The sequence below is a fragment of the Panthera onca genome, chromosome E2, assembly GCF_046562875.1.
Source record: "Panthera onca isolate mPanOnc1 chromosome E2, mPanOnc1 haplotype 2, whole genome shotgun sequence".
In the NCBI taxonomy this organism is placed as follows: domain Eukaryota; kingdom Metazoa; phylum Chordata; class Mammalia; order Carnivora; family Felidae; genus Panthera; species Panthera onca.
Genome location: NC_138353.1, coordinates 17,788,590 through 18,010,550, shown reverse-complemented (window position 1 = coordinate 18,010,550; position 221,961 = coordinate 17,788,590). Strand labels below are relative to the sequence as shown.

The 221,961-nt window shown below is 48.0% G+C and overlaps 12 protein-coding genes, 3 long non-coding RNA genes and 1 pseudogene across 38 annotated transcripts; 11 read left to right on the top strand and 5 right to left on the bottom strand.

Annotated features, from left to right (window-relative positions):
- Positions 1-2,011: 2,011 nt before the first annotated feature.
- On the top strand, positions 2,012-4,625 carry LOC144614557 (uncharacterized). Its single transcript, XR_013552381.2, has 3 exons — positions 2,012-2,117; positions 3,276-3,566; positions 4,052-4,625. It is a non-coding gene; the product is annotated as an uncharacterized LOC144614557 (long non-coding RNA).
- An 8,815-nt stretch (positions 4,626-13,440) lies between these two features.
- Positions 13,441-16,493, bottom strand: KRTDAP (keratinocyte differentiation associated protein). The gene is made up of 6 exons (XM_060652259.2): positions 16,398-16,493; positions 14,969-15,007; positions 14,836-14,877; positions 14,622-14,666; positions 13,883-13,930; positions 13,441-13,605 (listed from the first exon to the last, which is right to left on the bottom strand). Exons 1-6 carry the CDS (start codon positions 16,482-16,484, stop codon positions 13,567-13,569), a joined length of 300 nt encoding a protein of 99 aa, XP_060508242.1. The 5' UTR covers positions 16,485-16,493; the 3' UTR covers positions 13,441-13,566.
- Positions 16,494-26,617: 10,124 nt separating this feature from the next.
- Positions 26,618-42,853, bottom strand: DMKN (dermokine). 13 transcript variants are annotated; one of them, XM_060652122.3, is made up of 22 exons: positions 40,834-42,851; positions 40,361-40,576; positions 40,177-40,236; positions 39,832-39,882; positions 39,525-39,650; positions 38,787-38,843; positions 38,355-38,420; positions 38,068-38,118; positions 36,466-36,513; positions 35,760-35,813; positions 34,762-34,806; positions 34,568-34,615; positions 34,318-34,365; positions 31,819-31,875; positions 31,477-31,524; positions 29,558-29,605; positions 29,400-29,441; positions 28,993-29,061; positions 27,539-27,562; positions 27,383-27,430; positions 27,058-27,094; positions 26,618-26,949 (listed from the first exon to the last, which is right to left on the bottom strand). In XM_060652122.3, the coding sequence occupies exons 1-20, from the start codon at positions 41,209-41,211 to the stop codon at positions 27,383-27,385; spliced, it is 1,584 nt and encodes a 527-aa protein (XP_060508105.3). In that variant the 5' UTR covers positions 41,212-42,851; the 3' UTR covers positions 26,618-26,949; positions 27,058-27,094. The 13 variants fall into 13 exon arrangements, with proteins under 13 accessions (XP_060508105.3, XP_060508106.3, XP_060508107.3 ...); XM_060652123.3 differs by lacking the exon at positions 27,058-27,094; XM_060652124.3 differs by lacking the exon at positions 27,058-27,094 and having other exon boundaries at positions 26,618-26,821.
- Positions 31,428-33,440, top strand: LOC145713208 (uncharacterized). The gene is made up of 2 exons (XR_014136195.1): positions 31,428-31,542; positions 32,754-33,440. It is a non-coding gene; the product is annotated as an uncharacterized LOC145713208 (long non-coding RNA).
- Positions 42,854-49,015: 6,162 nt separating the features above from the next.
- Positions 49,016-54,156, bottom strand: SBSN (suprabasin). The gene is made up of 5 exons (XM_081791418.1): positions 52,722-54,156; positions 51,504-52,397; positions 50,182-50,247; positions 50,042-50,086; positions 49,016-49,194 (listed from the first exon to the last, which is right to left on the bottom strand). The coding sequence occupies exons 1-5, from the start codon at positions 53,634-53,636 to the stop codon at positions 49,171-49,173; spliced, it is 1,944 nt and encodes a 647-aa protein (XP_081647544.1). The 5' UTR covers positions 53,637-54,156; the 3' UTR covers positions 49,016-49,170.
- Positions 54,157-58,088: 3,932 nt separating this feature from the next.
- Positions 58,089-68,371, top strand: GAPDHS (glyceraldehyde-3-phosphate dehydrogenase, spermatogenic). Its single transcript, XM_060652184.3, has 11 exons — positions 58,089-58,252; positions 61,004-61,172; positions 61,906-62,002; positions 62,185-62,291; positions 65,392-65,482; positions 65,573-65,691; positions 66,061-66,142; positions 66,451-66,602; positions 66,766-66,928; positions 67,994-68,091; positions 68,181-68,371. Exons 1-11 carry the CDS (start codon positions 58,186-58,188, stop codon positions 68,251-68,253), a joined length of 1,218 nt encoding a protein of 405 aa, XP_060508167.2. The 5' UTR covers positions 58,089-58,185; the 3' UTR covers positions 68,254-68,371.
- Positions 68,372-68,563: 192 nt separating this feature from the next.
- Positions 68,564-70,328, top strand: TMEM147 (transmembrane protein 147). Its single transcript, XM_060652236.2, has 7 exons — positions 68,564-68,760; positions 68,829-68,898; positions 69,343-69,402; positions 69,488-69,624; positions 69,754-69,838; positions 69,925-70,046; positions 70,130-70,328. Exons 1-7 carry the CDS (start codon positions 68,684-68,686, stop codon positions 70,251-70,253), a joined length of 675 nt encoding a protein of 224 aa, XP_060508219.1. The 5' UTR covers positions 68,564-68,683; the 3' UTR covers positions 70,254-70,328.
- A 3,021-nt stretch (positions 70,329-73,349) lies between these two features.
- Positions 73,350-169,330, bottom strand: ATP4A (ATPase H+/K+ transporting subunit alpha). 4 transcript variants are annotated; one of them, XM_060651959.3, is made up of 23 exons: positions 169,220-169,330; positions 166,923-167,067; positions 85,833-85,973; positions 85,687-85,746; positions 85,066-85,269; positions 83,800-83,913; positions 83,319-83,571; positions 82,799-83,067; positions 81,967-82,165; positions 81,471-81,580; positions 81,256-81,390; positions 80,588-80,780; positions 79,640-79,815; positions 78,344-78,480; positions 78,106-78,256; positions 77,844-78,012; positions 77,598-77,752; positions 76,360-76,483; positions 75,785-75,930; positions 74,365-74,498; positions 73,898-73,999; positions 73,715-73,806; positions 73,350-73,481 (listed from the first exon to the last, which is right to left on the bottom strand). In XM_060651959.3, exons 3-23 carry the CDS (start codon positions 85,959-85,961, stop codon positions 73,453-73,455), a joined length of 3,081 nt encoding a protein of 1,026 aa, XP_060507942.1. In that variant the 5' UTR covers positions 85,962-85,973; positions 166,923-167,067; positions 169,220-169,330; the 3' UTR covers positions 73,350-73,452. The 4 variants fall into 4 exon arrangements, with proteins under 4 accessions (XP_060507942.1, XP_060507941.1, XP_060507938.1 ...); XM_060651958.3 differs by lacking the exon at positions 169,220-169,330 and adding an exon at positions 167,302-167,404; XM_060651955.3 differs by lacking the exon at positions 169,220-169,330 and adding an exon at positions 167,181-167,399.
- On the top strand, positions 73,555-73,621 carry LOC144614726 (U4 spliceosomal RNA; annotated as a pseudogene).
- Positions 127,384-128,397, top strand: PMIS2 (PMIS2 transmembrane protein). The gene is made up of 2 exons (XM_060629204.3): positions 127,384-127,757; positions 127,933-128,397. Exons 1-2 carry the CDS (start codon positions 127,515-127,517, stop codon positions 128,059-128,061), a joined length of 372 nt encoding a protein of 123 aa, XP_060485187.1. The 5' UTR covers positions 127,384-127,514; the 3' UTR covers positions 128,062-128,397.
- LOC132691033 (large ribosomal subunit protein eL36) lies at positions 135,003-135,407 on the bottom strand. The gene has a single exon (XM_060652254.3). The coding sequence runs from the start codon at positions 135,370-135,372 to the stop codon at positions 135,055-135,057; it is 318 nt and encodes a 105-aa protein (XP_060508237.3). The 5' UTR covers positions 135,373-135,407; the 3' UTR covers positions 135,003-135,054.
- LOC132691053 (uncharacterized) lies at positions 156,228-157,846 on the top strand. The gene is made up of 3 exons (XR_009615581.1): positions 156,228-156,323; positions 157,355-157,465; positions 157,652-157,846. It is a non-coding gene; the product is annotated as an uncharacterized LOC132691053 (long non-coding RNA).
- On the top strand, positions 167,405-177,443 carry HAUS5 (HAUS augmin like complex subunit 5). 3 transcript variants are annotated; one of them, XM_078438506.2, is made up of 19 exons: positions 167,405-167,603; positions 168,358-168,420; positions 168,513-168,545; positions 168,678-168,702; positions 169,312-169,417; positions 169,542-169,701; positions 170,791-170,860; positions 170,962-171,044; positions 171,571-171,628; positions 171,781-171,905; positions 172,108-172,171; positions 172,283-172,413; positions 172,636-172,798; positions 173,015-173,095; positions 173,197-173,342; positions 173,603-173,714; positions 173,792-173,924; positions 175,912-176,044; positions 176,207-177,443. In XM_078438506.2, the coding sequence occupies exons 1-19, from the start codon at positions 167,506-167,508 to the stop codon at positions 176,322-176,324; spliced, it is 1,902 nt and encodes a 633-aa protein (XP_078294632.1). In that variant the 5' UTR covers positions 167,405-167,505; the 3' UTR covers positions 176,325-177,443. The 3 variants fall into 3 exon arrangements, with proteins under 3 accessions (XP_078294632.1, XP_081647529.1, XP_081647530.1); XM_081791404.1 differs by lacking the exons at positions 167,405-167,603; positions 168,678-168,702 and having other exon boundaries at positions 168,371-168,420; XM_081791403.1 differs by lacking the exons at positions 167,405-167,603; positions 168,678-168,702; positions 169,312-169,417 and having other exon boundaries at positions 168,369-168,420.
- A 2,613-nt stretch (positions 177,444-180,056) lies between these two features.
- On the top strand, positions 180,057-188,474 carry RBM42 (RNA binding motif protein 42). 4 transcript variants are annotated; one of them, XM_060652138.3, is made up of 10 exons: positions 180,057-180,283; positions 180,517-180,661; positions 181,887-181,971; positions 182,080-182,154; positions 183,949-184,014; positions 184,094-184,269; positions 184,702-185,034; positions 185,366-185,483; positions 187,944-188,138; positions 188,231-188,474. In XM_060652138.3, exons 1-10 carry the CDS (start codon positions 180,156-180,158, stop codon positions 188,341-188,343), a joined length of 1,434 nt encoding a protein of 477 aa, XP_060508121.2. In that variant the 5' UTR covers positions 180,057-180,155; the 3' UTR covers positions 188,344-188,474. The 4 variants fall into 4 exon arrangements, with proteins under 4 accessions (XP_060508121.2, XP_060508125.2, XP_060508124.2 ...); XM_060652142.3 differs by lacking the exon at positions 183,949-184,014 and having other exon boundaries at positions 184,118-184,269; XM_060652141.3 differs by lacking the exon at positions 183,949-184,014 and having other exon boundaries at positions 184,115-184,269.
- Positions 188,475-191,420: 2,946 nt separating this feature from the next.
- ETV2 (ETS variant transcription factor 2) lies at positions 191,421-194,458 on the top strand. 2 transcript variants are annotated; one of them, XM_060652192.3, is made up of 7 exons: positions 191,421-191,822; positions 192,064-192,153; positions 192,248-192,361; positions 192,626-192,685; positions 192,930-193,409; positions 193,899-194,011; positions 194,240-194,458. In XM_060652192.3, the coding sequence occupies exons 2-7, from the start codon at positions 192,084-192,086 to the stop codon at positions 194,438-194,440; spliced, it is 1,038 nt and encodes a 345-aa protein (XP_060508175.1). In that variant the 5' UTR covers positions 191,421-191,822; positions 192,064-192,083; the 3' UTR covers positions 194,441-194,458. The 2 variants fall into 2 exon arrangements, with proteins under 2 accessions (XP_060508175.1, XP_060508174.1); XM_060652191.3 differs by having other exon boundaries at positions 192,224-192,361.
- A 1,683-nt stretch (positions 194,459-196,141) lies between these two features.
- COX6B1 (cytochrome c oxidase subunit 6B1) lies at positions 196,142-205,206 on the top strand. Of its 3 annotated transcripts, none has more exons than XM_081791417.1 (5): positions 196,142-196,380; positions 198,169-198,285; positions 200,032-200,132; positions 204,674-204,782; positions 204,864-205,206. In XM_081791417.1, the coding sequence occupies exons 2-4, from the start codon at positions 198,180-198,182 to the stop codon at positions 204,776-204,778; spliced, it is 312 nt and encodes a 103-aa protein (XP_081647543.1). In that variant the 5' UTR covers positions 196,142-196,380; positions 198,169-198,179; the 3' UTR covers positions 204,779-204,782; positions 204,864-205,206. The 3 variants fall into 3 exon arrangements, with proteins under 3 accessions (XP_081647543.1, XP_081647542.1, XP_060508247.1); XM_081791416.1 differs by having other exon boundaries at positions 196,159-196,301; XM_060652264.3 differs by lacking the exon at positions 204,674-204,782 and having other exon boundaries at positions 196,166-196,301.
- Positions 205,207-221,961: the final 16,755 nt, after the last annotated feature.

The following is a 221,961-nucleotide window of genomic DNA, read 5'->3' as shown; positions in this document are numbered from 1 at the left end:
ATACCTAGGCCTCCAGTAATCTGTAAATCCTCTTTAGCACAGGAAAATCCATTTAAGAAACTTTCTCTTGCCTTTACCTCCCCCAACCCCACAGTATATAAGCAGTCACTCTGCACAACCCCACTGCAGCTCTTCCTGCCCACGGGTCCTGTCCCCGTGCTTTAATAAAATCACCTTTTTGCACCAAAGACATCTTCCAGAATTCTTTCTCGGCCATCAGCTCCAAACCCCACCATCACCCCCAGAACTCCATCAAACTCTCAACTGGGCCGTTGCGAAGGACTTCGCACTGGTCTCCATGCTGCCCTTCCTTCCTCTTGACCCCTATCCCATTTACTCTCTACACTGAGGTCGACGTGGTCTTTTTCAAATCTCTGCCTAAATAACCTCTCGTGCAGTCTTTCTCAGGGTCCTGGGAGAGAAATAAGCCGTGCGGAGAATGGTATGTGGGATTGTTTTCTCAATTTTCCTAAGGATGATACTATCTAATACCATTTTCTAATAAGATAGATGACCTAATTCATTGCATGTAATGGATGCCTTGGGAGTGTTTGGGCTTGATTCTCTGCAAGAACTGGGTGGAGAAGGCTGCAAAAGCTTCTTGTCCTGTTTCAAGTATCAGCGCCCACTAGGGCCTTGTGACCTATGGGACACCACATTTCCACCTCTGCAGGCTCATTTCCTACTACCTTTTTTTTGTGAGAACAAGAGCTCTCCTCCATTTCTCAATTATGGAAGCCTCATTCCTGCTATAGGACTTTTGCACAGTCTGTTCCCACTGCCTGGAGCTTCTGCCCCAGGCCTTCCAGGGCCAGCTCCCCCTGTTAGTCATTCAGGCCTCAGGCTCAAATGCTACCAGCACAAAGAAGCCTAGAGACAATGACAATCCTTGCTATTCCATTGCCCTTGTTTTCTTTCTTTCACAGCACTTACTTCCCCTGGTCTGAAAGTGCCTTCTTTCTATATTCACTTACCTAATGTGTGTCTCCCCAGTTCGAGCTGAGTGCCACAGGGCAGTTCTATTTTATTCAGGGCTGCATCCTCGATAACCACTGGAAAGCTTTTTCACAGGAAACCAATCTGCAAAAAATACGTTCAGAGAATTTATCAGATATTTTATTAGGTGCCAGTCACTGGGCTCAGAGCTTTGCAAGGCGTCCCATCCACCCAGCACTGTCCAATGAAAATATAATGTAAGCTACTTCCAATTTTCTAATAACCACATTAAAAGAGAAAAGAAACAGATGGAATTAACATGAATGTATATTAAATCTAACATGTTTAAAGTATTATCATCTCAACATGTAAGGGATTTTAACAGATTTTTTTAAGTTGCTTTTTGGTTTTTTGGTTTCAGGTGTTTTGTTTTGTTTTGTTTTGTTTTGTTTTGTTTTGTTTTGTGAGAGAGCGTATGAGCAGAGGAGGGACAGAGAGGCAGAGAAGGAGGATCCCAAGCAGGCTCTGCACGATCAGTGCAGAGCCAGACGCGGGACTTGAACCCACGAACGATGAGATCGTGACCCGAGCGGAGATCGAGTCCTATGCTTAACGGACTAGGCCGCCCAGGTGCCCCAAAAACCTGCAAGGGATTTTAAAAGAGAGAAAACATTTATTGTACTCCTCCTCCATCCCTCCTCCTCTCTGCCTTCTAGGTCATGAGGAGCTCTGCCCTGCCTCAAAGTTTAGGGGCTGGCAGGCTCCCACTTCAGGACGGATCCCCAGTGTCCCCCCAAATGGCGTCTCAGCTTTCCCTCCTTTTCTGTACCTCTCGGTGCGCACGGGCCCTCCAGGACCTGTATTGTGAGAAAGTGGGCAGGCAGCCCTCGAGTGGCGCCTGAAGATGCCTTCCTGCACAGACGCAGAACCCAAACAGGTGTGACTCGGGACCAGGGACGAGCTGCCGGGCCAGCAGCAGTCTTACCCGGAAATGAGTAGGAAAGCGCCGAAGAAGGGACGCCAGCCTCGGAGCATGCGCAGGTTAGCACCAACCCGGAAGTGCACGGGCGGGGGGCACGGAGATGTCCCTGCTGACAAGAAGGGCAGATGGCAAAGCTCGAGGCTCAAGCCTTTCAGCAGGGGGAATGGAGGAGGAGGTCGTGTTGGTGTCTACAGCGGAGGTGAGACCGGAGGTTGACTTCTCCGCTGCGGGTTTAAGAACTCTAAGTTTGGGCCTTAAGCGGGGGTTGAACCCCTGAGCATGATCTTTGCGGGGAGGGCGCTGGACCTCAGGGATTCTGAGATCAGGAAAGACTTTGTGGGGGTGCTTCTTTGGAGTATATCGACAAAGGAAGCAATGCCAAAGGAAACTTTGTTACAAACATTGTGCCACGTTTTAGATTTACCTTGAACGAATTCTGCAAAAGTCTACCTAGGGCAGTATGATCGTGAAGACGGTTTTAGTTCTAAGAAATAACAAGGTGGCCTGGTAATGGGACATAGTTTTGTAGTTGTACGTGAGTGAGACCTCGATTTCTCAATCCGGTCAGGCTGCTTCTCCAAATAATCTCATTTGGAGATAATATAAGGAGTCAAAAGTTAGTCTTCCTGTCTCCTACTTCCATGGGTGGGTGGGTGGGGGGGGGACCCCAGATGTTCTGTTAGGAATTAGCGAGGAGGGCTGTCCTGAGAACAAGTTGTAAGGGGCGGGGGGTGGGGGGGTGGGGCGGGGGGGTGGGCATCCGATCGATCGTTGGAGGCCCTGAAGGATCTTTTCATCAGGTCAGCAGTGCTGGAGGGACATTGATCCCTGCTGCTACATTAGGAATGAGTGATGTGGAATGAGGTGTGCCATGGTAGGGGAGGGTCTCTGACCCAGTGTGTCACGGGGACACTGTGACCACACATCCTGTCAGGAATGCAGGGAAGGGAGGTTCTTGCTGTGGGAGGTGTTTGAGCCATTATGGCAGGGCCAGGATTGTGGATCGTGTGGAACCTTGGGGGGGCGCCTGTCAGCAAGAACAGGTGAAGGAAGTTATTGTTTGGCAGTCTCCAAGGAGGCTTGATTGCACATGCCCAGATGTAGGCATAGGCAAATTTTTTCCCCGGTAGCCAAATTTTGAAAAAGTAAGAAGAAACAGGTGAAATTAATTTTAATGTATTTTATTCAATGCAATATATCCAAAATATTGCTTCAGTAAGTAATATAAAAAATATTAGTGAGGTACTTCTCTTCTTTTTTTTTTTTCTTCTAATGTCTACAATGCAGCGTATGTGTTTTCCGCGTATGTGTATGAGCTGTGCAGCCCGTATCTCAGTTATGGTTAATCACATTTCAGGTGCCGTGTAGCCACATGTGGCCTGTCGCTACTGCATTGGAGAGTGCAACTCTAATAGAAATAGAACACGTTGTGGAAGACGTCCTTAGTAATGACAGATGCTATCGCAAAAAAAAAAAGAAGACCAAAAGGGCAAGTGATGCTTTAGGTAGGGCGGGTCAGGCTGGGAAGACCTCAGCGAGGACTGAGGGAGGTGAGCCATCAGGGCAAGGAAGGATTGAGTCGTGCAGGCACAGTGAGCAAGCTTGGCCTATTCGAAGAGCTCCAGGGAGACCCAACGGCTGCACCAAAGTAAGCAAGGGAGTGGGGGGAGGTAGGAGATGAGTATCATGGTAAAGTCTATCGGGTTTTATTCTGAAATCATGGGAAACTGTTGGAGGGTCGAAAGTGGAAAGGTGGCCCGATCTGATTTAACATTCAATTAGATTTAACATTCTAAAAAGGGGCTTTCAGAACTCCTGGGAAGTGACTAGGTATCCCATAGGTGATGGAGGGGCTGGTAAGAGGGTAGATGTGAAAGCCATCAGCTGCGGTAGAGGGCACTGACCATTAGCTCAAGTCACCAGATGGAAGGGAGACTCAGGTTTACATGAGGAGCGTGAGGGGTCTGTCAGTGGGAGAGGACTGAGAGCTTCTGTTTTGTTGGGGTTGTCACTGGTTTGGGGGAGGGGCATTCAGGAATGTTCTAGTAGGTTCATCAGTTGGGCAGCAGGAAATGCGGTGGGAGGTCTCACTGGGAGGATGGTCAAGGGTGTTCTGTCGTGTTCACTTCTCAGGAGCATCTAAGGACATTTTATCTGTCGAAGTTCTGGGGCCGCCCCCTCAGTGCATTGTTGTGGAGGTTTGTAATGAAGTGTGCCAGGCTCTCAGGAGGGACTGCGCCGAGGAGGTAGCCTGAGGAGTGCTGGTGAGCCACAGAATTCCCGCATGGCTGAAATGGCTTTGGGCAGGTGGAAATAAGGTGGCTTTACTGTTGCAGTTGTAAAATATTTTTTTTAATGTTCATTTATTGGGCAGGGGGAGGGGCAGAGAGAGAGGGAGGGAGGGAATCTGTGCCGTCAGGACAGAGCCCCACGTGGGGCTCAATCTCATCAACTGAGCCAAAAGCAAGAGTTAGGTGCTTGGGGCACCTGGGTGGCTCAGTCAGTTGAGCGACCGACTTCGGCTCAGGTCACGATCTCACGGTTTGTGAGTTCGAGCCCCGCGTCGGGCTCTGTGCTGACAGCTTGGAGCCTGCTTCTGATTCTGTGTCTCCCTCTCTCTCTGCCCCTCCCCCACTCATGCTCTGTCTCTGTCTCAGAAATAAACATTAAAAAAAATTTAAAAAGTTGGATGCTTAACTGATGAGCCACTCAGGCACCCCCCCCCTTTTTTTTACATTTTATTTTATTTTATTTTATTTATCTGTTTATTTGAGAGATAGTGTGTGTGTGTGAGTGGGGGAGAGGGGCTGAAGGAGAGGGAGAGAAAGAGAGAGAGAGAGACAGAATCTTAAGCAGGCTCCATGCTTAGCATGGAGTTCAACGCAGGGCTCGATCCCACGACCCTGGGATCATGACCTGAGCCGAAATCAAGAGGTGGACACTCAACCACCTGAGCCACCCAGGCACCCCTTAAATATTTGATTATGAACTATTTCAAACATTCATCAAAATATGACAAACCATACTGACAAAGCCTGGTGTACACATTCCCTTAGCTTTATCCATTTTAACATTTTGCATAACCTATCTGCTTCAGACTTGTTTTAAGAACTAAAACCTTATAGGGCACCCGGCTGGCTGGTTGGGAGAGCATGTGACTCTTGATCTCAGGGTTGTGAGTTTGAGCCCTACGTTGGATGTAGAGATTGCCTGAAGAGTAAAATATTTTAAAAGATGGAAAGAACTAAAACATTACAGACAGAGATAGAGCCCTGGTTGTACCTTCCTTGATCCTATTTTCTTCCCTCCCCCGAGGTAACACCATTCTCAGGTTAATGAAGATCCTTCCCATCTATTTTTTTTTTGCACTTTTACTGCAAATGGATATACCCACAAACATGTTTTTTAAGCTTTACGTAAATGGCTTCGCACCGTGGGTATCATTTTATGACTTGTTTTTTTTTCACTTAACATTATGTTTTTCAGACTGAGCCTGCTTGAGACCTGTAGCTCTGTCTGATTTTTACTGCCAGATACCTACCGTTCCGCCGGGTAGAAATACCACATTTTCGTTTTTCCATTCTCCTCTTGACGGACAGTTAGGTAGTTTCCACCTTTGAGCTCCTGCAAACACTGTTACTGTGAAAATCATGATACACACAAGACTTTCACGCACGTATCCACAACTTTGGACCTCAGTGTTGGTTTTGTCATTCAGGACTTTGATGAGAAGCTTCAGTAACAGCAAGTTAAACCCAACCATGCTTTGCCCCTTTGAGTTTTACTTTCCTTTCTGTAAAATGGACATGATAACATTACTGCATAAAGTCGTAAGAATTAAAGAAGAACATGAATGGAAAGCACTCAACACAGTGTCTTACACGTGGCGGGCGTCAATACCCAGGGGCTTTTTCTGTCTTACGGAGACAGGAAATTCAAATGGTTAAAAGATCTTTGGAGTCTTAACAACTGGGTGGGAAAGCCGGCTCTGCTGTTACTTCCCAGGCTGGGCTGCCCGTGGGAAAGGCAACTCACTCTTCTGAGCTTCCGTTTCTTTACCTGTTAGAAGAAAGCAAATGAATGCAGTTGTGAGTATCCGTTCTCCAAACAGGAATCTGTCTGGGTCGCGATCGGACTGGAGTTGTATAGCAGCTGCCGTTCCCTATTGTGAATAAAACTGGGCCCAATCTGTATTGTTTCTGAACTCCTAGTAGGTACCCGTATTATTCTTGTCCAGCAACATCTTATATGGAACCCCAGCATATAAAGCAAATGAAGTTGGAACTACCACAGTTAAAGCGGGGATAATATAGGTGTGTGTGGGTTTAATCCTGGCTCTGCCGGGTACTGGCTGTGTGAGCCTAAACAAATGACTTTATCTCTCTGAGATTCAGTTTCTTCATTTGTAAGATGGGGAAATGATGCCAACCTAATAGTGTTGTTATGTGGCTCAACTGAGATAATATATGCAAAGCACTTGGCATAAAGCCTGGCTTGTGATAAGAACCGAATAAGGGTGGCTGTCGCAGCTGTGGCTGTGACCACCTTCGCTGACCACAGGGTGGAGTGGAGATCTCCCAGCCTTGCATCGGTGCCCTCCATCGTCTGGCCCGACCTGCATTTCTAGTCTTCAACACCTACGCTGCAGCCAAGTTGAATTACAACGTCCCGTCTAGGATCCGGCGCTGCCGGGTCTGGGCGTATGCTCTGCCCTCTGGGGGGGACCATCCTCTGTCCTCTCCCTGGCTCCAAGAGTATGAACGTATGCTTTTTAAAACTTTTATCATGGAAATTTTCAGAATGTACACGAGTTAGAGAAGCTAGTATAATGAACCCTCATGTAGTCACCACTCAGCTCCAGGTGTTACCGACCTTGTTTCCTACATGCACCCCAACATCCTCGCCCCACTAGATTAGATCCCAAGCAGTTTATCGTGTCACCTGTAAATTCATCATTATGTATCTCTAAGGGAAAGATGCTATTTAAAAAACATAACTACAGGGGCGCCTGGGTGGCTCAGTTTAGCGCCCAACTTCAGCTCAGGTCGTGATCTCACGGTTTGTGAGTTGGAGCCCCACATCAGGCTCTGTGCTGACAGCTCAGAGCCTGGAACCTGCTTCAGATTCTGTGTCTTTGTCTCTCTCTACTCCTCCCCTGCTCACAGTCTCTCTCTCTCTCTCTCTCTCTCTCTCAAAAATAATAATAAAAAATATAACTACAATACCATTTCATGTTTGAAAGAGATGAATAATTTCTCAGTATCAATCTGTCACTGTTAAGTTTTTATCATCTCATAGATCTTTTTTTTTTTTTTGGTTGATTTGTTCAAATCAGGATACCAGTAAGATCTATACATTGCATTTACAGATGTGCTCCTTAAATCTGTTATCTTTTTTTTTTTTTAACGCTTATTTATTATTGAGAGACAGAGAAACAGAGTGTAAGCAGGGGAGAGGTAAAGAGAGGGGGAGACAGAATCTGAAGTAGGGTCCAGAGCCCGACGCGGGGCTCGAACTCACAAACTGCGAGATCATGACCTGAGCCGAAGTCAGTCGCTTAACCGACTGAGCCAACCAGGCGCCCCAAATTTGTTTTTTTGGTTTTTTTTTTAATTTTTTTTTTTCAATGTTTTTTAATTTATTTTTGGGACAGAGAGAGACATAGCATGAACGGGGGAGGGGCAGAGAGAGAGGGAGACACAGAATCAGAAACAGGCTCCAGGCTCCGAGCCGTCCATCAGCCCAGAGCCTGACGCGGGGCTCGAACTCACGGACCGCGAGATCGTGACCTGGCTGAAGTCGGACGCTTAACCGACTGCGCCACCCAGGCGCCCCGCCCCAAATTTGTTTTTATCTTTAAGTTCCTTCCCCCCTCTCTTCCCCCCCTCTTTCCCCCCTCTTTTTTTTTTAGAAACTGAGTTATTACTAGGCCTTGGGAATTTCCCATGGGAAATGCAAGCGGCAGGGGGAAGGGGGTTGGCCAATTTCTTCTCCATGGAACACTTTACTAGGTTCCTCTGTACCTTTTTTCCCCCTGCAGACTGATAGTTAGATCTAGATTCCAGAGGCTTAGTCAGATCTGGGGGGTGACTTTTGGCAAGAAGTTACCGGTGGTGATCTGCCCCTTCTATCAGATCTGCAGGGGCCGGCCTCCTTTACCATAGTCTTGTAGGATCAATCCACCGGTTCACAGGTTGTCAGCCTGACCTCACCCCTTCAGAGTGCCCCGTCAGACTTGCACCTGGTGGGTTTTAGCAGTCATTGACATCAGCCTCCATCCACTATTAAGTTTTGCAAAAATGGTAACATTGTAATTCCATTATTCCATTTGCATTTATTAGCTGCAAATCTTTGTGTAAGAAAAATTGTTGGTTTGCCCTGAGGTACGTTTATACAAGACAGGGAATAAACGCTTTATCTATTCCCTTTGTTTATCAGTTCTCAAAATAGTGATTTGGTCCCTGGCAGCCTCTAAAGGTAGCCACAGAATTTATTGTTGTTGTTGTTTATGTTTTTTATTTTTTAAGTTTTTAAATTCCAGTTAGTTAACATTACAGTATTATATTAGTTGCAGGTGTACAATTTAATGATTCATCACGTACATACGTCACCCAGTGCTTATCACAAGTGCACTTCTTTTTTTAAAATTTTTTTAATGTTTATTTATTTCTGTTAGTGTGGTTTGTCATATTTTGATGAATGTTTGAAATAGTTCATAGTCAAATATTTAAGGGGTGCCTGGGTGGCTCAGGTGGTTGAGTGTCCACCTCTTGATTTCGGCTCAGGTCATGATCCCAGGGTCGTGGGATCGAGCCCCACGTTGGACTCCATGCGGAGTATGGAGTGTAAACAGGGAAGGGGCAGACAGAGAGAGGGACAGAGGATCTGAAGCGGGCTCTCTGCTGACAGCAGATGTGGGGCTCGAACTCACAAACTGAGAGGTCATGACCTGAGCTGAAGTCGGACACTGAACCCACTGAGCCCCATAGATGCCCCACAAGTGCACTTCCGAATCCCCATCGCCCATCCAACCCACCTCTCCTCTGGCAACCATCAGTTTGTGCTCCATAGCTAAGAGTCTGTTTCTTGGTTTGCCTCTCTCTTTTTCTCCCCCCATGATCATTTGTTTCTTAAATTCTACATATGGGTGAAATCAAATTGTAGTTTTTTAGTCCCATTGTGAATGCCCAGCTGAAACATAACTTCCCCTAGTTTTTTTACCCTGACTCAAAAGGAATTTCTCCCTTTTGCTGAATTTAAACACTCTTTTCTAGTGGTTTCCAGCACTTTCTATATGTGTACTTCCTTTATCTTCAGCCATATCATAAGCTCCTTGAAGACATTTCTACACAGCACTTAACCTGATGCATCAGGCAGTGCTTCTCAAACTTTACATATGAACCATGGGGGGGGGGGGGTCTTGTTAAAATGCATATTCTGATTCATCAGCTGTGAGTTGGGCTGAGATTCGGAATGTCTCACAAGCCAGGTGATGCTGATGCTGCTGGTCCAAGGACCACCCTGAGTAACAAAGAGGTATGGGAAATTGATTTCATTGATTTGGTAAGAAGTGCACAGTCTGGGCTAGTTCATGGGCTGGGCCCTGTTACCTTAATGCTATTTTTTTTTAATGTTTATTTTTGAGAGAGAGAGAGCCTGGGGGAGATGCAGAGAGAGAAGGAGACAGAATCCTAAGCAGGCTCCGCGTTGTCATTGCTATCACAGCAGGCTCAATCCCATGAACCGTGAAATCATAACCTGAGCTGAAGTCGGACGCTTAACCTACTGAGCCACCCAGGCGTGCCAGGCCCTGTTTCCTGAAAACGCAAAGGGTTCTTAGAGAGTTTTAGTTCTTTAACATATTATTATTTTTTTTTTAGAATTTTTTTTAACGTTTATTTATTTTTGAGACAGAGACAGAGCATGAACAGGGGAGGGGCAAAAAGAGAGGGAGACACAGAATCCGAAACGGGCTCCAGGCTCTGAGCTGTCAGCACAGAGCCCGACACGGGGCTCGAACTCACGGATCGTGAGATCATGACCTGAGCGGAAGTCAGACACTCAACCGACTGAGCCACCCAGGCGCCCCTTTAACATATTATTTTAAATATGTTTAAGAGTGCACAGAGTTAAAAATGGGTTTGGTTTTGGTTTTGGTTTTTTGTTTTTTCATAAAATCCAGAAGGACTCAGAGTGAAAGTACATCAGTCCCCAGAGGTGATCGCTGTTACTTCTTGAGTTTTATTCTAGAGATATTTTATGCATGTTGGAACATGTATTTGTACTGTCTTTTATGAACATACTATTCACACTTCTCTGTTGCTTTCTTTTTTCCTTTTACTCTATCTTAGAAATTATTCCATATCTCAACATATGTCTCTACATCGTGTTTAATGGGTGGCATAGTTTCTACCCAAGATGTTCTTGTTTGGATGACGTATACAGTGAAGTGCGACAATGTCCTAGCTTCTTCCTCATCCTACACATTCCATAGAAAGTAGGGGGTCTTGTCTTCCATTCTTTGAATCCTCTGAATCACCTGGCCAGGGGTGGTGTATTTTTGTCAGTTTCATTTGATCTAGAATACATCCATCAATCGTTTACACAAACATGTATACACTTCTTTTTTTTCCCTTAGGATTCCACTCCTCTTAGAATTAAATTATCACTTTACTCTGTATATACCTTAGCACTCACAAGTTACTCAAAGATAATCTCTTGTTTTAGTAACATCTTACTGTGAAATACTGTATACGTGTGTATAAAATGTATATTGACAGAGCTCAGGCCATGTTACCCCAAAATATGGTGCCTTGGCATAGTGAACATTTCAAGCTGAAATAATTTGAGAAAATAGATGCAGGAAGGACTCTCTGACCTTCCCCTGAAGCAGACCTCTCACGCGACAAGTACCTTCCCTATACCCTGAGGAAAGGATCATCTTTATCTCCAAGATTGGGTCCCCCACAAGAGGAATCTGAATGAACACGCCTTGCTAAGTTTTCCTCGTTTGCCACGCTGACTTTATACCCCTTCATCCTATCGCATTTTTTCCATGACGCCACTCTTCATCAAACCCGGCACAAAAACAGCGTTAACTACTTCTTCAGGCCTTCATTTCCTTATGAAGGCTCCTGTGTCATGTAAAATTTATATTAAATAAATGTGTACGCCTTTCTCTTGTTAATCTGTCTTTTGTTACAGAGACCTAGCCAAGACCTAGAAGGATAGAATGAAAAGGTATTTCTCCTCCCCTACAGTATATTTAAGGAAAAAATAAAAACACGAATAGTGTCACCACCCCCCTCCAGGTTCCCCTCCCCTACCACAGGATGGCCTCTCCCTCTAAGGAGATGTGCTGATTTGACATTAATCATTCTCTGGCTTTCCTTTCCTCAGTGGTCCTGAAGCTACAGTGCATCAGAATCATCTAGAGGGCTTGATAAAACACAGATCGCTGTGCCCTCCCCCCAGTTTCTGATCTAACAGATATGGGGTGGGCCCAAGGTTTGCGTTTCTCAAAAGTTCCCAGGTAATGCTGATGCTGCCGATCCCAGGTCTACACCTGGAGAACTGCTTTAGCTCAAAAACGCTCTCGACTTGTGTGTGATGACTCTTGGCCTCCCCTAAAACCCAGCCACTCGGTACATGCATCTTAAGGACCTCCCCTCCTCCCTCCTCTACTCTCATTCCTATCACCCAAATTCCGAGCATTCAGTCTTTGCTAAATATTTCAAAGGATTGTGGCATTTGAGCAGCCTCCTTTTTTTTTTTCTTTTCTGTTGATGATCCCATTTATAAGTTGCATCTCATTTATGTGTGTGTCTATTATTGTTCGTTAGCCAACAGGAAGGATAGAAGCAACATTCACATGTCTTACTTGTCTTGTCTGGAAGCTCTTTGTAAACAGGAACCAAGTGATGGGGTTCAGAACGTGCCACCCCCTGAAATAACACTGCTGTTTAAGCTGAAGGCAGTTGAGAAACAGCAGATGCAGGAAGGACTCTCTTGCCCTTTCTACCTAAAAGCAGGTCATAAAATTGTCCTTGAGAAAGGTGCCCTGCCCATACCAGGAAGAGAAGAACGTTCTTATCAGCAGAGACCTGGAGTCAACTCCAGTCTGTATAAACAAAGCTACTAAAATAACCCTTACCTTCCATTCGTTTCCCCCATTTATTTCCTAATCACTATCCCACAGCATATTACCCGTAGTCCAAGCCCCTTTGGTCACATCCCCACAACTTGTCATTCTTCGTGCAAAAAGGTATATGAGCTTTTGGGCCTAACGGCCCCTTTGAGTCTTCATTTTCCTTCCGAAGCTTCCTGGGTATGTGTAAAAATACATCAAATAACTTTGTATGCTTTTCTCCCGTTCATCTGTCTCCTGTCAGTTTAGTTCTCAGGCCAGCCAGAGAATTGCGGAGGGAAAAAGGAAGTTTTAGCTTCCCCCCACATTTAATTTCCCTTTGTAGTCCACTTCCACAAGTAAGCTACAGGCCACAGTTTGCAAGCTCAGTAGCTTGTATAGGCCAAAAGGCAATGTAAGTCAGTGAAACTCGCAAAGTGGAATTTTACTGACCTGGAGACCATGTCCTGTAAAGAGGGCAGCTGTTAAACCTTGACTTAAGCCCATCACAAGTCCATTGCTCTCTGATTTTCTGTTTTCAAGAGAAACCAGAATTAATCCCAACTAATTCAACATTTTAAGGACACAGAGCAGACAGAGATTCCATGCAGAATACCGTATGCAGAACTGAAATGGAAGCCATTCCGTGTTTCAAGACCTTTGCAGTCAGTGGTTGGATGGGTGATTGGGGAGTGAGTAAATAATGATTCTGGGTCATTGCGGCAGCTCTTTACGGGAATGGAGGGAACACGTCACTGTTGAGTACCTACTGTATGCCCAGCCCTGTGCAAGGGGCTTTACACACCTTATCTCTTTTGACTTTCATAACAACGCCACAGGGTAGTTATTATCATCCTTGTTTATGTCCACACTCGTTTCCACAGATAAAGAAGTGGAGATTTAGAAAGGCACAGGGTCACATCACTAGTTTTCTTTATTTATAGGTTATAACCTACCTACCTAATTCTAAAAAAAAAAAAAAAAAAAAAAAAAAGGATCTTAGATGAGCTCGTATGATTTCCGCTGTGTCCTGAGCCTTGGCTTCCAGATGGCTCTGTTATACCAAGTTGCCACCACCAAAGGAATCAGGTTCTCAGAAGGCAGGTGGGGGAGGGCACCAGTGGTTCTAGAAGCAGGTTTGATTCCTTGCTAAGATTCTGGGGATCTTAGCAAGCGACTGGCAGCCTCATGCTCCTCAAGTATGTCAGCTAGTCCTGACGAGCTAGGACACACGGTGTCTCTTGCCATCCTGATAAGCCCTTCCCACCTCCTCCTTCATCACTGCCTACTACCCTCTCAGAATTCAAGACTTCTGCCTCCCAGTCTTGGAGTCTACTTCACCCTGATTCCCTCCTAGAGCCCAGTGGGATAAGGACAGATGCACATACAGGAGCTGTCAGGTTGGAAAACATTTTATTGGTGTCGCTGAGCCCGGAGAGAGTGATTACAAGATGGTGATCAGATCCCACACTTAGTCCCTCCTCCAGTGGGTGTCAGCAGTGCTGGGTCTTGAGGGGAACAGTCACTGGGCGTCAGGAGTTGCACTCCTCAAACCCTTCAGCTGGAGGGAGAGAGGGTATGGTCAGACTGGGGACCCTCGGGTGCGGGGAGCTGGAGTCCCCCTGAAGCCCAGGACGGGGCAGGGCGGGGGGGGGGGGGCAGCGATGGAAGGGAATCTCCACCCTGATCTCAGGTCTTATTCTCTAAAGACAGTAGCTGAGATTTCCCTCAGCTTTAGTGACAGAAAGGTTTATCTCGTTACCTGTCCGCCCTTCCTCCCAGATCGTCTACTGCTTCCCTCACCACCGACTTCTATCCTACTGCCCACCACCTCTTACCTTTGGAAAGGCATCCCAGTTGAGGAAAGGAAGTTTCCTTTTGATAGACTAAGAGAGAAAAGAAAGAACGAGACTGATGTGTTACAGGTCAGGGGAACGTGGATCCGTAAATGCTCAGTGAACGAGCTGTCTGTAGTGGCCATGGTGTTCTCGTTCTATGATTCTAGGAAGAGCTGCTATTCCCTGAGCCCTTGTTCCACGTCTGCCTTATACTGACTGCTCTGTAGGCATGCATTCATTTGGGCTGCACGGCTACCTTTTGAGGGAGGCACTGTCGTGACCTCATCACAGGTGAGGAAGCTGAGGCTCAGAGACCAGGTATCTGTGTGTGGGGGGGGGGGGGGGCACATAGCAAGTGTGAGCAGAGTCTCACAACACAGCCTCTAAAGCCCACCCTGTCGCGGACTTTGCCTTCTAAGTGTGGGCAAGGCCCCCCAACTTAGGACCTCAGTTTCCTCGTAGATGGTATGTGGGTTCAAAGAAACTCTTGGCTGATTAAGTTCTGCCTTCTCTGGAACTGTCTTTATGGCCCTGCTCCCCCCCCACCTCGTGCGGAAAAGAAGCGTGGCCATGTCAGCCTCCCGAAGAAACTTTCTCCCGACGGGCAACATTCAAGCAGGGCAATTACTCCCTCCTGGAACTCAGGAAAGACCCAAAAGGGCTAGCACTAGAACGTGTCGACCCCACCCTAGAAAGCCTGTGAACGGTCAAGGAGAGGAAGGGGTGCCCACGCTCTTACCTCAAAGAGGGCATGCCAGTTCAGGAATTCATCGGGCTTAAAAGCCTGTGGAGACAGAGAGACCAGAAGAGGATCAGTTTCAGGGGAGGACAGAGCTCAGCCCCTGGCCCCCTAAAAAAGGTGAGGGGTCCACGGTGGCTTTACAAGCCCTCTACCAAGGCACTGATCTTTATGCTGTGGATATTGGGGGGCAGCACTGGAGAATGGTACTTACAGCACGCAACTTGTCGATGTTCAAAAACTGAGCGTTAAAGTTCTAGGCAGAGAGACGGGGCATTGTGAGGGTGGCTAAGGAGGAGGGCACAGACTCACACTGGGGGCGGGGAGGGGGGAAGCAGGATGTTTACCTCAGGGCCTGCCGCGTAATCACCGATGGTGGTTTCTTCCTGGAAAGTGAAGGGGAAAAAGCCTACTGATCACGTAAGGGCAAGTCCTCGTCCCCAAACCCTCTCTGCCAGCCCTGCCCTCCTCCACAGGCGGGTCCCCGAGCCGACAGCCCGTTCTCCTCCGTGGGGCTCGGGTAACCTGTTCTGTTCCAGTAAGACAGATGGTGGACAGATGAGCAAGGCGGTGAGAAGGGATTGGAGAGTGGCGTGGGCGAGGAGCTAAAGCCCAGGCCTACACCCGTGGCAGGCAGCAGGTGCAAAGGGTGGAGAAGAGACGACTCCTCCCAGGAAGACCAAGCTAGTGTTGCCATGCAGTTGACTTGGGCTGCTCTTGAGACACCTCTGCTTGGCCCGTAGAGCCAGGTGGGGGAGGTTAGCACACAGGTAGGAGCCAGGCCGCCCAGGTGCCCTGCCTGCCTCTAACTGACGGAGGTTGGTTTGCTTGGTGACTTCATTGCCACCAAAGTCGGAGTCACCATTTCCCTTCCCCATGCAGACACTCCCCCAGACCTCAGAGCATCCCATCTTGCCACTTGCCCTGCTTTAGTTGTCCGGCTTCATTGTCCCTTACTTCTTCCTTCCCGTGACAGAGGCCACAAACGGGTACCCTACAGGCTAGACCCAAATGTTTAGCTCTTACAGTAGGTTGGCCTGTTGTGTTTTTGTTTTTTAATTTGGATAAAACATTTTCAATTAGTAAGAATACCCAAATCAAATTCCCGGTTTCCCCCTGAAAATTTTAAAACTCTGGCCACACCAGGTGCAGTTTCCTGCTTAGCCACAGCCAGATGGACTGTCCCTTTTTCCACTGGGTGGGTTCCCTCCACCTCCCCTGGGGCCCCGCCAGCCTGCCTGCTCACCGACTTCACTTGCTTGGGTCCCAAGCAGTTGTGCCCATGACCCCATCTTAGACTTTTAAATTCAGCACACTCTCCCCCAACCTTGGGAGAAGATGGGGAGAGAGGGGCCTCCAGTTCCTCCTGGCTGGAGACTGCAGCCTAGGGATCCTTGCTATGGCCTGGGCTCCAGAGACAGGAGGAAGCTTCCAGTTTCCCGGAAGACGTTCCCTGGGAGACCAACAGAACGCAGGTGAGGCTGAGCCCAGACGACCAACATCAGCCCCTGTCTCCTCCCAGGATTCAGTTGTCCAGCCTCCGCCCATCCTCTCCCCACCCCTTCCAGAAATAAAGCACATCCATCTGCATGTCTTCCTGGGGATACTTTGTCTCCCTTCCTCCTGTCTTCCCTTCCTCAGAGCCCCTGCTTTGCATTCAAAGCAAAGATCGCGTCCAACATAAGAGCCACGCGTCCAGTAGAGCGTACAGGTAAAGAAATCGAGGACTGAGGGAGGTAATAGGTAAGAACGAGAGAATCCAGGCGCCGCGCTCACCTCGGAAGTACCCAGGGAGGCACCCTGAGCAGAGTGGAGCGCCACAAGCGAGAGAAGAACCACAGCAGGAAGGACTGGAACCTTCATGGTGCCAGGTTTGGGGTGCTCTGAGGCGGGGCCTCACCGCTTGCCCTTTATATTCCCAGGAAGGTGGATATGAGCAGAAATGGGGTCCCCACCCCACTGACTCACCCCCAGATCCCGTCGCCCGCCCCCGGGGCTCTGGGAGCGGGAGGTGTAGACTGTTCCCCACTTATCTTGGATTTCTCAATTGACACTCTGCCCCAGGCACTAGGAAGGTGAGATGGCAATGGGGTGCTTCATGCAAAGGGAGCTGGGATGGAGACAGGTTGAACCTGTCCCTCCAAGGGATTGGCAGTGTCACCCAAGCAGCCTCTCCTTTTGCCTTTGTCTCTTTCCCTTACATCCTTCATTCTGCTCTTATAATTCAGGCTTTTTCCCACCCTACCCAATTCTGTATAAACCCCTCAGATGGCACCGAAGGCCTTTCGTGCTCTGGCCTCAGCCTGCCTTTCCAACTTTGCATATGACCCCACATTCTGGCCAGACTGGACTCCCTGCCACATCTGCCCTTCTTTGTCCTCCAACCATCTTGCCAAGCTCTTGCTTATCCTAAAATGCCCTTCTGTCGTCTCTACTTCTCAGAACCTGACCTCCATCTTGGGTGAAGCTTCCCTGATTTTTCCCATCATCCCTCACTGCCCTCCCCAACCCTCCCCATACCCTTCCCTTCTTGGGATTGCCACGGCAATTCATCTGTTTCTCTCTCAGGTCGTGAGTTCTCGGAGTTCGGAGAACTCTATCTTAATCACCCTTAGACGGCCCTCCGCCGTGCCTTCCACAGAGTGTGGGTGGAGCCAGCACCTGTTAGATTGGATATGTTAGGGATCAGGCATCCTTCCACCAAGTACGCTTTCCTCCTTTATCCATCATCCAGCTGCCCATCTCGAATTCTCGGGTCTTCAGAGACATGACTGTCTTGAGCTAAGAAAACAAAGAATAGAGAACACAGGGGGAAAGAAAACAACACAAAAACACAAAGCAGGTCTTAAAGATACCCACTCGGAGATAAGAGCTAGATCCTGAACTTTGAGTGCCTTTTCCATTTCAGTGGGCTCACCCCACCCCTCTGCCCCGCTCCCCAGCTCGGCAGCTGCATCGCCTCTAAGTGACAAAATATCCTAATCAAGCCACCTTCTCTACTGTGAGCTTCAGGTGGCCCAGCCAGTTCCTGGTGTAATGGGGAGGTGTCGGGACATAGCCTGACCATAGCAAGACCTTATTTAAGAGCAAGCCTCTTCACCCTAACCTGGTGCAGTGTGAGCATGGATGGCAGGCCTGGGGTAGAGGGGCTAGATGGCACTCACAGACGATCTTTAGGAACCCCAGAAGCTGGCGCTTCGGTTCAGTTCCCATGCTGCCCCCCCACACCCCAATCTTGGCCCCTCTGTAGCCTCAGGAAGCCTCCTCTGTTTGTTGTTTCTTTTAACGTTTGATTATTTTTGAGAGGGAGAGGGAGACAGAGTGTGAGAGGGGGAGGGGGCAGCGAGAGAGGGAGACAAAGAATCCGAAGCAGGCTCCAGGCTCCCAGCTATCAGCACGGAGCCCGACGCGGGGCTCGAACTCACAGACCGTGAGATCGTAACCTGAGCCGCAGTCGGATGCCCAACGGACTGAGCCACCCAGATGCCCCTCCTCTGTTTTTATAATAGCACGTCCCCCTTTGCAGAGCCACCTGAAGAGACAGAGCTTGAGGAACGCTCACTGAGCACGGGTGACCAGGTGGCAGTGGCTGCTGGAGGGGACAAGTGAGAAAGTGACTGGGGTGGGTGGAGCACCTCCCAAAAGGTTTTCTGGAGGACACAGGTTTTTATGTGTAATGAATTCTTACTAATTAATTAACAGTGACTGAAGGAGCTTATTAGCCACCAACGGGTCAGCATAGGGTGAACGAACTCCAGGGGTGGAGGGAATGAAGGGCACACAAAGGGGAACTGATACCGTGTAACCCACCCCCGGTTAGGCCCAGCTAATGGAGAAACGCTTCGGCCCCGCAGATCCAAAGCAGCAGAGGATCCAAACACATCACCCGTTTGGCTCTAGACTTCTTTTGTAACAAGTTGGCTTGCCGATGTTCTCCTCCCCACCTCATGCTAATGCTGCTAATAATGTTAGCCAACGTGCGGATGTCTTGGGGGGCGGCAGGCCCGGTGGTGCTAAGTGCTCCAAATGAATGAGCTCGTTGAAACAGCACGGTGATTCAGGTACTATAATTATCCACATTCTACAGGCAGGGGCACCGCAGCACGTAGAGGTTAAGTAACTTCGCCCCGGTCACACGGCCGGTGCCTGGCGAGGCCAGCATGAGAACCCCGGGATTCCAGGGCCTGCCCCGTAGTGCCCCTTTGCTGGACTGTGGAGTAGTGTCCTACAGGGGGCCCCGGCCAGCCCACGTGGCACCTGGCATGAATTAGACCCGTTTAGAAAGTTGGGGGGCAGGCTGCACGTAACCCCCGTCAGTGCCCCAGGTGTCCTTTCTCGGCATGCAGCCGGCACAGCCATAGAGAGCGGCTCCAAGCATTCGTGCGTTAATTTCAGTGAGTTAACCTGTCAACACCGTTGACAAAATGGAGACAGAAAATTAAGAGATGGATGGCCCTTGGGGAGCCTCAGTGGCTCAGTCGGTTAAGCGTCTGACTTCGGCTCAGGTCATGATCTCGTGGTCCGTGAGTTCAAACCCTGCTCGGGCTCTGTGCTGACAGCTCAGAGCCTGGAGCCTGCTTCGGATTCTTCGTCTCCCTCTCTCTGCCCCTCCCCTGTTAATGCTCTCTCTCTCTCTCTCTCTCTCATAAACAAATAAACATTAAAATATATATATAAAAAATTAAAAAAAGAGATTAATGACCCTCAACAAGCATATGCCCCAAAATGAACCTACGACTGCCCTCAGACTCCAGGTGCCTCTTGTAGTAGGAGACTTTGCCTTACCCAGTGTGCCTTTTTTTCCCTAATATTTACTAATACTGGGGAGAGTACCAGTCGGGGGAGGGGTGGACAGAGGATCCTAAGTGGGCTGTGCACTGACAGGCCGTCAGCACAGGGCCTGAGGTGGGGCTCACACTCACGAACCACGAGATCATGACCCGAGCCAAAGTCATACACTCAACCGACTGAGCCCCCCAGGCGACCCCGAGCGTGTATTTACAGACCACCTGTTAATTCTAGTTGTGGCTTTACAGTTCCGTGTTTACAGTCAGGTACTTTTGTGTCATGCCTCCGAGCTCAGTGTGCACAGCCAGAACAATCCTGGCTGGCTGGGCTGCTTTGCTTCCATCTGGTACCTTCCTGCTGGATCTTCAAGGACGATTTTGACCTTAACGTGATTTATGCTGTAAGCGCTAGCTTTCGAATCTAGCGTCCCTGTACTGCCTCAGTGGGTTTGTGTTCCCCGCGAGTGCCCAGTGTCCAACGGTTGGGCAAGTGGGAGAAGGGAGGGACAGGGGATCCTCCCCGTCCCGGCGGTTTGGGTAGCGGGCGGCAGGAGAGTCGCCGGATTTCAGCGTCGCTTTGGATGCATCACGTAGGGTTAATGGCGTCAGGCAGAGTCAGTCACATGGGCTCTGTGTCAACCCATCTCCAAGTCCAGCTGAGCTTCTAGCTCCTTCTCTGAGAATACCAGTAAACCCCTATTTTCCCACAGGCCTTCCCCCACCCCACCCCGAATCTGCCAGAACTTGAGTGTGGGTAGGAGGCGAGGCCCAGCCCTGATTGCTACATTACAGACACACCTAGGGGCTGGGAGCCAGCCTCCTGGGTTCAGAGAGGGAATACAGGATTTGAAGGGATGCACACTGGGCCCTTGGGACCTTGGTGAACACCCAGGTGAAAAGCCTAGAATCTTTGAAGAGAAAGGGGGTCGGGGTGTGGGGTAATGGGAGGCAGAATTCAGGACATCCCCGTCCCTTCCTCTCCCGTGCCTCTACCAATGTTACTATCACACCCAACGAAGCAGCCACGTTGCCCAGCAGGTCTGGTTTCTTCCTTTGCCACCCACCTTTTGTCCCTATGTACCCTTTGCTTATTAAGCTTCTCCCAGGAAGACTTCCTGGATTGATCCCACTTAATTCTGATCCCTCCTTCCATTCTGTAGTTGGCGAATACTTACTGAGCAGCCACTTCGGGCCTCAGCGCTGGGAATTCAAGATGGATAAGATAGATACCTGTCCTGTGGAACTTATCATGATCTGTGGACGGATCATAATCTAATAAAAAAAAAATTAGGCAACAAGATAACTTCAGAGAGTGACAAGTTCCGGGAGGAAAATACAACAGGGGTGATGTGATAGCGCTTGGGGTAGGTGTCCTTGGTTCAGCTGGCTACGGGAGGGCGTTTGAATGTAGACCGAAAGCAGTTAAGGCTCCAGTCTTCCAAAGATCTTGAGCTCCAGGGACAGGTATTCCCCGCCAGATTCTCGCAGCCGGTCCGGGCTGACAGGGGAGAGGGAGGCCGGAGCCAGATCGCCCCGAGCCATGGTGAGGAGTTGGGATTTCATTCTAGGGCTACTGAAAAAAAACTTGTGGAGGATTCTGAGTCTGGATCCTTCCTGGTTGTCATGGGAGAATGGATTTTAGGGGAAAAAAATGAAAGTCAAGGGCTATGTCAAGAAGTTACTTTCAGGGGCACCTGGGTGGCTCAGTCGGCTAAGCGTCGACTTTGGCTCAGGCCATGATGTCACGGTTGGTGACTTTGAGCCCCGCATCAGGCTCTGTGCTGATGCCTTGGAGCCTGGAGCCTGCTTCAGATTCTGTGTCTCCTCTCTCTCCGTTCCTCCCCCGCGTGTGCTCTGTCTCTGTCTGTGTGTGTGTGTGTGTCTCTCTCTCTCAAAAATAAATAAACATTTGGGGTGCCTCGGTGGCTCAGTAGGTTAAGCGTCTAACTTTGGCTCAGGTCGTGATCTCTCGGTTCATGAGTTTGAGCCCCGCTTCCGGCTCTATGCTGACAGCGCAGAGCCTGGGGCCTGCTTTGGATTCTGTGTCTCCCTCTCTCTCTGCCCCTCCCCTTCTCTCACTGTGTGTGTCTTTCTCAAAAATAAATAAAACATTAAAAATTTTTTTAATAAACATTTTTTAAAAATTTTAAAAAGGAGCTACTGCAAAGACCCAGGAAGGAGAAAGATCTGCCCTTTTATTAGATACGTTTAACCGACTGAGCCACCCACGCACCCCTTAGAGAGTCCTTTACGTTAGAGGGCCTTTGCCTCCTTCCAGTGGCACTTTAAATGTTTTTCTTTTTAAGTTTATTTATTTTGAGAGAGAACGCAGGGGAGGGGGAGAGAGAGAGGGACACAGAGAATCCCAAGCAGGTTCCACACTGTCCACACAGAGCCCGACGTTTGGCTCAATCCCACGAACTGTGAGATCACGACCTGAGCTAAAATCAAGAGTCGGACGCTTAACTGACTGAGCCACCCAGGCGCCCTGACACTTTAAAGGGCTGTTCTCAGCAGGCCTTGGACCAGGAACACCCCGAGAGTCTAGAACCATGTTGACCACCTCGGCTTCTCCCTCAATCCCTCAGGGGCTGGCTCCAGGAGACCCGAGTTCCAGCTCTTTCCATCCATCACCCTCACTCCAGGAAGCCACCTGTCAGTCAGCCGAATTGAGCGACTGCGCTGGGAGAGCTGGGTTCGCCTCCCTGTGGCTTCCACGAGGTACTGCAAGTCCCTCCCTATGGAGCTGAAATCACACCTTGGAGACATTGCAGGTTGGGTTCCAGATCAGGCACCAAAGCAAACGGTGCGATAAAGTGAGTCCGAGGAATTGTTTGGTTTCCCGGTGCACATAAACATTATGTTTACACTATACTATAGTCTATTAGGTGTGCAATAGCATTATGCCTTTAAAAACCAATGTACATGTCTTAATTAAAAAAAAAAAAAAAAAAACAACTTTATGCTGGGGCTCCTGGGTGGCCCAGTCAGTTAAGCATCTGACCTCGGCTCAGGTTATGATCTCACAGTTTGTGAGTTCAAGCCCCGCCTCGGGCTCTGGGCTAAAAACAGCTCGGAGCCTAAATCTGCTTCAGATTCTCTCTTCCTCTCTCTCTCTCCCCCTCCCCCACTCGCTCTCTATCTCTCTCTCAAAAATAAATTAAAAATGTTTTTAAAAACTTTTTAAAAATAGTTTATTGTTAAAAAATGCTAACCATCATCTGAGCTTTCGACAAGGTATAATCTTTTTGCTGGTGGAGGGTGTCGCCTCCATGTCCACGGGGCGGTTGCTGAAGGTTGGGATGATTGTGGCAATTTCTTTTTTTTTTTTTTAACATTTATTTATTTTTGAGACAGGGAGAGACAGCATGAATGGGGGAGGGTCAGAGAGAGAGGGAGACACAGAATCCGAAACAGGCTCCAGGCTCTGAGCTGACAGCACAGAGCCCGATGCGGGGCTCGAACTCACAGACCGCGAGATCATGACCTGAGCCGAAGTCGGATGCCTAACTGACTGAGCCACCCAGGTGCCCCTTTTGTGGCAATTTCTTAAGACAACACTGAAGTTTTCTGCATTCATTGATCCTTCCTTTCATGAACGATTTCTCTCTAGCACGTGATGCTGTTTGCTAGCATTTTACCCACAGTAGGACTTCTTTCAGAATTGGAGGCCGTCTTCTCAAACCCTGCCGCTGCTTTATCAGCTAAGTATGAAATATTCTAAATCCTTTGTTGTCATTTCAACCATCTTCACAGTATCTTCACCAAGAGTAGACCTCATCTCAAGAAACTGCTTTCTTTCTTTCTTTCTTTTTTTTTTTTATGAGTTTATTTATTTATTTTGAGAGAGAGCGTGCAGAGCAGGAGAATCCCAAGCAGGCTCTGAACCATAAGAACAGAGCCCGACCAGGGGCTCAATCCCACAAACCGCGAGATCAAGAGTCGGACGCTTAACTGACCGAGCCACCCAGGTGCCCCAAGAATCTGCTGTCTTTGCTTATTCCTAAGAAGCACCTCCTCATCCCTTCGGTGTGGTCATGACATTGCAGCAACGGGGTCCTGTCTCCGGCCTCCACTCCTTGTTCCACATCCACTATTACTTCCTCCACTGGAATCTTGAGCCCCTCAAAGTCATCCACGATGGTTGGAAGTCGAAAATCCTGTTCATGTTGCTATTTTGACCTCTTCCCTTGAATCACGAATGTTCTTAAAAAAATTTTTTTTAATGTTTATTCATTTTTGAGACAGAGCATGAACAGGGGAGGGTCAGAGAGAGAGACACACACAGAATCTGAAGCAGGCTCCCGTCTCTGAGCTGTCAGCACAGAGCCTGACATGGGGCTTGAACTTACAGACTGTGAGATCATGGCCTGAGCTGAAGTCAGACGCTCAACCGATAGAGCCACCCAGGCACCCCTCGAGGAACTAACATTTTAAAAAAGTCTTTTGTTTAATGTTTATTAAAAGAGAAAGAGAGAGAGAGCATAAGCGAGTGGGGGAGGGGCAGAGAGAGAGAGGGAGGGAGACACAGAATCAGAAGCAGGCTCCAGGTTCCAAGCTGTCAGCACAGAGCCCGACACGGGGCTCAAACCCATGGATCATGACCTGAGTTGAAGTCGGACACTTAACCAACTGAGCCACCCAGGCACCCCAAATCACAAATGTTCTTAATGGCATCTGGAATGATGAATCTCTTCCAAAAGGTTTTCAATGTATTTTGCCCAGATCCATCAGAGGATCCACGATCTATGGCAACTGTAGTCTTACAAAATGTATTTCTTAAATAATATTACTCGAAAGTCAGAATTACTCCTTGATCCATGGGCTGCAGAAGGGATATTGTGTTGGCAGACATGAAAACCTCATGAATCTCGTTACACATCCCATCAGAGCTCCTGGGTGATCAGGTGAATTGTCAGTGAGCAGTAATACTTTGAAAGGAATCTTTTTTTTTCTGAGCGGTAGGTCTCAGCACTGGGCCTAAAGTGTTCAGTAAACCATGTCGGAAACAGACATGCTGCCATCCTGCCTTGTCGTTCCCTCTACGGAGCACCGGCAGAGTAGATGGAGGAGAATTCTCACGGTCCCCAGGATTTTCAGAATGGTCAATGAGCAGTGGCTTCGACTTAAAGTCGCCAGCTGCGCTCGCCCCCAGTAAGAGAGTCAGCCTGTCCTTTGAAGCTTTCAAGCTAGGCATTGACCTCTCTCCAGCCCAGGAAGCCCTAGACGGCGTCTCCTTCCAAGAGAAGGCTGTTTCACCTACACTGAAAATGTGTCAAGTGTACCCCCGTTCATGAATGATCTTAGCTAGACCTTCCGGAGAACGTGCTGCAGCTTCTACATCAGCACGTGCTGCTTCACCTTGCACTTGTGTGTCAAGGTTTCTTTCCTTAAAGCTCATGCGCCAACCCCTGCCAGCTTCAAACTATTCTGCATCTTCCCCACCTCTCTCAGCCTTCACAGAATTGAAGAGAATTGAAGAGAATGCTCTGAATGAGGCTTTGGCTTAAGGGAATGCCGTGGCTGGTTTGACCTTCTGTCCAGACCACTCCGGCTTTCTCCACCTCAGCAACAAGGCTGTCTGCCTTCTTGTTCACATCCGCACTAAAGTAGCACTTTTCGTTTCCTTCAAGAACATTTGTTTCGCGTTCGCAAATGGCCAACTGGCGAAAGAGCCTGTCTTGGCTTTTACCTTCCTCGCTAGGCTGAATCATTTCCAGCTTTCGATTTCAAGTGAGAGACGTGTGACTCTTCCTTTCACTCGGACACTCAGGGGCCCGTGTGGGGTTATTAATTGGCCTAATTTCAATATTGTTGTGTCTCAGGGAAGAGAGAGGCCCAAGGAGGGGAGAGAGGGGAACGGCCGTCAGTGGGGTACACGCACGACATTTATGGCTTAAGTTTGCCGTCTTCTAGGGGTGACGCCAATGGTACCTGCCCCACGATATTACAGCAGTAACGTCAAACATGGCGATCACAGGCCGCCGAAACAAATATAAGAATAATGAAGAAGTTTGAAATATTTCAAGCATTACCAAAATGTAATGCAGAGACACAAAGTGAGCAAATGCGATCGGAAAAAATGGCGCCAATAGACTCGCTTGAGGTGGGGTTGCCACGAACCTTCAAGTTGTAAAAAATGTAACAGCCACCAAGCGTGATCAGATGAGGTATGTCTGTATAAAGCAGTAGCCCCCAAATCAGGACAAACGTGAAAATAGGAATAGTCCTCGTCTTTCTCTCAGCCAGATGGCTTTGATCAAGACAGGTTCCCCAGGTCCATTTTGGGCCAGGATTCTTTTATTTATTCATCGACTATTTGAGGCCTCGCCTGTGCCAAGGCCCTGTGGTCAGTGCGGGGGCGGAACAATGACCGAGGCAGTCGGACCATGCACTCAGGGAGCTTGGGATCTTGGAGGTGGGGGGGGGGGGGGGTTGTCACCGAGGCTGGCAGGGAGCTTCCTGTCCTTCTTTTACTTCCTGGGTCCCCGCAGGAATGTGGGAGATGATTGGTGGGGACTCCCTAACTGGGGCACATTCTACAGCCTGGATGAGACTTTGGCTCAGAGACTCTGAGTACAGACTCTCCGGCCGTGTCTGTAGAGCTCGTAGGCTTGTGATAAGCCTGGCCTCCGCCTGCACCAAGGACCTCTGCCTGTTTCCTTGGTACGTTAATGGAGAAGTTTCCACCACCCCCTCTGCCTCCCAGAGACACAGAGCTAAAGCACTGGGTATGAGCCTCCTGCCCACAACTTCCTAAGCACACGACCTCATCCACACCTCAGTGTGTTTACAAGGCAGGCAAGGCCTTGTGTTTACGAGGCATATGCTCTGCTAGGCCCCCGGCCCCTATTCTTGCCCCCTTCCTGACCCTCTGGGACTGGCCTCCTCTCTTGAAAAGCTCTTTACCCCGACCTCCTGATGTGAATCGCTTCCGTGTTGCCTTTTCAGGCTAGCAACACACCTGTGAGTTCCTCACCTTCAGGGGCACAGCATTCGGACGCAGACTGGACAAAGATGATTTTTTACAGATGGAGAAACTGAGGCACAGTGGCATCAGCTAGCTACTGCTTGTCAGTAGCCCCACCCCCACCCCCCCATCTGGTATGCCACTGTCGGCGGGAAGCCACGTCATCTACCCCTAAATCACTTCCGTCCTCCCTGGTCCCGGCCACCAGCACAACATTAAAGAATACAGTGTGAGAAATCTTAGGGAAACAAGATTCGGGTTTTATTTCCATAAAGAAACTCAGGAGGAGGAGAAGCTTCTTCTGAAGAACTGTCACACCGACTTCAGGTCACAAAACGGAGTAGGTGAAGAAAAGTGGCGGGTTTATCTGATGAAGTTGCTGGTCACGGAGACCCCACAGTGCGGTTGCAAGATACAAGGGACAGACAGACTTGGTCCCCAACCTGGAAAAAACAGGTGTCGGCACCTAGACCAAGCCTGACACAGGGAGGGGAGAGCTAGGGATGGGGCCGGTCGGGCTCCTCGAAGACTGACGTTTTTCGGGGCCTCAGTCATGACTGGAAATAATCTTCTAAAAAAGAAAAGAGCAAACGGTAGCCCGTGGCTACTCCGGAATCTGCTGAAACCAGGTGTCCCCTTCATCCAGTCTCGGTGCTCCCGAAATCTCGCGGCGTCCCACCTGTCTCGCCTGCGGGTCCCCTCGCTCTTGCTCCTCCCTGAAACAGATTTTGTGGTTCTGCCCAGGTCATCTCGTACCACCTCCGCCCTGGCGACTCACTTCCTCCGCACCTGTCACCCCAGACCCTTCCTCAACCTCTCCTCCTGTCAGGCCCGCACTCGGCACTCAGAGGGTGCTCCCGTTTCCTTATGAGTCTTCCTCCACAGGCCACACGAGGGGCTCCTCCTCAGTGCCCGTGGAGCTTCCACGCAAAACAAAGCAGATGCCGGGACCTCAGTGCACCCCCGGGGTGACCGTGGCTCGTGCGGCTCGCTCGGATACTCACCTACCAGAACTTCACCCACCGCAGCAGGCCAGGCTGCACCCGGGAAGCCTGCGGGACAAGGAGAACGTCTGAGTGGACGTCACCCTGTCTCCTGCACACCCTCTGGCCTCAGACCCTTTGTCTCAAGAGCCACGTTTTCCCCGCCCTGGTACTCACCGAGGAAGAAGGCGTGGCTACCCCCTGTAAAGAGAAGATCAGAAGAGATGATGGGGGCGCCACAGGGCCCTCCGTGTCCTCGGCCTCGTCCTCAGGGCTCAGGAGGGACCCCAGGGCAGGGGAGGGCTCAGACCAAGATCTTGGCAAAGGTCCTTGGGTCTGACTGTGGACGTTCAGCCCACGGACTTTTTTTTCAAAGCGGACTCATCAGCCGGCGCACATCTGACCCAAGATGAGCACACGCTGGCCAGGCAGACTGAAAGGTGGGTGCCCCCTGTCGCTGGGCGGGTAGAAATTGGCGACTGGGCACCCACGGGCAGAGCTGGCTGCTCTGTCACCTGCTTCCAGTCAGTAGGTGACTTCTGATGTCTCAGTAAAAGTCCGGCCGCGAGGGCAGGGGCTTCCTCATTCTGAGAGTTGGAGGGGAATAGGGCCTGTTTTTTGTCACCAGCCTAATTAGTACTTAGCACATTCATTTACTGAGTCTGTAAGATGGCTTCCCTTGTAACTGAATGAAACAAAATTCTCAGGGTTGTTTTTTGTTACTTTTTTAAGTTTATTTATCTATTTTGAGAGAGAGAGAGTGCGCGAGAGAATCCCAAGTAGGCTCCACACTGTCAGCACAGAGCCCGAGGTGGGGCTGGAACTCACAAACTGTGAGATCATGATCACAAACTGTGAGATCAAACCAAGTCAGACGCTTAACAGACTGAGCCACCCAGGGGCCCCTTCTCAGGGTTTGTTTGTATGTTTGTTTGTTTCCTATTACTTCTTTTGTGGAATGAAGCATTAATTTTCCCACCAGCCAAAAGTTTCTGGGCAAGCCCCCCGCCCCCAAGCCGCCCAAGTGCTGGTGTGCCTTCCTCTCCCCCCACCCTCCACGAAATCAGCAAAGAGGTGGAGGAAACACACTAAAAGCAAAGGCTGCTGGGGCGCCTGGGAGGCTCAGTCAATTAAGCGTCCGACTTCGGCTCAGGTCATGATCTCACGGTCTGTGGGTTCGAGCCCCGCGTCGGGCTCTGTGCTGACAGCTCGGAGCCCGGAGCCCGGAGCCTGCTTCGGACTCTGTGTCTCCCTCCCTCTCTGCCCCTCCCCCGCTCACACTCTATCTCTCTCTCAAAAATAAATAAACGTTAAAAACAAAAAAGCAAAGGCTGCTCCTTTCCTGTGTGTCATGTGACTTTTATATCCCTCTTTGAGAGGATATTCATTCCCAGTTTTCTCCTCCGCCTGCAATGCAGCCACTGCTACCTTGTAACCTTTTCCGAGTGGGTGCGTGTGAAGAACACCGATCGTTCCGTGGAAGATTCCGTGTTCTTCTCACCCATCGCTTCCAAAGTGCTCTCAGGGAGCCCGAGTCTCCTCGCAGACAAGACTTTCAAAACAAACAGGATTCGGCCTCAACTAAACCTGGCAGCCACCCCAGTGAGGAAACGGGGCACTTGGAGCCTTACCTTAGAAGGGATCTTGGCTGAGTACTGCCCACCAGAAGGAGTAGGGTGTGCCTGCTGGTTATAGTTGTGCTGCGGAAAGAAAACCAGAGAGTGGGGAGGAGGGCGGGGGCGGGGGGCAGGAGAGGGGGAGGGCATTTTGCTGTGGAATAAACACCCCACCTCCCTGCCTGGGCCAGAGCTGTCCCCGAGCCCCTGCTTCCTTGTGTCATGCGTTCTTTTCTATAGAGTCTCCTCGGGCCAGCCAGAGCCCGCAGCCTCACCTCACTTTGCGGTCGTCTCCCGAATGGCCCTGCCTCCTCCTTCCCGGTACCTCTCCCAGCTCCTCAAGTGTCGCTTAGGAGATGAGGGCAGGACACCAAGGAAATAAGTGAGGCCTGAACCCGGCGGCCCAGTGACGGGTGTCTTACCTTAGAAGTTACGGCCGCCACCTCTTGCCATCCCGTGCCCGACTGAGAAAACGACAGAATGGGGGTGTGAAGGAGAGAGGGCTTCAGATTGGCCAGCGCTGAGAACAAGACCGAGAGGGACCAAGGGCCGTCGAAGGCGGGTAAAAGGGCGGACTCACCTGACCGGCGCCGCCCGACCTCTTCTGGAGCGATGACGCATCGGCACCCTGGAAGGGAGAGGGAGCCACAGTTAGGGTGGCCTCGTCCACGGTCCTTCCGGCCCTGCCAGAGTCGAGCCTGCTGCCCAGGCTCGGCCCTCGTGCCGGAGCACCCACCCCCGCCCACCCCACCGCACCCCTGTCCGTGGTCCGTGATCAGCGCTACCTACAGAGAAGGCAGGGAGCCCGGAGGAAACTGATGGCCCCGATAGATACAGGACAGGTTTCCACACTGAGTGTGGGGGAGCGAGGCAACACCACCCCCACCGTGCAGCTGGGGCTGAGGCAGACTGGCCCGGGACTGAGCAGGACTGATGGCAAGCGAGCGGTGCCCCCACGGGCTTCCTTGGGGCAGGAGCGCACCTCAGCCCAGCCCACGTTCTGCCAACACCAAGCCCTGCTCCTTCCTTGGGCCCCGCAATCCCTGTTCACAAACGCTGTTCCCACAGGGTTCCTGGAAGGACGGGCTCTTACCCTCAGCACATGGAGGCAAAGCGGGGTGATTAGATTAGCGCTGGGCCAGAGAGAAAGGGGAGAAACACAAGGAAGCCCGTGAAGCCAGGTGAGGCACAGGTGCGCGGCCGTCTCCCCTCCACAGTCAAGGCGAGAGGAGAATTCTCAGCGGGAGGAGAGGAGATCGGTTTCTGCGACCATCCCTTCTCCACCTGGAGCCCCCACTCTCACCTGCCCCCACACAGGGTTAGGATGTTCCTCCTCTCACCTGACTCCCTTGATTTTTAGCCCCACTCTTAGCCCCAACATTGAGGTCACAAACTGCTTGACCACAGGCCTCCAGAAAGTTTTTGCTTGGTCTGCATTTTTAAATTAAATTAATTGCAAACAACTAGCAATCAGATTTCCGGGACGCCTGGGTGGCTCAGTCAGTTGAGTGTCAGACCCCTGATTGTGGCTCAGGTCATGATCCCAGGGTTGTGGGATTGAGCCCCTCGTTGGGCTCTGTGCTGAGCATAGAGCCTGCTTAAGACTCTCTCTCTCTCTCTCTCTCTCTCTCTCTCTCTGCCCCTCTGCCCTGCTTGTGCTCTCTCTCTTCCTCTGCCCTGCTCTCATTCTCTCTCTCTCTAAAATAAAAAAAAAAAAAGAAATAAAATAAAATTCAGATTTCCATCAAATGGCATGGCACACTGGCCATCCCTGAGCGCGTGGCTGTACACAGCGGAAGGGCTTTGGCCTCCCCCCTCACATGGCCCCGTCTGCCCAGCCTCACTTGCCTGGCCCACATGCATGAGTGAGTGCACCTTTGCCTCAGTGCCCAAAGGCTCTCGGCCACACAGAATCAAGGTATGGCCTCCTGCAGGACCCAGAGGTCCTGCCCATCCTTCCCAGATATTCAGACCCACTGCACCTGCTTGCACTAGACCATGACCTGCCCTTCTCCCCCTGTGCCCCCTGTTTTCTTCCAGCTTTCCTCCCTAAAGCCCCCTTTCCAGTGAAGAGAGTCGACCCCAGCTCCAGGCCCCTGCCTCTTCCCCACCTCGTGTCCCCGCCACCTGCTCACCCTGCAGTACCCACCCAGCTGTGGCTCCCCCTGAGCCAGGCCACACCCAGCAGGAAAAGCAGCAGAGCAGAGACGGTGGCTGGCTTCATGTTCCTGGGCCTGTGGAGGCCCCAGCCCTGGGCCTCAGCTTTTATCGGCGGGAGGACCGCCCACCCTACTCCTTCTCCAGTGACTCACGGCTTCTCCCTCCCAACCCACCCCCACTTAGCGTTGCAGAAAGGGAGGAGAGTGGGAAGGGAGGGAGGCACCCTCCGTCAGCAGGGAGGGTGAACAACGGGGACCGAGTCTACATGTCCCTGCCCAGGGCCTAGATCCCGAGTCCCCAGAGCTGAGCACCCGACCCCAAAGGTTCTGCCACCCTTACCTCGATAATTGCTTTCCAGTTCAGGAAAGGGGTGTTGTGTTTGAAATCCTGGAGGGAGGAGAAGAGGTGAGTGGGCCTCAGCCGGGAGTGCTGCAGCTTGGTGGGAAGTTGGGGGCTGATGTGCAGGAATGGGTTTTGGAGCCTGGGTGTGGTTCGGGGGTTAGATGAAAATAAGCACAGGGGAGTTCGAGGGTGTTGGCGCTTCTGGTATATGGGTGAGATTGCTATCTCAAAAGTGAAAAGAGGGTGAATTTTGTGACAGCGGGCTGGAGCTGGAGGGAGGTGGCGGCAGGGACAGATGACCAGGATCCCCAGTTCTTTGAAAAGTGAGAGGTCTCCTACCTCCCAGAGCCGGCTGAAGTAGAGGAGGGCCCGCGTGCTGGGGGACGGGACTTGGCCCTGTAGAGGAAAGGCGGGGTGCAGGTTAGCACGGAGCCCGGCCCCCTGCTCACCTAGGCCCCTGTTCCCGCTACCACCGCTGCTCGGTCTTCAGAATTTCATCGTGACTAAGGTTTGAGGGAAGCCGGGTGTCTTTAGGGACACCAGAAAATGGCTTTTGGAAGCAGAGGGAGAGAAAGGCTAGCTCTTGGGCGCCACTAACCAGCTCCCCTCCCCAGGCGCATACGGCATGCTCTTGACTATCCCTGTTCCCCCAGACTCTGCCAGAACTCAGGACCTCAGGACCAGGACCTGTCCCCAGAACTTCCTGCCGTTTTACCTTCCCTTCTGCCTCCAGCCCATTTCCCAAAGCTGAGAGCTGCACTTTGATCCTTCCAGACACCCCCCTCCCGCACCCTGGGGAACAACAGTGGAGACATAAGAAAGGAGCAGAGACCAGGAGTGTGGGGCAGCTAAGGTTTATTTCGAGGGTAAGGGTTGAGATTAACGGTGGGATAGCGATGTTTTAAGAAGGGATGGGAGGGGGGCTCCCATCCATCTGGTAGCTCCTTGTCTGGAGGTCACGGGGTGCGAAAGCTCCTCTGGTCCTGGGCAGAGAAATAAGTTCTAAGAGGGAGCTCAAGGAATAGGAATCAGGCCGTAGTGGGCCAAGTCAGGGGTGGATCGGGCCTCCGCTGCCGAAATCCGCAGGGATCTTTTTGCCCACGGCTGTCATCCAGTCAAATCTGGATATTCCAGTTGGGCTTGAAAACCTCATACGTGCCAAGAACTGTTACGTATATTCTCCTCGTCGTCACTGGTCAGTCTGGCCCTCCTTGTGAAGGAGATGGGCTCTCTGTTCTCTTCTCTGCCCATCTCTGTCCTGCCCTTCTTCCTAGACCTGCTCCTGGGGAAGCCGCCCCAGATGGATCCTGCCTAACCGTGAGCGCTCTCCTTTTACCGGCCCCCTAGATGTGTAAGAATGTCGACTGCCTTCCAGGACCCGGGGAAGTATGAGCATGTGCCTCTGGGCCTAAGTTCCCCGTGATAGGGGTTGGGGGTTGGGGGGCGGGGGGGCTGTTTCTCTATAAAACAGAAACAGTCCATTTGCTCCTGCGGTTCATCCAAACCAGACCCGCGCTGCCGCTGGGACCTTCTGCCTCCTGTATCTTTCACTGTCCCACCTTATTCCCCAGGGGGCAGACTTGGACTTGCTGAGGGCGGGGCTCTGTCCTCGCCTCCCTGCCTACTGCCACCGCCGCCACCGCCACCTCGGTTCCCCTGTCAGTTTTAGAGGTTAGGGGCCCTCGCCTTGTTTCTGTTGTTACAGGTCAGGAACTCGGAGATTGTGACAGGCAGGGGGCCTGTGGCTCCTGGAGAACAAGCCCCTCCTACCCCCCCCCCCCCCACACACACACACAAGAAGCAGTGGCCACTCAGCTCTTGTCTCTGGGAGCTCGAGGAAAGAGGGGCCCCGCGTTGCCACATTTTTCAGAAGCCGGAATTCCAAGTCATTTTGTAAAATCTCTCAGTTTTTAAACTTTGGCAACTAGTTCATAATGCTTTAAAAAAAAAAAAAAAAAGAATAGATCACCGGGCACCTGGGTGGCTCAGTCGGCTAAGCGTCCGACTCTTGATTTTGGCTCAGGTCATGATCTCCTGGTTGGTGAGATCCAGCCCCACATTGGGCTCCATGCTGAGTGTGGAGCCTGCTTGGGATTCTCCCTCTCCCTCTCTCTCTGCTCTTGCCCCGCTCGTGCTCTCACGGGCACGCACACGAGCGCGCTCTCTCTCTCTCTTTCTCTCTCTCTCTCGAAATAAACATTTAATTTAAAAAAAAAGAGTGGATCAAACAAAGCACACCGGCTCGATCGTCATTTGCAAATTCTGCCTTTGGTATTTGTGTGAGTTGTTTATCTGCCTCTGCTATTCGGGTGTCAAATCAACCTGCCAGGGGGTCCCCTGAACGTGGAAGGCGTGGGCAGGGAGGAAGCAGAAGGGGGTTCAGGGCCCCAAGCGCCTCCTAAGATCACGCGGGCTTGGAGCCCAGCACGCCTGGCCCCTAGCAGGCACCTGGGACACACTCCCTCCTCTCTCAGCCGGCGGTCCTCCCTCCCGGTCCTCCAGACTAAGGTGCAGTCCGCCGCCTACCCGGCCTCTGCAGCCTCTCCGGTTTCCCGAGGACTAGGCCTCTTCGTGCTCCCCTTAACCTTCCAGGTCTCGAAGGGGAAACTGAGCTTCAGAGAAGCTCAAGCTTCCCTCTGCTTGAGACCCGAAAGAGGCACTCCCTCATCCCCGACTCCCAGCCCACCCCTCTGTCCTTCCTCGTCATTCCTGTCCCTCTTTTTAAGCACTGGACAAAACGCTCCCTTAGTGGCCACCATCATCTCCCCAGGTCCCCACACCTCTTCTCCAGTCCCCTCTCTCCTGGGGATCGGAATGGCATAGCCTTCCAGCCCTTACCTTGTTTATGGCATCCCAGTTAATGAAACCCAGCTTGGATTTAAAATTCTGCAGAGGAAAAGAAAAAAAAAAAAAAAAGGAAAATGGCAAATTGGGTCATAATGCAATTGGCCCAGGGCCTCGGGGCAGGAGAGGTCAAGGTCCACCACTGACGGTGGTTGGTTATGGAAAGAGGACTTCAGCCTGCGGGGCAGAGGGACAGGGGTTTGTCTTGCCAACAGAGTGAGCAGAGCCACCTGGCCGAACTCACCTTCCAGAAAGTGTCGAAGTTGAAGAGCCCAGGAGATGTCTGAGAGTTCTAAGGCATCGGGGAGAAATGGGATGAGAGTGGGAAGCCGGCTTGTGAGCCAGAGGCAGGGGCAGGCGCTCTGGGGCTCAGGAGGGGACCCGTGGGTTGCCTGACACCACGGTCCGGACCCAAGGTGGGGTGATGCCTCCACTCACCAAGGTATTGATCCCACTGACAGCTTCACCACCGGACCCTTGCCACTGGGTAGGAAGGGGGACTGATTTTCAAAGCCTGTGCCTCCGGTCACGCGTGCCACCTGGCCACCTGCTCCTGGCTCACCACCTCTGCCTTGGCTCAAGCTCTGTGTACTCTCTGTAAAGCCACCTTCTCTTCTTTTTCACACAGCAGCTAGGAAGCCCCCCTTCCTGGACTATTTGCCACTTCCTAGAATAACCCTGCCCAGTCCCTTGAATCATATTCATACTCTGACTCTGCCCCCCACCCCCCCCCCCGCATAGCCTGCCCCCCAAACACTGCTGGTATGTGACGTGTGATCCACGAGGCGCCTAGCACGGTGCCTTAACCTGCCACGTTCCTGCGTGGAGATGTCTCCACTGTACAGACAAGGAAACTAAAGTCAGAGCCGTCGGCAGCTTGCCTCAGGATCTGTCTCCTTGTTGGCCTCCAGGGTCCAGATTCTGAACCACCTTAGTGGTCGCAGAAAGTTCTGCCGTAACTCAGGCGGTGGTGGGGGGGTGGTGAGCAAGTTTGCTCGCTTTGCTGGCCCCATTTGACCCAAGAGGAGGCCCAGGCTCAGAGAGGTCAACTGACCAGTCTGAAGATGCACAGATGACAGGTGATACAGCTGTCATTTGAACCCCCAACTACTACCTCAAAATTCACTGCCTTTCCACTTGTCAACACTGCCTTCTTAAGTGTGGTTCCCAAATACAGCCCCTTGACCCCTCTGTTACCTCTGGCTATCCTTCCCTTCACAGTGATAACGTGGCTCTGACGGCCATTCAAAGGAAGGAGAGAATGAATGAATGGAAGAGACAGGGATCCCAGACCCCCATCTGGTCTCCTGACAGTTACCCACCACAGACTCCGAGCAGAAGCGAGAAGACACCGATGCTTCTATTTCTTTTCCCGGTCCCTTAGCACTCTGTCCCCACCCCCCACCGTCCCTTCTCGGAAAGCTGTCCCTGCTCACCTGATAATTGCCTTGGGAGCCCCCAACGAGGTGACTGCCTTCTTTGCTTATTTCCTGGGGAGACAGAAAATGGAGAAGAGTCGGTGGGGAAGCAGGGAAGATGCGGGACGAGAGGGCAGGAGAGCAGAATGTGGGCAAGGGTCTCCTGAATCGGGACTGGAGATTTCCCGGGACCCCCAGAGAGGCTCTTCTCCCCAGGCAGCTCCATCTTCCCTGGAAAATCTTGCGTCAACTTCTTGTCGACCGGGCTATTGCACACTTAAGATACTTACAGGTGACATAACCACCTCTTTCTTTTCATGTCTGCAAACTGCCCAAAATCCACCAGGAAGGGTCCTTGCCATCAAAGCATCTGAATTATCCTCTGGTTTTGAGGTGGAAGCCAGCCAGACCGTTGGACTAAAGTGATTCAAACTGCAGGGCCCAGGCTGGGCTGATGTTTTGCTTTGGTCAGAAGGGTGACGCTAGCTGGAGAGTCAGTGGGAGCCGAGGAGGCCCGGAAGTAGCCTGGCTTGTCTCCTCCTGAGTGAGAGGTAGGCGCCTCCAGACCCCCACTCCTCGGGACTAAGATGAATTCCCAGGGCCAAGGTCAAGACTGGGCTGCGACGTGAGACTATCTGCCCTGTTGGTATCACTACTGCAGAGGTGATCACCATCCCGTTCTCCTGCCACCAGTCTCTACTCTCAAGGCCTGTCATCTCCTTACCCTGATGTCACCAGAGCTGCCGGGCCCTCCCTGTCCTCCTTGGAAGCCCTGAAGGATGAGACACGAAACACAGGTCATTGTTTTAGATCTTGGGTCCATCCCTGGAAATGTTGGTGCCGATTTAATACAATTCTTCTATAAACGCTCATGGGATTCTCTTTTGGAACATGTCAAAATAATCCTGGAATTCATCTGGGAGAGTAAGTGTCTAAGAATAGGTGAGAAAACACTGGAAAAGACAGGCAGCAAGGGAGGACCTGTACTGGTAGATATTCATGTGCCATAAAGAAAGCAGTGCCCAGCACAGATGAGCCCGTTTAACCAAGTAGAGCTCCCTAGGCGCCTGGGTGGCTCAGTCGGTTAAGCATCCGACTCCAGTTCAGGCCATGATCTCATGGTTCATGGGTTCGAGCCCCTCATCGGGCCCTGTGCTGACAGCTCAGAGCCCGGAGCCCGCTTCAGATTCTGTGTCTCCCTCTCTCTCTGCCCTTCCCCCACCTATGCTCTGCGTCTCTCTCCCCTCCCCCACTCACACTTTCTCCCTCAAAATAAATAAATAGACTTAAAAAAAAAAAAAGGTACAACGCCTGCAGAAGCTCTCCAAAAATATGAAGGTATTTACAAGCAGCATTTTTACATCAGTGGTAGAAATAATTCAGTGCACACAGCTGGGAACACCAGTTCGGTATTCGGCGGGGGGGGGGGGGGGGGGGGGGTGTAAGGGGGACAGTTATACCTCACTGGTTCCCTCCCTTCTGTTTTTATCTGATTTTCCCCTCATAAGAGAGCACACAGCTCTGATCAAAAGTGTGGGTTAAGTCCAGCTGATCTGAGGAACTGGACTAGACTCTATACAGCAAAGTCAAGTCCAGATGGATTAGAGTTAAATAGAAACAATGAAATTATAGAAGTAGTTCTAGAAGAAAATAAAAGCCTTTGTGTTCTCACGAGCAGAAACCATAGAAGAAAAGACTGATATGTTTGACTACATATTTAAGACTTTGCTACATAAAAAACTAGAGACAGAATTACAGGCTGGGAGCTTTTCTGACACCTGTCTACCCATCGAGGTTAGTATCTCTAATATCCGAAGAGCCTGTTATTCAGGGAGCCTTCTCCCCGATGGTCGGCCGCGCTCGCACCAGCCACAGTCGAGCCCCATCTGCTTTGCCCAGAACCTGATAGAAACCAGAATCTCAGCCCCACCCCAGGCCTGCTGACTCAGAACCTCAAGAACCGTAGGTGATTGGTGGGGACCTTAGCGTAACACTTCCTCTTGTCAGTGCTGCAGGTGCTGACAGAAAGCCCAGATTTCCAGAATAACCAGGAGGGAAGCGCACGCTTTCGACACACGGTTTCCAACGCTGTCAAAGAGGTCACGGGACTCTGTTTGTTGGCCAGGTGGGTGTAGGTCATTTGAAATGATGACGTTTCTAAAAGGACCAGTTTCTATGTGATTTTTCACCGCCCCATCCATGGTATAAAGTGAGGCACACCACGTGGGGATTTGCCAGTCATTATTATTTTGGAGATTCGGTTTCTTCCCCACAGACGGAGTTGGGGCTGAGCAGGGGTGGGCACAGTCCTAAGTTTGGCTCTTACCTGACCCCCAGATCCTCCAAACACGCGGACTTCATTCCCTGGGTTGTCACACTGAGAGAGAGAGAGAGAGAGAAGGCTTTCTCTCTGTTGCCACCTGGAAACCAATCCCAGCCCCCATTACCCCCAAGGCTAGCCCACACCCGCCCCCAGCAGCGCACCCCCTCTCAGCTCTGGCCGTCGCTCTCCCAACTCTCCCGTCATTCGAGGGGCCTCGGCACCACCTCTTTTCCCTCCCATCCGGGGAAAGGAGGGAGATCTGTGCAGGTGTGCACGCAGCGGACACTCACCTCGGGTTTATTTCCACCACCGCTTCCGCCGCCACTGCTACCCGAGGAAGAGCCAGAAGTGTGTCCCTACGAGGGAAAGCAAGAGTCCATACGGGGTCTCCGAAGCACTCAGCCAGAACCAGATCGTTTCCAGGGTGTTATGATTCTCTTTACTCCCCTGTCCCCAGCCTCCATCTCTTCCCGTCTTTAGCTAGCCAGTCACCGAGGGAAGTTATTTGGGGCACAAAGGTCCGTGTGGCCAAGTGTATTTGGAAATGTGGGCCAGTTTGGGGATTCCGAGCTTTTGTCTCCTCTTCCCTCCCCCACCCCACAGGCCAGAAGTGAAGAGCCTTGACCCTGGCACCCAGGGGCTCCGTCTGTCCTCCTGACTCTCCTCCTCTCCCCCTCTCCTGGAACCTGGAAAGGGGAAGGGACCCCTAGATCCGTAATTACCTGGGAGCCTGAGTAGCTGCTTTGATCAAAATTCCTAGAATTTTCTAAGGGACGGTCCTAGATGGGGAAGCAGGTAGTACAAGGAGCAGTAAATTACAGCAGTTTACGTGGCCTGGCTCGTCCTAGTCACCTCCCTCTTGTGGCCTGACACCTTTCCCAGATATCTAAGGAAGCCGATGGTGCTCCCCACGGCAGACCCCTCCGTGGGAGAGCCCACGCTGAGCCCGTGGTCCCCTCCTGGCCTCTCACCCCTTTTGTAGGGGCCCCACGTGTCCCGTATGTATCAGTGTCATCTACACCACGGCTCCATAAATGTCCTCTCTCCATGTGTGCGACAGGCTTGCCCCTGTTCCCCGGGGAGCTTCCCAAGCAGGTGTCCTGTTTTCCCGTGTCCACCCCTCTCCTTCCATCTGCCACCCCCGTCTCTTGTCAGATCTGCCCAGTGGACACTGGCACAGCAGTGGGTGAGACGGGAGGGAGAGCACCCCACCCGCGTGGAGCAAAAGACACGGGAGCCCCGTGAGCTGGCAGCAGGCAGGACACCCCTTGTGGGGACCTAGGGGGTGTGTGTAAGGAACCCCGCCTGCTGGGGCCGGGAAGGTGGGGTGCAGGGGCCGAGGGGCCCAGGACGGGGCCACAGCGACGCCAGCGTTCGGGAAGACCTTGGAGGCTGTCTTCTCCGCAGGGACTGCTGGGGTCCGGGCTGCACCTCTGCCTTCAAGGGGGAGCAGGACTCACCCAGCTGGGCCCATAATTGCTGCCACCGTTGCCGCCGCTGCTGCCACCGCCGCTGCCACCACTGCTGCCACCGCCGCTGCCACCGCTGCTGCCACCGTTGCTGCCACCGTTGCTGCCACCGCTTCCCTGAGGGGCAGGAAGAGACCAGAGTGAGAACCAGAGTCGAGAACATCAGGATCATTTGCTCCCCTCCCCCTCGCCCTCCCCCTCTTGCTCAGGCACATCCCCTGCACGGTCTCAGGGGAGCAGAGACTCCATCATCCGCTGTGCAAAATGCCCCCAGCCGCCCAGTCGCCTGTCCCCTTACCCGGGAGTTGCCAGAGCTTCCGCCTGAGCCGGACGGCGGGGGGTTGGTGCACTGCAGGGGAGAGTTTCCAGACCTCAGTCAGAGCCCCTGCCCTCGCCGCCGGGCTCTCCCGCTTCCTGAGGCTTGGCCCCTTTCCCCACGTGTTTCTCCCCCACTCCCCGTCCCACTCCCCTCCCCTCCTCCTGGTCACCTGGCCCGGCCCGTCTCTTCCCTGTCCAAGCTGCCTTGTCCCTCAGTCTGCTCCCCCCACCCCGCCCCAATCCTTCTTTCTTTCCTCTTCAATTCGCCTCCTTTCTGTCCCACGCACCCGAACACCCTCTGCTTTGCCCACACCCGTCCCCTCACCTCTGTGTGTGAGTTGCTGCTGCCTCTCACTGAGCCATACCCGGGCTGGACCACGGTCCCCTGCAGAGAGGGGCAGGCTGAGCGGGGGACTGATGGGGACTGACCGACAGATGAGGGAGGCGTGGGGACTGTGGGCTCGAAGGGCGAGAGGTGGCGAGCATCAGGGCTGGGGTGGTTACCGTACCTGAGCGTTGGGCCCCAAGTTCAAAGATCCTCCGTTGGCTCCTTGGCCCCAGGCGCCTCCCTGAGAGTGGGTTCCGAAGCTGCCATCTGAACCTCCGGGGTATCCCTGGCCCCAAGGAGTCCCCGGGCCTCCAGGGTTGCCCTGGCTGTGGCCTCCAAAGCCACCCTGGGAGCCAAAGATGCCATGGCCTCCAGAGGGAGGTTGGCCATGGGTTCCCTGCAAGAGCAACGCGCCCACACTTAGTGTGCGTGACCATCCGCCTGGTGACAGGGGAGGGCGGGACAAAGGCCGAGGCAGGGGGACGGAGACCCCAAGGCGGCAGAGGAAGGCCGCATCACGTGGAGGGAAACCACCGCAGACAGCCACAAGTAAGAGACCTTCCTTCCCATGGGTCACCCTTCCAACCCGCTCCAAGACTCTCAGCCCGGGGGCCCACGGCCTCCTATTTCCACACCCAGCTTCCCGCTACTCACCCAAGCACCGTTGCCGCCAGGCACGCCCTGCCAGGAGCTGTGAACCGCATCTCCTCCGCGGCGAATGATGTTCTCAGCCTGCCTGCCTGCCTCACCCCCAGGGTTCCCAAGGACGTGGGCTGCCTCCTCCGCGCCACGGCTCGTGGCCCCCCTGCTTGCAGAGCCGGAGGCCTCTCCGGTCCCTTTGCCAGCAGCCTCTTCGACTCCTTGGCTGATGGCATCTCCCACCCCCTTTCCAATGGCGTCTCCCATCCCGTGTCCCACGGCCTCCTCGACACCTGCTCCCGCACCCTCCCCTTCTTTCAGCAACGGGCCGGCCCCCCCGCTGCCCAGGCACAGGGCCAGCAGGAGGCAGGCCAGGGAGCCCTGCAACCTCATCTCCGGCTCGCTCCTTCTCTCCCTCCTGCCTTCTTCCCACCCGAATTTATTTCTCTCTGCCCTGTCTCCTCCTCCCTGCTGCGTGGTCTCCTCTGTTCTCTTCTTCCTTCGGACTTCTCCCTCCCTCTAGGTGTGCAGCCTTCTCCCTCCTTTCCCAGACTCCCCTGCCTTCCCAGAGTCCTCCTCCCTGCCTCTACTCCTTATACTGCAGCTTGGGAGAAGGTGGCAGGGCTGGGCAGCCCTGTGTCCCTCCCTCGTGACTCAGGGCCAGCCACCGATAGGGTAATGAGCTGTAATTGTGAGTCCGAGAATCTGTGTTGAAACAGAGAGGGAGCCCAAGCATCAGGGAGGGAGGGAGACATGGGATGAGGCAGGTGCAAAAGTGTTCCGATTTCCCAACCTTAGGAATTTGGGGCGCAGGGTGGGGATGGGGGCATCCGAGGAGACAGGTGGTTGGCGTCTCCTAGAGGTGGTGGGATGGAGGGGACTGAGGAGAGAGGAACCACAGGCAGGACCCAACCAGGGAAGCCAGCGTAGGAACCCAGTGGGGCGGGACCCACTAGGTGGAAGCCAGCCTGGGTCAGGGGCACCAGGATGAGAGGCAGGTGCCCTTTCTTGGCCTTGCTGCCTTGGTTTTGGTGGCCTTTGTCTCTCCCATCTGTCTTCCCGCCCATACTGTCACCTAAAGGTGACTGTCCTCAACTTCTCCTGTACCTTCCAGCCCGCAGAGGGCCTGGGAGCTGTGAGGCTGCCCTAAGTGGGGACCCCGGGTGCCGGGGAAGGAAGTGGCCAGCCCCAGAGCGGTCACCAGGGCGTCTCAGCACTCGGGCTGCTCTTGGCTGAGAAAGCTGGGTGCGGAGCAGGGGAGCTGGGCGGGCCAGCCACCCCCAGGGAATGAGTGGGAGGAAGCAGCTGACCCAGGCACCCATCCTGTTTACCTGGCCCACTGGGGGCACGTGTGTGAGCTCACAGCCTCCTGGGAGGCCTGGACTGCTGCTCGCCCCACCCACCCCTGTCTCCGCCGGGCCTGGGCTGCACCAGCAAGGGAGGAGGGGTCGGCGTGAGGGCCCCCCACCCCCCCACATCTGGGCTCAGGACACAGAGTTTGGGCATCTTGCCCTCTCACCCGGTTTAGTAGCACCCGGGGCCGCCTCTCTGCTCCCAGGGCCCGGGGTCCTCCCACTTGTCCCTGGCCTTGTATCACTGGGACTCATCACCGAGTTAGGAGGGGCCGGTTTCCATCCGCCTTTCTCAATGCCTCTCAGTCAGTCTCTCTCCACCCCAGCACCCGCACCCCACCTTGTAACATCGTCTCACCGTGTAAACACGGTCCCGGTCTGTCCCGGGCAGCCCTACCTGTTGTCATTACCTCTGTTTAATGATAATCATAATGGTGGCAGTGGGAATAACAATATAATCATCGTGGCAACTTCAGTTTGTCAAGGGCCTTCTATGTGCCCGGTGCTGGATTAAGCACTTCAAGGCTCACACAGCCCTGGGAGCTGGTCTCACTGTAACCCCATGTAGAGACCGAGAATCTGGGGCTCAGAGGGGAGCGGTGAGTGTGTGGGGTGGGTGTGGGGTAGGGCCAGAGCCAAGCCCAGGCCTGCCCTGCTGCCAGCACTTTCTGTCATCATCTGTCTCAGACCTCCCCCTTTGCCTGTCAAAACCTTCATTCTCATTAGGATAGAAGTGGCTGTGATTTTGCCCCGGGGCCTCGTGGCGGGGGGGGGGGGGGGGGGGGAGAGGGGGGGGGACGGGGGGGCAGGGAGCTGGAGTAAATCTGAGGCCTCCGGATCGCTGATGGACACCTCGGCCCCTGAGCCTGCTGCTTCCATTTCCAAGGGCAGGACCGTGGGGCTGGAGTCGGCACACTCCCTGACTCAGAGACTCCCTCCCACACTTCCCTCCTGGGACGCCACCCTCACAGTGGCATGTATCCGCCCTCCATCCTAGCTCTATTACTAATATTTTTCCTTAAGCCAGCTTACTTTCTTAAGTGTATTCTATGTCGCTTCTGTAGGAGGAAAGACAGGATCGCTTACCCCTAGACAGATAGTACCAGAAAACAGGGCGAGAAGCAAACAGTGGTGTTACATTGTAGCTGGCTGCAGCTCCTGTACCTCCTTTGTTAAGAAAGGAGATTAGCGGGGCACCAGGGTGGCTCAGTCGGTTAAGCGTCCAACTCGATCTCCACTCAGGTCATGATCTCACGGTTCAGCCCTGCATCAGGCTCTGCGCTAACAGCATGGAGCCTGTTTGGGATGCCTCTCTCTCTCTCTCTCTCTCTCTCTCTCTCTCTGCCCCTCCCCTGCTTTCTCTCTCTCTCTCAAAAATAAATAAATAAACATTAAAAAAATAAAATAAAAGAGGAGATTAGCAAGTATGAGGGAGGTCAAGGAACGCCAGCACAGAAATTGAGCCTTCCTCTTTAACATAATCAGAAAGCTTCGGAGAAAAGTGAGAAAAGGGTACGTCTCTCACTGGGCGGTTCAGACTTATTCAAAGCCATGTTCATGAACCACCTACATTTCTCCCATGCAGTCCCATGTTCTACCTGCTGGGGAAAACTACCTTCAGACATCTCTGGGCCAGAGAAGCCACCTGAAACCGTCTGAAGGCATATTGATGAAAGAACCTGTTGTGAACCAAACAGAAACCCAAGTGCCTCCACGTGCACAATCTCACTTCTTATCACCACCGGGGGGGGATGGGCATTATTCCCATTTTGCAGGTGAGGTAACTGAGGCCCAGGGCTGGTAAACACACCCCTAATAGCGTATTTGAGAAAGGATCATGGCAAAATGGGGCCGTCCGAATTTGACCCAGGTCTGTCTGCCTCCAAACAGCTTTCTCTCCTACGTCACCAAGCCTCCTTTGCTCTTATACTTCATCACAGCCGCAAATCCGACACGCCCGACCTCATGTCCAGGACCTTCTGACTGCGGGTCCTCTCTAAGTCACTACTTCATTCATTCACTAAGTCCTTATTGAGTACCTACTGTGTGTTACAGCTGTTCTAGGCGCGGGGGATTCAGGGTGGAAGGAGATCATCTAAATCTGTCTCCTCAGGGAGCTCCCATTCGTTGTGAGGAGGTGGGACAATAAACACGTCGGGTGGTGAGCACCAATGGAGGAGAATACGGTGGGGTGAGGGACTAGAGAAGACAGAGGGAGCATTTCAGGAAAGGCTCTGAGAGATGTGACCTATGAACTGACACCCAACGGAAGTGAGAGAGCGAGCCATGAGGATGTCTGGGACTAGAGTATCCTAAGCAGAGAGACAGCAGTGCAAAGGCCCTGAGGCAGGAGCCTGCTTACTCCATTTGAGGACCGTCGTGGCTAGAGCAAGGGGGAAGTGGGAAGAGTTGAAGTCAAAGAGAAACCAGCCCGGACAGTGAGGGTTCGTGGACCACTGCGAGGACTTTGACTCTGAATGAGGTAGAAACAGCGGAGGGTTTTGACTGAGGAAGGCTGGGGTCTGACTCGGTGTTAACGGGGTCCCTCTGGGGGACAGGGGGCAGGATGTGGGGACAGAGACCAGGAAGGAGGCTGCGGGGGGAGGACGGAAGCTGGACTCCAGTAGAAAGAGGAGATGAAGCCCTGGGTCTGGGTGGCGTCTCTGTGGTGTCCTGGGCCTCCGACTGGCATCTGACTGGCTCGCCTGTGCACAGCACCTGTCCTGGAGACTGGCTGCAAATCCTAAGCCCGCCCCTTCTTAGCTGTGATCTTCACCCCCCTGTGCAGCGGTTTCCTTGTCTGGAAGAGGCGGGAACGTGAGGGTGAGGTGAATGCAATATGTGTTCTTGCTAGCGTGGGGCATGTTGATGTTGGAATATTCTCTTGGCGGTTTAACTTTGAGACACATACACAGGCACACACGCACCTCCTGAAATGGCCCAAAGCAGACACTTGATTTTAGGCGCATCTGGGTGGCTCAGTCGGCTGAGTGTCCAACTCTTAATTTCAGCTCAGGTCATGATCCCAGGGTCGTGGGATCGAGCCCCACGTTGGGGTCCGCACTGAGCGTGAAGCCTGCTTAAGATTCTCATTCTCTCTCTCCCTCTACCCCTCTCCTCTGCTCACACGCTCTCTCCCTTTCTCTCTCTAAAAATAAAAAAAAAAAAAGAGGGGTGTCTGGGTGGCTCGGTCGTTAAGTATCTGACTTCAGCTCAGATCACGATCTCACGGTTGGTGAGCACAAGTCCCACATCAGGCGAGCTCGAGCCCCACTTTGGGTGAGCCCCACTTCTCTCTCTCCCTCTCTCTCTCTCTCTGCCCCTCGTGGGAGTCTCTCTCTCTCCAGTCCCCCTGCCCCTCAGTCACTTGTGCCCTCTCAAAAAAAAAAAGCGTCTAGCTCTTGATTTCAGCTCAGGTCATGATCTCACTGTTCAAGGGTTGAGCCCCAGGTAGGGCTCTGAGCTGACAGTGTGGAGCCTGCTTGGGATTCTCTCTCTCCCTCTCTCTCTCTCTCTCTTCCTGCCCCTCCCATGCTTGCACTCTCTTCCCCTCAAAATAAACTTTAAAAAAAAAGAGAAAAAAGAAATTAAAAAAAAGAAAAAAACTTAATTTTTAAAAGGACTTATTTTGAAGCAGTCCCCTCCTCCTCCCGAAGGGTCCCCGGGAAGCAGGCCACCTGGCGAGCAGCGACCACCAGCAAGGAGGCGCTCTTGACTAGGAGCCGGGCCACTGCCACTTACCAGCTGGGTGGCCTCGGCCCGGGAGGGGGACCATCACGGTACCTGCCTCACGTGGGCGCTTGTGAGCGCGGGATGAATCATGTGGGTGAGCGCTCGGCACAGCCGGAGTCAGCACCCAGTAAAAGAGGGCTGTGAGGGTCCCGCCCAAGCTCCCCTCCCTGTTCTTCCCCGGCTGCAGAAACCGGCCCCTCCTCTCCTCACCCCCTAGCCTGCCTCCACCTGCCTCTCTCAGGCGCCTCGTTCCTGCCCCCCTTATTCCATGGCCGAGAGGGAAACCAAGTCTGCTCGAGGCGGTAGCCTCCCCCCTACCAGCTGCCGGCCACTGGTGCCTGGGCTCCACCTCTCCTCTCGAACATGTCAGTCTGGGGGGGAACGGACGTCAGACGAGTAGACATGTAATTACACACTGTGCTTACACAAGCACTATGAAGAGGAGATCGGTGAGCCACGAGAGAGCGTTAACAAAGGTGGCTTGTGTGGCCGAGGTAGCTGAGACCTGAAGGGTAAGGAGGAGCCAACGCAGGGGATGGGAGGGCCACAGAGAATATTCCCAGCAGAGGGAACCGCACGCCAGGCCCGAGGCCGAGGCCGAGGTGAGCCATGCCTCTTCGAAACCTGAGAAGCCCTTGTTTCCCAGAAGCCTCTCGGGACTGACACTCCCCACGCACATGATTATCCCTTATCCCTGGCACCTTCAGGACCCATGCAGGCAGACCAGCAAGAAAATGTGCACACAAATAAGAGCACTGAAAGCTTTGCCTTTAGGAAAGAATGATGCCCTTGAACATGCCCTTTCCAGAAGGGACTCCTCCAGTTTGTATGAAACGAGCTCCAGCACAGAGGAGACCCTCAGTAGATGCGTAATATGAACGCGCGCTTCTCTGTTCATGAGTTTGAGTCTCACATCGGGCTCTCTGCTGTCAGCACGGACGCCGCTTCAGGTCCTCTGTCCCCCTCTCTCTCTGACCCTCCTCTGCTCACTTGCGCTCTGTCTCTCAAAAATAAACATTTAAAAAAATCGTATTGATGTGTGGCTAGATGGATAGACACGTGACGGATGGATGTGTCAGAAAGCAATCAGAGTAAAATGAATTTATACTTTTTTAAAGCTATTTTAAGTAGGCTCCACACCCGGTGTGGGGGGCCTGAACTCACAACCCCGAAATCAAGAGTCGCATGCTCCGCCAACCGAGCTGGCCAGGCACCCCATGCAGAGTAAAATGTTAATGGCAGATTTTAAAGGGTGGGTACACAGGTATTCACTATAAAATTCTTTCATCTTGGGGGCACCTGGGTGGCTCAGTTGGCTGAGCATCAGACTTGATTTTGCCTCAGGCCATGATCCCAGGGTCATGGCAACAAGCCCCACATCAGGCCCCAGCTGAGCATGAAGACTGTTTAAGATCCTCTGTGGGTGTGTGTGTGTGTGTGCACGCGCCTGGGTGGTTCAGTCAGTTTGGGCATCCGACTTTGGCTCAGGTCATGATCTCACAGTTTGTGAGTTCCAGCCCTGCATCAGGCTCTGTGCTGACAGCTCAGAGCCTGGAACCTCTTCGGATTCTGTGTCTCCCTCTCTCTCTACCCCTCCTGGCTCACATTCTGTCTCCCTCTCTAAAATAAATAATAAACATTAAAAAAAAATTTTTTAACATTCTTTTTCTCTCTCCCTCTGCCTCTCTCCCCAGCTCACACTCTCTCACTCAAAAAAAAAAAAAAAAAAAATCTTTACATTTGAAATATTTTCAAATCAAAATATCGCCGGGGAAGGGAAGGACCCTATGTGATAAAAATGATGGTATTCTGCAAATCCAGAAAAATGCAGTTAACCAGAAGGGTCAGGAAGGTCACCATGCAGGCCCCGCCCCTCCTGGTGTGGCGTTTAGTTCTCACCGAGGCATTGCTTTGTATTTGTTTTCATATTCTGTTTATATGCCTTGTATCCCCAGGAAGCCTGTAAATTCCCCGAGGGCAATTTTCGTCTCTAATTTTTGGCCCCACAAGTGATGGAATTTTGGAGCCGGAAGCCATGTTTGCAGTCCTCCCCTGCAGATGCCCCGCCCCCCTTCATATAGAAGGAAATTCTGGCCCCTGGAAGGAAAGGAAGCTGCCCGCAGGCATCTGATCCTAAGAGGAGTGCAGGTGTCCCAGCACCCAGGCCAGTGCATTCTGGAGACTTTCCAGGCAATTTGGAAAGGTCAGGTTCTATCAATAGGCAGCCAAGGCCCTGGCCCCGCTGAGCCTCCGTTTCCTCATCCATACAATGGGCATCACAAGAGGACTTCTGCCTTTGGGTTGTGAGAGGCTTAAATGGTTCTAGGTCTTCACACAGTACTGGAACCTAGTAAGTGCTTAGTAAGCAGTAGCTGCTACCGCACATCCGAAAGTCTGGCCTTCCGCGTCACCGTTCATGTCTTGTAAAGAGGCCCGCCCTCCTGTCATCGGTGTGCCTGCCACCTGAGCCTTTGGTCCTCCTCCCCGTGCAAGCATCTCCCACACGCAACAACTCCCTCTCTCCTTTGCACGGATGCCCCCCACCCCACCCCCTGACACACACGGGTGCCAAACAGGAAAAGACTATGTTAAGAACATGCTTTGTAGCTCTTGTTTCTCCTCCACTTCCTATGTGACCTTGGCCATGTTTCTTAATCTGCGGGAGCCTCCATGTGCTTCTCTAGTAAAAGGGGCCATGACAGAACCTCTTACCTAGTGAGGTCATGCACCCAGCAGGGAGCCCAGCAATGCACAATAAATACAAGTTGCCCTTGTTATTCCTTCCGGGCCACACCCCCCAATGAGGACGCCACTCCCTGGGGCTGCACTAGGTTCCCGCCACTCTCTTCCTCGTGCTTCCTCCCCCACTGCCCGCTTTTTCGGCCCGGATGCTCCTCTCAGTGCTGAGCATGCGCGATGCTGCACGCCAGCGAGGCATGGCTCCTCCCTCTGAGTGCCCTCTTGCCTCTGACCAGCCCGACGACGTCTCCAGCTCAGCCCCGCTGTGTGTCACCCCCTCCCCCAGCTCCTTCAGCAAAGTAGCAAGAAGAGAAAAGAGAATCCTCCCCCCTCCCCTCAACCAACCCCTCCCCCGGGAGCACGGCGGACCATGATGAGAGTAAAACCGCGTCGTATTTATTCACAAATCCCAGTACAGACCCCTTTCGAGACTCAGGAAATCTGTCCCCCCACCCCCAGCTCCTCCAGGTCCTGTCAGCTAGTATGACAACAGGAAAGTCAGTCTGCTGAGTAAGGCCAGTGCATCAGTTTAGGGAATGATGGCGATGACGCTCTGGAAGAGAGGAGAGAGGGAGTGAATGCAGGGAACGCGGCCCTGAGGGGACCAAGGCCTCTGTCCTCAGCCCCCTAGAAAATGAGAGGGACATTGACACTAGCTTCTCTGACCTCGGACTTGCTTATGTCCTAGACTCCTAGATTCAGGAAGAATAGGGAGCCAGCCCTCCCAGGCAGAGGTGCCAGGGGCCTCTGTGGGAGCCCAGGGGCCTTGTCCGTTTTGCCTCAGAGGATCCCCTGCCACCCCCACGGCCCAGGAATAAACAAGGGTGTGCCTTGGGGCTGTTCCCACCCTCATCCGTATGTCCCAGTCTCTTGCGGCTCAGGTACTAATTGCAAAGAGAAGAGCTAGGACTTTGCTTTGGGCCCAGAGTAGGGAGCAGGGTCCCACAGGAGTCTTTATACTGGGGGGCGAGGGGGTGCCTATCAGCCAGGCAATGGACAGAGCGGCAGGCTCCCCCCGCCTCCCACCGGCATATGGCTGTAAGGCAGCAGAGGCTGGGCAGCAGAGGGACTCACAGTGCGTTGAGGGAGGAAAGCTGGTGAGAAGTGTTGGGCACAGAGGGGAGGGTTTCGGCAGTGCCTCCCCCGCTGGCCCCCCGTGAGTCTCTTTTGCCAGCTTATGTCCACCTCCACGGGAATGGAAAGGAGCCACAAGAGGGGGCGAGGGACACAGAGCAGGCAAAGGAAGGGAAGGCCAGAGCTGGGAAACAGGTCGAATGGATGGCCTCTGCAAGGCTGAGAGTCTGCCCACCGTGACATTGTCCGTGAACGGGCAGTGGGAAGGGATATGACTATGTCTCCAGAGGCCAAGAGCACAATGTAGAAGCCACGTGGGCACTCACCTGCCACAGAGCTGGAAAGTTGAGGAAGGCCTTGTTGACCGAGGCCTGGAATTCAAGGACAAGAGGGTTGGTCACCAGCACGTGCCCCACCGCCCCCCCTAGCGGGGCCTCCCCTCCCTCGTGCTGCTTGGGAGACTTACTCCAGATGTTAATGTTGTGGTTGCGCCCCCTCCGTGCTGGCCGGTGGAAACGCCTGGATGAGTGCCCTGTGGATGAAGCCCAGACTGTCATTATAACCCGTCAGCCCTTGAGGGGTTCCAAGTTCATCTTCCACCTCTGACCTGCTGCCCTGTAGCAGGGGCCGGGGTGGGAGGCATAGGCTAACCCCCTGCCCCCTCACTGTCCAGAAGGAAAACCCAGAGCCCATGTTGCTGTGGGAATTCTGTGAGATGAGAAGAAATGCCTGGAAGGATGTCTGCCCCCTCCTGACTAGTTTTCCCCCAATTCCCTCTTATTTCACTGAACGAATGCCCTGTTGCTGAGAAGGCCCTGACTGGAAAGGGAACCCAGAGAACCCACACAGATCCTAGTGTGACCTCAGCCCGACCTCGGCTCTACCCCCTCTGACCTGATCCCTAACGTGGGTTGATCCCTGTCCTAATTTTATCCCCAGATACTCAGCAGTGCCTCTGCTGCTGTGGTCAGCCTCGAATCCCACAACAAACCTCCCCCTCCTGACCTCTTCCCAACGAAGACTGCTGTCTGACCCAGAGCCCACCCCTCCACCCCGTATACTTTCTGCAGAGTCCCTTCCTCCCCACCCACCCCTGGGTCCCTGCCTGGCAGCCGATGTGGCTGTCGGCTTCGAGGTCGAGGTCTGGGTCAGTCCTCAAGATGGTGTCCTAAAGATTCTTTGTGGAGATTGGAGCGTGGGGAATTGAGGCAGGCAGGGGTCAGCCTTCTGGTCCCCATGCCCCCTCCTTGGTGCCCGTTCTGCTGAGTGCTAGCCACAGGACCTTGGCAAGTCCCCCGAAAACCTCAGTGAGCTTCCATTTCCTTATCTGAGAATCAGGGAGTCAGCACCCTCACCCTGCCTACCTCAGAGGCTGGTTATGAAAATGAAGCAGAAAAGGGCTTGTCTCCAGAAGCCATTCCCCATGCTTCCTCTGATGCTCTGGGTTTTCTCAACACTCACTCTGTTTGCACTGCCACAGATCTTGGCTCAGTAACCACTTCCTGTTCCCCAGGAGAGGCTTCGTGTGCCTCTCTTTACACCTCCTCAACTGGGAGGGCAGCTCCCTGAAGGTGGGGCTGGGCCCCTTTCACGCTGTCTGATACAGGGCTTTGCCATGAGGTGGTTTCCTCCATCTGGCCAGCTGAGCCCAGAGGAGGAGCGTGGCCATGGAGCTGCCCAAGCTTCTTTCACCGAATCGAGGCTACATGGACTACCCAAATGTCCCAAGGGTTTAACTTTCCCTCCCCCCAGCCCCTTCTCCCCAGTTCCCCACCCCTGTTCACCTACATTCAGCAGCTTGTTGGCCTCCTTGCCGGCTTGGTTGACCCCATTATGAACATTCTGCTGCAACCTGTCCACCTCCTTCCCGGCCTGGCCAGCAGCATGGTGGACACCTTGGCCAAGTTTCTCCGCTTCCTTTCCAGCCTGGCCGGCAGCGTGGTTGACCCCTTGACCAAATTTCTCTGCCTCCTTCCCGGCCTGGTTGACCCCATCGTGGACCCCTTGGACCACTTTGTCTGCCTCCTTTCCGGCCTGTTCAACAGCATGGTGAACGACCTGGCCAAAGTGCTCCACCTCCTTCCCAGCCTGGTTGACTCCCTGGTGGACCCCTGGGACCACTTTCTCTCCCTCTTTCCCACCCTGTCCTGCAGCGTAGTTGGCCTCCTGGCCAAACCTCTCTGCCTCCTTCCAGGCCTCATTAGCCCCATGCTGGACTCCCTGGCCAAACTGCTCCACCTCCTTCCCAGCCTGGTTGACTCCAGGATGGACCCCTTGGACTATTTTGTCTCCCTCTCCCCCAGCCTGCCCTGCAGCATAATGAACATCGTGACCAAACTTCTCTGCCTCCTTCCCAGCCTGGTTGACCCCATGATGCATCCCCTGACCAAACTTCTCTGCCTCCTTCCCAGCCTGGTTGACCCCATGATGGATCCCCTGACCAAGCTTCTCTGCCTCCTTCCCAGCCTGGTTGACCCCATGATGCATCCCCTGACCAAACTTCTCTGCCTCCTTCCCAGCCTGGTTGACCCCATGATGCATCCCCTGACCAAACTTCTCTGCCTCCTTCCCAGCCTGGTTGACCCCATGATGGATCCCCTGACCAAGCTTCTCTGCCTCCTTCCCAGCCTGGTTGACCCCATGATGGATCCCCTGACCAAACTTCTCTGCCTCCTTCCCAGCCTGGTTGACCCCATGATGCATCCCCTGACCAAACTTCTCTGCCTCCTTCCCAGCCTGGTTGACCCCATGATGCATCCCCTGACCAAACTTCTCTGCCTCCTTCCCAGCCTGGTTGACCCCATGATGGATCCCCTGACCAAACTTCTCTGCCTCCTTCCCAGCCTGGCTGACCCCATGATGCATCCCCTGACCAAGCTTCTCTGCCTCCTTCCCAGCCTGGTTGACCCCATGATGGATCCCCTGACCAAGCTTCTCTGCCTCCTTCCCAGCCTGGTTGACCCCATGATGCATCCCCTGACCAAACTTCTCTGCCTCCTTCCCAGCCTGGTTGACCCCATGATGGATCCCCTGACCAAACTTCTCTGCCTCCTTCCCAGCCTGGTTGACCCCATGATGGATCCCCTGACCAAACTTCTCTGCCTCCTTCCCAGCCTGGTTGACCCCATGATGGATCCCCTGACCAAACTTCTCTGCCTCCTTCCCAGCCTGGTTGACCCCATGATGCATCCCCTGACCAAGCTTCTCTGCCTCCTTCCCAGCCTGGTTGACCCCATGATGCATCCCCTGACCAAACTTCTCTGCCTCCTTCCCAGCCTGGTTGACCCCATGATGCATCCCCTGACCAAACTTCTCTGCCTCCTTCCCAGCCTGGTTGACCCCATGATGGATCCCCTGACCAAACTTCTCTGCCTCCTTCCCAGCCTGGTTAACCTCATGATGGGCCCCCTGGCCAAACCTCCCCGCCTCATTCCCAGCCTGCCCAGCAGTTTGGTGGACCCCCTGGCCAAACCTCCCTGCCTCGCTTCCCGCCTGGTTGACCCCATGATGGACCCCCTGAATCACTTTGTCTGCCTCCTTCCCAACCTGTCCAGCAGCGTTGTTGACCCCATGGACAAACTTCTCTGCTTCCTTTCCTGCTTGTCCGATGCCATTGTTGATCCCATGGGCTACCTTGTCCAAGCCGTTGTTGAGCCCCTGGACGCCCTTGTCCAGCTCCTTGCCAGCTTGGCTCCCCATGTGGCTAAGTCCATTAAAAACTTTCTCCACTTCCCTTCCAGCATGAGTGATTCCATTATTGATGCCTTCCAGGGCCTTGCCCACCTCTCTCTCTGCATTGCTCAGCCCTCGGTTGATTCCTTCAATGACCTTCTCAATGGGGTCATCACTGGCCGCCCATCCAGGAAGGGCCCCCCAGAGCAGTAGGAGGGAGCAGGAGCTGAGCAAACTGGCAAGGTGCATGTTGTTGGCAGGGTGGGGAGGATGCAGAGAGGAGCCAGAGAAGCAAAGCTGCTATTTATCCTCTACCTCCCTCCCTCTTCTCCACCCCTCATGACTCAATTACCCTGTGAGGCACTGACTTGGTCCCCAGTCAGGGAGGTATTTCCCAGAGAGCTCTGAGTTGAGCAATGAAGAGGAGGAGGCAGAGAGGGTGAGTCATGAATGGAGAACACTCACGTGGCATCTTCGCCTCTTGCCCATTTCAGGCCCTCCACCCCAAAGCCCAGATGGCCTCCCTTCCAACCACCCCCTCTTTTCATTCCTCCCCCACCATCCAGGTCTCCTCTCTCCCAACCCCACCTTCCAGCACCCCCATCCTCACGACCCAGGCCTGGCTCTTCACTCCTCTTGGGGGACGGAAGGATCGTCTCCCCAGTAGTGAGAGTCTGGGGCGATGGGAGGTGCAGTCAAGGGAAGGAGAGCACTCTTAGGGAGTTGAAGGAGTCATCAGACCTTGCTCTTACTGTTCCAGTAGATGCCCCCTGCCCTACACTTACCGCGTCCCAGCCCCATGGGTCTTCTCCCTGGTCCTCAGACACACCAGGTTTATTCCTGCCTCCATGGCCTTTGCACTTGCCGTCTTCCCTGTCTGCAATGCACAACTCAGATCTTCACATGGTGGGTTCTTCCTTATTCTGCTCTTGACTCAAATGTCGCCTTCTAAAAACAAAAAACGAAACAAAACAAAACAAAAACCTTCCCTGGTTGTCTCTCAGTTATATTGGATGATATCATCCTTTTGTTTTTATTTTTATAAGTATTTACCATGACCCAAAATTATCTTTTATATTGTCTGCATCACCTATCAGATTGTAAACTTCCAGAGGACAGGGCTTTTGTGTTGGTCACTGCTACATCCTCAATTTTTAGAACATTGCCTGGGGTTCAGTTAATATTTCCAGGCTAAACAAGTGGATGGATTAAAAGAAGCACTCCCCGAAAGTATGTGATGTAAGTACACATCGTATGCTTGCTAAGGGAGCCTGAGTCTCAGAGGGCGCTGGAGAGAGGGGTGCCTGGGTCCCCAGAGCAGCATAGGGCCCCTTGGGGAGGGTTACAGATTTTGGAGCCAGGACACATTCTCATAACAGAACCTTGGCTCCTGCTTCCTAGGCCTTGGGCAAGGGCAGAGGACTGATTGCCATGCGCTGGGACAGGACGCAGTGTCTCCTGAAAAGCCGGTTGAGGCAGCCACGGGGAGGGGCCGAAGACCGGGGGCAGCAAGAGAGTGTCAGCCAGAACCTGGGCTGGAGGCCAGGGGCTCATCCTTCCTTCCCTCCTCCCCCTGGGGCCTCCTCGGTCCCAGCCTAAAGCCCCAAGCGTTCACATGGTGGTAGGGGTTGGAGGGGAAGAGCCGGGAGTCTAGCCTGGGCATGACAAAGGTCACCAGAAGGAAGGGCAGGTGGTGGCCGGTCGGTCTGTGGCAGCATCGTTATCTGGGGCTAGTTTAGAGGCAGGCGGAGACCAGAAGAATGAGAGCCAGTGTGTGGGTAAGTTGGGTGCAGGGGTGAAAGAGATTTGGGTTTTGATGCCAAAGGGAGAGACAGAGAGGGGGTGGAGGTGGGATTCCCGGTGGGAAGGCTCACGGGAAGGAATGTACAGGGTGTGAGTGAGCGGGGGTGGCAGAGTTATGTGCGTGGGTGCCCAGGTGTGGTGAGAATCTGCACGTGTTGTCAGCTCTGTTCAAAGGCCCACCCCCCTTGGAGGACCCATGGTGCCACCCGGGGTCCTGACGCCCAGGCCCAGAGACCCAGGGGCTTCTGCCATTTCTAGGCACTCCTGTAGAGGGCGACAAACCGTGCCACGTCTCCAAGCTTGAACTCCTTAAATCTGTCTCCCAGTTTCACGCTCCAGGGACAAAGCCAAATCCCTGGGCAAACTCAGGTGTGGCTCTTCTGCCCTTGTCCGGTGCCTAAATGAGGGAGTTTCCCGTGCCAGGAGATTGCAGGGTGGGGAGGGGCGGGTGGTGAACTTCAGAATCCTAATCCACCCTGAGATTGAGAGGTGGGGTTTCTCCTTTTGAAATGCACTCCATCATATCCTTCCACCCCTCTCTCTGCCCATCCCACCATCTCCCAGCAGCCCCAGTGCTTCTCAGGCCCGTTCCCATTTGCCACTACTTGTTTCAGGACTTTGGCATCTGGCGCCATAAGAGACTGGCCTGGAGTCGTCCTTCCTTTGCTGTCCTCTGCTGGCTTTGGTCATGTGGCCCTGTTGCTTCTCTAAAGCAAGTCAAAGAGGTTTCTGTGGCCCAGCGTCACAGCAAACAGTCCCCGGGAGGGACCAGTGGGAGCACACACACACACGGTCTCAGAGAGCACATGCCCTGCCCAGGGCCTCCCCGCTCTGGTTAGGATCTGCAACCATTCCTATGGGCTGGCGAACACTTGTTCCTGAGGCTTTGGCAGATGTTTTTTTAATTATTCTTTTTTTTTTTTAATGTTTATTTTTGAGAGAGAAAGAGAGAGAAACAGTGTGAGTGGGGGGAGGGGCAGAGAGAGAGAGGGAGACACAGAATCTGAAGCAGGCTCCAGGCTCTGAGCTGTCAGCACAGAGCCCGAAACAGGGCTTGAACTCACAAACCACGAGATCATGACCTGAGCCGAAGTCTGACACCTAACCAATTGAGCCACCCAGGCACCTCTGCTTTAGTAGATCTTGCCCATAAAGTCATCTGGATCTGGGTCAGCCTTTGGGAGGATAAATCTTAACTCTGTTTCTTCTTTTGTTATTGGTCGGCTCAGATTTGCCATTTCTTTTTACATCACTGTTGATCCTTTATATTTTCTTAATGTTTATATTTGAGAGAGAGAGAGGGAGAGAGAGAGAGAGAGAGAGCACGCGCACGCACCAGGGAAGAGGCAGAGAGAGAGGAAGACACAGAATCCGAAGCAGGCTCCAGGCTCTGAGCTGTCAGCACAGAGCCCCGCGCGGGGCTCGAACTTGTGAACCATGAGATCATGACCTGAACTGAAGTCGGTCGCTCAACCGACTGAGCCACCTAGGTGCCCCACCCCTTTATATTTTCTAAGAAAATTTTTAATTGCATCTAGCTTTCCACATCTGTCATTGTAAAGTTGTACAAAACTGGCCCCTCTTCAGTCCTGGTTTCATTTGGGTGATCTTCCACAGCCCCCATCATACATGTTAAGTTTGTCCCCCTTTTAATTAATACCTGTATTTTGGTCTTGAGTCATTGAAATTTCCCCATCTGTACACCCAATTTATTTTCAGTTCCCCTTCCCTGAAGCATCCAAACAGGAGAGCCTCACCTTCACCCTGTCCCGTGGCAGATGCTTGGCAAATGGAGTTCCCACGAAGGCTTGGGGAAGGAAGAGGTTATGGTGTCATTCTGCCTCTTCTGGCTTCCACACCTCTCTCTGAGATGGTGACTCCCTCTTGACCCAAACCCCCACACTCCCTAAATCTTGGTCACAGCTGTGTGTCAGCTAGCCCTGCAGGTGAAGGCCCTTGCCTGTGAGTCACAGATGTGCAAGCAAGCCCCCACCCCCAGTGCTTTAGAGGAAAGGAGCCATCTGTCCATCTGTCCCAGAAGCTGCTTTGCCCCAGGCACAGTTTTAGGTGGTGGAGGCCCCATGGTGAACGACAGGGGATACATTGAGCAAGTCAATGAATAACTAGATCATGACAAACTATGTGAAAAGCCACAAGAAGAATGGGATGCTGTGAGAGGATCTGACTTGGAGGTCGCTTAAATTTAAGATTGGGAGTCAGAAGAAATGTGAGGATATAGTATTTCTGTATTCACTCTGGTATTTATTGAGTGAGCACTGTAGGTGCCAAACCTTCCTCTAGTCAGTGGGATAGAAAAGTGAAGGTAGACAAGCATTCTGCCCTCCAAGAGTCTAGAGGGCAGAGACACCCGGCAAGAAAACGAATAAACAAGATGATTTTTAGGGAGAGACATTTGCTGTGAGAAAAATTAAAATGTAGGGAGTATAACGATGGAGTTTTGCACACTGGAACATCTAACTCAGGGAGCGAAGTCGGACAAAGCTTTCTGGGAGATAGGCGGGTTGAGGGGGTGAGGGCGATGGTCGGTAGTGATTGAGGCAGGACAGAACTTCAGATGGGAGTCAGGAGGGCCTCTCTTAAAGGGTGGCGCCGGAGGGAAACCAGGAGGCAGCTGAGCAAGGACACGGCTTTCCAGGCAAAAACAAACAAGCAAACCGCAGCTAGGCAGCTAACTAACCAGAGGAGGGTCAAGGAGCAGCACACAGCCAGTGTGCCCAGGGAGAGAGAGAGAGAGAGACCAGGGCTTTGGGGACCAGTGTAAAAAGTTGGATTCTATTCTAGACGTCAGTGGCGGGCGGCCTGGGGGCTGCGGTGCACGCGCGCGGACGTCACATGCTTCGCACCGCCTCCTCTGTGACGTCACAGGGCACTGTGACGTCACGACGAGACGCTCCGGCCCCACTAACTTGGGCGCCCCGCACCGCAGTAACGTCCCGGCAGCTCCCGGAGCGACCAGGCAATGAAACCTTAGGCCATGTCGAAACGCGACATCGTCCTCACCAACGTCACCGTTGTCCAGCTACTGCGACAGCCGTGCCCGGGTGAGGGAGGCAGCGGGGCGACCCCGGGGAACGGGAGAAAGGGCGGGCCGGAGCCCCCGCAGCCCAGAGCCCCCTGCGGCGCGCGTGCCCGCCGCCCAGTGTCCACGAGGGAGGGGGCAGGAGACGGGGTGCGGCGCCGCTGGCCCGCGACTCTGCCACCGCGGAGCCGCTTCCCTCCGTCCCTACCCCCTGCGCAGCTGGCCGACTGGTTTCTATAGCGATGGCGGCGGGCCAGATAGCGGCCCCCATCGGCCGTGGCGCCGCCAGCGCGCGGTGGGAGCTAGGAAGCAGGGGCCGGGGACAGGGGCGGAGCCGCGTCTACGAGGGCGCATTTCTGAGAACGGCCGCAGGTTGCTGAAGAACCTCAGCCAGCCGGGTTTCACGTAGGAGGGACGCTCTTACCGCCCAGCGCGGAAAGGCCGCTTGGGGGTTGGTGGGCTTTGTCCTCCTCGGCCTGTGCACAGCGAGAGCCGCGCCAAGCACGTTACAGGCGTGCGCTCATTGGAACCTCACAAACACCTGGTGAGACCAGGGTGTTTATTGACCCCACTCGGAGCGGCAGGGAAGAGCGCGAGCCGCCTCCCTCGGTCTCTCAGCACCAGAATAGTAGCGCTGGGACTCGCAGTCCCCTGCTCCAAGCCATTGGGCAGCCAGCCCTACCGCACCCAGCCATAGGTGCACCCACACTCCAGCCGGATGAACCCAGGTCTTGCAGGGCAGGGCAACCGGCATTCCCCCGGCTGCTTCCGCTGCCTCCGTACTGACCGCGGCCGGGGTGCCAGGGCCGGAGGCGGTGGGAGGGACCCCCGAGGAGCTGCGCGGGGCAGATCCGCTGCTGCCCGCTGCGGACCTCCCGCCTGCTCAGCGCTCGCCCTGTGACCTCGGGCCTCGGTTTCCCCTCTGTGAGGCGGATTTATCGCTCCTGCCTCACAGCATTCAGCGAGCAGGTGGCCGCGAGAGCTCAGCACGGCACCTAGCCCATGGCAGCACCCAGGAAAGGGGAGCGTCATCTTAATTAGGAGAGCACGCGCCTGTTGCCTTTGTTTCACCTACCAGGTGATGCTTCATCACTGAAGCTCCTTCAGGCTCTTCCTTCCTAGTGCAGGAGCTTCCCTCCAGCCCACGCACCCCACCCCTGGAGTGGAGGGGAGGAGAGAGAAAGCCTGGGGGCAGGTGGGAGAGGAGAGCCACCTGAGTTTTCTCCCGAAAGGCCGCCGAGTGGTCTCAGATTCCCACTCTTAGCCCAGATGAACGAATCTCCCTCTTTTGTGATAGCGGAAGCAGAACCCCCAGGAATGCAAACATCCTAGGTCACCAAAGCCACAGGGTCACTGCCACCAATAAACTCTTAATACCTTCATGAACTGGTATTGCCCCTGGAGACCCACAGTCCAGACTCAGACCACATGGACTGCGGCAGCCCGTAGAGGTCAGGGAGACCCACAGGCCAAGCTGGCCCACGGCTCCTAGCCCCACCACCTCCCAGGTGCCTTTGATTCTGGCGCCAAGAGCAACACCCACCTTCCTCCTCCAGGGCCTCTCCAACCTCTTCTCTCTTCCTTTCCTCACAAGTACTCTTGGTAGCAACCTCTTCCCTCCGCTGAGGTCAGCACCTACTGGGCCTGGAGATCTGAGTCTTCACAGCAGCCCCCAGGTAGAAGGTGCAGATGCAACACCAGGAAACAGGCCAGAGAGCTCATTCACTTGCTCAAGACCACGCAGGTGGCTGAGCAGGGGCTGACATTCAGGCCTGATTCCCAGCTAGAAACCCTCTGCCGGCCGGGCCCCCTGACTGCGGCCTCTACGTCTCCCCTCCTCTCCTCAAGCCCTTATCTGTAGCGCAGCTAGCACACCTCCAAACACAGGGGTTTTCAATTGCCGTATGGGAGTGGGAGCGTGTACGTTTGGAGAGGTGGAAGCTGGAGCGGGTTTCCATTCGTTTCGTGTTTTGATACACCTGTATTTCCTACTACTCTGAGCATAAGAATCACCTGGAGTGCTTTTAGAATCAGGAGTCCTTGGCTTCAGTGTAGACCTATTGAATCAGATTTCCCTAGGAAGAGGCCGACCGTGGGATTCTCATCATCAGAACAACTTGGGGACCACGGGGTTGGCACAATTATCAGACAAGTTTGGGAAATAATCTTTGAAATATTAATGTATGTGGACTGTCTCCTAGACTCCATCATAAGCATCACATATATCATCTCATTTAATCACAGTGACTCTCTAAGAGTGTACTATTATTTTCATTTTACAGAGGAGGAAACTGAGGCATAGACAGTATCACTCCAAGTGATTGTTAAAAATACATGCATAATGAGTTACAATCTCTAGGGGAGAGGCCCTGGCATGCGTATCTTTTTTTTTTTTTTAAGTTTATCTTCAGAGAGAGAGAGAGTGCATGTGAACAAGCGAGGGAGAGGCAGAAAGAGAGAGGGAGAGAATTCCAAGCAGGCTCTGCGCTGACAGCAACACAGAGCTCAAACTACAAACCATGAGATCATGACCTGGGCTGAAAACCAAGGCGTCTGACACTTAACCAACTGAGCCACCCAGGCGTCCCCAGGCGTTGGTATTTTAAGTAAGCCTACCCCCTGATCATTCTATGGATCGGGTGGGTTGGGGAAACAGTGGGCTAGGTGGTTGGCCACTAGGGGCCTGGAACCAGCAACAGGTTCTGGGTGGCAAAAAGGGTTCATTCTCTCCCACTATGGTGGCGCAGCTCATTGTCCCCACCCTCCTCAACAGTGACCAGAGCACCACCCCCACCTGAGCCCAAGGTTGAGGCAGAGCCAGAGCCACAGCCCAAGCCCCAGCCTGAGCCAGAGCCTAAACCTGAGCCAGTCAAGGAGGAAGCCCCGCCTCCTGCCCCTAAGAAGGTCCCTGTGGTTCAGAAGCTGACCGTGGGCATCAATGGGTGAGTCAAGCCTGGCCCTAGCCGCTCCTGAAGGCTTAGGGCCCAGCCTTTCCTCTGGTTGCTGCCTGAGGCATCTCCCCATTTCTCACCACCAGTGCTCTCATTCTGCCCATCCTGGCTGGAGAAATACAGGGAGAAGGTACAGGGGTGCACCCTGAGAGGACTCACATTCTGGTGGGAATCAGGAACACGACAGTTTTAGTGACGCATGACATGAACAGCATGGAAGTTGGGTACAGTAAGGCTGGAGAGAGTAGTGGTAGCCAGTTCTGAGGTTGGGGCAGCTCAGTGAGCTAACAGGCAGGAAGTCAGTGCATGAAGCACACTGGCACTGGGTGGGGAGCAAGCAAGGGAGAAAAGGAGGCAGGGAGCAGGGGAAAGCTGGTAGGGGCCTGGCAGGCCATGGTAAGCAGTCCAGATTTGGTTCTACTGATTAAGAGCCATGGAGGTTTTCCAGCCATGAGACATAATTTGACCTAAGCTCTACAAGATCCATCCAGCTACAAGATTAGGGATAGGGGGACGGGCTGGGTGGGTAGCAAAAGCAGTGAAGAGGCTGAAGAGGACATCTGGGCGAGAGATGACAGTGGCTACACTTTGCCTTCTCTCCCCAGACTGAGTCCCACCCAGTCCCCTAGAGTGCACCTCCTGTTATCCCCTTCTCTCCCGTCCCCTCCTCTGCCTGCTGGCGAGGACTCTGAGGACAACCCCCACAACCCTTGTCCCTGGACAGATTTGGACGCATCGGCCGCCTGGTGCTTCGCGCCTGCATGGAGAAGGGTGTTAAGGTGGTGGCAGTGAATGATCCATTCATTGACCCAGAATATATGGTGAGCAGCAGGCCGACGGTAGACCTGGGAAAGGTGGGACTGGAGTGGGGAGGGCGCTCGGGAGAGCTCCATGGAAGGCTCCCAGATGCCGTGTGGCTCCTTCACCGGGGTGGGGACACCCTCGGGATGCCAGCTCCTCCACCCTCGACACTCAAGACTGGGAGCCATCCTGTCTCCCACAGGTGTACATGTTTAAATATGACTCCACCCATGGCCAGTACAAGGGGAACGTGGAATTCAGGAATGGACAGCTGGTCGTAGACAACCAGGAGATCAACGTCTTCCAGTGGTAAGGGAAGCTGTGCGATGCATGCCTGCAGCAGATTAACGCAGGAGCTGTAGAAATGACCAGATGAGATTCCAGCCCCTTGTGTGGGGCCCGGAACCCCCCAAATTGTGTGTGCACGTGCCTCTGGGTACTGGGCTCGAGGGGTCTGAGAAGTCCCTGGCCCCTAAAATGGTGTAAAAACACTAGTCTAGAAAGGTGACCCACTCTTTTTATTAGCACACATTTACATGTTTTCTCACAGGCAGAGCAACTCAATGTTTAACACTCAACTTCTGATTCTCCTTCAACCCCCAAACCTACTCATCTCCCTTCCCAGGAAATGGCATCACCACCTAGCCAACCGCTTCCACTTGGTTCCTACAGAGCAGCCACAGAGGCCTTTTAAAAACATCACCTGGACGCGGTGACTCCCCTACTTAAATCTTCCAATGGCTTCCCATTCCCCCATGAATAAAATCCCAGCTCCTGATGGGGCCCCCAGGACTATTAGCTCCCCCCTGCCTTTCCATGTCATCCCAGCCAAGCCGGCCATCCACCTCTTGGGACCCTAAACGAGTATCTCTTACACCTGGGCAATGCTGACTCCTTAGTACCCATTTCACGTGGTTCACACTGACATCACTACCCTTCCTGCCACTGAAAGATATGTTTAGAATCTGTAAATCAAAAGCAGTAATGTTAGATATTTAATATGCTTTCAAATATAAACACTTTCAAGATAACAAAAAATTTAAAAATTTATAAAGGGAAACCGCAACCGTACTTTATCTTTCTTTTTTTTCTTTTTTTTTTTTTTTTTAATTTTTTTTCAACGTTTTTTATTTTTTATTTTTGGGACAGAGAAAGACAGAGCATGAACAGGGGAGGGGCAGAGAGAGAGGGAGACACAGAATCGGAAACAGGCTCCAGGCTCCGAGCCATCAGCCCAGAGCCTGACGCGGGGCTCGAACTCACAGACCGCGAGATCATGACCTGGCTGAAGTCGGACGCTTAACCGACTGCGCCACCCAGGCGCCCCCGTACTTTATCTTTCTAATGTAAATTAGCAGCCACAACTGGCCCTGCTGCCGCTTGAGACAGCCGCAGCCACTCCCAGCACCTCGGTGTCTATGCGCGTGGGGCAGGAGGGCTGGTGACGAGGCACTCAGGGCTGGGTGCGAGCAGGATGAGCAGGACGGCGGGTGGAGGCGGGACTGGAGAGCCCCTGAGTATAAGCTGCCTGAGCCAAGTTTGGAATCTTAACCCCTAACACAATTCCGGCACAGCAGTCACTGCTCAGACATCCCGTGTCCTTTCCTTGCTCAGCCTGGCGCTCCTGCCACCTGGGGCACTCTCCCTGCCTTCCCCATCCCGTCTGTCCCCTCAGTGTGCGCCCAGCACTCAGGTGCTGCCTTCCTTGGTGACTCCAGCAGCTCTTCCCTGTCCGCCCGCTTTTGTCACTGCACCGTGGATGTTCTTCGGGCACTCGGCACCAGCCATGTGGTTTGTGTGTTTTACCCTCGCTTCACCCCTTCCTAGCTGGGTGACCTTGGGCAAGAGACTGAAATGTCCTAGCCTGTTTCCTACGGTATCTGCTGGGGATGATGATCATACCCACCACAGCAGTAGTGGGGAGTACGACCGAAGTTAACAGGTGTGGGGGGACATTGGGAAGGGTGTTTTCCCACAAAGCCACAGTCGTCTCGCAGGGAGGGCCCTCTTGCTTTGTGTCGCCATTACGGCTTTGGCACCGCAGACGCAGGCCCTAGCCCTGGGTAGACTCTACTTCCTTGAAGAAAGAATGGAATCCTCAAAACAGCCCTCTGGAGAGGAGGGCAGGGCCCGTGACAGCCTAGAAAAGGAGCTGGGGTCTCCTCCGATGCCAATTCAGCAACGGCAGAGGAATACGAAGTGCTCCCCTCTCCACCGCAACTTGGAAGGCAGGAAAAACGGAGCAGCAGAGAAGAGCTAGTTGGGCCAGATGATGAAAAGTGCACCCTGACAGAACAGACGACCGGAGAGAACCATGTGTGGCGGTCCAGGGAGATGGGAAGCAGCTTGTTCGTTCACTTGTTCCATTCTCACAGTGCATCCAGGGCCAGGCCGCCTGCCCTCTCAGCCGGCTCTGCCTGCTACTCTCCTCCCCTCTGCCCAGGTGCCGGCTCCTCTGAAAAATGCCAGTAACAGTGCCTACTCCTCAGGTCACCAGGGTCAAAGGAGTTCAATAAGGTAGAGCACTCAGAACACGGGTACGTGGCAGGCGTGTATAATGGTTAACAAAAAAACCCCAACACTGAAACCCTCTGCAGGGTGCAGGCTCAGTGGCACAGAGTGGTCTAGAAGACAAAACAGATGCTGACAAATAACCACAGAAGAAAATATCACTGTTGTGATAAACCCCGTGGAGAGAAAAAACCAGTATGCGGTTTATTCACTTATCGCTTGTTGGCTAAAGCCAAGTAGAAGACAGCAAACGCTAGGTGTCTGATGTTTCAAATACAAACATTGGCTATCAAGTGGAAATGTGAGCTTCTCAAACAGCAAACAGAATCTCCTTTACTTTCTAATGTAAACCACTAGTCACTGCAGGCCCCAGGGCCACCTCGGGCTTCAGTTCTCCCCTGGGATCCGTTCTCAGGGATGTAGAGTGTCTTCAGAGACTTGCCCAGCCTCTCGCACCGGGCTCTCGGTGGAGGACAAGGGACTAGGAGGGCTGTGGGGAGGTTACCAGGGCTGGGGACCGGAAGCGGCGGGGCAGGCCTCACCTTGCCGGGGCCCACGTTTTGGGCAGCATATGTAGAATGGGCCTGACCTGGCTGGGAGCAGTCAGGGATGGCCCCCCTAGGCGCGTTGAGGTTTAAGTCAGGAAGGTGGCAGCTTGGACCCAGGCATAGCAGGCGGGGTAGAGTCAAGAAAAGAGGCCCGCAAGGCGGGGTTAGTGATGAAAGGCAAAACCAGCAGGATCAAATCCACTGGGATAGCTAGGGATGGGGTGGGGGGAAAAGACAGTTGCAGGCCAGGCAGGAAGGTGTCTGGTCAGCCTTTTGAACAGTGCAGGCCATGACTGTGAAGGCAAGGCCATGCAGCAAAAGACTGACTCCAGCGCTGCCACCCTCCACAGCAAGCAGCCCAGAGATATCCCCTGGAAGTCTGTTGGGAGCCCCTTTGTGGTGGAGTCCACGGGTGTGTACCTGTCGTTAGAGGAAACTTCGGTAAGTGGGGGACAGGTGCCTGGGGCTGGCTGGGTGGGTGTGGGGGGGTGACATTTGAAGCACCTCCTGACATCTGTGTTCCTTCTCTAGAACCACATTGAGGCAGGTGCCGCGCGTGTGGTAATCTGCGCACCGTCACCAGACGCGCCCATGTTTGTCATGGGGGTAAACGAGACGAACTATAGCCCTGGCTCCATGAAAATTGTCAGGTAACGGGCAGCAACATTCTGAAGCGTGTGGGTGGCACCCAGAGGACGTGCCAGCCTCACCCTCTTCACCCCTACTCCCAATAGCCCCCTGGTGCTTTCACATCTCCCTTCCCGAAGCCTTAACAACCTTCACATTAACATTACCCTGAGACTGTTAGAACAGCACGGCTCCTGGGGAACATGCTTGGGGAGCTTCTCCGGCCACACTTGTGGTGCCTCCTTCAGCCTGAAGGCACCCCCAGTGATCTCTCTCATCCCCATCCTGACTTTCACAAAACCAGGCCTGTGTGCATAAACTGAGAGGTGAGGGGGGTAGTGCTGGCTCTGGGCCTCACCTCACGGTGCCCTTGCACACCTGGGCCGTTTCAGCAATGCATCCTGCACCACCAACTGCCTGGCCCCCCTTGCCAAGGTCATCCATGAGCGATTTGGGATCGTGGAAGGGCTGATGGTGAGTTGGAGAGGAGCTGGAGCAGGAGGGATGGCAGGGAAACTCTACACCTTCCTCCCAGGACTTGCTTAGCGTGTGGTGGTAAAAGGGAGAGACTTGTTTCGGGAGGAGGAGCCAGGTGGTAAAGTCTCTTAAACACTGTGCAACTTGCAGACAAGGCTGGACCCTGGCCTGCACGTGGCCCTCCTGTGGTCTCTGGTGGTGGCCACACCAGTCTCCACACCTGGGTTAGAACCTCCGGCCTGGGAAAAAGAGGCATGGGAGTTTAGGAGAAGGCCTCAACAACTCAGCCCTCTTCCTCTCCCAAGACCACAGTTCATTCCTACACTGCCACCCAGAAGACAGTGGACGGGCCATCAAAGAAGGCCTGGAGAGATGGACGGGGTGCCCACCAGAACATCATCCCAGCCTCCACAGGGGCTGCCAAGGCCGTGGGCAAAGTCATCCCATCCCTCAGCGGGTATGAGGGCAGAAAGTTACAACCAGGGTCAGGGGGTGCACCCAGGAGGACTGGACTGGCCCCCAATCTTTGAGGTGTCCACTGAGGGGAAAGCAGAGACAACGAGGGATGGACAGAAAAGTCCCTGGGTTCTGACTCCCACCCCTAATGTGGGATTCTCCAGGAAGCTGACGGGAATGGCGTTCCGGGTGCCAACCCCTGATGTATCTGTTGTGGACCTGACCTGCCGCCTGGCCCAGCCTACCTCATACAAGGCCATCAAAGATGCCATAAAAGCAGCAGCCAAGGGGCCCATGGCTGGCATCCTTGCCTACACCGAGGATGAGGTAGGGGCTGAGGAGGGCGACCCTGGGAGGAGCCCTCTGAGGAGGAAATGTGATTGTCCACTTGCCAAAGAGCTGCTCACAATGTATCAAGATAGGGACTGCAGGGCTGGGAAGGTCTGCTGTCCCAGCCTCAGGGTCTTTGCACTTGCTATTCCTGTGGTCTGGATAGCTCTTCTTCCAGGTGGCCACATAGTCTGCCCTCACCTCCGAGTCTCTACGTCAATTTCTGTCCTCAATAAGATAATCTCTTTCTGGCCCTTTCCCTTACCTGAAATTTCATTTCATAGTCACTATTGGCACTGCTAGCACGTGCACAAGAAAGCACGGACTTTGGGACTATCTTTTTACCTCCATGGGCCCAGCCATCTTCCCGGGAACTGGCACACAGCAGGTGCTCGATACATGCTTAGTGAACAAGACAATGGCTCCCATTTTTCAACGCTTACTTGGGACAGGCCATGGCCCGGTGGCCTCCCTGTGAAGAAAGGATGTCACCATCCCTTTGCTCCCATCATGCCATCTCTGTACACCCACCTTTGGTGCTGCCTCTGTGCTTTAGTTCCTATAGGTCCACTCTCACACAGCCACCGGGATCTCGTTTTAAGCAAATCAGATCACATCCCCCCAACTGCTGAACACCTTCCTCTGTGGCCTTAACACCACACAAGGCCCAAGGCCTCAGGGCCTCTGTGTTGTAGCTCCTTCCACCTCAGGCACTGCTGAGGGCCTGAGTTGACCAGATGCTCCTAGACATCCAGACCCAGCCTGACCACCTCCCCTCAGAGAGGGCCTGCGTGCCGGCCCGTTCTGAGTGCCCGCATCGTTACCAGGAAGTCATGTTTACTGGTGCAGCATGAGGGTGTTCGCCTTCTTAGTCCTTTGGCCACCCCCAGCAGGCAAAGCCCCGGTATGCCTTCCTCATACCATCCCCAGAACCCGGACACAGCAGGGCTCCACCAGATATTGCAAACGAATGGATGGCCAATGTGCCTAAGAGTCGGAGCCTGGGCTCCTGGAGGTCCTTGCTCGGCGACCCACACTTTATCTTGAAATTCGAACGCCCAGGTTGTCTCCACGGACTTTGTGAGCAATACCCACTCGTCCATCTTCGATGCCAACGCCGGCATCGCGCTCAACGACAATTTCGTGAAACTCATTTCCTGGTGAGGGGGAAGGAGTCCGAGAGATTGGGGGCGGGGGGAGAGCGGGAGTGGTCGAGAGGAATCCCCTGACCCGCCTCCTCCCTCCCCAGGTACGACAACGAATACGGCTACAGTCACCGGGTGGTGGACCTGCTCCTCTACATGTTCAGCCGAGACGGGTGAAGCAAGACGACCCCTCTTCTGTTCCCCTGGGCTCCGGGGCCGGAACCCGTACCTCCCGTTGCCGCCTCCCCCGAAGAAGGAAGACGCCCAGTTGTGAAATAAAAACGCAGAGTGCTCACTGTCGCGCCCGTGTCTCTGCGCCGGTCACTACGGGGTCACGGCGCGCCCCGCACTCAAACGCGCTCCGCCGGTGCCCGCGGTGGGGGACCACACCTCGCCGCCCCACCTGGCTCCGCTCCGGCGCACTGGGGCCGCGCAGGCTCCCGGCGCCGGCCGCGGGCCGTGACGTCAGCGCGCCGGCGCCGGCCCGGCCTCGCTCCCAGAAGGCCGCGCGGGTCGCGGCGGAGGCAGGTGGGCGCCAGCCCCGCGCTCGGGCGCCAGGCCGGCCGAGGAAGAGACCCGCGCCCCGCGGGCCCCGGCGGCCGGCGCCATGACCCTGTTCCACTTTGGGAACTGCTTCGCCCTGGCCTACTTCCCCTACTTCATCACGTACAAGTGCAGCGGCCTGTGAGTGCGGGGCAGCCGCGGGCGGGAGGGCGGGGGCCCGGGCCGAGCCTGACCGCCCGCTCCTGCAGGTCCGAGTACAACGCCTTCTGGAAGTGCGTGCAGGCTGGGGTCACCTACCTATTCGTGCAGCTGTGCAAGGTGAGGGCCCCCGGGGCCCCCTGAGAATACCCTGGAAAAAATGGGCTCTGGAAGGGGCGGAACTTGGGGCGAGGTCTCCAAACAACTTTTGTATAGCAGTTTAGTAAAATTGAGAAAACTCAGTTGTGTGGTGGAGTGTTTCGTACTTGCAGGAGCCGCGAACTAACCCCAAGGTCCACACAGTGCTGCTGACACTGCCGGGGTAGCTATAGCTAGCTCCGGCACCTCCTTGCCTAACCCGATCCCCTGTGACCACCACGGAACCCAAACTTCAGACCCCTACCCCCTTGTCTCCCCTGATCCTGTCATCTTGCCCGCCTCTTGCTCCCTTTCCACAAGGGTCCCTGAACCCCCAGAGCTCTACCCTCCACACCCACGCTAATTTCCTGCATATCCCACTTGGGTTATTCCCCTCACCTTGCAGTGATCTTTCTGTTTTCTCAGATGCTGTTCCTGGCCACTTTTTTTCCCACCTGGGAAGGCGGCATCTATGACTTCATTGGGGTGAGTGGGACAAGGGAGGGGGCAGGAGTGTAGGAGTGGGGCCCCCTGGCACCTGTGCTCACTCAAGCCTCAACCTGACCCACAGGAGTTCATGAAGGCCAGCGTGGATGTGGCAGACCTGATAGGCCTAAACCTTGTCATGTCCCGGAATGCAGGCAAGGGGGAGTACAAGATCATGGTTGCTGCCCTGGGCTGGGCCACCGCCGAGCTCATTATGTCCCGGTGTGTGCAGCAGCCTGGAGCCCAGATTCCTGAGAAAGGATACCTGGGTTCTAAGGAGGTGCTGGAGGGTGGGGGCTCAGACTCTGGGTGCTGAGGGTGCTGGAGAATCCCTCCCTTTGCCTTCCTCAGCTGCATCCCCCTCTGGGTTGGAGCCCGGGGCATTGAGTTTGACTGGAAGTACATCCAGATGAGCATCGACTCCAACATCAGTCTGGTACGGAGTCCTGTTCTCCCACACACCTTTTTGCTGGTGGCTGTACTCTTCCCAAAACCTGGTCCTGACTTCCCACCTCCCTGCAGGTCCATTACATCGTTGCATCTGCCCAGGTCTGGATGATAACACGCTACGACCTATACCACACTTTTCGGCCAGCAGTCCTCCTACTGATGTTCCTTAGCGTCTACAAGGCCTTTGTCATGGAGTGAGCTGGGTGGGGTTTGATGTTGGGTCCAAATGGGGGTGGGTTATCTATTCTCCTTTCCTCATTGTGATGTTTCCTTACAGGACCTTCGTCCACCTTTGTTCCCTGGGCAGCTGGACAGCACTGCTGGCCCGAGCAGTGGTGACAGGGCTGCTGGCCCTCAGCACCCTCGCCCTCTATGTCGCTGTTGTCAACGTGCACTCCTAGGCTTGATGTCTCAGACATTCACATACCCTTTCCCTGCCTCCAGGTTTCTGTGAAGTAAACAGTATTTGGAAAGTTGTTTCTGCCTCCATCTTTCTCTCTCGCTCTCTCTCTTTGAAACTATCTACCAATACCATATTCACTGGGTTCTAGAGGCCCTTGTTCTGGCTTTGAAGCCAGGTAGGCTAGGAAACTGGCCAACGCTGGTTTGTCCTGTGTTCTGCAGCAGTTCCCGGCTCTTCCTTTTTCCAGGATAGACTGGGGGCTTGGAATAGATAATCTTTGAGCAGTGGCAGGGAACAGGTGATAGAAGGGAGCTAGAATTGAAGAATATATTTCTCAGAGGCTTTTCCTCACAGCCTGGGCCCTTCCCTGGCTGCTTACCTCCTAGACTCTCAGCCCTAATCTCCCCTTCCAATCCACCCTTCATATGGAGGCAAAGGGGATGTATCTGAAATCCCAGTTTTATTAGTGCATCCTCCTTGCTTACAACCTTCTGGGATTCCCCATTGCATACTGAACAGTCCAACCACCTGAATTCTGGGTTTGGCCCTTGGGTGGCAGACTTTTATGAGCTCTGAGGTGCTTTGGTTCAGTTCTGTAGCCCTCAGATCAAATCCTGGCTGGAGTCTTCTTAGTATGGAGTACAGAGACCACTGCAGCCAACTAGCACAGCAGCTGAGCCCAACTTGGGCATCGTCCTGGATGCTGCCCTCCCTACCTCTGGTTTCACAAATTCTTTGGGAACTTCTCAGGTGTAGTCGGAGACCAGCCTCATTATTCAGAGGGCAGAGAAGAAAGAGGCAGCCACTCCAGTTGGTCGGTGGCAAGTTTAATAACAGAACTTAAACATACAAGGCTTATCTGGTGGCTGCAGGATGACTGGATCTCTGCACCCACCTGCCAAATCCCAAAAGTTTATATATAGAGGTTTTAACTGGATTCAGTCACATATTATCTAAAACCACATCAGTGTCAAGGTTATATCCTTGGGGTAGCATGTGGGGTGGGGTGGTGGAAGAGAATGCACATTTCAAGGACTGTGGGGGGTGAGAAGACTCCCAGCTCACAGGTCAACCGGTCAAGTTCACGTGCTCTCCATTTCCCCCAGCACCACCCCAGGCCTTCCCTGTTCTAGTGGCCAGCCGCCTGCCCCGTTCCCTCCCCATCCCAGAGGGGATGTGTCAGAAGCAAGGCTTTAATGTCATGTTTGTGTTCCACCTTGATGCAAATCCTGCCCGCCCAGGAAGGTGCTCCTCAGCGCTGGTATTCCCACAGGGATCTCCCAAGGCCTAGGATAGGGTAAGTGCCCCCTAGGCAGTCTCTTCCCTCCAGGCTGTCAAGGTCCTGCCATAATGTTGCTTAACCCTGGGCTTAGGAAAGCACTAAGCACAGCTGTGCTAGGAGTCTTGATGTGTTCAGAGGGAGCATTTACCCTCAGGTGGGGAAACCACCACCTAGCCCTGCCACCTCTTCATTGTCCCTAGTCTAGACTGTCCACAGGTGTCTTGGAGGGGTGGGGAGTGACTGATTGGTCACAGAGTATATGGGCACTCCTAGCCCAGCTGGGTAGATCTTGGACAGCATCTCTCTCCCACACCTCCATCCCATGCCCCACCTAGCCTTTGACATGTATGGGGACGAGTGAAAGTTGCAGAAATGACTATTCAACAACTATTTGCTGAGCAGAGACTCTGATCCAGGGCCACTGTAGGTGGCCAACTATCTGTGGATAATCCCAGCTTTTATGGGGCTCGGGGAGACCAGAACGGTTGGGCTGAAATGGAGGGAGCACAGGCTAGATCAGGGCGGTGCTGGGGGGCCCAACCTGGGGGACAGGATGGGTTCCCTGGAAGAGAGATGTGAGCTGAGAACTGAAGGATGAGCGAATGGGGCGAGGGGAAGAAAGCAGGTGGCAAAGCCTGTGCAAAGGCCTTGAGGTCAGAGAGCAGGCCTGGCTTTCCAGTGAAACGAGAATTGATTGGAATAAGATCCAGGCGGCTTGTGAGGCTGGAAGCCAGCAGGGACAGGGAGGAACCATGGAGAATTCTAGGCCAGGGAAGGGCAGGGAGTCCAGGGCTCACTGATGGGACGTGTTTGTAGGATCGCTGGGCCATGTGGAGTGGGAGAACCAGAGACAGATGTGGAAGCCACTGCAGATAGAACAGGCCATGGGGGCAGCGGAGTGGGGGCTGTGGTGAAGAGGAGAAGCCTGGGGTCCTGCCAGAGAGACTCCTACTAAAGAACCAGGAAGAGAGGTGAGGAAGGGGACGGGGTGGAGGGGCGGATGTCAAGGCAGTGTCGAGCAGTTGGAGAGTGAACTTTTCAGGGGAGAGGCATGTGAGGACGGGACCTGTGACTTTAGCCTCCAGAGTCAGTCCCACTGCAGCAGCAGAGGAGTGAGCAAGTGGAACCGGAGTGGAGACCCCTGTGAAGGGAGAGGCGGCTGTGGAACGGTGCTGCTTGAGGTGGAAAAGATGTTGACACATTCTGTCAAGGTGCCGAGGGGAGAACGAGAATGGAGGCTGAGGAGAGAGACCAGAGGTGGTGTCTAGGCTAGCGGAGGGGCAAAGGCATCACTCCTGAGGGTGCCTGTCTGTGGTCATGTCCAGCTCGCCTGTAAATGCTGTCACTCTAGACAAAGGAATGGGAATTCATTTCCCCCAGGAATGTTTAGTGACTACCTACTACACACTAGGCTGTGTCCTAGGAACTGGAGATACAGACCTGAACAAATAAATAGCTGCTGAGTTATAGGCTTGTGGGAGGTCAAAGGGGATCATGAAAAACACTTAGGACAGTGCCCAGCACAAAATAAAAGCATAGTCAATGTGAGCTGGTTTATTACTATCACGCAGCACAAGTGTGTTGGAAGAAGAGCCCCAGGCAGCCCTCTTGCCAGCCTGGCGTGCTAAGGACGGCCCCACTTCACAGGAGCCGCAAGCTCCCACTCCCTCCTGAAGCCCCCACCCCCTCAGAGGACTGGGCCCAAGGACTGCTCTGCCACGGGGGGGAAGCTCTCCGCGGATGGGGAAGGGGAGTGGGGATGTCCCGCAAAGTTGGGGTGCCGTGGGCTGCAGGAGCAGACACAGGTGGTGCTAGGGCTCTTGATTGCTTGATGTTCCGGTGGCTGCCCAAAGGGTCCCGTGCCCCCCACCTCTGCTGTGGGGGATGCGAGGATGGCTTGAAGGCCACGGTCCCTCTAATAGTAGAGCTCCTGATCCCACCAGCCTGGGAGAGAGAGAAAGGAAAACAGGGAGGTGCTCAGAGGTATGGATCAGTGGAGGTTTGATACGGAGGGTCAAGCTTTGCTCAGTGGCGGTATCGTAGCCAGTAAGGTTTATCCAAGGCGTGATTATTGCTGATTGATACGGAGGGTCAAGGGTTTGGAGGTCAAAGATCAGAGCAGCTGTTGTGAGAATGTTCCAGCCCCCCACCCCCTGGCCCCCAGTCTCCACACTCACTCCCTGGGCAACAGCGAACTCCAAGTTTCCGGATCTCATCATAGACGAAGATGAGGAGGCCAAAGGGCATGGGGACCAGCCACCACTGGTACCTGAAGGCACAGGCGGGATGGCGAGGTGAGGGCTACCCTCAAGTCTGTGTCCCTGTGCCCATCACTCCACTCACAGCTCACAGCCCCTCACCGAATGGGCATGAAGTTGAAGATGTTGGGCATTCCGGGGCAGTAGCACAGGAAGCAGCCGATGCAGACCTGGAACACGATGGCAATCACCAGGATCCTGTTCCTGCGGGTGGGCGGGAGGGGACGGGCTCAGAATGGCAGGTTCAGAACAAAGGCCATGGGGAGCTGGGGACCAGACGGAAAGCAGGGCACTGCAGGGTCAAAGGACGTCAGCTGGAGATGTTCCAACAGTGGACGCTGGCCCTGTCCCATCTCCCCTTTGGCTGAGGAAAGCAGAGGGGCCGGGTGAGAGGCAGGTGGTGGGAGCCAACTATAGATAAGGAATAGTAGCACCTGCGCAATTTCCGCACATGCGCAAATTGGTGCTGGCGTCTGCTGGCTGCAGTGAGCCCTAGTCAGGATCTGGTGGGAGCTGGAGCCAGGGCTCGGAGGGTAGGGCGGGGCAGGGGCGCGGCCGGCCGGGGACACCTGAAGAAGCCCTGCTGGAAGGCAGAGAGGCGGCGTGTCTTGCGGATGAGGACATCAGCGATCTGGCACATCTCGATGCTGATGAAGAACACGGTGTAGCAGGTGTACTGCTGGTACAGGCGCTGCCCGAACGTCTGTGGGCCAGAGGGGAGCAAAAGCATCCTGAGCCCAGATGGAGAGGCTCTGCAGTCAGCCAGGCAGTCAGGGCCTGGGACCGTGAACCCCTGACTGCTCTTTCCCTTACGTCAGAGGCTGGAGCGGGGGAGAGGACGGATCCCGATCTGCCAGGTTTGCAGGACCAAAGAATGTGGGGCCTAGACATCTTGGTCTCGCAAGCCTGGATGGCAACACCTGGGCACGCGGTAGGTCAGGCAATTGCTTTCATGATGGAAGGAGGGATGTAGAACCTTCCGGACACCCACAAGAAGGCCCCTGGGAAAAGGGAATCGGGCTCCTAGGGCAGAATTTGCAACGTCCGGTGACTCCAGTGCCCAGGCAGATGGCAAAAATGAGTGAAGTAGGCCAGAAGAGCCTATGGGGAAGAGAGCACGTGCCCCGTTTAAAAGGGGCAACCACTCTTCAGACCATTTCTTCAGTGTAACTATTCATAATACCAGCTAATTGTGTCAGGAACGCTAACTCTGCTTCAGGTACCACGCGTCTCACATGTATATCTCACTTAATCCCCCCCGGTAAGCGTAGGAGGGAGACTGGTGGTGCTCACACTTCAGCATTTCTGAATCCTCAGAAAGGCTGGTTATGACAGCCTTCCAGGCCTGGGGTGTGGACTGAGAATTTGCATTTCAGACAAGCTCCCAGGGGATGCTGTCGGCCTGAGGACCACGCTGTGAAGTCCCTGAAGTAGATATTAGTATTATCTCCACTTACAGATGGGAAGACTGAGGCACAGAGAGGCAAAGCAACTTGCCCCGTGTCACACAGCATGTGAGGAATTGTGGCAAACCATGAATCCAGGCAGTCTGGTTCCAAGGTCTGCATTCTTAACCGTGATGGCAAATGTTTAAGGGGAATATCCTGACCTCTAACACCGCAGGGCACACTAAACACACCTGCTAACCGAATCGAGCCTCTCCGGGCTCCAAACCTTCATTAAAGCCCGCCACACGTGCAAACACTCTGTGTACGTGATACTGCAGTGACAATAACAGAATAGGGGCCCGGCTCCACACCAGAGATGACGTGCTACTGGAGGGCAGGGAGGGGACATCTGCAGCTGTGACCATCAGCGGCAGGAGTTTGGAGCTCAAGACAGTGGTGGGAAAGGACCCAGAACTGGCAGAGAGTCTGGGATGCTCTGCCTGAGCTCAATCACACGTGGAGGATTGAGTGTGGGCCCACCCACAAGGTAGGTGGCACCGGAAATGAAGGCGACATGGGATGGGGTGGGGCGAGGGCTCACCCACTCCTGGCCATAGCTGTCCTGCAGATCCTGTAGGTGGTGATTCTCCCAGTATGGCCGCAGCCCCACACACAGCAATGGGAACCAGCCCTCCTGGGCCATGGCCGTAAAGTAGTCAGTGAAGCCGGCAAATGATTGGATGGCACCTGGGGGAGATGCAAAGAGACACAGGGAGACAGGGATGAGACACAGACAGAGACATGGAGAGAGACAAGGACGTTGAAAGGTAGGGACACAGAGAGGAACAGAGACACAAACACAGGGACACAGACAGTGACAGACATGGAGAGACACAAAGACAAGGATCCCAAGAGAGATCAATAGGGACATAAGAGACGAGGCACAGAGAGAGACAGAGACACACACCCAGAGACAGGGTCATGTAGAGCAGGGCCAGAGACAGAGAAGGGACACAGGGAGGGATCACGGCAGACACAGACTCAGAGAACAACAGAGACCCAGGATCGAATCCAGACCCCAGGATCTAGAACAAGCCAGAGCCCCAGCTAGAGACTCCAAGGCAGGTGGGCAGCCCCGCAGGGAGCCCCGGGCTCCCTGGCCCCACAGGCGCTCACCGATCTGGAAGTAGGAGTAGGCAGCCAGGGGCTCGTTGACCAATCTGTCGCGCTTTGGGTTCCGGGGACGCAGATGCATGATGTCACTCTCTGCCTTCTCATATGCCAGAGACACAGATGGGAACTGGCCAGGAGCAGAGGGAACTGGGGTTAAGGGTTGGCCTGAGCCCCTGTCCCCTACCTGTTAGGGTCCCCCTCCACCCCACCTCCTGCCAGCGGACAGAGATAGGACTGAGGTTACGAGGCAGGTGACCACACAGGCAGACCTGCCTAGACAGCACGGATCAGCCAGTCCATCCAACAGAGCAATGTTTGGTCCATCCCTCCAACAAAGGTGTGTTGTCTTGTCCGGTCCACATCCGTGCCACATCTGACCTGATATCCACCTCCATCAGAACATCTGGATTTACCTCCACTATTGCATGTTCTTGTTCACTCTCTCTCTCCCTCCCCCACCTTCTCTCTCCCTCTCTCTCTCCCCCTTACTGTTTCTTTGTCCCTGTCTCTGGTCTCTTTCTCTGTGACTGTCTCTGCTTTTGTATCCCTGTGTTCCTATCTCTCCTTGTCACTATCTCTGCATCTCTTCTGTCTCTGTGTCCCTGTGTCCTCCTCCCTATCCCCCACGCCATCTGTCCATCACTGCAGAATGGCAGCAGAGTATACTGATCAAGAGCAGAGTCCCTGGGGCACCTGACTACCTGGGCTCGAATCCCAGTGTGCCACTTATTAGCTGTGTGACCTGGGACAAACCACTCGACCTGTCTATGCCTCAGTTAGCTCATCGGTAAAATGGGGATAATAAATAAAGCCCATCCCACTGAGCGTTTGTGAGGACAAAATTAATTAACGCGTGTCTGGCCCAAAGAAGGCACTTAGGCAAGTGCTGTTGAATAAATAAGTCAACGTGGCCATGCATCTGGCTGCATACATCCCTGTATCTGTGGTTCTTTTTCTGTCTGTCTGCCTTGGGGCCTGACAGTGTTTATCTGTCAAGGCTGTTGAAGGGTGTCTGTCTGTGATCCAACTTTCACCAGATATGTGTGTTAACGTCTGAGTCCACGTGTCTATGCCTGAGTGCCCACCTGTGTGTCCACGTCTGTAGTTCTGTCTGGGACTACCTATCTGCCTGCCTGCATATCCGCATCTGCCTGTCTTTGTACACACGTCTGTATCGTTGTGTCCAAGAGTGTCTGTCCGTGGGCACTGCACGGGTGGGAGCGTTGGGGCTGTAGACTCACGATGTCAGTGCAGAGTTCTATGAAGAGGATAGTGATGCAGCCGAGGGGCAGGGGCACACTGACAGTAATGTAAATGAGGTACGGCGTCAGCTCTGGAATGTTCTTGGTCAATGTGTAGGCGATGGACTTTTTCAGGTTATCAAAGATCAGCCGGCCTGTGGGGTTACAGAAGACATCTCAGACTCCTCGCTGCCCAGTTCCTCCTGTGCCCACACTGCCTCCCCCAGTCTCCAGCCCAGCTCGGACCCTGCTCCACGCCCGTCACAATGGAGGCAAAGTTGTCATCCAGCAGGATCATGTCAGCCGCATTTTTGGCAGCATCCGAGCCAGCAATGCCCATGGCCACGCCGATGTCTGCCTTCTTCAGGGCTGGGGAGTCGTTCACGCCATCCCCTGTCACAGCCACGATTGCGCCCTGCAGGGAGTGGGTGCGGGTAAGGGGTGGTCAGTGAGAGGCCAACCCAGGGCCAGCCCAGCCCATGGGCCGCCTTCCTCGGCAGAGTCGTACCAGTCGCTGGCAGCTCTCCACAATCACCAGCTTCTGCTGGGGACTGGTGCGAGCAAACACCATCTCGGGGTGAGTACGCAGTGCCTCCACCAGCTCAGACGGGTCCATGTCCTTCAGCTGCATGCCATTGATGACGCAGGCACGGGCATCCCTGGGAAGGAGGTAGGAAGGCATCACCAGGGCCTCAGTCTGCCTGGGGTGTGGAGAGAACCATGGGGGGTGGGCAGAAGGGGCTTACTTCTTATTAACTTGGTCCAGAGGCACGCGGAGGCGGGCAGCGATGTCCTCCACTGTCTCGCTGCCTTCTGAAATGATACCCACACTGGCTGCAATGGCCTTGGCTGTGATGGGGTGGTCACCTGTCACCATGATCACCTGTTGGGGAGGGGACCATCAGACCCTTGTTGCCTTCAGATCAGCCCACTCTCCTCATCCTCCCTGGTGGACATCTACTGATACACTCATTCACTTATTCAACCAGTCGTGACCACCTGCTGTGTGCCTGGAAAATGTCAGGGACAAAGCAGACAGACAAAAATCTCTGTTCTTGTGGAGTTGGCACTCTAGTGTGGGAGACAGAAAATAAACAAAGTAAAGGAATGAATGATACAGCATATTAGGAGAGGGGAAAAATTAACCTGGGTAAAGGGAATGGCAAATGTTGGATGGAAAAAGTGGTGTCAATTTTAAGTGTGTCCAGGGAAAGCCTCATTGAGAAAGTGACATCTGAGCAGAGGTCTGAAAGGGGTGAGAGAATTGGCCACATGTAAAACTGAGGGAAGAGTGTTCGTGACAGCAGGAACAGGCAATGCAAAGACCCTGGGGTGCGAACATGCCTGAACTGTTGGAGGAGTAGAGGGAAGACCAGCATGACTGGAAAGCAATAAACAAAGAAGTGAGGCAGGGGGGTGGCTAAGCAATAAGCTTAGAAAGGTAACAGGGCCAAGCTCTTCTAGGGACTGGGTCTTAGAGACCATGAGAAGGACATGGCTGTCGCTTGCTCAGTCTTGGCTCCCCAACTCTTGATTTGTCTTTCAGGAACCATCCCCCACCCCCAGAGTTGAAGTGAGGTCTCTAGCCAAGAATGGGCAAGTAACCCCAGACCTAGCCAACCGAGGCATCCCACCCCTAGCCACAGTGACTGGTTCAGGGAGGAACATGTGACCCAATCCGGGACAACAGCAAAAGAGGCACTCTTTTTCTGTGGGGTGGCTAAACAGGTGGGATGTCGGTTGGAGCTGCTGGGGGGTGGTCATCTTTGTCGACCAAAATGCAGGGACTGCTTGAGAATAAAGCCATCAGAGAGAGAAGTAGAACCAAGACATGGAGAAAGGCAAATTCCTAATGACACTGAACTCCTAGATCCAGCTATACCTGAAGCTTCATTCCCCAGAACTTTTCAGTTTCATGAATCAATATATTCTTTTTTTGGTTCAAACCACTTTCAGGTAGTTCTCTGTCACAGGGTTTGTCACCCCCAAATACTGCTAACTTCTGTTCTCACCCCTGCCTGCTCCCCTTCCTGGTTGCATACCCGGATGCCTGCTGTGCGGCACTTGAGCACAGCATCAGGGACGGTGGCCCGGGGAGGATCTATCATGGATACAAGTCCCGCAAAGCACAGGCCACTAGTTGGAAAGTTCATGGCCTCCACATCGAAGGCGTAGCCGGGAGGGTAGTCCTTCTCACTCAGGTAGAGCTGGCAGAATCCTGACCAGAAAACAGGGGAGTCAGAGAGGGGTCCAGGAAGCCCTTCTCTAGCAAAGCCAGGTGATGAGTAAAATAACAAGGCCCCTTGTACCAAGCACCTACAGATGCCTGACCATCATCAGATGGCTGAATACTTCATTCACATGATGTGAGTCTATTATTACAACCAACCTGTGAGACTGTTAGCATGCTTATGTTGCAGATAAGGAAACTGAGGCCTAGAGAGGGGCATTTCTTGCCAGCGGTCCCACACAAGTAAGATAAACGATCCAGGATTGAACCACAGGTTTGTGTCTTCCAGGGTTGAGGCAGGGGTTAGGGAAATTTAGGAATCGGGACAAAATGTTGAGGGAGATCAGAGGTCAGGACAAGGATTGGGGAGTCTTGAGTTGAGGCAAGGATTGGAGGTCAAAGGGTCAAGAGGAGGACACTGACAGGTGGATGCGAAAGCAGGTCAATGTTGGGGCAAGAGCTGGGAAAAATCCAGGGATGTCAGGTCAGGAATGGGAAGGTCCCAGGGAGGACAGGTGGGAAGGAGCTGGGTCAAGACAGAAACTGAGGATGGACAAGGGTCAGGACTGAGACAGGGAAAGTCAAAGATGAATGTGTGCACTTGGGCAGGTCAGCTGTGAGCCAGGGATGGGAAAGGTCATGGTCAGGGCTGGGCGGGGAAGGTTGGGCAGGGAAGATTGGGCAGGGTCTGTGCTAGCTCCTCCTCACAGATTGGTTTACCATCTACTGTGGGGGTCTCACCGAGCCCTGGGGGTCTCACCAAGCACGCGTTCACCCAGGCCTCCCAGGCTAAGGTAGGCAGTCTGGAAAGCCTCCCGCCACTGCTCGTCCAGCGGCAGCTCCTGGCCCTTGATGAGGATGGAGCTACAGCGTTCCAACACGCGCTCAGGGGCGCCCTTCATCACCAGCACGTGCCGGGGGTCCCGCGGGTCCTCCAGTGTGTGGATGGACAGCTTCGGGCAAGGAAGGGGACGGCGTTAAGGACCAGGACAAGGGGGCGGGACTTGGGAGAACGGCGGGGTTGACCGCGCTGGGGCGCAGCCGGAGGAAACTTTGGAGGGTGCAGCTTGGCTGGGGGTGAGGGGCTAGCGTGCCGGACAGGTCTTTCGTAGAGGCTGAGGGTTAGGGACGCAGTAAGGAGCCTGAGCGCAGAGAATGGATAGAATTAGGGTCGGAGTTGGTCTGGGACGGAATTTGGACTGCGAGCTACCCCCACGGAAGGCCTGAGAGCCGACGGTGAGCCCCCAGCTAAGGGGCTGGGGGGGGGGGGGGGGGAGGGGGAGAAGTGGTTGTGGGCGGGGCTTGGCTAGGAAGGGGGAGGGAACTAAGAGAGAAACCCTGCGGTAGGCCAGCCCCGAGTGTGGGTGGGGCCTGAGATGGGCGGGGTCCTCCCTGTGGGAGGGGGTCTGGGCGGGACCGGGCGCACACCTGGAACTTGTTGGTGGAGTTGAAGGGGATCTCGCAGACTTTGGGGAAGCGCTCACGGTAGCCCATGGCGTTGCCTAGGGTCAGCTCCGAGAACTTGAGCAGCGCAGTCTCGGACGCGTCCCCGATCACGATGCGCTGGAAGCGGCGGCGGGTGTCAGGGGCGAGCCTGGCTGCACCAGGCTCCCGGGATCCCCCGGAGTACCCTATGGTCTCACCTTGGGCACCGGCACCGCGTCCTGGCCCGACTTGAAGGCAGCGCGGTTGCACAGCGTTAGCACGCGGCATAGCGCCCGCCACGTCTCCGAGGACTGGTCAAACGTCTGCCCTGCAGACCAGGCGTCCAGGCTGGGGCCGCGAGGGGACTCCTCGCGGGCCCCAGACCCGGAGCAGCGCTCTCCCATACCAGAACCGAGTCCCTCTCTCTAGATTCAGGACAGGGTCACCTCCCAGACCTGGGTGGGACCCAAACCCCTCCTCATACCCCAGGACAGAGCCTTCTCTCCAGACCCAGTACTGAGTTTCCTAGGAGACCCAATCCCAAGCCCCTTTGCAGACCTAAAGCTTCACAGACTCTTGTCCCGATCGGGATGGAGCCCCACTCCATTAATGCAGATCCCTCCCCAGACTCCCTTCAGTAACCTCAGAGCTCCCTTCCAGGTCTCTAGCGTCTACCAGATCCTGCCCCAGCCCCGTCTCGTTCCACCCCCACACCTGACTGGTCTTCCGTAGTGTCAGCCGAGTGGATGTGGTTGTCAAACCAGAGATGGGACACAGTCATGCGGTTCTGAGTGAGGGTCCCTGTCTTGTCAGAGCAGATCACTGATGTGGAACCCAGTGTCTCCACTGCTTCCAGGTTCTTGACGACACAGTTCTTGCTGGCCAGTCGCTTGGCTGTCAGGGACAGACAGACCTGGGAGAAGGGGTGAGAAGCGCAGGTAGGGGGCCCCATCCTTGCTTCTAGTCCTTCCCTTCTCTCACAGCACGGGGAGCCTGCATCCCAGCCACAATACTGTGTACACAGCATTCCTCGGCAAAACCCATGCTTTTCTTGCCTGTTTTTTCCGGCCTGTGCTTTCTTCCACTTGGGACACCTCCCCAATCTGCCCAGACAGACATAACTAGGCCCCTCTCTAAGCTGCCCAGGCTGAGGTTCTGCAGGTTCTCTTATCAACACAACCAAACTGAGAAAGCAGACATCCTCTGAACCTCCTCTGGGGCTGGTCTTGGACTGGGTGCTAACTGTTGAGGGCTGCCCACACTGGACCTCAGCCTCCTCCTGTCAAGGATGCGTCTTGTTCATCTGTGAGTCCTCAGCGTTTGGTATAGGGTATGGCCCAGACTAGCGTTGGTGAGTGTTTGCTGAATGGATGGATAGATGGAGAGACAGGGGGTGGGGAGGATGGTTGGTGGGAAGGTGTGTGGGTGGGAAGTGAGGGGGTGGTAGGACAAATAGGGAGACGATGGAGGCAATCCTGGATGAATGAACACGCAGATGGACGAGCCTCTCAGCTCTCTGCACCTCTTTTCTGTCTCCCCAACTCACCGTGACAGTGGCCAGCAGCCCCTCGGGCACGTAGGCTACCACAATGGCCATGAAGAAGACCATGGCCCGCAGGAAGGTGTAGCCAATGCACATGGCCACCACAAAAAATGTGGCGCCGAAGAGGATGGCCAGGCCTGCGATGATGTCCACAAAATGTTCGATTTCAATGGCGATGGGGGTCTTCTCATTTTCTACTCCCGATGCCAGTGATGCAATGCGCCCAATGATGGTGCGGTCACCTGTGTTCACCACCAGGCCCTGTGCCGTGCCTGCAGCGGGGCCAAGAGGGCGCCTCAGGGACAGGTGGGCGGCAATGGGGGTGTGCACACAATGTGAACTGCAGAAGGGGAAGTCATGGGAGATAGAGGGGCAGGACGCCCCGAAGAGGGGGTGGTCACGTGAGGTGGGCAGGCAGGGGGGCTTCATACATGGCAGAAGAAGGGGAGTGGAGGCAGCCGTGGGGAGTGTGGAGGCAGCGTGGTCAGCCGGGGGCGGGGGGGCGGGCAGGGGCCTCACAGACCTTCAAGGCACATGGTGGAGAAGAAGGCGATGTTGCGGGTCTCCAGGGGGCTCTCGTGTGTACATTCGGGCGAGCGGGTCTGCGGCTCAGACTCTCCAGTCAGCGAGGAGTTGTCCACCTTGCAGCCCTGGGCCTGGAGGATCCTGATGTCCGCTGGCACTCGGTCCCCGCCTTTCATCTCCACCAGGTCGCCCACCACAAGCTGGTCTGCATTGATCTGGAACTTGTCCCCATCTCGGATCACAGTTGCTTGCTGTGGGGCAGGGGCACAGGGTTGAGGTGGGCAGGGGTGGGGGTGGAGGTCACTGAGTGCAGGGGAAGGCGGGGAGATGCAAAGAGGGAGCTGTGGAGGACCTATGGGCGGAGTGGGAGGCTACAGGCTGGGAGCAGGTTGGGCCTGGTGGGAAGGCCCACACAGACAGACGCCAGGAGCCTCCCTGCGCCCGCCCGAGTGCACACAGGGAACTGAATGGGGACCCACCTGGGGCACGAGGTTCTTGAAGCTGGCAATGATGTTGGTGCTCTTAAACTCCTGGTAGTAGCCAAAGCAGCCGGTGACCACGACCACGGCGATGAGGGCCAGTGCCAGGTACAGCTGGGTAGAGGCAGGAAGGGGGCCAGGCTGACGAGAAGGGGCCGGAAGATCCCTGCGCGGGGGCACCCGCCTGCTCCCTGTCCCCCGGTGTTCTTGGGGTCACCCCTGTGGTTTTCCCTGCTCTACTAGCCACCACATGCACTGTTCCCCGTGGCCTGTGTTCCCTGTCCCTGTGTTCTCCACGTCCCACATTCAGCTTCTCTGTATTCCCAGTGTCGTGTACCTATATCCCATATTCTCTGGGTCCTGAACCCTACATCCCCCATGTCCCCATATCCTACGACTTGTGCCCCGTGTCACCATGCATCCTTTCCTGCGTCCTTTTGAGTCTTGTATTCCACATGTCTGCTGTCCTCTGTCCCCTTATGTTCTCATGCCCTATAGTCCCTGTGTTACAAGTTTCGTGTTCTGTGTTTTCATAATCTGTGTGCCACCTCTATGTGCCCTGTGCCCCAAAGTGCACCCTCCTGTCCCCATTTCCATGTTAGTATGCTGTCGATCTTATGCTTCATATTCTGTGGACTCCACGATCATGTTCCAAATTCCAAGTCCCTATGTCCAAAGTCTCCCCATGTCTGTGTACCTCTAAGTCCCCATCTGGTGGCACATGTCCTATGACTTTCAAATCCCTGTCAATGCCACACGTCCCTAAGTTCCCACGTCTCTTGTTCTGACCCCTGTCATATATCCAATGTCCTCTTATCCCACATTTCAATATTCTCTCTGTGCTTCCTTGTCTGCTTCATGTCTCTCTAGGCACTGTGTCCTGAGTCTTCTGTCCCCTATGTCCCTATGCCCTGTGTCCCATGTCTGAGTCCCATGTCCCTTGTGCCCTTGGTCTGTCCCGTGTCTTCTGTTTCCCAAGTTGCATATCTTAAGTATTGTATTTCTACGTCTTTGCATCCCCACCCGTGTCCTCCATATCTGAGATACATTCTCTGTGTCCCCTGTGACCTGTGTCATCGGGTCTGCCCCATATCCCAGTATCATTCATCTCCCCCTCCTCTTGCCCCCCGTGACCTATGTCTTGGAACTGCATTTCCACGAGTCTGTGTCCCCATCCTGTATCCCTCGCGTCCTGAGTCCATGCTCAATGTTCTCTATCCTCCAGTTCCCTGTGTCCCACGTCTGCCCACAGCAGCTGCTACTCACATTGTCGTCGGTGGTGAGGTCCCCCTCACTGGCCTGGATGGCAAAGGCAATGAGACAGATGGCAGCAGCCACCCACATGAGGCACTGCAGACCACCGGCCAGCTGCCGGGCGAACTTGACATACTCAGGGGTACCACGCGGCGGCCGCAGGGCATTGGGCCCATCCCGCAGCAGCAGATCCGCGGCCAGGCTGGCAGTCAGGCCCTGGGGACAGGGCAGGTGGTCGCAGTGGCTTCCAAGGGCTTTCGTCTCACCACACGCTCCTTGGTGGGGGTAGCTCTTCTGTCTGTCTCTTTCCCCTCTTCTCCCCTCTGTCTTGTGCCTCTTCGTTTCTGTGTCATCCTTGCCTCTGTCCTGCCCCTTCCCCCTGCCCTCCACCGAGTCTCTCTCAATTTTCCTGCCTGGTTCTCTCTTCCTGTTGTCTCTGCTCTGCTTCTCTCTCTTATCTGCCTCTTTGTCTCTCTCTGTCTCTGCCTCTCTGCCTCTTTTTATCTGCTTCTCCTACTCCATCCCTCTCTCTATTTGGCCCTTTCTCTCTAATGCATTTCTCCCTTTTCTTCCTCTCTCTCTCTCCCTCTCTCCCCTTCTCTGCGCACACCCCTCCCTCTGCGCCCAGCTCACCTTGGTCGCACTGGTCTGGTATTTCTGTTCCAGCTCCGCGACTGACAGCTGGTGGTCGTTCTGCGTGGTGGGGGCAGGACAGTCACTGTCCAGCTCTCACCGGCCGCACTCCTGCCCCCCACCCAGCCCCCTCGCCCCCTGCTCACAATCTCCATCTCCTTCTTCATGTTCTCCAGCTTCTCCTTCCTCTTGCCTCCTTTACTGCCTGCCTTCTTCTTGCTCATCTTGGCTGCCATGTCCCCACCAGGGCCAGGACCCAGCTCTACTGAGTACATCTCGTAATTCTCCTGGGGATGAGAGGAGCGGGGAAGCATCAGGTCCCGCTGAAACTCCTGCCTCCAGCCTCCAGCCTCCCGACCCCTGACTCCGGGCCCCACTCACTGCCTTCCCCATAGTGCTTGGTGCAGCCACCCTCCTTTGCCGAGACAGAGCCTAGGGTCTGGACTGGTCCTGATATACCCAGGGAGGGAGGAGGTGGAGCAAGACTGCCCCAATTACAGCTGATTGTGGGGCTCCTTGGGGTGACCTCCAGGCCTAAGCAGCTCAGGTATTACCTATTGAGCTGCCCCAACCTGCCCAGACCCATCTCAACCTACCACTGAGATCAGGGGACCACTGAGGATGTCCATCGTAACAACAAGAACAGCAAACATACGGTGTTCATCACGTGCCAAGCACCGGGCTCAGGGCTTTCCTGTATTAACTAATGTAACCTCACAACATCCCTTTGAGACGAGTACTATTCTTTCCTCTCCCTACCACAGAGATGGGGAAACTGAGGCACGGGATGGTTAAGTCACTTGCCTGTTGTCCGCAAGCTCGGACGTGGAAGGGTCAGGACTCAGAACCAGGTAGGCTGGCTGCAGGGTCCTCTTCCAGGCCACGCTGCCCATGCCTGACTCCTGGAGGGGGAGTGTGCTCACAACGGTTGCCGTAATAACTGTCATTTAGGGAGGACTTCCCGTGTTCTGGCTCTGCCCAGTGTGCTTCGTGTGGATGTTTCATTAGCTCCTCACCCTATAAAGTTATGTTCTCTTATTGGCCGCCATTGTACAGATGAAGAACCCAAGGCACAGAGAGGTTAAGGACTTGGTCTAAGGCTGTGATGACTAAGTACCAGGGGCAGGATTCCAGCCCAGGTCTGACCCTGGAGCCTGGCTCTCGTATGGGACCACCAGTGAAGAAGCCCTCAGTTCACATCAGCAGTCGGTGGCAAGTGTGAGCCAGGCCCTGCACACATGTGACCGTGGGGGTCCCTGCAACAAACCCCTGTGCGGGCGGCATTAACATTCCCGTTGTGCACAGGGGAAACCAAGGCCTGGAGAGGTTCAAGGGGGTCCCGGAGGTGCCCCGCACATCCAGCCGTAGCCATTACAGGTGCTCCCATCTCCACCCCAACCTGCCCGCGTGGGGAAACCAAGGAACAGAGTGGGGAAAAGACGTCTCCAAGGATCCCGGCCCGATCTTGGTTTTGGTGCCAGGTTTGAGGTCCCCCGGGTGGACACCCCTGTGGGCAGCAGTGAGGATCTGGACTGCTGGAATGGTAGGTTCTTGATATCTCATGCTTGGCCTCACAGCACGGACGTGTATCTCAGGCCAGGCACGGGTATATCTGATAAGATAATCGCTCTGGCGACGTCCTTTTCTCCTGAGGCAGGTCACCTGGGAAAGTTTAAGCTGTTGAGCAGCCCAACCTCCTCCCCATACCCACCCAGCTGGTCATCCCATCTCCTGCTACAGGGGACCCCCAGAGAGGAGACTGGTGGGGTGAAGTCACACTGAGTGCCCTTACAATGAGTCTGCTTGCACTGGGGGGCTTCAGCTCTCTGAACCGCACATGTGAAGCACTTTGTGTCACGTCGCTCCTCTGCTTACAACTCTCCAGGGGTTTCCCTTCTCGCTCATAATAAACTCTCAAGTCATTCCTGCAAGATCTTGCCCTAGCTCACCTCACCTGGCTCAGTTTCTACTACGGTTCAACAGGCACTGGCCTTCTTGCTGCACTTTGTACGGGCCAAGGTCATTCCTGCCCCAGGGCCTTTGCACTTGCAGGTCCTTCTGCCTGACGCTCTCTTCTTTAGAAATCTGCATGGTTCTTTCTCGCCGTCAGGTCTCAGTTCAAATATCATCTCTTCAGATAGTCCTTCCAATATTTCACCCTGATCAGGCTCCATGCCCTTGACACTGCTTTACTCACACCCCTTGTCCCAACCTGACACTGTATTTTATTCTCATTTGTTTGCTGTCGATCTTGTCACACGAGAAGGAAGACTGGGACTTGGTTGCGTTTGCTGCTATACACACAGCACCCAGAACAGTGTCCTCAGACACACAGTAGATGGTCAGAAGACACTGTTGGATGTGGAATATTCATTAGCAAAAACGGAGTATTGGGCAGGCCCTCAGGAAGTCTCAGTCACTGGGAATTCCTTGGTTCCCCTTGCTCTCTCTAGCCCTTCCACCCTGCCCACCAGGCCCCTACCTCCGAAAGCATCCAGAGCCTGGGGCAAATATGATTCAGGACCACCACAACCTAAGTCACAGGTGGAGAGACCAAGGCACAATCACTGGCAACAGATGGCTGACCCTCGACACGTGCAGACCTCTATCATAATCAGGGACTCTCTTCCTCTAGTCTCTGTTCCATTTGTCCCTTTATTTTCATTTCTTAGTTTTACTATGTTCCTTTTCAATGTTTTATTTTTAAATATTTCAGACCCACACATTACAGGGAGAAAATGAATACCTGCCTACCTTTCAGCTAAATTGAATGATCTTATCAGTTGGTGGTTTCTAGAGGAATGATAGATGACACACAGAGAGAGTGAGAGTGAGAGAGAATAGATTTTTTTTTTAAGCTTGGGCTGAACCACTTGAGAGTAACTTGGAGACAGGATGCTTGTTTATCCGTGAACATGTAGGCACGTGTCTCCCACAAATATGGACACTCTCTTACATGACCGTGGTCCAACGGTCAGATGCAGGACGTTCACACTGACATGACATTATGAGCTAATCTAGGGAATGTATGTGAATTTCCTATTTTCCCTCTCATGTCCTTTTCGTGGTCCGGGATCACACTTGACATTTTTAGTTGCCATGTCTCCTCAGTCCCCTCCAATCTGTGACATTTCTTCACTCTTTCCTTGTCTTTCCAGACCTTGCCATTTCGGAAAAGTATCAGTCCATTATTTTGTAGAATTTCCCTCAGTTTGGCTTGGCCGACGGTTCCCCATGATTAGATTCAGATCATGTGCTTTTAGCAGGAACATAGCAGTGATACACGCCCATCTCAGAGCGTCGTGGCAGGATGGGCCTCATTTTTGAGACTTTAAGTGATCTGGACCGGGGTAGACATTTGGAGGATATCCAGAGGCTTAGGGAATGACCAGAGGGCTATTCTATGATCTCTTTATTTTCCACGCAAAACGCTGTCACAGGCACAGCTGGCATTCGGTAATGAAAACACAGTCACCGCCTGAGCCCCCCACCACATCCGCAGCCGGCCACTTAAAGAGGCTGCTGGCCCAGCCCCACGGCCTTGTCCACTCCAACTGTTCAGTGTCTGGCCATGTCCACAGTTAAATACTTTCACTGCCCCCCCGCCCCTGGCGTCACTCCAGGTCTGCGTCTTGTGGGAGTCTTTCCTCGTGCATTTATTCTTTCATTGTGCATCCAAACGACTCTGACCCTGCCTCTGGGGGACACAGGCTGTGGCCCACAGGCAGGATCTGGGTAAAGCAGGAGGTGTGCTGTTGGGACCCGGAGTGGAGTCTATCTCAGTCTGGTGGGCACCTCCCGGCACAACTTGGGGGCAAAGACGTCTCACAAGAAGGTTGTAAGTGTGACACCATCTACTGAACACAGTAGGTGCAAGATTTCTTGGAGCCGGAAACACACAGATCACTGGAGACTTCTTCAAGAACAATTAATGGTCAGAAGTGATTTTTTTTTTTCCCCTGAGAAAGAGAGGGCAGAGGATAGACTTTTAAATGGATGGTGAATGTGGAGTGGGTTTTAGGGGGTCTCCTGAATCGTGACCACACACACTCTTAGGGACTCATCACCCTACAAGTCCTGATGGGCTCAGACCCCTGGCTGCGCCTCCTTCCCACATGTCTTCCCCTGTCAAGCTTTGGGATGCAGCCCACGCAGCCCCTCTGTTTACCAAAATTGTCATTTCAACATCTTGGCACCTGAAGCTTCCTCCACCTGAAACACTCCCCCTACCCCCTCCCCACATTCAGCTACTTGTCTTTTGTGCTCCGGCACAGATGTCTTTTCCTCTAGGGAACCTCCTTGGACCACCTGCCAGCTGGATCAAGTACCTCCCCTGGGCTCCCACAGGCCCCTGGGCTTCCCCATCCCAGCCCTGACCCCTCTGGCCCATAATTCCTCCATCACAAGCCTGGCCACTCTCGGCTGGTCTCATTTCCCCCCCTGCCTCATGAGAACAGGATCCACGAAGTCTCAGTCACTGCCTTGTGCCCTGTACCACCCAGCCCAGGGAGTGTTTACTGAGTGAAAGAACTCACTGTGACCGTGACGTTTGGTCTGTGTTTGGTCTCTCAGATAAGATAGTGGATTCAGCAATGCCCTTCGCCTCATGGGCAGGTCACCCTTCCCCCCCACCCCCACCCCCACCCCCACCATCTCCAGGCCTTGGGAAGACTGAAGAGAGGGGCAGAGCAGGCAGAGAACCTTGCTTCTTGCTCCCTTTCAGGCTGGTATAGGAGCCACATGGGTTTGGCAGAGACAAGGTCTGGCCCCAGCCTGGCTAAGCTGGCAGCCACATCTCCCGTGCTCTACTCCTCTCCCACTTTCGTCCAGATGTGGGAAGGTTGACCATCCTCAGGAAACTGCCAAGCTGTCCTTATCTGGGATCTTAAAATCACATCCAGAATCCAACCATGTCTCCCTACGCCGCTCCCATGCTGGTTCCATCTCCATTCCTTCCTGCCTGGACATCACAGCAGCCTCCCTCCCAGTCTCCCTGCTCCCATCGTCTGCTCCCCACCCACAGCCAGAGGGAGCCCGTGAACCCCTGAGGTCTGGGCTCTTCTGGCTGAACCCTTCAGTAGCTCCACCTGACTCTTGAAAGCAAAGTCTGCACAATGGTGCCCAAGGCCAACAATCTGGCCTGTGGCCTCCCAGACCTCTGCTTCCCCCACTCCAGCCACACTGACTCCCTGCTGTGCCTCAGACCCAGCAGACAGCCTCCTGCCTCCTGCCTTAGCATGTGCCCTTTTCCTCCTCTGGGAATGCTCTTCCTCCAACACCTACATGGCTCCCTCTCTCCCTCCATCAGGTCTTTGCACAAATGTTACCTTCCCAGTGTGAGCTCCTTGACTAGCTGAATTAGAACTATGACCTGTGGTCCCCCTGCACCTCTGTCTCAGCTACCTTCTCACATACTATGTAATTGCTCTTATCTATTGGGTTTCTTGTGTGTTTTCTGAATCCCCCTGATAGAATGTGAACTCCATGAGGACAGGGATTTTTGTCTGTCTGTTTGTTTGTTTTAGAGAGAGAGCTACAGGCAGGAGTGGGTACAGGGAGAGGGAGAGAATCTTAACCAGGCTCCAGCGGAGCCTGGGGCGGGGCTCAATCTCACAATTCTGAGATCATGACCTGAGCCAAAATCAAGAGTCAGCTGCTTAACCCAATGAGCCACCCAGCCACCCGTGTTTTGTTTTGACTGATGGGAAACAGCAAATAGGGACTCAATAAACTTTTGTTGAAAGAAATAAAATAAGTCTCAGGGTCCCAGAGACATGTATGTGGCAGCAATCCTAGCCACAAATACTAACATGGACACGTGGTCCTGCCTTGGGATGCTGTTCTTTGTCCGCCAAAGACGCGCTACCCCAACATAAAGCAGAGGGGCAGACTCAAACAGACACAATGACAGGAAGCCCAGGGCAACAGTGACACTCGTTGAGAGCTCACTGCCCTAGCCCCGCTGTAAGCACTTGTGTGAGCTCATTTCATCCCCAGAACAACCTTATGAGGAAGGTACTGTGCTTATCTCTATTTTCCTGTGAAGAAACTGAGGCCCAGAGAGGTCATATGACTTGCCCAAGGTCACACAGCTAGGAAGTGGCAGAGGCAGGATTCGAACCCAAGCAGCCTGGCTAGAAAGTCTTCCTGTGTGAACACACAGGATCACAGCCGACACCATTTCACAGAGAGGCCTCACATTAAAACTATACTCTGCTTGATGATTTATGGGATATTTATTGAGCACCTACTAGGTGCCAAGCACTGGGATTTGCAGTGAAATAAACAGTCACGGTCCTGTTCACACCCCAGCAGGAGGGGCAGCATTACAAATTTACTGGCAAACTGGGAGAAGAATATGAAGGAAAATAACAGGGTACTAAGGAGAGAGGCAGAGGGGACGATGCTGAATTAGACTGGGTATCGCAGAGGGGTCTCTGAGGTCCTTAAGGTCCTAAGGATGAGGACACGCCAGGAGTAATCTAGAAGAAGGAACAGGAGAACAAAGGCCCTGATCTGGGAACAAGGTAATATTGAGGGTCAGCAAGGAGGGGAGGCAGAGAGGCTGGATAAGGTTAGTGAGGGGAGGGTAGCAGAACGTGAGGGCAGGGGGTGGTTCTTGTGGGGCCTTGTGGACCAGGAGGAGGAGTTAGGATTTTAGTCTAGGAGCAGCTGAAGGCATTTGAAGTCCGATCAGAAGAGGAGCATGTGAGGATTGAGTTTCAAGGAGATGCCCCCAGTTGCCATGTGGAGGATGCTCAGGGGGAGACTGGGATGAGAACCTGGGGCAGGAGGCTGGGGAAGGGCCTTGGGGAGAGGAGGGGGCAACTGGGGGAGGGAGGCTCAAGGAGACCTCCTATGGAGACATGGGCTGGGGCCGGAAGTATCTGGCCTGGGGGTGGTGAGGCACCCGGAAGAAGAGGTAGGTTTGGGGAAGTGCTAAAGCCTGTGTAGGAATAAGGGGTCTTGGAGCTTCCGGGAGAGGCTGCAATGGGGAAGTGTGATGAGGGCCTTGTGGGGCAGAAAGGGTAAAGGGAGATAAGGGAGGTGAGAGCCTCTGGCAAGGGTGGGGAGGAGAGCAAGGAGGAGAGGGCAGGGCCTGGACTTGTTCTGGGAGCCACGCTATTAAAGAAGATAAAAGCACAGTCTGAGAGGTATGAGGAGAACCAGGAAAGGGTGGGCAGTGGGGGGTCAGGAGGCAACCGAAAAGGGAGCTTCTAGAAGGGGGATGGGTTCAGCAGTGTTTTGCCTTCTTGAGTGTGCCCAGTGCCCAGCACAGAGCCCAGTACACAGCAGATGGTTCACTTTCTGCTGAATGAAGGCATGCATGGATGGGCTAGTTGAAGACAAAGCTCACATAGATACAAACCCTGAGGACTTAAGGGCTGCATTTTGTGATTAGGACAGGCCAGCACCGCACTCCCCACCCCTGGATGGGCAGCTTGAGAAAAGTGGAGTTAGAAAAGGTATTCTTGGGTGGAGAAGTATACAAAAGCTCATAACGGGGCTCAAAAGCCAGGGATGAAAGGTGTGGAAATTAATGAAGGCAAACTTCGTTTGAAATGTTAGGCCAGAAGGTGGAGCTCTCTCACTGTACCACTCCAGGTCAATTACAGGAAGAAGTGTCAATTACAGACCCCAACAGGGGACTCCTCCACAGCGACAGGAAAGAATCACAACTACAGGCCCAGGGGGAAAAGATGCACAGTGCATCTCCTACAAGAAATCAACCACCCCTGCAACTCAGCCAATGAGAAACACCTTTTCTGCAATGGACTGGTTCAAAACAACCCCTCCCAACTTTCTCCTCCTTCTCCATAAAATAACGGTCCTCTCCTTTGTTTGCTAGATTTGCCTATGGTTTTGTCATAGTTTGCATGTCCCAAATTGTAATGCTCTGTGTTTCCTGAATAAACCCATTTGCATTGGTAAAATAATGTTTTATACTTAAGGTTAACAAGGGGTACAAGCCTCTTGATCCAATCGTCCAATCCCGGAGCCAAAATTCGTAGGTGGTGGGGGAATGGGATTTCTTTGGTCAAAGTTTCTTCCAACTTCCAGCCAACTACAAAGGTGGAATCAAGAAGTGAGGCTAGCCCACCCTAATCAAGACAGTAAGAACGTCTCTGTCCACCACCGTCAGCCAGTCCAGAAACAGCAGAGGAATGGGGCAGAGCCAGCATAATCAGGATGGTGTAACTAACCAGGACACACCCCCTGTTCACTGTCAGCCAATCACGAAAAGAGGAAAAAAATGATGGGGCTGAACCAGTGGCATCAGCCCAAAGCAAGTTCCTTGGGGGAGCGCTTGGCCTTCCAGCCAATCAGGAGCCAGAGCAGAGAAAGAGCTTCCCCCCCCCCCGGCCCCCCCCCCCACCCTAGGTTCCACCTGGGCTCTCAGGAGCCTGGAAGGTCCAGGCTAGCTGTGGAGGCCTGGGAGGGAAGGGATCCTAAGTGTGGAAAGTGGCACGGAGCCTCCTCCGCATACATGCACACCTACAGAGAGTCTAAATACGTCGTAGAGGAGTTGACAGCGCATCTGGTCCCGTCCTGTCTTGTTTAGCTTCCTTCCATAGAAATACTAGCACCACTTCAACTTTTAGAAACTGCTGTAGGCTTACCACAACTCCTCCTTCATCAGGTAATGAGCAGGAACCTGGGCTTTCCCTTAGTGGCTCCAGCCTCCCAGCCCTGGCCTTTCCCCCCTACCTTTATCCCCGCCCATCAGCTGGCATGCTGAAACCAGGTCTACCCATCACCCCCACAAACCAGGGATGCCAAGGAAAATGACACAAGTGAGGGAGTGGAAGTGGGGACATTTTCACAGCTAGCCCTGGTTCTTACTTGTGCTGACTCGCCATGAGCATAGCCGCTATCTTATTTTCCTGCCCTTAGTATCTGGCTTACTAGCCCAGGGCACAACAAAGCACTTTTCAGCCAAGGGGCTTACCAGCCAGGGAACTTCTAGCCATGATTCAAGCCAACAGTATACTATTCAGGACCCAAGAGACCCACCTGCTGAGGGACATGGAAGCCACCAGCCTGACCTCCCAGTCACTCTCCACCGTGGGGTGTATCTTCCACCATTTCAAGGCCTTCCCTTTCCCCTGCTCTGCACTTCTGTAACTCCACAGTGCAAGGCTGGGAATAATACATACATACATACATACATACATGCCTACATAAATAAATAACCACCAAGAGGGGCACCTGGCTGACTCAGCTGAGAGAGATACAACTCTGGGTCATGAGTTCTACCCCCACACTGGGCATAGGAGCCTACTTTAAAAAAGAAATCAGGACATTTTTCAACTAAATACATTTTACTTTGGCTAAATACACATGCTTTCTGATTTTTGCAGTGTGTGTGTGTGTTTATACATTGTGCATAGAAGGGAAATGTATTTTGTTGGGGTTTCATTCTTCTTTCCACTCTGGGCCCATGTCTTCATCTGGGTACAATTCTTGTTTGTCAGATTAATGTGAATAATAGAATGGGGCAGAACAATCTTGTCTAAGTTGCCACTATTCCCAGTTGTACTATGACATACATAGTACTTCTCTTTAACTAACTTTAAAAAAAAAAGGTAAATAAATTGCTTTCAAAAGGAAACTTTACTCATCACAAGAAAAAAAGTTCTGTATGTGTATGGTGATGGATGTTAATCAGACATTTTGGGGTGATCATTTTGCAATATGTACAAATACTGAAACTAGTATAATGTTATATGTCAATTATACCTCAATAAAAACAATTTTTTAACAAGGGAACTCTAAATCACTCTAACCAGTATCTTTCCAAAAATTTTAAATAATTTAAAAAGAATGGTATATTTCACCATAAAGAGAGAATAACCATAAACATAAATACAGGAAAACAAAAACTATGTTATTAAATGTTAGGTACTTTCACCTGGCTGTTCTCTCAGCTTGCCAGCCACCCACCACTGATGTCTTTTTCATTCCAGGTGTGACGACTTTTTTCTTTGGCTGCTTTGAAAATGTCATTCTATTGTTTCCTGGTTTCTAATTATTTATTTTTTTAATGTTTATTTATTTTTGAGAGAGAGTGCGTGAGTGGGGAGGGGCAGAGAAAGAGGAAGACAGAAGATCAAAAGGGGGCTCTATGCTGACAGCAGTGAGCCAACATGGGGCTCAAACTCACAAACTGTAAGATCATGACCTGAGCCAAAGTCAGATGCTCAACTGACTGAGCCACCCAGGTGCCCCTCTAATTATTATTAGAATATAGTCCTCAGTTGATAACACTATATTGTACAATCGAAATTTGCTAAGAGAGTACATGTAAATATTCTTACACACAAAAATGGTAAATAAATATGTCAAGTGACGATGTGTTAATCAACTTGATGGGGGGGAACCCTTTCCATATATATGTAATCATCACATTTTACACTTTAAATACCTTACAATTTTGTCAATTAAACCTCAATAAAGTTGGGGGAAAATATAGTCTTAATTATTTTTGTTCCTTTGAAGTCCAGGTATCTTTTTTTCTGCGGCTACTGTGATGGTTAGTTTTATGTATCAAATTGTCTAGGCTATGATGCCCAGTTGTTTGGCAAAACACTAGTTTTGATGTTGCTGTAAAGGTATTTTGTAGATGTGATTAACATTTACAATCAGTTGACTTCAGGTAAAACAGATACCCTTCAGAATGTGGGTGGGCCTCATCCAATCAGTTGAAGGCCTCAAGAGCAAACACTTGCAGTTTCCTGGAAAATTAGAAATTCTACCTCAAGACTGTAAACAGACATCCAGCCTGAATTTGCAGCCTGCTGGGCTGCCCTGTGGTTTTTGGACTTCAGAGGGCAACATCAACCTTTCACTTGAATTTCCAGCCTACTAGCCTGTGCTAGAAATTTCCAACTTGCCAGTCCCCACAACCACATAAGCCAGTTCCTTAAAATAAATCTCTTTTCTCTCTCTTTCTGCATCTCTATCTCTGTGTTCTACTTCTCTGGGGAATCCTGACTGATACAGCTGCTTTAAATTTTTCTCTCTGGACTTTTCTGAACTTCTTGAATTTATGGGTTCACATTTCTCATGATTTAGGGAAATTTGTCAGCCATTATCTCTTCAAATATTGAAATTTTTTAACCCAAGGACTCCAGTGGCAGCTATGACGGTTTTTTCCCCTTCCTTTTCCTCTCTGTGCTTCGGGTTGGATGAGTTCTATCAAATTGATTTTGATTTTTCTGATCTTTTCTCCTGCACCCAGGATGTTGCTAAGCCCAGGGAAATAATTTGACTTCAGATATTGTATTTATCAGCTGTGAACTTGGGGGCACTCCAGCTCTCAATCTGTCACACCAGCCCACTTGGCCTTGGAAAACTTTGCTGTTTTCTCTTTCTTCAGAACAGTCTCTCTGTCACAGGCTCGGTCCTTAATCCATCTGGACAGACATTTGGAAAAAATCCCGAGAAAGAAAAGCTGCTGATTTCTGCTTACTTAAGAGAGATAGTTCCCTCGTTGGATTTTAAATTCTTCAGAGTTTACTCTTTAGATTCCATAGCTCGTTGATGCCTTTAAAATGTGAATTTTTAGTTTATCCCTTGTGACTGTTATGGAAGGAAAATGGTCTTCCATGACCCTAAATCGTACAGGTATGGAATTTGGATATTTTAAGATAGAAGTCACATCTTGGGCTCTCCTGCTTACACCTCCAACGGCTTCTCTTCACACTTGATATCCACACTCCTTACCATGGGCATGAGCACCATGACCTCATGACCCTGGGGGGTCTGTTCCTGATGACCATTCTATATGGACTTAACATACTCCCGTGGCTGTCCTCCAGGCATGCTGGCTTCTCCCTTTTTCCTACTCTTCCTTATCTCAGGAAGTTATACTTGGTATTCTGTCTGCTTGGATTTCTCTTCTCCCCGATACTTTCATAGGCCTCTCCTTCTCATGCTTCAGGCCACAGCTCAAACGTCACCTCCTAAGAGAGGCTTTTCCTGAACACATTATCATGTATACCTCCCATTCCCCAGCTTCTCTGTTTTATTTCCTTTAAATTATTTATGATGCTCTGGAGTAATTTCATTGATTTGCACTTTCTTATTTATGTCCTAGCTTCTGTCAAAATAACATGTATTTTGTGAGGTAGTGGTCTAATGTGTCCTGCTCAGCATTGCATTCTTAGGCTCTAGAACAATACCTAACACACAGAAAGTGTGCAATAATGGCTGCTGAACAAATAAATGAAATTCCCAGGATACTTACAGGAGCTGTTAGTACACAGGGCTGTGGAAGGGCATATCCCAACCACACACACAAATATGCACAATCATGCAGAAGGCATCGTAGGTACTGATCTCAGAAGTGCTGGTGGAGGGGGCAGGGCAGCTCACTAATGTCCAAGCCTGACTCCAAAGGTTCCCAGGAGAGCAGGAAGGACTTGGCACTGTGAGGGCACAGAGCATGCCAAAGAGGTGTCCTGGCTCGTGGTTCTTCTATTGTCTGGTGTCATAAAGATGAACAGGGACATTAACAGACTTGGAATGAAGGCCACAATGCTGAAGCACAAGGCCAGCAAAGCATTTTTCTTTGCTATGACTTTGTCTTCCAAACTATTTGCTTCTTGTGCCTGTGGAAGTGAAGACAGGCTGATATTTTCCTAAAAAGGGGTGAAACAGGGTAAGGAACCACAAGAGAGAAGCTGGAGACTATAATGGGGATTGGGGGTGGAGGGATTAGGTGGAGGAGAGGAGGAAGCAATGAAGCAGGGTGGGGCAGGGGGTCCAGGCAGGACCAGACGGAATGGGGTATGGAGGGGATCTTCAGGAGGAAGCAGAGTCAGCAGGGTGGTGAATGGGGTGGGAACAAGGCCCAGGGTAGCAAGGAGGGCGGGGTGCTGAATGGCTGGGGCTAGTATCTGGCAGGTGGGGTGCTGGGCAAGGGGTGCCGGGGTGTGGAAAGGGGGATGGGGTGGGGTTAGGGGTACTCCCCAGAGTGGGGGGACAATGGTTTATCCCCACCCACCAAGCAGGAGAACACTAGTATTCCCAGTGGGAAGAAGCAGAAGACAGAAAAACGGGAAAGCAGTGTATAGTCCTTTGCAGAGATGTTGAAGGCTGTCTTGTAGATGGGCTGCATCACAGTGACCTTGAACTCTGGGTCTCGGACATCAGTAGCTTGGACTCTAGCAGACAGAATGAGGTCTGCAGGGAAACCAAGAAGGGTCAGCAGATGCTGAGTAACGGGGGGCCATAGAAGAGACCACATCAGCAGGAGGGCCCTGGAAATACCCACCCCACAGTGACCACGGCCACCATTGATGGAAACTGGACCCCGTGACACTCCCTGATCCCATATAATACCCTTGCTGGCCCTATATTCCACTCTCTGGGTAACTTAGAAACCCTGTGTGCTTCCTCTGTCTCCCTAGACCCACCCCTGCTCTCCAGTATGGCACTACACCCTGTGCCTGTGCTGTCCAGTCAGATCAGCCAGGTACTAGCATATTACTGACAGTTCCCCTTCCAGTCTAAACAGTGCTCAGTTTAGATGTTATTAAATGGTCACTTTAGCCCAGTGATTCACAAATTTGAGCATACATACATCAGAGCCACCCGGAGGACTTACTAAAAACAGATCCCTGCACACCTTGTTTTTAAAAGATTGAGTTCAATGTCTAAATTGAATGCAGGGGCACCTGGGTGACTCAGTGGGTTAAGCAGTTAAGTGTCTGACTCTTGATTTTGGCTCAGGTTCATGATCTCATGGTTTGTGAGATGGAGCCCCCTGTCCGGCTGTGCCCTAGGCGTGGAGCCTGCTTAACATTCTCTCTCTCCCTGTCCCTCTGCCCCTCCCCCACTCGCTCATTTGTGTGTGTGTGTGTGTGTGTGTGTATGCATGTGACTTGCTTTTTCACTTAGTGGTCTTGCTGATGAGGGAGCAAAAGGAGGGCTGAGGGCAAAGCACAAGCTAACACCCTGCACCCCTCCCCCCAGGTGGGATATGTGTGCCATTCCTGGCTCTCCAGGAACAAAGAAAGGGGAAAACAAGTGGTTAACTGATAGAGATCACAGTCATGCAGGACCTGAGTCTCCATCAGTTTGCAACTGCCTTAATGATTTATAAGAAAAAAAAAAAAAAAAACAACAATCTTACCAATAGCAAGACCTCCAGAAACCTATAGACTCAATTTCCTGGAACCCTAACATCACCCTCCCCTCCAAAGGATAGAAAATCTTACATAATCAGTCACTTCTCACAATCACAGTGTAGCTCTTTCTGCCCATGCTTCCTGTCCCTGTGCTATAATAAAAACACCCTTTTGCACTGAAATTTTCTCAAGAATTCTTTCTTGGCCTTTGGCTGCCAAGCTCCACTTCAAACCACATCATTTTCATAAGAAGAAGTTTTAAAATTTGTAAAGTCCAATGAACATTTTTTAATATTATGCTTAGATTTTTTGTGTTTTTTTAAAGTTTATTTTATTTATTTTGAGTGTGTATGTGTGCATACAAGTGCACATGCATACACACACACACACACACACACACACACACACACACACAAATGAGCGAGTGGGGGAGGGGCAGAGGGACAGGGAGAGAGAGAATGTTAAGCAGGCTCCACGCCTAGGGCACAGCCGGACAGGGGGCTCCATCTCACAAACCATGAGATCATGAACCTGAGCCAAAATCAAGAGTCAGACACTTAACTGCTTAACCCACTGAGTCACCCAGGTGCCCCTGCATTCAATTTAGACATTGAACTCAATCTTTTAAAAAACTTTTTCAATGTTTATTTATTTTTGAGACAGAGAGAGACAGAGCATGAACAGGGGAGGGGCAGAGAGAGAGGGAGACACAGAATCTGAAACAGGCTCCAGGCTCTGAGCTGTCAGCACAGAGCCTGACGCGGGGCTCGAACTCACGGACCACGAGATCATGACCTGAGCCGAAGTCGGCCGCTCAACCGACTGAGCCACCCAGGCACCCCTGAACTCAATCTTTTAAAAACAAACCAGAGCCCGGGCACCTAGTGGCTCAGTCAGTTAAGCATCTGACTTAGGCTCAGGTCATGATCTCACAGCTCGTGGGTTCAAGCCCCACGTCCGGCTCTGTGTTGACAGCCTGGAGCCCACTTCGGATTCTGTGTCTGCCTCTCTCTCTGCCCCTCCCCAGCTCATGCTCTGTCTCTCTCTCAAAAATAAATAAACTTCAAAAAAAAAAATAAAAACAAAAACAAACCAGAGCCTGTGTTCTCCCTGTTTAATACCTCTAATGGCTTCACTTCACACTTAAAATCCAGCCTTCCTCCTGTGACCTTGATGCTGTGACTTGCCTCCTGGCCTCCTCTGACCTCACTTTATAGTACTCCCATGGCTCACCCCAGCCCCACTAATCTTTCTATTCCAGGGACAAGGCAGGCTCCTTCCTACCTGAGTTTTTGCACTTAACTGCTCTGCTTAGCCCTCTCTTCCAGATGTTTCTGTGGCTCTCTCTTCTCACTTCAGGTCACAGCTCAAATATTAGGTCCCCAGTGAAGGCTTTCCTGAGCCACTCTGTCATAAGTCCCTCTTCCTGCTCACCCAATTTTATCCTGTTTTTTTTTTTCTTTTTCATAATGTTGACCACCAACTAGAGTTGTGCTGTCCAGGACAGTAGCCACTAACCACATGTGGCAAATTTAATCTAAATACATTGTAATTAAATAAAAAAATTGAGTTCTTCAGTTGTACTAGCCACATTCCAGGTGCTTGGCCAGTAAATACCATATTGGATAGAATGGCTCCATCGTTGCTGAAAGTTCTATTAGACAGTGCTGACCTCAGCTACCTTGCTGCTTTATATTACTCTTTTCTGTGTCCCCTCAATATAAGTTTTATAGAAGCAAATACCTCATTTATCAGAATCAGCACCGAATCACCAAGGTCTAAAACAGTGCCTGGCACACTAAAGTGGTTGCCCAATAAATGTTCACTGAATATATGGATAAGCCCTATGGTACTCAGCAAAGCGGACACACAAAAGCATGTGAACACATGTGAATATGAGCAGAAAGCACAAGTCTCCTCAAACTTTATTGCTCTTAAAAAGTGCTAATGGAGGGGAGACTTCCTCCATTACAATAGGTTATTGATGTCCAAGTTCAAAGGCTCTAGGAGGTACAGTTCATGACTTTTTGAAGGAGGTGAGCTTTCAGTATGACCTCTTATTTTCTGTTTCAAGACTGCAGCTACAATGGAGCAAATGATCATAATGGAGCCCACCAGGATGCTTGAGATGCTGAAGGCCAAGGCCAGTCTGGAATTTATCTGTGCCTTCCTCTGATTTCCATGAAAGTTGGCTTCCCAGGTCTGTGGGTATGAAGGCAACCTGGTGGGAATGTTTCAAGGGTGGAGTGAGATGGGGAGGGGCAACCCAGGGGAGAGGTGAGGAATGTAAGTCCAGGAATGCTGGTGTGAGGGAGGTAAGGGCTGGTTCAGTCCCCCAGTGGAAAAAGGAAGAGGAGCAGAGAAGAGGCCCTGGGGAGGAGTAAGGGCAGCTATATAATGAAGAAGGAGGGAGTAAATTCTCCAGGAGGACCATGAAGAGGTCCCTGGGGAGGAACAGGTGGGGGGGAAAGGACAGAGGAGGTATATCTGGGAACAATGTGAGTTGGTGGTAGCTAGATGGTGCCCACCTTGAGGGAGAACAAGAGACCTGGGATCGCCAACAGAATGAAGAAGAAGAAGAAGAAGGCAATGATGGAGAGGAACAAATAATCCTTTTCTGGGGGATTCAAGGACGTCAGGATGACTGGGTGCATTGGAGTGACTTTGAACTCCAGGTTTGTGGGTTCAGTGACAGTAGCCATGGACCTTGGCCTGAGGAAGAAACGCTGAACGGGCAGAATCTGCAGACAGGAAATGGGTCCCAGATAGGGAACATCTGAATTCCCAGGAAATGAGGATCAGCTGAACCAACCCCTCTACGTAGAAAAGCACTGAAAATGGACACTGTCCCAAGCCAGAACCCACCACACCTCCTTGTTCCTGTATAATACCCTTGCTGGTTCTATGACACAATTCAATCTTCCTCTATCCTCTCATAATTCCTCTCTGTACCCCCACCCCCATTACTCCCTCCATTTCTCCCTTCAGCTGCTTCACTTTCCTCTTCTAAACTCTCTCACCCCGGGGCGCCTGGGTGGCTCAGTCGTTAAGCGTCCGACTTCGGCTCAGGTCACGATCTCGCGGTCCGTGAGTTTGAGCCCCGCGTCAGGCTCTGGGATGATGGCTCAGAGCCTGGAGCCTGTTTTGGATTCTGTGTCTCCCTCTCTCTCTGCCCCTCCCCCGTTCATGCTCTGTCTCTCTCTGTCTCAAAAATAAATAAAAACGTTAAAAAAAATTTAAAAAAATAAACTCTCTCACCCCACTCCACCCACATACACTTCAACTCTCCACTCTTTTCCGATAACCCCTCACAAACCTACTTAATGGCCCTGGGACTTCCCTTGGCTTAGTTTCTGAGGCTGTCTGGGCAATTTTCATCATGGGGCATGGCTTCTCTGTTGGCCACCACTTCATTATGATTAGTTGCTCTGGTATAGGCGTGTTTCGAGTGCTCAGACCCAGCTTCTGATTGGTTCAGTGTGTAAGGGGCATTGCTTAGCCCCTCTCCTTTCTTCCTGCCCTCAATCGATTCAATGAACCCAATGAACCTAATGACTGGGTTAAGTTACTTGCTCTTTTTGTTGTTGTGCCCAGTTTGAATTCTTCATTGGTTCAACAGAACCAAGGGTGTGGGTCTCACTTCTAGATTGAATCTAAGTGCAACAGGACATTTACTGATATTCCTACAAGGAGCCTATAGTATGCTAGGCCCACAGTGGGCTCTGAGGACCATGTAGTGACTAACGCAGCCAAGATTGCAGCTCTCCTGGAATCCACAGCCCATGGGGGAGAAGGAGGGGAAAAGTCCAAATAAATAAACAAAATGATTTAAGGGAAAACCAAGGGCTCTGGGGAATAACTAAAATGAGGAAGAGGGGCTCTGGAGGGCCACACAGGGCTGAGGGGTGGGGTTGAGTGGACAGGAAAGGCCTCTCTGAGAAGGAACATCTGAGCTGAGACCTGAAGTACAAGAGGAGCCATAATCAGAGGATTCAGAAGAAAGACTTCCAGGCATGGGGAACAGCAAACACAAAGGATCTGGGGTGGGAGGATGTTGGTGAGAACAGAAGCATTAAAGAGGGCAGTGTAGCTGGACTCAGTGATGGATCTAGATGCATAAACAGCATATATAGCTGTACAGATTCAAACACACACACACACACACACACACACACACACACACACACACAGTCTACAAGCCAGTAAGCCCTCCTTAGAATTCTTTCATTTTGAATGTTTTCAACATCCCCTTTCTATTAACAGCCCTGTGTGGTGCTGGAAGGGATCCAGAGCAAGTGGGTGAGGTGTTTGTGCTCATCCCCTTGAAGAGTTAGGCTGAATGGCTGAAGGATCTCTCTGCTGGCAGTTCCCTGCCTTGAAAGTTCTTTGGCTGGGTGTTTCTTGGCTTTGCCAGGCCATCAGAAAAAGATGTAAAAATGTAAGATGATGAAGGAAGCACTCATTATTCCACATATATTCAGCCAAGTGGCCCATACTGAAATTTATCATCTGTGACCCACTTGTTCTTTTTAGCTCCCCTGGTCTTTGGAGATGGAAAGGAGATGTGCCTTCATGATGTCTGCCCTGGGAGACCACTGGGGATGGGACCAAAGCCATGGCTGAGAGCTACAACCTTCTACCTTCAGTCCATGAAGTCCTAGGATGGAAGAGATGCAGAGGGTGGGGACTTTAGGTGAGGCATGGGACGGGAGGGTGGCAAAGGGTCAGAGAGTGGCCAGCCTTGATAGAGAAAGCTAAGAGATGGGACCTCTAGGGGAAGAATCAGATCTGAAATAGTGATTTTTCTGAGTGTGGTTCCTTGACCAGCCGTGTCAACATCACCCAGAAATCTCTTAAAAATGCAAATCCGTGCCCACTCCCACACTTACTGAGTATAAAATCCTGGTGGTGCCCAGCAATCTGTGTTTTGATAGGCCCTCCAAGTAATTCTTATACAAACTAAAGACTGAGAACTCCCAGATGAGAAGAATGAATGAGAAAGAGTGGAAGTGCCCAGGCCCTTCTAGGAGCTTCACTCAGACCTCTGGCCTTTGTGTTTAGGATGTTCCTTTGTTCTGGAGGTATGGAAGCTCCCCAGCTGGGTCCGCATGGGGTTTTATATCCATAAACAGTGGGGAAAACATAATAAAATAGTTTCACCTAACCCAAAGAAAGACATTAAGTTTTCAAATCAAGTTGAAAGTACTTAGGAATCACTTATCGACATGACACATAAATCTAGTATATTGTCATCAAAATCCTCAATTCTAAGACATGACAGAATTTTATAAGCTGGCGAACTGAACAAACAAGGTTATTTATATGGAGAGGGAATTAAATAAACTATAGACGATTAAGAGAAAATACAGGGAATTTAATAACAGTAGACATTTAAAATGATTCGGAGGGGGAAAGAGGAATGTATATAGGCTGAGCAAGCTAGGGAAAATAATAAGTAGAAAAGGAAAGCAACATTTTATGCATAAACTATGATGGAACAAATAAAAGTAAGCAAATCAGTTACCATACGGAATATGAATTTCCTGGATTCCCCTAAAAGTTAGAGATTTCAGATTAACAAAATAAAAACACCAACATTTAGCTAGATGTTGCCTTTAGCAGTATACCACTTAAAGAAAACATTACCAACAACAGAAGATTGAGGACGAGGCCACAAAGAGCAATACAGGCACATAACACAAACAGGGCAGAAGTAGTAATATACACATCAAAGCAAAAAGCAGATAAAAGTGTCAAAGAAGGATGGGATAAAAACTAAAGTTTTCAATGTACAATGCACAAAAGAAGACATGTCTGTCACAAATATTTATGTAGTGAACTCTAAATCAGCTACATTGTGAGAATAAAAGCAACAAACAGAAGAAATTTTAATAAAGCCACTAGAAATATAAGGACTTAAATATACCTCTTAGAAAATTTGAAAATGAAATAGAAACAGAATGTACAAATATGTATAGGATTTGAATAATTTAACTAGTAAGTACAATTAGAGAGTTATTTAGAAAGTTACACTCTAAAGTAGTTACTGCACCTTCTTTAGTTATAGAAATATTTATAGAGAAATATTTATAAAATTCATCAAGAACCTGGCTACAAATAGAAATTAAAAAATGTAGAGTTCCTTAAACAATACCAAAAAATCGGAAGTAAACAAAAAGGAGACTTGGAAAAATTTCTGTTTGCAAACTAAGAGATAGTCTCATAAATTACAGCCATACCTCAGAGATATTGCAGGTTGGGTTCCAGACCACAACAATAGTCAATATCACAAGAAAGCAAGTCAAATGAATTTTTTGGTTTTCCAGTGCATATGAAAGTTATGTTTATACTATCCTATAGTCTATTAAGTGTGCAATACCATTGTATCTGAAAAAAATGATGTACATAACTTTAATTTTAAAATACTTTATTGATTGGGGCACCTGGGTGGCGCAGTCGATTAAGCATCCAACTTTGGCTCAGGTCATGATCTCGCAGTTCGTGAGTTCAAGCCCCACGTCAGGCTCTGTGCTGACAGCTCAAAGCCTGGAACCTGCTTCAGATTCTGTGTCTCCCTCTCTCTCTGCCTCTCCCCCACTCATGCTCTGTTTCTCTCTCTCAAAAATAAACATTAAAAAAATTAAAAATAAACAAATTTTAGAACTGAAAAATGTAACGAACTGAAAAAATTTTTAAAAATCATTAGATGAACTCAATAGCCCATAGAGATGACAGAGGAAAGAATCAGTAAACATGAAGGCAGTTAAATAGAAATTATCCAATTTAAATAATAGAGAAGAAAATTAAGAAAAATTAACGGAATCTCAGAGACCTGTAGGACAATATCAAAAAGCCATGTCATCACAGTTTCAGAAGGAAAGAAGAAAGAGTGCTGTAGAAAAAAACCATGAAACAATAATGGCTGTAAACTTCCCAAGTTTGGTGAAAGACATAGATTTAAAAAAGCTCAATGAATCCCAAACAGGATAAATCTAAAGAAACACACACACACACACACACACACACACACACACACACCATAATCAGACTTCTGAAAACATAGAAGAAAATCCTCATGACCAGAGTTAGATAATACAGAATTCTTAGATGTGACACCAAAAACACAGTCATAAAAGGAAAAATTTGAAACTGGCTGTTGTCAAAATTAAACATATTTGCTCTGCAAGAGAAAAAAAATTGAAAAGAGAAGTAACAGACTGGGGAAAATGTTTAAAAATCACATTTCTGAAAAAAATACTTTTATCAGAATTACAGGAAGGAAACAATCCAATTTAAAAATGGGCAAAAGTGGGGCACCTGGGTGGCTCAGTCGGTTAAGCGTCCGACTTCGGCTCAGGTCACGATCTCGCAGTCGGTGAGTTCGAGCCCCGCGTCAGGCTCTGGGCTGATGGCTCAGAGCCTGGAGCCTGCTTCCGATTCTGTGTCTCCCTCTCTCTCTGACCCTCCCCCGTTCATGCTCTGTCTCTCTCTGTCTCAAAAACAAATAAACTTAAAAAAAAAATTTAAAAATGGGCAAAAGAGGCGCCTGGGCGGCTCATCCAGTTAAGCATCTGACTCTTGATTTCGGCTCAGGTCATGATCTCACAGTTTGTGAGTTCAAGCCCTGAGTCAGGCTCTGCACTAACAGTGCAGAGCCTGCTTGGAATTCTCTCTCTCTCGCTCTCTCGCTCTCTCTCTCCCTCTTTCTCTGTCCCTCCCCTGCTTGCCATCTCTCTCTCTCTCTCAAAATAAATAAACATTAAAAAAAATTTTTAATGGACAAAAGATTTGAACAGATCCTTTATTAAAGAGGCTATAAGAACATCAAATAAGCACAGGAAAAATATTCAAAATCATTAGCTATTCTGGAAATACATATTAAACTTTGATGACATGCCACTGCATACTTGTTAGGATGATTCAAGTAAAAAAAGGCTGGAAATATCAAGTATTCACGAGGACATGGAGAACTGGAACCCTCATTCATTGCTGGTGGGAATGAAAAATGGTACAGTGTTCTGTAAAAACAGACTGAAAGTTTCTTATAAAATTAAACACACATTTATCCTATGACCCAGCAACCCTACTTATGGGTAATTACCCTAGATAAATGAAAACACGTTCACACAAAATTTTATGAGAATATTTATAAACACTCTATTCACAATCTCCAAAAATCGGAACAGTTCAAATGTCCCTCAATGAAGGTGTGGATGAACAAATCGCATAGACCAATACATTGGAATATTACTCAGAAATTAAATGGAACAAACTGGTGATACATTCAACAACTTGGATAAATCGTAGTCATTAGGCTGAGGGAAATAAGCCACTCTTAAAAGGTTATTTCTTTAGAGTGATGTCCATGAAAATGACAGAGTAGGGAACTTCAAAATCCCATCCCTTCACAAAAGCAGTGATTAAACTAACAAAAACTGTCAAAATCAGCTTTATCAGAATCAGGGGCTTACAGCAACCAGGGAATGCTTAATCAAGGAAAAAACCCAGCAGTGTCAGTAAGAGAGCTTTATGGTGTTTTAACTTATCTTGGCACCATTTCCCACTCCCCAGCCCAGTTGTAGCCTTGAAGATAACAGCTTACATTCCCAGTACAAGTTCTCAGAACCTATACTTAGGTACTAGATACAAAATTAATTCTTAAAGAATCATGGTTGTTGCTTTGATCTGTCTGGTGGCCCCCTGAAAGATCAGCTCAAAAGGCTCGCCTTTATTTCCTCTTATTGAGAACAAACCCAGGGATGAGGCAGCTACTAGAGGTGGGGGAGGTCTCAAAGGCAAGTGAATTAGCTGTTGCCACCTAGGTGAGAGGGTTAACAGTTGGATAACAAATCACAGACAAACCAAAGAGCTGTGGAAGAAAAGCTGGGGAATGAGATGCTTGGGAAACAGTGTAGAAAAGTTCCCACACATTCCTGGGAGTCTAGAAGTCCATGTGTTTGTCCAGGGGTGGGTGCATGCTTGGAGAAGACCTGAGAAGACCCTCAGCTCTCGCCTCTGGCTGAACTTTAGGCCTGTACAAGCAGTAAGTGATAGTGAAGGCAGAGTTGTAAACTACCTGCCTGAGTGTTGAGGGCATTCGCCAAAAGTGAGTGAAGAATATTTGAAGAAATAATGGCCAAAAAACTTCCCTAATTTATTAAATATGCAAATCTACACATCCAAGAAGCTAAATAAACTTCACATAGAATAAACTCAGAGAGATCCACCCTTTAAACTATAGAGAACAAACTGATGGTTATCAGAAGGGGAGTGGAGGGGAGGGATGGGTTAAACAGGTGATGAGGAGTGCACTTGTTATGATGAACATATAATGTTCATGTTGTATGGTGTTATATGGAAATGTTGTATGAAAGTGTTGAATCACTATATTGTATACCTGAAACTAATATTATTCTGTATGTTAACTAACTGGAATTTAAATAAAAACTTAAAAAAACAGAGAGAGATCCACCTTTATTATGTAAAAACCATAATAGGGGTCCTAGGTGGTTCAGTTGGTTAAGCCACCAACACTTGACTTTGGCTCAGGTCATGATCTCATGGTTTGTGGGATCAGGCCCTGTGTTAGGGGCCACCAGCACAGAGCCTATTTGGGATTCTCTCTCTGCCCCTACTCCACTCATGTGTGCACTGTCTCTCTCAAAATAAATAAATAAACATTTAAAACAAAACAAAATACCATAATCAAACAATCAAAAAAACAAAGAATCCTGAAAGTACCAAAAGATGTGATTCATCACATACAAGGGATCCTCAATAAGATTACAGCTGATTTCCTATCAGAAATCATGGATGCTTAGAAACACTGGATGATATATTCAAAGTGCTGAAAGAAAAAAAATTCAACCAAGAATTCTCTATACGGTGAAATATATTTTACATAAATATATATAAAACTATATATTCCACAAAAATGGAGAGATTAAGACACCTTTTTTTTAAAGTTAGTTTATTGATTGATTGATTGATTGATTGATTTTGAGAGAGAGAGAGCAGAGGATGGTCAGAGACAGAGGAAGAGAGGGAGAGAGAGACTCCCAAGCAGACTCTGCACTGTTCGGCTCTGGCCCAATGCAGGGCTTAAACCTATGAACCATGAGATCATGACTCGAGCCAAAACCAAGAGTCAGACGCTTAACCAACTGAGCCATCCAGGTGCCCAAGACACTTTTAAATAAACAAAAACAGAGGGTTTGTTGCTAGTAAACCTGTCTTACAAGAAATGCTAAAAGAAGTCCTTCAGGCTGAAATGAAAGGACACTGGGCAATAACTTGAATCCACAGAAAGAAATAAAGAATACTTGTAAAAGTAACTGTATACATAAATATAAAATTCAGCATTAATGTATTTCTGGTTCCTCCTTCTTTTTCTATATGATGTAAAGATAATTACCAAACAGAAGAATCTATAAATCTGTGATGATGAGTACAAAATGTAAAAGATATAACTTGTGAAAATAACAATACCAGTGAAGGGAAATGCAGCTACATTGAAGCAAAGAGATTTTGTACAATATTGAAACTAAATTGTTATTAATTCAATTATATTGTTATAAATTAGTTGTAATCCCCAGGAAAACTACCAAGAAAATAACTATATTTTGTAAGAGAAATAAGAAGGAGATTAAAATGGTACCCTAGAAATATCTAAATAACACAAAGAAAACAGTAGGAGAAGAAATGAAGAACAAAAATCATATAAGATGTATAAAAAAATCAAATAGCAAAATGTTAAAAGTCTTTCATTATCAACAATTACACTAAATGTAAATAAATCAAATTCTTCAATTAAAAGATAATTGGCAGAATATGTTCAGGAACATGCTCCAACTATATATTGCCTACACTTTAGAGCCAAAGACATAAACAGGTTGAAAGTGAAAGGATGGGGGGTGCCTGGGTGGCTCAGTCGGTTGAGCGTCCGGCTTCAGCTCAGGTCACGATCTCGGGGTCCGTGAGTTCGAGCCCCGCGTCGGGCTCTGGGCTGATGGCTCAGAGCCTGGAGCCTGCTTCTGGTTCTGTGTCTCCCTCTCTCTCTGTCCCTCCCCCGTTCATGCTCTGTCTCTCTCTGTCTCAAAAATAAATAAACGTTAAAAAAAAATTAAAAAAAAAAAAAGTTAAAGGATGGGAAAATATTTTCCATGCAGACAGTAACCAAAAGAGAGCTGGAGTCACTATCCTAACATCAGAAAAATAGACCTTAAGACAAAAATTATTACAAGAGATAAAGAGAACATTATATAATTACAATGATAAAAGGGAAAATCCATCAAGAAGATATACCAGTCAAAAACATAGATTCACCTAACCACAGAGCCTCAAAATTTTGAGGCAAAAACAGAAGTGAAGGAAAACTGACAGCCCAATAATAACGGTGGGATAGTTTAACAACTCAATTTCAATAACAGAAACAGAAAACCTGAATAATATTTTATATTACCTAGACCTAACAGACATCTTTAGAACATTCCACGCAACAAGAGAAGAATACACAGTCTTCACAAGTGCACATGGAACATTCTCAAGCATAGATCAAATGTTAGACCCCAACACGTCTAAATATACATAAAACACTGAAATAATACAAAGTATGTTCTCCAAACAAAATGGAATGAAATTAGAAATCAGTAAGAGAAGAAAATCTGAAAAATTCAAATATGTGTAAATTAACACACTCTTAAACAACCAATAAGTCAAAGAAGAAATCAAAGGGAAATAGAAAATGCTCTGAGATGAATGAGAACAAAAACACAACATACCAAAATTTAGGGCATGTGGTAAAAGCAGTGCTCACAGAGAAATTTATAGCTTAAATTCCTACATTAAAAATGAAGAAAGATATCAAATCAACAACCTAACCTTCTGTCTTAAGTTACTATAAAAAGATGAAAAAAATGAAATCCAAAGCAAGCAGAAGGAAAGAAATACTAAAAATTGGAGTGGTGACAAATGAAATAGAGAATAGATAAATAATAGAGAAAATCAATGAAACCAAAATTAGTTCTTTGAAAAGATCAATAAAATTGGCAAACCTTTAGCTAGACAGACCAAGAAAAAAAGAGAGAAGACTCAAATTACTAAAGTCAGAAACACTTTCAAAACTGAGGACATTGGGGCACCTGGCTGGCTCAGTAAGTGAAGCATGTGACTCTTGATCTTGGGGTTGTAAGTTTGAGCCCCATGTTGGGTATAGAGATTACTTAAAAATAAAATCTTTAAAAAAAAGTGAGGATTCACCACCAACCTTACAGAACTAAAAAGGATTATAAGAAAATACTTATGAACAATTATACGCCAACAAATCCCTAAATGAAATGCACAAATTCCTGGAAAGTCAAAAAATACCAAAACTGACTCATGAAGAAACAGACATTCTGAATTAACCAGTAACAAGTAAAGAGATTAAATCAGTTTAAAACCAAACCAAACCAAACAACAACAAAAACTTCCAACAGAGAAAATCCCAGGCCCAGAAAGCTTCACTAGTGAATTCTATCAAATGCTTAAAGAATTAAAATGAATCTTTTTCAAACTCTTCCAAAAAATAGAAGAGGAGAAACTCCTTCCTAACTTACTGTATGAGGTCAATGTTACCCTGATATCAAAACCATACAAAGACATCACAAGAAAAGAAAAAAGACCAATATCCCTTATGAACATAAATGCAAAAATCCTCAACAAAATACTAGCCAACTAAACCCAGCAGCATGTTAAAGGAATTATACACCATGAGCAAGTGAGATTCATCCCAGGAATGCAAGGCGGTTTAACATATAAAGCTAAATCAATGTAATATGCCATATTAATAGAATGACAGGGAGAAAATAGGATTATCTCAACTGATACAGAAAAGGTATTTGACAAAATTGAATACTGCTTCATGATTTAAAAAAAAATCTACTCAGAATGCTAGAAATAGAAGGAAACTAGCTCAACCTGATAAAGGGTATCTAGGAAAACCCCACAGCTAACATCATACTTAATGATATGATGCCTTCCCCCTAAGATCAGGAATAAGACAAGGATATCTGCTCCCACCACTTCTATTTAACACTGTACTGAAAATTCTAGCCAGAGCAATTTGACAAGGAAAAGAAACAAAATCATCCAATTTGGGAAGGAGAAATCTAAACAATCTCTATTCATAGATGACATGATTCTATGCATAGAAAATTCTCAAGAATCCACAGAAAAAAACTATTATAACTAATAAATGATTTCAGCAAAGTTGCAGGATACAAAGATCAACACATAAATATCAATTGTATTTTATTACGCTATCAATGAACAACGTGAAAATGAAATTAAGAAAACAATCCCATTTACAAAAGCATCAGAAAGAATAGAACACTTAGAAATAAATTTAATCAAAGGAGGTACAGGACTTGTACCTAAAAACTGTACTAAAAACTATAAAACATCTCTTAAAGAAATTAAAGAAGACTTAAATAAATTGAGACATCTTGTGTTCATCAATTGGAAGGCTTAATATTTTTCAGATGGTAATATTCTCCAAATTGTTCTACAGATTCAATGCAATCTCTATCAAAATTTCAAAGGTCTTCTTTGTGGATATGGACAAACTGATTTAAAAAATCACATAGAACTGCAAGGGACCACAAAAAACAAAACAATCTTGAAAAAGAACAACAAAGTTGGAGGACTCATTTCCTGATTTCAAAACTTTGATTAAAGCTACAGTAATCACAAAGAGTTCAGCTCTGGCATAAGGATAGAGTATGGCACTGACATACAGATAACTGCAGGAGAACTGAGATAGAAATAAACCCATACAGGGGTACCTGGGTGGCTCAGTGGGTTAAGCGTCTGATTTCGGCTCAGGTCATGACCTCGCAGTTCGTGGGTTCAAGCCCCACATTGGGCTCTGTGCTGACAGCTCAGAGCCTGGAACCTGCTTTGGATTCTGTGTCTCCTTCTCTCTCTGCCCCTCCCTGCTTGCACTCTCTCTCTCTCAAAAATAAATAAACCTTAAAAAAAATTAAAGAAAAAAAAAGAAAGAAACCCACACATCTATGGTCAGTTTTGGAATACCCAGTCCATTCAGTGAGAAAAGAAGAGTCTTTTCAATAAATGGTGCTAAGAAAACTGAATAGCCACATGTAAAGGAATGAATTCAGATACTTGCCTCACACCCTATACAAAAATTAACTCAACATGGATAAAAAATCCAAATGTGAGAGATAAAATTATAAAACTCTTAGAAGAATGCACAGAGGTAAATCCTGCATGACTTTAGATTTGGCAATGGGTTCTTAGATATGACACAAGCACAGGGGGAAAAAAATAGATAAATTGGACTTCAACAAAATTAAAAAATTCTGTGCATCAAAGAACACTATCAAGAAACTGAAAAAATAACACCCAGAATGGGAAAAATATTTGCAAATAATATATCTGATAAAGGACTAGTATTCAGAATATGTAAACAGATCTTACAACTCAACAACAAAAAGACAAAACCCAGCTAAAATATGGGCAAAGGACTTGAATAGACAGTCAAGTCATTCATTTCTTCAAAGAAGATCTACAAGTGGCCAATAAACACATGAAAAGATGCCTATTAGCTATTAGGGAAATGCAAAGCCAAGCCACAATATTTAATGGGTGTAAATAAAGTCTATAATTCTTAAAAAGGAAGAGAACAAGTGTTGGTAAAGGATGTGGAAAAACTGGAACTATTATACACTGCTGAAATAATACAGCTACTGTGAAAAAGCCTGGCACTTTCTCAAGAAGCTAAACATATAATTAGCATATGACCCACGCAAGAAACTAAACATAGAGTTAGCATATGACCTACCAATCCTACTCCTAGGATCCTATAAAACCCAAGAGAACTGAAAGCAGGTGTTCAAACAAAAACTTGTATAAGTTATATATGTCCATACATATATACATATTTGATATATATACATATATATGGTAGCAGCACTTTTCATAATAGGCAAAAAGTAGACACAGTACTAATGTCCATCAACAGATGAATCAATAAAAAAAATGGCATATATCCATACAATGGAATATTATTCAGCCATCAAAGGGACTAAAGTACTGATTCATGATACAGCATGGATGATATTATACTAAGTGAGACAAACCAAACAAAAAAGTATGATTTCATTTACAGTTTTCCCGTGTCACTCAAAAAGCAGAGTGTTCCCATGAAAAGTGTCATAAAGTGAAATGGCAAATAAAGCAAAGAAGTAATTATCATTAATTTATATGAGAAAATTTTTGAGCATTCCTATATCCAAACAAATAACCTCTCTTAGGCTTTTCTGATACCTTAGGATGCATCTTGCTAATGGATGCACAAAATAAGTCGAGATAAAAGCACAGATGCTCACAGACATAGTTCAAAGCTCTGGAGTCTTGATGTTAAGACGCTGAGTGTAGTTCCCAGGGAAGGAGCATGGTGGTTGCCTCTCTTGCTGCTGGGAGTGCCCACTGCCTCTATTAATGGCTCCCTGCCAAACGATGCTGAATGCTATTTCCACTTTTTGCCTTTTTTTTGTAAAAGTGAAAGTCCTCTTAGGATTCCTTATGGCTAGTGAAAACAGGTACTAATGTAGATCTTTCGTGAAAGCAACGTGGAGTAGTACAAGCTTTTGAAAAGTGAGGGGTACATGTATATGAAATGTCTATAATAGGAAAAATCCACATGGACAGAAATCAGATTAGAGGTTTCCAGGGGATGGGGGAAGAGGAGAATGAGGAATGACTACTTAAATGCCCCAGGTTTCTATTTGGGGTGGTGAGATTTTTCGGGAATTGGACAGTGGTGATGGTTGCACAACATTGCGAATGTACTAAAATCCAATGAACAGATGGGGGCCATTTCTAAGCAGACATTTCATAAGCCATTGTATGATTCAGCTATTCTTTTTTCTCTACCTTGAGATCTGCAGGATCAAAAATATCATCTTCTTCTTCAGTCTGGATCCTGTAATGAAGATGACCTGGAGCTGAGCTGAAAACAGACTGAGCCACTGAGACTTAGGAGTCATTTGTTCTAGGAGCATAAATTAGCCTAAGATAATTGACATAGCCCCCCTCATTAACTGTGTTTCACACAGAAAGTAACTCTGTTTGCACCTCAAGTTACACAAAAATATTTCTTGATGGTGGATCCTTCAGCTTCTCCCATAACCTTTCCCATCAAAGAAACTCTAATATTTTTATTATACCTGGGCATGGTCAGCAATCAGTGTCTGCTGACTGGATTAATAAGTAAGGGCTGAAAACTCACACAAACATCTTCCATTGGTAGATCTTCCTACAAGATTTACTGACATAAAAAAATCTGAAGGTGGGAACTGGGTCAGAGGCACACCCCAGTTCAAAGATGATCTTAGAGATGAAGAGGGACGTCTAGTCTCTGGAGTTCTGAGGAAAGTTTCCTGGTTTGTGGGTACTTCTGTCAACAAGCTAAATGGACTGAAATTATTGCAGTGTAGAGCCACAGGCTTAGGATGATGGCTGTGAGGCCCATGGCAAAGGCCAGCTGGAATATTTCTCCACCTTCTGCTCCTTCCATGTCTAATGCTTTCTTGGTCTATGGAGGTAAAGAAAGATGGGTGGGGGTGCCCTCGGGAATCAGTGTGAAGATGGGGAGAAGGGAAACCAGTGCAGGGCAGAGTCCCCGGAATGAAGCAAGAGGGGCTAATCCAGAAAGAGAGGTGGAGATGGAGGGGGGGCACTGTAAAGAGAAAAGAAGGATGTGGAGAGAGGCAAGGTAGGGTTCCTCTGTGAAAGAGAGGAAGTGGAAAGAAGTTGGATAGAAAAGGATAAAGTTCCAAAGGAGGAGAGAAGAGATGGTTTAAGGCTGCCTGTGGGAGAGGGGAAATAAGCAGGGGTGCTGATCTCCATTGAGAAGGCAAGGGAGACACCAAGAAGGGTGGGAGGAATTGGGACCACACCCACTTTGCAGGTAAAAATGCTGTCTGTGATCCCAAAGGCAGGCAGCAGAAAAAGGGACACCCTGAACAGAATCAAGTAGTTGTCAAAGTGGAGATCCAGGGACATCTCATCACCAGGGTTCTGTGGCATGACCTACAGGGCTAGGAGGGCAACAGATTGAGGTTGATCAGGGTGAGGGAAAGGATCTCATCACAGTGGCCAGAAGAATGGACAGCAGAGACCTAAATGAATGGGGACCAGGCTAAACCAACTCTGCAGATCAGAGGAACTCTGAAAGGTGGCACCACCCCAAGGTGGGACAGCCCGGCCCCCACACCACCCCACTGCCCCATTTCCTCACTGTCCTCTAGAATGCAATTTAAGTTGCCTGACTTCCCTCTCTTCTTGATTTATCCTTCCTGTTCCCCACAATCCTCCCTGACACCCAATGACCCTCTCCCTGTCCTCTCCAATACTGTTTCTGTCCCTAGTGAATTTTCTCTGTCCTCCTTTATTTAAAAAAAATTTTTTTAATGTTTATTAATTTTTGAAGGAGAGAGAGATACAGCGTGAGTGGGGGAGGGGCAGAGAGAGAGGGAGACAGAATCAGAAGCAAGCTCCAGGCTCTAAGCTGTCAGCACAGAGACGGATGCCGAGTTTAAACTCACAAACGGTGAGATCATGACCTGAGCAGAAGTCAGACGCTTAACCAACTGAGCCACCCAGGTTCCCCATTCTCTGTCCTCCTTTAAATTCTCCCTGTCTTCCCTTCTCTTTGCACATGTATTTTCGATTTCATTTCTTCCAATTCTTTGATTTTTCCTCTCTACCATTTTTTGGGCTAATTAGCTTGTTTTAAACTTTTTGAATGTTTCAAAAATTACTTCTTGGTTTTCAGCCTTTCTTTTCTTTTTTAAAGTTTGTTTGTTTGTTTGTTTGTTTGTGTAAGTAATCTCTGCATTCAGCGTGGGCTCAAACTCACAACCCCCGAGACCAAGACCTGCATGCTCTTCTGACTGGGCCAGTTAGGTGCCCCTCAGGCTTTCTTTTCTAATGTATGCATTCACAGCTATACGTATAACTCCAAATATGGCTTTAGCTCTACTCACAATTTTTGATTTCTAGGTACATTTTGTTGAAGTATAACTAACATACATACATACATACATACGTAAAAAGTACACAGATCCCAACTATATGCTACTATGCTATTCACTATTATGCTACTATTACTATTATGCTAGTATGGCTTTCACTAGTAACACACTCTTAAAACCACCACTCACAGAAATAGAAATTTCCAATATCTTAAAAGTCCTGCTCTTGTCCCATCACTATCTGCACAAATATACTTACATTTATATCACCATAGATTTGGCTATTTCAGAATTTCATATAAAAGGAATCATAAAGGATATATCTTTAAAAATTTGTTCCTCCTCTTTGCTGTACAGTATTTCCTTACATAACTATATCATAACCTATTTATTCTTTTTTTAAAGATTTTATTTTTAAGTAATCTTCATATCCAATGTGGGGCTCAAATTTACAACTCTGGGATCAAGAGTTGCATTATCTATTGACTGAGCCAGCCAGGCACCCTTATATTCTCTTTTGTATATCAGATGTTCTAGCCTTTTGCCCACTTTGTATTTATGTCGTCTCTTTCTGGGTTATTTATGTATTCATGTATTGATATAATTCACATACCATAGACTTCACCATTTTGAAGTAGATAATTCAGTGGATTCTAGCATATTCACAAGGTTAGACAACCATCGTCACTAATTCCAGAACATTTTCATCACCCCAAAAAGGAAACTCACATCTATTAGTCACTCCCATGTCTACTCCCATCCCCTGGCCACCACTAATTTACTTTCTGTCTCTATGGATTCGTCTGTTCTGGACATTTCATGTCAACGGAATCATGCAATTTGTGGCTTTATATGTCTGACTCCTTTCACTTTGTATACTGTTTTCAATGTTCATTCACATTATAGCACAGAGAAGTACTCTATTCCTTTTTATGGCTGAGTAACATTCCATTGTATGATAATACCACACTTTGTCTATCTTCTAATGTGTTCATAGATATTTGGGTTGTTTTTACTTTTTGGCTATTATGAATAATACTGATATGACTGTTTGTTTTCATTTCTCTTGGGTATATACCTAGGACTGGAATTGCTGTTTCATACGATAACTTTATGCTTAACTTTTTTTTTTATATGCTTAACTTTTTAAGGAACCACCAAACTGTTTTTAGTACAGCAGTGTACTAAGCATGTCTTTTTATTTTGATGTTTTGACATCTTGGAGCCTTGCTGACCCAGGAAAGACTTCTCCCAGAGCTAGCTAATTCCTGGAGATAGCAAATGACTCTCCTGGGACCATGCCTTTGATATGCAAACCAACCAAACCAGAGCCTACCCCTAACCACCTCCTTTGTGGGCTCTTACAGGGCTCTTACATGCCAGACTATTATCCCTCTACCTCATCATCCCAGTATCATGTACCAGATGACTAGAAACAGCCTTTATATTCAGAGCCCACTGAAATTATTAAAATGAGTCAATCTTTAGCCAGCTTGCCATGCTTTGCCATGCCTTTCTTGCCAAAACCACAAGAAAGGCCCTTGGGGCGCCATGGTGGCTCAGTAGGCTGAGTGTCTGACTCTTGATTTCAGCTCAGGTCATGATCCCAGGGGGAATCCCGTGGGATCAAGCCCTGTGTCGGGCTCCGCACTGGGCATGGAACCTGCTTAAGATTCTCTCTCTCTCTCTCTCTCTCTCTCTCTCTCTCCTCCTCCTCCTCCTCCTCCTCCTCTCCCCCTCTCCCCCGCTCATGCACTCTCCTCTCTAAAAGAAAAAGAATCTCTTGCACATATTTTCCCCTCACTTCCTCTGACTCCTGGATGACCCTGGCACTTCCCAGTGTTGTCCTGCATGGTATGGTGTGCCCTCTCCTCTTAGGAACTATGAATAAAAATCTTTTTTTTTTTTAATGCTTATTTATTTGTTGAGAGAGAGGGAGAGAGAGAGAGAGAGACAGAGAGCTCATGCAAAGAGCAGGGGAGGGGCAGAGAGAGGAGAGAGAATCCCAAGCAGGCTCCATGCTGTCAGACCAGATCCAGACATGGGGCTTGATCTCATAGCCGTGAGATCATGACCTGAGCCAAAATCAACAGTCAGTCACTCAACCGACTGAGCCACTCAGGCGCCCCACCAGACTATCTTTTCAATGGCAGTCATCTCCTGATCTGTTGGCCCCACCACACCTGAAGAATGATAAAGTCCACATTTTAAACGAAGCAGCTGCACCACTTCACATTCGCACCAGCAATGAATAAGGGTCCTAATTTCTCCACATTCTTACCTATGCTGCTTATTTTCTTTAAAGAAAAAAATGGGTTACTATAGCCATCCTAGTGGCTGTCAACTGATACATCACTGTGGGTCTGAATTTCATTTCCCCCAATGACTGGTGATGCTGAACATCTTTTCATGTGCTTATTGGCCACTTTTACATCTTCTTTGGAGAAATGTCGGTTGAAATCCTTTGCTCCTTTAAAAAATTGGGTTATTTGTCTAATTGTTGAATATCTTTTTTTTTTTTAAGTAAGCTTTACACCCGATGTGGGGCTTGAACTCATGACCCTGAGATCAAGAGTCACCAGCTCTACTGACTGAGACAGCCAGGCACCCCAAATGTCTTTTTTTAAATGTTTATTTATTTTTGAGATATAGAGTGCAAGTGGGTGGAGTGAGGGCAGAGAGAGAGGGAGACAGAGGATCCGAAGCAAGCTCTGCACTGACAGCAACAAACCCGATGCAAGACTCAAACTCACCAACAGTGAGAGCATGACCTGAGCCGAAGTCAGACGTTTAACCAACTGAGCCACCAAGGTGCCCTTCTTTTTGCTTTTAAGGTATAGAAATTCTACATGTTTTCTAGGTATAAGTCAACTTATATCCATAGCACAAGAATATTTCCCTATGCTGTGACTTTGCTTTTTTACTCTCTTAATGGCATTTTGGGAAGAATAGAAGTTATTCATTTTAATGTAGTCCATTTATCAATCTTTTCCTCATGTTTAGTTTTGTGTCCTATTTAGGACATCTGTGCTTTGTCTAAAACCCTGAAATTGTCTTCTACGTTATCTTCTAGAAGGTAAACTATTTTACATTCCACATTCAGATCTGTGATCATTCTGGAATTTGTTTCTGCATATAGTGTGAAGTTGGATCTAGATTAAATTATTCCCATACAGTTACGCAATACACCCTGCATCATTTATTGAAAATAACATCCTATACCTACTAAACTCTGGTGCCACTTTTACCATAAATCAACTGACCACATATATGTGGGTCTGTCTAGACTGTATTGTATTAGCCAACATGTCTAGCCTTACACCAACACCACAACATCTTAATTATTATAAAATTCTAGTAAGACTGGCCATTTGTTACTATAAGTTTGACAACTTTGTTTTTCTTCCTCAAGATTGTCTTGGTTCTTCTTAAGCCTTTGGATTTCCACATACATTTTAGAATTAGCTTAACGGTCTCCACCAAAAAAAAAAAAAAAATGTTCTATAGATCAATTGGGAGAGTGGATATCTTTACAATATGGTCTCCAATCCATGAACATGGTCTAATCCTTCCTTGTATTTAGGTCTTTTTAATATATTTCACTAATGTTGCATAGTTTTATGTGTAGAGGTCCCATGAGGGAGGAGGTCATAAGAACCTCCGATTTGTAGCCAAGTTGTGGGTAACCTGGGTACCTACTAATTGCAATTGGCATCTGAAGAGAAGCGGCAGTCTTGAGGGACTGAGCCCTTAACCTGTGAAATCTGATGCTATGTCCGAGTATGCAGTGTGAGAATTAAATTTCAGGACATGCAGCTGGTGCCACAGAATTTCTTGCTGTGGGAAAAATCCCTACATATTTGGTGACCAGAAATAGCAGAAGTGTAGTGGTCTGTAAACAATAAAGGAGACAAATAGAAGGAAAAACTATGTTTTTCCTTATACAGATGTCTATTTGCTTTTTTCACTCTCATTTTCTCATGAGTATACAGAGTTTTGCAAGAGCTACATGATGTGTGATACACAGCAACAGACTAAATGTAGAAGAATATGAGAATCCAGTATCTTCTATTCAGCCAGACAGGAAAGAGATTTGCAAAAATGTAAAACAATGCTACTCTGTTCACAAATGTTTTGAAAAATATAGTTATTTTCATGACAACAGTGTTATTTGTATCAGCATGTAAAGGGTTTTTATTTTTATTTTTCAAATTAATAATTTTTTCAGTTTAATCCCAGTACAGAAAATACCAATAGATACAACTCATACAAGCAAAAGCTTCAGGTGAATTCTCAAAAAATTTAAGAGTGAAAGGGGTCCTGAGACCAAAATATTTGAGAACTGATATTTTAGAGTCATCATCAGTCCTTAGGTCATGCTCCCCTGCCAGTCAGTAACAGGCACCCTGTGTGCCCTCACCTGCCAGCAGTGCCACACACTGGACATCTGCGGAACTGCAGGGCATCCACTACTTGTGGTCCTACCTGCTCATTAGGATGTACCTTATCTTCAGAGGTCTGAGCATCAGTCATGCAGCTCCCCCTTCTCTAAGTCCTGTAACACCATCTCTTCCCTATTGTATTCCAGGTCTAGAAGTAGGAGTGGAGTTACCTTAGCCTTTACCTTTTGCTCTTACAGGATTCCAATCCCTGTTTTAAATCCCCTTTGTTGGGAATACCTATGGTGTCTATTTTTCTGACTGAACTCTGATTGATATGCCTGCTATACTGAATATCCTCTCTTTAGATGGCTCTGAGAGGGCCCTGTAGCCCTATAAGAAGCTTCCCTTCTTAAGCTAGTTTTGGGGGGTGTTTTTTCCTTGCAATGAAACCATCTGTGATTAAGGCATAGGGTCCATGTTTTACCTGCATCCAGACACATTCCATCCCTCCTTCCCAATGTGAAGAGGGTGAGGGATGGTTCCCATATGCTCTGAATCACATTATTCTCCTCCTCCTCCTCCTTCCTCTTTTCCTCCTCCTTCACCAAAACCACCACCATCATGACCATCATCATCACCATGTTATATAATACTCACTATGTGCCAGGCACAGTTCTAAGCATTTTACATACATTAGCTTACTTAATCCTCTAAATGAGGATTAATCCAACTAAATGAGGGAGAAACCATTATCATCCCTATTTTATTTTGTTTTTATTTATTTTTTATTTTTGAGAGAGAGAGAGCCCATGCATGCATGTGCCCACAAGCCAGGGAGGGGCAGAGAGAGGGAGAGAGAGAATCCGAAGCAGGCTCTGCACTGTCAGTGCAGAACCCGATGCAGGGCTTGAACCCATGAACCACAAGATCATGACCTGAGCCAAAGTCAAGAGTCAGAGGCTTAACCGACTGAGCCACCCGGGCACCCCAGGAGAGAGAGAATCTTAAGCAGGCTCCATGCCCAGCACAGAGCCTGATGCAGGGCTCAATCCCATAACTCTGGGATCATGACCTGAGCCAAAATCGAGTCAGAGGCTCAACAAAGCCATCCAGGTGCTGCATTATTAACCCTATTTTAAAGGTAAGAAAACATGCACAAAGAGATTAAGTGACTTGCGCATGGCAACACATCAAGTTAGTGGCATGCCAGGAATTCAAGCCTAGGTAGCCTGGTTCCAAGGCCCAGGCATATTGATTCAGTTCACATTTATTGGGCACTTACTTTATGTCAGTTCCTGTTCTAGATATTAAGGCTATAGGGAGAACAAACAAATGTCCTCAGCTTTACTAAACCATCTCTCCCACATCTCCATCCCCTCTCTCACTGGCACATTGTCTATCTCATCTTTCCCACCAAAACCAAAACAAACAAAACCCCAAAACCCACTCCCCTAAACCCCTGAATCCCCTTCAAACTATGAATCTGGGTTTGATTGTTGGTTCATTCATAATTACAGAGACAAAAGGAGAGGCAGAACATGGGGCCATGCTACTATCTTTTCAGAATTTCCATCCAATGGAATATTCCCAAGTCCCTCCCATCTTAAAAAAAAAAAAAAAATCACTCTCACTCCTCTGTTCCTACCCCAGTACTGACTTTCTTGGCCCTTCATCAACAAGCTTCTTTAAAAAAATGTCTATATCATTTCCACTTCCACACCTCACAATCAATCCATGGCTCTCTGAAACTGGGCATTGGCCCTGTTGTGCCCCAGAAACTGGAACCCACATTCTTCTCAGGCTTTCCTTTCTCCTTCACCTCCAGAGTTTTGGAAAGTGATATCTACACTCTGTCTACACTCCCCTCTTCTTTTTTTAAATGTTTATTTATTTTTGAGAGAGAGAGAGAGAGAGAGAGAGAGAGAGAGAGAGAGCGAGCTGGGGAAGGGTGGAAAGAGAGGGAGATAGAGAATCTGAAGCAGGCTTCAGGTTCTGAGCTGTCAGCACAGAGCCCGACACGGGGCTCAAACTCACAAACCATGAGATCATGACCTGAGCCGAAGTCCAACACTTAACTGACTGAGCCACCCAGGCTCCCCTATACTCCCCTCTTCTTGTAAACCATTTGGGTCCCTGCAATATGGCACCTGTTCCCTCTTGCCCATTGATCCTCTGAAATTGCCTTCACCAAAGGTATTAACACCTCTCTTCCCTTAAATCCAGAGGATACACCTCGTATCTTGACATGCTTGTCCATGCCCTCCTTTCTGAGACCTTTCCTGGCCCTTTCCCAATTCTGGCCCAGATGCCTCCCTTCCTCTTGCACTCCCCAGAGCCATGGGGCACTCTGGAAAGCTGGCACCAAGGGTACTGGAGGAGGCTTCCTGGGGACCAATACCTTTCCAGACTTGCCCCTGAAGATGAAGCCAATCAGAAAGCAGGTCCTCTAGGCATACTTAGGTGAGTAGTCAGCATGTTGTTTGATGAACCAGTCAGGAGTTTAAAGTAAAGATAGAGTTAGAGTTTGACTATCTCAATCATGGAAAGGCAAGTGATACCTTCAGACTTGTAGCTGACTACAACTCAGAAGGAGGTAGCTTGTCCCTTCCTACTAAGGACTCTGACAAAATCCTTCACTTTCTGGAAACAGAAACCCAACTTCCCAAACCAAGAAAGCTACTATGCACAGGAAGGACAAAAAAAAAAAAAAAAAAGTAAAAGAGAGAATGAAAGAAGAAAACAACAGGAAACAAGAGATACACAGTAAAGAGGGATACTCATCAAATCTGCCCACTGTCTTTAGTCATCATAACCTTCTCTTTAGAAATCCCAGCTGTTGTCTACACTGTGAAGACTGGGCACTGTCACCACTGCCCAAGACCTAACCTCCTGAGTATACCAGGAGCATCTATTTCTCCACTCCCCATTCCTGCAACTATTTCTTCCCAGAACTGACCACTGGAGGTGGGAGATGTCCTGGCTCTGCTATCTTCATGGAAATCCTCAATAGTTCTCTCAATTCATTCTATAAAGCCACACATTCCTTCTACCATCATGCCCCAATAGATTGAGAAAGCACCTTGGAAGTAAACTGTTACACAGCAAGGACAAATTCATGTCAAATGCTTTTCTTGAGTATTTATGCCATTATATGTACATAAATGCAGTTTCTATGTTCAGTCTCTTGTTGGTTAGGTGACTCTCCAGCCAAGGGACCCACCAGCTAAAGATCACTGCAGTTGAAGGACTCACCTGACAAGGGATACATGGGCTCAGGAATTCAGAACCCAGACAAGTTACCATACCAAAGCCACCTCAGACAAAATATTCACTAGGTAAGAGAAACCCACCACCAACCCAAGGTTCTCACCATCCAAGGGACCTCCTGGAAACCAATATACATTTTTCATCCCACCCAACATTGAATTCTTTCCCCCCTCACCTCATATTTTTTTTTATCTGGAATATCCACCTTGCCCTTTAAAATGCTCCGAGATAATTCATTCTGTCAAGCAGAAGACTAGTTACCAATACAAGGAGAGGGTAGCAAAGATCATTACAATGCCAACCACCAGAAATAGAAGTCCAAACACTTCTTCCCACTGCATCTTGGTATCAGAGTTGCCAAGGAAAATACAACACAGTAAAGTACTGGATGGGGCACTTTTACTCACATAAAGAAGAGAAAGAGCAAGATCAGCTCCAATAGTGGGTGTCTGGGCAGCAGGTGCAATTAGCCTTTATGAACTCCTCTTGTGCCACAGTGGAAGGACCCTGATCCCCGCCTTCATGGAGTCTGAAATACTAAAACCTGGGGTTGTGCCTGAGAACACAGGTACTTAAGCAGAACAAAGGAATACACAATGAGCCTGAAACAAGGAAAAATATTCCCACACAAGGTGATAAGCCTTGCATACACTGTGTGGGCTCTTTATCTCTTGGTCAGAAAGTGTTTCAGGCCCAAGACCCATTCTTATGTGGCAAGGGGATATTGGAAGACTGTGTACATGAGATCGCTTTTCCTAACACATTTCATGAAGACTTTCCTGGCCCCTGGGTTGTGTGTGTTGCTGCTGTTCTTGGTGCTTCTAGGTCTTTGCCTGTGCTTAAACACAGCTGTGTCATTGACAAACCACAAACTTAGTTACTAAGTCACAGTTCTGTAGATCAGAATGGCTAGATTCTCTAGAATGCTCAGGATCTCACAAGGCTAAAATCAAGGTGTTGACCAGTCTGTGTTCTCATCTGGAGCTAGGATCATCTCCCAATCAAATATGGTCATAACAGGATTCAGATCCTTACTATTATAGAACTGAGGTCCCATTTCCTTGCTAGCTATCAGTTGGGAGCCACTTCAGATAGGGGCTGCCTGCATTCCTTGCTATGTAGTCTCCTCCACTTTCAAGCTAGCAATGGAGAATCTCCCTTGACTGCACTCCATCCCATGCCTTGAATCATTTTTGCCAGTAAGATGTTGTCCCTTTTAAGAAGTCACTGGATTAGTGTCCCATGGAGGACATTTTCCCTCTCTTAAAGTTAACTGATTGGGGAATTTAACTACAGATACAAAATCCCTCCACAGCAGCACATAGATTAGTACTTGAATGAACAACTGGGAAAAAGTGTGTGTACACCAGGGAGCAGGAATCTTGGGGCCATCTTAGAACTCTACCTACCACAATGGTGATTTCCCATTTCCATCATTTCATCCACACTTATTAAATGACATTCTACTTTTAAGACCTTCCCCCTTTTCACCTTCTTTCTCTTTCAGTCAGTATAGACTAAAGAATTCTTTTCTAATTCAATATTTTATAATCTGTTATTGACATTATTCCTTTTCCTTCCCTTCTGTTTGTAATCTCCTAGTTTTCTTACAAGGCTTGTCTACTTCCTCTCTTCCATCTAGAGAGGTAACTCTGGTAGTGCCCTCCTGTAGCAGACTGGGGTCTGCAACAAGGAGGAGCCAGGATCCCATCTTACAGTTTCCAACAAATCCCTATCAGGACGGGTGGAGCCAATGTCCTGATAGAGGATGGAACCCAGCTCCAAGCTCCGAGTCCAGGAGAAGCAGAGAATTGTGGGACCACGCCCCCTTATGCAGACAGCCAATCAGGACTTGAGGCACTGGTTTCTCCATTGTGAAGAAGTGGCCTTTAACGTTTGGAGTCTTGGGATGCTGGAGTCTTGGTTTTAAACTAGGGGAGGTATAGTGGGCTTGGCTCTCTGTTTTCAAGACACTCAGGATCTGTCTTTGTCTGGGTGGAAAGATCATGCCCCCAAAACACGCCCCACCTGCTGCAAAAGGCGCGGCTGCTGCAAAAGGCCCGCCTGCTGCAGGAGGCCCGCCTGCTGCAGGAGCCCCGCCGGCTGCAGGCGCCCCTGAGAAGCCGCCAGAGGAAACACAGACACCTGAAGAACTGGCATTTTATGCCCCGAATTACTTATGTTTGACCATCCTGGCCGTAATTTTGTTCCCTCCCCTGGGATTAATAGCTATATTCTTCAGTTACAAGGTAAAACAACACCTATGTGATGGCCCATCCTGCCCTCTACCTGCCCCTTACACCTGTTTCTGCCCTGGGACCTGGATAGGGGCTTTCCCTCAGTGACCATTGGTCCCCAGCCCTTCCCCAAGGGTATCATAAGGCTAGACTCAGAAACCCATACCTAAAGCTCCCATCCCTACAGACTTCGCAGGCCAACAAGAACAGCGAATGGGACGATGCTTACCTCAACTCAGGCCGAACTGGCTGGCTGGATGTATTTGCCATACTCATTGGTTTAGGCATCATTTATGCCTATACCCTATTTATGTGAAGGCCAGGCCAAGTAGTCCATGAGTCCACCTCAAATAGGACTTACCCACCAAGGCCCTAACCAACCAAATCAGCCACCATGCAAGAAACCAACAGCCAAGACATCTTCTAGCCAGAAAACCTATTGGCCAAGGAACTCAACATCCAAGCAACCCACTAGCCCAGGGACATCATACTACTTCATCCTTTTCGCTGCTGGAGCCATCGTCATCCACCTTGAGGGTCCTCACTTTCATGCCCTAGATGTGCTTAGCTCCATGATACTTGGATGCTCTTTCAGAAAAAAAAAAAAAAAATTATTTAAACCAATAAAAAATGAAGGGAATGTTCCAGCTTCTCATGTGTGTGCATGTGTTTATTTGTTTCTGAGTCAGTGTCTGTGTTTTGCTGGAGCTATGTGTTTCATATCCCTGCTTTTTCTAGGCAAACAGAACCCTCCTTCAACTTTTGAGATCCAAAAGTCAAATTGTTAAGGGAAGAATGGAAAGACTTCAAGAAATAAACAATAGATTTGGTGCAAGAGCTAATGAAGATCACCCCCCCCCCCCAATCCTGAAAGGAATAGAGGAAGTAGAGAAAGAGAGATTACATGCAAGTACAACCCTAAGGAGAGTTGCATCTCAGGAAGGGGTGAGGTGTCAAACACCCCAGATACTATTTGTATTACCTCTTCACAAATAAGTCCTATAGAGGCTCCAAGGTCGCAAAGAAAATATGCTGCATGGTAGGGAGGTCTAGGAAGAAATGACCTTAGACAGCCAAGTAGGGTAGCCCATGTCTCAACTTGGTGAGAAGGAGGTGGGGTCTACAGAAATGCAAAGTACCAGGGTGGGAATGACTAGCAGAGGGGAGCCAGGGATAACACAGGAGCCATCTTGAATGAAGGAAAACAGAGATCTAGGCTGACACAATGGATAACAAACATCGAGGGGTTCCTACTGGTACCCTAACTTCACGAACAACCCCAAATTCAGACCAGAAACACTAGACTTAGTAGAATTAAATTTCCACAATGAAGGAGAATGGGGATTACCAATAGAAAGGAGGTTAAGTAGCTGTGAAAAAGACTGCTAACTCTACCAAGGGTCATCTTTTCCTCCCAGGAGCACAACTCAGCCACATTTCCTAGGTTCCCCTGTGTGGCCATGAGACTGTCTTTGGCTCTATGGAATCACTTCTATCAGAAGTCATGTGTGCCACAAACAGTCCTGGCTTTGAAACATCTCCCATGGGCACTCTCCTCCATACTCTTCTTCCCCTAGCTGACTGGCCAAGTGACACCCATGGTGCTTTGAAGGCCACAAGTTATAGAGAGGAAGAACTCCCATCAGCCTTGGTCTCTGAACCACTGTAGGAACAGTCACTGTTTCCCCAACTGCCCCCCTGGTTGAGCAGAAAATACGTATTTTGCCATCACGTGTCTGGTCTATTTCATAACTCAATTCACCCTAACTAGTGAAGATGCTGGAAAATAGAGTTACATTTCTCAGACATCTGGGATTGCTACTTGAAATTCATGCCCAACAGACAGACCCATTTTGTTGGGCAGTTTATAGGAAATAATGAACGAAGGAAACAACAAAGGTCTTAGTCCATAGTTAACCTTAATCTTAACGGTCATGATGCTGTGTCTGTTTCCTACAAGATCCTGGGTATCTATGTGAATTACATGTGCTTATGGGACAGTGCTCCATGTTTTGGGTGTGTCTGGAGAGGGGATTATTCCTGGTTGTCTGCTATGTTAGTGGGCCTAGAAGGTCAGCCATCCCTGTCCCTCCCCAGAGAAGCCCAGAATGCTGGGCCTGTCACATTCAGCTGCAAAGCCATGTGGAATCAGAATGGCCCATGTCGGCATGAACAGCCAGGTTCCAAAAAGTCACACTGTTATACAAGACTTGGAAATCCAGCCAATCTTCTCCACTCCAGCTCTCTGACTCCCTCTAACCTGTATTCCACTCTCAGGCATTTATCTGGTATTTATCATTCATGTAAATATAAAACAAACAAAATTTGTAGTCTTGCATCTTGAAACATCATCATTTGAATTACTATAATGACACATGCAGACTTAACAATTTTATTCACTCTTCTCTCTCTCCACTATCTCCCACAGAATGAGATGACAATTTTTAACTCAATTTACAGGCTTTCCATTTCATTATGCTGTATAAGTAGACTCCATTACTGGACTACCATGGTGATTACGTACTCTTGCTGAACTCATATTTGAACTCAGGAGCCAACCAATCCATCTGCCTGTAATCCTTCAGATTTTTCTTCCTTTTCTTCTTCTTCTGCCTCCTCTTCCTCTACCTTCTTCTCTTCCACATCCTGCCCCTCCTGCCCCTCCTCATCTTCACTTTGTTTGTTCTACTTCCTCAGTTATCTATGTGCCCCTTCACTAATCATTCCCAAACTCTCCAGAAGAATTCTATCACTGCTTTCAACAGAATTTCCCCATGGTCCAGTAGGCCAGGTAATTTTTCAATTCTCTTTCTCCCTTGGATCATTAAACCTTGGATCATTTATTTACTTGGGATTTTTTAATTTACACAACATTCACAAAAATACACCCACAAGTAATACAAAGAGTATGGAAGAGCTCACTTCATGGCTGGATGTGGTATCATTTTCCTCTCTCAAAGGTAATTGCTGTCAATATTTTGTTGTAACTCTTTCTAGTTACCTTTCTATGCATTTCCATGTGCATTTGTGTCCACACACATTGCCATTACGCTGTTTTTCTGTTTACCACTAGGTCTTGATGATCTTCAATACTCAATTAGTATTGAAGATCTTCAGCACTTAATGCCCTGTATTCCACTTTTGAATTATCCCCCTCTGTCTTCTTCTGGCCCAAAGGGTACATTCCCATGTTCTCAGACCTGCCTTTTCTCTCTCAATGGTAGCTCACGGATTCCAGCACCTGGCATGAACCTGTAGGCCCTTCTTCCTCCTGAGCAGGGTAAGAGGGAGAGTATCCATAGAATAAACAGCTGCAGGAGAGCAGATTCTGCTGTATACCAAGAACTAGTTTTGCAAATTTTATTTCTGACCACTGAAAACTTAACAAACTTTAGGACACTCACACTGTGACATTATTACCATGTCCTATGATTGTGATTCTTAACCTCTTACAGTCTTCAATTCTGATGACCCATTTATTGTATCACCCTTGTAATAAGACTTAAACTGATGTCCTTATTTTCTGGAAGAAACATGTACTTTTGAATTTTCTTTGCTGTTTTTTGTTTTTTTTGGTTTTTTTATTTTAGAGAGAGAGAGAGAGAGCATGCATACAAGCAGGGGAGAGGGGCAGAAGGAGAAAGATAGAATCTTAAGCAGACTCCATGCTTAGCATGGAGACTGATGCAGGGCTCAATCTCATAACCCTGGGATCATGACCTGAGCCAAAATCAAGAGTCAGACACCCAACCAACTGAGCCACTTGAGTGCCCCTGAATTTTCTTCGTTAAGCCAGAAGGACATTACTAGCATGAAACCCATGGGTATGTGGATTAAAAAAAGAAAAATAATAATTCCCCAATAACCCATGATAGAGCTATATTTCTTATTCAAATGAAGAGTTTGAGAATCTGAGTCTCATTTAAATCAAGAGTACACTGGGTTTCTAATTTTAAAAATATTTTTATTCAAGTGCATAAGAGTGTACAAATCATATGTGCATACCAATGAACTTCCACACACTTTCACAAAATGCACACTTATGTAACCTGCTCCTTAAACAAGGCATAGACCAGAAGACTCTGGTGCCCTCTTCCAGTCACTTCCTACAAAAGATAACTCCCGGGGCACCTGGGTGGCTCGGTCGGTTAAGCGTCTGACTTCGGCTCAGGTCATGATCTCATGGTCCGTGGGTTCGAGCCCCGCGTCGAGCTCTGTGCTGACAGCTCAGAGCCTGGAGCCTGCTTCAGATCCTGTGTCTCCCTCTCTCTGTGACCCTCCCCTGTTCATGCTCTGTCTCTCTCTGTCTCAAAAATAAATAAATGTTAAAAAAAAATTAAAAAAAAAAAAAGATAACTCCCACCCTAACCTGCTCTCCCTTTTTAAAATAACTGCCTGGTAGACCATGTCAGGGAATGCCAAATTTACTAACGGGACTTCCTGTTGATGGATATTTGGATTATTCCTACCTTTTGGCTGCCACAAACCATAGTGCAAAGAACATCCCTGAGCATGCTTCTCTGTTCACATGAGCAGGTTTTTCTCTAGAACAGAGTCCAAGAAGTGGGATTGCAGGGTTCAAGCATAAAGGGCTTTGTACACTTTGATGGCTAATACCATGATGATTTCTGCAAAGGCTTCATCAAATCACACACCTAATCCCAGTGTTTGAAAAAAACATTCTTTGTCTTCTTGTCATCACATAATATCATCAGTCCTATGAAATTCTGCCAATTTGATGAGTGAGAAGTGATAGCTCCTTATTGCTTTAATTTACATTCCTCTGATGACTAGTGAATTTGAACACTGCTAAGGACTGAATTGTATCCCCCCAAAATTGATATATTTTTAATTATTTTTTTTGTTTTAATTCCAGCATAGTTAACATACAGTGTTATAGTAGTTTCAGGTGTACAAAACAGTGAGTCAACAATTCTATACATTACTCAGTGCTCATCATGGTAAGCACACTCTTAATCCCCATCACCTACGCCACCCATCCCCCACCACTTCCCCTCTAGTAACCATCATTTTGTTCTCTGTAGCTAAGAGTCTGTTTCTTGGTTTGTCTCTCTTTTTTTGTCCTTTGCTCATTCAGTTTGTTTCTTAAATTCCACATATGAGTGAAATCATATGGGATTTGTCTTTCTCTGGCTGACTTATTTCACTTAGCATATGCATATACATCTTTATACATACCATATATATATGTGTGTGTATACATATATATATGTATGTATATATATATGTATGTGTGTATACATATATATGTGTGTGTGTATATATATATATATATATATATATATATATATATATATATATACACACACACCACATCTTCTGCATCCATTTATCTATTGATGGGCACTTGGGTTGGTTCCATAATTTAACTATTATAAACAATGCTGCAATAAACATAGGGGTGCATGTATCGCTCTGAATTAGTGTTTTTGTATTTTAGAGGTAAATACCCAGTAGTGCGATTACTGGATCATGGGGTAGTTCTACAAAACTGATATACTGAAACCTTAACTCCCTACATAACTGTGTTTGAAGATAGCTGACAATATTGTATTGAGAATATAAAAAGCCAAAAGCAACAAAGATTAGAAAGGACCAGAAAACACCACCAGAAACTCCAACTCTACAAGCAACATAATGGCAATAAATTCATATCTTTCAGTACTCACTCTAAACATCAATGGACTAAGTGCTCCAATCAAAAGACATAGAGTAACAGAATGGATAAGAAAACAAGATCCACCTATATGCTGTTTACAAGAGACCCACTTTAGACCTAAAGACACCTTCAGATTGAAAGTAAGGGGATGGAGAACCATCTATCATGCTAATGGTCAACAAAAGAAAGCTGGAGTAGCCATACTTATATCAGACAATCTAGACTTTCAAATAAAGACTGTATCAAGAGGGGCGCCTGGGTGGCTCAGTCGGTTAAGCGACCGACTTCAGCTCAGGTCATGATCTCGCGGTCCGCGAGTTCGAGCCCCGCGTCGGGCTCTGGGCTGATGGCTCAGAGCCTGGAGCCTGCTCCCGATTCTGTGTCTCCCTCTCTCTCTGCCCCTCCCCCGTTCATGCTGTGTCTCTCTCGGTCTCAAAAATAAACGTTAAAAAAAAAAATTTTTAAAAAAAATAAATTAAAAAAAAAATAAAGACTGTATCAAGAGATGAAGAAGGGCATTATATCATAATTAAGGGGTCTATCCACCAAGAAGACCTAACAATTGTAAACATTTATGCGCCAAATGTGAAAGCACCCAAATATATAAATCAATTAATCACAAACATAAAGAAACTCATTGATAGGAATACCATAACAGTAAGGGACTTCAACACCCCACTTACAACAATGGACAGATCATCCAATCAGAAAATCAACAAGGAAACAATGGCTTTGAATGGCACACTGGACCAGATGGAATTAACAGATATATTCAGAACATTTCATCCTAAAGCAGTGGAATATACATTCTTCTCCAGTGCACGTGGAATGTTCTCCAGAATAGACCACATACTGGGACATAAATCACCCCTCAGCAAGTACAAAAAGATCGAGATCATACCATGAATATTTTCAGACCACAACACTATGAAACTCGAAATCAACCACAAGAAAAAATTTGGAAAGGTAACAAATAGTTGGAGACTAAAGAACATCCTACTAAAGAACGAATGGGCTAACCAAGAAGTTAAAGAGGAAATTGAAAAGTATATGGAAGCCAATGAAAATGATAACACCACAACCCAAAACCTCTGGGACACAGCAAAGGCGGTCATAAGAGGAAAGTATATAGCAATCCAGGCTTTCCTAAAGAAGGAAGAAAGGTCTCAGATACACAACCTAACCTTACACCTTAAAGAGCTGGAAAAAGAACAGCAAATAAAACCCAAAACCAGCAGAAGACAGGAAATAATAAAGATTAGAGCAGTAATTAATGCTATTGAAACCAAAAAAAACAGTAGAACAGATCAATGAAACCAGAAGCTGGTTCTTTGAAAGAATTAGGAAAACTGATAAACCACTAGCCAGTTTGATCAAAAAGAAAAAGGAAAAGACCCAAATAAATAAAATCAAGAATGAAAGAGGAGAGATCACAACCAACACAGTAGAAATAAAAACAATAAGATAATATTATGAGCAATTATATGCCAATAAAATGGGCAATCTGGAGGAAATAGACAAATTCCTAGAAACATATACACTACCAACACTGAAACAGGAAGAAGTAGAAAAAAAAATTTTTTTTTTTCAAGTTCCAAAAAGGCTTTATTACGTACAGAGGGGAGGGGCTCAGTCCTTCTTGGCTGCCGCTTTCCGCATGGCCGCCACGACGTTGCTCAGCTCCTCTCTCTTCCTCTTGGCGCGGATGTGTGTCCCCACCCTTTTCTTGATGAACTTGAGCGCGCGCTTGTCCTTGGAGACCTTGAGCAGCTCCATGGCTCGCCGCTCGTAGGGGGCAAAGCCACACACCTCTCGGATCATGTCCCGCACGAACTTGGTGTGCTTGGTGAGGCGCCCGCGGCGGCGGCTGTGCCTCGGCTTGCTCACGTTCTTGGTTACCTTGTGGCCCTTGTTGAGGCCCACGGCCATAGGGTAGCGCAGAGCCATGGCTGCTGCTCCTCAATGGCTCCCGCGGCGGAAGAAGTAGAAAATTTGAACAGACCCATAACCAGTAAAGAAATCGAATTAGTAATAAAAAATCTCCCAAAAAACAAGAGTCTAGGGCCAGATCGTTTTCCAGGGAAATTCTACCAAACATTTAAGGAAGAGTTAACACCTATTCTCTTGAAGCTGTTCCAAAAAATAGAAATGGAAGGAAAACTTCCAAACTCTTTCTATGAGGCCAGCATTACCTTGATTCCAAAGCCAGACGGAGACCCCACTAAAAAGGAGAACTATAGACCAATTTCCCTGATGAACATGAATGCAAAAATCCTCAACAAGATATTAGCCAACCAGATCCAACAATACATTAAAAACATTATTCACCACGACCAAGTGGGATTTATACCTGGGATGCAGGGCTGGTTCAATATCTGCAAAAACAATTAACGTGGTTCATCACACCAATAAAAGAAAGGACAAGAATCATATGATCTTCTCTATAGATGCAGAGAAAGCATTTGACAAAATACAGCATCTTTTCTTGATAAAATCCCTCAAGAAAGTAGGGATAGAGGATCATACCTCGAGATCATAAAAGTCATATATGAATGACCCAATGCTAATATCATCCTCAATGGGGAAAAACTGAGAGCTTTCCCCCTAAGGTCAGAGACAAGACAGGGATGTCCACTCTCACCACTTTTACTCAACATAGTATTGGAGGTCTCAGCCTCTGCAACCAGACAACACAAAGAAATAAAAGGCATCCAAATCGGCCAAGAGGAGATAAAACTTTCACTCTTCGCAGATGACATGATACTCTACATGGAAAACCCAAAAGATTCCACCAAAAAACTGCCAGAACTGATTCATGAATTCAGCAAAGTTGTAGGATATAAAATCAATGCACAGAAATCAGTTGCATTCCTATTCACCAACAATGAAGCAACAGAAAGAGAAATCAAGGAATCAATCCCATTTATAATTGCACCAAAACCCATAAAATACCTAGGAATAAATCTAACCAAAGAAGTGAAAAATCTGTACATTGAAAACTATAGTAAGCTTATGAAAGAAGTTGAAGCAGACACAAAAAAATGGAAAAAGATTCCATGCTCCTGGATAGGAAGAACAAATACTGTTAAATGTCGATACTACCCAAAGCAATCTACATATTCAATGCAATCCCTATCAAAATAACACCAGCATTCTTCACAGAGCTAGAACAAATAATCCTAAAACTTGTATGGAACCAGAAAAGACCCCAAATAGCCAAAGCAATCTTGAAAAAGAAAACCAAAACAGGAGGCATCACAATCCTGGACTTCAAGCCATACTACAAAGCTGTAATCATCAAGACAGTATCGTACTGGCACAAGAACACCCAGATCAATGGAACAGAATAGAGAACTCAGAAATGGACCCACAAACGTATGGCCAAGTAATCTTTGACAAAGCAGGAAAGAATATCCCATGAAATAAAGACAGTCTCTTCAGCAAGTGGTGCTGGGAAAACTGGACAGCGACATGCAGAAGAATGAACCTGGACCACTTTCTTACACTATACACAAAAATAAACTCAAAATGGATGAAAGACCTAAATGTAAGAAAGGAAGCCATCAAAATCCTCGAGGAGAAAGCAGGCAAAAACTTCTTTGATGTTGGCCGCAGCAACTTCTTACTCAACACATCTCCGGAGGCAAAGGAAACAAAAGCAAAAATTAACTACTGGGACTTCGTCAAAATAAAAATCTTCTGCACAGTGAAGGAAACAGTTAGCAAAACTAAAAGGCAACCAACAGAATAGGAGAAGATATTTGCAAATGACATATCAGATGAAGGATTAGTATCCAAAATCTATAAAGAACTTATCAAACTCAACACCCAAAACACATACAATCCAGTGAAGAAATGGGCAAAAGACATGAATGGACACTTCTCCAAAAGAAGACATCCAGATGGCCAACCGACACATGAAAATATGCTCAACATCACTCATCATCAGGGAAATACAAATCAAAACCACAATGAAATACCACCTTACACCTGTCAGAATGGCTAACATTAACAACTCAGGCAACAACAGATGTTAGTGAGGATGAGGAGAAAGAGGATCTCTTTTGCATTGTTGGTGGGAATGCAAGCTGGTGCAGCCACTCTGGAAAACAGTATGGAGTTTCCTCAAAAAATTAAAAATAGAACTACCCTACGACCCAGAAATTGCACTACTAGGTATTTATCCAGGGATATAGGTGTGCTGTTTCGAAGGGACACATGCACCCCAATGTTTATAGCAGCACTATCAACAATAGCCAAAGTATGGAAAGAGCCCAAATGTCCATCGATGGATGAATGGATAAAGAAGATGTGGTATATATATATACAATGGAGTATTACTTGGCAATCAAAAGCAATGAAATCTTGCCATTTGCAACTACATGGATGGAACTGGAGGGTATTATGTTAAGCGAAATTAGTCATTCAGAGAAAGACAAATATCATATGACTTCACTCATATGAGGACTTTAAGAGACAAAACAGATGAACATAAGGGAAGGGAAACAAAAATAATATAAAAACAGGGATGGGGACAAAACATAAGAGATTCTTAAATATGGAGAACAAACAGAGGGTTACTGGAGGGGTTGTGGGAGGCGGGATGGGCTAAATGGGTAGGGGGCATTAAGGAATCTACTCCTGAAATCATTGTTGTACTATATGCTAACTAATTTGGATGTAAATTTAAAAATATATAAAATTATTAAAAAAGAATATAAAAAGTGTACCAAAACCAAATATTTTTTAAAAATCCAATTAGAAAACGGACAAAAGCATGGCCATTCTTCTACCAAAGAAGATACACAGATGGCAAGTAAACACATGAATATGTTAAACTCATTAGCCATCAAGGTAATGCAAATTAAAGCCACAATGAGATATCACTGCAAAACTGCCAGAGTGGCTAAGATTTACAAAAAGTAGTGGTAACATCAAATACTAGCAAGAGTGCAGAGAAACCTGATCCTTATACATTGCTGGTGGCAATGGAAGACGGTATATCTAGTCTGGAAAACAATTTAGCAGTTACTTATAAAACTAAATACGCAATCCAAGAATTGAGTTGTTGGATATTTACATCTGAGAAATGAAACTTACATTCACACACAAATGAATTCACACTTGCACATGAATGTTTACAGAAGTGTGGAGCTTGAACTGACCTTGAGATCAACACCTGAGCTGAGATCAAGAGCTGGACACTTAACTGACTGAGCCACCCAGGTGCTACTATATATGTTTTCTTTGTAACAGGCAAAAAAAATAGAAACAATCCAATGTCCATCAATAGGTGAATTTATATACAATTTGGTATTTCCATACAAATAAATATTAAGCAGTAATAAATAGGAATGAATTACTGATACACACAACAACATGGATAAATCTCATAATTATGTTGTGTGAAAAGAAAACAGAGAAAAGAGAGCATATATTATGATTCCAATTATGTAAAAATTCTAGCAAATGTAAACTAATCTATAATTACAAAAAATGGAGCAGTGGTTTCCTGGGGATGCTAGGGGTTATGGGGACAGAGAGTGTTGGGGTGAAAAGGGATTTCAAAGAGGCTTGAGGAAACTTTTTGGGGTTACAGAGGTGTTCATTATCTCGACTGTGGTCATGATTTCACAAGTGTTTTCATGCATTCATCAAAACTTATCAAACTGTACATTTAAGTATGTGTAGTCTGAAACACAGCCACATTCCTTTATGTACTGACTTATTGTCTATGACTGTTTCTATGCTACAACAGCAGAGTCGAGTAGTTGCAATGGAGATTATATGCGTGCTCTCATCACTTTGCACTGCTTCTTGGCACACTACAAACACTCATGATGCAGTTAAAATTCAAGAGAGTTTCAAGTGCCACACATATCCACATACCATGACTTGTTTTTGTTTTTCTTAATGTCATGAGCCAAAAAAGGAGAGAGAGAAAAATGGCTTCGAGTGTCATGCTTTTAAGTGTGGATTATTGTGTTAATGAACTATATGGTGAACATTGTGTTTATTACAAAATAACACTGTAACTGTGCTAAAAGACCACACTATATATTGAAATTACCAGAATAAAGCCCCCTATGCAATATTCCTAACCCCCTGGAAAGAAATGTTCAGAAAAATTGGAATGTGTAAAGTGGAATATCTCATCACAAATTTCTTCACAAAAATAAAAAATGAAAATGAGGCTACAGCCAAAGTAAGTTTCTGAATGGCCCATTTGTTCATCAAGCAAGGAAAGCTTTTACCAATGGTCAGTTAATTAAATCATATTTTATTGCAGCAAAAGAAAATATGTCCAGAGCAAGTAAAGTTATTTAAGACTATTCACCCTTCATGAGAATTACTAAAGAGTAGGGAGGATTGGAAGCAACATCATGGTCAATTACTAAAACATATCTACAGTAGTCAATTCATACAGACCAAAAGTAGAAAGGTAGTTGCCACAAATCAATAAATGTGATAGACCGTATTAATAGAATGAAAGATAAAAATCATATGATCATCTCAATACATGCAGAAAAAAAAATCTGACAAAACACAACAGCATTTCATGATAAAAAAACTCTCAACAAATTTGATATAGAAGGAACATATCTGAACACAATAAAAGCCATATATGACAAACCCACAGCAAGTTTCATACTCAATGGTGAAAAGTGGAAAGCTTTACCTCTAAGATCAGGAACAAGGCAAGTATGCCCACTCTTATTCAACACAATACTGGAAGTCCTATCTAGAGCAATCAGGAAAAAAAAAATACAAAGCATTCAAATGAAAGGAAGAAGTAAAATCATCTTATTTGCAGTTGATATGAACTTATATATTGCAAAATCCCCAAGACTCAACCAAAAAACTGTTAGAACTAATCAACAAATTCACTAAAGTTGTAAAATATAAAATCAACATACAGAAATTAGATGCATTTCTATATGCTAATAATGAAATATTTGAAAAAGAAACAAAATATTCCCATTCACAATAGCATAAAAAAAAACAATAAAATACTTAAGTATAAATTTAACTGAGGAGCAGAAAGATCTGTACACTGAAAACTATAAGCCTCTGGTCAAAAAAATTGAAGAAGACACAAACAAATGGAAAGATATTCTCTGTTCATGGACTGGAATAATTAATTTTGTTAAAATGACCATACTACTCAAAGCCACCTACAGATTTCATGAAATCCGTATTAAATCTGTATTCCAATGACAATTTACAGAAATAGAAAAAACACTCCTAAAATTTGTATGGAGTACTCACCCAAATAGCCAAAGCAATCTTGAGAAAGAAGAACAAAGCTGGAGGTATCACACGTCCTGATTTCAAACTTACCAGAAAGCTAAAGTGATCAAAGCAGTATGGCACTAGCATATAAATAGACATATATATCAATGGAACAGAATAGATAGCCCAGAAACAAACCCCTGCATACATGGCCAACTAATATTTGATAAAGGAGCCAATATTCAATGAGAAAAGCATAGTCTCTTCAATAAATAGTATTGGGAAAACTGCATAGCCACATGCAGAAAAATGAAATTGGACCTTTATCTTACACCACTCACAAAAATCAACTCAAAATGAATTAAAGACTTCAACATAGAATTGAAACTGTAGAGGCGCCTGGGTGGCTCAGTCAGTTGAGTGTCAGACTCTGGCTCGGGTCGTGGTCTCACGGTTTGTGAGTTCGAGTCCCACATTGGGCTCTGTGCTGACAGCTAGGAGCTTGGAGCATGCTTCAGATTCTGTGTCCCCCTCTCTCTCCGCCCCACCCCTGTTTGTGCTCTCTCTCTGTCTTTCAAAATGAATAAACATTAAAAAAAATTTTTAAAAAAGAATTGAAACTGTAAAACTTATAGAAGAAAACATAACGAAAAGTTCCTTGACATTGGTGTTGACAATGACTTTTTTGGATATGACACCAATAGCACAAACAACAAAGGGTAAAATAAATATGTTAGACTACATCAATCTATAAAGTTTCTGCATAGCAAAGCAAACAATAAACACAATGAGAAGGCAACCTATGGAAGGGGAGAAAATCCTTGCAAACCATATACATGATAATGGGTTCTATCAAAAATATATGAAGAACTCATACAATTCAATAATGAAACAAAATCAATCCAGCTTAAAAATAGGCAGAAGAACAGAAAAGACACTTTCCCAAAGAAGACATCCAAATGGCCAACAGGTATATGAAAAAACACTCAACGTCACTAATCAGCAGGGAAATGCAGATTAAAACCACAATGAGCTATCACCTCACACCTGTTAGAACAGCTACCATTAAAAAGACAAAAGATAACAAGTGGTGGAGGATATGGAGAAAAGAGAAATGCTGAAAAGAGAAATGTTGGTGGGAATGTAAATTCATACAGGTGCTAAGGAAAACAATATGGAGGTTCTGCAAAAAATTAAAAATAAAACTACCATATGATCCATCAATCCACTTCTGGGTATTTAGCTACAGGAGATGAAAATAGGCTCTCAAAGACATCTGAACTCCTGTGTTCGTTGCAGCATTATTCACAATAGGTAAGACATGGAAACAATAAGTATCTGTTAATGGATGAACAGATAATAAAGATGTGGTAAAAAAAAAAAACTCATACAAATACATATTTGGATTATATATTACATATATTTATTATATATTATATATTTGGATATATATTCAGCCATGAAAAAGAATGAAATTCTGACATTTGCAACAGCGTGATATAAGCCAGACAGAGAAAGACAAAATATCTTATGAGATCACTGATATGTGTAACCTAAAAACATCCAAACTCAAAGAAACAGAGAGAATAGTGGTTGCCAGAGGCTGTGGGTGGGGGTATTGGGGAGATGTTGCCCAAAAACTACAAACTCCCAGTTAGAAGAATAGGTTCCGGGGACGTAATGCACAAAATTGTAATGATAGAGAACAATGCTGTACTACTTACTTGAAAGTTGCTAACAGAGTAAATCTTAAATAGTCTCATTACAAGAAAGAAATGGTAATTATCTGTCATGATGGAGGTGCTATCTAACATTATAGTGAGGATAATATTGCAATATATAAAAGTATATCAAATCAACACATTGTACACCTTAAAATGACACAGTATTGTATGTCAACTACAATTAACCCTTGAACAATGCAGTGCAGGGGACCCCCATGCAGGTGAAAATCCACCTATAATTTTTGACTCCCCAAAAACTTAACTACTAATAGCCTACTATGGACCAGAAGCCTTACCAATAACTTAAGCGGTCAATTAACATGTATTTTGTATGTTATAAGCAGCATATATTGTATTCTTACAATAAAGTAAGCTAGAGAAAAAATGTTAAGAAAATCATAAGGAAGAGAAAATGCATTTACGGTACTGGACATATATTTATTGGGAAAAAAACCTCCACATATGGCTTTCCAGGTGCGCCAGGGGCTGTGGAAATCTATGATGTTTCCTATTAAGCCAATAGTATCAACAAGAAACTTCATTCACTGTTGTCAGTTCCAGGAATTTTTGTCAGAAATAGAAGCTGAATATCCTGATTTAAAGAAGAATCAGATAGGGAGTCAACATGGTGGAGAAGTAGGGGGTCCCGAAGTTCCCTCATCTCGAATACAGCAGTATTGAGGCCAGAAGACTTGGAATTCCAGGAATCCAGGCTACAGAGTGACAGAAACATCTCCAGGGGCCCACAGGGACAGCTTGGGCAGCGTAGGCACAGAGGAGAGGGATCCCCTTCTGTGGAGAGACAAAAGGAAGAGAAAGAGAGGCTGTGGAAGTGTGGAATTGTATTTGGACAAGAGAAAAACCTCTCTGGACAAAGGTCTGGGGAACGGAAAAAACGGAGTCAGTTTCTAACTTGCAAACAGCCTTAGGAGTGATGATCCAGGGTTGGCATGACTTTCTCCAGACCTCAGCTACCCTGGGTGGAGGGTGGGGGAGCCAGCTTCGGCTCGGTAGCTAGCTCAGAGGCGAATTGGGAGAGCAGTCCCCTCTCTTGAGCACTGTAAGAAGAAGGTATATTGCAGCTCCGAGGACAAAAGACCTGCAGGTGCCAGCCAGAGGCCCTCTGTTGGCTGGGCAGAGTGGCATTACCCCAGAACCAGGTCATGCAGAGTGGAATCCTTTAGGACATAGGGATTTGAATCCCAGCCCAGTGCCTGGGAGGCATGGGAGACTGTGGAGTGGAACGAACTGGCCTGCTCACATCCCTGGCACTGTGAGGACAGCCTTAACAGTGTGGTTTGGGACACATGGTCCAGGGAGGAGAGACAGGGGTGTTGCCATTTTTCTCCCCATCACCAACATGATGGGCTTCAGAGAACAGGACAGCTGCCCCAGTGGAGACCGGACCTGCTTACACCAAACCCCACCCCTCTGTGCCTGGTAACTGCATATCTACCAGAGCAAGATTGACACTGAACCAGAGGGCTCCTCCTCCAGACCAGCACAGCCACTTGTTCCAAGGCACCACTGGACATTGGTCCAGTGGTTTTGCATTTTCTGATTTGATTCTTGGTCAGTTCTTATTATATATATATTTTTTCTTTTCTTCTTATTTCTTCCCTTCTCTATTCTGATTGTTGGTTTGTTTAAGCAGGCATTTTTAATCTATTCTTCTTACACCTCTTCTGTATCTCCTTCTTCTTTATTTTCCTCTCTCTCTCGCTCGCTCTCTTTCTCTCTCTCTAGATTAAGCCGTATAGTTTCTCTGATTCTCTGCCTGGTCAATTTTTTTCTTTTCTTTTTCCCTGCCCCTGTCATTTCTCTCTTTGTATGGGATAAGGCTTCTTCCACCACTACCCCCCTTTTAAATTTTTTCCAGGGTTACTTCAATGAACAAATCAAAGCACACCTGGTGGGAAGTCCAAACCATCACTACGAGTAGGGAGATAAAGCAGCCAGAGTCACAACAACAGGCAGCACACAGGACACTCCAAAACACCTCCTGAAGGGCCAGGCCCTGGACAGCGTATGACCCGTTTTGAATACAGTAGTACTGGCAGGTGCAGGACACATAAAAGACAAAACTAGCCAAAATGATGAAACAGAAGAATTCTCCTCAAAAGAAATTGCAGGAAGAAATGACAGCCAGAGACTTTCTCAAAACAGATATGAACAATATATGTGAACAAGAATTTAGAATAATAGTCATAAGACTAAGAGCTGGGCTTGAAAGAAAGCATAGAAGGCAGCAGAGAATCTATAGCTGCAGAGATCAAGGACCTCTGCACAATTAATTAAGGACAATTAATTAAGAAATGCTGTAAATGAGATGCAAAATAAACTAGATGCAGTGACAGCAAGGATGGGAGAATAAGTGAACTACATGATAAAATTATGGAAAATGATGAAGCCAAGAAAAAGAGAGATAAGAAAATACTAGACCACGAGGGGAGAATTAGAGACCTAAGTGACTCAATGAAACATAATAATATCTGTATCACAGGAGGTCCAGAAGAAGAGAGAAAGAAAGGGGCAGAAGGTTTACTTGAACAAATTATAGCTGAGAACTTCCCTAATCTGGGGAAGGAAGCAGACGTCCAAGTCCAGGAGGCACAGAGAATTCCCCTCAGAATCAACAGGAACAGGTCAACACCATGGCATATCATAGTGAAACTGGCACAATACAAAGATAAAGAGAGAATTCTGAAAGTAGCTAGGGACAAATGGGCCTTAACCTATAAGGGTAGATACATAAGGGTTGTAGCAGACCTGTTCACTGAAACTTTGCAGGCCAGAAGGGAGTGACAGGAAATATTCAATGTGATGAATAGGAAAAATATGCAGCCAAGAATCATTTATCCAGCAAGGCTGTCATTCAGAATAGAAGGAGAGATAAAGGCTTTCCCAGACAAACAAAAACTGAAGGAGTTCATGATGATTAAAACTAGTCCTGCAGGAAGTCCTAAGGAGCACTCTGTGAGTGGAATGCTTCAAAGACTACAAAGGACCAGAGATATCACCACAATCATGAAACCTACAGATAACACAATGACGCTAAATCCGTATCTTTCAATAATCACTCTGATTGTAAATGGACTAAATGCCCCAACCAAAAGACATAGGGTATCAGAATGGATTAAAAAAAAAAAAAAAAAACAAGATCTATCTATATGCTGTTTACAAGAGACTCATTTTAGACCTGAGGACACCTGCAGATTGAAAGTGTGGAGATGGAAAACCATCTATCATGCTACTGGAAGTCAAAGGAAAGCTGGAGTAGCCATACTTATATCAGACAAACTAGATTTTAAAGACTGCAACAAGAGATAAAGAATGGCATTATATAATAATTAAGGTGCCTATCCATCAAGAAGAGCTAATAATTGTAAATGTTTATGTCCCCAACATGAAACACCCAAGTATAAAATTAGTCACAAACATAAGCAATCTTATTGATAATAATACGGTAATTATAGGTGACTTTAATACTCCACTTACAACAATGGACAGATCATCTAGGCAGAAAATCAATAAAGAAACAATGGCTTTGAATGATACACTGGACCAGATGGACTTGACAGATATATTCAGGACTCTTAATCCAAAAGCAAAATACACATGCTTCTCGAGTGCATGGGACATTCTCCAAAATGGATCACATACTGGGTCACAAAACAGCCCTAAATAAATATAAAAGGATTGAGATCATACCATGCATATTTTCAGATCACAACGCTATGAAACTTGAAATCAACAACAAGAAAAAATTTGGAAAGCCTCCAAATGCATGGGGGTTAAAGAACATCCTGCTAAAGAAATAATGGGTAAAACAGGCATATAAGAAGAAATTTAAAAATATATGGAAGCAAATTAAAATGAAAACATGACAATCCAAACACTTTGGGATGCAGCAAAGGCAGTACTAAGAGGAAAATACATTGCAATCCAGGCCTATCTCAAGAAACAAGAAAAATCCCAATATAGAACCTAACCTCACATCTAAAGGAACTAGAATCAGAGAAACAAAGAAATCCCAAATCTAGCAGAAGAAGAGAAATAATAGAGCAGGAAAAAACAATACAGAATAAAAAAAAAAAAAAAAACTCTTAGATCAATGAATCTAAGAGTTGTTTTTTTGAAAAAATAAACAAAATTGATAACCCCCTAGCCAGACTTCTCAAAAAGAAAAGAGAGAGAACCCAAATAGATAAAATCACAAAGGAAAGAGAAGAGATCACAACCAACACCACAGAAATACAAACAATTACAAGACAATACTATTAAAAATTGCATGCCAACAAACTGGACAATGTGGAAGAAATGGGCAAATTGCTAGACACCCACACACTACCAAAACTCAAATTGGAAAAGATAGAAAATCTGAGCAGACCCATAACCAAGAAAGAAATTGAATCAGTTATCAAAAATCTCCCAACAAATAAGAGTCCTGGGCCAGATGGCTTCCAATGGGAATTCTACCAGACATTTAAAGCAAAGTTAATACCTATTCTTCTCAAGCTGTTCCAAAAAATAGAAATGGAAGGAAAGCTTCTAGACTCATTCTATAAAGCCAGTATTACCTTGATTCCCAAACCAGACAGAGACCCCACTAAAAAGGAGAATTACAGGCCAATATCCCTAATGAATACAGATGCAAAAATTCTCAACAGGATACTACCAAATCGAATTCAACAGTATAATTAAAAGCATTATTCACCATGATCAAGTGGGATTCATTCCTGGGCTCCAGGCTGGTTCAGTATTCACTAATCAATCAATGTGATACATCACATTAAAAGAAGAAAGGATTAGAACTATATGATCCTTTCAATAGATGCAGAAAAAGCATTTGACAAAATACAGCATCCTTTCTTAATAAAAACCCTCACAAGAAAGTCGGAATAGAAGGAACATACCTTAGCATCATAAAAGCCATATATGAAAGGCCCACAGCTATATAATCCTCAATGGAGGAAAACTTAGAGCTTTCCCCATGAGATCAGGAACATGACAGGGATGTCCACTCTCACCACTGTTGTTTAATATAGTGTTGGAAGTCCTAGCCTCAGCAATCAGACAATAAAATGAAATAAAAGGCATCCAAATTGGCAAAGAAGAAGAAGTCAAACTTTCACTTTTTGCAGATGACATGATACTCTACAGGGAAAACCCAAAAGATTCCAGTAAAAAACTGCTAGAACTGATACATGAATTCAGCAAACTCACAGGATATAAAATCAATGTACAGAAATCGGTCACATATCTATACACCAATAATGAAGCAAAACAGAAAGAGAAATCAAGAAATAAATTGTGGGAGGCCGGACCCCGGTGCCAGGCTGAGACCGGGTCGAGCAACGGCTCCCTGTTGACTCAGCCAACCCAGTGGTTCCCCCTCCCATTCCCCCACTTGCAAAGGCATACGAAAGCCTTGTCAAGGCTGAGAAAGTTAATTCCTGAAGCCTGTGGTCTGTGGGTGTTGGCAGTAATGTTACCCCCCCTTTTTTCTACCCCAGGTCAAATAGAAACAAACATGGGAACTGGTTTTGCTAGCAATCTATCAACAAGGTCTTGTTGTGACCCGTTTAGAAAGTTCACAAGGTACACAGAACTAAATGTTTTGGTTGGCAGCGATCATGTGAAACCTGTTTATTCTTAGAATGGCCTGATCCATAAGAGTCTTATATTATAAAAGATTGTGTACAGCAACAATAAAGCCGTCACTTGGGCCATCAGCCCAGTGGACCCTCCTGTTCCCAAACTGGCTTCTCTTCTCTTTTTTTTCTTACATTCCCCTACCCTCAGGACCCTGATCTCGGTGTTTGTTGTGCCGGTCGCAACAATCAATCCTATTTACAATTTCACCAAGAACCATAGGATACCTAGGAATAAACCTAACCAAAGAGGTAAAAGATCTATACACTGAAAATCATAGACAGCTTATGAAAGAAATTGAAGAAGACACAAAGAAATGGAAAAACATTCCATCCTCATGGATTGGAAGAACAAATATTGTTAAAATGTCAATACTTCCCAAAGCAATCTACACATTCAATGCAATCCCAATCAAAACTACACTAGCATTCTTCCCGGAGCTAGAACAAATATTCCTAAAATTTGTATGGAACCAAAAAAGACTCTGAATAGCCAAAGTAGTGTTGAAAAAGAAAACCAAAGCAGGAGGCATCACAATCCCAGACTTTACTACAAAGCTGTAATCATCATTGGCACAAAAACAGATACATTGACCAATGGAATAGAATAGAGAACCCAGAATTGGACTCACAAAAGTATGGCCAACTAATCTTCAACAGAGCATGAAAGAGTATCCAATGGAAAAAAAGAGTCTCTTTAGCAAATGGTGCTGGAAAAACTGGACAGCAACATGCAGAAGAATGAAACTGAACCACTTTCTTACACCATACACAAAAATAAACTCAAAATGGATGAAAGACCTAAATGAGAGACAGGAAACCATCAAGACCCTAGAGGAGAAAACAGGTAACAACCTCTTTGACCTCAGCTGCAGCAACTTCTTACTTGACACGTCTCTGAAGGCAAGGGAAATAAAAGCAAAAATTAATTATTGGGACTTCATCAAGATAAAAATCTTCTGCACAGCAATGGAAACGATCAACAAAACTAAAAGGCAACTGACAAAATGGGAGAAGATATTTGCAAATGACATATCAGATAAAGGGTTAGTATCCAAAATCTACAAAGAACTTACCAAATTCAACACCTGAAGAAACAAATAATCCAGTGAAAAAATGGGCAAAAGACATGAATAGACACTTTTCCAAAGAAGACATCCAGATGGCCAACAGACACATGAAAAGATGCCCAACATACTCATCATCAGGCAAATACAAATCAAAACCACATTGAGATACCACCTCACACCGGTCAGAGTGGCTAAAATGAACAACTCAGGGAACAACAGATGTTGACAGGGATGTGGAGAAAGGGAACCCTCTTGCACTGTTGGTGGGAATGCAAGCTGGTGCAGCCACTCTGGAAAACAGTGTGGAGGTTCCTCAAAAAATTAAAAATAGAACTACCCTATGACCCAGCAATAGCGCTACTAGGAATTTATTCAAAGGATACAGGAGTGCCGATTCATAGGGGCACATGTACCTCAATATTTATAGCAGTGCTATCAATAATAGCCAAATTATGTAAAGAGCCCAAATGTCCATAGACTAATGAATGGATAAAGAAGATGTGGTTTATATATACAATGGAATACTACTTGGTAATTAGAAAGAATGAAATCTTGCCATTTGTAACAACATGGATGGAACTGGAGGGTATTATGCTAAGTGAAATAAGTCAGTCAGAGAAAGACAGATATCCTATGTTTTCACTCACATGTGGAATTTGAGAAACTTAACAGAAGACCATGGGGGAGGGGAAGGGGGAAAAATAATTTTAAGCAGAGAGGGAGGCAAACCATAAGAGACTCTTAAATATAGAGAACAAACTGAAGGTTGATGGGGGAGCAGGGGGGAGGAGAAGATGGGTGATGGGCATTGAGGAGGGCACTTCTTGGGATGAGCACTGAGTGTTGTATATAAGTGATGAATCATGGAATCTACACCCAAACCCAAGAGCACACTGCATACACTGTATGTTAGCTAACTTGACAATAAATTATATTAAAAAAAAAGAAATGTTTAAAATAAATAAAAGTTTATTTTTAAATAAAAAGAAGAATCAGATGGAAATTATAGAACTGAAAAACATAATAATGAAATAAAAACACTCACTGTAGGGGCTATATAGAATAATGGAGATGACAGAGGAAATAGTTGATTTGAAGAGCGAATTTGAAAATAGAAATCACACAATTTGAACAATAGAGAGAAAAAACATTGAAACAAAAATTAACAGAACCTCGGGGAACTGGAAACAAACAGTACTAAAAGATTTAATGTGCATACCATGAGAGTCCCAGAAGGGAACTTTATATAGTGTCTTCAAAAAAAGTTTTTACAAAAAAGGAAAGGATGATCAAATACATCCCAATTTGGCAAAAGGCTTAAACTTACACGTTCAAAAAGCCCAATGACCCTCAAAAAAAAAAAAAAAAATCATCAACTCAAAGATCCATGGTCAGACCATATTACTCAAACAGCTTAAAACCAGAGGCAAAGAAAAAGTTATGAACACATCCAAGGAAAAAATTACACATGCCTAAAAAGAAACAAAAATTCAAAAGACTGTGAAGGTCTTACCAGAAATCTTGACTGCCGAAAGGAAGGGGAACAATATTTTTAACTTCTGGGAGAAAAGAACTGTCAACCCAGAATTCCAAAACTGGTGAAAATGTTCTTCAGGAATGAAGGTGAGAGGAAACTAGCAGAATACATTGTCACAGACCTACTTTAAAATAAATGCTAAAGTTAATTCTTGAAGAGGGAAATGATACTAGAGGAAAACTTGGAGTATCAGAAAGAAATAGAAGCAATATAAATGGTCAAGATCTGGGCAAACATGAAATATTATTCTTCTTTTGATTCTTGAAAATATATATGACACTTGAGAGCAAAAATGATAACAGTGATGAGATTTTTTCAATGTGTGTAGATGCAATACATACAGAAACTAAAATATAAAGGAGGCAAGGTGGAGGGATTAATATTGTGGCAGGTTGCTATATTCCACTTGAAGTTGTAAAATATTCTAGGTAGACCATGAAAACTTTAATTACCTTTATGGTCATCTCTACGGCAACAACTAGCAAAATTTGCAAAGATATATCCTCAAAAATCACAAGAGATAACTTAAATGGAGTACTAAAATAATATTCAAGAAATCCAAAAAGAAGCAGGAAAGAAAAAGGAAAATGAAAAGAAAAATGAAAGAAAACGAAAAACAGAGAAACAAATAGAGAACAAATAATAAAAAGGCAGAATTGAGGCCAAATATACCAATCATCACATTAAATGCAAAAGTTATAATATAGAGATTTTCAGAATGTATTAAAATTAAAAAACAAGACCCACCTATATACTGTCTATAAGAAACCCACATTAAATGTAATGATGTATGTGGGATAATAAAGTAAAGAATGTGGGGGGAAAGACATGAAAACACTACCAAATAAGGGTGCTTGGGGTGGCACTGTCACTTGGGTGTCCAACTCTTGGTCTCAGCTCAGGTCATGATCTCACAGTTCATGGGTTCAAGCCCCACATCAGGCTTCTGTGCTGACGGTGCACAGCCTGCTTGGGATTCTGTCTCTTCTTCTCTCTGCCCCTCCCCCACTTGTGCGTGCTTCTCTCTCGCTCTCTCTCTCTCTCTCTCTCTCTCTCATTAAAAAAAATAAATTTTAAAAAACACTACCAAAACAAAGATGGGTGATTATAATAACATCAGACAGAGTAGATGTCAAAGCAAGGATAATTAAAAAGGATAAAGAAACACATTAAATAATGATAAAAGAGACAATTCAACAGGAAGACATAAGAATCCTAAATGTATGAGCACTGACAACAGAACTTCAAAATACATGTTAAACCTGATAAATAAAACAAAGGGAGAAATAAACAAATCCACTATTATAGTTGAAGACTTCACATTCCTCTCTCAATAACTAGTAGGACAAGTAAACAGAAAATTAGCAAAGATGTAGAAAAATTGAATACTATCAACCATCTGTATCTGTCATTTATACAACACTCTAGCCAAAGAAGGCAGATACGTATTCTTTTCAAGTACACATGGGACCTCATCAATATAGAAACTATCCTTTCTCATTAAACAAACTTAACAAATTTCCAAGAATTAAAATTATAAAAAGCATATGAAACCACACAAAGCAAACCACATGGAGTCATATTATCTGACTGTGCTTCAAGAATTCTAATATGCCCCCATACCAATATTCCTGCCCACTCTGAAGTATTATCCTATATAATCTGTGACTGTCAATATGATGGCATATCTCTCCTGTGACTAGGTTAGGTATGTGGCACAGCTGACTCTAAGAAAGAGACATTACCTAGGTGGCCCTAACCTAAATTCATGAGGCCTTTATATCTGGGCCTAGAGGTCAGAGACAGAGGAAGTCAGAGACTCAAAGTGTGAGAGGGACTTTGATGGAGGGAGGTTCTCCCTTGATAGCTCTGAGATGAACAGGACCACAAAGCAAAGTATGCACATAGATTTTAGGAACCGAGAATAGATATTAGCTGATAGCCAGCAAGGAAAAGAGAATGCCCTCAGTTCCCAAACCACAAAGAACTGAATTCTGCCACAACCACACGAGCTTGGAAGAGCATGAGAACAGAGCTCCACATGAGGACACATTTCAGTAGACATATTCGTTTCAACCTGGTGAAATCCTGACAACTCAGGCATACAGTTTCTGGATTTCTTACCTACAGAATGGTGTGATAATAAATCGCTATTGTCTTAAGTCACTGAGTGTATGGTGTTTTGTTAAATAGAAATATAAAGCTGATGTGTTGGCCATAATAAAAGTAAAGCAAGGATCAATAGCAGACAGATGACATGAAAATCTCCTAATTCTTGGGGAAAAAACATGCAATTTCCCCATGGGTAATTCATGGGTCATGGGCAATTAGAAAATGTTTTCTAAAACATTTCAGACCAAAATTGAAGTATATAACGTATCAAAATATGTGGAGTGCAGCTAAAGCAGAGCTTAGAAGATGTACAACCTCAAATGCTTATGTTAGAAAATAAGAAATGTCTCAAATTAACGATCTAAGCTTCCAACCTAAGACACTAGAAGATAAGAGCAAAATAAACACCCCCCCCCCAAAGAAAACCAGAAGAGATAAGAGTAAAAATCAATGAAATTGAAAAGGGAAAAACAATGAAACTATGGTGAAAATCAATGAAACCAACAGCTGGTTCTTGAAAATGACTGATTGATAAACCTCTTGTAAGACTGACAAAATAAGACAGAAGACACAATGACCAATATCAAAAATGAGGGAGAGAATACCACTACATGTGCCTGAGACACTAAAGGGAAAATAAAGGACAACTACAAACAAGTCTTTACACATAAATTCTACCACTAAGGTGAAAATTGGCCCATCCTTCAGAAACAAAAACTCAAAACTAATCAAGAAAAAGAAATTAAGTAGTTTTGTATCTAGTAAAGAAATTATATCTATTTGTATCTATTAAAGAAATCTATTAAAGATTTTGAAACTAAACATCTTCTGAAAAATTAATCTCCAGATCCAGATGGTTTCGTTGGTCATTATACCAAAAAACAACAACAACAACAACAACAACAACAACAACAACAACAAAACCACCATTTCCACACAATCTCTTCCAGAAAACAGAAGAGGGGAGAATATTTCCCAATATGTTTTATGAGGCCAGCATTATCTTAAGGCAGATTGTGTATACAACACTATAGACCAATATCTCTCATGAATATAGACAGAAATATTCTCAATAAAATATTAGAAATCCAAAACCAGAAGTATATAAATAGAATACACCATTGCTGGGGTGCCTGGGTGGCTCAGTCAGCTGAACATCCAACTCTTGATTTTGGCTCAGGTCATGATCTCATGGTTTGTGAGATTGAGCCCAGTGTTGGGTTCAGCGCTAACAGCGTGGAGCCTGCTCAGGATTCTATCTCTTCCTCTTTTTCTGCTCCCCCACCGCCCCCCCCCCCACCATCTCAAAAATAAATAAATAAACTTAAAAAAATACACCATCACCAACTGGGGTTTCTCCCAAGAATGCAAAGCTGGTTCAATATTAGAAAATCAGTCAATGCAATCCACTATATTAACCATCTAAAGAAGGAGAACCATGTTATTAACTGATACAGAAAAGTCATTTGGAAGTATTCAACATTAATTCACCATAAAAATTTAGCACACCAGGACTAACAAGGAACTTCTTCATCTTGATAAAGGGCATCTACAGAAAACCTATCTAAAATCATACATAACAATGAAGGGAAAAGTTTTCTCTCTAAAATTTGCAACAAGGCAAGAATGTCCTATTCCACATCTCTCCTATTCCTATTCCTATTCCACATCAGACTGGAAGTCCTAATATGCACAAGAAGTCAGAAAAAGAAAGAAATGTCATAGGGACTTAAGGGAATAAATAAAACTACCCTTATTTGTAAATGACATGATTGTCTATATAGAAAACCCCAAAGAATTTACAAAAAACTCAGAAAACAAAAAACAAAAAAATCCTCTTACAGTTGATAAAAATGGGTTTAGCAAGATCACAGATTGCAATATCAACACACAAAAATCTAATGTGCTTCCTTATGCTAGCAATGAACAATCAGAAATCAAATTTATTTACACAAATAGAGAAGTGCCTGGGTGGTTCATTTGGTTAAGTGTCCAACTTCCACTTAGGTCATGATCTTGTAGTTCATGAGTTCAAGCCCCACATCAGGCTCTGTATGGTACAGAGCCTGCTTGGGATATTCTCTCTCTCTCTCTCTCAAAATAAATAAATAAATTTAAATAAATAAAGGGGATTAAGAATACACTTATCTTGATGAGCACTAAGTAATACATAGAATTGTTGAATCATTACATTGTACACCTGAAACTAATATAACACTATGTTAATTATAGTTCCATCAAAATAGTAAATAAAAATAAATAACAGCTAGCAAAAAATGATAATCATAATACCATTTTCAATAGCCCCACAAAGCAAGTAGTTAGACATAAATCTAAACTATTATGTGTATCAGCCATGTGTTTAAACTGCAGCTGCTGAAAAAAAGAAAGAAAAAAAACTAAATAAATGGAGAGGCTCCCAATTACAGTGAAATGGAGGCTCAATGTCTCTCCTAAAATTGATCTGAAATTCTAATGCAATTCCTATTAAAAGACCAGCAAGATTTGTAGATCTATACAAGCAGAGTCAAAATAATTCTGTGAAAGAAGAATGAAATTGGAATACTCATTCAATTTTTAGAATCACTATAAAGCTACATTAGAAGAGAACATGGTATTTGCAAAGGAACGGACACACTAATCAACAGAACAGAATAAAAAGTCCAGAAAGAGACCCATATATACACATATATGGACTTCGTTTGAAAATAAATTGGATGGATATATATATATATATATATATATATATATATATATCTTTCTGGATATATACAGATATATATATCCAATTTATTTTCAAACGAAGGCCAATGCAACTTACCAGAGAACGAACAGGTTTGTTTTTTTTTTTTTTTAAATGGTGCTAATTACAACCAATTTACTTTCAAACGAAGGCCAGTGCAACTTATCAGAGAACGAACAGGTTTTTTTTATGGTGTTAATTAATTGAAAAACTAAATGAAAATCATCATCATCATCATCTCATCTAAAACCTCACCTCTTATAAAATAATGAACTCAATATGGATCATAGATCTAAATGTAAAATGTAAGACTATCACACACTTAGAAGAAAACATAGGAGAAAATCTTCCTGACACTGTATTAAGAAGAGATTCTTAGACATGACACCAAAAGGACGTCCATAAAATAAAATTAAAAAATAATTTGGGCTTAATATAAATTAAAAACTTTGCTCTGCAAATGACGTTGTTGGAAAACAAAAAAGATAATCTACAGACCCAGAGAAAACATTTGCGAATCACATACCTGAGAAAGGACTTCTATCCAAAATATATAAATCACCTTCAAAACTAAACTGCAATAAAAAGCAACTCCCAGAATTGACCAATCACCTAAGAGAGTAGGAAGAGCTTGCACTCCTTCAGACCAATCAGTAGCCACATGAGTATTGGATTCCCCACCCTATCACAGACAACCTCCAATCAGCCTATAGTAATAGAAAGGCAAGATAGGAGGCGGGTCCAGCATGGTCTCCACGGTAACCCATGGCGGGTTGGAGTGACGGAGAGCCTCCTTGTACCCAGATCCAGATGCCCTGATGGGAGGTGTTTGAAGGGGCAGGGAGGGAATTTACGGGGGATAGGGTGGGAGAAAGCATGGGTAGCGGCAGAATGAGGGGGCAAGAAGGGTTTCAGGAGGCAGAGGGGGTGTTATAAGAAGAGAACTATTTAGAGGGAACACTTGTTTAGGAGAACAGGGAGGCTGCTATGAGTGGAGGAAGGAGAGGTTCAGACGGTCAGGACGCTGGTTTCAGAGGTGGAGAGAAGGTGGTAGAGGGAGAAAGGGCAGGCCTTTATAAGAGGACAAAAAGAGGCTATGAGACTATGACAGGGAGAGGACTTAGAGTTTAGAGTTGGTCAAAGAAGGTCTTAAGAGGAGCCAACAGAGAGGTAATGGGTGGGGAGAAGGGGAAGAGAGCAGTTTATGGGCGAACAGTAAGGCTCATAACAGGACCACGACAGGTTCATGGGGACAAAGTGAGGGATATTACAAGTGGGATAAGGAGAGAGCTATTGGAGACATTCACAGTTTTATAGGGTAAGAGTTTTATGAGGGAACAAGGGAGGTTTCACAGATGGAAAGTGAGAGTGTTCAAGTGTTGAGTAGGGGTCTTCTTATTAGGGTGTTTTATAGGGGCAAAAAGAAGGCTGCTTTGGGAGGACCATGAGGGTGTTATAGGAACAGAGTTTGTTAACGACTCAGTTGAGGTTTCACGAAGGACAAGTGAGAGTCATCAGAGTCAGTAAGGGGTTTTGTGGGGGTGGTGTTAGGGGCCAAGTGAGACATGCTGTAGGGACCTGAAGGCAGTTATAGAAGACAGGGAGAGGTTATAGGAGACAGGGAATGGGCAGGGATTATAGAGCATAGGGGTGGAGGGATGCTAGGAGATCCAGGTAGAAGGAGGTATTGGAATAAGAACAGATTAGAGGGCACATGGTAGGAGTTAGAAGGGGTTGGTAAGAGTTTTTAAGGAAATCAAAGAAGAATCTATACAGCCAAATATCTTGAAAAGGAGTCAGAGGGGACAGCACAGTACAGAAGCCATACTGAGCCATAACCCACTCCCTCCCCACAGGCGTTTGAAATTTTGCAGGACAAGCCCCCCAGAGACCACATGTGCCTGTCCATTTGTGCCTTACTCCTGTGTTTTCCCATAGGCATTGTAGCCTTGATCTTCTCTCTCCAGGTGGGAATCTGCATCAGGCTAATCCTCCTTTCCTTTTCATCCTGCCCTTGACCGTGACTCAAATTCTTTCTTTTGTCCCTCCTGTGGGCTCAAATCCCCACCTGCGTCCTTACAGTCCCATAGCTCACCCATTACAATAACCCACTGAAGCCAACTATTCCTGTCCCGCCTCTCCCCTCTAATCAGACAAGGCACAGCAACAAGTGGAATAACCGAACCTTGGCAGCTGAGACGTCCCAGCAAGTCTACTACATGGCAGTCTTGGGGATTGTCTTGGGAAGCATCATCACACTCGCCATCTTGATTTTCCTCCTGGTGGACTTATTTTCTCGTTAACCTCCTTTTCAGCAAACCACTAAAAATATATAACAGTGTTACATACCTTGGCTCTAAGTATCCATTTGGGCCAAATGGGACACCTGTTCCAAAATGTCTGGTTGCCAAGTGTTGACAGCCTGAGCCAGCACCTTGAGGTAGTTGATGGGGCAAGAAAGGGGCAGGTTGGGCAGCCCACTGGACCTTCAGGACCAACCCTGGGATCTTGCCAAGGGATGGGGGCCATGGAGGCAGGGTATGCCACTGTTTCCCCAGGGAAGTCTCCCCTCCTGCTTACATCATGCATTCATGTCATAAATCCGTTCATGCCAAGGACCTTAGCTCTGCAACCTGACTCTGGAGATACAGCAGTGACCACTTCAGTTCCAACCACACCCCTCTCAGAACTTATAAATCAGGTAAAGATAGACATATCATCAGAGAGTGATAGTTCAGTGTGGTCTAGTCTCTAGTAGGGTGAACCCAGAGAGGACGGTTGTAAGAGGCCTGACCTAATCTTAGGTACTTATGGTCTACCAGAAAGCCAGGAAGTCAAGCAGCTGTCAGTGAACTGGTAAGAATTCAGGTCAAGTTACAATTGTGGAGAACTTCTGTTACAGTTATGATGGCCTCGTGTCCCCCCCTCACCACCAAAGCTTGTCATTTATTCATTATTCAACAAATAATTTCTTAGCACCTATGACTTATCAGGCACTGTACTAGGAGCTGGAGATTCAACAGAGCAAGATAAGTCTCCTTTCTGAAGGAGCTTACATTCTACTGGGAAGAACCATAAACAAATAGACCTCTAAGTAAATAAGATAATTACAGGGAGTGGTAAATGATAAGGAGAGAAATCAAATAGGGCAATAAGCTAAAGCAGTGCCACTAGTGGTTCACTTCTGTTGATGGTCTGCAACAAGATTAAGTGCAGAAATTTCCAGTAAGCAGTTCAAAACTCACAGAAATTTGACATGGCAGTGACATGCAACAATAGAATCAACAGACTTGTCTTATTGGACAGGGAATAGACCAAAAGAATCTATCTGTACATGACATTTTGGAGATATCAAAAAATGAGTCCTACTCTGCAACCACAAATAGTTTGAGGTACACTAAGCTAGAATGAGGTCTAGGAGTATATTGTTTAGAGTTATGCCAGTGGCTGTAACAAATAAACCCCACCATTTCAGTAGCTCACAAAATAGCTTACTTCACACTTAAAGAACCTCCCAAAGTGGGCATTTCTGGTTGCCCACATATTAAGTTAGGGATCCAGGCTCCTTCCACTTGCTAATTCCACCATCATAAGTGCTTAGAGTCTTCTGAACCTAGGCAGATGAGAGACTAGAGAACCCCCACTTGCTTCTTGAAATCCTTAGCCCAAAAGTGAATCCTTATACACTCTTGGATAGAAATGTAAATTGGTACAGCCACTATAAAATATAACATGGAGGCTCCTCAAAATATTAAAAATAGAAGTACCACATGATCCAGCAATCTCACTTCCTTGGGAATATATCTAAAGGATAAAAATCACTGTCTCAGAGATATCTGTACTCCCGTAATTACTGCAGCCTTATTCACAACATCCAAGATATGGAAATAGTCCTCCAATGGACAGAGGAATAAAGAGGATATACCAATACATATACAAAGAAATATTATTAAACCATGAGAAATATGAAATCTTACCATTTGCAATAATACGGATAGACCTTGAGGGCATTATGCTAGTAAAATAAGAAAGAGAAAGACAAAATGTATGGTATCACTTATGTATGAAATCTAAAAAAGCCAAACTGACAGAAACAGAAAGTAGAATGATGGTTGCCAGGTGGAGGCTGGGGGAAATGGGGACAGGCTGTTAAAAAGATACATCACTCAGTTATAAAATGAGTAAGATCTTAGGTTCTAATGTATAACATGGTGGCTATGGTGAACAATACTGTATTGTATACTTAAAATGTGCTGAGTAGATCTTAAGCATTCTCACCAAAAAAAAAAAAAAAATAGGTGCGAGGTAATGGATGTATTGATTGTGGTAATAATTTCACAGTGTATATATCAAATAACTATGTTGTATACCTTAAATATGTCACATTTTTGTCAATTATACCTCAATAACAAATAAAGCTTTGGTGCTAGGTGACATACACCTCTTGCTCTCAGTCCATTGGACATAGCTAATCTCATGGCCTCACCTGGTTGCAGGGGCCTCTGGAAAATGTAGTTTTAGACTGCACAGCCAATAGACACCTAGCTGGCTTTGCCACAGAAAGTCTTTCTAAGATGTTCTTTGAGCTGAGACATGGAAGCCCAAGTGTAAGAGCTGCTCCAAGAACTGTGAGAACAGGGTTCCCAGAGTAGGAATGGCAATCAGAAAACCTTAATGCTGGAATGAGCTTGGAGATTCAAAGAACAAAAAGGAGGCCATTGTGGCAGTAATGTCACACATCTACTCTCCAAAGCAGGTGGGGTTCTCTCTTCCCTGTAAGAACACTTGTAGGTGCTTATGAAGGTCCCTAAGATGACCCCCAATCCCAGCTCTCCTGAAGAGGAAATCCAACACTCGTCCTTTACCCTCAGTCTGACAGAGATCTGCTCACAGGAATCTTTGCAGACATATGGCTGCCTATCTTTAGGACCTCCAACTCCCTCCATGCCTGGCTCTGCCCTGGGTGATGCTGGGGATACAGCAGTGACCAACACAGACCCCATCCCTGCCCTCAGGACATCTGCAGTCCAGTGGAGAAGACAGGCTAACCACCAGATGGGGCTGTGAATTGTTCTTTCATTTATTCTTTCATTCAGTGAAGTTCTATTGTTCATTTATTACAGTGCCATTCTGGTGGTGTGTGAAAGATGATAAACTTAAGTAAGAAAATATTAAGAGTACTGGGGAATAAAAATAAAGCATGGTAAGGGTGATTGGAAGTATTGGAGACAGGGGAGGGGCTAGAGTTTGAAATAGAGAGGCAGGTAGTGCCCCAATTAGGATCTGACTTTTGCCAAAGACTTGCAGGACTTAGGAGAGGGAACCAGACATGTATCTGGGGTGAGAGTCTCAGGCAGATGGAACTACTAGTACAAGGGCCTAGAGGGAGGGGCACATCTGATATTTCTGAAATATAGTAAGGAGGCCAGTATAGCTGAAGTGAAGTAACGTAGGGAATGGTTAGAGATGCAATCAGGGAGGTAACGTAGGCAAGATCAAAGAGAACTTACTTTACTCTGAGTGACATGAACAGACATTGGAAAGGTAAGCGACATGTGCCAACTCAGGTGTTAATAGTCTCTCTCTAACTCTGGAGGGGAGGAGACTTTGGTGCACAGGTGACGGCAGGGAGACTCACGTGATATTCCAGATGGGAGGTGATAAACTATTAGGCCAGAATGGGGAAGAAGAAAGGGAAAAGCCTTGATGATTTTTAAAGGCAAATAGGAATTGCTGATGCATGATATGGGTATAAGAGAAAGAAGGAATTTTGGCCTCGGGAACAGGAATCACAGAGCTGCCCTTGTCTGACCTGGAGAAGTCGTAGAGAAACAAGTCTGGGGACTACACTGTAATGGTCATTCTAAGGTTTAGGAGCCAATGTTCTGGCTGCAGGCTGGTTCAGCAGTGGGCATGTGACCCTGCCTGAGCAAATGAAAATGGGATAAATGGTTTCCGGAGCTTATGGTAGAGAGAAGCAGCTCACCTCTTCCATGTTACCTTCTAAGACCACATCTTTCTCCTCCACCTCGGCTGGTGCAGGGTAAGCTGTTCTGCAGCCAGGTGGAAGAGGCTAAAGCTACTAGGATGAAGGAGGAGCCAAAAAAGAAGCAAGTGCGAGAAAGAGGAACCAGAAACTGGGTCCCCAATAACATCATGATAGTCTCTGAGCCGTCAACTGTTTGCAGGCACTGTTCAAGGAGCTCATGCATGTTGTCTCATTTAAACCCCACAACACTAAAAACAGATATTATTACTGTCCCAAATTCATAAATGAGAAACTGAGGCTGCAGAGATTGAGAGACTTGCCCTAGATCATTTAGCCTGTGAGTGGTAGAATGAGGATTCAAACCCAATGAGTCAGACTGCAGAACTTTTGCTCATGATAATTGCCTTTCAGTGTTTGAGCTGCTGGATTACACCTCACCTGAACCAGGACAAGGCAGTACCTCTTTTAAATCACATGAACCAAGATATTTCTTATTTGGGAGGAAAAACACTACACTGACTTGGGTTGGGGACATTTGTAACCAGAAAGAGGCTTAGCTGTGAGAGTCCAGAGGAGGTGATCCAACCAATGTGGGGTCGGGGGTAGGGGGAGTCAGAGAAGTCTTGCATGGAAGGGCACATCTGAGATAAGACTTAAAAGACTGAGGAGGAGGTAGCCATTGAAGGTAATGAAGGGTGATGGAGGTAGGGAGCACAGCAGGAATAAAATCCCAGAGATGGGAAGGAGGGAGCCTTGACAGGTAATGCCCCAGTGAGAACACTATCTTCCTCTCTGGAAAGGTCTTAACCTAAGGATAAGTGTCCTCCACTCAGCCCAATCATCTCTCCCACCAGCCCTCTGCTAAGCCTCAACTCTGTCATCGCCTGCCCCAGTTACCGGCCCTGGCCTGTCTCCTCCTCTGATCCACCATCTACAGAACACCCAGAATGTTCCTCCCACTTTTTTTTTAACTTTTAATTTCATAATTTATTTAAATAAGTGTTTCAAATCTACAAACTGTGAAGAACAAGTCTAGCCCCCATGTGACATCCACACTTGGCAGATGTAAACATTTTCCTATACTTGCACCGGATCTCCTTCTTGGAAATTAAATGTTGTATGTACAAATTAAATGCCTCCCCCTTCTCCTCTGTTCTCTTCTTCCCTCCCTCCATCCCTGAAAGAAACCACCAAACTCATGTTGCCGTAAGCAAATTCTATGTGTATTTTGTACTTTTACTCAATGGATGTGGACACACTTGATGGTGTAGAGTTGCTGCGTTTGGGTGTGTAGTAGTCCTTAGTGACTTCTGCCAAATCTTTCCAGCTCTTCATCTTCCAAGACTCACCTTCTGGGTCTCTCACCTGGTCCAGTTGATGTTTCAGTTGACATGGTCATAAAAGGTCAATTGTTAGTAGGAAATTAGAGACAGGATAGTCTAAAATGTGCCAGATGTTGATCACAAATTTTAAAACACTGTGTCCAAGAGGCAAATGATAAGAATCCATCTCTGGGTATTAATGCTACTAAAGAAGGTTTTATCCCCCAAAAGTAGTGTCCTATAGATGACCCTTCTTAAGCTTTACTATGCATACAAATCACTGATAGATTTGATCAAAATGCATGTTTAGGGGGCGCCTGGGTGGCTCGGTTGGTTAAGCGTCCAACTTTGGCTCAGGTCATGATCTCACAGTTCATGGGTTCGAGCCCCGCATCGGGCTCTCGGCTGTCAGCAAAGAGCCTGCTTTGGACCCTCTGTACCCTTCTCTCTCTGCCCCTCCCCAGCTCATGTGCGCTCTCTCGCGCTCTCTCTCAAAAATAAACATTAAAAAATTTTTTATTAAAAAAATTTAATGCATGTTTTGATTCAGTAAATCCAGGAGTGGAGGGGCAAGGGATTCTGTATTTCTAACAAGCCCCTGGAGAATGCTGGTCTTTGAACACCTTGTAATACAGCAGCAAATTACAGACACTAATGTGAAAGCTTGAAGCTTGTCAAACAGGGACCAGGAGCAGAATACAGGTGATGATAATTATTTTGTCAAGTATATTGAACAGACCGAACACAGTAGGGGTACAGAGGGGACTTATATTTCTTCTGTAAGATGCCAATCTCACCTTTTTGTATCAGCCTTTTGGAGGGTGGAGACGAAAACATCCTCTTCTTATGTAAGAAAGGAAGAGGAAAGCCACTGCAACTTCCTCCGTGAACGACAGCTTGAGGTAACAGTAATTCCACAGGCACCCAGAGTCTCTGCTTACAGAGTGTATCAGGGTTCCATCAGAGAAGCTGACCCACTGGGGGGATGGACAGATGGACGGATAGATAGATAGGCAGATGAACTGGGATTTAACCTTATGCAATTGGAGTTATGAAGCAGTCCCTAACATTGTGGTCTTAGGGTCTGATGCTGGCACTCGAAGTGCACAGGGCAGGCAGTTAGGAAAGGAAGACAGACATAAAGTGGGGAGAAACTCGACAAGGGGGCCTCTGCCCTTGGTGGTGTGAACGTCCACAGGAACAGCTGCCATCCTTCATTACGGAGATAAACCCACACCTGGCCCAGGAGCTGAGAAGCTGGGGGGAAGATCCAGGAAAAGGTGAAACAATTGCTGGCCCAGCTGCTGCCCTGTGCAAACGTGATGACCCAGCAGAGCCAGCCAGTGACAACCTGTGTGATCTACAAAACGGCAGCTGCTTCACTTCTGCCCACCAAATCTTGCCCAAGCCTCTCTATGGGTCCATCCTAATTGAAATCACACAGAGAAGGTAATTCCAAGATACAGTTCGTTCAGCCTGGTCAAGCTGACACACTACAAAGCCACAGCACAGAGACTGGAGGAGAGTGGTGAGAAGCTCATCAGTGACTGCCGGGGAGATGGTCACATAAGCAGCTTGAGTGGATGTTTCTAATAATTTCTGGGTGGCATTTCTTTAGAGTTGGAGGGGAAACTGTAGTAGTTATCTCTTATTTGGTTTTAGCCTTTCTTCCAAAACATACAGAATCCTTTCATGTCATAGCTTCAGTCAAGGTGTATCTGATTAGTTATCATTAGGTCATGGTTATAGATGTTTCATTAGATAATATTCCAACTTTCAGCCAATTCTCTTTTTCAATAGATTTTATTTTTCACGAGCAGTTTTATGCTTACAGAAAGTTACACAAAAAGAAAAGAAAGTTCCCATATACTTCCTGTCCCTCCACACATATTTTCCCTTATTATTATTACCATCTTGCAGGTAACTTTGTTACAACTAATGACCAAGAGTAAACATTATTAACTAGAATCTATGCTTCACATTAAGACTCACTCTGTATTGCACAGTTCTGTGGCTTTTTATAAATGCATAATGTGATGTACCCACCATTTCAGTATCACACAAAATAGTTTCACGCTCCTAAAAATGCCAAGCCTTGGGGCACCTGGGTGGCTCAGTTGGGTAGGCATCCAACTCTTGATTTTGGCTCAGGTCATGACCTCACAGTGGTGTGCACTGATGGCATGGGGCCTGCTTGGGATTCTTGGCTCTCCCTCTCTCTCTCTGCCCTACCCCGCTTGTGTTCTCTTTCTCTCTCACACACAATAAATAAATAAACTTAAAAAAAAAAAAAAGCCGAGCCTCACCTTTCCATCCCTATCCCCCACCTCATGATCTCCTGGCAACCACTGATCTAGTTTTGCCTTTTCTAGAATGTTATATATTTGTAATCATACAGACGATCTTTTCAGATCATCTTCCAAAGTGGCTGTATCATTTTGCATTCCACCAGCAATGAATGAGATTCCTGTTGTTCCACATCCTCGACAGCATTTGGTACCGCTTTTTTAAATGGATTTTAGACATTCTAATAGGTGTGCAGAGTTATCTCATTGTTTTAATTTGCAATTCCTTAATGACATGATATCAGCAACTTTTCGTGCTTATTTGCCACCTGTACATCTCCTTCGGTGAGATATCTGTTCATAACTTTTGTCTATTTTTAAGTAGATTATTTGTTTTCTTATGGTTGAGTTTTAAGAGTTCTTTGTATATTTTGGATACAAGTCCATCTTCAGGTATGTGTTTTGCAAATATTTTCTGCCAGTCTGTGATTTATCTTTTCATTCTCCTAACAACCAGTACTTTCTTTTTTTAATTTTTTAAATTTCGTTTATTTATTTTTTAATTTACATCCCAGTTAGTCAGCATAGAGTGCAATAATGATTTCAGGAGTAGATTCCAGTGACACTTCCTCTTCATATCCCAACAAGAGTCCTCCCTAATGCCCCTTGCCCATTTAGCCCATCCCCCCACCCTCAGTTTGTTCTCTGTATTTAAGAGTCTCATATATGGTCCCCCTCCTTGTTTTATATTATTTTTGCTTCCCTTCCTTATGGTCATCTGTTTTGTATCTTAAAATTCCACATGAGTGAAGTCATATGATATTTGTTTTTCATTCCATCCACATTGTTGCAAATGGCAAGATTTCATTCTTTTTGATTGCTGAGTAATACTCGATTGTATATATATACCACATTTGCTTTATCCATGCATCTGTCGATGGACATTTGGACAGTACTTTTAAAGCCCCTGGAAAGGCTCATAGACCAATGGCAGACATGCTAATTCATTTTGTTTTTTAATAGCAAAACACCCTACAAAAGGCAGAAGGGTGGCAATGTTTGAGAGAAACGGCACCTTTTGAGAATTAAGCATTGTGGAGTAGTAGCTGCTAATCTTTCTTCCAGGAAACCCACCTGGATTACATCAGCCCCTGGCACCCCCTTCTGCTTCTCAGCCCTTATGAAGCACTTAGAAGCTGGACTCAGCTTCTCCCCGAAATGTGCTATCTCAGTGGTGATACCATGTCCCCTTGTCCCTGGGCCAGTGACTCAGCCAGTCCTTGGATGTCCCCTTAACTCCTCACACCCACATTGTTATCAGCATCTCCCCCAAAGCTGTCCCTTCTCCAACATCAGCATTTCAAGGTCTGCTCCATCTAATCCCCAGCCCAGAGCTGGGACCTCACCCTGGATACCCCGCCCTCTACAGCCAATCAGTCTCATGACCCACTCAGTGTCCTCCTCTCTTCTCCGCATCCCTACTTCACCCACCATTGCCCTCGACCCCCACACCTCATCCTGCCCCACCCTCGTCCCTCAGTCCCCAGCTTTATTCTCACCCCACCACCTCTCCCCTCATTTGTTTATTGAATAACTACTTAGAGACTTGGGCTTTATACTGGACACCGAGGACAGAGTAGTGAGCTGGGCATGCATGCTCGGTAAAAGGTCCCTGAATGTTGCCATTCCTCCGGGGCCTGTCTGAGGCTGAGTGGGCTCTCCAGAACCCCAGCCCCAGTATCCTGTGCTTTCAGGGGCGGCCGACAGACCTCGCACACTCCCTGTGTCCCCAACTGACCCAGTCCTGCAGCTTATACTCTATCCTTACCTGGTGGTGGTGAGGCGTCTAACTCCCCCACTGAACTGTGAGCTCCACATGGGACTGGACCAGTCTCCTCCACCGCGATGTCCCCAGGGCAGGGTCGGCAGCGTCGGCTCACGAATGTTATGGAATGGTAAAGACGAACGAATACCTGGAAGAATGCGTGCCGGGGAAATATTAGGGTCCTGCTATCGGCCCCCTATCCCTCAGACCGGAAACACTCTGTTTCTGAAACCAAAGAGCCTAAGTTTGGCATCTCCGCACCTGACCTCCAAGGATGAAAGTCCCATTTTGTCAAGAAAATCGAGGGAGGCATTTGGGACCTTTTGCCTCTTGGGGACACTTGGTGGTGAGCGGGAGGAGGCCGAAAGCGAAGAGGCCTCACCGTTTCTCCACCCCCCTTTCGTCTTCACTCGAAGGGACCCATCCAGGAGGAGCCAGACACGCAGGACTACTCCGCGACGCTGAAGAGCCGCGAGGCCCCAGTCTGCTTGGCAACCGATGGCGTCACTGACGGCGCGCCCGTGACGCCAGAGGCGGGCGCCACACTCGAAGAGGGTGCGGGAAGCTGCCGCCGCGGCGCGCGGACATGGAGTTAGTGCAGGAAGCGCGGGAACTGGGCTGCTGGGCGGCGGAAGAGATGGGGGCGCCCGCGGCAGCCCGGGCCCCGGAGTCAACTCTGCGCAGGTGAGGGACGCTCTGACAGTGAGGACTCCATACCTTAGAGATAGTCTCCGGGGGTGAGAACCCCACCCCTCACTGAAGACGCTCCTTCGTCTTCCCCACCTCTGCCCCAATGAGAATAACCCCCGAGGGCGTCCCCCTTAACCCACCCACACACCCAGTAATATATCTGGGAAGAGGATCCCGGATTGAGTGAAGACCCCCCCCCCACTCCCACCCCCCACCCCGTGAGACCACCCAGAGTGGGCGAGGCACCAGTGAGGATCCTCTGAGAGTTAGTAAAGCCCCCAAACTATGTAGAAGTGAGATCTTTGGAGCAAGACTGTCCCTACAGCACCTACCACCCCTACCGTCCCAAGCCAGTGAGGAGACTCCAGGTCAGCAAAGACCACCCCACTGGAGACTGAATCTAGAAGGGTGATGATCCATATCTGGTAATGAGAGAGCAGTTCCTGGCAGTATACTCTCCACTCCCACCTCTGGAAGTGACCAGCGATAGCCCTCTCCCAGAGAAAGGAATCTCCGCGCACCCCCTCCCCCCCGCCCCCCCCCCCCCCCCGGGAATGAGAATATCCACACCCAGTGAAAAGCCCACAACTCAGTGACCAAGAATTCCCAAAGACTGTGGACACATCCCCATTCCCCCCAGAAGCGACAACTCCCTAGTAAAGACTTTCCCCACCACTGCCACCCTGGGAATAAGGATCCCCCAACCTTTGTGATGCCCCAGGCATACCCTTAAACACTGTCTCCACAGACTGTGTCTGGGCCAGGGGGCCGACATCTGGGCCTATGTCTTGCGGCATGTGCATAGCCAGAGGTGAGCCTGGCTGCATGAGGGAGGCTGTGACAGGGGAGGGGACACAGGCAAACCTCACAGTAACACTTCTTCCTTCTACCTCTCCACTGTAGGAATGTCAAGAAGATCCGAGGAAACTTACTTTGGTAACTGGTTCTAAAAGCTATTCCTTCCTATTTTCCCTACTCCCATCCAGCTGTATTTTCACCCGTAGCCTCACACCTCCTGTCTCCCCCTGGAAGTCCCGTCACCCGCTAACTCTGGCCTCATTTCCTCAGGTATGGCCACCAGGACAGTCCAGAGGTGAGAAGCATGTATTATAAGATTTTCTTCCATCCAAAAAGAGATTTGTAGATTTCTGCTCTAGGTCCAGCTTCGTGTTGTGTAATGTTGGGGACGCTGGGTTGATCTGCCAGCTCTGATCTCGACACTCAGGGCTTACAGTCCAGGGGAGACAGGCATGAGCTGGATGTTGAGGGGACGTGGATATGAGGCATCAAAGCTGATGAGGGGAGATGGGAGAAGGGACTGGTTTAGGAGATACACTGAGGCCAATGGAGGACCTATTGTGTGCAAGAGGCCCAGGTGACATCTGGGGGAGGATTCCAGAAGACCTTGGGACTCCTAGATTTGGCTCTTCGTGGGGAGATGAGAACTAGGGCACAGCTGTAGTGTCATCAGTGCAGAGACAGGAAACAGGTTAAGAGGATAGGTGAGGCAATCCCAGGAGGAAGGAGGAAGACGGATGGTACCCTAGTGTTCTTCTGGGCCTGGAGAATCAGACACAGAAACTGCTTAGGAAAAAACCCCTGCCACCTACCTGTGCAGGTGAGGAGACTGGCGTTCCACAAAGGGCAGCCAGGCCAAGCCCCAGCCAGGCCATGCACCTAACTCTGTACCTGATCCCACCAGGCCCGTCGGAAGTTGGAGCTGGAAGCCACCGTTGCTCGCCTGCGGGCAGAGATCCAGGAGTTAGACCAGAGCCTGGAGCTGATGGAGCGAGAGACCGAGGCTCAGGGTGACCTACGGGGCTGGGAAGATGAGCAGCCTGGAGCTGATGGAGCGAGAGACTGAGGCTCAGGGTGACCTACGGGGCTGAGAAGATGAGCAGCAGTGCTGATGGCCACCCATTTCTCTTACAGACATGGCCATGGAGCAGGCCCTGCAGAGCATTCAAGACACCCAGCGTCGTGGTCTCCTCCTCCGGGCCCAAGCTGGGGCCATGCGAAGACAGCAGCGTGGGCTTCAAGATCCCATGCAGCGGCTACAGAATCAATTGAAGCGTCTGCAGGACATAGAGAGGTAGGCCTCAGGTTCCCAGGGACCAGCGTTCACCAGGCCAGGTGCACAGACATTTTCCTTAGAGACCCTGATCCCTTCTTGGGTTCCACAATTCTGAGCTCCACCCCTTAGGATTTAAAGTCTGTGAGGCCAAGAAATTTTGTCACCTTAGCCACTTACATTTCCAGTGCCTAGAATGGTGCCAGCTGTATACCTAGGGAATGTTCTGGGGAAAGAACAGTAAATAAGGGATAAGTCCCTGCCCTCATGGATCTTATACTCTGATGCAGAAGAGAGAGATGGTAAATTAGGAAGCAAACTCTATAATTGCAGGGAGACATAAATGCTATGATAAAAAGGGTAGTGTGGAGAACGGGAGAGGGAGATGCTACTCTAGGTAGGATGGTCAGAGAAGACCTTTCTGAGAAGGTGACATTTGTGTTGGGGGAGGAATCTCCATGGAGAGGGGCACCAAGAGCAGAGGTGCTGAGCTTGGCATGTGGGAAGAACAGCCAGGAGGCCAGTTCAGCTTAAGTTACACAAGCGAAAGGGAGAGCGTGAGATGAGGTCAGAGACAGGGACAGAGTGCTATGGAAGCATCGAAATTTTACTCTGAGGCTGGGTTCATGCCCTAGCTTGTCCACTTCTCTATGAACTTGGGCAAATGATTTAACTTCTCTGTGCCTCAGTTTGTAAGAGCTGTAGAATGGGGATAATGTTAAACCTACTGTATAGGGTAAGTATGATAATTAATGAGTCAAATCACGCAGGATGCTTAAAAGAGTTTCTGATACCCACTGTTGCTATTCTGAGTGTGGTGGGAAAACACATTGTTTTCAAGGGTTTGGGGCAGAAAGGTGACATGATGTGTCAGGTTTTAGCAGGATCGTTAACTACTAGATAGAAACAGACCACAGGAGCCAAGAGCAGAGGCCAGTGAGGAAGCTAATACAGCCAGGAGATGACAGTGGTCTAATTTTAGAGGTGGCCCCTGAGATCCAGGCTCACTGATCCCTGTGACTAGCCTTGCAGCAGGAGGAGACACAGATATCTGTTCTCCTAGCTCTCTTCTCCCAGGGACCCCCACCCCAACTGTATTTTTCTCTCCAGGAAGGCCACAGTAGATATAACCTTTCGACCCTTATCATCAGCATCCCTGGGACTGGAGCCTGTGGTCCTGGTAAGAGTCCTGGGCCATGGGGAAAGAGGTGGAGAGTCTGGGGTCAGGTGGGTGGGTGGGTCAGTCTGGGTTCCTCTCACGCCCCATCCTCTTCTTCCCAGGGTGATGTCCGAACAGCCTGTACCCTCCGGACCCAATTTTTGCAGAACCTCCTAGTTCCTCAGGCCAAGGGAGGCAGCATCCTGTGAGTGTCATCCAGGCCCCACAGACCCTGCCAAGAACCTGGGCTTTGAGGGGGGGAGTCACTTATCTGTTAATTCCTCCGCCACTGAGCCTCTGGACTATGTCAGCTGCAGATCTTGCCCTGACGGCTCCCAGGCTGGGACAAGGAAGAGACAAATCCATCACAGATAGTGACAACCAGGTGGTTAGGGATGTTGGAGGTGGGGAAGCCTGAGAAACTCCAGGTACCCAAAGGCGACACTACTCAGCTAAGGAGTCAGGGAGGGCAGATTCTCTGGTGAGGAGGCTTAGCGAGGGTAAAAGGTTAAGAGAGTATTCTAGACAAATAGCACATGTGAAAGGCCCTAAGTCTAGCTAGTTGGTATAAGCAGGGAACTCAAGTCTAGGAGGCATGGACTCCTGATGGACTTGGTTTCCTCATCCTTAGAATAGGGACAATAGCCCCCACCTTAGGGGTAGTGGTAATCAGTAGAGGGAGTGTCGACATGATCTTGTAATATTCTCTGTCCCCTTCCCTAACCTTGCAGAACCCCTCGAGATGACCACTTTGGAGCTTCCTACCAGCAGTGGCTTAGCTCAGTGGAGGTGAGGGGGACTTTCAGGAAAGGCCACACCTTCTGCCCCATGAGTGAACCTCAGGGTGCCAGAACCTAACTCTTGATCCCTGCCTCATCACCATGGGTCCTAGCTCACAGCCCTACACCCATCCAGCCCTACTTTACCCTTCCCCCCACTAGACACTACTGACAAACCATCCTCCGGGCCACATCCTGGCCTCCTTGGAGCACCTGGCTGAGGAGCGGGAGGCAGAGATTCGGTCCCTGTGCAGTCCAGATGGGCTCCAAGATACGGAGATAACCAGGTGTGAAGTGGAGTGCTCCTGAGGGTGGGGCAGGGCCAGGGGATGGCTAAGCCAGAAAACTCAGGGCCAGGCACAGTCACCTGCTGATGGGGATGGAGCTGAAACCCAATGATCGGTCTGGCAGGTGGGCTGACATTGGCCATCCCTGAGAACTCAGGAAGGGGAGAGGGCTCCTCCCCCAGCAGTTTTATCCCACCTCCAGGTCCCAAGCACCAGACCAGCCAGACTCCAGCCGGGCCCTGCCGTCCATGGTGCATCTCATCCAGGTGACCCCCAGGCATCCTTCCCAGGATTCCATCTCCTTCCCATCCCAAGCCCCAGTTAATCCCCTCACCCCCAGGGATCATACCCACCCTGACTTTATACCCCTGCCCCAGGAGGGCTGGCGGGACGTGGGTATGCTGGTTGCACAGCGGGGCCCCCTGCTGAAGGAGCATCAAATCCTGACCCAGCGCCTCCAAGGCCTGATGGAGGAGGTGGAGAAATGTGCCCTGGAATCCAGCGAGAGGTGAGGGGGCTCTCTCAGCAGAGACTCTAGGCCATCTCTCTCCCAGAAGTCTCAAAATACTGGACTTTTTCTGCCCCTGTGGCTCCCAGCTCTGCCTCCCTGCTCTTCTGGTTTGTCTCCGTGTTTGTGGCTCCTTGTGCATCCTTACAGATCTGATTTCCCTCTTCCACTATGAGTCTTAGTCATCTTCCTCTCCCTTGCTCTCTTCTGCTTGTGCCCCAGGCAGGCATTGGTGCTGGGACTCCGAGGCTGTGGCCTGTGGGCAGAGCTCAAGGCCCTGCGTGCTCAGAGCCAGGAGCTGGAGGAGGTGGCTGGGCGCCGGCAGCTTCTGCTACAGGAACTACAGGCCAAACAGCAACGGATCCTGCACTGGCGCCGGCTGGTGGTGAGAGGCGGGCCTCAGGGGAAGTGGCAGTGCTGCATGGAGGGCCAGAGAGTGGCTGGGAGCCTTAGGATCCAGAACTGGGCCTCTGGTGGTGGGGAGGGGCCCAGGATGAGTCTTCCAAGAGGAAGCAGGACCTGTACAAAGGGGCAGGCAGAGCCAGAAGCTGGGAGGTAGGAAGTAAAAGCAGCCCATCTCAGTGGCCTCATGGTTACCCAGGAGGAGACACAGGAACAGATCCGCCTGCTCATCAAAGGCAACTCAGCCAGCAAGACGCGCCTGTGCCGGAGCCCTGCAGAGGTGAGACGGGAGTTGAGGCAAGGTCTGGGTAGGGCTAGGGCTCCTACAGATGGGGCTGGGTGGCTCCAGGCTGCCCTTCCCATCCCTTTCCTTCCCCACAGGTACTGGCTCTGCTTCAGCGAAAAGTGGTCCCCACATCTGAAGCGGTGGCACCAGAGTCCCAGAAACTGCTTCATTGTCTGGAGGAGGAAGCCCGGCATCTTCCCCACCTTCTGTTGGACACCATGCTTCGGCACAGCCCTGGAGGGTAAGACTGGAGCCACCCCTTATATCCCCTCCCGCCGATGACTATCACTCCCTGATTCTACTCCAAAAAAATAATCCCAGGCCCCCAGTGTTCCCAAGCTGCCAGACCTCGCCCTCAAGTCCTCAGTCCTAACTCTGAAATCCTAGTCCCCAGACCCACCTCCAAGTTCCTGGGCCTCCTGAGCCCACCTCTCAGCCCCCGGAACCTCTGGAACCCAAGCCTCCTCCCAGTGCCCCACCCAACCTGGACTTTCCCTCCAGGTTACAGCCCCTGCCCACGGTCCTGCCATCCATCTACCAGCTGCATCCCACGTCCCCAAGGGGCTCCAGCCTCATAGTGCTGAGCCACAGATTGGGGCTGCCTGCAGGGAAGGTGAGTTTCTGTCCCCCAGGATCTGTCTTCCCACTCCTACCCCCTCCCAAAATGACTGTCCTTCCCCCTCCCTCCAGGCTCCAGAACTGCTCCTCCCAAAGGCTGCCTCTCTTCGTCAGGAACTTCTGTTTCTCCAGGACCAGCAGAGTCTCCGGTCCTGGGATCTGCTCCACATGAAGACCAGCCTGCCCCCAGGACTATCCACCCAGGGTAAGGCCTTGCCTTCACAAGTGGCATTCCTGCCCATTCCCAGGGCCATCAGCCTCCAGAAGAAATCACAAACACTCAGTGCTGACACAGTGCCTACTGTGTGCTGAGTCAGCTTTAAGCATGTTCACGGGTTTCATCTGCACAGCAGCCCCATGGGGTTAGCACTGCCATTTGCCCCATTTACAGGGGCAAGAACTAAGACAGGAGGCCTTGGTGGCTGCTTAGGTAGCAGAGCTAGGATTTAAATCCAGGCAGCCTGACATGTGTCTGTACTCCTAACCAGGTGACACTGCCTATCAAACTGCAAAGTTCTCATGTATCACCATCCAATAGGATACTGGAGTAGTTAAAAGCTAGGCTGTGGAGTTAAACTCTTCTTAGCCCTACCTATTCCCTGCTGTGTGATCTCTTTGTGCCTCAGTTTCCTCCTCAGTGGAGTAAGCATAATCATAGCACCTTACAGAGTTGCTGCAAAGACTCAGTCCGGTTACCCAAACAGGGCACTTAACAATGCACAGCATACAGTAAGCGCTATGCGTCTCTGGTGTGGTTACGATCTTTTTGTCTGCACATGTGGAGTCTCTTTCAGTCCTTACCATAAGGGTAGAGATTATTAAAACCAATTTACAGATGACAATACTGAAACTCGGAAAAGTTGTTCATCACTAGATTCCCTCAACTAGCACTTGCTGGGTTGCTACTGGCCCCCAGAGCTCAATGGGGAGAGGACGCCCGAGCTGTCCAGCCCCAGGGATCCCAGTGGTAGAAGCGAAGAGCGCAGAATCAAAGGATAAATAGGTGGAAGAGGTGTATTGATGAGAAATGAACCGAGGTGCCATCAGCAAAGCAGGAAGAGGCCATTTTCGGGCCTTTGAGTTTCAGGCTCCCTGCCTCCCCCTCCAGTGACAGGGAGCTGTGTCGGGAGCAGCCTAAGACTGGCACAGCATCGTTGCACCTCATGGGCATCTTGGGCTTTGGCATGTCTGTAACAGAGCATAGTTCCCCCTGTTCTGAAAAGCAGTTTTGTTTTTCTTCTGCCTGGTTTCCTTCCCTCAAAAAGTGACCTCACCCTCCTTACTGAGGTCAGCAATCCACGAGTCATCCTAATTCCTCCCAGGACCCTAAGCCGCCCCCCCACCTTCAACCTGTCAACAAGCCTTGTAGGTCCTGCTTCAGAGTACCCCAGTCTGCAGCCTGCCCTGCTAGCCTGTGGCTCAGTTACACCTGACTGCAGAAGTAGCTGAAGAAAGGGCACATGTCATGCCTGAGGTCAGAAGGCAAGGATGGAATGGAGTCGGGGCAGGGCTCTGACCACAATGCTGATCTGTACTTGCTCTGAGATGGGCCTGTTTGGGCCTATGGAGAGCGACTAGACCCAGTCATAGTCTCCAGGGCAACACTGCTGGAGTGAACCTACAGCAGTCCGAGGAGGAAGCCTTGGGGTGGGGAACGCTGGGAAGGGCTTCCAGGGGGAAAGTGGTGCCTCGAATGGGCCCAGAGGGATAGGTGAGGGCTGATAGTAGCAGAGGTCACATAGTGCAAACCCTCAAGTACTGGCCTGAGGAGCTCAGACTCTCTCTTGGGGGTACTGGGGGGCCTTGGAGGGTTCCATGCAGGAGAGGGAAAGGATCAGGTTTATGCCTTAGGAAGATCATTCTGGCTGCCATGTACCAGAGGCATGGACCAGAATGGGAGGCTGAGGCCTGGAGCATAGGAGGGAGGCTGGGGGGTGAGTAGGGAAGGGGGGAAGGGGGAAGAAGCTGAGGGATGGGCCGAGAAGATTGATGGTCTGTCCGGGAGGGAGGAAGGTATCCGGGATGAAGCCTGGGGGATGGTGGGCTTGCCCTTGAGATGAGGAAGTGGGAGGAAGGAGAGGTGTGGGAGAGGTGAGGTCAACACTAGGTGACTGGAGACTTGGTGACCCATTGGCTGTGAGACCCCAGGAGCCAGAGGACTCAGCACTGCTTCCTGGGTTTCTCACCTGCAGAGCTGCTGCAGATCCGGGCAGCTCGGGAAAAGGAGCAGAAAGAGAATCTGGGACAGGCTCTGAAGCAGCTGGAGAACCTGCTGAAACAAGCGCTGGAGCGAATCCCCGAGCTACAGGGGGTTGTTGGGGACTGGTGAGAGGGGGGCACGATGGTGGGGGCAGGGTCCTGAGCTGGGTGGACCGGGCAGGACCTGGGGGTGCAGGCAGGGGAGGAGGTGTTGGGGGGAGGGGGTGTGGAGGCCACTGAGTGTCTAGAGTCCCGGGCCTTCCCTGTGACACTGTCCCCTTTCCCCAGGTGGGAGCAGCCAGGCCAAGCCGCCCTGTCCGGGGAGCTCTGCCAGGGCCTGTCCCTGCCCCAGTGGCGGCTGCGCTGGGTCCAGGCCCAAGGCATCCTGCAACAACTGTGCAGATGAAAAGGGGGCCCAAACAGAACTCAAGAGCTTCGTTTGTTCACCCCATCATAAGACCTTTGGAAGGGAGCATCGCCCAGATATATCAACCCACCGTCTCTACCCACACTTGCTGTCCCCCTCACAGGCTGTTCTATTCCTCTCGATTGCCTTGCACCTGTCCTTTCATCCCATCAAAGCCAAGGCAGTGGGCTATCGGGACCCCACCCTAAGTCCCCCTGAAACTCCCCTCATCACTTTCACCCTTAGCAAAACGTCATTGAGCACCTGCCCTAAACACTGAGGATCCAGCACTGAACGAAATGGACAGAAGTCCCAGACTTCAAGAAGCTGTTATTCTAGGACAGGGAAATGGACCCCTGGCAAGTTAAGTGAGCAAAATATCTAGTATGTTGGGAGGTAACTGCTCTGGAGAAAAATAAAGCAAGCTGCAAAGAGGTGCAGCTTTACATAGAAGGCCACACACACTCTGTAAAGGTAATGAGAGGGAAGCATGTGGGTGTCTGAGGAGGGCTTGTGGGGGTCAGGGGTGGGAGGGAGGTTGCAGCTTAGCAACAGTCCTGAGCTCGAACATGCCAGTGTGAGGGTCAAGGAGACAGGGCAGGGGCGGGGGGCGGGGGGTTGTCTTCTAGTTTTTATGTAGTTTCCTTTTTTTACATCTAAATCTCTGAAGTCATTTGGAATTTATCCAAATGGATCCAATTTTGTCATATTTTACGTGTATCCCAATAGCACTTCTTAAAATTCTCAGAGCAGTTGTTGCCTCTGAAGGAGAGGTAGGTAGCAGGGATCAACCAAGGAGGAGACAAGGGAACTTTGTAGAGTTGGAAGTGGATTATATGTTGAAGGTAATAAGGGTAGGTGTCAGAACCCATCTAGCTATACTTTTTAGGTCTGTGCATTTCACTGTAAATTATTCTTCAATTTATAGAGTAAAACTGCCCACCTATATAAAGTAAAACTTCAGGTGATCTGAGATGCCACCTCTTCATAAGCTAAGTTTCCATGATTAATCAGGCTATATTTGGACTCTCTCCAAGCCTATTGTCTGTCTGACTCTCATATGCCATCCCCACAGTGTTTTGATTATAAAGATTTTGAAATATGTTTTAGTGTCTGAAATGGCTGGTTGCTGTCTTGCTCTAATTTTTCAAGGTTTCCCTCTTGCTAATTTTTTTTCCAAAATGAAATAAACTTTATACCCAACTTACCTGGTTCCAGAAAAAATACACAGATGAGGGTTTTATCGGGGTTGCAGGGAGCTTACAAATGAGGGAGATTTGACATCTTTGTGTCTTTAACATGTTTGCTTTACAATGTGCCACCTTAGTGTTCCCCTCCTCTCTTCGTCTTGGCTCTTAGCCAAGATTGAACACGGGGGGCCCTTGCCCCCCCTCCCTGCTTAATCTTTCTCTGTAGTACGTCTTCTAATATACTTTATGTTCTACTTTATTTATCCTTTATTGTCTTCCAAACAGAATATGAGTTCCATGAAGGTGAAGTTCTCTATAAACTAGAAGTTGGGCAAACTTGCCTAAATATAATTCAAAATCCAGATGCAGTAAGGGGAATTACTGATGAAAACATAAAAACAAGAAAAAGAAGGAAAGGGTAGAAGGAAGGAAGGAAGAAAAAGGCAGAGGGAGGGAAACTTATAGACTAAAAGACAAGATTTTAAAGATTATTTTGAGAGAGTGTGCAAATGAGAGCAGGAGGGAACGAATCCAAAGCAGGCTATGCAATGTCAGCGTGGAGCCCAATGTGGGGCTCAGACTCACGAGTCTTGAAATCATGGCCTGAGCCAAAGTCACGAGTCCAAGGCTTAACTGACTGAGCCACCCAGACACCCCAAGACTTAAGATTTTAAAATTGGAACAATTTGAGCAACAAAATAAAGTAATACTGAATTACAACCCAAAGTATAAAATATGAGTCCATACTGATAAAAAAGATGTAATAAAAGGAGAATAGACAAATCCCCTGTGCAGAAGAATTACAAATAATTTATGTAAATATTCCATTCTCAAGGAGGTGGAATTTAACTCTCCACCCCTTAAGTGTAGGCTGGGCATAGTGACTTCCTTCCAAAGAGCATGGGAAGGGAGTAAAAAGAAAAGTATAGTGGAGAAACCTGACAAATGGTACCCCAGCTGGGAGATCAAAGTTAACACCAACAGGTTGATAAAATGTACCTTTGATATGACATGATGAGAACTTCACTTTACTTCTGCAGCCTTTCCCCTCACCCCCACAAAATGCATAACCCCAGCCTAATGATGAGGAAAATATCAGATCCCAAACGAGGAACATTCTACAAAATACCTGACCAGTACTCCTCAAAACTAACAAATTCATGAAAAACAAGTGTGAAAAATTGTCACCGGCAAGAGAAGCCTAAGAAAATATGACAACTACATGCAAGGTATCCTGGATGCAATGAACGAACAGAAGAGATTAAACACTAAGAAAATCAAAGTATGGACTCTAGTTAATAATGTTAAAAAAGAAAAAGCGTCCTATTTTCTTATCACATCTATTGTAAAGAAGCAAACAAAAAGCCAGTATTTTAACAAATCATTCATTAGTGCTGATTTAATCTTGGAACTTCAAGAAACCAAGACAGCCAACAAAAGTTTTGACAGAAAAAAAAAGACCGACCAACCAATCAAACCCAATGTGCATACCTTATTTGTAGCCTGATTTTATACAAATTTTTTGAGGCAGAAAAAATTGAACAGTCTGGGTGTAAGATGACAGCAAAAAAGTTAATTTTTTCCGTGTGTGTGTGTGTGTGTGTGTGCGCGCGCGCGAGCGCGCGCACCGAAATCCGAGAACGAAATCAGAATTTTCTTGGGCGTGAAAATAGGCCTTATCTGTTAAGACACACATCATGAAGTATTTGTGGAGGAATTGATGTCTGGAATTTGCTTTAATATACTCCAAGAAGAGGGAGGATAAGTATAGATGAAACAGGGTAGAATATTAGTAATTGTTGAGAGGTACATGGAAGCTCGTTATATTCTTCTCCAGTGTTGTGTATTTTAAATATTCATAATGAAACCTATTGAGGACTAGGAAGAAAAGGAGGGGTCACCTGTGTCCCAAGAAAGGACACAGAGACCAAACCTACACACGACTTTCTGAGTTGCCGCATTTTACTACTCCAGGCCTTTACGATTCCTCCCATCTCTCTCCATTTTCATCTAGCAAGAAGTCGTCAGGTGTTACCTTCTCCTCCTGGAGAAGGTCAGGCGCCCCCTATGAGCTTCCCACATCCTGTTCCTGGTTTTTCTGGGAGTCACCGGTGTCAGTCTATCCCAGTTGGGAAGGCTACGGTATTCAGCAGTCTCCAGCCTCAAACATCCCTGGGCTGACGCGGACTCCGATGCATTTTAAAACTTCCGGAACGAGCTTCAGTGGCACAGGCGGGGCCTCCAAACTTTTCTGAGCTCTCAAAGGCCCAGTTTCCTCGGTAGGGACGGGGCCAACTACTTTACAGCGCTCTCATTAGCCTTCGTTCCTCCAATGAAGGCGTGGCCACCTCATTTGCCTTCACTTACTTAGACCCAGGCTCTTCATTGGTTTGTTTTTACCGCACTCTGATTGGTCTATATTCCTTCTAGGGGTGGGCCCTTCAGGTATGGCCAGACTCTCATTGGCCTTGCTCCGCAGGCGAGACCCCGTTGGCGTATGATGTCATACACCAGCGCCCGTCGCTTTCGCTGATACGTCATTCGAGGGCGCCCAACCCGACAAGACCAGAGAGTAGACAGCGGAACTGGTGGAGGCCGCTGAGCCGAGGCGGTAGTAGCGGCGACAGCGACGGCAGCAGCGATGGCCGGGGCGGGGCCAGCCCCGGGACTCCCGGGTGCAGGAGGACCTGTGGTCCCGGGCCCTGGCGCCGGCATGCCGGGCAAGAGCGGAGAGGAACGCCTGAAGGAGATGGAGGCGGAGATGGCTCTGTAAGGCCCTTGGCAAGGCGCGATAAAAGCCCTCAGAGTCAGAGCCACCGAGCCCTGGAGCCTCCAGGCCGCATTTATCCCGATATGGCTCTATCATGGGGAAATGGGACCTTCGGGATTGTGCGGGCGGGAGTAAGAAGAGATTGGCAGGGGTGAAGGCTCTATCGCGGTGTACCCAACGTTTCAGAGTTAATGAAAGGTCCTGAGCTGTGTTGTTGGTCTTGCCTCCTCAGGTTTGAGCAGGAAGTTCTGGGGGCTCCAGTAACCGGCATCCCGACTGCTGTGCCTGCGGTGCCCACGGTCCCCACGGTAGAAGCGATGCAGGTCCCAGCAGCTCCTGTGATCCGCCCAATTATCGCAACCAACACTTATCAGCAGGTACGACTGAGCTGAGCACAGTGCTTGAACACAATGTTTGTGCCAGGCATTGAGAACATAGTAACAACTAAAGCAAACAATACCTCTGCCCTTTGGGAGCTTATATTCTAAAGCCTGTTGTCCAGAAAGTTGTCTGAAATGATGAAAATGTTCTGTATCTATTTAAGTTTACATTTAAGTTCAGTAGTTCCTCAGTCTCATTAGTCACATTCACATGCTCAATAGCAAGTTGTATATAACTAGTGGAGAGGGAGACTACTAAAAAGAAGACAAATAAATGGAACTGGTTCATTCTGTCAATAAATAATTATGGGGTGCCTTCTATGCACCAGGCACTGTTCTAGGCATTAAGCACATAGCAGAGAACAATATAGACCAAAAAAAAATCACTCTCTTTTTGTAGCTTACATTGTACTGGGGAGTGACAGGTCAAAGAGTAAGAAAAGCAGAGGTTTATCAGCATGGTCAGGGAAGGCCTTTCTGAGGAGGTGACAGTTAAGCAAAGATATAAAGGACATGATACGGGGAACCATGGAGATATCTGGTGGGAGAGCATTCCCAGCGGAGAGAACTGCCAGTGCAAGGGCTGTGACACAGGTGCATCCCTGACATGTTCAAAGAAGAGCAGAGAAAAGTGTGGCTAGAGTACAGCGAGCAACGGGGAGAGTGGGAAGAGATGAGGACAGAGAGGTGATAGAGATAAGACCTGGTAGGGCCTTGTGGGCCACCTTAAAGACTTTGGTTTTTACTCTGATGTGGGAGGCTGTGGAAGGATTTTGAGCAGAGGAGTAATAGGGTCCAACTTAGAAATTAATCATGGCTGTGTTTGGAGAACAGACTGTAAGGGGGTTAGGGCAGAGTCGAGGAGACTGAAGAGGCTACCATAATAATCTAAGCTAGAGATAATGATAGCTTGGACCAGGGTGGTAGCATGGGAGATGAGAAAGACAGGCTGGACATAATTTCAGATAGTGTGAGATGCGTTGAGGAAGATGAAACAGGATAACAAGATGAGTTGCTCCTGGGAGGGGCTAAGGACAGTTTTCGCTAGCGTGATCCCAAAAGCCTCCCTGAAAAGTGACAGTTTAGCTTAGACTTAATGTTGACAGATAGCCAGCCCCACATAGAATGCAAAGAATGAAACCCTTGGTCTCCCAGGGTAAGCCAGCCAGGGCAGCTTGGTGGCACTGAGTCAGGCCCCTCACCCCAATTTCTTCCCCAACAGGTTCAACAGACTCTGGAGGCCCGGGCAGCTGCTGCAGCCACTGTGGTTCCTCCCATGGTGGGTGGCCCTCCTTTTGTAGGTCCAGGTAAGTAAGGAGTGGTGGAGGAGAGGGAGCCAGGGGATCAGGCAAGGTGATAAAATGGGATGCCTGGGATTCTCCTCCCACCATCCTTGTCTCTTCCCATCCCAACAGTTGGCTTTGGCCCTGGTGATCGGAGTCACCTGGATAGTCCAGAGGCCCGAGAAGCTATGTTCCTGCGTCGAGCAGGTAGGTCTCAGGCCGGGAACCCCACATTTAATGAAGCACTCTTGTTTTGACTACTCCAGCATCTTGCCTACATCATTGCGCTAACTCACCCGCTTAATTTCATCCCCACCCTGACATTACCATCTTCCTAAAGCACAAACCCGATCATGTACTTCATCAGTTTGGCCTTAGTAGAGCTTGACTTGACCATTGCAAACCACCCTCCTTACTGTCACTCCTAATCCTTATTCTTTGTTGTGTTTCTCCATAGCACTTAATACTTTATAACAAGCTGTACAGTTGTTGTTTTTTTTAATGTTTATTTATTTTTGAGAGAGAGACAGCGCAGGCAGAAGAGGGGCAGAGAGAGAGGGAGACACAGGATCCAAAGCAGGCTCCAGGCTCTGAGCTGTCAGCACAGAGCTCTATGCAGGGCTCAAACTCATGAACCATGATATCATGACCTGAGCTGAAGTCAGATGCTTAACCGACTGAGCCACCCAGGCACCTCGTAACAAGCTATACAGTTTACCCATTATGGCTATCCTCTTTTGTTTCCTCTAAAATACAAACTTCATGAGAGACGAAAGTCTTGATGTCTGCCACATTGTAAGCATTACGTACTATCTGTTCATGGGATAAATAAACCATCAAACAAGCACCAAGCTCCTCACGTAGCAGTCAAGACCCTACATCACCTGGCCCCTTATGGAGAGACTCTCACATACTCCCCAGGAGCCCTAAACATTGCTAGGATATGCCCGCAGTATTCTTGTTGACCTCCCTTCTCTCTCCTGCTCACTGCCACCCAACTGTAATCTTCCAAAGCCTATTGCCCAAATCAGAATCAAGTTAACCAAAATCAACTAAACCCTATCCTCTCCACAGGTCATTCTTACATTTGTTGAGGTGACCTTTACAGTCAATTTTTGTGACACTACTTCCTTATACATAAGAAAAAAATACACGTTCTGTAAAGTTCTGGTACGATCTGTATTGGATCAAACTTGTGTTACTTAAATCCTGTTAAACTTTTTTGTCTGACGTTTGAGAAATCTTAACATCTCTTACTCTTTGGTATGGTTTTGATCAAAATGCACATCTGATTTAGTCACCCTGGCCAGCTTCCAGTCCTGCTATGGCTCCCTGGTGCCCTCAGGAGGACATTCATGGTCCAGCCAATGAGACTATTCTTGGATGCCTACTGTCCTCTTGACCATTCTCTTATGAAGCCCTCCACACTGCAACTTCTGCTATTATAATTTATACTAAACTGAAAAGGGAAAAAAATTTGTTCGTAAATGTTCTTCTTGCCAGTAGTCTTTACAGTCACGCTTTGCCTGACCAAAGGCAATTGGTTCTTTATTATCCTTTGGGTCTCAGCTCACAGGAAGCCTCTAGTCGCCCTGGCTAAGTCAGAGGGCTCCTCCGGGCTCCCACCACTCCCCAGGTTTCCCCCTTCTAGTTCCGATCACTCTGCCTGGGCTTTACCCCCTTCCGGCCCTGATCACTCTGGGCTGTCACCCTCTGGTGAGACACACTGGGCTGTCACCCTCCTACTCTGGATCAGAAGATCCCTGAGAGTTTTTGATCTTTTGGTGTGTCCTTATTATTGTCCAGAACAGGGACAGCCCAGAGGAGATGTTCCGTGGTAAATTTTTGCTGAATGAACAAATCGAAAGACTTGCATCTCCCAGAAGGTTCCCCAGACTCTTCTCCAGGATTTCTTGGATTCTGAGAGTACCTACACACACACACCTCACCTCAAGTGCCCCGGTCCCCCATGACACACACCCCCATCTCTCTCTCCCACAGCTGTGGCCCCCCAGAGGGCCCCTATCCTGCGTCCGGCCTTCGTCCCCCACGTGCTACAGAGAGCAGGTGAGGGGGCCAGGGTCATCATCCCTGCCACATAACTTCCCCCCTCAGCCCTCCAACTCCCCCACTAACACCCTGACAGATTCTGCTCTTTCTTCTGCAGCAGGTGGTCCCCGCCCTATGGCCCTGCGGCCCCCTCACCAAGCCCTTGTGGGCCCCCCTCTGCCTGGGCCCCCTGGACCACCTATGATGCTGCCACCGATGGCTCGGGCCCCAGGGCCCCCCCTGGGCTCCATGGCTGCTCTGAGGCCTCCTCTGGTAAGTATGGACAGGGAGCTAATGGTCAAAGGTGTGAAGGGTGGGGAGATGCTCAATCCTGGTCTGGTAGGCTGTGTCTAAATCTGCCTTCTTACTCTCTGACTCTGTCTCAGTCTCTGTCTTTGCCTATTTCTTTTGGTGACTGAGTCTGTTTTTCTTTCTTTTTGTGAGGAAAATAGAGAAACACATGCAATGGGTTCTGTCTCTGTTTTTATTCTATTCTGTCTCTATCTCTATTTTTCTCTTGATTGTCCTTCTCTGTTTTTCTGTCCTGATGTTTTTGTCCCTGTGTCTGTCTCTGATTAGAGACTCCTTTCTCTGTTTAGGTCTCTTGTCTGCTTTCTGGCCTCAGGCCCTTGCTTTGTTGTATAGGATGGGAGTTTAGTCTGAGCCTGTGAAATGGTATCCCTCATTGTCTGCCCTTGCCCACAGGAAGAGCCAGCAACACCCCGAGAGCTGGGCCTAGGCCTGGGGTTGGGCCTTAAAGAGAAGGAAGAGGCAGTGGTGGCAGCGGCAGCTGGGCTGGAGGAGGCTGGCGCAGCAGTGGCTGTTGGGGCAGGAGGTGCCCCCACCGGCCCTGCAGTCATTGGGCCCAGCCTGCCATTGGCCCTGGCCATGCCTTTGCCTGAGCCTGAGCCACTGCCCCTCCCACTGGAGGTTGTACGAGGCCTACTGCCCCCACTGCGCATTCCTGAGCTCCTGTCCCTGCGTCCTCGACCCCGGCCCCCACGGCCTGAGCCACCCCCTGGCCTCATGGCTCTTGAGGTAAGCTCTCAGGGAGCATAGCAGTCAGGGGTGGGCAGCAAGTAGAAAGGGCTGGGAGAGCAGGTAGGAACCCATGCCTTTTATACCCAGAAAGACATGTAGTCCTCTATCAATGAAGGTATGAGGGAACCAGAAAATTGGAAGGGCTGGGAGGACATGGGAGAGAAGGAGGCAGATACATGTACCTCACATCCAGAAGCACATCTAGTTGTTTAATTATGGAAGTAGGAGGGCAAGGGGTGAAAGAAAGTGGGAGAGTCTGAAGGGGACATATCGGTCCAGAAGACTCCCAACACCAAGCCCTTTGCACCCCATCCCCTTTCCTCTGCAGGTCCCAGAGCCCTTGGGTGAGGACAAGAAGAAAGGGAAGCCAGAGAAATTGAAACGCTGCATTCGCACAGCAGCTGGGAGCAGCTGGGAGGACCCCAGCCTGCTGGAGTGGGACGCAGGTAGGTGGGCCCAGGTGCAGGGCCAGGCATTGCTCAGTCAAGGACACACCAAGGTCTCCTTGGGGCAGACTCAGGGAGGGTAAGCTGGGTAGGTCCACAACTGCCACCTCTCTGTAAGGCAGGCACATGCTATTTGCCTACCTCATGGAGGGCTAAACATTGGCTCTGAAGGGCAGGCCCTCATCTAAGCCACTGGACAGAATTTGGTAGAGGTTATTGGCACCTAGAACCCTCTGACCTCTGCCTGAGTTGCTAAAGATAAAAGAATGTTCTTTTTTCTCCCAACTTATGAAAAAAACAATTTTAAGTTTATTTATTTTGAGAGAGAAAGAGAACATGTGGGAGCATGTGCAAACAGAGGAGGGGCAGAGAGAGAGAGAGAGAGAGAGAGAGAGAGAGAGAGAATCCCAAGCAGCCTCTATGCTGTCAGCCCAGACAGAGCCCGACATGGGGCTGTGAGATCATGACCTGAGCCAAAATCAAGAGATGGATGCTTAACCGAGCCACCCAGGCACCCCTTCTGATGAAGAATTTTAAACACTGAATTTAACAGCGAACAGCCAAATATAACCACCATCTAGATTCAGCAATTAACATTTTGCTGTATTCACTTTATCCTTCTATGTGTATGTGTGTTTCTTGGATTTTGCTCAATCATTTGAAGCAAGTTATAAATGAAGTTCTCACTTCACTCCTAAATACCTCAGTATTCTTCTCCTAAGAAAAGTGGCATTCTGGGGGCGCCTGGGTGGCTCAGTCGGTTGAGCGTCCGACTTTGGCTCAGGTCATGATCTCACAGTCTGTGAGTTCGAGCCCCGCATCGGGCTCCATGCTGACAGCTCAGAGCCTGGAGCCTGTTTCGGGTTCTGTGTCTCCCTCTCTCTCTGACCCTCCCCCGTTCATGCTCTGTCTCTCTCTGTCTTAAAAATAAATAAAACGTTAAAAAAAAAAAAAAAAAAAAATTTTTTTTAAATTAAAAAAAAAAGTGGCATTCTGTTTTGTATCATAATACCATTAACATGGGGCGCCTGGGTGGCGCAGTCGGTTAAGCGGCCGACTTCAGCCAGGTCACGATCTCGCGGTCCGTGAGTTCGAGCCCCGCGTCGGGCTCTGGGCTGATGGCTCGGAGCCTGGAGCCTGTTTCCGATTCTGTGTCTCCCTCTCTCTCTGCCCCTCCCCCGTTCATGCTCTGTCTCTCTCTGTCCCAAAAATAAATAAAAAACGTTGAAAAAAAAAATTTAAAAAAAAAAAAATAATAATAATAATACCATTAACATTCCTAAGCAAATGAATGATAATTCTATGGTGTCTCATATTCCCTTTATATTTAAATTTCCCCAGTTGTTCCTAAATTCTGTTGTAGCCATCTTTTCCCATGGATCAGGATGCATGCCGTTTTAGGTCTCTAGATTATCTCTTAAGGAGAATGGTTTCCCTCCTACCATTTTGTCTTATATGTAACAGTGTTTTGAAGTGTCCAGCCCAGTTGTTTTGAAGAAGGCCCCTCCCTCTGAGTTTGCCACATAATTTCCTCTTTAGAGTGGCCTAACTTGTTCTTAGAGAGTGTCCTTAATCACCACAGAAGCTGTGGGGCAACCACAGTGCTAGCTGAGAAAACAGCCCTCCCTCCCATCTGAGTCCTTGACTTCTGCCTCTTGTTTTGGGACTGTCTACCTGCTCCAGGCCAGGGCATGGCAATGTCAGCCTAGATATGGTCGGTGCGGGCTGTAACCCCTAGTTCTGTGATCTTGAGCAAGTCACTTAGCCTTTCTATCCTTTCCTCACTCCAACAAGGGGATAATAATAGTATGTGCCTTGTGGCGGAAGGGATTCTTTGGGCTTGAGTACATTCAGTCTGGCTCAGGTCCAGCCCAGAGGGTATGCCCAGGAATGGAAGCTGAGGTCAGCCTTGGAGAAGGATCCGACAGTGTGTTCACGTTTCAGAGACTCAAGGGGAAATTAGAATGGGCTTTCTCTAAAGCAAATGGGTGTGAGGGGCCCAGGGGATATCCATGGGGACCAAGGGATGCTGGGGGCTCAGAGGAGAAGCCTGGCTAGGACAAAGTTGGAGCCTTAATTCATGGGAATGGAGAACATGGCTCTGGGGTGGGGAGGTAAAGGCGAGGACTCTGGAGTCAGGTACCAGAGTTCTTGTCCCAGCTCTGCCACTTCCTAGTTGAGTAACATTGGGCAGGTGACATGACCTCTCTGTGCCTCTGTGTTAAAGGGTGTTGGGAGTGCCGGATATGTTAAAACCTCATGAGTGCTTAGCAGAGTCTAGCACAGGGTAAATACCATATAGGTGTTGGCTGTTGTTACTGAGAGGGCCCCAGGCAGAGACCGCTGGGGATAGAGGGAGGAGGGTTTGGGGGATGCCTTCAGAGAAGGTGGGGCTATCTAAATAAGGCAGACATGGGGCCAGGCATCTGCATCTTCTGACCTCCTCTCTCCCAACCCCAGATGATTTCCGGATCTTCTGTGGGGATTTGGGCAATGAAGTGAACGATGACATCTTGGCACGCGCCTTCAGCCGCTTCCCATCCTTCCTTAAGGCTAAGGTGATCCGAGACAAGCGCACAGGCAAGACCAAGGGCTATGGCTTCGTCAGCTTTAAGGACCCCAGTGACTATGTGCGTGCCATGCGTGAGATGAATGGTAGGTGAAGCCTCTCTTAGGGACAGTGGGTGTGACCAGCATCTGGCCTAAGCCTGACCCCAAGCCTGACCTTGAACCCTCCATTCCCACAGGGAAGTATGTGGGCTCGCGCCCCATCAAGCTGCGCAAGAGTATGTGGAAGGACCGGAACCTGGATGTGGTGCGCAAGAAGCAGAAGGAGAAGAAGAAACTGGGCCTGAGATAGGGTCTGTGGCCAGGCACCCGCTCCCACCTGGCCGGGCGCTGGCTCTTCCCCCAGTTCTCTTTGGAAGATCCCCAACTATCCACCCATCCACCCTCCCCAAAACCAGTTTCAATAAATTTACGTTATTTCCATCCCTGGCTGGGCTTAGAAGCACTCTTTGGGGAGCAGGGCTCGACATCCCCAGACCTGGAAATAGCGGGGAGCTTTATAAGTTTACCTAGCCAAACACGTAAATGGGCATTTTCAGTGCCCGTCACATCTTCCTGAAACCTCCTAAGTGTGTGCTGAGTGCAACCCATTCCACAAAGGAGGAAGCAGAGGCTTTTAGCAAGGCCAAAGCCAAGCTGAGACTCAGACCGGTTGTCTTCTCACTCCAGCTTGTGCTCTCAGCACCAAGGTAGGGGGTCTTCTGGACCGGGCCTTCTGGAGCCCACAGCCTTCCAGGCTTTCATCCATTCAGCAACCTCACCGAAGGGCTAGCCAGTGCTGGGGACATGGTGACTGAAGCAGTCTCAGGCCCTGTTCCCTCAGAGCACATGGTCCAGTGGCAGAAGATAGGCCCACTGCCACACAGTGAGAGCCCAGAGTGGTCGGGACTGGGATAGTGGAGCCCAGGGTGCTGACCTGGCAGTCAGGAAGGGCTTCCTGAAGGAACTTGCCACTTCTGAGTCTGTCTCATGCTCTTCATGTCATTCTCTCCCAGTTTCTGCAGTTCTCATCCTCTGGATCTCAGACTGTTTTCCAGTTTCTTCACTCTGCCAAACCCCAGCCAACTTCTCTTGCCGTACATCTGTGTGGGCGTCCTCGAGTGTTTCTCTGTGTCTATTTCCCTGAATGTGTCTGTGAGTGCCCCTCTGTTTCTTGTCTCTAAGTGTCTGTATCTCTCTGAGTTTCTATTCTCTGCATCTGCAGGTCTCTCTTTTCCCAGCCCCAAGCTTGACTCTGCCTGTCTGAAGTGTCCAAGCAGAATCTTGAACACTAGGCTAAGAGCTTAGACTTTGCCTTGAAGGCAGCAGCAAGCCCTAAGAAGTTGAAACCAAGTTCACGCGGGGGACTGGCATCAGATTTGCACTTTAGAAACAGCCCTGACACTGCCGTGCTGTGGACTGGAGGTCTGAAAGGGGCTAGGGCAGGGACCAGGCAGAGGAGGGATACTCCATGATTCAAGCATGGGGAAGGGATGAGGGTCTCCCAGGGCCAAAGCCAGCAGAACCCTGGGTTGAGAAAGGGCACTCGGAGGAGGAAGGAAACAATGCCAAGGCCTCTCAGGAAGCTGATTACCCAGGAGAGGTGTCAAATTTCCTCTGTTCCCGCCTTCCTCCCTTACTGCTCCCTCTCTGACGTCACATTTTCCAGTCTGGTTAGAAGGGTGAGGGTCTCCCTCCCTCACAGGAAGTGTCCTTCAGCCCCCTGTCACCTGGGCCAGACAACCCAGCCCCAGGACCCTCAGACCCTATCCCCACATCACTAGCCCTCCCTGCTCCTGACCCCCTTCTGCTCACTTCAGTCAGGGAGGGCAACAAGGGAGGAGATGGGAAGAGGGAATGATTCCAAAAATGAAGTTTTAAATGTGTGTGTTTAAGTCTCCCTGAGGAAAGGGAAAGAAAGCTCGGTGGGGTTGGGAGACAGATGGACAGAGATGGAGAGGATGTGGCAAGCAGAGATGAGAGAGACAGATGGAGAGGCGAGAATGGCAGGTCAAGGCAGTACAATGGGAGGGAAGATGGGGAGAACACCCAGAGAGAGAGAGAGATGGAGACTTGAGAGATAAGGAAGTAGGGAGAGAGAAGGGAAGGGACTGAGATTCAGCAGGAGAGACTGGGTGACAAGGCCTCACTGGATCAGGCCTGGTGCAACAGAGACCCAGAGCCAGGGACACCAACCTAGAGTAGGGAGTCATGGAGACTGACACACAGGAGAGAGACCAGCTTCAGGGGGAGGAGGCCTGGGGCATGGTGGGGAACACTAGGTTAGGGTACCCTTCAGGTCCTTGGGTTGGATAGATGGTGGAGCAGTGACCTGGGTGCTCTTTGCTCACCCAATGCTGAAGCCAATCCCAACACCACCCACCCACCATGTGCCCTGGGAAGTGGCTCTCCCCTTTCAAGCCCAGCTTCCTCCTGTAACACCAACAGAAGAGTAGTGCTCACACTTCCATCCTCCCACCCTCAGAATGGTAAATGGTTAACGGTCAAGCAGGGTGAATATTGAAAAATGCCCATTATTAAGGAGGTTATTTTTAATGGTAAACACTAATACAGCATAATGGGTACAACCACAGGCTCTGAAGCCAAGCTACCTGGGTTTAGGGTTACCAGATTTAGGAAATAAAAATACAGGACACCTAGTTAAATTTGAAGCTCAAATAAACAAATAATTTTTTAGTATAAGTATGTCCCAACTATTGCATTTATAGATGTATATGTTATATGTATACGTGAGGGGCGGGGGGGGGGGGGGGGGGATGCCGAATCATTTGAAGTAAGCTACAGACATCATAACACTTCGCCCCTAAATATGTGTCCATTTCCTTACAGAGACATCTTTCATGTTATAATACCATGATCACATCTAAGAAAATGAATAATTCTATATCTTATATTCAGTTCATACTCAAATTTTCCCCATTTGTCTCAAACTATTATAGCATGGAAAGGCATGGATTCTGGACATGAAGAGAAGTGGAAGGAAGTCTGTTTCAATTTCCCCTTTCATAAAATGAAGACTAGTACCTACCTCATAAAAGGATTAAGTGAAAACCCAGTGACACAGTTGGTGGCAGGCAATGAGCCCTCAATAAATGTTAGCTATTAGAAGTACTGTCGTTATTATTTATATCGTTGATGCTGTTACCATGATTGGCACTCAAGAGCAGCCCCAGAATGTCGTCCTCAAAGCCCTCGAAGGGGAGAACTCTGCCCAGTTGGGGATTCTGGGTCAGCTTCCCCCAACCATATCCTTCCTCCCCACCCCCCACGCAGTCCCCCTGCAGATTGTGACGTAGGCCGACCTGGGGTCTGGCCGGAAATCCCCCTTCCTGTTGTAGATAAGCTTGGCGCAACCCAACTGACCCCAGACCCTCCCCCCTCTCCCCCCCCCCCATGTCGCAGGATCAAGACCCAAGACGGAGAACCTGTCCAGCAAGCCCCCCGCCCCACCCCCATCATCCCGTAAACTCCCCTCCGCACCCCGGGTCTCGCGCAGCCCGCTGTTCCCCAAGCTCCTGTCCAAGTCCAAGCCATCCCCGCAACAGGATAGCCGGAGCTGTCAGGAGGCGGCGGACGGCCATCCCTGAGGGGGGTGGAGGATGGGGGGGGACGACGCTTGGCCCCGCCTCTGTCCCTGCAACTCGACCCAGCTGCGACCCCCAGCTCTGACGTCTCGGAAAATTCCCCCCCTGCCCCGGCCCCCAGGGGAGGGGGTGCATGGTATGAAATGGGGCTGAGACCCCTGGCTGGGGACAGAGAAACCCGCCAGAGGTGAGCCATGAACTGGGGACTGGATGTCTGGGGGTCTGGACTCTTGGGTCTGAGGGAGGGAGAGGGCTGAGGTCCCTTACTCCTAGTCTGAGAAAAAAGGACACTGGAGGCCAAGATTCCAGGGTCTCGGGGAAGAAGGGAACAAAAGGCCTGGACTTCTGGGTCTGAGGGAGTCTCCAGCCAGACTCCAAGGTCCCTAAGTGTCACCAGCTCACCCCTTCCCCTTTTTTCCCCTGCCCAGAACATTCACAAGGAGCATCCATGGACTTGTGGAACTGGGATGAAGCTTCACCGCAGGAAGTGCCCCCAGGGAACAGGCTTTCAGGACTGGGTAGGCTGCTGCATTGAGTCACTGTATGGGGAGGGTGCACAGGTGGGGGTCTCTGCTGACCCCGACCCAGCCCTAACCTCCTCATTGCCTGCAGAAGGAGCTGAGCTCGGCTTCTATTTCCCTGAGCTGGCGTTCCCAGGGGACAGGCTGACAGTGGAGACACGCTGGAAAGGTGGTTGTGGGCTGGGACCCCTGGGAGCTGAGGAAGGTGAGAGACTGGGGTGCTGGGACTGAGGGAGGAAGGGTGTGTTCCTGGACTCCGGAGGCAAAATGGGGGGAGGGCTGCGGGCTTGAAGTCCTGAGGTTGAAAGACGACGAGGCCAGGGTCCTGAGTTCTAGGTATGCGTGAGTAGGGGCTGGAGGTAATAACTCATTCCCTGAAGAATAAAGACTGCTGCGTGAGTGGTCGAGGGGACGTCTCTAGTCATTGCTCACACCTTCCCTAAACTCTGTTCGTTCTTATCCCTCGCAGGGCTCTCACCGCTGGACTGGGGCTCCACGTTAACGCATCCAGAAGCTACACGGGGGGCGGGTGAGTGTGTACACAGAGGCGGGGGAAGAAAGGCACTGGGGTCCTCCTCCGTAGCTGGAGGTTTAAACTACTCGATCGTTGAGGGGAACGGGGCTAGGACGGGAAACACCTGTGTCCTCGAGGTGGCATGGCCTAGATCCGGGAGCCCAGGGCCCCAGAGCTTAGAGCTTAGACTCCAAGAACCCCCGGGCCAGAGACCGGGACACCTAGGCTCCCCTCACTTGAGATCTGTTGCTCCTCACAGATCCCGCCCGTCAGGCTCTTCCGTGGTCGGGAGACTGGACAGACTTGACGTGCAACGGCTCGGACCACTGGAACGGCTTCTCCCAGGCCCCGGGCCCCGCCCCTCCCGGCCTAGGCCCCGCCCCCTTCGCCGGTTCTGCGGGGCCAACGGATCAGAACTGTGCCACCTCCGGGGGAGGGACCAATTCGTGGTCTTGTGCCCAGGCCGCCCCCAGCTCCACCAACTGGGACAGTTCTATTGGTCTCGACGGCGCCACCTACTGGGGCAAGGGCCTCCGCGGGGAGCCTCACGCGGACTCTACCATTTCGTGGGTTGGACCTGCGGTCTCAGACTATACCACCTCCTGGGTCTCGGGGCTGCATACGGACTGCACCACTTCTTCAAAGGGATACCAGGCTTCAGATCTCACCACGTCCTCTGAACCCAGCCAGCAGTCGGACCACGTAACCTTGGCTTGTTACCCCAAAAGTAACCATCGAGGTGAGGGGTCCGCAAGACCCGAATCTAATGAGGCGGGGCCTAGGCGCGTAGGGGCGGGACCCAGGAAACTGGAAGTGAGGGGGCGAGGCTGTTACCTAAGAGTCCGAGAGAGGTGGTGACGGTGAGTCCTGGAGGAGGAGAGGACTAAGACACTGGTAGTCTTCCAGGGAGCAAGAGACCTAGGCTCCTGGATTAGTTGAGAGGAAAGAGGTGAGGGTCTGGATATCTGGGTCTCCAAGATGTGGCACCCAAACTCCTAAGTTTCAGAGATGGGGGCCCCGGCTGCCTGGGTCCCTGAGGCCGATGCTGGGGATCCTTATATGGAGGGATCCGGACTCGCTGGGCCCGAAGGGGATGGACTGCTGGGCCCCGAGTTGGGAAAACCGGACACGTGGACCTTCGAGGCGAGGGAGCCCGGACATATGGGTCATCGAAGCGACTTGGTCCGGGGCTAGGAAGCCTGAGTGTTCACCTGCCTGCACTCCGCAGGTCCCATTCAGCTGTGGCAGTTCCTCCTAGAGCTGCTCCGAGACGGGGAGCGTAGCAACTGCATCCGCTGGACGGGCAACAGCCGCGAGTTCCAGCTGTGTGACCCCAGAGAGGTGGGGCAGCTTCCCAGACCGGCCAAGTCGAGGCAGTTTGCCTAGTACTTGACCCCACCCCCACCCCACCCCCCCCCACCCCAGCTCGTACTCATCTCTATCCCCGCAGGAGTTAAAGGGACTAACTCTTGCCCAAAACGTACCCGAAACCGCGTCCCCCGCCCCGCGCGTCTGTTGCCTAGCCAGGCTCCCTCCTGACTCTCAGACTAAGCCCAGCCTCTGTCCTAGGTGGCGCGGCTCTGGGGTGAGCGCAAGAGGAAGCCCGGCATGAACTACGAGAAGCTGAGCCGAGGCCTGCGCTACTACTACCGCCGCGACATCGTGCGCAAGAGCGGTGGGCGCAAGTACACGTACCGTTTCGGGGGCCGCGTACCCGGCCTGGCCCATACCGACTGCGCGGGAGGTGGACCGGGAGGAGCGACCCAATAAAAATACCCCGTCAAATTAGTCGTGTGTGCTGCCTGCGTCCTTCCCACTGACACTGACTAAACCCACTAAGGACCCTAAGTGTGCACCACCACACTCACATCCCACCCCCACCCCCGGCCTGTGTGATCTTAAGACGCGCGCGGTGACTAAAACACACCCAGACCCTTAGGGGACCTACTTGCATGTTCACTGTGTGATGGGATATTCAAAGGAATCAACTCAGTGTCTTTAGGGCCTACTGTGTGCCTGCCCGTGCTGGGACTTGTAAAGGAATCGGACCCAATCAGTAACGTTTGAGTTTACCTGCTGTGTCCCTTCTGAAGAGAAGACTCAAAACTCCAAAAGAGGACTTATGTGTGTTCTTCCAGTGCTTGGGACCATTAAGTAATTAGACTTAGTGCTAGATCCCGCAAACCACCTACTGTCTCACCACTCCAAGTTGAGGGTGGTTGAACTTGGATCTAGATCCCAAGGAGAGCCTACCCCATTCTGGGAACCACTGAGTCCCTAAAGAGTGGTCCTCCTATGGACTGACAAAATGACAATTTTAAATATTTGGTCTGAGAAGGACTCACCAGGAAGGTGACATTGAAGCAAAGACCTGAAGGAAGTGAGGAAGGGAGCCAGCTTCACAAAAAGCATTCCAGGCCAAGGGGAGAGCAAATACAAAAGGCCCTTAGAGGGAAGCCAGACTGCGTGTTTAAACAGGAAGAGGCCAGTATGGCTGGAGCAGTGGGAATAAAGAGAAAAGGATAAGAAATGAGGGTATAAGAGGGACCAAACTGTGTAGGTCATTTATGAGGACTTTGGCTTTTGACTGAAAGAGTCAGACAAGACCCAATGGGAGGGTTCTAAGCCAAAGGGAAGTGATGACTGAGGTGTTAACAGGGTCTCTCTGGCTGAGTGGATGATTGTGGAGGGCAGTGGGGAAACCAGGAGGCTAGGGTGTGGGCTGCTTCTATAGCCTAGGCTGGCTGTGCCTGTGGCTTGAACCAGATGTCGAAGATTCTGGATATATTGCTTCAGGCAAAGACAAGATTTCTTGATCAGCTAGCTGTGAGGTGTGAGAGAAAGAGTCAGGGATACTTCTGTGACTAGAATAGATGTGTCACTTTCCAAGATGGACTAATTTCTGCCAGACCCAAGCTTTTATGTTCTTAACCCCTCCTCTCTGTGATGCAGGACTTTGGTTTGAGCCTTCAGGCACCCAAATCTGTGTTAATTTGTGCCTTCTGGAGTTTGGGGAAAGACGGTAATGAACAGGGAGGTGGGAGTCTGGATATTCCTCACAGTATGACAAATGACCCTGGGAGAAAGACTGGTTCGATTTCAAACCCCTAACAATTGATCCCGTAATAATCATGAAGAGGGTAGGGACTCGTGTTTGTTCAGTGATGCATCCCCAACACTTATCGAAGTACCTGGCACTGGGTAAGCGTTAAACAAGCAATACCTGCATGAATAAGGATACTTCCGCTGGGATACTTTTCCCTCGGCCCACTCTGCAGATAGTCCCAGGACTCGAAACTCCTTTCCCTAGGTAAAAACAAGAGATGAGAAACTGTAACCAGGCGTCTCAAGCCCAGGTCGGACCTTCGAAAAGCGCACGCCAGCTCACGATTGGGCCGGAAGTGATGATCAACGGGCATTCAGCCCAATAGGATTTCGGAGCTCTCCCGGATGGGCGTGGCCTTAATGGCTCCAGAGACGGCTTTTCCGCGGGCGTTCTAGCCTCGCGGAAAACTCTCACACACGCTGACTCGCTCCGCTTCCGGCCGGCCTCAATTCCGCTTCCGGTCCGACTCTGGCGTCTTTGCTGAGGGTCACATTGAGCTGCAAGGTGCTTCGGGGGTGTCTTTAGGTGAGTGTCCAGGGCTTGGGAAGCTGGGACCCTATCCTGGGGAACTGAGGAACCGGACCCTCGTTTCCCCGAGGACGAAGTGAGTTTCCGGCCCGCGGCGTCTGCACCGCCCCCCCCCCCCCAACCCCGGTCCCTAGGGTCCTGTTCTGTTAGTATTCGTAGCTAACGATTATTTCGGTCTTCCTTAATTAATGCCAGGTAACGTTTCACGCGACTTTATTAATTCATTTAATCTTCACTCCAGCCCTATGAGGAAAGGCCCGTAATTATCCCTTTTTGACAGTGAAGCAACTGAGGATCAGCGATATTAAGCTACTTAGCCGGCGACCGGGGTTTGGATTCCGTAGTTAGGACTGTAGTGCCCTCAATCAGCGGGCCCTAGGCAGGCGTGGCTCCCGTGGCTTGCCCGGGCCGCGGCCTGGCCTTGCACCCAGGTTTCTGGTTCCTCCTCCCTCTTGAATGTTAGAGGGCCTAAGAGTCATTCCTGAACCACCCTCCCTCCCAGGTCTCCCCCCAAAACAACACTTCAGAACAACTCTTCTTCTGTGTCCCAGCGCTGGTATTCTACGTCTCCTCCCCATGCGCCTCTACCCTTTCCCCCCAAAGATTCTACTGTGGTGCCCCAGATCCCCACCACTACCTTGGGTCCCTTGAATTTAACACTGGCCTGCTCACTACGTTGGGTCCCTTGAATTTACATGGGCCTTTGTAACCCCATTACTCTTTGAATTCTCTGGAATAGAGGCAGTTTCACATTCCATGGAGAAAACTGTGTGTCACCTCATAAGAGATACAGCAGAGCTTTGTGATTCTCAGTCTGCAAAGTCCATAGAATGCAAGGTGTGCTAGTACTTGAAGGGGGGAAAATTACATATGTATTTTTCCTAACCTTTTTAAAAATTTCTTTCTTTTTAACTGTTCATTTTTGAGAGAAGCGAGCGGGGAGGGGCAGAGAGGGAGACAGAGAGTCCCAAGCAGGCTCCTGGAGTGTCAGCACAGAGCCTGACGCGGGGTTCCAACTCACCAACTATGAGATACAAACTGAGCTGAAATCAAGAGCTGGAGGCTTAACAGACTGAGCCATCCAGGCACCCCTTTATTCTTCTTAATCTCTAATTTAAATGTAGCATTTCCTTTTAAGAATGGAGGCATCAATCTTGGTAACAGTCATCATCTGTCGCTTTGTCAGCAATCAAAATCACGGGTCATCTTATATCACATTATGGTTGCAGATGTCACAGAATACATCTTCACTCGTGACTACTTCAGAATTGTGGTAGTTAATAAATCCTCTGCTACATACAACTGGTTTTCTTTATGGTCCTATGCAATCTTTTAATGCATTAAAAAATATTCTGAGAAAGGGTTCATTAGATCCCTGAGGAGTTCGTGGTACCAAGGAGATTAAGAACCTCTACAGTGTAGATCTGTCAGTGATGGAGTGTGGCTCCTCCACTTGTATGACCTTGGGAAGTCACTTGGACACCCTGTCCCTTGTCTGTGAAACAGTGATAGTGATAAGTAATAGTTCCTACCTTTTAGAGTGGCTGCAGGAGTAAAGTGTGTAGAACAGTGCTTGGCCTATACTGAGTACTCAGTGAATGTTGGCCAGTGTTATTTTGGGACGAATAAGGCCGGATTTTGCTAAGGAGTCCCATCCCCCCGCCCTGCCAAGCCCTGCTGTGACTTCCACACTTAGATGTGTGGATTTGCCCCACCCTTTACCTCTGTTTGTATATGCTGAGAGGTAGAAGGTGGTGGCTGATTCACACCTAACCTACCCCGTTATTCTGCATCTGGGTGGGCTGACCTCCCCATGCCCAGGTCCCTTAGAACTTTTGCCAACCTCCATTGCCTATGCCTCCAGGACTCAGCACCATGGCAGAAGACATCAAGACCAAAATCAAGAACTACCAGACTGCCCCTTTTGACAGCCGCTTCCCCAACCAGAACCAGACCAGGAACTGCTGGCAGAACTACCTGGGTAAGCAGGGCGTAGACGTGGGAGGGGATGCAGACCTGTTCCTGGTCCCTCACCTCGTGTCGCTTATCTGTTGTCTCCTACTGGATCTGTACATCCCAGGCCTCTTTTTTTGTTGTTGTGGGCATCCCACCTTGCAGGGCCCATGCCCCTCATCACAGCTGTGTTCAAGTTCCAGGATCTAGGTCAGGATCACAAACTTCGGTTCCTATAATGATTTTTTGTTTTTTTTTGAAGACTATTTGTGTGTATATGTGACAGATGTAACATACATAAAGGAAATATGTAAAGCATAATGTACACCTAAATGAATAATACTAAAGTGATTCCCCTGCGTAACTATAACCTGGATAAAAAATTAGATACTGGCCAGCATCCTGAGCTTCCCTGCCTACTGCATGCCTTGCCTTGAATACAGCATCCTACTCTGCCCACTAGAGATGTAACCTTGCCGACTTAAGGCAATCACATTTTGGTTTTATCACTGCTTTTAGGTTTGCCTCTTGATGAACTTTATAGACATTATACATAGTCTCGGTTTTTTAATTTCTTCATTTGGCAGTTTTGAAGATTCATCCATGCTATGATGTATGGTTTGGTCATTTTCATAGTGTATAATTTTCCATAATTTATTTCTGGACCCTTGCATGGTTTCCAGTTGGGGGCTTTTATGAATGATGATGCTATGAATGTTCTGTGTAATTTGATGTGCATATGAATGCTTTTGTTATGTAGAGAATGTGCCCAGGAGTACAATACTTGGAGTATTTTTCTCTTTTTTAATTAATTTTCTACTTTTATTTTATTTATTTATTTTAAAGATTTTATTTTTAAGTAATCTTTGCACCCACTGTGGGGCTCAAACTCACAGCTTCGAGATAAAGAGTTGCATGCTCTACCGACAGGCACCCCTTAATTGCCTACTTTTAAAGGTGTTTTTATTTTTAGTTTATTTATTTATTTTGAGAGAGAGAGCTCCACCAGGGGAGGGCCAAGAGAGAGGATCCCAGGCAGCCTCCCCATAGTTCAGCACAGATCCTGGTGGGAGAAAGGAGAGGCTCAGACTCACAAACCATAAGATCAGGACCTGAGCTGAAACCTATAGTCGAATGAATGAGCCATCCAGGCACCCCTAGTTTCCTACTTTTAAAAACAAGATTATCCCCTTCCCGTCTTAGGATGCCAGCATCTTAGCATCAAGATCATCTTCCCTTTCCCTTGCCCTGGTTTTGGACTTCCATAGTCCCTGCACATGTCCCTCATGTTACCTCCTCATTCCTGACCCCAGAATTTTCAGGTCAAACAGTAGTTCTCTAGGGGCCACGAGATCAATTTGGCGAGGCATGTCTAGCCTTTTTCAGCACATTTGTAGGAATGTACATTCTTTGTCAAACGTGTGTGTGTGTATGCATAACTGCTGTGAAGTGAAAAATATTTCTCTGAGTTTTGATCAAAAATGTGTTCTAGGGGCAACTGGGTGGCTCAGTTGGTTAAGTGTTGGGCTCTTGATTTTGGCTCAGGTCATGATCACACAGTTTGTGAGTTGGAGCCCTGAGTTGGGCTCTTCACTGACCTCACAGAGCCTGCTTGGGATTCTCTGTCTCTCTGTCTCTCTCTCTCTGCGTGCTCCCCCTCCCCCACTTGTTCTCTCTCTCTCTCTTTCTCTCTCTCTCTCTCAAAAATAAACATTTTTTTAAAAATGTGTTCCAGTCCTTGGTCTGGGCTGAACCTGAGCCCCTTTCTTCACAGACTTTCACCGCTGTGAGAAGGCGATGACTGCTAAAGGGGGTGATGTCTCCGTGTGTGAATGGTACCGGCGTGTGTACAAGTCCCTCTGCCCCATATCCTGGGTATGTACTGCCTGCTGGGGCCCTTGGAACGCTGGATGGGGTCTTAGCAGAAGGGAGTGTAGTAACTCGGTGGGGGCTCATCTGTGAGAGGCAGAGGAAGCACAGGGCATCGCACTGTCCATGGGACTTGACCTTTGCTTTGTGGAATTGCCCTCCTTCTCTCTTTTTAATGATACTCTCAGCCAGTCAGGACTCTCAGCTGGGGCAGCTGGGGCCGTCTCCATGCTACATCCATCTTGCTCATGCAGCCCACAAATATGCATATGGCCGGCTCCCTGTCCCTGTGGGGCTCGCCATCTTGTGCAGTTCTGTGCCTTTTATTATGAACACATTGAAATTATACATAAAAGTAGAGAGAATAATTCAGTGACCTTCCACTTATACCCACTCCCCAAATTGAGTATTTTCAAGATTTTTCCACATTCCCTTCTTCTGTCCCCTTTTCTTTGCTATAGTATTCTGAAGGAAATCTCAAACATGTCTTTTTACCCCCACCTACTTCCGTGTGCTTCTCTAGAAGATGCAGACACAGTAAGGCAATCTGGCTAGCCCTGATTGACCAGACCTTTTGTCACTATTTAATACTCTGTCACACACTTTAAATAAAGAATTTATCTTTAGGGGCCCAAGTCCTTCTGATTGAGCCCCCCGCCTCCCAAATATTTATGTTTAACATTGTACTATTTCCTCAAATCAAAGATCCTCTTGACTGCAAGAAACATTGAGAAATCTTTTTTTAAAATGCCAGAAAGGAATGCAATTAATGCTAATTTCATTATGCAAAATGCAAAATTCATTCTCTCTCTGACCCTCCCCCGTTCATGCTGTGTCTCTCTCTGTCTCAAAAATAAATAAACATTAAAAAAAAAAGCCAACTGTGAGCAGTACAGTAAAATAAAAAGTAGAAGCCGTCTTGTGCTCCCCAGTGCTCCTTCCCTGAGGTAACTAGTGTTAACTCACTCCCTTTTTCCTGTGGAGCCTCTGTATGGATGAGTCACACGACGTAGTCTTCGAATTGCTTTGACTTCTCAGTGTGTCTTGAAGCCTTTTTTTATAATAATGCATACAGATCTGCCGTTTTAGGTTTTAGTAACTTTCAGATGCTTTTATTTAACTGATTCCCTTTTGATGGAGATTATGTTCTAATTTTTCAGTATATATGAAGCATCCTTGATGTACGCCTTTGGGGCTTATTTCTTGAGAACAGATTGCCTTAATGCAGTCTTCCTCAGCTTGCTTGGCTCTCCTCCCACCTCTCTGGCCACAGTGTCTCATGTGTCTTTGAGTGCCCTGTGCCCTTCCAGGATTTCTCCTTGTCGCTGGGTGATCTTGGGTAGCATGATGTTGTGAATTCATAACATCCCTCCTCCAGCCTCAGAGCCTCCATTGGGTGCATGCTGGACAGAGGCCTGGGAAGCATGCTTCCGGCCCCGGTGCTGCCCTACGCCCCATTCTCCAGGACCTGGGCCTGCCCTTACCTTGGGAGCAGCAGATTGTGTGGTTCCTACCCTCAGGTGCCTGCTGTGTCTGCCCTGTTAGGGCTGAATATAAATGTATTCTGCCAAGTCCCTTTTAAACCTGGCTGCCCTGGCTTCTTTATTTTAAAAACTTGGTGAAGTAAAAACAAGTGTTTTGTTATTGCTGTTGTTGTTGTTAAATTTTTTTTTCATGTTTATTCATTTTTGAGAGAGACAGAGCATGAGCCAGGGAGGGTCAGAGAGAGAGGGAGACCCAGAATCTGAAGTAGCCTCCAGGTTACGAGCTCTCAGCACAGAGCCCGACGAGGGGCTCAAACTCATGACCTGTGAGATCATGACCTGAGCTGGAGTCGGACACTTAACCGACTGAGCCACCCAGGCACCCCTGTTTTGTTTTTTATGAAAAATATAACCACTTCACAAAAACTTAAAAAAATAGAGAAAGGGCAGAAAAATGTTCCCCATCCTCCTGACCTCCCTAATAATACTGTAGCATTTCCAGGTGTTTCCTGTGTATTATTTTCAATTAGTCTCTAATCCCAGTATGTGTATTTTGGAAGGGCATTTAAAACATTTTTTCCAACCATGTTTTATTTTCCAGGTTAAAAAATCTTGAGTTTCTCTATGAAAAAATAGCACTGACTTTTGTGGAATCTTCAAAACAGGAGATTTATGTAATGTAGAAAGTGAAAGCCCCCGAGCCATTCCCTTCTGATCCCAAAGTTAACTTAGTCATTTGGCACAAACCTTTTACTTCCTTTTCTGTGTGCTAATGTGTGTGTATGTGTAGATGTGTGGTTATGTACTTTTTAATACTAATATGGGTCATACTCCTGACACTGTTTTATGCTTTGCTTTTTTTACTTAACATGCATTGTGTACCTACTTCCATGTCCATACAATCTGCTCACTTATTGGGCAGCCATCATCTTAATAGTTATAAAATATTTCCTTCCCTTTTAGCTGGATTCACATCTTTTCACTATTTTAAATGATACTTCAGTGTACATTTCCATTCTGGGAAATGTTTTCTTCTCTATTTGAATGGTTCCCTTAGTTTCCTTTCCATGAAGTGGGATTATTGGGCAAAGTGAAATTTCCAAGTTATCAGACCAACCTGATCCTTTAAAAAGAGATGGAGAGGAGGGTAAGGGGCATTAAGGAATCTACTCCTGAAATCTGTTTCATATGCTAACTAATTTGGATGTAAATTTTTAAAAAATATAATAAAATTTTTAAAAAAAGGAGATGGAGAGGGGCGCCTGGATGACTCAGTTGGTTAAGCATTCAACTTTGACTCAAGTCATGATCTCATGGTTCCTGGGCTCGAGCCCTGCATCGGGCTCTGTGCTGACAGTGCAGAGCCTGGAGCCTGCTTCGGATTCTGTGTCTCCCTCTCTCTCTCTGCCCCTTGCCCACTCGAGCTCTATCTCTGTCTCTCAAAAATAAACATTTTTTAAAAAGAGAGAGATGGAGAGAGGGTCAATCCCAGCGACTGAGAAGTTCACTCATAGAGTACTGTGGACTGTGGACAGTACAAGTCCAGTATGAGGGAATCCAGGTGAGCGTTGACCTGAAAAGATGTCCATCTCCACTCAAGTCATCAGGAAAACACAGCTTAAAACAACAGAGAGAAGCTTGTTTTTACCTTGCATTCTGGTGTAAGAATTATAAAGATGGACAGTGCTAAATGTTAGTTGTTCTATAAATTGGTACAATCTCTTTTGAGGTCAGTTTGGCAGGATCTTTCAAAATGGAAAAAAACATACACGTGGCAGTTTTGCATCTAGACCTACAAAGATGCTCCTGTGTGAGGATCTTCATTGCAGAGTTGTTTGTAATTCGGAAACAACCCGAGCTAGATAAATGTTGGTACATTTATCTTTGTGACAGAAAACAGAAAGAGCTCTAAGACTTGTGGGAAAAGCAAGTTGCAGGACAATACGTAGTGTGGCCCAATTTGTCTGTATGTTTTTTAAAGTACAGAGTATTCATGATACATGGTGTGTAAGTATGTAAATAAAATACACATCACTTAACTATGAGCCAGCTCATTTGTAAGCACTTGATATCCTCTAAGGGCAAACATGCTGAAAAACAGGATGAGGTGGATACTGTTATCGCTATCCTCATTTTTTTTTAATGTTTTATTTATTTTTTGGAGACAGCGCGAGCAGGGGAGGGGCAGAGAGAGGGAGACACAGACTCCGAAGCAGGCTCCAGGCTCCTTGCTGTCAGCACAGAGCCCGGTGCAGGGCTCGAACCCACAAACCATGAGATCATGACCTGAGCTGAAGTCAGACGCTTAACCGACTGAGCCACCCAGGTGCCCCTCACTGTCCTCATTTTATACAATTAAAAACTGAGGCCCTGAGGGGTGCCTGGGTGGCTCAGTCTGTCGCGCATCCAGGTCTTGATTTTGGCTCAGGTCATGATCTCATGGTTTCGTGAGTTCAAACCCAGTGTCCAGTTCTGTGCTGGGCGTGGAGCCTGCTTAAGATTCTTTCTCTTTCCCTCTGCCTCCCTCCCCACCTTGTGTGTTCTCTCTCTCTTTCTCAAAATAAAAATTTTAAATTAAAAAAAAAACAGGCCCTGAAAGATTAAGTAATTTGCCCGAGGTGTCACAGCTAGGCATTCAGACTCAGTCTTCCTTATTATCCGTGCTTTGGTCCACTGCCTCTAATACATGGCATATATATGTGAGTGTGAGGGTGTGTGTATATCAGTGGTTGTGCTTCTGACTGCCTGTAGGAAGGTCCACAGGTTGCGGAGTGTTTCTTCTAGGGAGCGTTAACAGTTTGATACGGGCCTTTCTGTTATTTTTTATATGCCTATATGCGTACATCTGTGATCAGCAGGATCACACTCTGTATTCAGTTTTGCACCTTTTTGCACTTGGGAGATCCACTCGTGCCAGGGCATAGATGAGCCTCTTTTTTGTCTCGCAGCTGCCTAGTGTTCTTTCCTGTATTCTGACAACCATCACTGAGTGTTAACCCTGGGGTTCCTGAAATACAGCACAGCCATACTCTTGAACCTCTTTACAGTCACACATCTCCCCAGGGACAGCCCTGCAGTGAATGTGGGATTTTTCTGCATGTTACTTGCCCCCCTCCAACCCTCACTCCTGAAATAGTGGCAGTACTGGGCTTACTTGTTGACGACTGAGCAGGTGAGCAAAGTGAGGAAGACCAAGGTCACTCATCTGGTTTCCCCACAGGGGAAGGGAGTAACATTGGCTGTGTTTCCACAGGTGGCAGCCTGGGACGACCGCCAGGCGGAAGGCACGTTTCCTGGGAAGATCTGAACTGGCTCCACCCACCTCTCCTCCGTACTCCATCCTTCTCCTAGGGCAGTGAAGGGGGACCTGGGTACATGGTGATCCCCACCCTGGGATCCTGAAGCATGGCTTAACTAATAATAAATACTCATTGGAAAAGTGTAAGACTGTGTATGTGTGAAAGAGCTGGATGATCGGGCAAGAAGCTGGGGTAGAATTAGTACCTTGACCAATAAGAGGGGCTTCAGGGTGATTGTTTTTTTTTCTGTTTTGTTTTGTTTTATGTTATGTTATTAAACTGACTGCCTTCTCTATACCAGACAGTAGAGTGAGTTGATTATACAAAATAGCCTCGAGCCCCTATCCATGCTAAAATTTATCTGATTATTCCTTATTATCTATATAATTACAAGAAACTTTTTTTATGTAATTTTTGAATCATGTGAAAACAGTATAATAAAAACTTCTGTGTAGCCATCACTTAGTTTTAACAGTTATCAACAGAATACCAATCAGTTTCATCTCTAATTATTCCCCTCCCCCCTAGGTGATTTTAAAGCAAATCCTGGGGATTTATCCAGAGATAAGTAAGTATGTGTATCTCTTAGAGATGCAGATTTATTTTACACATGATTACACTGCCATGATTACATCTAAGATATTAACGGTACACTTTTAATATCGTCTGATCGGTTTTCTTCACAGTGTGGAATTTCTCCCTCTATTTTGGTCCTCCTTTTTCATGTTGATCGTGGTGATGATCGGAGGTCGTTTTAAGCAGGCCAGATGAACATTTTTTCTTGCTGCCCCTAAAGGAATTGCCACACAATAGTCCAGAATATCACCCACCACGTTTGTCAGCAGGGAGCTCCTGAGACAGTTGACTCGCTTAGAGCACCAGGTTGTGGCTGAATTGGTGTTTCCTCAAGACCACTCAAGTGGTTGAGAGACAGGCTTATCTGAAGCATATTCGGGCGAGCAGAGAGAGGATTCTTGCATTGAGGGAAAATGGCCTAGGGAGGGGTCTTCTGAAATGGCTGCCTATGAGGAGGAGAGGCTCTAAACAGAGGATCCTCATGCATGCCCAGGGACTTTGGGGAACTGTAGCTTATGTCATGTGTCGGAAATAAGAAGAGCTTAAACATGGTGAGAATTTCAAGTGAATCAGGAAGTCCAGAGAAAAGTCCAGATATAGGACTCACTCTGACCCCAGATGCCCAATTCTGTCTGGAGGCAACCGCCATCAGCAGTTTCCCATGCATTCTTCCGGAGACTGCCCACACATCTAGAAGTATTTATATGTGTATATATAAATGTGTATACTTGATACGTATTTGATTTGGTAAAGCTTTGATATGGTTCTATTTCCTCTCTGATCCACCACTTCTTGTTTGCTCCTGCGGTTCCTGCCAAGCTGGCCTTCTCAGTGTGACAGGAACTGTGAGCAAACCAGAAGTGTCAACGTGTGCCAGGCTGGCTCCAACCTCAAGGCCTTTGCACTTGCTGTTTGCCCTGCCTGGAATGCCTTTCCACCACATACCCACCAGGTCTTCCTCACATACAACTTAGGCCCTCCCTTGATCTCTTGACCTACGGTTTCAACCCCCATACACAACGTGTGCAGCCCTTGACTCCTTTTGTTTCGTGAGCACTTGACCACTAACATTCCCTATGTTGTACTTAATTCATCCTTGATAATTTCCCCCCTCCACACACACTGGAATGTAATTTCCATGAGGGCAGGGATTTTTTAAAATCTATATTCCCTCTTTAAATACTTTATTATGAAAAATTTCAAGCATACAGAAAAAGTGGACATCCGTATAATTGCTATCATACCCACCGCTTAAATTTAACAATTGTTAATATTGTTAAATTTACTGTACAATTAATTTACAAAGTAAATACTCTCATATTTACTTTGTGTCTACATATTCTTTTTACTGAACCAATGAAAAGTGCAGTTGGAAGAGTGCCTGGATGGCTCAGTCAAGCGTCCGACTTTAGCTCAGGTCATGACCTCACGGTTCATGGTTTAGAGCCCCACGTCAGGCTCTGCTGGCAGCTCAGAGCCTGGAGCCTGCTTCAGGTTCTGTGTCTCCCTCTCTCTTTACCCCTCCTCCACTCACGCTCTCTCAAAAATGAATAAACATTTAAAAAAAAATTTTTTTTAATAAAAGTACAGTAGGCCCTCAAGCAAGGTGAGGGTTAGGAATGCCGACAATCCATGTATTAAAAAAAAAAAAAAATCTATAACTTTCGACTTCCCACAAACCTAGCTACTAGTAGCCTACTACTGACTGGAAGCCTTTCTGATAACTGAAATAGTCGATTAACACTCGATTATTTTCTATGTTCTATGTATTATATACTATCCTTACAATAAAGTAAGCTAGAGAGAAGAAAATGTTATTTAAAAACCATAAGAAAGAGAAAATACATTTACAGTACTGCATGTATATGTAAATCTGCTCGTAAGTGGACCCTTGCAATTCAAATACGTCTTGGTTCAAGAGTAACTAATTTCCAAATATCTTGACACCTCAGTCCTAAGCACTTAAGTATGTATCTCTGAAAAATGACGCGTTCCTTCATACCATTATCACTTGTAAGAAAAACTAACATTAATTCTCTAATGTCTGATATTCCAATTTCCCAAATTGTACCCCAAAAGTCTTCTATACTGTTGTTTGTGTTTTGTTCCAGGATCCAATGAAAGTTCAAATTCTACGTTGGTTTTTTAGGTCTCTAATGTCTTTTTAAATTCTACAGTAGCCTCCCTGCTCCGCCCCACTCAGTTTTATAAGACGGGACTTTTTTTTAAGAGGCCAGGCCAGCTGTCTTGTAGAATGTCCCCCACTCTGGATTTGCCTGATTGTTTTCTCATGGTGTCAATTAACTTCTTCTGCCATCTTCTGGAGATCTTACAAACTGGAAGTTTGCTCTAAAGGCCTGATTAGGTGCAGGGTAAGTACTTTTTACAAGAATCCTTCCTATGTATCTGACTTCTTGCTTCCCGTCAGGAGGTACTTGGTGCCATGTTGCCCCAATAGTGCCGGTCAAGTCTAATCCCTGGGAATGGTGATGGCCACCAGGTGTCTCCTCCAGAAAGATGTTATCCCTTTTTGTCACAGGCAGATGACCTGTTGGGTGGTGCTGTGATGAATGGTTCTGCCATGGCACCTCCACAACCTTGCACCTCTCCACGTAAGCCACACAGGGAAAACTTAACTGTGATCTGACCCGAACTTTGGCAGAAGGCCTGCTGACTCTGGAAACGAAGATGAGTGGTCTTGTGAAGAGCTGCCGTGAGGCAGTTTCTCATCCACTTCCGTCTCTTTTTTAATGTTTATTTCTGAGAGAGAGAGATAGTGCAAGCAGGGGAGGGGCAGAGAGAGAGGGAGACACAGAGAGAGAGAGAGGGAGCTCAGGCTCCAGGCTCTGAGCTGTCAGCACAGAGCCCAATGTGGAGTTTGAACCATGAACCATGAGATCATGACCTGAGCCGAAGGTGGACGCTCAACTGATGGCCACACAGGCGCGCCCCCCCCCCACCGCCCCACCTCTGTCTCTTGCAGGAGACTCCTACAAGACCATTTCTCATCTACCTCCCTTGTTTCCGTTCAGCGTAGGACTTTCTTCCTCACCCTTCCGTAGAGCTGCAGGCTATAAAACGACTCTGAAGCTACCATGCTGAGCACCTTACCTGCCTTATCTCTGGCCTAACAACTCGAGCTAAAAATTTTATTATGACCCCTACTATACAAGTGAGGAAACTGACACTTCCAGCCCTCTGCCAGTTGACGTGGCTGTGGATTTCCTTTTCGTGTGTCTGTACAGGAGAGGGTTCAGTGCAGAAAACCGGAACCTCCCAAAGCATATTCAGTAGAAAGAGACTTAATGTGAGGAATTTGGATATAGTATCACACCCTTATTTCATTATATTTAACTCAACACGAGCCTACATTTTACAGTTTTGTTGTTTTTTTATGTTTATTTTTGAGAGCATGAATGGGGAGGTGCAGAGGACAGCATCTGAAGTTGGCTCTGCGTTGACAGCAGAGAGCCCGAAGTGGGGCTCACGAACCTGAGCTGAAGTCGGATGCTCAAACGACTGAGCCACCCAGGTGCTCCAATATTTCTTATTTTTAAGTCATCTCTATACCCACCATGGGGCTTGAATTCACAACCCCAAGATCAAGAGTCACATGCTCCACCAACTGAGCCAGTCAGGCACCCCGAACATTTTTAATGACATTTATGAGACCGTTGGAAATTTGAATACTGACTGAATATTTTATTCTGTTAAGGAGTTATTGTTAATTTTTTAGGTGTGATGACAATACTGAGGTTGTGTTTTAAGCTTTTCTTTTTTAGAGATACTTCCTGAGAGTACTGAATACTGACATATTTATGGTTTCCAAAAATGCTTAAAATTGGATCAAAACTCCTTAGCAGTTGGAAGACCAAGAGAAGCGGGCTCTAGCCGGGGTTTGCAGAAATGACTCTCAAGAAAATACTCAAGGGGTGCCTGGGTGGCTCAGTCAGTTATATGTCTGGCTACGGCTCAGGTCATGATCTCACAGTTCGTGAGTTTGAGCCCCACATCAGGCTCCGGGCCGTGGAGCCTGCTTCAGTTTCTGTGTCTCCCTTTCTCTCTCTGTCCCTACCCTGATCGCTCGCTCTCTCTCTCTCTCTCTCTCTCTCTCTCTCCCTCTCTCCCCCCCTCAGAAAATGAATAAAACATTTTTTAAAAATTAAAAAAAAAAAATACTCCAGCACAGGCATGCTACAGGGCCCAGCTACCCCTCCTATAATTGAGAAGTTGAGGAATCAGGCAGTGCCTACTGGTGCCATGAACATGCTATTACAACTGCTCCAGGAGCAAGAGCCCACCATTCCCATGGCTGCTACACAGCATAAAGCTGGAGCCAGGGTAGGGGTGTCCAGGACTGCTTGGAAAATACCTCAAACGGAAGGGGGTTACCCTGCCTTACTGCCACTCCCCCGTACTCCCAATCTTAGGGGCTTTCACTACCAGAACCAATTGGACACCCGAACTGTAAGTGAAGTTGAGCCCAGGTAACCTTTTTTCCCCCAGCTTTACATATTGTGTAAGTTTATGCTGTACAACATAATCATTTGATTCATGTACATATTACAAAATGATACCGTAATAAGGTTGGTTAATACATCCATCACCTCACATAATTACTTTTTTTTGAGAGAGAGGGAGATCTAGAGAAGCAGGGCTCACCCAAAGCAGGGCTCGGACTCATTAACTGTGAGATCATGACCTGAGCCAAAGTCAGGTGCTTAACCAGCTGAGCCACCCAGATGCCTGCTCACATAATCACTTTGTGTGTGTGTGTGTGTGTGTGTATTCATGTGGCGAGAATATAGAAAATTTACTCTTAGCAACTTTTAGGCTCATAATACAGTGTTGTTAACCATCGTCACTATGCTGTACATTAGAATCCCAGAACTTTCTTTAATTTATAACTGTAAGTTTGTACCCTTTGACCAGTATCTCCCATTCCCTGCCCCTGCCCCCCAACCCCCACCAGCCCCTGGCAGCCACCATTCTACTCTGTTCCTATGAGCTTTTGTAGATTGTACACATAAGTGATACCAGGCAGTATTTGTCTTTGGCTTGTTTCACTTAGCACAGTGCCCTCAGGGATCACCCATGTTGTCACAAGTAGATTTCCTTCTTTTTAAAGACTGGGTGGTATTCATGCGTGTGTGTGTGTGTGTGTGCACTACATTTTCTTACCCATTTATCAGTCTACGGACACTTAGGTTGTTTCCATACTTGGCTATTATCAATAGTGCTGCAGTCAACATGGGCGTGCAGATAGCTGTTCGAGATCTAGTGATTTCATTTGCTTTGGATATATATCCACAAGTGATGTTGCTGGCTTATATGGTAGTTCTATTTTTAACTTGAACTTTCCTACTGTTTCCACAGTGGCTGTACCAGTTTACAGTCCCACCAACAGTGTGCAAGGGTTCTCTTTTCTCTACATCCTTGCCATTATTGGCTATCTCTTATCTTTTTTATCATAGTCATTCTAACAGGTGTGAAGTGATATCTCATTGTGGCTTTGGTTTGTATTTCCCTGGTCATTAGTGATGTTGAGCACCTTTTCATGTAACTTGGCCATTTGCATGTGTTCTTTGGAGAAATATCTATTCAGGTCTTTTGCCTGTTTTTAAATTGGGGTTTTGTTGGGGGCGGGGGGGTTTGAGTTTGTTACATATTTTGGATGTTAACTCCAAGATATGTGGTTTACAAGTATTTTCTCCCATTTCATAGGTTTCCTTTTCATTTTGTTGACAGTTTCCTTTGCTGTAAAGAAGAAGAACTGGGTTTGATGTAATCCCAGTTGTTTATTTCTGCTTTTGTTGCCCTTGCTTTTGGTGTCAAATCCAAAAAGTCATTGCCAAGGTCAACATCAGGGAACTTATCCCTGTTTTCTTCCAGGAGTTTTATGGTTTTAGGTCTCATGTTTAAGTCTTTAATCTGCTTGAGCGGATATGTGTGGTGTAAGATAGGGTTCTAGTTTTTCGCATGTTGCTCTCAAGTTTTCCCAGCACCATTCATGCAAGAGCCTGTCCTTTCCTCATTATAAATTTTTGGCTCCTTTGTCAAAAATTAGTTGACAGTATATGCATAGGTTTATTTCTGGGCACTCTGTTCTGTTTCATTGATCTGTGTGTCTTTTTTTAATGCCAGTACCATACTGTTTTGACCACTTATAGCTTTGTGATATAGTTTGAAATCAGGAAGTGTGATGCCTTCAGCTGTATTCTTTTCAGTCTTACTTGGGCTATTCTGGTCTTTTATGGTTCCATACAAATTTTAGGATTGTTTTCTCTATTTTTGTAAAAAATGTCATTGGAATTTTGATAGGGATTACACTGAAGTTATAGATAGCTTCAGGTAGTGTAGACATTTTAGCAATGTTAATTCTTCTAGAACACAGAATACCTTTCCATTTATTTATGCCTTCTTCAATTTCTTCCATCAATGTCTTACAGTTTTTAGTATGCAGATCTTTCACCTCCTTGGTTAAATTTATTCCTAAGTATTTTGTTCCTTTTGATGCTATCATAAAGATTGTTGGGGTGCCTGGGTGGCTTAGTCGGTTAAGCATCCAATTCAGCGCAGGTCATGATCTCTCAGTCCATGAGTTCGAGCCCCATGTCGGGTTCTGTGCTGACAGCTCAGAGCCTGGAGCCTGCTTTGGATTCTGTGTCTCCCTCTCTCTCTGTCCCTCCCCTGCTCACACTTTGTCTCTCTTTCTCTCAAAAATAAGTAAACATTAAAAAAAAAAAAAAAAGATGGTTTGTTTCTTTTTCACATAGTTTGTTGTTAGTGAATGTTGGTTTGCAAATTGACCTCTACAAACAAAGGGCAAGGAGAGACTGAAGAAAGAGGTAGACTGCTCAGATCGGTAGGTAGAAGGTTTAATAAGCAAGAGAACTTTATCAGGCTTGTCTTGGACAGCCACAAAATGGGTATGTTTCTGCACCTACTTACCAGAATCTTAAAGTTTGCATAGAGGCCTTAACTGGGTTCAGTAATGTATACCTTCCAGATGGTCTCAACAACACCTTACTCTGTCAAGGCTATGTCCTTGGAATATCTCCCACTGTGGGAATGGTAGGCAGAGCGTACATTCCAAAGATACAGTAGTGGGTGAGGAGCCTCCAGCTGCCCGGATCCAGCTCAGGGGTCAACAAGCAGTCCTGTCTTTTTACCTCCTCCAACAGTGTATCGAAATGCATTTTTGTATGTTTATTTTGTATCCTTCAACTTTGCTGAATTTGTTGATTAGTTCTAACAGTTTTGGGGTGGAGTTTTAGGATTTTCTTTATATAAGATCATAACATCTACAAAGAGAGACTATTTTACTTCTTCCTCTCTGATTTGGATGCCTTTTTTTCTTTTTTTCTTTTTTTTCTTTCTTTTTTTTTTTTTTTTTTGCCTAATTGTTTTATTGTTTTGCTTTGTGTTTCCAGTACTAGATTGATAGGAGTGATGAGAGTGGGAACCTTTGTCTTCTTCCTGAACTTAGAGGAAAAGGTTTTGGCTTTTTGTTGTTGAATTTGATGTTAGCTGTAGGCTTGTCATACATGGCCTGTATTATGTTGAGGTGTGTTTCCCCCTTGCCCAGTTGAAAGTTTTTATTGTTACATTAAAGAATGTTGAATTTTGTTAAATGCTTTTTTTACACGTATTGGGATGATCCTATCATTGTTATCTTTTTATTTTGTTAATATAGTGTATCACTTTTATTGATTTACATATATTGAATCATCCCTGCATCCCAGGGATAAATCTCACTTGATCATGGTATATGATCCTTTTCATGTGTTGCTGAATTCAATTTGCTAATATTTTGCTGAGAATTTTGCATTTGTATTTATCACGGATATTAGTCTATAGCTTTCTTTTCTACTAGTGTACTTATCTGACTTTGGTATCAAGGTAATGCTGACCTTGTAAAATGATTTGACAGTGTTCCCGTCCCTTTAATTTTTTGGAGAAGTTTGAGAAGGATTGTTATTAAGTCTTCTTTAATTCTTTTTAAGTTTATTTATTTTGAGAGAGAGAGAGCAAGAGAGGGGCAGAGAGAGAAGGAGAGAGACAGAATCCCAAGCAGGCTCCACACTGTCAGTGCAGAGCCCCACTTGTGGCTCAAACTCACAAACTGTCAAGAGTCAGACTCTTAACCAACAGAGCTACCCAGGGACCCCGTATTAATTCATCTTTAAATGTCTGGTAAAACTCACCAATGAAACCGTCTTGTCCTAGACTTTTCTTTGTTAGTAGGTTTCTTATTACTGACTCAATCTCCTTACTTGTAACCAATCTGTTCAGATTTTCCATGTCTTCATAATTCAGTCTTGGTAGGCTCTATGTTTCTAGGAATTTATACATTTTTTTCTAGGTTGTTCAATATGTTGGTAAACAATTTTTCATAGTAGCCTCTTACGTCCTTTGTATTCCTGTGTTATCAGTTGTATAGTCTCCTCTTCCATTTTTTATTTTACTTACTTGAGTCTTCTTGTTTTCTTTGTCTAGCTAAAGGTTTGTCAGTTTTGTTTATCTCTTTAAAAGACCAATTCTTGGGGTGCCCAGGTGGCTCCGTCTGTTGAGTGCCCGACTTCAGCTCAGGTCACGATCTCACGGTTTGTGAGTTGGAGCCCCGTGTGGGGCTCTCTGCTGTCAGTGCAGAGCCTGCTTTGGATCCTCTGCCCCTCCCCTGCTTACACTCTGTCTCTAAAAAAAATGAACAAACATTTTTTAAAAAAGAAAGAAAAAGACCAATTCCTAGTTCCATTGATTTTTCTATTGTGTTTCTGGTATCTTCATTTATTTCTGCTATGATCTTTGTTATTTCCTTCCTTCTGCTAACTTTGGGATTTGGGTTTTTTTTCTTTTTTTTTTTTTTAGTTCCTTGATGTGTAAATTCTGGTTGTTTGAGATTTTTCTTTTTTCTTAATGTAGGCATTTATCTCTATAAACTTCCCTCTTAAATGTTTCTGCTGCCTCCCATAAATTTTGGTATGCCGTGTTTCCATTTTCATTTGTCTCAAGTTGTTTTCTTTATTTTCTTTCGATTTCCCCTTTGACCCATTGGTTGCTCAAGAGCATGTTGTTTAATAGCCACATATTTGTGAATTTTCCAGGGCTTTAAAAAAAATCATTTTCTCCTTTTTATAACATTGTGATCAGAAAAGATGCTCGTTACGATTTCAGTCTTAAATTTTCTAAGATTTGTTCTGGGGCCCAACATATCATCTATCCTTGTGAATGTTCCGTGTGCACCTGAGGAGAAGTGTGTTCTGCTGCTAGTGGATGGAATGTTCTGTATATGTCGGCTAGTTCTATTCAGTCTAAAGTGTACGGCTCATGTCCAATGTCTCCTTATTGATGTTACATCTGGACGATCTATCCATTGTTGAAGGTGGGGTATTGAAGTCCCCTGCTATTATTGTGTTGTCTGTTTCTCCCTTCGGATCTGTTAGTACCTGCTTAATATATTTAGGTGCTGCAATATTACCTGTATATATACAATTTTTATATTCTATTGATGAATTGACCCCTTTATCGTTACATAATGACCTTCTTTGTCTCGTTACAGTTTTTTACTTCAAGGCTATTTTGTCTGATGTAAATATAGCGTATCGCCCTTTCTCCCTCTCTTCTCTCTCAGGGACTCGACCATTGCATAGAGTTTATCTTAATGGATCCCATCATTCACTTGGGCTTTTTTCACTCTTTATTTTTTTTAATGTTTTTATTTGTTTTTGAGAGAGAGACAGAGCGTGAGCAGGAGAGGAACAGAGAGAGGGGGAGACACAGAATCTGAAGCAGTCTCCAGGCTCTGAGCTGTCAGCACAGAGCCCAATGTGGGGGGCTCGAACTCACAAACCCGCAAGATCATGACCTGAGGCAAAGTCAGACGCTTAACCAACTGAGCCACCCAGGCGCCCTGGCTTTTTTCACTTTAAAAAAAAAAATGGTTTTTTTTGTTTTATTTTGAGAGAGAGAGAGCATGAGCAGGGGAGGACAGAGAGAGAGTCCCAAACAGGCTCCACACTCAGCATGGAGCCCGATGCAAGGCTCAATCTCACAACTATGAGATCATGACCTGACCTGAAGTCAAGAGTGGAGGCTTAACCAAGCCACCCAGATGCCCCAACTGTTTTTCATTCTTTACTCCACTTGATCCAGTCTGTTGCTGATTCTTTGTATTGCAGTTTTCATTTCATTCATTGTATTCTTCACTCCAGAATTTCTTCTTGGTAACTTTTTTGTAAAAGTTTTATTTGTGTGTGTGTGTGTGTGTGTGTGTGTGTGTGAGAGAGAGAGAGAGAGAGAGAGAGAGAGAGAGAGAGAACGAACATGAGCAGGGGAGGGACAGAGGACCAAAAGCGGGCTCTGTCCTGAGAGCAGACAGCCCTATGCGGGGCTCAAACTCATGAACCGTGAGATCGTGACCTGAGCTGAAGTCACTCACTTCACCGAGTGAGCCAGCCAGGCACCACTTTTTTTGATACTTTTTAATGACTTATATCTCTCTGTTAAACTTCTAGTTTTGTTTGTGTGTATTTTTCCCTAATTTCTTGAATTGTCTTTCTGTGTTTTCTCATAGCTCACTGAGCTTCCTTAAACAACTATTTCAATTCTTTATCAGGCAAATCACAGATATCCTTTCTTTGGGGTCAGTTACTGGAAAATTATTGTGTTCCTCTGGCGGTGTGTTTCCTTGATTTTTCATGTTCCTTGAAGTCTTGCATTGCTGTGTTTGCATTTGTAGAAGCAGTTACCTTATCTAGTCTTTACTGATGGCTTCAGGTAAGAAATACCTTCCATAAGCTTTGTGAGGGATTCTGACGCTTTCTCAGACCTTTTCTATGGATACACCTGCTCCATACTTCTTGTTCCCTCTTGGGGAAGGGGGTGCTTTTTTAAAAATTTTTATTTTATTTTATTTTATTTTATTTTATTTTATTTTATTTTTATTATTATTATTTTTTTTTTTTTTTTTTTAATTTACATCCAAATTAGTTAGCATATAGTGCAACAATGATTTCAGGAGTAGATTCCTTAGTGCCCCTTACCCATTTAGCCCATCCCGCCTCCCACAACCCCTCCAGTAACCCTCAGTTTGTTCTCCATATTTATGAGTCTCTTCTGTTTTGTCTCCCTCCCTGTTTTTATATTATTTTTGTTTCCCTTCCCTTATGTTCATCTGTTTTGTCTCTTAAAGTCCTCATATGAGTGAAGTCATAGGATTTTTGTCTTTCTCTGACTGACTAATTTCACTTAGCATAATACCCTCCAGTTCCATCCATGTAGTTGCAAAAGGCAAGATTTCCTTCTTCTTGATTGCCGAGTAAAGTAATACTCTGTTGTATATATACACCACATCTTCTTTATCCATTCATCCATCGATGGACATTTGGGCTCTTTCCATACTTTGGCTATTGTTGATAGTGCTGCTATAAACATGGGGGTGCCTGTGTCCCTTTGAAACAGCACACCTGTACCCCGTGGATAAATGCCTAGTAGTGCAATTGCTGGGTCGTAAGGTAGTTCTGTTTTTAATTTTTTGAGGAACCTCCATACTGTTTTCCAGAGTGGCTGCACCAGCTTGCATTCCCAAGGGAAGGGGGTGCTTTTTAAGATGATAAGCCTCCTCTTGATCCTGCGCAGCCACACCAAGTGCTGCCTGCCTCCCGTTTGCTTTCCGTTGGGTTGTGCTTATTGCTCAAGTTTGCTTGCTTTCTCCCGGGCCCTCTGAGTCAGCCGACTTTCTGCACGTGCTTACTAGCCACCTTCAGAGACTCACTCTCAGTCCTCATGGGCATCCACAGGGAGCCAGCCACGGGGTGGGCGTGGGTGTGTGGGTGAGGCATGCACAGCACAGGGGATGCCCATGGATCAGTTGAGGGGACCCACAGGCAAAGCATGGGCGGTCTCCCTGATGTCTGCAGTGCAGTCAGTAGGATCCAAGTCCCTTTGATGCTTTCCAAGACCCCCAGCTGCTATTCTCCCAGCTGCTTCCTGACCCCTAGTTGCGTAGAACTTCTCTTCAGTGCATCCAGTCTGAGGTTTTTCCACCAGATGTGTGATGGAACTTCTCTGCTGGACTCCCAGGTTTCCACAAAGGTACTCTTGTCCATGGGTGATTGTCAAAATCAGTGTTCTTTGGGGTAAAGAGAGTAGAAAAACTATTTCATCATTTGATTACATCACTCTCAACCTTTTCAAAGGTGCAAAAACTCTCCAGGAAAAATATGTTTCTTACCTTCTCCTCTAGCCATGAGAAGGTGACTGCCATTACTGGTTTCTTGTGTCTCCTTCCAGAGACAGTTTATGCATTTGCAAAGAGACTTTCCCTCCTGCCTGCCTGTCCACCACCGTAGCCTGCTATTCCTGGTGTTCTGAACCTTGCTTTTCTTCATTGATAACAGTACTTAGAGATCATTCCTCGTCAATCTGATATTCTTAAGGTTTTCAAATTGTGCAAGCAATACATGAATATATTCTCCTGATTAAAAACAAGAAAAGGAAGCTGTTCCGGCAAAGGCAGTATACACACAGAGAAGCAGTACAGTGTAGTGGTTAAGGGGATAGGCACTAGAGCCAGACCGCCTGGGTTCGAACTCAGGCTCTACCGCTTACCAGCTGTTAGACTCTGAGCAAGTTCCTTGACTTCTCTGTGTCTCTGTTCCCTCATCTATAAAATGAAGTTAATGACCCCTTCTTCATAGAGCTGTTGTACAGATTAAATGAGATACTACATGTATGATGCATAAAATAGTGCCTAATACTATATGTAGGATGTTTAGAACCGTGCCCAGTGGGTTGGAAATGCTCTCTAACTATCAGCTGCTCTCGACACATTGGTCTTTCTAGGCTGTGGACATACCAAGGAAATATTCCTTCTAAATGTCTTCTATTATTATTATTGTTATTATGGTAAGAACACCTAACACGAGATCTAGTCTCTTAACAGATTTTTAGTTTACAATACAGTATTGTTAACTAGAGGCACAATGTTGCCCAGCGGATCTCTCACACTTATTCGTCTTGCATAACTGAAACTTTGGACCTATTGATTAGCAACTCCCCCTGTCCCCTTCCCCCCAGCACTGGCAACCACCAGTCCACTCTCTGCTTTAATGAGTTTGACTATTATAGATACTTCTATAAATAAAATTATGCAGAATTTGTCTTTCTGAGACTGGCTTATTTCATTTAGCATGATGCCTTCAAGTTTCCTCCATGTCGTCACATATTACAGGATATCCTTCTTTTCTTTTTTTTTTTAAAGTTTATTTATTTTGAGAGAGAGAGAGAGTGCACACGTCAGCGAGCAGGGGAGGGGCAGGGAGAGAGGGAGAGACTCCCAAGCAGACTACACACTGTGCAGAGCCGACGTGGGGCTCAATCTCATGGCCAGGAGACCATGACCCGAGCCAAAAATCAAGAGTTGGTCACTTAACCAACTGAGTCACCCAGGCGCCTCAGGATATCCTTCTTTTCTAAGGCTGATTAATATTCCACTGTACGTATATACCATGTTCCCTCTGTCAGGAATGTTCTTTCCTGCCTTTTACCTGCTGGCCTCATTCTCCTCCTCTGCACCCCAGGCTGCGTGAGGCGCCTCCTCTGGGTTCACGCATTCACCTTTGTGTTCCCCACTGGCCCTGATCACTCTGGCCCATGCTTCCTCTCTCGGGGCCTGGGTCACTTCAGCATCTCCCTGACCATACTGGGCTGTCATTCTCTGGTGAATGTCTTCCTATTCTCCTGTGAGCCTGGGAGGGCAGAAACTGAGCTGGCCTGACCACCACTGTTTCCCAGCATGGCCCCACATAGGGCTGGGCCTGAGAAAACTCATTAGGTGCACTGTGTCCTTAATGCTTTAGTTCTGACCTGACCATGTGCTTGGTGCTCAATGAATTTGAGAAAAAAATAAAAGGACCTTTTGACAACTCTGCCTCAGTGCTTTCCTCCTTGTTTCACAATCTCACACCCCGTCCTAGTCTCTCTGTGCCTTCTCTCTTCTTTCCGCCTCATCCCACACTTCACGCTGGCCCCACCCACCTCCAAAGTCCCCCTTTCTTGGGAGCTTGCCCAGCCCTACCCATAAATTTCAGGCCCTCCATTACTCAGCTGACCCAAGGAGCCCCTGAGATTTCAGCCTTTGCTTATGACCTTAGCGCCCAAACTTCAGGTTTCAGACTCTGTAGACGGACTGCAAAGCTCTGTGCTGCTATTGTTCTCTATCATCTTTGCCAAAATGAACTTGGAAAGGAAACTTAACCTATGAAATATTGCTGCAAAAAATGGATCAGCTAGAGCCACGTATGTGATGAAAATAAATTTCGAAAGCATAATGTAGAGGTGAAAAAAGTCAATTGCGTAAGGACATATAAGATACAGTTTGTCTAGAGTGTATCGTTATATAGAACTATATATTGATAAATCTATGTATATATTAAAAACATGAAAGCGTGCAGGGGGGTGGGAACCCAAAAGGCTCATACACATTTGAAAAGGTGCTCAAAATCATCAGTAGTAAAGAGAAGTGAGAGCTGAAGTAATGGCGGGTGCCACTTGACACTGAATTACTCTGGCAAAAACTAGAAAGTTGGATAATGCCAAGTGTCAGCAGTGACGGAAGGGTACAGGAACCCTCATGAGTTCTCAGTTGGAGTATGGACGGGACAACCATTGTGGAAAGCAATCTGGCACGTACATATTCATGACCCAGCCATTCTCCCTGGAAAGAGACAGGTACGTCTCCAAGGGCCATGCATGAGGGTGCCCACAGCAGCATTATTCACAGGGGTCGTGGTGGGGGAGGGGGGTTGGAAGGAGCCTGAGTGTCCTCACTGGGGAGGAGACAGTAAACCGTGGAGGGGGCACACCAGGGGTGCCCCAAGCAACCATGAGACACTGTGAACTCCATGTGTCCAGAGTAGCGGGGGTGGATCCTAAAATCAGTGCTAAGCGAGAAAAGAATGCACACAGTCATGGGCATATAAATTGGAAAACACTTGCACCTGGGTGGCTCGGTCAGTGAGGCGTCCCGACTCTTGATTTCAGCTCAGGTCATGATCTCACGGTTCGTGGGATCGAGTCCCGTGTCGGGCTCTGCACTGACAGGCGCTTCTCCCTCTCTGCCCCTTGCATGCGCGCTCTCTCTCTCTCAAAATAAATAAATAAAAACTTTAAAAAAAAGAAAAAGAAAACAAAACATGCACGGAAAGCAATGGTATCCATCCGACAAGACCACAGCCAACTAAAAAATATGTTCAACATTCGAACATATGTGAATGTCTGCCAGTAGAGGGCACTGACAGAGACTGGGATATGGGGATATAAGGGAATAAATCAAATGTAAAACAAGAGCTGTCTTGTGGAAAATAATGAGCTGAGGGTATGGAATTAACCCATGACGCCTGAGATCTGAAAAAGAAGACAGTGTAAGGGTTGTGGAGGATGATGAGCCCCAAATGTAGGAATGAAGTTGTCTCTGGGGTGAGATCAGGTGGCTTAAAATGCCATCTGCAATGTATGCCACTTGAAAAAGAAAAAAACCCAAAATCTTCAGTGAACATAGAAAAATACTTACATTTGACAAAGCTGGTGGGGAGGATGTAGGTGTTTGTTACAAGTATTGTCTACATTTTCTTGTCTGCCTGGAATATTTCCTATCAAAATTTTTAGAAGACTTTCACCACTGACCATGAAAGACAAAACATCTCTTTTTTTTTTTTTTTTAATTTTAACATTTATTTACTTTTGAAAGAGAGAGAGATACAGAGCATGAGCGGGGGAGGGGCAGAGAGAGAGGGAGACAGAATTGGAAGCAGGCTCCAGGCTCTGAGCTGTCAGCACAGAGCCCGACGGGGGGCTGGAACTCATGAACCATGAGATCACGACCTGAGTCGAAGTCTGACACTCAACCGACTGAGCTACCCAGGCGCCCCCAAAACATCTCATCTTAAAAATAAATACAATGAAAATATATTATTCACTTCTAGTCAGACACTGAGGCCTGTTGAGACCTGCTCTAAGCAAGGTTAGAGAGGCATTTAGGACACAGCATCAAACTACTTACTGAGCCTTTCTCGATGGCACCATCACGATTAGAACCAGATCATTTTCTTGTTAGATGTCAGTTGGTTCATGCCATTTCATTTCATGTCCATAAACAGCCTAAACTCATCTCTTGTGCAGAAACCACCCCTTCAACACATTGAGTAAGTCTCTTTGAAAATATTTTACCCTCTTTTAAAAAATTTTTTTTAAGTTTTATCTATTCATTTTGAGAGAGACAGAGTGAGCAGGGGAGGGAGGGAGAGAGAGGGAGAGAGAGAATCCCAAGCAGGCTCTGCACCATCAGCGCAGAGCCCGACGTGGGGCTCAAACTCATGAAACCGTGAGATCATGACCTGAGCTGAAACCGAGAGCTGGATGCTCAACTTACTGAGCCACCCAGGCGCCCCAAGATTTTACCCTCTTAAAATGCAT

Excerpts from the sequence above, each read along its gene's own strand:
- DMKN (XM_060652122.3), bottom strand. The coding sequence starts at position 41,211 with ATGAGGTTGCAGGGCTCCCTGGCCTGCCTCCTGCTGGCCCTGTGCCTG. Across the intron at positions 29,606-31,476 it reads ACTGGAAAGCAATTATCGAG|GGTGCCGATGCGTCATCGCT; the intron begins GTAAGGGTGGCA and ends TCTCCCTTCCAG. Across the intron at positions 27,563-28,992 it reads CAGCCAAGATCCCTTCTAAG|GGGGTAGCCACGCCTTCTTC; the intron begins GTAAGGCTCCAA and ends TTCTCTTTACAG.
- ETV2 (XM_060652191.3), top strand. The coding sequence starts at position 192,084 with ATGGACTTGTGGAACTGGGATGAAGCTTCACCGCAGGAAGTGCCCCCA. Across the intron at positions 192,154-192,223 it reads GAACAGGCTTTCAGGACTGG|CCCTAACCTCCTCATTGCCT; the intron begins GTAGGCTGCTGC and ends ACCCCGACCCAG. Across the intron at positions 192,362-192,625 it reads ACCCCTGGGAGCTGAGGAAG|GGCTCTCACCGCTGGACTGG; the intron begins GTGAGAGACTGG and ends TATCCCTCGCAG.
- LOC132691033 (XM_060652254.3), bottom strand. The coding sequence starts at position 135,372 with ATGGCTCTGCGCTACCCTATGGCCGTGGGCCTCAACAAGGGCCACAAG.
- SBSN (XM_081791418.1), bottom strand. The coding sequence starts at position 53,636 with ATGCACCTTGCCAGTTTGCTCAGCTCCTGCTCCCTCCTACTGCTCTGG. Across the intron at positions 50,248-51,503 it reads AGGCCAACAAGCTGCTGAAT|GGCACTCATCCAGGCGTTTC; the intron begins GTAGGTGAACAG and ends CTTCATCCACAG. Across the intron at positions 49,195-50,041 it reads ACTTTCCAGCTCTGTGGCAG|AGCGTCATCGCCATCATTCC; the intron begins GTGAGTGCCCAC and ends CCTCTCTTCCAG.
- ATP4A (XM_060651959.3), bottom strand. The coding sequence starts at position 85,961 with ATGTACTCAGTAGAGCTGGGTCCTGGCCCTGGTGGGGACATGGCAGCC. Across the intron at positions 79,816-80,587 it reads CCTGGGTGAACGCGTGCTTG|GATTCTGCCAGCTCTACCTG; the intron begins GTGAGACCCCCA and ends TTTTCTGGTCAG. Across the intron at positions 76,484-77,597 it reads TAGAACTCTGCACTGACATC|TTCCCATCTGTGTCTCTGGC; the intron begins GTGAGTCTACAG and ends GCTCCTGGCCAG.
- GAPDHS (XM_060652184.3), top strand. The coding sequence starts at position 58,186 with ATGTCGAAACGCGACATCGTCCTCACCAACGTCACCGTTGTCCAGCTA. Across the intron at positions 66,603-66,765 it reads GTCATCCCATCCCTCAGCGG|GAAGCTGACGGGAATGGCGT; the intron begins GTATGAGGGCAG and ends GGGATTCTCCAG. Across the intron at positions 68,092-68,180 it reads TTCGTGAAACTCATTTCCTG|GTACGACAACGAATACGGCT; the intron begins GTGAGGGGGAAG and ends CTCCCTCCCCAG.
- RBM42 (XM_060652138.3), top strand. The coding sequence starts at position 180,156 with ATGGCCGGGGCGGGGCCAGCCCCGGGACTCCCGGGTGCAGGAGGACCT. Across the intron at positions 180,662-181,886 it reads CAACCAACACTTATCAGCAG|GTTCAACAGACTCTGGAGGC; the intron begins GTACGACTGAGC and ends CTTCCCCAACAG. Across the intron at positions 182,155-183,948 it reads TATGTTCCTGCGTCGAGCAG|CTGTGGCCCCCCAGAGGGCC; the intron begins GTAGGTCTCAGG and ends TCTCTCCCACAG.
- COX6B1 (XM_081791417.1), top strand. The coding sequence starts at position 198,180 with ATGGCAGAAGACATCAAGACCAAAATCAAGAACTACCAGACTGCCCCT. Across the intron at positions 198,286-200,031 it reads CTGCTGGCAGAACTACCTGG|ACTTTCACCGCTGTGAGAAG; the intron begins GTAAGCAGGGCG and ends CTTTCTTCACAG. Across the intron at positions 200,133-204,673 it reads CCCTCTGCCCCATATCCTGG|GGACAGCCCTGCAGTGAATG; the intron begins GTATGTACTGCC and ends ACATCTCCCCAG.
- KRTDAP (XM_060652259.2), bottom strand. The coding sequence starts at position 16,484 with ATGAAGGTTCCAGTCCTTCCTGCTGTGGTTCTTCTCTCGCTTGTGGCG. Across the intron at positions 14,878-14,968 it reads ATTACGCGGCAGGCCCTGAG|AACTTTAACGCTCAGTTTTT; the intron begins GTAAACATCCTG and ends CTCTCTGCCTAG. Across the intron at positions 13,931-14,621 it reads ACTGGCATGCCCTCTTTGAG|TCTATCAAAAGGAAACTTCC; the intron begins GTAAGAGCGTGG and ends TTTCTCTCTTAG.
- HAUS5 (XM_078438506.2), top strand. The coding sequence starts at position 167,506 with ATGGAGTTAGTGCAGGAAGCGCGGGAACTGGGCTGCTGGGCGGCGGAA. Across the intron at positions 172,799-173,014 it reads TGCACTGGCGCCGGCTGGTG|GAGGAGACACAGGAACAGAT; the intron begins GTGAGAGGCGGG and ends ATGGTTACCCAG. Across the intron at positions 173,925-175,911 it reads CCCAGGACTATCCACCCAGG|AGCTGCTGCAGATCCGGGCA; the intron begins GTAAGGCCTTGC and ends TCTCACCTGCAG.
- PMIS2 (XM_060629204.3), top strand. The coding sequence starts at position 127,515 with ATGCCCCCAAAACACGCCCCACCTGCTGCAAAAGGCGCGGCTGCTGCA. Across the intron at positions 127,758-127,932 it reads CTATATTCTTCAGTTACAAG|ACTTCGCAGGCCAACAAGAA; the intron begins GTAAAACAACAC and ends CCATCCCTACAG.
- TMEM147 (XM_060652236.2), top strand. The coding sequence starts at position 68,684 with ATGACCCTGTTCCACTTTGGGAACTGCTTCGCCCTGGCCTACTTCCCC. Across the intron at positions 68,761-68,828 it reads ACGTACAAGTGCAGCGGCCT|GTCCGAGTACAACGCCTTCT; the intron begins GTGAGTGCGGGG and ends CCGCTCCTGCAG. Across the intron at positions 70,047-70,129 it reads TACAAGGCCTTTGTCATGGA|GACCTTCGTCCACCTTTGTT; the intron begins GTGAGCTGGGTG and ends GTTTCCTTACAG.